Source organism: Dermacentor variabilis, chromosome 10, assembly GCF_050947875.1.
Source record: "Dermacentor variabilis isolate Ectoservices chromosome 10, ASM5094787v1, whole genome shotgun sequence".
NCBI lineage: Eukaryota > Metazoa > Arthropoda > Arachnida > Ixodida > Ixodidae > Dermacentor > Dermacentor variabilis.
In genome coordinates, this window is record NC_134577.1 from 49,131,903 (window position 1) to 49,391,003 (window position 259,101).

The 259,101-nt window shown below is 46.2% G+C and overlaps 9 protein-coding genes and 1 pseudogene across 12 annotated transcripts; 6 read left to right on the top strand and 4 right to left on the bottom strand.

The window, feature by feature from the left end:
- The first annotated feature begins 14,428 nt into the window (after positions 1-14,428).
- On the top strand, positions 14,429-44,718 carry ptc (protein patched). The gene is made up of 14 exons (XM_075672650.1): positions 14,429-14,925; positions 19,062-19,612; positions 20,569-20,692; positions 22,375-22,589; positions 23,385-23,532; positions 26,899-27,327; positions 29,591-29,844; positions 31,517-31,593; positions 32,017-32,126; positions 34,369-34,681; positions 35,161-36,140; positions 37,116-37,412; positions 41,181-41,409; positions 43,413-44,718. The coding sequence occupies exons 1-14, from the start codon at positions 14,821-14,823 to the stop codon at positions 43,478-43,480; spliced, it is 3,900 nt and encodes a 1,299-aa protein (XP_075528765.1). The 5' UTR covers positions 14,429-14,820; the 3' UTR covers positions 43,481-44,718.
- An 8,072-nt stretch (positions 44,719-52,790) lies between these two features.
- On the bottom strand, positions 52,791-95,566 carry LOC142560495 (tyrosine-protein kinase receptor UFO-like). Its single transcript, XM_075672651.1, has 17 exons — positions 94,891-95,566; positions 91,804-91,881; positions 89,178-89,287; positions 87,479-87,668; positions 84,709-84,805; positions 82,236-82,482; positions 80,584-80,641; positions 72,380-72,558; positions 71,834-72,056; positions 70,053-70,172; positions 67,939-68,102; positions 66,089-66,190; positions 65,957-66,027; positions 64,042-64,082; positions 63,330-63,426; positions 62,780-62,870; positions 52,791-58,582 (listed from the first exon to the last, which is right to left on the bottom strand). Exons 2-17 carry the CDS (start codon positions 91,844-91,846, stop codon positions 58,511-58,513), a joined length of 1,905 nt encoding a protein of 634 aa, XP_075528766.1. The 5' UTR covers positions 91,847-91,881; positions 94,891-95,566; the 3' UTR covers positions 52,791-58,510.
- Positions 95,567-108,230: 12,664 nt separating this feature from the next.
- LOC142560498 (iripin-2-like) lies at positions 108,231-109,655 on the top strand. The gene has a single exon (XM_075672652.1). The coding sequence runs from the start codon at positions 108,253-108,255 to the stop codon at positions 109,459-109,461; it is 1,209 nt and encodes a 402-aa protein (XP_075528767.1). The 5' UTR covers positions 108,231-108,252; the 3' UTR covers positions 109,462-109,655.
- Positions 109,656-118,776: 9,121 nt separating this feature from the next.
- Positions 118,777-119,544, top strand: LOC142559227 (ubiquitin-conjugating enzyme E2 Z pseudogene; annotated as a pseudogene).
- A 4,579-nt stretch (positions 119,545-124,123) lies between these two features.
- LOC142560499 (carbonic anhydrase-like) lies at positions 124,124-134,161 on the top strand. Its single transcript, XM_075672653.1, has 10 exons — positions 124,124-124,538; positions 124,817-124,913; positions 124,986-125,063; positions 125,885-125,965; positions 127,809-127,991; positions 129,519-129,685; positions 130,199-130,291; positions 131,850-131,936; positions 133,509-133,643; positions 133,844-134,161. The coding sequence occupies exons 1-10, from the start codon at positions 124,536-124,538 to the stop codon at positions 133,949-133,951; spliced, it is 1,032 nt and encodes a 343-aa protein (XP_075528768.1). The 5' UTR covers positions 124,124-124,535; the 3' UTR covers positions 133,952-134,161.
- Positions 134,162-136,685: 2,524 nt separating this feature from the next.
- LOC142560500 (uncharacterized) lies at positions 136,686-147,569 on the bottom strand. Of its 3 annotated transcripts, none has more exons than XM_075672656.1 (4): positions 147,302-147,569; positions 144,677-144,839; positions 141,259-141,386; positions 136,686-137,457 (listed from the first exon to the last, which is right to left on the bottom strand). In XM_075672656.1, the coding sequence occupies exons 2-4, from the start codon at positions 144,804-144,806 to the stop codon at positions 137,176-137,178; spliced, it is 540 nt and encodes a 179-aa protein (XP_075528771.1). In that variant the 5' UTR covers positions 144,807-144,839; positions 147,302-147,569; the 3' UTR covers positions 136,686-137,175. The 3 variants fall into 3 exon arrangements, with proteins under 3 accessions (XP_075528771.1, XP_075528770.1, XP_075528769.1); XM_075672655.1 differs by having other exon boundaries at positions 144,677-144,830; positions 147,302-147,567; XM_075672654.1 differs by having other exon boundaries at positions 144,677-144,827; positions 147,302-147,563.
- A 2,172-nt stretch (positions 147,570-149,741) lies between these two features.
- LOC142560501 (uncharacterized) lies at positions 149,742-157,841 on the bottom strand. Its single transcript, XM_075672657.1, has 4 exons — positions 157,770-157,841; positions 155,046-155,168; positions 152,607-152,725; positions 149,742-151,506 (listed from the first exon to the last, which is right to left on the bottom strand). Exons 2-4 carry the CDS (start codon positions 155,161-155,163, stop codon positions 151,195-151,197), a joined length of 549 nt encoding a protein of 182 aa, XP_075528772.1. The 5' UTR covers positions 155,164-155,168; positions 157,770-157,841; the 3' UTR covers positions 149,742-151,194.
- LOC142559228 (uncharacterized) lies at positions 150,403-196,569 on the top strand. The gene is made up of 11 exons (XM_075670856.1): positions 150,403-150,773; positions 163,877-164,059; positions 168,088-168,135; positions 173,404-174,207; positions 177,527-177,888; positions 181,153-181,303; positions 182,455-182,681; positions 188,478-188,639; positions 189,600-189,950; positions 194,317-194,518; positions 195,611-196,569. Exons 2-11 carry the CDS (start codon positions 163,898-163,900, stop codon positions 195,725-195,727), a joined length of 2,586 nt encoding a protein of 861 aa, XP_075526971.1. The 5' UTR covers positions 150,403-150,773; positions 163,877-163,897; the 3' UTR covers positions 195,728-196,569.
- Positions 196,570-200,074: 3,505 nt separating this feature from the next.
- Positions 200,075-224,047, top strand: LOC142560502 (uncharacterized). Of its 2 annotated transcripts, none has more exons than XM_075672658.1 (5): positions 200,075-200,259; positions 200,344-200,651; positions 208,484-208,858; positions 215,728-215,859; positions 218,229-224,047. In XM_075672658.1, the coding sequence occupies exons 2-5, from the start codon at positions 200,576-200,578 to the stop codon at positions 218,540-218,542; spliced, it is 897 nt and encodes a 298-aa protein (XP_075528773.1). In that variant the 5' UTR covers positions 200,075-200,259; positions 200,344-200,575; the 3' UTR covers positions 218,543-224,047. The 2 variants fall into 2 exon arrangements, with proteins under 2 accessions (XP_075528773.1, XP_075528774.1); XM_075672659.1 differs by having other exon boundaries at positions 200,079-200,162.
- A 3,307-nt stretch (positions 224,048-227,354) lies between these two features.
- Positions 227,355-233,244, bottom strand: LOC142560504 (uncharacterized). The gene is made up of 2 exons (XM_075672660.1): positions 232,906-233,244; positions 227,355-228,634 (listed from the first exon to the last, which is right to left on the bottom strand). Exons 1-2 carry the CDS (start codon positions 233,110-233,112, stop codon positions 228,143-228,145), a joined length of 699 nt encoding a protein of 232 aa, XP_075528775.1. The 5' UTR covers positions 233,113-233,244; the 3' UTR covers positions 227,355-228,142.
- Between the last annotated feature and the right edge of the window lie 25,857 nt (positions 233,245-259,101).

The following is a 259,101-nucleotide window of genomic DNA, read 5'->3' on the forward strand; positions in this document are numbered from 1 at the left end:
GGTTCGGGTTCAGTTAATCACAATTTTATACTTGCGATTACCACTTTTAGTCGGCCGATTAGTTTATCATTCCATCTAATCCCAACGCCGGCGACTCAGCTGATGATGTACAGCGATATCTGGGAATCTCTGAGAAAGCCCTAGCTGGCGAGAGAACACCCATAAGACCTCGGTCCTCCAAAGGGCTTGAGCATAGGGTCGTGGCGGCGATAATGGTGGTGATTCTGAAACAGGCTTTAATATACACTTGAGTCAAGCGATGACCACCTAGAATTGTGCGCGCCGTTGTCGGTCAGTAGGTTTCGCATTAAGATAATCCCCTGCGATATGCGAGAAGATTAAAGGGGACAGAGCTAAGGTCTCGATTTATTGTCGATTGCAACCACACGAAGTCAACAGACATCGCAGAAAGGAGAATTATAACAAAAATGTATCGTTCTTTTTCATTTAAATGTACACATAAGAAATTCACCGAAGATTACGATAGTCCCTCTTGCAAAATTTGAGCGCAGCTCTACGTGTCCTCATTTCGCGATATATTGACTGGCGCGGAAAATCTCTCTCGTGTGGCAAGCGGAGCTAAGTGTGGCGCGACTGCCTCGGTAATCGGGAGATCGCGAGAGGCAGTGCGTGAGCGACGCGCGGGCACGATTCACAGCAGCCGCCGCAGACAGACCTGCGCTCATACAGCGCTTTGTTTTCATATGTGGTATCGGTGGCGTCATCGGTGAACAGACGGCGCGCGTTACTCTGGCGCCATCTCGTAGCCACGTGGCCGCAAAGCCCGTCTTGCGCGGCACTACGCTTTGCTTCTCACGGTTTCGCCATTCCCCCCCCTCGCTCCGTTTTCCTCCTCGCGCTCTTTTCGCTATCGCGGTCTTTCATTCCCTGCTGCGCTCCGCGATTGTTCTTTGATCCTTCGCCGTGCTCGTTCGCTCGGTTACGCCGAGGGACGCTCGCCGCAGCAACGGCTGCCCAAGAGCTGCACTCGAAAATTGTGCAGATCCCGCACACTGTGAGAATCGGTGTGTACGTGACGCCTACACGAGCCAGCAAGGCAGAATGGCGCATGACGGCAAGAGACACGCGCTGCAGCTTTCAGAGACGAACGCGGCAACCAGCCGCCATGGTGGATCGTGCAGGGCCAGTGGAAGTTTTAGTCAGCGATAACTTGAACGCGTTGAATCGCAAGACATGACGTGCTTGAACTCCGAGAAACGCGCTCGCCAAATGCAGTGCGACAGTAAAACTAGAAACGCGCAACGAAGTTCGGCTGTAAGGTTCCCAACTTATTTGTTGCAAGTCATTTCTAGCGTTGTTGAACAGGTCAGTGTCATCTGCAGATCGCAGGTTGCTGAGATATTCGTCGTTGATCCGCACTACTAATCCTTCCGAGTCCATGATAACTTGAATACTTCTAAGCTTGCAGCGAATAGCATTGGAGAGATTGTGTCCCCTTGCCGGAGCGCTTTCGCGTTCGGTATATTTCCGCTTTTCTTGTGAAGGATTAAGGTAGCTGTGGAATCTTTATAGATTTTTGCAAGTATATTCACGTGTGCTCTCCTGTATTCCTTGACTGTTGGTATCTCTACTGAATCAAACATATTTTGTAAACTATGACAGCCTTATTGATTGGTGTCACTCCGCAGATGTCTCAATGACCTGATTGATGACGTGGATACGATCCATTGTCAAATACCCCTTCTTAAAGACCGCCTATCTTTTGGGTTACCTGAAATTAAGTGTTGCACTGATTCTGTTAGGGATTACCTTGGTGAATGTTTTGTACAATCCTGAAAGCGAGCTAATAAGCCTTTAATTCTTCAGTTCTTTAACGTCTCCCTTCTTAAGGATTAGTATGGTGATGACAGTCTTGCGATTTTATGGTACCCTTGAAGATTTGAGGCATTGCGAATAATGAGTTGCAAGCTATTCTAGTATAATATCCCCTCCATCTTTGATCATGATGGACTGTTATTTCATCGCCTTCTGCTGTTCTTTCTCGGAGCATGTCTTGCCTATTATCTACCTATTCTTACCTATTACCGCTAGTTACGCGTGCAACTTCTGTATCCTGTTCGTCACTACTTCCAATAAAGGTTGCGTGCCTGCTCTGGGTACCGTACAGTTCAGCATAGAAGTCGTCTGTCGCTTTTACTATGTCATAGAAATTGCTGATGACATTACCCTTCTTACCTTTCACATGCATATACATCGTGCTGTTTCCTATGCATGCCAAATTTCCTTCTCACAGACTTCATGCCTGCCCAATTTTTCAATGCTTCCTCAATATTTCCGATGTTATAATTTTGAATATCACTTTCTTCTTGCCTATCAGGTTTGACAATTCAGCCAACTGAGCCTGATCTCTGGAGATCTTGCCGTTTCTTTATTAGGTCCTTCGTTACTTTGGGCGCTATTGATAAGCCCCCCCCCCCCACCTCGCCCCCCCGAATACTTGAATCGGTAACACCTAAGTAGCTCACACAAGAGGCTAGGCGACTTTGTTGCCGATTAAACGGCATGCCATTTGCAATACTCACCATCCGATGGCGCCGATACCCCTTCGACTTGGACCCGAAGCGCGCCAAGTGTTGGTCCTTTGTGCTTACCTCCTGGCGTGCGTTGTTGTTAAAACGTTTATTAAAATAACCATAGAAGTTTCCGCCCCGGGAAGTGGATCCATCAAGGCGTGGGAAGGGACAAAAGAGGAGGTCAGTTCAGATATTATTGACCATTTTTGAGTCTTGTACTGGGTATATCGCGTTTTTGTGAACCAGGGGGGGAGGAGGGAGGGGGGGGCTGTATTTACAAATAGTTCTTACGCTAGAGTTGTTCGTAAGAGCGAATTCCAGCTAATCCTGATGGTTTTCATATTATTAGCGGAGTCCGCCAGCAAGTCCAATGAGCACTTACGAACGAGACGCTTTATGAATACGGCTCTAGGTGTTTTCTTAATCTTGATTAAAAAAAGTTGCCCGTGGGAGATGAAACAATTAATCTGCGTGAGGTATAGATTGCTCAGGGAGGCGACAACTAATTGCGCGGGAAATCGCACTAATCTCTTGGCTGATTAGCAAACTTTTGTTAACTCCTTATAACGGTTCACTTTCGGGTGCACGTTGCAATTGATGAATTGAAGCCGGTCATAAGTTCGGAAGGAGAACTATACTTTTGAAAAGAACTAGCAAAGCTTGACGCTAAACGCACCGTTGTTACACCAACTTTGTGTTTTAGACGAGATGGGTTTTTAAACAGTGCAAAACGAATTTAACTCGAATGCCGATGTATCCCGTCCCACATTCGGAATAAAGAATAAGTTGATACAGGCTGGCAATAAAATTCCTTCTTAGTGAATATGTCTTGAGAACTCATCGGCTTCATTTCGTAAATTGATATATTGGCACAACAATGATTATCTAGAGGTTAATTGGTCAAATCTTGTTAATAATAAATGATCTGTTTTGATGCCACGTCTTGCCTCTGAGTTATCCAGCTTCAAGCAATGGAATTATACTGTATGCCTAGGCCATATTTTAAGTATTATGTCGAGATAAATAAAGGAAAACCTGGTATAACAACCTGGCGCCCGGCTCTTCGATGATAATTAGCGTGGGTGCCCATACAGTGTTGCCGTTACAACGGAATTTCGGCTATATCTAGCCGATTTCAGACTTGCTTAGTGAAATAAATGCGCATGGCATGCAGCGGATAACGAGTCTTTTACTGAAATTCTTAACTTAGCACATTTTTACTCGATCCACGAGAACATCTGGAGGGCTTGACATGTTGCTTTAGCGTGACCTTTGGCAGTAGCTGAAACGCAACAAGAATTTGAAGTGTCTTACTCTCATAACGGGGACGTTGTGTGTTCGTTCAACGCATCCAACGCGATGTGCATTGCAGAGTTTTCTAAAAGCAGCAGCAGTTGCATTCTCAAGCACGTATCTAGGCAAAGCTCCTTGGTTTCACAGGCTAGCTGCATCGGCTACCCTCTAGATAGCTGCGGTGACTACCTGGCTGATCATCCTTGCATCGTACACGTGCCTGCGCGGCACTGACTACCCTGCTGGTCTCGGCGCGCACACCGCTGAAACCACGCCCAAGCTGCGTTGTACGCAGTCCGCATTCCTGCCATAAAAGCCGTCCCAGCGAGAGCATCACTGTTGTAGCAGCAGCAGTTGCATTCTCAAGCACGCATCTAAGCAAAGTTCCTTGGTTTTACCAGTTGGTTGCTTTTATTCCTAATATTTTTTTTTAGAATTTGTCTATTCCTGTAACTGCTGCTGCTACTGTTGTTGCTGCTATCGTTTTCCCCTGCTTCCGTACTCACATTGTGTTCACTATTTATCGATCCTCGTAATGCCGACAAATGCAGAATTTTATAAGCTAATGGACGAGCTGGAAGCTATATTCAAACATCGGCTGAATTAATTAGTCGACCGGCTTGTTATTAGCACACAAACTAAGCTTGAGGACACAGGTTTAGACGTCGGTGCGATGAGAACTGAAGTTGGTCGCATGGATGACAGCCTAAAGCTTCTAAACGAAGTAGACGAGTGAACCCGATCTTAACAGCTTGAGATATCTGCGGCAAACCGCGCTCTGAAAGCAGAAAACGAGGCTCCTCAAAAGAAAGTCGCTGACCTTGAGCAATACTCAAGATTAACTAACTTGGAAATAAAGGGGGTGCCTTGTACCCAGGGGGAGGATTGCACCGCAATCCTGACTGCCACCGGCGACAAAATCAACTATTCAGTCTCAGCCACTGATATCGACACAGTTCATCGCGTACCAGCAAAGTCTGGTCAAAAGAATATAATCGTGCGGTTTCGCTCTCGAGCAAAAAAACAACTAGATTCATGAAAAAGGCGCGAATGGCCCGACTAAATACCCGAAGTATAGGGTTTTCAGGAGAGCACTCGCCGGCGATATTCGTCAATGAGCATCTATCGCCAGACGATAAGCGTTTGTTCTCCAGGACGCTTGCCTTAAAGAAGGAAAAAGGTTGGCAGTTCATCTGGACGGAAAACTGTCAGATCAAAAGGTGGAAATCTCCCGATATATTTCGCATCGCTTCTGATTCTGATCTATCTATAATCACCTAACTTTGCATAACCCTTCCAACTTTCAATCGTTAAGTTGTGTCCAATGGCTTCGTACTTTTTGCCTGAAGAACTTGAGGCTTATTTTTCGTCGCACTGCCGTTCACTGATATATTTCAATGCGCGAAGTCTGCAAAAGAAAAAAAAGAAAAGAAAAAATGGATGGCATAACAAATTTTTTATCATCTACCCGTCATAATTTCTCTGTTATTTGCGTCAGTGAAACCTGGCTCTCCGCATGTCACAATAACTTGTATAGCTTTCCTTCGTACTCATCTGAATACTGCCACCGTGATAACAGTAATCATGGTGGTGCTGCTGTTTTTGTATCCTCAGAGTTGCGTTTTCATAGGCGATCTAACTTGACACTCAACGTGGCGAACTGGGAATCTGTCTGGGTCGAATTTGACGATACATCTTTTTTCACAAGATAAGAAAAACCTAATAGTTGGCTGTATCTATCGTTCACCCTCATCATCTGGAAGCACGTTTTGCTTAGCCCTAGGTAATTTGCTGCATCATTTAACATTCGAACAGAAGAATGTCATTTTTATGGGTGATATTATTATTAACCTTTTAGATACATCCAACCCACTACTTAATGGTTACGTTAGCTGCCTAAATGAGTTCGGAAATGAAAACCTAACTACTCTTCCAACTCGATGACCCACGAATAAACAAGGCACGCTTATCGACCATATATTATAAAATCTTCTTACTAACCCTGACAGTGGTGTTGTCGAAGCTTCAATAACCGATCATTACTCAACATTCGTGCGCTTAACTTCTACTGCTGGCACTACCGATGCAAGCTTCACCAGAAAGAAGTTTAATTCGTCAATTTTAATTGGATTAATTACCGCTTCAGACTGGTCCCCAGTAATGGCACGTGATAACCTTTAAACTGCCTATAACATATTCTGACAAATAATTTCTAATGCTATTTAAGATTCCACGGTAGCAATGAATTGTAAAAAAAAAAAAACTGTTCAGCTTCTCGTAACCCATGGTTATCCCCCAGTTTTCTAAATTGCTTACGGAAGAAAGATAACCCTTACAGAAAAAAAACAGCCACTTAACACTGCGCTTCACGAAAAGTATAATAAATATTCTAACTTACCAGGAAAACTACTCAAACAGGCTAAAACGACCTATTATGAAAATGAAATTAAGTCTGCAGGTAATGATGTTAAAAGCAATGGACAGTATATTAAACTGTTTTTAGGTCGATCCAATCATAATGCCGATGTAACTATGATACAATCGGGGGATATTCTCCTTGATAATCCCTTGGACATAACAAATTCCTTCGTTAATTTCTTCTGTGCAGACAATGAAGGGTACGATGATTCATTGACCAAGTCTTACCCCCTGTTAAGAATGGCGAGCTGCAATGCAAGATTGCCACCCAGTTACGACCGGGGAACAAGACGCGCATCCCCCACTGTCCGTCGCTTCAGCTAGGATGCGTTCGATGAAGCGGGCTTTGTGCTGACACCGCCGCCATCCTCTAGACACAGCGTGACTAAATCGCCGTTGTGACGGAATGAGTTCGGCGGGCGAACTATTGTGCCCAAACTCCCCAGCGCGGACCTGATCTGCTACGCGTGCGCGAGCTGCAGCGGGAAAGCCGTTTTTTGTTGCTTCCCACGCGCCGACAGGGACGCAGGACAACGAGCTACCCAGAATGGCTCCGAGCTACCCGGAACGGCTCCCCTCTGACGTCGGTTCCGGACATTCGCCCGTGTGAGCGTTTGTGTGTGTAAACGGTCCTGCGGGGCGGCGGCGAGTTTACAATGAGAAAACGAACGTTCGCGTCACCTTGTATCGCGGGAGGACCGAGTGTTTAAAAACTGCTGTGGGGCGAATGCTCGACACACTTCTCTCGTGCAGTCGTGTTGGACTGACACTCTTTTTCTCAAGCAGTTATGTTAATGTTAGACTGATTTAAATACTGTAAATAAACCCATATTCCTCGTTCTCGATGAGAAGCAGTTCTTCCCTTCATCAACATCCTCAGCGTGGATAAGTTGGACGACGGCATGGGCCAGCTACCTTCGAATTCATGCCGGACTCCAATCTTGACAACGGATCACGAGCGATGGGATTGAGCCCCCAATCCTGACACCCCGTGTGCGTCATAGCTTTTTTCTTCATCCCGCGACACCTGATGACATAGTCACAGTCATTCCCAGTCTAAAAAATACAAGGCCTGGTCTTGATAACTTCAGCCCATCTCTCATAAAAATGATAATGTATTTAATATCTGAAATATTGTGTCACATAGTGAACCTTATCTTTAAAAGACGAATCTATCCAACTTCTTTGAAAAAGGCGAAAATAATCCCCGTTTTCACGAAGGGAGACAAGCGTCTAACCTCTAACTACCGTCCTATTGCTATACTTTCATTCCTTAGTAAAACTGTCGAAAGACTAATCGCAACACGCTTATCAAGTTATTTATCCAGATTTCGTATTCTATCACCAAACCAATTTGGGTTTAGGGAGGGATACTCAACTGATTTGGAATTAATATTTCTAACAGACAAGATTCGACAGGCAGTTGATACTGGAAATTTTGCTGGCGCATTATTTATTGACCTTTCGAAAACGTTCGATTCACTTGTTCATAACATAATGTTTGCTAAATTGGACTCTATTGGTATAACTGACCCGGCACTGCGATTATTACGTAGCTATTTGAGAGACAGAGAATATACTGTATCAATATCCAGCACTTACTCACACCCTAAAAGAACAAACATTGGTGTACCACAAGGATCTATATTAGGACTTCTCGTGTTTTTAATATACATTAACGACCTCCCACACTGCCTAAAGTCCTCTGACTGTATCCCTTACGCTGACGACACTACCATCTTCTCCTTAGACGAAAGTCTTGATTCATTAATGCGCAAGCTTAACCACGACGCGGCTAGTATTGTAACCTGGTGCGGACCACATTAATACTGCCAAATCTAACTTCGTCATCTTCTCAGCTAAACAAAACCATATCTCAGTGTATCCATCGCTAACCTTTGTTCGAGCACACTTTATCATACTGATAGTGTACTGTTTCTTGGCGTCATATTCGATAAACACCTAAGATTTGACGAGCGTGTTTTATCTTTAACAAAGAAGGCAGCGTTTATGGAATTAGAATATTAAATAAAGTTCGCAATTTCTCTAATGGGAAGACACTAATCTCCCTCTACTACGCCTTTATTCACACGCATATTAATTATTGCATATCATCATGGGGAAACACGTATCCCACACATTTATCCCCGCCACAGCATACCCAAAATCAAGCAATTCGCATCATTACACGTAGCAGCTACACATCGGAAGCATCTAAATTGCTCAGACCTAACGGTATTTTATCGTTACAGAAACTAAATAAATACTCATTTGGAATACTTGTTTATAAATCTGTTAACGGAAAGCTCCCATTCCCTATAATTACTAACAGCCAGTATCCACATTCCACGTCTACCCGTTTCGCTAATACCAACAGCTATTTACAACCGAAACGTAGAACTAATTATGGTAAATTTACTACTAATTTTTCAGCCACACTACTTTAGAAGTAATTACCGTGTCATATTAAGATACACTCTCATTTTCACACATTCAAACCAAACCTTCGTAAATTTTTGCACTCAATATAACAATTTAATCGTTATCAGTATATTAATAAGTGATTTGTGTCATTAAATATTTTACAGCGTTAGCTAGTGACTAACTTAATATGGTGTCTTGTGTGTTTGCATATAGCTGCTTTGTATTTACATGTCCTACTCATTTGTAATGGGAGGTCCCCTGTACAGTCTGTTGACTATGGGACCTCCCTCTGCATGTATGTATAATCCCCATTTGTAACCTTGTTATTATACGCAATAAAGAACTCTCAAAAGAGTATGGTCACATGTGCCTTCGCTGTGCGTCGGTGCACAACTAGCTGGCAAGTGTAGTACGGGAGTCGATATTACACCGCAACGCACACGCATATAATGCCTATGTACGTATTTCTTTCTTTCTTACCTGTTCACTTGTCAGCAACGACTCCAGTGGAAAACTTGTCACTGTCAAATCTGTAATTATAGCAAAAGGTTTATGCGCGGCTCATATCTTCACGAGAACCGAAAAATGAACCATGCTTCGATCGTTTAGGCTCAAGGGCTAGCCAGCAGAACGGGGCTGGGTCGGGTAAGCGTTCGAAAGATTCGAGCCTGGGTTGTGTGCGGGCCAGGTTTTGAAGCTGCGGGGCAGGGCTCGGGCGAGGCAGCGCATTGCACCTTCGGGCTCGGGCCCAGGTCAGAAAACACAACTCTGCCGTGCTCTAACACGGACTGCGTCCTGCCTATCTATTGGAACTAATGTTCATTGGAACAAATGTTCGTTAGAACTAGTGAACTGTATATCCTCCTCCTCCTCCTCCTCCTCATAACAAGCGCGTCTCGTTTTGTTGCGAGGTTCACCTGAGCACTTTTCACACGTGCGGCACGGGTACGCCTTTCTTCTTGTTCTACGACACACGCAATGTCTGTTGCATTACTCGCATGTATATAGAGACTGCACGAGAACCTCGATGGTCGCTTATAAACGAATGTCGCCTCCGGTAAAGTGGAAGGCTTACGACTTATCTGCAAGACCGATCAACCGTGTGTTTGCCTTCGACATAGACGTCGGAAGGCCTATATATAGCCGAGAGGCTTCGTTCGAAATCACACCCACCAAAAAAAAGAAAAAAAAAAAAGACATGAAAAGAAACTTGGTCACTCACTGGCGGCCACTTCACCGTGTAAACTATATATTCCGCGAAGGAGATGCGCATCTCGGACAGTCACGACTGAATAATTCCGGCGAACAAGGCGTACTAATTACGAACTCGCGATAAGACTGCGATTGGTTATCAACAATGTTCTCGCCGAGAGCTACAGTACACTCTCTATCTCTCTCTCTTTTATAACGGCCGACTTCTCGCGGGCGCATCTCCGACGAATGACAATGCCTGGAAGGCAGGAGTGTACACACAAGCTCGCAGGGCGTCTCTTCGCAACGCGAAGCTTTTTTTTTTTTTTTTTTTTTTTTGATCGAGTTTAGTTTACTCGAGGCGGGCAGGTATACAGGTTATCCCGGGGCAGCGTGATACGCCCGATCGCGCTTGGACCAATCTCCTCTTCTTAATAAGCGGACGACGTTTGTGTGTACCGGCGGTTTTGGTGTTTGTCTCATTTGCCAACGATGTATACACTGCTGAAGAAGTAAAAAAAGATAAAGAAAAATACGTACACTCGTTCAAGTCTTTCCGGGAGTTCGGAGCGGTAGGCTTCTCGACAGTGCATCACTCGCCCGGGATCCTGCGTAATAGCTTCCATTTCTACCGGCGCAAATATCAATGTTGAGGCAGTCAACGTTATAAACTGCCTCATTTAATCGAAACGGGCCTTGAGGCACCACTGCTGCAGCAGTTCTTTTTGTTAGTGTTATTTGAGTTCGGAGGACTTCGCCCCCAAGGTATAATGGGAAAACAACAATATACAAAAGTGTGCAGTGTATGTAGCACTGTGTTTTAGTTTATGCATATTTTAGCTATTAGGTGTGCGCGAATAATCGGAACTCACGGACAACGAACCGAATAATGTCGTATTCGATTCAGTATTCGAATCGAATAGTCACGTATCGTAACTGCGAATGTTCTTTTTTCTTTCTTTTTGGACGGGGGTGAGGGGGAGGGAGGGTAGTTTCCGAATATTTCGAAACGTCAACTGTGCACAATTAAACATAAAATTCCACGCGCTTCTGGCACTATTTGATTCGATTTAAAAAATTAATATTCGCGCATCCCCCAGTAGTTATTGTCATTCGGTTGTTGCCTTGCATTTATGTATTATCTTACGCTGATTCATACTTCATGTTTCTTCGCGTTTATTTTCTTCTTGATTATCAATAAACCATAATTATCACGTAATATTTCTTTTTTTCCAGTTTATTGCCTGTACTTACACATTTTATAGTTTAGACCTACTGTAGCCTACGGATCGAGCCAGTGTTTACGCCTATAGTTCATATGTGCTGCGCACCAAGGAACGTGTAATGGAGAAATAACAGCGGCGCTGTCTCTGAGAGGTTTCACCCAACGGTTGTAATTGACAGGTTGCAGTTCACCTGGCTTCATTCCGGCCTTTCTCAGCATAATTACACGCGTTCCAGGGCACAACCAAAGCAAGCGTCGAACATCTGCCATTGACCCCGCAGGAGCTGGGCACTTGGGACACTGTGGTCGACTGTTGCATGCCCGGGTGACGGATTGCTTAATTAAGGGCTGTTCCAGACCAAAGCCTCTCAACAGTTACTTTGTGTGTGCGGCCGTAGGTTACTGTAAACGTAAGGATACATATATATATGTATATATATGGGTGTGTATGTGTGGTATGCATGATAGTTACAATTATTTATCGACTGCTTGAACAAAGTTTTTCATAGCTTGTGTCCCACGGTCAATGCACGCCTTTCTTTGTTTTGAAAAATACGACTGTATTGTTTACATCGGCCTCGTGCTCTACCCCCCCCCCCCCCATAAAAAAAGAAAGAAATCAGAACCGCTCCTTCGCCCTTATTTTGAGATGGTTATCCGCTCGCTGACCACGGGATTCATCTGCTTATTCTCTGCAAACAGAAGCGTAAAAACTAAGCAGGCGCGAAAGCCACTGACGGCGAGGACACGTCGTGTCTCCAGCAGGAGCAAACGTTCTTAGATTTTTTTTTTTTTTTTTTTTTGCGACGTCCCTAGCTAAGAGCCGAGGTTCACTCTTCCGTGAATCGAGCTCGCAAGCGTTCACACCGTGCGAAAACGGTCTCGGCAGGTGAGCTCAGACACAGTGCGTGCCGGCCTCGGCCGAGTTGCTGATCCGTGAGCACCGCGATCGCGCGTCGGCCAGCGCGCACCGCCGGAACTCACTACAGAGTGCGCCGGTGTGATTTTTTCGAAAACAACCGCTGGCCTCTGCATCACGCCAAGCGGGAGTATTCGCGAACTCTTTCTTGTTTCCCTTCTTCGTTGCGGACAAATTGAAACGCCTCTGGCCCGTCAGAAGGGGGCGCGACCGTCAGCCTAGGGGGGCGGGCGGCACCGGCAGCAAGTGAGTGAGGCTGTCCCAAAACAATGCGCCCCGCGGCGGCATCGGTCCCGCGATGAAGACAGGCGAGCGGCGGCGCGACAAGCGGTGAGGGAGAGCTTTGGAGAGGGGAGAGGGAAGCCCGTGACCGGTCCGCCGGAGGATGCCTGGCCCGACGCGGGTGGTCCGAGGTGGCCATGCTTCGTACACCCCCCTCCCCCCCCGCAGGGGCGATTCGGAGGGGGGGGGGGGGGCTGACGCCAGACCACCGCCATTCCGTCCGGCCGCGCGAGCGGCAAGAGTAGTCCTTCACCGAACTCGCTTGGTGCAGCGCGCCAAAAAGGCCCGTCAGGGGGAACGAGGGGATGGGGGGGACACGTGGGGGGGGGGGGCGCTAGGCGAAACGCCTTTGTGCGGTTTGATGTCACGCTCTTGGCACACACACGCGCTCACGCACACACTGCCACCGTCCCCCTTCCCCATTCCTGGACGAAAGCCTTGGCGCAGACCCGCTTTCCGAAACCGAAACCCGACCACGCCAGTACCATGCCGCTACGCCTTTTCGGAGAGTGGTAGCTCATTTCGGTATAAGATGGCGCTACTTGCCTCGGGGCCAAGGCAGGCGATCATTTTAGTTTCGGAACCCCAAGTTCTAAGAGCGGTGTTGAACCAGATTTCTGCACCCTAACAGAACGATGTGCTCTCTACGAGTGATGAGAAAGAAAAAAAAAAAAAAAGCCAGCAGCAAATGTATGATTTAAGCAGCGAAATCTCTGGTATTCATTTTGAGTTGTCTGCCAGCAATAGCGCGACAATGAGATATATTTCAATTCTGACCAAAACCGAGAGTGAGCGCGTTGATGCTGTATTCTGCGATTTTCGGCAAGATGAGAGCCTTTACTTTTCTCCCAAGTGGTCCTGCGCGACCATAGAGTTAGTATAACTAACTATAGTATAGTATCAGTATAGTAACTCTATGTGCACGACCGAAGACGGTGTCGCCACCCTCATGTGCAAGCCTCGTAAAAAATAAACAGAATTTAGAATTTTTTTGAAATTGTGCAAAACCACGTGGCGTTGGGCTAGTTGGTGATATTCGGGAATAAACATGCGCGCAAACCGGTGTTGCCCCTTCTGCACACGGCAAGTTTGGTTTCGCAATTGTGCCAGAGTGGCACGTTGTTTGGAAAATTCGCTTCAGCTACGGTAAAAGCTGGACCCACTCAAATGACTGAAGAATTTTGCCAGCCGAGAACTCGCACACTCAGCTTTTCTCTCTAAGTCAGGCGAGTCGATCGAAAACAGCCCTAGGTCTACTGAATGTTCTTGGTAAAGTCGGTATACTACCTTTGCCCTGCAAAGTTAATATACAGGCGCTTACATTTACCCTGCAAAGGTAAGCTCTGAGTGGCAGTCGTGAAAAAACAAAAACACTAATCGTCCTAATAGAGGGACCTTACAGCCGCTGCGCTGTTAGAGGTGACCTTGAGCACTTAATGTCTTACTGCACGCTTCTGCATCATTCAGGTGCGCACAGCTTAATTTGCTCCGTCTTCTCCGTCCGAAGCGCACTAATTACCGCCGGTGCTTGTTTGCGTGCTCGCCGAACCGCATCCTCGCTTCGCGGCGCTTGGTGAAGACGTCTTTCTTCAGAGGCCCCGGACGGACAGGTGGGAGCGGAGTCACGCGTTTATGGCTAGTACGACTCAATGCGCCCCTGCGGAGAATGGAGTCAAAGAAGTGGAACAGAAAGGGGACCCCGGCCATTGTAGCGCGGCGGAGTCAGCGCGCGGCGATTGCGCGCGGCACGCAAGAAAAAGAGAGGTGCCCACGGGCGATTCGCACGCGTGCACCCTCGCCTGTTGCGTATACTCCCCGTCGCCGTCTTCTGACACGTCCGAGAAACATCTTTCTTTTCCGAAAGAACCGATCCATAAAAGCGGACCCTCTCTCCTAATCCGCATCTTCGAGCGTGCGATTATGAAAACTTCATCGCGCTGTGTGGTCCCGCGCATGCGGGAAAATGAAAGCACAAAAAATACAAGCGCTCGCCCGCGCGAGTGCAACAAGGAAGCAGGCACAAAAAGATCCCCCTCTCCTCCCGAGCGTCGCTAGGAGACGGGAGACCAATCGCGGGGCTCTAATGGCATCACGTGGTGCCTACAGTGGCGCTCCTCTGGACAACAGCGGCGCCGCTCGGCAATCGTGTGAGCGTGTGTGGTTTTGTAATGGAGATGGCTGTCGGTTGAAATTCTCGGGGTCGAGGAGCTGGCGGCTTCTCGGCCGCCCTTGTGTTTTTAACAGTCCTACGCGTAGTACACCTTTCCGGATACGTGGTCGTCACTCGACACGGTCGGAGAACAGTATTCGCCATCCCTGTGTTGTGTGATTGGGAAGTGTCGTGTTTGGCCCGTGTTGTGTGTGTGCGCCCGCCTCGCGGATTGGTCTTTTTCGTTCGGAAGCCGCGAGCTCGTCCCGTGATTGTCACGCAGTCTTGTGTTCGATGCAAAACTTGAGAAAACCTGGCGCCGTCGCCACGGCGCAACAATGTCGAATACCGACGAGACACGTCGGACATTATTGAGCTGGGCGAGATGAGCCCCAGGTCATCGTCGTCGTACTGCAGGAGACACGATCTTGGTCTTCTGACGCGCACGAGTTGGACGGATGCTCGCACGGCGGTTCGGCAGATTGAAAAGGTAAGCTGCCCACTCCACTGAAAACAACCGAAGGATTTGATCTCGACATTCCGTACGAGCCCGTAAATATAACTGAAAGTCGAGCGCGTTTCGTGCTGCGAAGCTGGCTTCCTCGCGAGCGGTCAAACGCACCGTTACGACTTTGACGTCTCAATTGCCTGGTGGTCCGGTCCGCGCTTGTTCCGTGCAGTCCCATCCTTCGAAGTGGAATCATTTTGACGCTGTACAAGCTTGTGGGATCCATGTTTTGGGCTGAATGCAAAAAATCTCGTGTGCCGTGCATTGGATGCACGTTTGGAACCCCAGGAGCTCAAAATTCATCCGGAGCCACACTACGGCGTGCCTCATAATCAGATAATGCTTTTGGCACGTAAAACGCCGGAATTTAATCTAATCATATTTGAATTCCTGTTAGTGTTTCGGTTTGACGGCATTTGTGATACGGTTCCGTTGTTTTGACGGGTGCTCATCACGTCGCATTGATGGAAACATTGCTCTATTTTCAAAGGTCAAGAGTTTGCGTGTGCGAAAGACGGCGAGCAACATACAACTTGCAAATCTCAGCGAGTCGTATGTTTCAAGCCGAATGCATCTCTGAACGTATTGAAACTAACTTGTAGCCGCTTATCAGTACGCGGCCCAGAGTCGCGTAGTAAGCAGTAGTGGAGTAGTATACGCACACGTCCGCTTCCGCACTGAACGGACTGCGGCATATATTTCGTCGCTCGCTTCGTGGGGGGCAGGTTTCTCTGACCTCGTTTTTTTGTTGTTTTAATGCCGTGCTGTCACGTCGCTTGATGTCTTTATTTCTCTCTCTCTGCGAAGTCTCTCCTAGCCTATTCGTCGACCTCCGGGAGCAAATACGTGGATGGACGGAAGCAGACTTATTTTTAATTTATTGCTGTGCTGCCCCCGACAGTTTGCTACAACGTGCACACGCACGTCGCCGTCACTACATTTTATGAGACCGACGTCGAATGCGTGCGCTTTGTAGCGCATAACTTCGTCTAGACAGGAACAGGGCCGCGTTGTTGTTTACCGAGTAGACAATTCGACAGAAACGGTCGGCAGTGGCCCTGGCTTCCACGGTGCGGCCGCAACAAATCGAGCAGCGCACGCAGCTGGCGGATGAACACATCTCGCGAGCTGACAGCGAGCGGCCGCTCCTCCTTTGGGAAGACCCCCCCACCTCCAACACCACCCTGTGGGGGTCAGGCGTCCCCAATTTTATTTATGGGGGAAGGCGCACGAGGGGCCCCAAGATGGATTCCTCGGCGCGGGTGGTCCCCGCACCCCCTCTTCTTCGAAGAAGCCGCCCCCCCCTCCCTACCTCGCGGCGGGAAGCTAGCCGCCTCCGGTACAGCCCCGCGTGAACTGAACCGCGCGGCGTCTTCGGTGACGTCTCTGTTGAGTGAGCTTGGGTCTTGCAAGCTTGGGTAAAAACAAAAAGAAAACGGCCCTTTCGTATTTTGCGAGCCACAGGGCTGGTCAGTTGTAGACCGCGGCGAGTTCGTCTCTCGTTTAGGGGTGTAATGAACACGTTCTCAACTATTGGCGCCGTAGATAGAGTAGATCAGCTGATAAAACTGACGTAACATGAAAGTAAATGAACAACCGGTGATCGAGAGTGCAATGCTTCGTAGGAATTCGAGTCAACTGGAAGGTGCTGTTCGATTGTGCACCGTCCGCAAAGACAGAAAAGCGCCGCTAGCGCTTGCATAGCTTCCATCACCAAATATTAAGTCCAGTAAGGGCATGTGCGCACCTGTGCTGACTTGTGAAGAGCGTTTTTTTTTTTTTTGTGCATGTGAGTCTGTGTGTGTGCGCTCGAGATGAATGTTAGCGCGTAGGTGTCTCGCTGTTGGCAGAAGGTTTCGTAAGACGGCCACTGCGTGTGTGGTCGCTTCCCTCTCCGCGCGGTGGTAGTACACACTATCCGGGGAGCCGGTCGACTGGCGGCCGGTGCTGCTAGCACGCACATTCGCGGAAGCTGTGCGTGGTAGTACGTGGTCGCCTAGGGAACCAAACTGCACTATGCTATGCGAAGGCTGGTCGCTTGTCGTTTTTCTTGCTTACGAATTTACTGCGCTGTCGTCTGGGTCATGGCTGCTCACGCTTCTGTTTATAATACCAGCAGGCTTGTGCTTCATAAACGCATAAATTCCGTTCCACAAGGGTTAGGTACTCGAGCCGAGAAAAAACAGATATCTTTCATTGTAATTCGTTTTGTGTGTCACGTATCAACGTTTTCCTTTCCGCGCGGGCTGGTCCCGATTCTCGAAAGAATGTGGCCGGCCTTCCATCAACGCGACACCGAGAGCCTTGCCAATCATTTTTATGTCAACTTGCCTTGTGGCAGCTTTTATGTTAGCTGTATTTTTTTATCTTTCTGTAAATATGCCAGCCGCCTGTTACTTTAAGTAGTGCGTGCGTTTCATTCTGTTGAGGTTGCTTGCTGAGACCGTAAACACGGCCGCTGGAAGCAATGTCCTCTCTTTCTCTGTGTGTGTACGGATCTTGGAAGCTATGCGTGTTCGCGGCTGTGCCGGAGTTGGGTGCGTGTACTGAGAGCCGAGCTAGCGATTACTTGCACGGGTTCATTTGTCGTAGGACATTCACTAAGCCGAAACAACAAATCGCCTTAGAGCCGTAGCTTACACTTCGCTAAATGATCTTCACTTCGCCAAAAAAAAGAGACGCTACCGGTGGAAATAATAAAGCCTAAACTCTCTTTGTTGAATTTCGCGCCCTAACCGCGCTGCCGATGACCTTGCGTCACTTCAATGGCATAAAAAAAATTGTTGCACTTACTGCTTGTTTGTTTTTGCTTAGATTTTGTAGTACCGTTTTGTGTCCCTATCGTTGAATGTAACGCATGACACCGTTAGGTAAAAAAAAAAAAAAAATTCTGCCTTCGTCTTTAAAGCATGGCGGCGATGACGTCACGTGATTCCTTTCGGTGTTTGCAGTACAGCAACGCGTGGCCTTTGAGATTGGCGTCAATGATTTTCCAGCGCTGCGGGATTTTACAGGGCATCACAATACGAATGACCCAGTCGAAGGCAAATTCGTTTCACCTGATAAACCACACAAGTAACACTGCAAAGTGTCATATTTGAATGAGCAGAGTCACTCATGCGACAAGTGCAAAATCTTTTAAAAATGATTTTTTAAAAATGAAAATACACCGATCACTAATATAGTTACCCTTTGAATTGTTTGCATAGCGCTTCTAGCAGCGCTCTGGAAATGGCCATCACCATGTCATGCCACTTATAAAAGAAGGTATATATGAAATTTTGTAGTAATAATAAGAAAAAAAAAAGAAAACTACGATTTAGGGCACCAACTGCGCCACTGAGGTGTTTACCAAGTCCGAGCACAACCTATGGCAGCAAGATTAAGAGGTTGCCGTTCTGCTATATTGTGGAAATGCATTGGCATTTGAGCTGAAATTGCTTCGGTTGGTTGTTCTGAATTGGTGCTCCGTAAACGCCACACACGAGTGAAATTCAAATAGATCCTTATTAAACCCAAACAGAATTTATTTGTTGTTTGAGCCATCGCCAAAAGTTGGCCTTTGTCTTAATTTGTTCTCTCATGCTATTTTGTAAATGTCGCAGCTAGTTTCTACCATAACATTTGAAATCCTTGTTGTGCCTTAGCAGTTACTGGACATTGTATAGATGTGACATTCTACATTAAAACTTCCATCATGGTGGGAGGCCACAACGCCAAATGTGAAGATGTCAATGAGCTTGTGCCCTGGGGCCCTTCCTCCATTGAACACTTTTGACTATGTATTACATTCCATATAAGCTCATTGGCTAGACTGGCAAGGCGTAGAGGTAATGGTTGTTCAAAATTTCTGTCACTGTTTCTTGGCATCACGTAGTGGTTGAGAGCAGTGGGCAGGAGAAATGTTGTGACACTAACAAATGCCTGTCAGTGCTGTAAAGCAGATGCTGAATTTTGCATCTTGCGAGAGTGGATGATGTCACTAAAGTCGATGAGAGTGCGGCCTCTGGTGTGTGTAGTGTTTCATTGCAGATGATAAATACATACATTATAAATGAAGCTGTGTGTCTGCCACCATTGCAAAGAGTTACTCATGAGGAACCATCTGGTGCTTGCAGGGTCGCGCCAGTGGTGGCCGCTGGTCACTGCTCGTGCGCGGCCAACTTCAGGGACAGCTTGTGCAGCTGGGTCGATTTGTCGACCGCAATGCGGGCAAGGTGCTCTTCGTCGGACTTCTGGTGCTCGCCACCTTCTGTGTGGGCCTCAAGTCTGCGCACCTCGAGACGGACGTTCACAACTTGTGGGTGCAGCGCGGTGGACGCCTTGAGCGTGAGCAGGCATATGTGCGGTCAACCCTGGGCGAGGGCGCGGGCACGAGTAGCCAGCTGGTGATTCAGACGGCACCCTCGGGTAGTGATCTCTTGCGGAGGCCCGAGACGCTGCTGTCACATCTCGATGCCCTCTCCCGGGCCACCCAAGTCACTGTGGACATGTTCGAGCTGACATGGCGGCTCAAGGACCTGTGCTATGCTCCCAGCTTCCCTACGTTTGATGAGAGCTACGTGGACGACATGCTTGAGAAGCTCTTGCCCTGCATCATTGTGACGCCCCTTGACTGCTTCTGGGAAGGGTCCAAGCTGCTCGGGCCAGAGATTCCAGCTCACATCCCGTGAGTGGTTTCTCTCCTTTTAAAAGCACCTTGTGCCTGGCTGTCTGGCGACTTTCCAAATATTGATGTCACTACTAGCATACAATTCAGTCATTACGAAAAATGTGAAGATGACCTGCCAAAAAACTGCTCTTTGAATGTGTACTTCTCACTGTGCTGGTGATTGAGCATATATAAGCAAATTTAGTTAACCATTTGTCATATCTACAAAATTTCATTTTCTTTTCATTTGCCACTGCATTCCCTTTTGCAGCTTCATTATATCTGCTCACATACGTTGTCATCTCTTCAATTCAGAGTTTACACACAGATCCCTGGAGACTTACTGCCAGAAAATGTAAAGGCACTGATGTCGCAGTACATTTTTGCACTGTGATTATCCTCAATAATATAACGCAAATTAGGCTAACCTCCTTCTTTCCCTCTTGGCAATGTGATACTTGTCCCTTCTCATTGCCTTTAACTGAACTCTGGTAGTGCCTGATCTTTCCTGCAGTGTATTCTGCTAGGGGTGCTATTGTGCAATCACTTTTGGAGATACTTTCGCTTTCGTGAGATTTGGCGTGACTATAGTGCCAGGCGTGTTGGTGTCATGTGAGTCACGACATTCCCAGAACAGTGTATGGTATGATTGACATAGTGCCAGGAATGTCGTTGCCACTAGTTTCTGAACACATCTGGCACTAGTCGCATAAAATCTTGCAAAAGTGAAAGTATCTTCGAAAGTGATCATGCAAGAATACCGCCCCACGACTCAGCTTTCAAAATTATTTTCTTTCATTGTCGAACAGCCAAGCTTACATTAGCAGAAAACATAAGGTATCCTGAATGGCTGGCCTTAATTAGGACTTCAGCTGAAGGCATATAAGCTGTGCAGTGTGTTAGCAATGCATGAAAACTATGTTCCTTTTTGCTTGAATGTGTGTTCTTGAATAGGCTTTTTCCTCCTGGTCCAGAATCCTAGGCTTTGGTGTACAGTGGACAGACCTCAACCCACAGCGTTTAGTTGCCGAGATCCAGAAAGTGGCGACCTTTGGTGGCTCCTTCCCATTCGACACCATCCAAGATTTCATGCGAAGGGTAAAATGAATTCAGTATACCTATGATCAGTAGAAATGGATACGCCTGACATAGTTGAAGAGGCTGTACACGCCTCTTCAGCTAAGCCAGATAGTATAAGTATTTATCAGGTGTAGATGTTTACCGGAGAGTTATATGGTACATATTCACATGTCAAATCTGAATTCACTCTTTAAGTGGATTCAGATTACTTGACAAAAATTTTGGTGTGGCCTGTAACATGCTCTGTACATCACCCTGTGTGAATTCAATTGCATCACGTGGCAGCTATGACACTAGCAGTGATGAGTGCATCATCGCAATTGTAGGGGCAAACTTCTTTTTGGGTGACTGTGAAAGGGCTAAAGATTTGGTGTGTGGTACAAGGGTTGTTAAGGAAGTGGAAGTAAATTATGGCTCCGTGTGTGTGGACACAACATATACACATGTCCCACCCTACCCTTGGCACTTAATGGGATCTGGTACACAAAGTAAGCAGAGTGGAGCAACTCATCTTTGGTGGTCCAGTCGGATGCCCTAGGTAAATGTGGCTGGCATTACTCATAACTCGATACTTATTGGGCGCTGTCTCTGGTTCCCTTAAAATGCAATGCACTGCACTTCTTTTTTTACTGATAGACAATTAACTAGACCGGATTTAAGGCTATTAGCGCAGCTTAGGACGAGCAAAAAAGGAAAGAGGTAGGGGTAATCAAAGGGAGCGGAAAACAGGGTGAGCGCCCAAACTGCCACGCTTTTAACTAGACCGGAGTAGACACTGTGAAGATCCTCGGTGTTGTGGCAAGCTGGTACAAGAGTTTCATGGGACTGTCAGCACCCGTCTTTCCTTTTGGCACCTTTTCTGGCTGCTTTACTACTATTGCACTAGTGTAATTTACTAATTCCTCTTAACATACTCGTATTCCCGTTTAAAGGTCTTTAAGCGAAGTTTGACAATGTGTACTATGTGGAACACCAGTGTATTTTGTCACTGACATTGGAGATGAATACCTTAAACCTAGGGCTAGTTCTAGGATTTCTACTAATTGTGTGTATTGAGGTCTGACTGGCTTCAATTCTCCAACTGAAAACCCACAGTAAATATAATTTAAACCAATATTTAGCAAAATTCATTTAATTTATGATAAGCTGATTATAACTATCAGTGTTTTATGTTTACTGCTGTTATGAAATTGGGCAAGCAAAAATTACAATTCTGAATTGAATCTCCTGTTTTCAATGCTTGGAGGCAGGTGTTGCTGAGACACCCTGTATGAGTGTGGGAAGGTTTCCAGAGGGGATCAGATGGTCTGACAATGTAATCAGCTGTTGTTGGCGCCAGTGCTTGTTTACAAGAGGCACCACAACAGCTGATCGCCATCATTTTTCACATTAGCCTGTCACTTATGAATGCAGCAAAGGATAACATAGGAAAGTATAGCCGTCACAAACAAAAGTACTTTCAGTGTGAACAGATGATGATTACATCGGTAAATTTGCTTATAATTGCAATCTTCCTCTTTGTTTCTGGGTGCTTGTATGCTTTCGCCGAAAACGTTGCACCCCACATTTCTCTGGAAACTTGGTAGAATTTTAATCATTTCCTGCATTATGGAAAAGGTTAAGACTGCTGCTTAGGATTTATCACATTCAGTATTTATTGACATTGAGTCTGTCTTTGTTACGCTTGCATGAAAAAACAGGCAGGCATCACATCAGCATACCAAGAGAAACCCTGCTTGGACCCAAGTGACCCCCGATGCCCAGAAACCGCACCCAACAAGCGTTCAGGACGGGCACCTGACATCGGTGCACAGCTGACGGGTGGCTGCTACGGTTTTGCAACGAAGTATATGCACTGGCCTGAGGACCTCATCGTTGGAGGTGTCCAGAAGAACCGGTCGGGGCACATTGTTCGGTGAGACACTGTTTATCACAGGAACGCCAAGAAGCAAGAGATGTATGGCAGATTCCACTCCTCGTTTCAGAGGAGAGACTGGTGTACTTGCATGAGCACTCAAGTTACCCTTGAACTTGGCAAATCAAGTAAATGCTAATCATCTGGAGGAAATTATAATGCCTCGTGCTGGATCAGAGCAAATGTTTCAAGCGTAGCATGCAAAGCTTGACGCACTCCAAAATGTCTTGTTAAATTCATGCCTCGACAGCAGAGCAGGAGCAATGCATTTTGGACTGAGGTAGTCTGAGATAACCAGAGGAACTCGGGAACCTGCTCTGAAAAAAAACCTGTGGAATTCACCTGTAGTGTCTGTCACTTGAAAATTTTTTTTACTGTTTGAACTTTCTTTTTAAATGCTGTTGTATGCAGTCTTTGCAAAGTTATTGCCATGAATCCTTAGGAGACATACGTTAGCATTATTTTGTAAGGAAGTGTTGATTTAATTTGGGTACCTTATTGAATGGGCTGAGTTTAGTTGCTTAAAGAGCCGCTACGTGGCTGACAAAAAGAGTGCATGTCTGCTGTATGGTAATAAAAGTCTGCGCTTCTAGCATGAGACAGAACTCTTCCCCACCGCAGCTGTGGAAGGAATTGTGCTGTGTGAGGAATCTTACGAAGGGTCTGTAGGAAAATAACTCGCTTTGGTGCAGTAAAAAAAATTTTTGTTAATGGCCTGTTGGGTGATAATTGGCTGCCCCTTTGCAGTGCACGCAGATGAGCCATTACAGTACTTTTTGTGTACCTCGGACGCAGGGCGGAAGCATTGCAGTCGGTTGTTCAGCTGATGGCAGAGCGTGACATGTACCATTACTGGAAAGGGCACTACCGGATGGCGCACCTCGACTGGACCATGGACAAAGCACGCTCCATCCTTGAGGCCTGGCAGCGGAAGTTTGCAGAGGTAGGATAAGAACAAGCAGCATCACGCCTGCAGTTAAGGTCCGCCGTTGTTTAAGGAAATGGAAATGATTTAGAATAAATGACAGTGTGGGGATCTATGATGGGCACTGGGAATGACATTCGTAGATCTTGCAGTCGTTGGACTTGACTGAACATAGTTGAGAGCAGCCTTCCATTTACAGCAAAAAGTAAAAACAAAGTCGGGGTGGACAGGATGAAATGGTGTAGTTGTTGTGCAGGGAAGCCAGTTATGCAGAGGACTTCACGAGGTCGTGGGATCGAATCCCGGCCACGGCGGCCGCATTTCGATGTGGGCAAAATGCGAAAACACCCGTGTACTAAGATTTAGGTGCACGTTAAAGAACCCCAGGTGGTCAAAATTTCCGGAGTCCTCCATTACAGCGTGCCTCATAATGAGAAAGTGGTTTTGGCATGTAAAACCCCCTAATTTGTTTTTTTTTATGCAGAGGACCTATTTTACAGATTTGAGAGCTAGTTGTGATGCACAAAACATTGATGTATAAAACACTTCACCCACTTCGCATGGAGGAAGGTTCCTTGTAGCTGCCTGATGGCATGTTCAAGAAAGTAAAATTGCCTGCCTTTCAGTGACCATGTTTCTCCAATAAAAAAAAAATTGTTGGATGTCCTATGTCAACAGAGGCTTCATTGACTTGAACATTTCTATGTCCTGTTAAATTTGCAGTGTTGCACAGAGTGGTAATATAGCAATCACTTTCACATTGTGACACTTTGTGACATGTGGGGCCCTGACTGCCAACTACTAATTTGCCAGTTATGCCAACACGCATAATTGACAAAATGTCAGCTAACACCGAATAATTGCTGTGAGGCATTAGATAGTTCTGGTCAGGCACTGAATTCATTGGCCAATGTGAATGTTCTGGAGTTTCCATCACACTCTTATTTATACTAGTGAAAAAGCTGAACAGTTCCACATTGTGGGCTCACAGCCTGGTGTAATGTATGCAAAAAACATCCTGTTGCATTGTTACCAACTTTCTGCAGGTACAAACTATACTGGAATTTAGATTTTTTTTAGTACTGTTGTCATGTAAACCTTTGATCGCAATTCACTCTAACCTTGTTACAGTGTAGTTAGATCCGACGTGAAAATACATTCTTTGTATGCAACATCCACTATAAACATACTTTCTGTACATCTTGATATCGGTGATAAAAATTTTAGATTTACTTTGTGGTATCCGATAATCTGTATTAGCATATATCTGTGTTTGTTATATTTAGGTTCATAGTAACTTCATGTCTCATGCCTTTTTTCTTTTGTAAACTGTGACTACAACAGCTAAGAAAACATGGAAGCATGCAATGTCGCATATTTTCAGTCATGTTAGTGGCTAAAATTAAATTTTCGTGAGGATGGCAGTTGGTCATAGCAACGGCACGTGTCCATTGAATTTGTTACATCACCAAACAAGTTTTATAACATTCTTCATGCATTTCAGGCTAGCTTTGCCAATTAAATTTTTGTGATGATGGCACTTGGGAATGGATCGTGGTTAAACGCTACTTCAATTCTCTTGAACTTCGATCACACTTGGAGGCATCGTTGCTTGACGCACAGTGAAAGTCATAGTCTTACTGTAAGTCATGCTCGTGTTGGTACTACCTGTGGCTACCAACATGAACATGTTAGCAACTGCATCTCGGTGCCTTTGGTAAAGAGCTCTGTTTAGCTAGGGGGGGGGGGAGGAGGGCAATGTCTTACGTCATATGAAAAGAGGTTATTTGAACTTCAGGGAACCTCTGTCAGGCTCAGCAGACGTAACAAGATCATTAGTCTCATTTTGGCTGCTGCCTTCATGAGACTTCATCATTGAAATTGTTGGTCGGGGATACGAAGTCAAAGCTAAGGGATCAACTACCTGTGCACTTAACTTGATTCAAGCACAGCTCCTCCTGTGACCAGTTGTGCTTTCTTCATGCCTGAAACATAACAAAGTTGAAACGGCTAATCTTAATCTTGTTGTCTTCTTCGGTACGTGCGACTAACCAAGGTTTTTCTTTTCTTTTGGCATGCCTGCAGGATCCGAGGGAACCTTGCATGCATGTCAGGTACTGGACTTGGATGCCTTTTGTCTATTTCACTGCCTAATGCATGCTTGCCTTGCTTGGAGCTTGAATTTGCTGCTACTTTTCAGCCACCTCGCAGAGTGAAAATGCACAGTGGCTATGGTTCTTGCTAACCTCAGCTGCCATTTCTTCATGTGCATAACCTGCATAAGAGATTCAAACAGTCTGTAAAGTGCGCGTTTTGTTCACAAGCTTTGTCTTGCGGTGCAGCTTCACTGCAGTATGCTGCTGTATGCTGTGAAGCCACACCATTTCAACAGTGGTCAAAGTTACAGGCAGCATTTTTGATGACTGTGTACAAAACCAGAAACCAGTTCACTCCTTGAGCTTTGCTTCTTGCCAATAATTTTGTGAACTTGTTAATTATATGAAGTTTGAGTGTTCTGTATGCACTTATATGTGCATGTTAAGTGCATGATATCTTTTATCTCTCACTCTCCCGATCTTTTTCTTTCTTTTCTTTTTTTTTAAGGCTTTATTAAGACTTTGGTTGTATGCACAGGTGGGCTGTAAGTGTGAAAATACAGCATGTGCAGGAGAAATTATTTTCAACTGCTGGTCGGTGGTTCTAATATATATATATATATATATATATATATATATATATATAAGACTGTTGTGCTTGTGCATCTCGTACACTTTTCTATTACATGCATGTGCACGTTACTTTGCCTCTGTGAAACTATATCATTTTAATCTGATGTTCATTCTTATCATCACTTCTGCATATATACTTGACATAGTTGCAATAAAAGGAGTTGCCATCAAAGAAAGATTAGAAAAGAACACTAAGTTACACCAAAAGCGCATCACAAATGACATTGTTTTATGGTACATAAAACGAAGCATCATTGGGTACAAAAAAATGTGATAAAATGAAATGTCAAATGGCATAAGAGGGTCAAACAGGTGCATGTATGTCTCTTTCTCTGCTTTGTTCTTGAAGCTCTGGTTTAGTCATTTAGTTGCTCTTTCTTTTTAAATGAGGAATTTCTTTGTGGACTAAAGGATTAAAGCACACAAAATAATATGCAGGTACTTTTCCAGTACCAAACCTCTTATTGATGTTTTTGTTATAGTAGGCATAACCATGCCACAGATACAATACAACCTTATGTCCTGTGCAGGTGATTTAGTCTCTTTTGTCTGATGACTTTTGTGACAAGCTAGTTTTGACTCCATAACAGCCAAATTGCAACAAACTTCAAGTTCCATGCAACTGCCTTGTGTCTGACTATCACACCTGTCCCAGGAGGTCCTGCGGGAGGACGCGTCGTTCGAGTACCGCAACACGACGCGACGACCCATCGGCGAGCTGCATGTGTTCACAGCCACATCACTTGCGGACGTCATGAAGGACTTCTCGCAAGTGAGCCCAGTTCGTGTGGCGCTTGGCTGCCTGCTGATGGTTGTCTACGGCTGCCTGTCACTGTGGGCTGCGGCCGCTCGCGACAACCCCTGGGGCAGTGCAATCCTAGGAACTCTTGGAGTGCTTCTGGCTGTGGCCGCAGTGGGGGCTGGCTTGGGCCTCTGCGCCCTGCTTGGCCTGCCATTCAATGCAGCCACGACTCAAGTGCTGCCATCGCTGGCTCTCGGGTTGGCCTTGGACACCCTGTTCCTGCTTGACCAGGCATACCGGCAAGGGGCTAGAAGTCGGCCCCCGTATGAGCGCACCGCTCAGGTAAGACTTCACCGACACCTGGCCGAGTAAAGAAGTTCCTGAAGTGATTGTGAATGTATACTACAGGCGAATCTCATTAATTTGAACGGGCTTAATTTGAACTTCCAGTTTATTCGAACTGATGCCGGGGTCCCGTCAAAGTTATGTGCGTTCTAATGGGCGAAAACGGGCAGTAATTCCAATGCGCAAACATTTGCGACTGTTAATTCGAACATTTTGCGCTCCGACAATGTGCTGAGCAGGACGCCAAATCACAGTGGCGCCTCCGACCAACATTGCTCTAATCCCGCCATAGAGAAGGAAAGGCTTAGGAGAAATCCCTCAACGCCAAGGGCACTCAGGAGAAAAAAAAAGAAGAAGAAGAAAAAAAAAAAGAAAAGCCCATGGCAGAAATTTCACCCTCTCTCAAATGGCAAGGTTGTTGTTTCTGCGTTGCGTCGTAATGCCCCAGCCACACTAACGGCAAAACACACGCTGCGGGAGGGGCCGATCCTGGGCCAATTTTTCATGGCTCGCTGTGGCAGCAAGTGAGCCGCGAGCGGAGGAGAGCAATAGGACTGGCCCCTGCAGTGGCATACGTATGAGAAACTAGTATTGTGCGGACCTGCCTGACCACTCTATTTGTACTCGCGTCTGATTCAGCCAGACCGCTTGTTTCCCACTATCGTTTGCTCGCGTCAGCTCTCACTTTCGCTTGTTTTGGTTGGCTTGGTTGCTCTCATTCGCATTTGTCTTTCTACAATGATGCATCTAAATTGAGGTGTCCTGATGGAAAGGCTGTTGGAGACGGTGCACCATATCCAATTCTGTATGACAAGACAGACCCTCAATACAATGATGAGAAGGCGACACCCAGTACTTCATTCTCCTTGTCTTTCAAATGTGGTGATGCCACAACTGAAGGGAGCACACCAAGATGATTATGATCAGCGGCAACAACTTCGCAATCATGGTAAGCCATGATTCGCTTTAAGAACGCAGGATGAAAAGGTAAACACAGCACTGATCTGTTAGCAAACAAAAGAAAAAAAACATGCGAGCATGCAGCCGGAAGCAGCAGCAGAGGCCCAGTCCTGGCTTCCGCAACTTCGGTGGCAAAGGTAATTAGCGCCATACGGCAAGCTGGTGGGAAAGCGAATCCTCTTCCCTCCCGCTCTGCCTCTCAACTGTGCACCCCCTCACCCTTTTTCTCATCTCCCTTGCAACTCTTTCATAACCTATGGTCTCCACGCTGGCCCGGTGCCCGCTTAGCCCGCTCCTTTTTTTTTTTGCTCTCTGCCGTTATCGGGAAGTGAGCATTGGCTGGCATGGGCAGTTTCGTGGTCCTAGCTCGCTGTGTACTTGCGCGCCATGATATTTCATGACTCGCACCATTTGTACATCGTGCTGTGGTACACGAATACTTCAAAAACAAGTCCTTCTTTTAATTCAAACAAATTTTCAGGCGCCTTTGAGTTTCAATTATTAAAATTTGACTGTACTTGAAGTTTAACAAAGACACATGAAAGCAAGTTAAGGCCACTGCAACAATAGAAACAATGGAAAGATGGGAAGTATGGGTTAGAAATCAAATGTGTGTGCATGACATTCTTGCTGTGGTTGAGTGGAAGAAGTGAGCTTGGGCTGGTTATGCAATGCATAGAACAGGCAGGCTGCGTCTATTCAGATAACAGATGCAAAGGGAAGTGAAAACACTGTCGAGGCTGCCAAAGGATTAGAGGGGGTGCTGCAATTGGGAAATTTTCGGGCATGGGATGACTTTGGCTGGCACAGATTGACGGTAATACGAGGTCTTGGTGCAGGGTCTTTGTCATGTTGCAAACCTACGTTGGCTGAAGAAGATGAATGTAGCGACTTGACATGAAGACAGAAACCATTAAGAAAAGAAGCTAAGGTCAGGTTCCAAGCTGGTTACAAGTGAAATTTCTGAAACAGTGCAAGCAACAGAAGACAAATGACATAAGTGATGTGTCGTCTGTGATAGTCCTTTTGTTGTGTGAATTGTTTCATTTAATCTGTCCGGAAGTACCGAAGGGTTGGCAAGTTGGTATACATTCATGTATAAGAAAGTTCAAAGTGCAAAAAGATGCAGACACAAGGGCAAAGAAAACAGATTGGATAAGTCCTGCATTATCACTGGCTTCTGTTCAAGGCCTGTATGCACTAACTGGCCTGCCAGGTTTGCTTACCTGATGCACAGTGAAGATAACTTTCTGGCTGTTCAGGCAAGCAGAAGTGAGCATCCAACATTTCTACTTACCAGGTGCTGAAGTGCGTCGGACCCAGCGTGCTGGTGGCATGGGCTGGTACAGCTGGTGCGTTCTGCGCAGCTGCGCTGATCCCAGTTCCGGCACTGCGGGCCTTTGCACTCCAAGCTGCCGTGCTGCATACGTTTGGCACAGCCACCATGCTCCTCTTGTTTCCGGCCGCAGTCAGCGTGGACCTCAGGCGAAGCCGGCACAGCTGGCAACAGTGCTGCTCAGCCGAACATGCAACAGTCGTAGTGGCTGCTGAAGGGTGTGTGGATCCTGCTTTCTCATATCAGTGTGCCCTGTTCTGCTAGCATGATATATTTTGGTACTTTGCAATCCGCCTATTGAGGTGTGCCTTAACATCAAACTTTTTTTGTGTGCAGCAACCTTATAATGGACAGTGCAAAACAGTCAGGAGAGTTTAGAGTCATGCTTCTGTAATAGCTCAAAGTAACTGTAAATATTAGCAAAGGGAATATTTTTCAGTAAAGCTTCTTGTGAGTGCCAATGACATTGTAGTACAGTTAAACGTCAGGATAACAAACTTCGTATAGCAAAATTTAATTTTTGCCATGAATAAATACCAAGTCAGTAAATCAAAACTGCCACAGATGCAGATGTGCAAGTGGTTTGCTTACACGCAGCTGCTTGCCAACACACCTCTTTAAATCGTGCACTGCACGACAGAGAGCGCCACCGAAGAGGAGCAGCAAGACCCTCTCGCTGTCAGGTTTCGTGTAAAGTCCAAGTGCAATAAGATCCTATCTGCCCCTCACTCCAAATGCTGTGGTACGTCTCCTCTCCCAGCCCGGCCATAGGTGGCTGTGGCTTCACATGTGCTGTCTTCCGGTGTGTTTAATGCTGGAGGTCACATAATCTTGTGTCTTGGAGATGTGTTGAAGAGGGAGGCAGACAAAGCATTCGCTCTCCTCTGCCTGCTCTCTTCATGATAGTGCAGTCCCCCTGTCAGGCAACAATATCAGCCATTGTGTAGCGTTGCCTGAAAGCTTTGCACGTAAGCTTTTAGGCTAAGCCTTGTACCGCTGATGTGAAAATATTGTCAATCTGGTCAACACAACACGAAACTGTGCCTTTGATAGTCGACTCTCAAATGAACAAAAACACGTTTCTTTCTGATTGAAATTTGTTTTTTATGGTTGCCCGGTCATCTGAACATTTTATGGTCCCTACCATGCAAGAAAAATATGTTGACGTCTGTGCCTCTTTGGATAAATGTTCGAATTTCAGTATAACAAAGTTTTAATATACAAAGTAACATGCCAATTTTGTGGACTTCATTATATTGGGGTTTAAGTGTACTCTTTGTGCTTGTAGTTAGAGCAGTGGTAGTGGCCATAATAACAGTATCAAAAGAAAGGCGAGAAATATGGTACAGTCTAAACTTGCTATAGCTAAGTTACATCTGACACGAAAATATCTTGGTAATAGCGTACATTCATCATATGCTGATATCGGCAAGCAAATTTTAGATATACATTGTTATATCTAATAATTCGTTACATCCATGCTCTGTATATCAAGGTTTGACTGAATTTTTCCTTCCTTCTTGTTCGCCTTCTTCTGTCCACATTGTTTTGAAATCTTGATTCTGATTGGCCTTGGAGTACTAGGGTGAGCAGTACTAGAGTGCTATAGAGTCTGTTAACGCTTAGTGTGTGGGTAATTTTGTTTTTATGTAACCAGAGAGGCTGCTACGTCACACGGTGAAGTTGTTGCAGCAGTTCTGGCACTGCAATGTTTTTCTAGGCAACAGTGAAAATTCAAAACTGTTTACCCATGTTGCTCGTGACTGAGCACATCTCAGGTGTAACAGGTGTATGCGGCCAACGAAGTAATAAAACAAGTGATTTGTCTTAGTGGTAATGAAAACAAGGGGCTCCTGCTGAACAAGTGCTCCTTTCCTTTCACTCATGCAGGGACTCACAAGCTCGATCCCTTGCCAGACCAGCGACAGTGGTAGCAGTCGGTCCCTTGGAAACTTGGGTGGGCACAGGTCGGTATCTTTCTTTCAACCTGTCGCACTTTACATGTGGTTCACATGACAATAGCAGTCATATTTACTTTTGCTTAATGAAATTTAGAATCGAGGTTTTGTACCAGCTCAAACAGCCACAAATTACACGCAAAAGAAATGGTTTTCTGTAAAGCTTCTTGTGGCATGCCAGTGGCATTGTGGTAATTGTAGCAGTGGTATTGCTGATAGTAACAGTATCATTAGTAGACATAGCCCCACTGTTGCCTTGGAACCTCATAATTTAAGTAAACCTTTTATTTCATAGTGTATTCTGCTTGTAGCCAGAGCTCACTGAAACCACATGGCAATCGCCATTGCTGCATTTCACTGATTTTGGAGAAGGCATGTCGACCTGTTTGTTGTAAAGTGAGTAGCGGTTGTGACAGGGTATATCTCGCGCAGATGCTGCTCGGGTGGTCGATTTGAAGCAAGACGAGAGGCAGTGCTGGTGGTCATTGGACTACTTTGCCAGTCACTACTACGCACCTTTCTTGCAGCAGACACCGGTGAAAGTGAGTAGACTGTAATATTGACTGCACCCAGTTGCATTTGCACTAATATTGTGTATGAATTGGAATTCATTCCAAGAGTAATAATACACTGGCAGGTTCTGTGCCAATAGAGCTGAACCTTAATTGTTATAGCAGAGTTGCATGTAATGCAAGAGTGCCTTCCTTAACTCGCAATATTGAAAAACACATTTGCGATTGGGTCTCTATGAAAGAAACGCAAGCGTGATGCCTCTTATGGGCCAGCGATGTCCCGTTGACACTCGCCTTGGCTTGCTGGCTGTGGGCCAGTGAAGCCAGCCAAGCCTTTTGCCAAACTATGCACGAGCATCTAGAATTTGCCATTTTCAGTGTTGGTAATATCCTTGCTGAATAGTATTCCCGACTACTTAAGGCACTTTCCGAATACTGGAAGATAGCCACATACTGTATGTTTATTTGTGCTAGATCCACCAGATGTCACTGTTCTGATCACATACCGTGAGTTGAATTTGCATTATAACTACGTCCGAATGTGACCACTAAACATATAAATTGCTGCTCGTCCGTGCAGTCCGCTAGCAAAATGCCCAAGAATGCCATCCACTTTCTTATTTCAGAGCTTGTCACAAATCTTTTCTAGGAACGATAGCTTCTGCAAACGGATTTGCATGGTCCCACAAGCTCCAAACTGAGCACGTGTGCCTCCCTTGTCCCTGCCACTTTGCCTTCACTGCCACAATATCGCCACACATGGCGTCACCACCGCCCTTACAGTTACAGCTGTTAACACTACCCTGTCCGCGGGAAAAGTCTATTAAATACAGTAAAAAGTCAGTACATAATAATAATAGATTAGCAACAAGGTCTAGTAAATTCTTTTTTTTTTCTATCAGGAGAGCATGCTTGATGCTTAAGTGTACCGTATCAAATTGTATAACAAAAAATTTTCTTTCCAACGGTACTAGTCCCAAACAACATGCTGAATAAAAAGAATTGAAAAAAAATGTATATAAAAACAAGAATTTTGTGATAAAAGAAAAGAAAAAGTTATTATAATGACATCATTGTTTTTTCGCGCAAAGGTAACTAAAATATTCAGCATATAAATGTTCAACGTAACGGACCTGCGGAAAATTCCAGCGAATGTCGGCTTTCTACGTAAAGAATTTTTTTAGATATATATATAAGAAAACGTTAGCTCTAGGGACTAGCCCTAGCATGATGCTGAGGTCGACTATCGGCCATCTTATGACGCAACACTCAAATTCCTGTGTGGCCGCTGGCTAAAGGTCCCGGCTGAAGTATGGTAACACCCTGCAAATAAGAGCTGTGACCTTGAGAACACACAAGATATCTTTATATCAGTGCACAGCAGCTATGAAAGGGTTCGGAGAAGAAAGTGAAAGCTGAAATCTGACAAACTGAAGTTGTCGTCCCCGTCACTACTGCTTCCAAAGTTCAAAAACTTGCACGCAGATGCATCAGAATCAATAAAAATGCAACATTTGTGTGAATGAGTGGCGCGCATCTTGGGAACTACGAGTGCTCACTGCATTTTTCACGCCCCTTCTCAAAGGCGTTTTAAGAATTCCTGTGCTTCAGGGGAGAGGGGAGGAGGGGAAAAAAAGAAGAAAATTGAATAAATAGTTTCTGAATAAACCAATAGAAGGCGCTAGCTGTTCGAGAGCACTCAAAAAGCGGCAGAATACAAATTTGTAACCATCAATAGCAGGTTATCAGTGGGAATAAAGCACGAACAGGAAAGTGTTAAGGGCTCTGCCAGGATGTAATGTGATGGTGAATGTCTGTATTGCTGCAGGTGATAGCCACAATAAAAAGCGAGTAAGCTTCAAATATAACTCAATTTGCTCGCATTCCCCACCAAGGGTTTACTCTCGAGCTTGCGACAAATCACTTCAAGCCATAGTCGTGCCATCATTTTCAGTCTTGCTGTTGTTGCATTGTCAATCTGGCTACCATGTGTGAATTTGGCCATTGAGCAGTTCTTAAGAATAGAAAAGGAGGCGTGCCCTTTGCACTACTAGTAACTGTGGGGGTCCTATCTTTATTGTCGCCATTTGATGAACTGACATTTGTGGAGGAACCATGTATATATCATTAGTAGAGTTGCATGTACAAAAGGGGTTCTGCTGGGGAGGGGCAAACACATGAAGGGGTCTTTGTCACTCCGGGAAGTCCAACAACATTTCCCCAAAGTGAGAAGCTTAGGAAACTGTCTATGTGATCACATCTGCCGCTGCAGGTTCTGACTGTGCTGGGCCTGGTGGCGCTTCTGGCAGCATCTGGTTGGGGAGCCCTACGTGCAGACGAAGGCTTGGACCTGGCCGAAGTGGTCCCAGGTGGAAGCCGTGAGCAGGCATTCCTGAAGGCGCAGAGCCACTACTTCGGCTTCTTTCACATCTTTGCCATAACGCGGGGAAACTTCGAGTATCCGACCAAGCAGAGACTCCTGCTGGAGTTCCACGAGGCGTTCACTTCTGTCGAACATATCATCAAAAATGACGATGGAGGCCTTCCCGACTTCTGGCTCACGCTGTTCCGGGACTGGCTACGAGGTCAGTTCTGGTTCGACAAGGTCGCCTAGAATTCGCTGTTGGGCTTGATCACCATCAGCGCAATATAGAAAGAAAAGCACCTATACTGGAGAAATTATCCCTCTAATGCCCAAGCACAGTTTCACATAAAAAAAAATTAAAACAACTTGTTCACTTTTGACCTTAATTTCTGGCCATGGAGAGTATATTGGTACAAAACAACAATACTGAAATGTTGCTTTAGTTAAAACTTAATTAGAATAGTTATTAATTAATTGGTAATTGGTTCGAGATTGTCAAGCAGGCTGAACTATCCCTGATGGAAAACTAACTCCAGCATATCAAAAACGATACCATAGGCTAAGAGTTTATTTCTCTTGCTTAAATCAGACTTTTGAAGTATTAAACTCAGCATAGCATATATGATACGTTGGGCATTACAGAGTTTTATCATAGTGCGCATCAAAGTGCTTAGCTTGTATATCTTTGCCTTTCTGCAGGCCTGCAGAAGGCATTTGACCGTGACTGGGAGCGAGGCTGCATCACCCGCGAGCAGTGGTTTCCAAATGCTTCAGACGAAGGGGTCCTTGCCTACAAGCTCCTTGTCCAAACAGGCCGGCCAGACAACCCCATCGACAAGAAGCTCATCCCCAAGGGTCGCCTCGTTGATGACGAAGGGCTTGTCAACCCCAAGGGTTTCTACAACTACCTCTCGGCGTGGGCATCAAATGACGCACTCGCCTACTCGGCCTCGGAGGCCAACCTCAGGCCCGAACCGCGGCAGTGGATGCACTCAAGGCAGGACGTTGAACTGCGCATCCCCAAGTCAGCGCCACTTGCCTACGCCCAAATGCCTTTCTACCTCCGTGGCCTGCGCAACAGCGGCGAGGTGTCACGTGCCCTCGAGAGCGTCTGGGCACTGTGCGCACGCTTCGAGGCACGGGGACTCCCCAACTTTCCTCGCGGAGCCCCCTTTGCCTTCTGGGAGCAGCACCTGCGGCTCCGAATTCACCTGATGGCATCGCTGGCTGTGGCTTTGGCCGCTGTGTTTCTGGTGCTCGCGCTGGCCCTCCTCAACCTCTGGGCTGCCTGCTTCCTTGTGCTCGTCCTCGCGAGCCTCGTCCTTGAACTCTTTGGTGCAATGGGCTTCCTCGGCGTGCGGCTCAGCGCCATTCCTGCTGTCCTCCTTGTGCTGGCCGTTGGCGTTGGTGTACAGTTCACTGTTCATGTTGCAATTTCATTTCTCACGGCCATTGGCTGCAGAAATCGTCGAGTATCGCTGAGCATAGAATGGATGTTCACGCCCGTTGTGCATGGTGCGGTGTCAACTCTGCTGGGTGTGCTCGTGCTGGCATCGTCCGAATTTGACTTTATTGTCCGGCACTTCTTCTACGTGCTGTCGGCCCTGGTGATTCTGGGTCTTCTCAACGGACTGCTGTTTTTGCCAGTGCTGCTTTCTCTGGTGGGACCGCCTGGCGAGGTGGGCATTTGCAATTTGGTGTTGGCTATTTGCAGTGTGCCAGTATAAATGTGGTCGAAGTTTTTTGCCAGGAGCAGCAGTCAGCTCAGCGAAAGAAGATTGTTACTTTACCTGATATGTTGCGTCCCAAGTGATAAAAGCAGTAATTATTAAATGATAAGCATGTTGCTTAGCACGTGTGGTGCTGGCGCCCTTTTACGCCTCTTTGTAGTGCATTGACATAACTTAAGCCCACAATGGCAGCTAGAGTGCCAGGAAAGTGAGAGCCACACATCACAGTGTTCTCTTTAACAGTGTACTGCACTGTGCATGGAAAGTGCAAAAATATGTTCTTAGGTAGCTGCTTAACTAATAATTTCATTGCACATAAAGTCTAATTCGGGAACATGGATTGGAGAAGCATTTTGATAACAAAAATGAACGAGACTGGCACATTTTTAACAAGATTGAAGCAGCAGGTTTACAACCCCATAACTCTGCAGTAGAAAGAAATTGCAATCCAATAAATGCACTTCACAGAATTGCAATACCTGTGATTGAATAAGGACATTGTAGTTGGGCTTGAGCTATAGCTCTTCTTGTGGGGGAAAAAATTAAGGAAAGTTGCAGGTGTATTTGTAAAACGTAGAGTGGAGCACTCTAGTGGAGCACAAACAAGTTAGCAATATTCAATTTTGGAAGTAAAAGTGGAAATAGGCATGTATGATGGGTGATCGTTAGTCTGTTAACCCAGTGGATACTGAAAAATGTGGAATGGAATCATGTTTGGCCAAGGATCAGATTCAGCAACGAGATGAGAAAAATCACTGGTATGGCGTGAAGCAGGGCCCGAGTAAGTGGAAAACATTGTAGAATGCCGTTTGTCTTGTAATGATAACATCTCGGTTTTTAATACTGCTGCTGAGTAAGAAAGTTGCCATGTGACGCAGAAAGCTGGACCTGTTCAAAGTTTCATGAAAACTCTTTTCTATCCAGTTGGTGCCTCAAAGTCGTGGAGATCGCATAGCAACACCATCACCAGAAGCATCTCCCGAGCCTCCGCCGCGAATGCTAAGGCCACCACGTACATTCGGGCGTCCTGTCACTGGGCCACCACTCGGCGGTGCTGGCGTGCGACGTCACCCATGGGCTGACTCTCTGAGCACGATATCTGAAGAGCCGCCCTCGTACCACTCTTGCTCATCCTCGCATGAGATTGTTCTACACCCAGAGGTGGTCGTCGAGACTACCACGGTGACCACAAGCAATGGAACTACAGAGACTACGACGAGAGTAAGTGGAATTTGCACCATGTGTTTCTGCACCACCATCCAACCGCCTTCAAGGGGCTGCTAGGTTTGACTACTTTTGCATTAATTGCTGATCTTGCTACTAAAAGCTTATACAGTCGCTGACTGTTTATTCGGACCTCACGTGGACTGCGGAAATGTCTGAATACACAGGTGTCCGAAAAAGCAGATTAAGAAAAAAAAATGAAATCCTTTATTTCCACACACTTATTCGGGCTCGGCAGTAGGCTTGAAGAAATCGTGAATGCGCCGTTGCACGTTGTTCCGTTTACGCACAGTCAGGTAAGCCTGAATCTCGGAGAGGGTCATACGGTCACTATAGGCAGCTGAAAACACAGTCACTGCTTGTACAAGCTCCGCATGCGACGGCAGCGTAGCGCATGGTGCGTCATCTTCCGACTCGGAGTTATGGTCCGGCGGTGCAGCAGAAACCTGACGAACGATCTCGCCGTCGTCGAGTTCTGCGCATGTCAGTACAGCAGTGTCAGCAGCTGTGAAACTGTCAAATGAGACGGTGTCCGGAATCGCAATGCAACCACTGTGCAGGCCTCAGCAGAACATTTTCCGCGTCAGTAGGGAGCACATCGGAAGGCAACGCACAAAAATGGCGGTCAGCAAGTCGAACCATGCACCGGTCAGAGTTGGTGCATGGTGCTCTCGATCGAGTTGGCTCAAGGAGTGTCTGAAAAATCAGACGAGAGGTTGCAAGGTGTCCGAACTTTCGGCAGTTGTTATACATTATGGTCTATGGGGAGAATGGCAGTGCCGCTAAGCAGACCGAATAATCGAGCATGTTCGAATTTTTGGAGTCCGGAAAATCAGTCGGCGACTGTAGAAAGATTTTGATTCTTCTACTATTGGATAGCCAATATTGATGTCTAAAGCAATAAGGAGCTAGCTGGAGTACAGTTTGCGTCTGTTTGTATGAGCTTAGTAGAGTATGGAAGTTCATTGGAATCTTATATTTTTGTGTGAGGAAGTGTTTTAACACACAATGAGGCCTCTTGGAATGTTTCAACGTAACTAAATTAGGAGATGGATTGAATTCAGAGGCATCAAAAGAAAGCAAGTTGGCTGTAGTGCCATGACATCGCCAATGATGCAGCATTCTGTGGGAGCGGTCATAAAAGGGAGGGAGATTACTTAAAGGGACACTAAAGGTTACTATTAAGTCAATGTGGACTGTTGAAATACCATCCCAGAAACCTCGAAACGCTTGTTTCGTGCCAAGGAGAGACTTATTTTAAGAGAAAATGCGTTCTGAAACGTCTGCGTACCTCTAGCGCAGTTCAAATCGCCCGCCCTCCGATTGAGGAGTACTGACATCATGGTCTCATAGTGACGTTGCGCCATCGATGAGTAGAACGGCGTCCGCAGACGGCGCTACGGCTTTTCTGCGCAAAACGCAAATGCGCGGCCAGAAACATAGCCAAGACAGAGCCGACAACAGAGTGAAAGCGGGAGTATGGTGGCTAGCCTGGCTAGCGGAAGGAGAAAGGTGTGACCATGAACTGGTACTTCATTCTATGACGCAAACTTCGACGCTCATCGCAATGGACCCTGACAACGACAGATTGGCTCGCGATGGTGGGCTCAACTTCAGCGATTTGAGCACTGACGAGCGCGACCTGCTGCTGAGGGCTCGCGCTGTCGGCGTCGTTGCGTACTACGACGGCAGCCTCGACACCGGCTCTCCGGAGCGGGAAAGCAACGAGGGCTTCCCACGACATCACATGGACGTGGCATTCTCGCTGTTTGTTCCAAATGAAAGTTTCGCGAGCCAGCAGAACCCTCACAGCACGACGCGATAACGAAACTACTGAAACTCCAAAGCGTGCGCGGCGCAGAGTCGAGCGCGCAGAGTCGAGCGAAAACGAAACCTTTCGACCACCCATATTACTGAAGGGTAACGACAAAATGTTATTTTTTCTTAGAATCGAATAGACGTAGACAAGTAGCATTTTTTTCCTTCTTATAACCGAATGAAATTATATTTTTAATACGAGTAGTTGAGTATTAGTAACACAAATTATGAGGAGTGCTTTCATCATCGGGCTAGTACCGGAATGTCGCTGGGGGTCTCAAATCGTGTCATGCATTTACCTCAATTTCTCGGTTACTAAAGCTCTGTTCGCAATTATATTGGCGCCTTAGACATTCTAGAACATTGTTCTACCACTTTAACTTGAGTTTCTGGTAACCTTTAGTGTCCCTTTAACAAAAGCTGAGCTGGCTTTCACTAGCCTGCTACCCATTCCTAGATTTTTGTCTCACGCTTTTGGCAATGTTTGATTCTTCACCGTCATTACAATGTGACAATATACAGTCGAACCCGGCTATATCGAACTCGCAAAAAAACGCCTATCAGTTCGATATAGAGCATAATTCGATATAAGCCTGCTGAATAATTGGATGTCATAAAAGCACATACCATTTATAAAATCACTTTATTGATGAAACTAGCTTAGTTTCGCATGAAATAGTCCTGCATTTCTTTCTGCTCAGGCAATTTCGCTGCATGCAACGCACGCATTTCTCCACATTGTCTAAGGAGTCGGGAGCAGCTGAGGCCGCAACCTTCCGCATTCGCGCAGAAGCACCGGACTAGTGCGAGCGCACCAATCACTTTGGAGGATGTAGGCAAAGGAACATCGTTGCTTTCCTCGTTGTGCCCACTTTCACTTGTGCTTGGTACGACATCGGCAATGGAGTCTTCATTTTCGGGCTCTCCCGTGGTCGCGACACCATCTATTGCACTCACAAACTCGTCCACTGTTGATTCGTCAATAGCTTCCGGAAATTCTGACAGCTCGCTCCAAGTTTCGGCAACACCGGCAACGCCTGCGTCGCATTCATCAGAATTTACAGTCATCACCGAGCACACGGAAGCCGGCACGGCTGAAGCAATTTTGGATGAACCACTCGTACACGGCTGTGCGTACGTGTCAGGCGCCACGGGCGCCGGGGCGAGAGAGTGGCCGCTTTAGCCCTAATTTCCTCCTTATTCTTCAGGATCGTCCTGAGAGTGTTCTTCGGAATCATTCACGCTGTGGGGACACATCCGACTTCCCACCGCGATCGACCAAATTTATGATTTCGAGCTTCACGACAAAAGGCAAATTCTGCCGCTTCATCACGGCAGCACTGTGGGAGATGGCCCACAAGGCACACACACAATGGACTAGAAAAGCACCGAGACAACTCGCACTTTCGCCATTTTGCACGACGAGGGCACAAGAGCACAGAACACCTTTGACAAGAGCCTCTGATTGGCTGTCTGAGCAAGCGCTGCGGGCGGGCCAGGATCATTTTTTGCAGGGGGGTGTCAACGGGTCGTCTGCAGCAGCGCTTTCACGGTAGGGATAGCGATTGGATTGAGCCGCGCCGTCGGGTTTCCCCGCAACCGCAAGGGAAAGCCAACTTCTGGGGGCACTTTTCCGCCGCTCGACATTCGACATATCGGGAGTCGCTGCTATTTTTGTTCGATGTAAACGTAATTTTTGCTATATATACTCATTGTAACTATACCGTCCCCAGAAATTGTTCGATATATAGAATAATTCGATGTAAACGGGTTCGACTGTAACCATGCACTTCAGCTTTTTTAAGAGGACAGTTTCATCCTTTCTTGTAACAAGCTCAGTATAGAGAAAAGGTTAACTTTGTGTGCTCTAGTAGGGCAACGTGTGAGTCCTGTGGAGAATTCACTCTTGCGAGGCAGTGTTATGAACAAAGTAATTTTTGCCTGCAGAATACCGTGGACACTGGTGATCGGTCATCGTCAGCACAGAGCAGCAGCAGCAGTGGCAACAGTGGTTCAAGCAGCCGTTCATCAACGCCGAGCGAGGGTGGCAGCGCTCCAACTGTGGTTCAGTCGAGCAGTGACTGCAGTGTGCAACAACCGGGAGGAGGGGCTACCACCAACGTCACGACCAAGGTCACTGCCAAGGTCAAAGTGGAGCTACATGCACCTGTTCACGGTGAGATCAGCAACCTCGTCAAACATTGCTACCATCAAGGTGCAAAGTATGTTGTCATTAAAATGTGGCATCACTGTTGCCCCTTCATGTGTGGGCAGAAGGGATAACTGCTTTTGCATTTCAGCTTGCCTGAACAGGTATGCAGGCAAGCCATAGTTTAAGGGCAACTGCAACTAAATTTTACTCTGGCTAAATTGGTTAAAAGAAAGTGGTAGTCTTGGCAAAGCTGCAGGGCTGGTAATTGTCTAACATTCTTACGAACAGCCTTTAAATAGCACCTAAGCCGATGATGTGCATCTTATGGTTAGCAGATGTGATGTGATTCAAATCCCAGAACATTGCCTCCAAGATTTTCAGCATGCCGCATGCATAGAGTTTCATACAATGATCACTAGAAGGAACTCTGGTGCTGCGATCGTTCAGCCACCATAGGAATGATGGGCAATGCATGGATTTTTCTGATCTTCATGCTTGTGGATTGAGACATTCTTGTGGCTTTGTTTATTACGATTTGTCTGCCTTCTTCGTCATAAATTTCAAAGCAATCTGTACTTCTATAAATGCAGAAGACCACGAACACGCATAATCACTACTACTTGAAGCAGCTCAGCCTGTCGCGGTGGCCAAATCAAAACACGGCAAAGTGTTCCAACACACTGGTTTGCCCATGAGAAAATCATAAGCATGCTCTATGCCGCTTATCGATGCATGCATCCATGGTGTAATGGTTTCTATATCGGGCCTCTGTGCTAGAGGTCCTATGTTTGAATCCTGCCGTCGGACAGTTTTAATGATCAATATTTAATTATTTATGATGCAGTACTTCGTTGAAAATCATAAGTTTTGAAGCCAGAAGAACAAAGTTCAGGCAAATCCATGCACTAACCATCATTCCCATTCTGTCTGAAACGCCCCGCTTAAAGCTCCTGTAGACTCTGTCACCACAGTTATTATTATTTCACCAGAGTTATTATTTATGTATTTAGATATTTATTGTAGATATTTATTTATTTTGCATTTGCTTAACAGAACAATCACCTTGACATTCACTAGGCTTCCAAGCCATAATGGCCACATTCACTTGTGAAAACCTTTGTGTATTCAAACTTCAACACATTCTGAAGAGACCCAGATGGTCATAATAGGGCCTGAAACCATTCACAGCAGCAGTCTTTCATAGCTTGCATGCACCTAGAGAAGTGAAAAATCATTACACTCACTCTTGCAAGGCTTTTGACAGTCACATAATACATTACTCTTCTCTTTTGAAGACGGGGTCTTCTTAGCTCACTTCACATGGGTTTAACGTGACGTAATGTATCTTGTAACCACTTCCAGAAAAAACTGTCACTTAGGCGACCTGCAGATGTGTTAAAATGAGAATTAATGTGAAATTATACCTCTTCATGCCGAGAACACATAGCGGTAGTCGGAAGTGCCCAATTTCGGTACAGTGCCTTGACATCCTCCTTGCCCCCTACTTGGAAAGAGGGAGATTGAGGCGCCCCAAAGTTCGGGATGGAAGAGAGCTGGGCCACGCTAGTGCATTTTCCTGAGCCTTGGGTGTGCATGCATGTCTGAGTGAGCATGCGTGCTGTTATCCTTGAACCCACGCAGACGCGAGAACGGTGCACAGGCGTTGACGCAGTTCTTGAGCAGTGTGGCATTTCATAGTATGTGAGGGGTCCATAACAGCAACGCGCCATTGTGTCGGCATATTGTAGCAGTCCACACCGAAAAGATGGCACGTAAGCACACCAAGGCTTCATGTCCTTGACAGGCCAGTGAGAGGGCTGACGCATGTGAAGCTGATCTCGCCAAGGCATACCAGCTGCATCAAGAAAACGGCCAAAGCTCATGAGGTCCGTCTCGCCCAAATGTGTGAATCATTTCATGGCCACATAATCAGTATTTAACCATAGATTAATTTCGACTACCATGATTGTCAACCTTGCCTTCTACAGCGTCCACACTTGTCTGACCCTTCCTTTCTTTCTTTTCAGCCTCTGAACGAAGTCACAAGCATCGGCGGCGGCGAGACAGCAGCTGCTCTCGCGACTGCAAATTTTGAAGGGAGACTCGCCCTTCCGCTGCTCAAGGTTGTGGCAGCCAGTATTTATTTTCCTTAGGGATCGCTGTACATAGGCACCTTTGTGTGGGGGTGGCCCGCGTATTGACTAACTACCTCAAGTGAAGCGTCCCCTCTTCCTCACTCTCCACACAGCATCATTACGGGTACAAGAGCCTTCTTCTCAGCAAGGGGGCGCTGCTCTTCACTCAACACTGGATTGATTAGAAATGGCCACAGTAGTGACGCATCTTTGCCTAGGAAGAAAAGTCTCTCGAAGCCCTGCAACGTATACAGTGTGTGTGGAGTGAGTGACTGAGAAGGCTGTCCAAGTGGCCTAATGGTGATGGGAGCCATTCATCTGCTCAAGGAAGTGTGCTTGCTGCCAGATGGTAGGAACTTTTTTTTTTTTTTTTCTGGGAGCAAACAAGTGTGCCTTTCCAGGACAGTCAGACAGCTACTCGAGAGTGAGCGGATGACGCCTATACACTGCCATGTCATCGATTTCTGCTCAGTGAACGTTTGCGCGTGTCAAGGACTGTGAAATGTATCGGCCGCTGGACTCTTGAATTGGTGCCTTGGTTTTGCGGAGTGTGTGAGTGGAAACGCGGATTACAGTGTTTGCAAGTGTGTTAACACATGGGATTTGCCCACATGCTTTTTTTTTTACCTTCGACCAAAGATGGCCTGCCTGCCTTTTTTTTTTCTGTTGATTTCGCGGGCATTTCTCTTTGGCAGCGTTCATTGCTGCTGTAAGTGAAGCAGGGAGCTGTTCAGCTGACAAATCGGGTTTTTCTGGTTCCACAATAGATATACTGCAACGCCAAGCGTTATTCTCTGGACAATTTCCCACCCCTCTTTTCCCCCTCCCCAATTCTTTAAATGCTCATGGTCTATGTACTAACACTGGATATCCTCAGAAGCATCCATTCTGTGCACTGTGGACTGGCTTTGAATTGGATGCAACTCCCAACTTCCTGTTACGAGCCTCTTGAATTTGGCAAAAGCTACGATGAACTTGTCCTGTTTGACGCACAAATAGTGTGACAGAATGACCACACATATGGTGTTGTAGGTTAGAATATGACATTTTAGTAGAATTTATTTATTTTCTGACTCTAGTGAGGGCCCTGTTGTTCCAGCCTCCCTAGCATTGTTACTCATTGAAATTATGTGGGACCACTGACTTGTTTTCTAATTATTTTTAGTATACTGAAATGAGTAAAGACTGAGACATGAAATGCTGTGTTGTGTGCTGTTGTAGTTACGGCCTCTTGGTTCCGAAATCGGGAATTTTTTTTCAGCTCCACGACGTGGGCCTTCTAGACACTGCCTAGCAAGTGGTTCACCTTAGAATGTACAGGATGTGCAGCTCTGCAAGGGACAAGTGTGTTTCAGTGGGGTTTCATAATATGCCTGACAATTTCCCTTGCGACATATAAAGATTTGCAGTTTGATATTTTTCTCCTGCAGACATCTAACCCTTCTTTCCGTATGTCGCAGTATCAGCTGTTAAGGCCTATCCACGCTTTTTCCATACCTGAGCTTGTGTTAACAAAAATCTCTTGTGCTAGAATTGTTTGAAAGGACAAATTTCCGCCAGTCCTAATGCTGTACATAATATTAGTGATGGCGGCCAGTCAGTAGCAAAGAGCATTTACGAAGGAAAACCTTTGTGAATTCGGCCCCTGTTGTCTATCCTTTGTTCTGCTCAAACCTCAGCGTATAGGGTGATTTTTCAAATAGTCATCACACTCAGGAGAGACGAGGTATCAGCATGAAACTTTGCAGGTAGTGTGTAGAATGCGCACAGACACTGGTGAAGCGTCTTAAAGTACACATGGCAGCACCTTTGGACTAGCAATTCACAATTTTGTGAGGAATATTGGACACTTGAGCAGAGTTAGCAGACCTTGTGGAGATAATGATGAGTTTCTTAGAGTGCCCAGTAAACTTTTAAAGCCTCTAGGTAATTAACGAAAGTCTCGGGGATCCTTGGTAGAGCAGTTTGCCATGGCAGCCGGCAGAAAGCCTTTCGAGTGTTTTTGATCGCCTTCTCATAAACTTCTGCAGGTGAGAGTGATCTCTGCAGTGATGCTACTGCTGCACTAAACTGCGCCATGAAGCGAACCTTGCTACGCCTTGCTACAATTGAGAAAAGCATGAAAAAGCTATGCCCCCCTACGCTGAAAAGGTAGCTGTAGCTACTCGGCCTTTCAAAAACGTAACTAAGTAGCCTCAAGCGCAGTCTCTCTGCACCATAGAAAGCCACATGATGTGGACCAGTGGCTGTATTGGCTCTGCAAAAGGTCGAGCCAAGCCTCGCCAAGCCGTGACACTTGAGCTACTGTTTCTTTTATGAGCCGTTGTCTGAAGATTTTCTTAGTACGCCCCACCCCATGCGTGCTCGCTGCCACTTTGTTGTAGCCTTGCACAAGAGTGGTAAGCTGGAAATTGCCACTGAGTTTTGCACCGAGCCTTTTTTTCCCTCTTTAATTTCAAGACAATCATTGTTTTTGAGCAGACGCGACCAGACCACGTGCGACCAGACCAAATGAGGCGACCATGTGATTCCACAGTGTGTCGTTTCTATGATCACAGGTGAACTCCTTGCAATGCTTTCTGCAGAGCTACATTGATTCATAATAATGGCTGCGCTGATGGGTTCTTCTGGTGGTAGCAAAATTGATCTTGTGGTTTAGAGCTGGGGTGGCAAGCTTCAAGTTTTGTTTTCCATAAATTGGGCTCTGTTAGTAATATTAGTAAATGCTATTTTAGCCATGCAAATGAGGCTTGCACAAATTGTTTCCTGGACCTGCTCGATTTTTCTCTCTGGCACCGCCACGTCCTTCGTAGTACCTATGTTTATCGGCTACTGAAATTTCACTCGCTGTAGAATGTGGCGTTACTTTTTTGGACTTAGCATGCACAATGCTTCCGGCTGACTAAGTGGTGAGCAGCAAGCTGGCCATGAGCATGTTCAGATCAGTAGGCCTTTCTGGTGATTGGGCTTGAGATCACAAGCCAGAGTGGTGGCTGTAGAAGCTGAGATTGGATCCAAGGGCGATTACAGCAACTACTGTGAATGCCTGCCTAGTTTGTTTGTGTGCTTACTGGACGGAATGGCGTGAAAGCTCACGTGTAGGCAGAAATCTCCAAATTGAATTAGTGCAACACAACCTAATCTGGCAGCGCCGCACAGTCGAGGTCGCATGCACATGATGTATAAAGTAGAACCTCGTTGATACGTCCCCGTTATGTACGTTTTCCCGGTGCCAATGTTTGCAAGCAAGAACACAAAAAACGCCCCAATAGAGTTACTGCACACTATTATAGTAGGCGATAATCCAAATGCGCCGCCGTTCCCTGTCTGCAGGCGGCACGATGTGGGCACCACGTTTCGCTTCGGCGGCATCTAGCGTCGCCCGCCAGCTCGATTTCGTTTCGGTTTCCTGTCGCCCTCTTAAAACACGAAAACGCGTCTCGTGCCGCCAGAGCACCAACAGATCCACGCGCGTCGGCATCTCCTGCCGCAAGATCCGCGCGACGCTTCGCATTGCATAGATGTCAACAATCGTTGAGTATGTAAATTTTTTTAGTTACTTCAGATCGTTTAAATTAAATTAATTAAATCATGGGGTTTTACGTGCCAAAACCACTTTCTGATTATGAGGCACGCCGTAGTGGAGGACTCCGGAAATTTAGACCACCTGGGGTTCTTTAACGTGTGCCTAAATCTAAGTACACGGGTGTTATCGCATTTCGCCCCCATCGAAATGCGGCCGCCGTGGCCGGGATTCGATCCCGCGACCTTATGCTCAGCAGCCTAACACCATAGCCACTGAGCAACCACGGCGGGTAACTTCGGATCGTACGCTTTCCCGGTTAGTACGTTATTTGTGTTTTTGTTCTCCAAAACGCATGAAAGAGGTTCTACTGTATCTGTATTTTGCGATAGCGCATGACGCATATCAGTCTATATGAAAAACAAAAGCAAAACCCTGCCGAAGCCTCGACTATCGCGGTATTTCAATTGGGTACAGTACACCTATATCAGTGAAACTCGGCCGAGGGCAAATTTTATCTTCCGTACTGCTTTTCTTAAACAGTATCGTAGAGATAAGTTATTTTTGTGGATGCATTTTGCAACAGCAGACATCCGAAATTGCAATAGTTGCTGGTGAACTCTTAGTTATTCGTCTGTTAACTTATCAATGAGTTATTTTGGGAATGTTGCAATTGCAGAATTGAAGATGGTCAGTGCACGCACGTACATTCAAGGTACGATAAAAATAAACACTAAATTAGCTTAGACTGATTAGTACAATGCTTAGTAGATATGAGAAAGATAAGGTGAAATCTCAATTTTTTCATTTTTGCGTCGGAACCCTTTAGCTGGCTCCGGTGTGCCAGTGACGCCAGGAATTTTAAGCTATTTTTTCTCGTATTTTGACAATTATGAAGTTCAATCTGACTATTTTAGTGTACTCCATCGTTAACCAATAAAAAAATTGACTTGGCCTAGCAGACACATTTCGAAATTCGTGACGACACGGCGAGCTGGTGCGGGAACTTAAAGGTGTCGTCGTCACCGGTCTTTCGCTTGTCTTTTTTAAAATTTTTTTTTTGAAAGGCTTTGATGTCACCCTGCGAAAAGTAAGTTATTTATAATCTCCTCGTTAGTGTGTGCCATTTTTGCCTCTGTGTCGGTGACTAGGAACACATTGCAGCGCGATGATAATCTAGATCAGCAAGCAGAGTCATGATGTAAACTATGCAGAGGACTGTCCCATAGAGATTCATATAGTAATTATTGCAAGAAACTCTATGGGCTGTCCCACTGTATGCTGTTCCTTGCTTTTCGCGGAGTAGTTTGCTCTAGAGAAACGAGATAGCGTTATTCAAGGCTAGGTGGCGCGCGCCGCCGTCCGATTCAAACGGTTGAGCCACAGGTTGAGCCTCGTCCATCCGCCTCAAGCGAAAGCATATGGCGAAAGCGCGCGAATGCGAAACCATGTTCCCGCTTCTTGCTGCTGCGCTTGTCGGAAATGCAACTGGGTAGTCGCTAACGTACTGTGCTCCATTCATGCTGCAAAATGTGGAACGCTAGAGGCAAGACGTGTGCAGTACTTGGCTGCAAAAATAGTGACTGGCATATTAAGGAACGGAATGAATCTGTGTGGTCAAGTTCACGGACAGCTGCTACACAAGGACTGCCTTTGTTGTCGGCCCTTCACGGTACACGGCTTGCCTCAATGATAAACGAAAAAAAAAAGCCCTCACACGCCAGCGTTGTATCGCCAACCTCCAAAGAAAGGTCTACAACCCTGTTACGTCGACAAGAGTGAGTATATACCGTTCGATCGTTACAGAGTGACAAAAGGAGTAGCGCCGCTTCCTGGCATATATAAAGTTTGTCGCGCATTATCGACACGCATGCACCCGAACTCGCACTCAAAGTTACACCCACTTTAACGCCGACGTATCAAGAATGGGCCCACTCATGAAGCAATGCAGCTGGACACCGAGAGCATACGAATGTTCGAAGCTCAACATTTCGTGACGGTCCACAGCTGAGTCTAGCGATAGTGCGTTTTAATGCCCTAGCATTCTTTGGGTACTTCACGCGCTTCCCAGGGGTATCAATGTTCGTATGTATGTTTGTATGTATAAGTTTGTGTCTAACCGTTTTCCCGCCTACCTGGGTCACTGCATGGTAGTCCTAGGCCGAATGGTTAGCGCATCAGGCTGCTAGGCTCAGGTAGAGGGTTCGAAACGAAACATCAAACAAACTTCGGTCACTGAGTATGTACCATTAAGTACATACGTGCCACTCTTCAAGGAACCTCTTTCATGCCGACATGGGTCATTGAAGTAGACGCGGGACTCGGTAAGTACCGCTGTTTGAAGGAACATTTCGACGCCGACTTGGAACACCGGGTATGCGCCACTCGATCTGTGCTCAGAATTTAATTTTTTAATGAACATATTTGGTGCCAACTTGGGTCACTGAGTATGTGCCAGTAGGTCTGTGCCGCTGGTCAAGGCCATCCAAATAGGTATGTGCCACCCTTCAATGAACCTCTTTCACGCCGACATAGGTCGCTGTAGATGCGGGACAGGGTAGGTACTGCTGTTTGAAGAAACTCTTTGACGCCAACTTGGAGCACTGACAATGTGTCACTCGGTCTGCGCCAGTCTTCAGTGGACGTCTTTGATGCCAGCTTGAGTCACTGGGAATATTCCAGTAAGTGCGTGCTGCTCTTCAATGAATGTCTTTGACGCTAACTTGGGCAACCAGGTTTTTGCCACTGGAAATGGGCTGCTCTTCAGTGACGAAAAGGGTCCTTTAAATTTGTCAGATGTTGAGCGGAATCTAACCTTCATCTAAATGGTTCTTCAAGGACAGCAACTCGACGCATTAGCATGCTGCACCACATGTACAATGCATATGTGCCTCTTTTTAGTGAACGCCATTCACGCCAACGCTTAGTGAGCTGCGCCATGAATGCACTGGGTATGTGCCGCTCTTTAAAGATCCTCTTTCCAACTTGGGTCACTTGAGTCTGTGCTTTTGAGTGTTTGTCGAACGAAGGAACAATTCTCAGTGTTCGCAAGCACCAGTGCGCCACGCTTCTCATGTCAGAGGCCATGCGCATATTTCTCAGTGGTGCCACTGATGGCGCAGCATGCCCATGAACAAGTACGAGAGGTTGCCAGTTGCCGCATCACGTGTTTCTTGGCATTCATATGCACCGGCGCGCCATTAATTTCGGAGACCACGGGAAATGGCGCCAGATGTCTTTATGGGAGCATGAAAGAGATCTCCCCCGCTGCAGCACATGCCTCATACGTAACTCATTTCAACACAGGGAATACGATGTGTCGCTACATTGACTTAATGCTAACGCAATGCCATTGACGGTCGGGTTCTGCTGCAATTTTTTTTACAAGCTATAGCAAAGTACAGAATACCTACATTCTAAGCATTGTGCACTGCAAGAACAAACCTACCACAGCTGAGCATATCCACGAGCAATTAGGCAGCTAGTGAAAAGCAACCAGATACTGCACTGAGGAATGTTACTGAGTCAGAAACATGAAAAGCTGTTGCTTCAAAGTGATTGGCAAATAAAGAATGAAGAGCAAGAGACAGTGATCCTGATTTAATTCCAAAGCACAAAGTCTGCGAGGACAGCTTGGAACACATTTCTAGCCACGTTTCTATATGCTTCTTGCACCGTTTCGACAAGGCGTAATGAGCTGCGGAAGGGCTTATATGTCCTCTGAAGCGGTGGCCAAAGCTTTGTGTCGCCCACCCAGTCACCATCTACGATATTTGCCGAAACAGAAGTTTGCTGAGCTGCTTATATGTCCTCTGAAGTGGTGGCCAAAGCTTTGTGTCGTCCACCCAGTCACCGTCTACGATATTCGCCGAAACAGAAGTTCGCTGAGCTGCTTTTATATGTCCTCTGAAGCGGTGGCCAAAGCTTTGTGTCGTCCACCCAGTCACCATCTACGATATTCGCCGAAACAGAAGTTCGCTGAGCTGCTTATATGTCCTCTGAAGCGGTGGCCAAAGCTTTGTGTCGTCCACCCAGTCACCATCTACGATATTCGCCGAAACAGAAGTTTGCTGAGCTGCACTACCTCATGCACAACCATTGTAAATACTGAGGCAGCTGAGGCAAGCAGTGGATGAGTTGCAATGTGATGAATACATAGCAGCGTCCACGCGTTCCTGAGTTTGGGATGAGTGGCAGTTTTGAGGTATTGCGATATCCTTTACCAATATTTGCAGCGCAATTCATGTTGTTCCACACAATTTTGTTCGACGCTGCCTCAGTAAGGTTTATTTATTTGTTTCTGAAGTGGTGGGACAAATGCTTTGTGCACCAACAGACTTCAGTACTGCAACATGTGAACTGCACTACTAAGTTCATGATTTCTAGTTGATGAGGGATTAATACGTGATTCTCTCAGAATATTTTATGTCTGCAGGTGCATATAAGAAGCGACCTATGTTCAAAATCTGACACAAACTGTGGGGATTGCTTGTATTTCCAATTAAACAGTCTCCATTTCCAGAGACCAAGGTTCATGTTAGCGCACTGCAAAAATGAAGGCAGGGAATTGATCACAAGTGGCAAAGGTGGCACTTCTCGCAGCCAATAGATCTACGTAAAATTTCCATAGAAGTGCATCTGCTCCTGTGCCCTTAGCTTGCGACTATGAAATGCACTGCAGAATGTGTCATTTGTCCTGTTCCGCCTCGCTGCGTGTACAGTCTTGTTTACCCATTTCATGCTGTGTTTCAGAGCAGTGACAAACTTTCCTGAAAGGAGGCGCTCGGCTGGAGCAGTTGCTGGCATGTGTTGCAAGGCTAGATCTGCCTGCAGCCAATGTCCTCCTCCTACTTTTGCACATTGGTTGATCATATCTTGAGGAATTGACAGCAAAAAACAAGAGCCGCACAAATGCTGTATAGGCCTTCAAGTACATGTGCTTGCGAAAAGTATGCCCTTTTACAGCAAAGCTGTTGAGGGTAGTTCTGCAACAGTTTTTGCGCAGTGGTGAAGGCTGGCATGTGACGGCATTGTTGCTATCAAGTGTAAATACAATGCAACGTATGTCATAGCACTCAATTTGCTTTAAAATGTAATGATCAATGATTGTAAATTAAGTTGCCTTGCGTATAACTCATTTCAATAAATAACTTATACATGCAGTTTTTTTTAAACCGGTAATCATAATTTCTGTTTCTCATGTTGCATTATAACAGCTCCACGATGGAGATCAGCTGGTTGTTTCTACGGCTGTGGTGGTGAAAGAACAGTGTGCAGGGGAATTTTCACTAAGAACAGCCAGCCATGACTGCACTTGAACACAGCAGCAACTGCTGCTGCATTCAAGTGAGGAGGAGGAAGGAGGATTAGATGGAAAGACAGGGAAGTTAGCCATGGGCCAGCAAACCGTCCTTTCTCTTATCTGTCTTCTGCAATATGCTAATTTTGTGCATTCCTGACAGTTGTTATTAAGCGTTTGTCTCCCTTTTCTGCATGTCATTTCCTTTTGCGATAGATTATGCATGACGTGGTATGTCCGACAGTGTGTGAACATAAATTGTGAGGAGTAATGCTTTAATACTCCGTTATATACACAGGCTGTGGTTAAAAAAAAACGCAGGGTTTCTCTGGTACGTTTTTGGATGTGTTGCGGTGGCATGTAGCTTTTGCCACGACAAAATGGCGTGGGAACCCCTCCTGCAAGCCTGCACGCTCTAGTGGCAGAACCAAAAGGACACACAGAGGGCTTCGAAAATTAAAAAAGAAGCATATCTTTATTTCAATAACACAAGTCTATCTGAGCATATTGCAAGGACGAGCTCCAGCGTTAAATGTAAAATAAAAGCACCGGTATAAAAACCTTGCAAGTGTACAAAGGCAGTGAATGACATCGCAGAGGACGGATAATCTTGCTGAAAAATCCTCGAAGTGCCTTCAGAGCACAGCGGTTGACAAGAGCTGCGACGAGTGATGCACATAAAACAAAGAAACTTGAGTAGACATTCTTGACATCACAAGAACCACAGGGCACACAGGTTTGACAGAATATTGCACAAACATGATGTGACATGGTTCCTGAAGTTGCAACCAACTGCACAAATTGAGTGCAGCGTATCTGTAAAAGCAGGGATATTCAAACAGCGAAACTCTCAAAATGAATATTAATATTAGGGGAAAAAAGAGATTTGAATATTGCATTGCATACTAAATATTTTCCTACTCCTAAATGTAGGAAAAGAAAGAGAGTGGCAGGGAATGAACAGAATTGTGGCACAGATGCAAAAAGAAAGAGGAAGTGAATGAACTCATGCACAGTTTCTGTCAAAAGTTTATGGGCTGCTCTGTCCCTCCACCATACATAAGTGGTTCTTGTGGTGCTCATTACACTCCAGATCATTGGATACAAAAGCTCTTTTCATTCCCAAGGCTGTTGGAACTTGTGGCAAACCCCAAGGAAGTCATTTAAGCAGCCTGTAGCCAGCCTGGTGGTCTCGGCCCAAAGACTGTACGTTACGTGCGAACATCATTTCAAGTTCATCCAACTGGGCAATTTAGAAATGAGCCATATACTTCCTGGCTGGCTCACGTTGGGCACTTGAAGTGTCCATTTGCCCTGGCAGACAAGCTTCAGTAAATGCAGTGACTATGCACATATGGCGATAATCGAATATTTGAAGAAATTGAATGCAGTATTTTGATTTGAAGCCAACATATTCAATTTGTATTCTAAATTTCTAATATTCGCACACACCCTTATCAGTAAGTGATCCCGTAGATGTACAGCAGCTTGCAATAATAGCACACTTATACATTCTAGCAATGTGTAACAGGATTGTTATTATCCCATGTTCACAGAGTTTTACAGGCTTTCCCGGCATTATTAGGTTTTTTCGTTTGGTGTCACAGAAACAAGTGGAATGAAAAGCGGGATGATTAATCGTGCCATGTGTTATCAGTTTACCTGACCTTGTAGCAATGGGGTATGAACTAGGAAATCTACACAACCTTGAACAGGTAGAAAAATGTGCAATGTAAGTGGAAAAATAAGAATGAATAGTATTGTATCACTGTGATGGCTCACAGTGAGCCAGACGTGAAATAAAATATTGGCTGGTCAGGTAGAAATGCAAAATCCTGTTCACGGTCACTTTGGCAAAAAAGCAGGACTTTGGTTAAAAAGGCTTGGATGCAAAACAAAGAAAGCCAACAACCTCACCTCGGAATAAAATCAAAATCTGCATGGTACTGTCATGAATATATATATATATAAAAAAAGGTTTACGAAACTGAAGGAGGTTTACATCAAGTGCAATACAAAGAAGGGATAACTGTTCTGAGTATGGGCCAAATTCAGTTCAATGTTGAGTAGGTTGCAAAATCAATTGCATGACTGCATATAATTGGAGTATCTAAGCTGGTTTTACACAGCCTTCCAATATATGACATATACCGCACTGTTATAAACAGTTATAATTACGTATAAGCAGACTACTTCTACATACAACATACATTGAGCACTTTTCACATATGAACTACTAGACCATTGTTTCACAACTATTGTAAATGCTCCCCGTTGTTGTATAAGTGGTGTCCAAAACATGGCAACCATGACTTGGTTCTAGCACATGCAGTAAGTAAAAGCATGGCCTCCGAGATTGGCTCTTGTTACTGCAAGGGAGCCGTCACACATGCAGTACGTAAAAGCATGGCCTGCGAGATTGGCTCTTGTTACTGCAAGGGAGCCGTCACTGGGGTTTGTGATTTGGACACCACCTATTGGCATCGAATGTGTGCCGTTAATGTTGAATACTTTTTCCCAGTGGTGTACATAGTGAAAAGTTGCATGCAACCTCGGCTGATGTCCATTCTCTAAACACTTGAATGAGAAGGCTTGCGTACAGGGTTGTCCACTTCCATGGGGTTATGACTGGACTGGATTCTAACAAGATGTTTGCCCATAAGAGTGGGTGACCTTGTACACACAATTAGAATACAGAAATGTATTTGGGCTTTGTCCATCTGTGCTTTCTTAAAGGGACACTGAACCACTTTCTTCATGATACGTGTTCCAAAGACGTATGAACTGCATGCAGTTCATACGTACTATTGTATGGCCATTCAGTTCACATTCCCAGATAAGTCGAAAGAAATGGCACTTATTTTCCCTGCAAAGCCAAAGACGGACAGTTGACAAGTGCACTTGTTACATGCCTTCCTTATAAAATACGCTTCGACTATCTTGCATTCTTTTTTTTTCTTTCCTCAAGAAAGTAGTGTTGCCAAACATGCGTTTGCATGTGCACTTTTTGCAGTGATCAGCCAAGTGACTACTGTATCCTTGTTTGTCATTATCGTGCTGTCTAGCCCTGTCGTTGAAGTACTGGCTGGTTTGTTCTCTATAGCATGTCCACAATCTAAGGGTATCTGAAACACAACATCTGAAGTGCATTTGGTGTAATTGGTCCGGTGATTAGTATGACATCGCATGTGTTTCTGGTGCTTTTTGTTTTTCAGGTTACACACTGCTGAGAACTTTAAAGGTGCTGAAAGAACTGGTTGACATTCTGTCGGTTTGTGACCTTTTCCAAATTATGTGAACCAACATGGAGGTATGGAGTTACATGCCTTTTGTCACAACCTTCAGTTGGACACTGTTGTCCCTGTTTAAATTTTCGAAGTAATGTCTCAAAGACAAAGTGACAGACACTGGAAATTCTGCATGTTTCAATCTGTCTACTTGGCTAGACACACTGTGCTCAGTTTGGTGAACAAGTGCGCCGGCTGTCCGTCTTTGGCATAGCAGGAAAAAGAAGTGACATTTCTTTTGAGGTATCTAGGTGATTGAGCATACAATGGTATTGTAAGAACTGTATGACTTATACAATCTTTTGTATGATGATGCGTGCATGATGTACCTGATGCGTAGTGCTTAAATAGATGATGGTTTGAAATAAACGCCAGTACAAAGTTCAGCGCCCGTCCTGTCATATGTGTGCCTTTTTGTCTTCATCTTTAGTGCTTTTTCAATGACAACTGCCAAGATTAACTAAAACTCGCCCAAACCAAGGTATTGTTGCATTTTAGGTGATAATTTGCTGAAAATGCTGCACAAGTTCTGATGCATGTTCAGCCAAGTAAAACTGTGACTATTTCATTTGGAATGTATACGTTGGACCACTAACAAGATTGCCCCTACATTGAACATAAAGAAAAAGAATAAAGTAACAAGAACAGTTGAGAAAAAAAGGTGTAGGACGGAAACTTTCAAAGTCACACGGACCGTGTGCTTTGCATGAGTACGTAAGAGTATCAGAGAAGGACAACTTAAAATTACTTATGCTCAGCACATTGCTGGAAGAACCATAAGATTCCACTCTAAACCACATCAAACAACCCACCCTGAAAGCACATGCTGCATAAGACCTGTTCTAGAACAGGGCAAATTTTTGCTTTTGTATCATTGCTTTTCTGTACATTTGGCGAGAGTGAACACATGTACACACACACACACACACATACAAAGAAAAGCAATGCTAATGTGGCATGAAGCAGCAAAGCAGCTTATAAAAGTGATTATCCACTTTTTAGTTCAACAATGGCCACATTGGGCTATACATGCTACCAGTTACACGTGCCAGGTCAGCCACGTGATGGCAAGTGGCTCAAATAACTTGCTTTACACGGGAACCTTAGATATTCATTACATGTGGCACACACATCTTGTATCATATCATGCGGGTATGTTCAAATAGCCATTTTGATGGCTATTTGCACATACCTTTTCAGTCGCTTAGAAAACTGAGTGAGCTATTGGTTGTTTGAGCATGCCTAGTAACATTTGTTATGTCACTGTCATGAGTATAGAAAGGAAATTGAAGTCAAGAGGTCAATGCCAAGTAGGAAAAAAAAAAAAAAACTACTGACAGTGCACCATGAACACAGCACTAAAAAAGAACAGGAGCTGATGTGTCTTGTGGGGAGAGTCTTTTGGCATGGATGTGGTGTGGCACTCTGGAGGGTCTTGATGACTTGCTACTGGTAGAAAGCAGAAGCAGAACAGCAGATTGCCGGTATTGCATCAGTGAATGTCATAAATGTTCTATGGCATTGCACCATGGGCTTTGACTTCATCTAGTATCTGTTTCGGCAGCCATTTCTACTTACTGCTTTTCCACACCTCGCTCCGACATGTCACTGCGGGATACCTGCCAACCTGTGAATTTAAAGTTCTTCAAAATCTTGTGGACATCAAAAACTGGGGGGGTTTGCACGCATTTCTTTTTTTAATTTACATTGAGGACACAGGTTATGTGGGATACAGACGTATCCGTTTTGTCAGCCATTTCTTCATACTGCTTTTTCACACCTCGCTCCGACATGTCACTGTGGGATACCTGCCAACATGTGAACTTTAAAATTCTTAAAAATCTTGCTGACATGACAAACTAAGGGGGCGGGGGGAGGGGGGGTTGCACACATCTATTTTTAAACTTTGCCCTGAGGACACGTGTTTTGTGGGATACAGACGCATTTTATTAAAAATGATTTAGGTTTAGATGCAGCCCGCTAGACAAAACAAACTTGGCACGGCAGAGATTGAAAAGCAGCATATTTTTCTTTGACCCCAGAGACCTCTAAATGACTCTGCTGTTGCCAATTTTGCATGCTTCAAAAGCTTGTCTGAATAAACTCTCTCGAAGCAAGCATCCTCTGGTATATGGCATCTTGTGCTGCCATGAAGGGGTGGCATAGGTACCATCACAATTGCTCTCTTGTATGCATTCTTTCGCAACCTTGCACTGTCCCCATGTTTTCACACATTCAGAACTTTTTTTCACAAATAGAATCTGCTTTTTGCTAAACTTTGCACAACACTCCTAAAATTGTGGAACAGGCCCAAATTCTTAGACATCATGAAAAATTAGGGAGTGATGGCAAATATGCTACAGGGGGGAAGCAGAAATGGGGGGGGGATCAGGACTCCATCCTATGAAACCCTTAGAACTGCTGTTGTACATAGTTGTGCATTAATTACTAATAATAGCATTGGGTGGTCACTTGGAGCTGCTTGGTACTCTGCCATGTTTTTGAGATTGTGGTGCCCTTTCTTCCTGTCACTTTTCTTCATTGTGTTGTGTTCATAAATGTGAGCTCAAAGTAATGACCTTTTCCTTGTTGGTACCTTCCATGCAATGAGAAACGTGAGAGTCACCTTGAATACCAAATGCAAAAGCATCCCTTCCTTTGTGGTGAACAGCGTTTCAGGCACACACACACACACACACACGTCTGTGCAACACTTCGTCAAACCTGTGCGCCCTGAAGTGCCCTTCTTGAGATTCTTTACAATGCTGCTGCAAGTAAAAAAGTACTGTCCACTGTTGTGGGTCACTGGAATGTAGCTGCCGGGTCACCGGGCTTCACTTGCAAGCAGCCATGGCTGGAGTAGATGGCCTCTGCTGGCTTGTCATGCTTCGTCAGCCAGGGGGTTGAACTTGTTGTATGTATATCCGGCGTGGTAGGTGAACTGCAGGGCATCCTGCATAGCAACATTTCCGGCTAAGCAACAGGCCTTTATACTGGGGTGTTGAACTGAAACTGAACTGAAACCAAACCAAACCATTATTTTTCTGCCATCTCGGAACTGAACTCAAAACAGAACTTACAGGAGGAACTGTTTTGCACCGGTTTGACAAATGTTTCATAAGACCTTGTGGACTAGTGCTGCTATTGCTATTTTGTCACTAGACTTTACGACTTCCTTGTCTGGTTAGCAACAAATCTTTGTGTTAAAGGGGCCCTGAATCACTTTTTACTGAAGTGGAGAAAGGCATTTGAAGTGAAAATATGGTATTTCAGAAATACTTTGCCGCAAAAAGTACTTCAATATGTTCAGTAGAAGCGTAGTTATTGGAAATCAAACACGGCCTCCGCTGTGCTCGCGGTCCTTCTTCTATGCCTTTCACTGTGAAGGCTAATGTGCAGTGGGGTGTGCCCACAACACTCCGCCTTCTAAATGTCACCGTGGCACGCAGTTCAAATTTCATTTTGGATGTTAACGTAGAAGCCACGACTTCCGCCTCTGGTGCCTACAACGCGCTAAACATAAGCCTAATGCGGTTGTCCTCAGTGAGCTGCAGTGTGCTTAGCCAGTAAACTCGTGGCAGCACGCCACGGCAGCCGCGGTATCTATGCCATGTAGCCGACCGCACCTTGATGTCAGCTATCGGCCAATGGCAGCTGTCTAAGGGAATGACGAAATAGTGCGTCTTGGAACAGAGTGAGGACAGGGCCTTCTGTTGATAAGAGAGCGTTTGAGAGAAAGGCAATTTCGCAATCCGCTTGCGAGCTCCATGCACCGCGTACGACAGCGAAACTTGGCAGAGATGTTCACAGCAGCATATGCTACCCGCAGACTATGTTATTTCACCAAGCCTGAGGGGTGGTTCAGGGCCTTTTTAAGCATCTGGTGACCATTTTTAGCGACACGACAGAAAAATTGGTGACATTTCAACAACTTCAAGATTGGGAAAGTTTCAAAACTGGATTTCAGTGCTGTGTAAGTTGTCTCTGCTTTTGTCCTGTCCTTCGCGCTGTTTTTACCTCCATCATGAACCTAACAACCCAATTCAGCACACTCCTGCAGATCCAGAATGCACTTGGTAATTGAAAAGGTATATGCAAGCAGTCGAAATTGGCTGTACGATGCGTGGGCTCTATGACCATGATAAAACAATGGTTGCTTCTACATCAGTGATCTTTACACTGCGCTTCACAGCATGATGGCCTTCACAGGATTCACACTGTGCTTACAAAATAAATTTCTTTTTCTTTTTTTTACAAAAGCAATTTAAATGGGTCTTAATGCTGCGGGTTCAGCACATTCCCTAAATATGTTCATTTGGTGAATATTTGCAAGCATAGCAGTATATAACTTTTATATATTAGAATGCATTAGGTGAATAATTACCCAGACTGACTTTAGAAAGGCATAGATATAGGGACGGCAGGGCTCATTCACGCCAGTCTGAACACACTGCTTCCTTTTCTCATGGTTTCTCGACAAATCAATACGGCACAGAGCTTTCAGGAATATCAAGAGGCAGGAGTGTAATATTTGACCTGTATAAGGATCATGTAAGTGTTATCGCCAATGTTAAAATGCGAACAAGGACATGTAGCAGAATTTAGTTCTCCTTTCAGGAGTGCTGTGAACTAGAAACATTGCAGGTATAATGTGGACTAAGTACCTTTTTGGTGAAGATCGCATAACTCATGTTCATTTGAATCCTGCTGCATTTGTAACCTTACAGTCTGAAGGTAAATGCAGAATTTCAGCGCTCATCATCCACTGTTATGTAAGTATACCAGTAAAGAAAAAGTCCTCCAGACCATTTGATAAATTCACCGTCTATTCCTCACCTGCATGGACATTAAACAAATGTGAAACGTGTCGGTAGATGATTTACACCACAATGGCTTGTATTATATTGTTCCAATATGCCTGGGAGTGAGATCACGCAAGCATAGCGCTTTTCGAACATTCACTTGTGCTCTCGTGATTCGCCAGTGTTGCGCTTTCATCAGAGGTTGTCGGTGTGGTGAGGAAGGAGTACCAATTAAACATCGCCTACTCGTTGACCTAGGAGGCAAATGAGCGTTCAGAAAGCTAGATGCCTGTGCGACCTCACCCCTTGCATTAATAAAAATTCGTTCAAGAGCTTTAGTGACAATTTTAATGACATTGCAGCTAAATTTTGCAGCAATTTAGTGACGGTCTCACTTTAGCGACATGACTTGAACCCTTTGCTAGGGCATGTAAGAGGAGAAACATTGGACAACAGCTCAAAACCTCCCGTAGTTGGCAAGTGACTCCCACACTAAAGTAAAGACTGAAGTAACTTCATGTCAACTCAGTTAAAACATTCATTATGCTGTTAAATTTTTTTTGCAACCAAGGCTGGTTGCAGTGCGGCATGACCAAAATAATTTATCTCCATGAACTATACAGGAAACTACAAAGTGCCGTAGAATCCTCTAACGTGGCATGCATGTTAATTCAGAATAAATAAAGAAATAATAATAGTAATAATAAGCATGTGACATAGCGTCTAAGTTTCAGGCCTTTGAATTTACAGAACTTGCATGGGTGCATTCATTGTTAGAATTCAATAGCAGGCTGTGGAGAAAAAAAAATTAAATTATGGGGATTTTCATGCTAAAACCACGATCCTATTATGAGGCATGCCATAACATAACTCCGTAATAATTTCGACCAGCTGCCGTTATTTAATGTGCACTCAACAAATGGTACACGGGTGTTCTTGCATTTCACCCCATCAAAACGCATCCACGGTAATTGGGATTTGATCCTGTGATCTAGTGGTTACCAGCACGACCCCATAGCTGCTAAGCCACCACGGCGGGTGGGTGCAGAACAGCACATCATTGGTAAGAGCAGTACCTGTGTCTTCATCAAATCTTGATCTATTAGTTCCTCACAGTCCCTCGACCTCAATGGGTGAGTTATGGCCTCTAAGGCAGCTTACAGGCTACAGGCACAACATACGAATTAAATGCTTTCAACGCATTGGGCATCGTGGCCATCAAAAACAAGTCACAGTACGCCTGTGTGCCTGCACTCACAGTGTACCATATTTGCATGTAAATAATGTGACCATGAGTATAAGGCTGAGTGGGGGCTAAAAAGGGTCAACCAAGAGTTGACGCTAAAGAAAGCATTGTCGACATACATCATGCTTAAAATGATTCTATAATGAAATGTTGATTATATCTCTCTATTCCGTCTCAGTCTGTCTTTTTTTTTTTCATGTTCATTATTCACTCATTTTGATTCTTATTTGTATTGTATTTCACATGCAATTACGTCTACCTTGTCTTCTTTAACGTTGACACTTGGTTGACCCTTTCTTCTTTTCTGAACAAGAAACCAGACGGGCCGATTTCAGAGACAGTGAAGTCTGTGGGGCAGTGTGGCTATTTTTAGACTATATTCACACCGATTATGTCCGTACAGTTAATTTTACCTATTCTATGACTAATTCTTGCTTCTTGTGGGCACCAGCAAAGCAGACTTCCAAGCACCATTGCCTTGCGTGAGCCCTGCTTAGTGCAGACAGATTTTCTAAAAGGACACCATACAGCGGTTTTGTCTCGGTGTGTAGATTTATGGTGGTGCACCTTTTGCAGGGGTACAGTGTAGTTAAGCCAACACCGTAAGTTCGACCTACACTGCAACAAATTCATGCTTTTTGTCTGATCAAAACCCACATTTTGATACCATTTGCAACTCGCTAATAAAAGATCTTGAAACTTGCCAAGCTAATCCTTTGGCTCCTTTAGAATACAGTGAAGCCCATGATCACCAAATACCAGCACATAAAAAACAAGGGACGAATGTAAGGAGCGCTGTACCGGCCCGAATTTCAGCTCGAATGTGGTCCATCTTTACTGACAAAAAAATTAATTAGTCCGGAGCAAATGCCGTCAAAATCTATGATCTCATGGCTAGCTGGTGCGGCAACATCAAGGTGGCGGCACCACCCACCTTTAATTTCCGCCTCTTTTCTGGCTTATCAGCCCTTCTCTCACTGTGAGTGGCTTTTTTATTAATGTTTAAGGGTAGTTTGCTAACACAGATCAGCTCATTTCCCACTTTAGTGTTCCTTTAAGAAACTTGTGAACAGTCTATGCCAAAGTAAGTGCGTCTTCTTACTGGTTGTAATGCTTGGAGGGAGCTGTGCAGTTCTTGGAAAGTCGGCCGGTCCCTGGCCTGTTGATGCCAACACTGTTGCATGAGACGATAGCTGCAAGAGGATTGGGAGGGAGGTTAGCACTTGCAAAAAAAGCCCAGTTGTATGCATTCTGAAGTGGCATGGATCAATCTTGCAGCGCGTTTCACTACGTCACCATTGCCACAAAGGCTGTAGATTTCTGTAGTCCTTGGTGAACTGATGGAAACTTTGGGTGAAAGCATTTGCTTTTCAAGCAGCAGATCTGACAGCGTCATTTTCATTCACAGATACGTTCACCACAGAAGAAAGAAATTGCTGCTCTGATGCACTCCATAGCACGTGCAACATGTATTTAGGCCTTAGCACAATCAATATTCAAGGATGCCCTGAACCTAAGCATAGTAGCGAAATGGCTAGGGCTACAGGTGTCATGGCAACTGCACCAGTACGCCTGTGCATGCACTGCGGGCACGATGAGATTGGTCTGTCAAGTGACTGCCCAATGTTGACTGTCCTTGCTGTGAAACTTACAGGGGAATCGACACTCCTCGTGGCCTTGTCAGCCTCAGGCCCCGCATCACACGGTCAGCCACGTCGGAAGTTGATAGATCCACATATGGACTTCCACCTGCGTGGCATTGTTCAAAGTTGACAGCTGCTCTGAGAGAAGAGTTCCATTTCAAGGTTCTATACAAATGTAAAGGCGAGGTCATATCTGGACACTGCTGTATTTCAAAACATAACACTTAACACATCAAAAATAAATAAAGAAAGAAAGAGTGTTAAATGACGAGGCAAGGGCACTCTTTATTTCTTCATTTTTAGCACAACAGTTAAAACTGAAACTGCAAGCATGACGTGAACCAACATGTTGCAAATTGCAACATGTAAATAACTTTTTTTTGAAAAATGAACTGCTCAAAGCCTTTATTTTGGTGTTTGACTAAGATAATGTAAAAACAAGGATATTCTAATGTACAGTCTACTTCCTTTATCTGGCCTTGACAGGACATGATTCGAGTTAATACTTTATTTAAGCGAACTAAACATGTACATGCACTTCTTGGATTTTTTAAATGCAGCTTTGAATTGCATGGTAGGTCACATTTGTCAATATTGCATTACTGAAAGTTGACTGTGCTTGTCGTTCAAGATATTGTAACATCAGAATAGTGAGGTCAAAAGTTACTTTCAGATGTACCAAATAAAACTGAAGGCCACATAAGCTTGCTAAAGGACTCACCTAAGGTGAACGTTTCCCACATAAGTACTGCAAAGGACCACCTGCACAAAGTGGATTATGAATGCCATACTATATTTTCTGTATCACATGTTAGCTACTGTATATTCAAATAATGAGTGCCAGTAGTTCTAAATTTCAGTATCTGCTATTAAATGACATGCTGTGCACGAGCACTTTACGCTGACTTCCTTGTCAGCTGGGTAGACTGTAATGCATGCTGTCATGCAACAGACAAAGGAATAGGGTCATGTGTGAAATAGCCTTTAGGATCATACATATGCTTCATAAAAAGAGTGCCAAGCTGCTCTTAGTTCTCTGCTGTGTTTTGTCGAGGACGATGAAGTTTGACTAATCAAGTGGGGGAGACGTTTTTTTCATTGAGTTGCATGCAGATGCATGCATGACAAAATCTGCATGGCAGGTGCTGTAGGCAACGGAGAAGCATATGAAGTGTGTGAAAGTGACATGTGACTTGAAATCACATTTACTTCTTACATTGCAGTGATGATACTAGAACATAATACTGTAGAACGTTGTTGATAAGTTTTGTAAAAGAAAACGCAATGAAGAACATACTTAAAGAGAAAACGTAAGATTGGAAGTCACTAAAAAGATTGATAGACTCAAGTGTAGTTGATATCTATGTAATGGAAAGTGTTGTGCAAATTGTTGCAGCACGGGATGCTGACATGAGCCGAGCTGTTGGGTGGGGCTTGAGAAGCCAGAGATGTACGGCTTCGGCAAGCTTACATTTGTGCTCCTTGAATTTGGCCTGGGCCAGCAGCTTTTCAAATGGGTCATTTTGGCAGGAAGTTTGCATGCCTACTCAGCAAGAATCATTGCTGCACAATACCCGGATGCGCGTCAAGTTGGTAGGGTCCAAGCGACCCGAGATGCAAGGTGTTGTTTCTCCATTGCATAGTGTTTTAAGTCTGCAACAGGAAATATAAACGAAATATAGTCGGTGGGCAACACCGGAATACAATGCCGCCATTTGGATAGGCGATGCTCCCTTTGCGCTGCCTGCAACACGGAACGTTCCGGTTATCACCTATTAAAAGCATGCAGTATGCTCCCAACGACACTACGGCCCACGCGCTGTGAAACTGATAAGTGAAGATGTTTGCCACAATAGGATTGGCGGCAATGGCTGTGAATGCAGTGTGCGATGACCTGGGAGGAGATTTACTCATTCCGGAATAAGAAACTCGGAGTGCACCGGCGTTTTCACGTGAGATGAGCAAGCAAGTATTGTGGGGAAGCTGCTGTGGCAAGCGGCTACTGTTCACGGTTATGCGCGCCTTGCACATTTTCTTTCTTACACGGGATCTGGTGGCCGGAAAATGTATCATATTGCAGTTTGGCAAGCTACTGAATGCAGATGCCGAAACATAGTGTTTTCCAGGAACTTATGAACCGGTAAAAAGTAAGCGTAGCTGTATTGGATCATTTTTTTGTGTTCTCAATGGCAAACGTTGATGCTGGGTAATCATACGTAATGGGATCGCATGAACAAGGTTCTACTGTATGAGACAGAAGGCACCTCAGACATAAACCTATGCACAATTAAACATGCATAGTGATGCACTCGTGCCAGCACACATTTCACATTTTCATGGATTTCAAAGCACAGTTCCTGCCTGCACTTGTGACCAAAATGTAGTGCATCTCATATCGGAAGCGGAAGGCAATAAACATAAAGTGATTCTGTGTGACTATCACTACGTGTGCTATAGCTTTAGCACACATGAAGTTATTCCACATAATACATTGCTAATCGAAAGTCAGTTCACCATAAAACGCATAGAGTTGCAAGTTTGTATGACTTTACTACTAGTGTAGTTTGCCAACTTTGGCTGTTAAGTATGAAACGGAGTGTATAATGTTGAGTTTAGCAGACGAAAATGACACATACACGTCGCTCTTCTCTGTGTGGCTTCCAGTCCTCAGGGCTTCAGGGGCTAACCACCGGGTGAAGTCGAGTTTCTGCGAAATAAAACACTACCGTGAGGACCCAACCGCTAAGCAGCAAGAGGCAAAGTCTTACCTTTCCTAGAGGGCTATACCGGGCCAGACCAAAATAGCTGATCTTGGGCATCAGTGGTTCAACCATGGTTACACACCGAGTGGACAATTGGCCATGCTGGATCTGCAAGTCATAACAAAACTCAACTGTGATTCTCTACAGTCTAGTACAAAAGAGGAACGGAGTCGCTGACTGATAATTTGGGCTCTGCAGAGACTGCCTAGAAGTCTGAGTAATCAGGAGTCCGAAATAATTGGATTCACCAAAAATTAAGTGTCTCTGTTCCACAAACGGCCAAAAAAAAGCTTATCAATGCATTCCTGCGTGCATGTATGCGTGTATGTGACCTGGTCTGTCTGTATTTCAACCACTGTTATGTCGTCAATACAGATCAATGAAAGTGTGGCCACTGTATGTGCGAGATTTCCGTCGTCTGGCTACTTATACAGAGATCGACCATGTTCCGATAGCCAAATAATTGCAGGTTTTTTTGCAATGGTCACTGTGCAGCACTTTATTCACTTGATCACATCCTTTGTCAGTGTTGACATTGAAGGTGGAGTTGGTCACCGTTTGGTTCTGCTTGGTGATTCTGAGTGACAAAAATTTGTAATAGCACTAGAAGTCATGCCGGACAATGTCGCTATTTCACACATAAAGCAACGAATACTGGATGCATGGAATGCACACAACAAACTAATGTATTGTTTACAACTTACCAACTTGGCTTGATTTGTTTTGTAGTTTGGGTGCTGTAGATAACTACTGAATTGACTAGGCTTTGCTACTTCTTGTTTCAAGGCAACATTGACGTTGTGTCAAAGCAACAACATTGCTGTTTCTGCTTAACTCGGCGGCCAAGTTAGCATGCGGTCATGTAGACAGTCCAAATTATCGAAGCCCATGATTTGACCTGGGTTTTGTTCTGGCACCTGATGTGTGTGCGAGCTGTCATGTTTTTTCATTTTTACGCAGTAGTAAGCTTACAATCCACAGTGCCTTATCCTATAGCGATTATGTGGAAAATTCTGTAGAAAATTTCTTTACAGGAATTAAAAATTTGTGGTCAAGTTCATGTTGTTCCAGGCAAAAACAACATGTGGATGCAACAGTGATTGTGTGCCAATCCAAAATCGTCATGGGTTTGGTTCCAGACATTAGCGGCCAGTTCTGATGGGGGCAGAACGCAGAAATCATGCAAAAATGCTAAATTAACAGGATTTGGCTGCACCTTTAACAAACCTAGATGTTGGAATTTAATCCAGAGCTCACCACTATGCCATCTTTCATAGCCCCCCACCACCTCCCTCACTCTGGGTTGCCAAGCTCTCTCAATCAATCGAATCAAAATACCTTTTTAAAGGAACAGGAAAATACAAAAGACGGCCACTCTTACCGTGTGGAGAGATTTGGTAAGCCTGAAAAGACTCAAAAATTAATAATAGGTGGCTGATACCAGCTTGCGGTGACGTGGATTTCGGTGGCATCTGGTCAGACCTAGTTAATTTTTCATCAGTAAAGATGAATTGCGCTGTATTCTGAAGCAGCCAAAGACTGAACTTGGAAAGTTTCAAAAACGTTTACTGATCTACGAAAGGCCAAATATCAAAAAGATACTTTGACATCCGTGGCGTCAGCATGAAATTACAATATCGAAGTTTGACATTCATTTTCTCTTCTAATATGCAACCTATAAGGGAAAATTATTCATAATAAAGTGTTGAAAGAATACTTCAACAGTATTGTGTTTCCCTTCGCCTCCCTTTATGAAGCTAATAAAGTACTCACATCCTCACATTTCCTTTGGTCCAACTAGAAGTGCAGCAAAGTGCTAATGCACACAATTATGATAATGAACTGGGTGTCCATACCCCTCTGGATGACAAATGGTGCATGCCCGCTGCCAATGACACCAGCAGGCCGACGAGGCGTTCCTCAGGGATTGCCGACACTCGACCCTCTGCACCGTGGCGACTGGTCAGCAAGAGGCCACGCAGTGAACTCGAAGGCTGCTCTACAGCCAATTGAAGCAGCTCTGTTGAAGATGAAATGAAGCAATACATTTCAATGCACCTGGCCATAGATGATCACCTTTAGTATAGTGCTTTAGCCCAGAAAGAAACATCAGTATAGGTGGCAACTTCGTGATAACCTCGTTTGTCCATATTGCATTCGAAACATTACTGTGTTGCACAACTCTCTCTAAACAAGACATGAAAAAACCTTTTGTGAATTTGATGCTCTTAACAATGCCTTTTTTTGACAGAAGGTAGGTAGAACAAACGCACACTAGACATTCGAGAAGTTTCAATCCAGACGGCTGAATCCACTTATAATGATACCAGTTTTAACAGTATATTGGATATAGCAAGGATCAGCCGGTATACTGTCAACTTTTGTATGTGTTCTGTGGCAAAATAAGCCGCTTACTGCAATGTTCCGATGCTGCGTCATCGGTTAAAGGAAAAAAAAAAAGAAAGAATCGTGCCACTTTGTTGCACCCTTGTTCGTGCCGTACACCCAGCACGGCATGCCTTTGTTGTACCCCTCTCCCGTCTCCCTTCCACCCTCTCGTCGACGTTGGAGGGGTGGAAGTGAGACTAGAGAGGGGTGACAAAGGCGTGCTGTGCAGGATGTGTGGTACAAAGGTAGGGTTTGTCCCCGATGCGCACCCAACCCCATGAGCTCGATTGCTGGTCGCTATTGGCTCAGCCCTTGCTTGCTCCATGCACCTGCTAGCACGCTGCTACTCGTTTAGCGTCTCTTCTCCTTGCTCCACTTGCATGTACGGGCTTGTGTGCCGCAAATAGACGCAATTCGGTTGCGCTAGCTGTGCTATGTTGCACATAGGCCTCTACTTGCAGATACAACAATGGGCCCTTGAAAGTATCGAGCAGAAGAGGAGCCTAAGAGTGCAAAAGCTCTGCAGAGCCTGCAGAGGTAGTATATGGTGTGCACTGAAGTGTTGAGGCAGGAGGTGAAGCAACGGGCTGACGAGATACGCGCAGCTGTGGAGCGCGAGTAAAAAGAGAAGGGATGCGTGACCAAAGAATAGTGGCATGCCAAGTGAATGGCCGCTGAACAGGGTGTTGGGACCAAGTGGCACCGATTGGAGGACTGCCACTTGCAGTATGCAGATGTGTACTTTCAGAAGCACTTTGTCAAAGATGAATTTAGTGCAGTGTGTAGCGTCTACGACCACCTCGGGTTCCAGTTGCAGTCGTCGGGGTGTCGCGGCCAGTGCAGGTGGGGGCCCTTAAGTGAGCGTTTCCCTGTGAGGATGTGACTTCATTCACGCTTTGCACCAGGTGCAAGGGAAAAATGCTTCGCATTGATTTGGGTAATCGTCGAGGATAGTTTTTACCTTAACCCTTTTCTTTTCTTGGATTTCGTGTTCCTTTTATTTTAAGTGTAGATGCCCAGTAGTCAGATTTAATTGATTTAGGCATTAATGCGGCATGTAAACATTGTAGGAAGTGGTTTATTTTACCATTGAACACCCACAAAAGTTCAGAGTGGGGCAGCTACTCATTGTTACATTTCAGTATTGTTAAAGCTGGTAATGCTATAAGTGGGTTTGATTGCGCTTCTTTCTCTCTAAATAAAATGTCTAGTTTTAACACATTTCTTGTTTCTATAATGTCATCAATAACCAGTGGCAGCAGAACAGATATAAAATTTCAAAATTTTCAGTGCTTTCTACTGCATTCACAAATGAGCACTCTGAACCTTGACCCATGAAAGATAATTCAGGTATGACGTCTATTTCAAGTCTTCATAATGGGAAGATTTCTGCAAGGAATGCTTCTGCGCAAGAAATCTTAGCTGTATGAGAGACAAGGCCAAAGCTGCACAGTTAAAGTATCAAGGCATGTGCAACTTGTTTTAGCTCCATAAAATTATAGGTTACTAATGTACATAAATCTGTTTGACAAATCAATGCAACAGTGTCAGATATACATAGGTAAGCTACAAGCATACATACCAGGCTCGTCTTCACAAGCGCCCATGAATTGGACCACGTTGGGGTGACTGCCGATGCGAAGCATGCCCTCAATGTCTGCCAGAAGACTTCTGCGTTCATGATCTGGCAGTGTCCACTCGGCTGCAGTTAAAAGGGGCAACAATAGTTGACGCATGGTTCTGCACAATTGCAGTACAATTTTGCAGTGGAATTGGAGAGTTCCTTCCAAAGTTTCTTGACTTTATTAACATAGCATCATTATCGTACAGTCAAAATCTTAAATGTGTACATTTGTAATGGTACTCAGAAGTGAAAGGACTCCAGGATGTTTGTCTACGGAGATGCACAGTTACTGTAAATTACCTTCTCTTTGCAAGCTTTATTTTTGGTGATATTATTCCATGCTGAAAATTTGAAATTGTTCCAGGACGGTGCATTTTGTGAGATGGCTATGCCACAAATAGGTTACAAAGCTGGAAAGACTGCTTCCACAAATAATTGTTCGTGGACCAATTTTTCATGAAATATAAACCATTCCTGAAGGTCATTAAAATTCAGTTTCTGATAACATTGACATACATACTATGTAGGTCTGTAAGACGTACATATGTATGTCTGTTTAACTTGTTTCTTTGCCTATGGCTTGTCTGCAACACGTATTGACAAGTTTAGTGTGGATTACCAACTACCCCAATTTCACACCCTGTTCAAATTAAGTTGTCCGCAGCATATGACAAAGGTTGCTGAATAAAGCAACAAGTGTGGAATAATAAGAGAAGGGCTGCCTAAAGGCATTCACCAACATGTGAAAATTGGAAATGTTATAGAAGTCCATGCAAGGCAGTGCGTCACATTTCTTTAAAACTCCATGCAAATGCTGGTCTGTGACATTAAATGGCTAGCTGCATCAGTGCATCTATACTTAGCACTTACAGCCAGAACATTTTTGTATAGGTTCTTTATCACACTTATGTCCTCTCAGGTTTACCTAATCGTGATCTTTACTTCAGTTAACTATGGTTTATCACATTACACTGAGTCAGCTGTCAGCTGCAGTGATATTTGTGAAGTTTTTTTGTATTTATGCTAGACATGACATCTTATCAGTGTTGTAGTGTCTTATCAATAGAGAATACCCATACTTGCTGGTTCTTTTTTGTTGTATGAGAATGTATCAAACTTCAAATCTTCGGTCATTTTCTGACATGGCTATAGTAGCCCTCTAGCAACATAACGGAGGGAATGGTCCTGCAGTTTTAGGTCACAAATTACAATTTGTATTTATTGCTTTTAACTGTTTCCAATCTTTGTGAACAATGTTTTGGGGAAACAAACGGTTGAACTAGAGGCACGGTGGAGAGCCGCACTGACTAACTCAGATCTTCAGGACCAACTTTGGGCCATCCAGCAAGCCCGGGAGGCTACCGGGAGACAGGGTCTCTCTGCTACCCCCAGTGTGGCCTAGACCCAGGCCATCAGTTGCAGGATAATTAATAAAGTTGTCACACACACAAACAGTTTGAAACCACCAGGCACTTTTGATTGGATAGCACCAAGACCACAATATCTGGCACCTGTATGTAATGAGTACCTTATGCTGCGTTTTAAATTGTGTAGAATTGTGCTAAAATGGTCAGATCAGAGCATTACTAAAGCTGGAATCGACAACACAAAATACAGGGTTCTTGTCCCTGTCATTCTGTAGTGCTCAGAGCCAATCACTGCTAATGACTAACAAGCTCAAATCAAGATGCTGCTTTAGCAACACGCTTCCTTTAGCACAACAATAATGAAAACTTCACCTGGACAGCGTTGCACGCTCACGGGCACCTTTCGGCTGTCCTCTGTGACAAGGTGCCCGGCTCGGACTGGCCCGAATCGGCCCTGGCCGAGTGTGGTGTCCGAGAGGAGCAGTCGCGACCGAGGCACCAGGGGCAACATAGAACGCAGCTGGGTGTAGAACGCCCCCAAGTCGGCTCCCTCGCCCAGTTGCAGCGAGCCCGCACTAAATGGAGTGACATCGTCCTGAAAGGGTGAGCTTGTGCGTAAGGCCTCACTCGCACAAGCCACTATCATGAAGAGTGCAACAAGAAAATTGGAAGGTTATAGCCGCTTGGCATGTTATGTGCACTGAGTGCAACAGAAGTCGGCAAAATCGAGTGCTAAAATGTGACATCTTCCCCGAAGAGGCAGTTTATCTGTAAGGCTTCACTCTCGCAAGCCACTGTGACACAGAAACTGGAAGCCTGTGCAATTTATGTGTGTTAAGTGTGACAGCGGCTTAGCCATTTATTGACTGTTCAAACAATAACTTGAACTACACTGCAGCATGCATATTGAGAACTGACCATGTCCAAGCTCGGGTGAGAGCGCAGCATCAACTCCTCGGTGCGCCTCCTGCGGCGGCTGTAGTGGCGCCGAGCAAAGACATAAGCCACGATGAATGCCAACAGCAGGCAGGCGCCTAGGGCCGTAGCAGCCGAGAGCCACGAGGACAACACTTGTGACCTCTCGTCCATTACAATAACTGGAAGAAAAAATATTGGCATAGATTTTGCTGGCACAAACACAATATGGCCCAAACAAATATGGCACAAACTTTGCTACACTGGCTGAAACAGTGCAGCAGGGCAGAAGACAGAATGAGCTATTCCCTACTCCTGATATAGAGTTGTCTAATTCTTCTTTGGTCATACTGGTACTTTATTTAAACGCGTTGTTTCTGTTGTCTCTTTTCTTGCTCATCTTTTTTCATTGTAGTTTTCTGTCTTTTGTGGGACACTACAAGATTGGCTTTCCTACAATGCTCTTCCACCTAATTCATTGGAAACATGACAAATTATCCAGGTGTGCTTCTGTAACACTTTGCATTTGGCCCGACCAACATGTCTACAATAGGAAATTAAACATCAACACCTGCACCAGTGCTGCCATTCCTGGGGCTCTTCCTTCCTCACTCTGTCTGAAGGGGCCCCTATAAAGTCACAATTTTCGCCAGAAGTGTGCATTTTCTAATGTGGTTCGTTTTGGATTTCTGAGCATGTAAAGAAGCTCCTCACTAAGTTTGCTTATTATCTGCACCGTAGAAGAGAAGAAAATGAGATTTCTTCACCCAGCAGTGGCATGTTTTGAGATCGCTGAATTGACTTTTCTCAGTTTGCACTTTTCGGCCAATTCACACATTTAGGAAAGTTATCGCTTCGAAAATGCAAAGTCGAAAACTGTTTGTAAGATTGACACCTTGAACTTCTAAATTACTTTTATCGGCAACAAAGTATAGATATCTAGATCACAGTAACAACAAAGAAACAAGCTTAATTTTTAAATAATGCAGTTTCTACAAAAGAAGGCATAAAATTGCAAGCAGCTGCCTCTATTCTGTAATGGAGGGAATCCAGAAGATATTTACTTTATCATTTTTAAAAGGATAGTTTTGCTAAGGGGACAAACTCGTATTCCCAATGAGACAGGCATAAGTTTTTTCCCATTTGTGGTAGGGTAATCAAATTTACTACATGTTCTAATGACAAAAGACAAATCCTCCGGCCGAATTTCGGTAAAACTGGCATATTGGTTCAAAAACTGACCTTTCAGCCCCACATTTCCCTTAACATTTAGAATTTGCTCCTAAGCTTCAACATCGCTGCAACTGGCAGGTCTGGCATTTTTTTGTCAGGGCAGATAATAAGCATGGAAAAGTCTGCTTACGGGCAAGTCATATATGCCAGAGGGAGTTAGAAAAAAAAAAAAAAGCCTCACACATATTTGGAGCACGGTTCTGTATATCGTGCAGTGTGCTAGCTAAAGGTAGTGATTTTGCAAAAGGATCTTGCATTATAGTTGTGTGAATATGGTAGGCTTTCTTGCAGCCCTTATGCAGTGGCCCCATATTGAAGAGGGAGAGATGCAAAAACGCACATGTACATAGATTTAAATACATGTTAAAGAACCCCAGGTGGTTAAAATAAACCCAAAGTTCCCCACTATGGTGTGTTTCAATCATATTGCTACGGAACAGCCGCCACAGTGTGGCTGCACTGAGGAGAAGGAAGACGACGTGGCCACCGCTTGATATAGCGTCGCCATCATTGCCACCGCTTGTCTACGTGTAAATATATTGTAGACTCATACGTCAGCTACACGTAACATTAATTTGGTGGAGGTGGACGTTCCCCGTACCCGTCATGGAGCTTCGCAGCGGTCGCAACGGCGACAGTGCAACTTCGGCTCCTGCTGGCGGCACTTCCTCTACGCAACCGTCTCCGCCTGCAGCCCCGACTTACGTCGCCATTTCCCCACCTCGGGATCCTGGTGTTTTCAACGGAGTCGGCAGTCCTGATGTTGACGACTGGCTCCGCTTATACGAACGTGTCAGCACCAGTCACAGGTGGGATTCGACTATTATGCTCGCGAACGTTGTTTTCTACCTCGACGGAGCTCCACTTGCATGGTTCCAGACTCACGAAGAGGAGATCTCGAGCTGGGATCTCTTCAAAGAGAAGCTCCGCGACCTTTTTGGCAATCCCTTCGGTCGTCAAGTCAATGCCAAGAAAGCCCTAGCCACACGTGTACAGACGTCGACCGAGTCCTACGTGTCCTACATTCTCGACGTCTTGGCCCTTTGTGCCAAGGCTGACCCGACCATGTCTGAGGACGATAAGGTAAATCACGTCCTCAAAGGGATTGCTGATGACGCCTTCAATTTACTGGTGTTTACCAACGTCACCAGCATCGATACGATCCTCAAGGAGTGCCGCCGTCTTGAGCATGCTCAAAGCCGCCGGTTATCCCAGCACATCACGCGACTTCCCAACACAGCTGCTACGTCATCCTGTGATGACCTCTTCCACCAGCCGTCGCGATGTGACAACTTGACCCGCATTATTCGTCGTGAGGTCGAAGCGGCACAACCGGCGGCCCCTTCATTTCCGTCACCTGATCATTCTCCGGTGACAATCTCCTTGATCCAGGCCATCGTCCGTCAAGAGTTATCCCACGTCGGCCTGCACTCCATTCGTTCCGCATGCTCGGAACCTCTCTCTCCACGCACGGCCCCACCGCGCCCTTCTTACTCTTATGGACAGCGCAACCCCTCCGAATGGCGAACCGTGGACGACAAGCCGATCTGTTTTAACTGCCGACGCATTGGACATGTCGCTCGCCACTGCCGCAGCCGCTGGACTTCCCCCACTCGCTATTCTCCTAATTACCACCCTCGCCCCTCTAGTGCGTCCTTTTCCTTCGCCCCTTCTATGCCCACCCCATCCTCTGACCCTGCGACGCCTTTGACACGACCCCGCTACTCCCGCTCGCCTTCTCCCTCCCGTCGTCAATCTCGCTCGCCCCCGTCTCGCCGTGCTCCTTCTCCGACCTACTCGCCGCTCCCCCGACCGGAAAACTAGACAGCGCAGCTTCTGGAGGTGAAGCTGCCAACACGACATTGGCTCAAAATCCTCGCTTCACCTTACCGACCAACAAGAATCTTTTGGACGTTCTCGTCGACAATGTTCCTGTGTGCGCGTTGATTGACACCGGGGCGCATGTGTCCATTATGAGTGCTGCTCTTCGCCGTCGGCTCAAGAAAGTTCTGACGCCTGCCCCGAACCGATTTGTACAAGTCGCCGACGGAGGGACTGTCGCTATTGTTGGCATGTGCTCTGCCCGACTCACCATTGCTGCGAGACACACCGTCGTTCTCTTCACCGTCATCGAGCATTGCCCTCACGAACTCATTCTCGGTCTGGATTTTCTTGCCCATCATTCTGCCCTCATTGACTGTTCGGCCGGCTCACTTCGCCTTGACTTGCCTCTTCTTGCCGACCCTGTGGACCCGCCTCCCAGCCATCTGAGCTGCATAGATTTTATTCGCCTACCACCTCACTCTATGACACACGTTGACTTGTTGGCCTCACCAGCGGTACCTGACGGCAATTACGTGGCCGCACCAATTCCGGCCGTTATGCTTACACATGGTGTTATCGTGCCGCACACTGTGCTGAAAATTACTGGTAACCGCACCTGCCTTCCACTCGTCAATTTCGCGCTAACCGCGCAAGTTCTGCCTCAGGGGATCTCCTTGGCTATAATTCGCGCTTTGCAGGATGATGACGTCGAGCCATTCACAGTGGAAGATCGTTACAGCTCAGCCCATACCGTGACGTCGTCGCACAGTACTGACGTCGACATGAAGAAGATGGTCTCCTCTGACCTTACACCTGCTCAAGCTGCAGCCCTTTGCCGCGTTCTTGAAGGCTATCGCGACATTTTTGACTTTGACAATCGACCCTTAGGTCAAACGTCCGTCGTGACCCATCGCATAAACACTGGCGATGCGAACCCTATTCACCGTCGTCCATATCGTGTTTCTGCGTCAGAACGAGCTGTTATCCAACAGGAAGTCCAAAAGATGCTTGCAAAGGACATTATCGAGCCTTCCTGTAGTCCCTGGGCTTCTCCCGTCGTACTTGTCAAAAAGAAGGATGGAACGTGGCGTTTTTGTGTAGATTATCGCCACCTGAACAAAATCACAAAAAAGGACGTGTACCCTTTGCCACGTATTGATGACGCTCTAGACTGCCTGTACGGTGCCACTTATTTTTCTTCTATCGACTTACGGTCCGGATACTGGCAGATATCCGTCGACGACATGGACAGAGAGAAGACTGCTTTTGTTACCCCTGACGGCCTTTATCAGTTCAAGGTGATGCCTTTCGGTCTCTGTAACGCGCCCGCCACCTTCGAACGAATGATGGACTCTTTGCTTCAGGGGTTCAAGTGGTCCACCTGTTTGTGCTATCTGGACGACGTCATCGTTTACTCACCCACATTTGACACGCATCTAGACCGCCTTTCAGCGATTCTTGACGTGTTCCGCCGCGCCGGTCTCCAGTTGAACTCGTCAAAATGTCACTTCGCTCGCCGCCAAATCACCGTCCTTGGACACCTCGTGGACGCCAGAGGCGTGCGACCTGACCCGGACAAGATTCGCGCCGTTACGAACTTTCCTGTTCCGAAGTCTACCAAGGACGTTCGTAGTTTCGTAGGGCTGTGCTCTTATTTCCGACGCTTTGTGAAGGATTTTGCGACCATCGCCCGTCCCCTTACCGACCTCTTGAAGAAAGACGCCCTCTTTTCTTGGGGACCTGCCCATGCCGCATCTTTTTCGCAGCTCACTACTCTCCTTACCACGCCTCCAATTCTGGCCCATTTTGACCCGTCTGCTTCAACGGAAGTTCGAACTGATGCCAGTGGTCACGGCATAGGAGCAGTATTAGCACAACACCAGCGTGGACATGATCGCGTTATAGCCTATGCCAGCCGACTTCTCTCACCCGCCGAGCGCAATTATTCAATCACAGAGCGCGAGTGCCTCGCTCTTGTGTGGGCTGTTGCCAAGTTTCGCCCATACTTGTACGGACGCCCCTTCTGTGTCATCACTGATCACCACGCGCTCTGCTGGCTATCCTCGCTCAAGGACCCCACGGGACGACTCGCTCGCTGGGCGTTACGCCTGCAAGAATATACCTTCTCCGTGGTATACAAGACGGGACGCTTGCACCAGGATGCCGATTGTTTGTCCCGCTACCCCGTCGACGACCCGGCTGATGCGGACACCATCACTTGCGTTTTCTCTGTGTCCAATTTGCTCGAAATCGGCAATGAGCAACGCCGCGATCCTTCCTTACGAGCCCTCATCGACCATCTGGAGTCAACGCCTGGCGACGCCTCTCTCCGGATGTTTCTCCTTAAGGAAGGGACACTATACCGCCGCAATCTCGATCCACACGGCCGTGACCTTCTGCTCGTAATTCCATCCCACTTGCGGTCGACTGTCCTCCAACAACTTCACGACGCTCCCGTGGCTGGACACTTGGGCGTCTCGCGCACATACGACCGTGTACGCCGTCGCTTCTTTTGGCCGGGTCTCGCTCGCTCCGTGCGGCGCTACGTTGCCGCTTGTGAGCCCTGTCAGCGCCGGAAGAAGCCCTCCACACCTCCAGCTGGATGTCTTCAGCCGATCGACATCCCACCGGAACCCTTTTTCCGTGTTGGTCTAGACCTTCTTGGACCGTTCCCTCTCTCGGGCTCCGGAAATAAATGGGTCGCCGTCGCTACTGATTATGCTACGCGGTACGCAATCACCAGAGCCCTCCCGACAAGTTGTGCTACTGACGTTGCTGACTTTCTGCTCTATGACATCATTTTAGTGCACGGTGCCCCGCGCCAATTACTCACTGACCGTGGCCGCAGCTTTCTGTCGGCAGTCGTCGAGGACATCCTCCGCTCCTGCTCGACTAAGCACAAGTTCAGCACGTCCTACCACCCACAGACCAACGGCCTCACGGAGCGCCTCAACCGGACCATCACCGACATGCTATCCAAGTACGTCGCGACCGACCACCACGACTGGGATCTTCACTTACCATATGTGACGTTCGCGTATAATTCATCGCGTCACGACACCGCCGGCTATTCACCATTCTATCTCCTATATGGCCGAGAACCCGCGTTGCCCTTGGACACATTGTTGCCCTCGGCCACACGTTCAACCACTGAATACGCCCGCGACGCGATCGCACACGCCGACCACGCGCGCCAGCTCGCCCGCACCCGTCTCGAGGCCTCACAGGAGCACCAGAGACGCCGCTATGATTGCCACCATCGCGACGTACAATTTACTCCGGGTTCTCTGGTGCTTCTCTGGTCCCCCATTCGACGTGTGGGCCTTTCCGAAAAGCTGCTGTCCCGCTACACTGGCCCATACCGTGTGGTGCGACAAGTGACCGATGTCACGTATGAAGTCATCCCCGCCAGCCTCTCAGCGTCATCGTCGGCTGCAAGTGACATCGTTCACGTGGCGAGACTAAAGCCATATCACGCACCTTTCGCCGCGGATGTGTAGATTAAGCACCGGGACGGCGCTTCTACTGCCGGGGGTGATGCTACGGAACAGCCGCCACAGTGTGGCTGCACTGAGGAGAAGGAAGACGACGTGGCCACCGCTTGATATAGCGTCGCCATCATTGCCACCGCTTGTCTACGTGTAAATATATTGTAGACTCGTACGTCAGCTACACGTAACAATATTGTGGTTCTGGCATATAAAACCCCAGAATTCTTTTTTTTTCTTCCGATTGCTTGAGCTTTCGATTTATTTGCAGCTGACAACCACTCTTCTATATGCAAAAATGACACTTTTGAGAACTGTAACTGTACTTTAAATATAATTGTTTTTTTTAATGAGTTTTTTTCACGCTTCTCATAAACAATGGTTCGAAATACCCAGACGTTTGTGTACGGTGCATTGGGTGCACATTAAAGGTCCCCAGGTGGTCAAATTTAACCTGGAGTCCCCTACTGTGGCATGCGTGATAATCACATCTTGGTTTTGGCATGCAAAATTTCAGAAATAAACATCGACTACTGAAAATCCCAATTTTGTGCTAACTTGCAGCAATAACTGCACATATAATCATCACAGTATTTAATTGCTATTAAAGAATTTTTATGTGGCACCCACTCTGAAATGAATGGCACCATACATTCTGAAAGTCTGTTATGACTTGAATTTTTGGTTTGAGACAAGAAAGTCTGAATTGCTACAGGTGCCTTCTAGTGCAGTGAAAACATCCACATAGTATACTTCCGCGCCATTTGCTGCTTCAGCGTTAAATATATAGGTTTATTGTTTTAAAATACTGACAACCAGTGTTGGCAACTTTATTTGACTGCATATTAACATCTAAAGCGCACAGTCTCTCATCTGGCAGACTATACAAAAGTTGGTATAATTGCAGCGTTGAGCTTTACGCTTACTGTACCTGAACAGGCATGAGTGCATGACTTCTTCTGAGTGTTTAGTCTCACAGAAAACTCATGTGCTGAACTGCACCTTGCAAGCAATAAATGCTGTCACACATATATTATTTCAGACAGCCACACATGACATCAGAACGAAGCTTCCTCTGCCTTAAGCAACTTCTCTCGACTTAAAAGTGAAAAGCTTAGAATCAGTACGTGGCAAAACCATGACAACTGTCTAGATAGCTTAAACATGCCCACGTCGCATGGGCTTTAGTATTGAAAGTTGGGCGAGTTGGTGTTGGTTCGTTCTTGAAACAGTGGGACAAGACGGGACGTGGAGAAGGTAATGAAATTCTGGGGTTTTGTGAGCCAGAACCAGGATATGATTGAGGCATGCCATATTTGGGGACTCTGGATTAATCTAGACCACGCGGGATCCTTCAACGTGCACCTAAATCTCAGTGCACGAACATTTTCACATTTTGCCCGCATCATCATGTGGCCACTGTGGCCAAGATCAAACCCACAACCTCGAGTGCAGCAGTGTAATGCCATAGGCACCGAGTGACCATGGTGGGTAGAAAGAGGAAATAAAGAGACAGCAATGTCTTGCCTTTTCTTTCTTCACGTCCCATCTTTATGCACTGTTCTGAGAATGAGCATAACCCTGCTGGAATCGCTTATTTTTACTTGTATTGAGTAGATCGTAAACTTCTGTGGCTGGTTGTGTTAACATCATGGCACTTACCAGGTGGCTGAATACGTTCCGTGCTTGGGCCTTCCACCGAGTATGCATATTTGGTCACCTGCAACAAGAAAGGCTGCTATCATCCAACTTATCTCTGCTGCAGGACAAAAATATTCCATCCATCCTCGGCGTTTAAAGGTAGGGCAAAGAGAAATATTAGGCTCCAATTAACCCTTTCCGTGCCAAGGACAAGCCTCACTTGTTCAGTCGTTTTCTCTATTATATGCCAATAATGCAGAAAATAATGCAGAAACTCGTGAAATAGCGTACAGAACCTTTGTTCGTCCTCAGCTCGAATTCGCTTCCGCCATCTGGTTGCCACATCAGGAATATTTAATAAATTCTCTCGAACCTGTTCCAAATTGTGCCACGCGTTTTATCGCGAAAGATTACAGTAGGCATTCTAGCGTAACTGCTATAATGTGTGGGGAGCACCCGCCTCCATTTCCTCCCGCGTACCCGCGGCGTCCCGTTCGCACGTGGCGACGGGTCGCGCCGGCGTAGACATGGGAGAGAGGCACTACGCGCCCTCCCTTTCTCCGTCGCTCTGATGATGCGCGTACCCCTCTTCCCCTACGCGGCTCACGGGAAAGGGAAACGTATCCGGCGGGCGAGGAGGACTTCCCCTCGCAAAAAGGTAAAAAAGCATAAGAGCGCGCCGCCGGGGGAGACTCGTTTCTCTTGGGACGCTGACACCTTGGACCGCCTGGACGACAGCACCTGCCGCATCCCGTGAGTGACCTCGTTTGTCTGACCCCCCCAGACAACGAGGCAAGGCTATTTACTACTATTACTGAGAGGACGTCCCTCTGCGAGTGTTCATTATTGCTAATTGCAATAAACGTTATTACCGTTGACGCCGCTGGTTGCCTTATTCATTCGAACCCGGCGTAGCCGCGATTCCCGCGCTACGGGTTGGGAGTACCACGAAGCGACTGCGTGGGGCTAGATCCGGAGCTTGCCTTCAGCCCTAGCCGCACGCAGAGTGGAACCCCCACATTTGGCGCCCAACGTGGGGCCAAGCTCTTAGCTCTTACATTGGTGCCATCACGTGCGTGACCCTGTTGGCATCACGACATGTGAAGAAGACCAAGAAAGCATGGGAGGAGCATGCGATTATTTTTCAACTTGTCTGTCTTGTTCGCAAAGGACTGTTCTCATGACATTTTGTGCACTATGTGCATAATTATCTAAAATGCAATTAAAATGTCAAAGGTGGTTTAGGGGCCCTCTAATAGTGCATTCTTTGGGTAGGTTAGTTCGAGAGGCCACCATAATCAAATACTGGCACAAAATCATTGAATGCAATGATCGCGAAACTTGCCGACTACTTTGGAAGGTTTATCCTTGCTTTATTTGTTTTTGGCAAGGGGGGACAAGTTCTGCCATCACTAACTTTTGTTTATAATGAACAGCATTTATTCCATGAAATCGCTTGCTTTATGTGGGCTTAATGAGGCTTCAAATGGGTCTAGCTTGTATGACATCAATTGTTTACTGCCCTGTACTTCTCGTGTATAAAGATGTAAACAAAATAAACAAACATGTGCCCAGTAATTTGTTGGTCCTATTTACATTGTCCTTTGTGTGAAAAGCACAGCGTCATAAACGGAATGATTTTCATCGGCTCCAATGCAGACGCTGGTGCTTACCCCATTGAGCGTGCTGGCAACACCTTGAATTGGAAGGTACTCTTCACTGGGCGACAGGGGGGCGTTGACAAATCCACCATAGGAGCGGCCATCGCCGAATACGAATGTTCGATTTTCCCACTCTGGCCCCACTTCAGCTGCAATGTAGAATGGCGTGCCGGCCTCTGCAGCTTCTCGATGCCCTGCCAGCCGCTCTGGGCTAAATGCCATAAGGCTACTCCGCTCAAATGCAACGAGTCGGTAACCCCTGAAAAGAAGACCACAAGCTTTTTAAAGTGAAGCTTTCTTTTCTATGAGGTATAGCGTTTGTCATCATTTTCATGCCGCGCGCGTGCATGTATATATATATATATATATATATATATATATATATATATATATATATATATATATATATATATGTGTGTGTGTGTGTGTGTGTGTGTGTGTGTGTGTGTGTAAACTGGAAAACGAAGATAAATGAACAAAAGATGGTTGTTTTTAGGGTATCCAACAAGATAAAGAATGCCCTAGATCACAAATACTTTGTGAACTCCCGAATACTTGCTACAGTTGACACTCAAATACCTAGGAATAACTATCACCAAGAACCTAAGCTGGAAAATGCATATTGCAAATATCAAGAGCACTGCTGAAAAAAAACTTTGGTTTCTGCACAGGAAGTTGAAGCTTGCGCCTCAATCTGTCAAACTAACCGTGTTTCTTATCTATGTGAGGCCAGCATTAGAGTATGCAAACATTACATGGGACCCGTTCCAACTGGGTCTAATAAACAAACTTGAAAGGGCACAAAGAAGGGCTGCGTGGTTTATTTTGTCCAAGTATTTTTCTGCCGACTCGGTAACAGAGGTGTTAAACCTGCTTCAACTACCACCTCTATCCCAGCGGCGTCTAGTGGCAAGACTAAAATTCCTATTTTTGCTTTCTAAACACCATTTTAACATCGACATTGCAGATTACTTAGCTCCCCCAAAAAAAGTGAATTCTTAAGAAAAATCATGATTCAATGTTCGCTGTGCCACAGCTACATAACGCATCGCATATTCATTCCTACCTCGAACAATAAGAAACTGGAACGCCCTGCCATTATCGGTTATGCAGTGCACCTCAGCTGAAACCTTTGAAAAATGCATAATGACATCATTACAAACCTGAAAATTTGCTTGCTTTCATTCTTGTACGTGTTTGTTTATTTTTTATCAACTAGTAGATATACCTGGATTGGGAAGAATTGGGGATAAGAGTTAATGGAGACTACCTTAGTAACTTGCGATTCGCTGATGATATTGCCTTGCTAACTCAGTAACTCAGGGGACCAATTGTAATGCGTGCTCACTGACTTGGAGAGGCAAAGCAAAAGGGTGGGCCTAAAAATTAATCTGCAGAAAACTAAAGTAATGTTTAACAGTCTCAGAAGAGAACAGCAGTTTACGATACGTAGCGAGGCACTGGAAGTGGTAAGGGAATACATCTATTTAGGGCAGGTAGTGACCGCGGATCCGGATCATGAGACTGAAATAATCAGAAGAATAAGAATGGGCTGGGGTGCGTTTGGCAGGCATTTTCAGATCATGAACAGCAGCTTGCCATTATCCCTCACGAGAAAAGTGTACTACAGCTGTGTCTTGCCAATACTCACGTACGGGGCAGAAACCTGGAGGCTTACGAAAAGGGTTCTACTTAAATTGAGGACAACGCAACGAGCTATGGAAAGAAGAATGATGGGTGAAGGGATAAGAAAAGAGTTGATTGGGTGAGGGAACAAACGCCAGTTAATTACATCTCAGTTGAAATCAAGAAAAAGAAATGGGGGGCATGGGCAGGACATGTAATGAGGAGGGAAGATAACCAATGGTCATTAAGGATTACGGCTGGATTCCAAGGGAAGGGAAGCGTAGCAGGGGGCGGCAGAGTTAGGTGGGCAGATGATATTAAGAAGTTTGCAGGGACAACATGGCCACAATTAGTACATGACTGGGATAGTTGGAGAAGTATGGAAGAGGCCTTTGCCCTGCAGTTGGCATAACCAGGCTGATGATGATGATGAGTAGATATACCACATATTGTCTGTTTTATGAATTCGAGTGTTTTTCATGAATTAGAAAAGTAATTGCCAAAGTGTTATATTACTGTTAAAATTATTAGCTTATCTGTTTTCTATAAGTGTCACCTTACTAATGTAATTTGGAAATGAATTGCCGGGGTGTTATACTACTGTACAAATTCCGTCTGTTTTCTTTGATTGACACTGATGATGTAATTCACTGTTGTAACACCCTGTTTGTATTTTTTAACTACTGTTCAAATTATGACTTTTACCCACTTTCTATGACTGACAAATCGATGTAATTTACTGTTGCAATACCCAGTTTTGTATTTGTGATGCCTTAATCTGTAACGGCCTTATGGGGGACAGTATCATAAAAAGGAAAGAAAGAAAGAAAAAAGCAAGGCATGCTAGTAGCACACTTACGTAATTGGACCTCTGGAACTTGTCCCTGGTGAGAGCTGCACGATCATCTGGGTGCCATTGCGTGACAGAACTTGTACAGTAGGTGGCAGGTCTGGCTCTGCAGAATGTAACGTGGAAGGGGACATGTGCTCTGAAGTAAAGTTTTCATCAAAAAGACAACTTGCAAGGCGTATACAGAGTATTTTAATGATGGCATTCTCTAAGTGTTTTTAAAAAATGGGAATACAAGACAAAACGACAATTTTTGTAGGCGAATATTCGTAGCAGTTTTACATTAACATTTGGTCACAGTAGTTTACAGTGATTTTTAATTCGCAGTAGGTTAATAATTATGCTTTGGTGCATATTCTATTGCAATCGTAAAACTGAAGCCAGTCAGTGCTCAAGCCATATTTACTAAGTAGAAACACTAAGACTAACACCAGTTCTAATATATAGTTAGATCTCGACATAAAGAAGTTGGTAAAATGGCACTTTGCTATATTGAAATATTGTGAAGTTTGAACTTTCGTGCAAATGTGTAGTCACTGATGAATTTTTCTTATGCAGAAGGAGCCTTAATATTTTTCAATTATTTGGGCAATAGGGAAAAACTAACTTTAATAAGAAAAAAAAGTTATATTTTGTTGAATTTGAAAGTCGGCGACCTACAATACAGTTTCATGCCATGTCAACAATATCTTCACACCAGCGGTTCGAAGCAAAGCTTGGGAAACTTTCGCGCGCACTCTGCCGCCCTAGCTGAAGGTGTCACCTGCAGGGGGACGACACTAGCATGAAAAGCGCAGGCAGAGGACAACGAATGCTTTGTCTGCCTTTGAATTCAATGCGTCTCCAAAACTAGAGATCATGTGACCTCCAGCACTAAACATTCAGGAAGAGAGACAAGATAACGTGTGCAGGCCGCATGTGCACCCAGCCATGCTTATGCGGTGCGCACGCCTTACGTGCACAGTCATGTGCATTTACAGCTGCGCTAAGGGGGAGATGCAAACTCGCCTGCCTCCCACTCCCCCTCTCCCGCTAGCATGTGCTTGGTACCCATCGAGCTACCATACTTCTGGGCATGCTTCCCTTGTATGCTTTCCCTTGCACTCACAGCATACGGTGCGATAGGATCTCATTGCGCTTGGACATGGTGGCGAGAAAGTCTTGCTGCTCCGCTTTGCCGGCCCCTTTCTGTTGTGCGGCTTTTGATTTTCAATGTGTTTGCGAGCAGCCACATGTAATTAAACCGTTTGGCCATCTTTGTTCACGGCAGTTTCATTTATTGTCTCATTTTTTTTTATCGCAGTGGCAGTGGCATTTTGTTATATTGAGGTTCGAAATACATAGTGGTCTGTGGACAAGAACTTTGAAAAAGTTAGATGGTTTGTTATATTGTAAATTTCCATATAGTGAAGTTCCTTATATCAAGGTTTAACTGTATATAGCTCTGTGATGCCTATAATGACTATCGGATATAATAGTTTGTGTCCAATGTGACTACGTTATAAAGAGTGATTGCACATCCCTGAATTCGGGGTGAAATGACATCCTAACATAGATAAAAGAACATGTTTTGGACACAGACTAGCTTTGACTAGCTTTGATTCCACAATTGGAATGTGATATAATGTAATTATATAACTGTTAACTGAAAATTAATTTCTAGTGTCCTTATTGACACAAGTTATGACATCCACTACTACTATTAATATTGACATGCAGAAATTGTGATGTTGCATCAAGTTTCCCATCTTTAATAATTAGAGACAGTTGTTGCTGATGTCACTTGAGCATCATGAGCAATGTAAATTGTAGAGTATACAAAAATATTGACACCGCACAAATCCTTCAATATTAATAACCATATTGTACATTCAGTTCCTCTTAAACATGTGACTTCAACTAAGTTATTTGAATGTTCGTGGCTTGCCTTTCTTTGCCATCAGCCACATCGGTCAGCTGCTGGAGATGAAGCAATTTATGCAAAATGTTTGAGAATCTATTCTTGTGGTAAGTGTACTCATTGGGTTCTTGGTGAAGCACATCTCCACCTACCACCAAACGTGCCAAACACACAAACTTTCTAACTCTTCTACTCCTAAAACTGACCGAGCAATAAAGTCATTGACCCTTTGTGGTATCCTTATCTGCTTTCAAATGTTCTCAAACTGAATTTAGGTGTTCATTTGAGGCAAATGTACAGCGGAAGATGCCACTGATAACAGATGACACTACCTGCATGCTATTCTTATATTCCCTTTGAAGCCTTTAAGGAATCTTGACAACCTTAGTTCATAATGAGCAATTGCCACTATTTGGCTTAAGACTTAACCAGTTTGTCATGGGTAGTTTGCCACTTTTTGAATGATATATTGTGCGTGAAGGAAACAGTGTTTTTTTTTTCTTTTCTTTTTCAACATGGATGGCTATGAAGACATTCTATCATCATCATCACTTTTATTGGATTAGTTTCACTACACTATTTGCAGTCATATTTGTGCGTTTTAACCATGTTATTAAGCATATAACAATAAAATAAGCCATTATGGTACAGCTTTTTAGTGAAAAAAATCTAAGTTCCCTTAAGGGGTTAAAAGGTTAATTTTAGTGAACCTTGTTATGATACCAATGATAATGACGTATTGACGTCGTGGCTTATTCTTTTTTCAAAATACAGTGACACTGTTTGTGTGCCTGTGACTTGTGCTTATCTGCGCAGTGCATTTTAAGACTTCCTTATTGCTTAACGGCTAACCTAGTAAAGCAAAGAAAGTCGACAAACCTCCGACCTCCGTCCAAACCACGATTGAAGTGGTCTCACTGGGGCCGTCGGCTGTGTCGGCCCACACGCTTACATTGTACAGGGTGCCTGGGTGCAGGCCCAAGAGACCAGCCTGGCGAGCACTTGTGTACTTCCACTCCTGGCTTGGACCTAACAGGGGGCCATAGGTTTGAATTGGGCTGGCACGAACCTGCAATCGCATCTCTCCAATAAAACAAGTTGCCAAAAATGGGAAAGTCGCACTGATGTTTAAGTTATTTCACACCACAATACACTGGCCAGCCTTAAAATTGGAGCATCACAGGCACGACAATCCAAAACAGTCAAACCTCTTGAAGTAGTTCTGTTGCACTGCCACTAGACTCTGGAGCTCACTGTTTAAAAAAAGAATTGAAAACAATAAGACCTTTATAATAGCATTAGAATACCTTTTATTTTAATTTAGTAAAAATTGGCTCAATTCACATGGCCTTTTAACACTATGCTTGCATATTATTTGCCATTATTGACACTGTATTGCCAGTGCTACTGTGCCAATATTATGTTTTACATTGTTCTCTGTTTTGCACCATCTGCTCACTGTCATGCAGCACATAATGCTGAAGGCACTACATTAAAACCTCATTATTGCATACCTGCTTAACAAGTAATTCCAGTTAAAGTATAGTCGCGATGAATCTCCTGCCCTGTTGCCATTGAGCGTGATGTATTGGCTGACCGCTTAAGCCGTAGTTGTTTAATGCATGCCAGAGGATTAGTTGTAGTATTTACTTCATTTTTCGGCGCATACAAGCATGGAATCGGCAAAATGTCACGCATGCAGACAGACCATAGATAGCGAAATTGCAGCGCATGGACCTTTCCTGTACTACAGTCATCGCCAATAGTGATGTCAAAACATGGTAGCCATTATGTGTTTTCTGCTCCCATAGCTTCTTCCATGTTGTCATCATGGATGATGGCCCGTCCATATCCGATGCAGACAGTGCATTGATCGTCATGAGGATGTTTGCAGTGAAGTGGGGACTGATGCAGAAACTGGCTCTTGGTCATGCTGAGTTTTAGGATGCCATCGTTGCTGCATGGCCACCGCAGTTGCAAATGAAGATAACAAATTTTTTTCTGCTTGCTTGCAAATGTAACCTGTCTGTGTGTATGTGTAAGTGAGAATTAAGATTTTTTGTCTGTAAGTCTGTAGCCATTCATCTCTGACATTGTCAATTAATTATTAGTACACCACTTAGTGCGTACCTGAACTACGTTAACCACCAACTACATGTTAATAAGGTTTCACTGTACTATGCTTTTAGTTGTTCCTTACACCAATAAAGAAAAAAATAATAATAATGTCACATTGCACCTCAAACAGCAACTATGTTTACAGGGTGTTCAATGGGGCTGGTTGGTTCATTTTTAGAATAAAAAACAGGAACAGTGCAACACAGGACGAGCGAGTAAAGAGCACAGGACAGAGCGCTGACTAGCAACGGTTGCTAGTCAGTGCTCTGCCCTGTGTTGCGCTGTTCCTGTTTCTTATTCTAATGTTTACATGATTGGAAAAATGGGAAGCACTTCCTAAGTAGTGCCAATGTTCTATGGCAAAGGTGCACATGAAATATCACGAATGAGGGAATGCACAACGTTTTCCTTTCTATGACATCTCAGTAGAGCTATTCTGACACATGACTGGTATGCTTACCGTGTACAGGTTGACATTTGTCGAGGCCACTGGGGTCCACTTGATATCCAGTGTGGTCTCTGTTGAGTTCTCCAGAGAGACGATTCGAGGTCCCCTGAGGGAGTTGCAGGCTGCATGGTACGCAGAGGCAAGGCTTAAGAGGAAGCTTTGACTTGGGAATAATGTTTACTCGCCAATAAAAATTTGTGACATGCATAAAAGCTCTCTTTGGGGAACTGCCCAAACAATTGGAAGGGAACTTGTTTTGCATTTGAGAGAAAATGTTATACTCTAGCCACATTTGGGAGCACATTTTCTAACTTAGGTGTTCAAGTTGTCAACTATCTAAACAATTGATAGATAGCATAGAAAAATAATTTAAAGAAAGGTTGAGGCATCGAGTTTACTGAATGCAACAAAAGTGGACCTTGTAGATCTGTAGCAAATATTTGGCTACACATTATGAAGTAGGAGAAATTAATGTGGCAAGTTCATTGACATTTTGACTTTGGCTAAGTGAGTCGCACAGAAAGGCCTGTTCACAAAATTGTAATATTTTCTGTATTCATCCGTTAGATGTAAATTTTCTCAGCCTTAAGTGCGCTAGTGGATGCAGCACACAGATGAGCAATATAGTCCACCTGAGACAGTACAGTCTATAGCTGTGACAGAAAGCTGTAGACACTCCTGATTAGTTGAATTTTGTATCTTCAACATTTGTAAAAAGTTGAGGGCTCAAACTATAAATACTTCCCAACCAGCACTATGCTTTCACCTGAATTGTAAAATGCTATAAATTACATTTAAACTTATCGCTTCAATTTGGCTTAATGTTTGCCTTACTGACCCCATTAAAGGTCAACTTCAACTAAATACTACATTGCCTAAATTGGCTATAGATAAGTGATTTATACTGTTGAAACAATCCTGGCAAAGCTGCAGGGCTGGTAATCACCTAATTTTCTTATTTGCAGTCATTAAATAACACATAAGCAGATGATGCATGCACCTGGTGGTTAGAGGATATGACATAAGTCCCAGCACTCTGAGATTTTTCAACGGGCCATGGGTAACTTCGGGTGTTATATAATCTCAGAAATCAAGCTAGTTCTCAACTTTCTGGGTCATGCCACACTACGATTGAGGGCTACTGACGATGCTTTTTAAGCAATAGCTTTCTTTGGCTCTAGTCCCCACATTGTGGTTTGTAAGTTTCTAGCCGTTTATGGCCAACTTGGAACACTAGATGTCACGAATTGACACTAGAAATAAAATCCATAAATAAAACTTGGCAGAACCCATGTCACGATGACTGTCGACGGTAATGGGTTTCAGCATTAAATTAATAGAGCAACACAATGTATTGCCACCGTTGAAACAAGTTTTGTTAGGTGTGTACTGCAGCAGGACTTCTGTTAAGCACATCCCTAAGAACACTCAGTGCGACCTAGTGCTGCTGCTGCGAAGCCTGCATGTGGCTTCTGAAATACATGGTGCGCCGTTGTGTGCAAACGTTTAGAAACGCATCATGCGACAACCGAGCTCCTCTCTCATGACACGTTGCACCATCTAGTGGCACTGCCGAGAAGTAAGTGCGTGGCTCCCGAGTGATGAGAAGCGTGGCGCGCCAGTACCTGTGAATGCTGAGAATTGTTCACTCACATGCCGCAAACCAAGTGCTGCACACTCTGTAGCCCATGTTGGCGAGAGGTTCATTGAACAGCGGCACATACCAAGTGTATTTATGCCACAGCCTGCTAATGTGCCGTGTTGCTCTCTTCAGGAACCTTTGTGACGTGGGTTTAATTCCGCTCAGCATAGGAGAAATTTAAGGGATCTTTTTCGTTGTTGTAGAGCAGCGCATACCTAGTTACCCAAGTTGGCATCAAAGATGGTCATTGAAGAGCGCCACCCACATACTGCTTGCCCACGGAGACTGAACATGTTTTATCTGGAGACGTATACAGAGCCTTATTGCCAAGATTGTGGTGCTTTAGCCACGCTCGAACACATGCTCTGGTCTTGCGAAAGAATTGAAGACTCGGCAATCAAGGATGTATCCAGGTGGGATGCTGCACTTCGCAGCCTGTACCTGGATGAACAATTCTGGGCTGTCCAGCAGGCTCACGACGTGGTCGTGAGGCTTGGCCTTCCGGTCCCGACGTGGGAGCGGCCCGCTTAGTGGTTAATTATCACTACTGGCAGGACCAAATAAAGTTTTCCATCCATTAGAGAACAGCACAGACTGAATGGCATGTACCCACAACTCCAAGTTGGCATCAAAGAGTTTCTTCGAACAGTGGTACCTACCCAGTCCCGTTTCTACAGTGGCCCATGTCGACGTGAAAGAGGTTCATTGAAGAGCGGCACATATGCTCACGTTGCCACATACTCAGTGACCCAAATTGATCTGATGGTTGGTTTCGAACCCTGTTGCCTCAGCACAACAGCCTGATGCACTACCCATTTGACCACTGGCTACCCAGTGACCCAGGTAGGAGGGAAAATGGTTAGATACGAGCGTAGATACATAGATAGATAAGCAGCCCCTGGAAAGTGCGTGAAGTAATAGGCCTCAATGCAGTACAATTATATTTCCATTAACTTTCCAGAACGCTGTAGGAGAATGCTGGAGATAAGTACTCACCTGGAAGCCATGTGAAAAAAAGCCAAAGCCAACGTCGCTCCATGCCAGCCTACTTGTCCAAGCAACCAGGAACGAGGGCTGCACATGTGAAAATGTCAAGTAAGCATTTCTAAGGGGTATGCTTTGCAGGTTCCCCTGCTTATAGCTTTGGGTGTGATTTTATTAATTTGCTTCCACACCTTATGAGCCCAATGAGATGAGCTCATGACAGGGTTAATTCTAAAATAAAGAATCTGAATCACATTGGAGTAAAAAAAATAATAAACAGAAAGTGGGTTACAGGATTCAAGGAACTTGATGGCATGGACGTATGTGTTAGCAGGTTAGGAGAACCAATGTTACATCACTTGGTCACTAGTCACATAGGAAACACCACAATGACTAGTCGAAACTCCAGTGTCATTGAGGATTAGTGTGTGTAACACCAACGTAATGTCATTTGGGAACTATCAGTGCCACAGGTCTTTTAGATACAGTAGGAAAGCAAGAAGTTTAGAATGCTTGTTGAGCCTTTCACAAATCTCTCTTCCTGCAGGCCAGCTCTGCGGTAAAGTTCCTCAAGGCAAGTATAGTGCACCATGCACTGTCTTTGCCTATTTTCCTGAGTTTGGCATGTCTGCCTGGCTGCTGACTGCTCTTGGGTGGGTTGCTACCTTGGATGTACTTGTGGACACACACACTCAAGTTGTATGCGCAGTGAGTAAGTGTACCAGCGAATGGGCTGATATTACTTTTGTATACTGACCATGCACATGCAGCTATGTTCTGCGTAACAAAAAAATAACTTCCTACATAAACTTCTGCATATAATGTCGACTCGCAGGTGTCTCTAAAGCATAGCAATCTCTTAATGGAATGGTGAAATTATATTTAATGAATTCTTTGATTTACTTTATTTTGTTTGATGTAACCACAGAGCATCTCTGCCACCGAGTTTGTGCCTGTCCAGAATTGTTATGCTTCTCTGTGACACAAGAGTTACAGGATTCCTGAATGTTGCTTGGCATGTGTTGTCCTTTTCTGTGCATACACCTGTCATCACCATTCTTCCCCCCAAAAGCATCACGCATCGCCTTCGTCCTTGTGACATTGTGTACACATATTGACTCAAACTGTGCTTGATATGGAGCTGGTTTCGACATAGCTTATGAGTGATGTAGTGCATAAACATAATAATTGATTGAAAATAAAGTTGTGACCTTTGTGGTGGATAAACATAAACATTGCATGAAAGTAAATTGTACGCATCACTGTTGTTGTAAAGCATACAATTACATAACTGCTTCACTAAAGCTTTGCTTCACATAGATTTCAACATGTGCATTAGATGTGCATACTTTTTTTTTCTTATGAATATAGAAAAATTGGAAGCTCACAGGCTAAACTGGCAGAAACTGTTCAGAATGTGTCTCTGCATTTACAGCTTCATTTCAGCGCCACTGGCCGTTAGTGAACATGCATTAAAGTAAGCAGTACTTGTCTATAGTGCAACAGAAGAGTGAAGATTGGGCTAGCTGAAAATGGTTACTGGCAGCCGTCATGACGTGCTGGGGAATGAGGAAAATCTATCTTTTCTTCAGTATTCTTTGCGAAATGGCATTGTGCATAGTGTATGACCCTAAACAGTATCAGTATTTGTGAAACAACTTTAAGCAGTCAATTCAGTTGAATCGTTTGCTGCAGGATGTTGGTATCATCTCAGCTGAAATTTTTTGTTTGTTCTTGTAATTCTTAGTGGATGTATACATATCCTTTTGAATCTTAGTAAATTATTCCCCCCTTTTGCTTTAATTGTTTGCATGCAGCATTTCTTTCTTTGTGTGCATTTTCATCTTTGTTTTGAGTACAATTTAACACTGCTGTTGGTCTTACCTAGTGGATTGATTTATCCACTGATCTGTACTATGTTCTATGCACTACGTACTAAAGTAGAGATCAGTGGATTTCTGCGTGTCTATTTATGTCACATCCCCTCATCCCATTGCAACACTGTAAAGGTGCATTCTGAGAAATAAATAAATAAATAAATAAATAAATAAATAAATAAACACTACTCCAGCTTACCACACAGTAGGTGTAAATGAAAACACAAGATATTGGGAAACAAGGTGACAAAGTCAAGTCTAGCTGAAACTAGTTGCACGTATATTATGCATCGCGATTAGGGCGTGTCTTTCACACCTGGGCACAACTGTCATTTCTGAATACCTTCATGTTTACCAAGCACGCACGCCTGGTTTCGTTTAGGCCGCGATCGAGCAATGTCACAGGACCAAGTAAAATTAATTGTGCTTGTTCTGGGTTGCAATGCGGGCAGCAACTAGCCAGCGCTGGCGTCACGGCGTACGTGTCGGCGATCGTCGAAGTGCGATGACACGCTATAAGGAGTGAATCAATGGGGGAACCTGTAACACTTCCTTGGGAGTCACGATCGCGGCATGGTTGGGCGGCCGTTGCCGCAAGGTGTTATGCTTATGAGCTACGCTTGCATGGGCAGCATTGAGCGTTCAACATTACGAGGTTCAACATCAGCTATGTCAACTCTGAAGTTAACGCGTACAGCTAGCACTAAAGAGTGAGAGAGAAAAGAATAGTACAACGGGATAAATTTAACGAGTTAGCGTGACTACGCTCGTGCACGCGTCGCTTCACGTGCGCGCCTGGACACGGGCCAGCAATTTCGCGTTTTATTCACTTACTCATACAGATGTCTGAAGACAAAGCGGCTACGGCCGGGCATTTGCATTTCTTGACTATTCGCTAAAAGGCACGATGTTTATATGGTCGCGATCAACCGCGAACACTTCTCAAATCCACCTGCATGCTGTGAAGCGGAACAACATCCGGCATCAACAAACGTTTTGGAAGTTGATCCGGAAAATTACCCGGATATGCAAGGCGATAATCTCTTCGGCCTCATGTCAACAGCTAACGGCCACATCGGCTAGCAGCCGAAATTCTCGCGGAGTGAGACCGAGCGATCGAGCTGCGACAGCCTCGTCGATGACAACAGCCTGCTGGAATCCTTGGAATCTGTGCGATCGTGCAACGCAGGGCAAGATGTACAGGTGTAGCATCGGTACTTACAAAAATCAGTGAGACCAGCAATCCATAGGTCGTTGACGAGACAGTGCCGGCGCAAGCAATCCTTGAGCGGCACACTCACTTGCCGTCACGAGCGAAACAAAAGAACGGAGAGACTTTCCTTACGGCGCGCTGGGTTTTCAAGCGGCAGGTGACGCTCACGAACTGGCGGGCGAAGCCTCGGAGGGATCGGGTAACGGCACTTGCGGGCGCATTTCACATGGTCTCGGTCTTCACCGCACACGGCTCAGATGAAACTCCCAGCGCACTGAAAACGGCTTGGTTTCGCCGCCATGTTGCATGGGTGGCGTCCTACTCCGGCGTGTGCTACGCGCCTGTTCATAAAAGCAGAAGCAAAACCGGTCGGACAGGCGTGAAACGCCTCTCATGCAAACAGGACGGAGAGGAGCGGACAGGTACGGAGTACACGCCACATATTCAAGCGAAGGGCACCGGAAGCGAGCTAGCTGCCAGCGCGTCTGTACACCACGACAGGCCGAAAGGTTGAACCTCGTCCAAAGTGGACGATTTTCTTCGGGCCAACAACACAGGTCCGTCTTCTGCACGAGCCGTAGAAGTGCGTTTGTGAACGCGCCTATATGAAATGCCAACACGTGTGCCCAGCTGTATGTAAACACTGGTAAAGGGCGAATTAGATTTTCACGGAGGTCCCGCGGCGCTGATTGACGTGCACATTCACGCATTGGCATAACAGTGCAAAACTTCAGCAAGTGCAGCTTCTTTTCGTTGAATATTATTTTGACTGCGCTTTCTAATTAGGTAAGGTGTATTTGCGTCGTTGCGACCAGAGAGAAGGACTTGCACCAGTCGCACTTCAGCCGGACTTCATCAGGGTCTGCGCATATAACGCCGTGTTCGCATGCAACACATTTCAGTCACAGAACACCTATATCAGTGCCCGTTGAGTATGTACTTCCATCTATGCTTCCACAACTTCATGACTTTCGCCTCTTTCACTTGGCGTTGCTGCAATGACTTGCACGGCCACTTCGATGATTATGCAAAAAAAAAAAGAAAGAAAGAGAGAGAAATTGATCGTACGGCTATAACACGTGGTCGTCGACTGAAGCCAGTGTCGGACTTCTCAGATAACATTGAGAAAACCGTGAACGTTGCGGAGCTAGAAAACGCAAGGAAGCCGCAAGAAAACGAAACCGAAACTAGCTGATGTTTTTCAAATAAGGCCTCCTAGATCGCGCTCGCACGATCTGAGGCCATGCTGCGAGATTAAGGGCAGTGGGTTGTCTGTCACGAGGTGGCAGCACGGTGCAGGAAATTTGGTCAGCGTTTCGAAGTCTTTTTCCGTGTCTGAACTCCACGGCATTCAGCAACGACATTTGCCATGGTATTCACACTTTTAAGGCGAAAGCCTTGAGTGGCTCATACCCCAGATTACCTTGAAAAAAGTCAACCGTGCAGGAGACGGTGCAGGTGCACCCGCAGGACGCGACCGCCTTACAAGATACAACGACCTTGTATAGTCGTTTTACCTCGCAAGAAGAACCTTCCCCACCCCTCACCGCAAGTTAAACAGGGCACAGGCAACCACCCTTCGCCTGTTACAGACGAATACATACCCCTCCCTCACACGCTATCACACTATATACCCCGACATCTACCCGAGCCAGACTTGCAAGGTCTGTAAAACTGAATCGGCAACACTCCCCCACATGCTATGAGAGTGCAAAGATCAATACCAAGACCTTAATCCCGTGACCCTCTCGTCGAGATGGCACGCCGCCCTGCGCAGCTCCCATCTCGACGACCAACTCTGGGCGACCCAGCAGGCCTACGAAGCGGCGAAGAGGCAAGACCTCGACGTCCCATCGTGGGAGGCCTAGGCCCAGCCGACTGAACTGCTGGTCGTCATTAAAGTTTACTCTCTCTCTCTCTGCCCTTCTACTCTGTGTAGAAGGATGACCAGCGAAGCTGCACCTCCGCCGCGGGTCAGCCCCTGTATTGTACTATCTTCGCGATCGGCCCGCGTATGGGGACTGCTTTACGCTTGCTTCATTTCCGCTGCGGGTCGGTCCGGTATTGCACTATCTTAGGGATCGGCCCACGTATAAGGAGTACTTAAGGCCTGCTTCACCTCCGCCGCTGGTCGGTCCGGCATCGCACTATCTTCGGGACCGGCCCATGTATGAAAAGTTGTTGGTCTATGTCAATGGAGACGAGATCCGCCAGAACCAAGCCGTAAACAGCTTCGCTGTAAAAATGCGTCGTCCGGTCCAATGGTATAAAAACTATCATCATCAGCAATGGACTGTATCCCCTAAGCACGCAAAAGATGTAGTGGCTAATCCCTCTCGTAATGCAGAGGTACACTGTAACCCTTCTAGTACACTGTGGCAGAGGCTACAAGCACTCAGTAAAGTGAAGCGTGCAGTGCATACATTCGTTGGAATCACGCATACAACGTACAGAAACGGGGCGTCTAGTCGAGTTGTACAAAAAAGAACGACGTGACCCTCTCAGTGGCTCTCCTGTCATTGCGTAACGTGAGGCACTCCAAAGCTCTTGGTTGTCCGAAGAAGTGAGTGCTTTTCAAAACGGCGGATATCTCGTGTTTCCGGCAGTTGCGATCTCTTTTGGCGCCTTTGGCACACTAAACATGGTCTTTGGGACCAACTTCCGTTGTCGTACGTGGGGTATGCGATTTGAGCATTACCGATTACGGCTGGCTTGCTGGACCGTGATAAAGTCGAGGATGACGCATACCTTTCTTGAGTCGATTATTTTGTTTGTACATTTCAGTCTTCATTTAATAGGGTGGACTAGCATATCCTTGCGCGGACGACTTCAAGTACAGCGACCTGCGTTTCTTCCTTAAAAGAATTAAAACTGTTCTTGCGCTGCTTATAGCTGCTTTCATTGTACTGAAATTTCGCAGCAAGATCGCATATTGTGATCCAGATCGTTCAACATAACACTTATTTTGGCGCTGCTACTTGCACGATTTGTCAAGAAATAAAAAAATCGGGCAGAACTCATCTACGATAGCTATCCAAGTATGCGGATAGCGGGAATGTGTCAATAATGAGGCGTACCTGTACTACAGCAACGCTCCTCTCTCGCTCTTCCGTCTGGACACGCTGCGCATTCTGGCGGCGCCGCCGTAAAGTCTCGCGCATACCTAAACACATACCCAGTGGTACGTATACTTAGTGATCCATTTTGCCGCCAAAGAGGCTCATTGAAAAGCGGTACATTCACAGTGGCTAATTCCCACTTGCCCCAAGCTAGGGCACACACACCCTGTGACACGCACTCAAATGGCGTCATATAAGTTCACTGAAGAGCGGCACACATACAGTATCCCATACCCCCATGAACAGCCCGCATTTTAGACTGAACTACCTGCGGGATCGGCATATATCTTTAGACTGCACTATCTCCGGTATCGGCCCATATTTTTGGTGAGATAGCTAGATAGCCAAAAAGAAAGTTGGTCTGACACTGCCAACAATGCTGTCCGCATCAAACAAGAAAAAAGAAAAGCGAATTTGCCTTCGTCGGCTGCTCATGTCATAAATGGTGACCGAAAAGACGATGGCGGTGACGTCACCAATCGCTTCCGTCATTTGCAGCACGGCAAGTCATGGTATTCAGCAATATAGTCCCATCATTCGAAGGCCATCGCGGAGAGCACAACGAGCACGCACGGACACAACTTGACGGTGCTTTTTCTGCTTGGTAGACCACGCGGCAAGTAGCACTGCCAGAGGTTAAACATTGACAGATCGGTACCGTAGAATGCTGTTTCTGTAAGACTTGATTGAAAACGAAGCGTTGGTAAGCGCCAGATCTTTTCTCGAAGGAGCACTGACCACGACATTCTTTGCTTTTCGCAGATCCCAGAATATATGCTGGCAAGCTAGGATTGCTTTTCAGGCGTCACCGCCACGTGCGGTATTGCAGATGACGCTCGGCTGGCCATACTATAAGCAGTGAAGAGTTAGCTCAATTCGAGGTGCGAGACGTGCCCTGCAAGCCTGAATTGCTGAGAAAGCTGTCGCTGGGCGGTCGAAAACAAGTTTTTTCTACCATCCCTTGCATCACACCGTGTTTCTTGGGGCCGTCTAACCTAACCATCTTTGAAAACACACGATCGGATTTGCTTTTCATAATTTACCGGTATTTAATCAGTGTTGCTATTTTAGCGACCTTGTCGCTTGATTTAGTGACTTTTTTGTCTGTTTTCAGCAAAGTTTTATATTTATCAATTAGCGCCATTTTTATTGGCTTGAATGGACAATTGAAATAAGTTAGAAAGGTTGCTTGAAAAATGGCTTTTTAGAACGCAGTCCAATATTCAAAAAATATGGCCAGGCTTAGCTTGGTTAAGCCAAGAATGCGTTGCATATTACGCGGTCAGGTAGTGGCTGCGGCCGCGCGCGACCGCGCCAGTTGGGGCCCAGCTTTTCCTCCGTGACGTCACGCGCCGGCGCAGCGCCCCTAGCGAGAGGAGCGGGAGTCAGGTGGTGGCTGCGGCCGCGCGCGACCGCGCGAGTTGGGGCCCAGCTTTTCCTCCGGCTGTCGTGACGTCACGTCACGTGGTTGCGCTAAAGGTCAATGGTGGCTGCCCGGCCGCGCCCAAGGGCTGAACTGAGTGATTGCAATACGCAACGCATAAAAGTACATGTAAGCGACCGAAACTCGCTGTACGATGAATGGGCTCCGTGACCATGATGAACCAACAGTTGCCTTCACATTGGTAGCCTTCACATTTTTGATTGTGCTTCACAGCACAGTGATCATCGTAGCCTTCACATTGTGCTCACAAAATTGCAGTTTCATTATTATTCACAAAACCTATTTGAATGCGTTTAAGCGCTGCTGGTTCAGTGGTGTCACCAAATCCATTCGATTGATATGTAGACGTGCGCAAGCGTGTCAGAGCCAATTTACCAAAACCAAATGGAATAAATTTTGTGTTCAGATTTAGAACACAGAAGCTGTATAAGACATATAGACTGCGTAAAAAAGCGTACGTATAGGAACGGCTGAGCTCGTTCACGCGCGTTAACACAAATCACATCAGTATTCGCACTGCTTTGGGACCAATCAGCAGTTCACAGCGGCTTTCAGGTATACATAAAGAGCGAAAATGTGCTATTTAGACTACAAAGCTCGCGTGATTGTCATCGCCGTGTTAGCAACACGTGACCAAGCGCGTTCCGCAGAACCTATAGTTCTGATACCACGAAATTCGAGAAGAACAATAAATTTCGGGACAGTACACAGACTAAGGGCATTTTCATGCTAGGAAAACTACTTCGCTTGCTTTGTTTTTAATTGTGCTGTATTTGTAACCTTCCAATCTCAAGGTGATGAAAAACTTAAGCTGGTACGCAGAGTTCAAAGTGTGCGCGTAAATTACGGTCTTCGCAATAAATTGCGTATGCTGAGTGCTCCGGAGCGCTGTGAGCGTGTTTTACGAGTGGCGCAATATTTAGCTATGGCTGGCCTGGCACAACTACAAATGTCATCACGATCAAGTTCAGCGAACTTTGCGCTATATATCGCAATTTTATGTGCCAAGGTGTATTAAGTACAGCCTTCGTAAAAACCTTCATTTAGCAAGTGCTCGTAAGTGTCGGTCTGCTGCTTTCATATAAAGGGTGTTTCGGCGAACACTTTGGAAAATTTTTAAAGGCTGCCTGTGGCAGATATCACTATTCTAGTTGATAAGCAGGTCTACTCGAAGCGGCGGACACTACTTGCATAAAGAATTGCAATGCAAAATTGTCTAATTAACAAGCATTCGCTAATTAACATGTTTAGCTAATGATCTTATGACCCATATTGCAATTTACAAATTCTAGCAGTGGACTTCGCAAGGTTTCCGCTTGCGCACTTGGAAGGAATTCTCAGGACGACACCAGTTTCGAGGAATAAATTCCCGAACTTCGCGGAGAAGTGCATTGGCGTTCTAGTTACTTGTGTGCTTCAGTGCATGAAACGTCGTTTTGTTAACAAATTAACTGGAACGCCAATGCATTTCCCCGCAAAGTTTGGGAATTTATATCTCGAAACTGGTGTTATCTTGAAAAGTCGTTTCAAATGAATCCGCCTTGCAAACTCCACAGCTAGAATTTGTAAATTGCAATGTGGGCCATAGTGTAATCAGCTAAACGCTTAATTCGTGTATTTTTATTAATTAGTCGATTTTGCATCTCAATTTTGTGTGCAGGTATTGCCCGTCGCTTCGAGTAGACCAGCTCACCAACTAGAATTGTGATATCTGCCACAGGCAACTTTTAAATATTTTTGAAAGTGTTCGCTGAAACACCCTGTATGTTTTCCAATGTCCGGAGGGGACGTTCCGTATAAACAAAGTTTATATTTTTGTAGAAATACGGGGGGCATGTTAACTGCAATGTGCTCGGAAATTTTCACGTTCGATGCTGGCATAATTATTGGGGGCGCTACAAATGTTTATCGGACCCTCTTTTATGTTTTTTTTTTCCATGCATGACGTGAAGTTCGCCTGCAAGTGTCCTCGGAGAAATTAATGAGGTAGCTAACTTATGTTTGGTGGAAGGATAAGGTCCAGGTAGTGGGCGATGTGTCGGCAAAGCTTAACGGGCGGGAGGTGGGGGGGGGGCGCTAATTGAGGTTTTTGCAGTAAATTACGCATATGCAAGTGCTCTGGAGCGTTATATGAGGTTGTCTTACGAGCGGCGCAAAAGTTATCGCGTTGCTCTCCGCAGAACTGCGTATGCCACCGAGTCACATTTAGCGAAAATTGGGGTAACACTATATGACCATTGTTGTGGCGAATGTTGCGTGGGCGTATTACTGGCCTTCGTGAACATTCCTGAACGAGTGGTTGAGAGCGTTACACATGCGGGCGACTCCCGTCCGGGCGCAAATTACCCGCACGCGAGGCGTTCGCTCGGCATTTTTGCAACCGTGGCGTCCGAGGCTATCGATCACCGTGCGGCGGCGATCGGTGACGCTAAGGGTGTTGTCGATTGCGTAGTTCAGTTCGAAACCGAAGAAAAAGAACAGAAAAATGGTTCTGTAATTTGTCTGCGTAACAAAGTGCGTAATAAAGTAGCGCATACGTAGTGCCGCATAGACGTGGGCCAACTTGCACCGGCGGCAAGTTGTGTTTCCGTCTACTTTTCATTTCCGCTTACCTTATTTCTACATTTAAGATGGACATGATATAATTTACCCTATTCTTTGCCTGACTTCGTTGTCTGCTTGTCTAATGACGTTGCAATTAAAAAAAAATATAATAAACGGTTGTTTCTAAAAAAAAAAAAAAAAACGGTGGTCCCCATCATTATGTTTGCGCACTGCGCCGGATTAATTTGACTTGCATCGGCGATATCGCGTGCAACAAATGTTCGCGGCCACGCTAGGAAACTGCGTAGCGGCTACGTTAACGTAGCAGGCCGACCTGAAAGGCACGGCTATCATGCAGAGGCATGGACGATCGCAGACGGTCATCGCAAAATTTTTTTTCGGACATCGGAACCCTACTGACACACAGAGCTAGAGGTAAGAAAAAAAAAAAAAGCGACAGGAAAACGCTTTACTCAGCACCGGCATATTTGATAAGCGCGCCACAGTCGCCTCTATGTGCGTCAACTGTCCCGCTTCAAAAAAAAAAAAAAAAAAAAAAGACCGTGGCGATGAATGAACATCGCCTGTCTCGCCATCTTGCTGCATCGCGGACGGCTTACTACAGACCGGAGAACACGGCACTTCGTACGTGCATGGGCAAATGCGGTACGCGCGAGACACGCTGAAGTTGCGTCATTCTCCCCGATATTACATCGCAGAGTGCCGCGACCTCTGAGTAGGCGTGAAGCCCCGGCCTGTTGATGACACGAAACCAAAGTGACGTCAGACCGATAACCGAAACGGTGGCTATAGCTGTCTATGATGTGACACCGCCGAGCACCTGGTCGTCTAGGCGGTTTCCGGTCGCGGCGGCCGCACACGGATGAGGTTGGCGTGTGGATACGTTCGTGGCACGTAAAAGCAGCACTGTACAGATAAACCAGCAATTCACTTTGGGCTGACATAGTGTTGTCCCAAAACTCGTTATATTTTCGTTAATTCCGCGATAGGAGGCCGATTACTATAGAAGGGAAAGGTTATAAAGCAAAATTTCCCATTCCTTGAATTTCGCGCCAGATTTTCAGCACCGGTACACCGTCAGTGTGGCGTGACGCATTTCGAAGAATTCTCTCGTATTTTCTCGGAGGCTGTAGAAAGTTCTTGAAACTTGCGACGTTTGCTCTTTGGCTCATTTAGAGTACGATGCAGTCTATATATATATATATATATATATATATATATATATATATATATATATATATATATATGTGTGTGTGTGTGTGTGTGTGTGTGTGTGTGTGTGTGTGAGAGAGAGTGAGTGAGAGAGAGAGAGAGAGAGAGAGAAATACACAGGAAAGACAGGGAAGTTAACCAGAGATTATCTCCGGTTGGCTACCCTGTACCGGGGAAAGGGATGCGATAGATGAGTGAAAAAGAATACGAAAAGAAAAAAAAAGGAACGACGACAATGCGAGCTGGTGCAGGAACTTGAAGGTGGCGTCGCCACACGTCTTTTCTGACTTATCGAGCCTTTTGTCACGGTAAGAACAGTATTTTCTTTTTGATGTTCTAGAAGGCTAATTTACTAATAGATAGTTTGTACGTGATCTCACGGACGCGGCTGCTCACAGTGCTGGTTCACCAACATGGCGCCTAGGATTACGTTGGCGCAATTTATCTATACAGCCGAGCCTGCTTTCTTTTCTCCCTCTCCCTCTCTCTTCAGTGTGTCATTAAAGAGCCCCAGCTGGTAAATAATTTATTCGCAGCCCTTCCTTCCATGGCGTCTCTCGTATAGTCCTACGTACAGGAGCAAAGCTAACAGGAATATAGAGGGAGATATCGGAAGTACGATGCTCCCGCGGCCTCCCCATTTGCTTTACGTGTAGCTTCGGGATGTTGAATGCCATCACCTATTACAGCATATGGTGGTTTAAAGACATTTTAAAATATGGACAAACACAATAGGCTAAGCACATCACAAAGGAGGCTGTCGCCTATGAAGCTCACTTTAAAACCGCGAAACAAACTGTGAAACAAACTCGTAAAAAATTGTGCAATACCGCGGGTATACTTAACAAATGTGGACATGTCATGCCTCATCATCATCATCATCATCATCATCAGCCTAGTTACGCCCACTGCAGGGCAAAGGCCTCTCCCATACTTCTCCAACTACCCCGGTCATGTACTAATTGTGGCCATGTTGTCCCTGCAAACGTCTTAATTTCATCCGCCCACCTAACTTTCTGCCGCCCCCTGCTACGCTTCCCTTCCCTTTGGAATCCAGTCCGTAACCCTTAATGACCATCGGTTATCTTCCCTCCTCATTACATGTCCTGCCCATGCCCATTTCTTTTTCTTGATTTCAACTAAGATGTCGTTTACCTGTGTTTGTTGCCTCACCCAATCTGCTCTTTTCTTATCCCTTAACGTTACACCCATCATTCTTCTTTCCATAGCTCGTTGCGTCGTCCTCAATTTCAGCTGAACCCTTTTCGTAAGCCTCCAGGTTTCTGCCCCATATGTGAGTACTGGTAACACACAGCTGTTATACACTTTCCTTTTGAGGGATAGTGGCAACCTGCTGTTCATGATTTGAGAATGCCTGCCAAACGCACCCCAGCCCATTCTTATCCTTCTGGTTATTTCAGTCTCATGATCCGGATCCGTGGTCACTACCTGCCCTAAGTAGATGTATTCCCTTACCACTTCCAGTGCTTCGCTACCTATCGTAAACTGCTGTTCTCTTCCGAGACTGTGAAACAATACTTTAGTTTTCTGCAGATTAATTTTCAGACCCACCCTTCTGCTTTGCCTCTCCAGGTCAGTGAGCATGCATTGCAATTGGTCTCCTGAGTTACTAAGCAAGGCAATATCATCAGCGAATCGCAAGTTGCTAAGGTATTCTCCATCAACTTTTATCCCCAATTCTTCCCACTCCAGGCCTCTGAATACCTCCTGTAAACATGCTGTGAATAGCATTGGAGATATCGTATCTCCCTGTCTGACGCCTTTCTTTATAGGGATTTTGTTGCTTTCTTTGTGGAGGACTACGGTGGCTGTGGAGCCGCTATAGATATCTTCCAGTATCTTTACATATGGCTCATCTACACCCTGATTCCGTAATGCCTCCATGACTGCTGAGGTTTCGACTGAATCAAACGCTTTCTCGTAATCAATGAAAGCTATATATGAGGGTTGGTTATATTCTGCACATTTCTCTATCACTTGATTGACAGTGTGAATATGGTCTATTGTTGAGTAGCCTTTACGGAATCCTGCCTGGTCCTTTGGTTGACAGAAGTCTAAGGTGTTCCTGATTCTATTTGCGATTACCTTAGTAAATACTTTGTAGGCAACGGACAGTAAGCTGATCGGTCTATAACTTTTCAAGTCTTTGGCGTCCCGTTTCTTATGGATTAGGATTATGTTAGCGTTCTTCCAAGATTCCGGTACGCTCGAGGTTATGAGGCATTGCGTATACAGGGTGGCCAGTTTCTCTAGAACAATCTGACCACCATCCTTCAACAAATCTGCTGTTACCTGATCCTCCCCAGCTGCCTTCCCCCTTTGCATAGCTCCTAAGGCTTTCTTTACTTCTTCTGGCGTTACCTGTGGGATTTCGAATTCCTCTAGGCTATTCTCTCTTGCGCTATCGTCGTGGGTGCCACTGGTACTGTATAAATCTCTATAGAACTCCTCAGCCACTTGAACTATCTCATCCATATTAGTAACGATATTGCCGGCTTTGTCTCTTAACGCACACATCTGATTCTTGCCTATTCCTAGTTTCTTCTTCACTGTTTTTAGGCTTCCTCCGTTCCTGAGAGCCTGTTCAATTCTATCCATATTATAGCTTCTGATGTCCGCTGTCTTACGCTTGTTGATTATCATGCCTCAACGTAATACTACGTTAATACTCTACGTTAATACTACAACGTAATACTCAACGTCAACGTAATACTATATAACTTGTTAGCCCATTCTTAGTTATTTTGCGCATACGAGGTGTGCGCAAAATAACTAAGAATGGGCTAACAAGTTATTTAGTATTACGTTGACGTTACGTACGTCATGCCTCAACGTAATACTAAATAACTTGTTAGCCCATTCTTAGTTATTTTGCGCACACCTCGTATAGGGCACAACAACAAAAACGACTCTAAACCGACTGTTCTAAATACAGGTACTTATAAGGTACAGATAAATACTAGGTATTAGAATAATTGCAAACGTCCCCATGTGATTTTCACATGAAACAACTCTTTTAACAATTTGAGGATGTAAATGTGACTATTATAACTTGTTTACTCTAGTCATACTGCTCAGTCACAAAAAATCATTTTTTTTTTTTACAGCGACACTTCAGAATTGAGAGAAATTATTGCTGTATGCACTACGCGTCGCCCCAATATTTGGCACATACCTATTTTTCATAGCGTCTACGCGAAACAATAATTTATTTTACTCCAGCTTTGCCGAACAATTTCGCCTACAAATCTGTAGATGTGTCACTGTTGTCAAAACAACAACAAAGAAGCTATGCGAGATTACATTCTGCAAATTATATTGTCTTTATTTATTTTCTTTGTATTCTACCAACGTTAAGCTTTGTTCCTTTGTATTTTTGCAAAGCGCTTATGTTCCCTTGTAAGCTAATTCTCTGTACATGTGTGTAAAAGCAGTTATTTGCATGAAAAGTATTTGTAAACTGCTGCTGCTGCTGCGAAAAGGGGTAGCCACCCCACCAAGCTGCTGATCTCAGTAGCTTTTCGTGGCTACTCCCTCCTTGTATATTTTGTTCAACTAGGACGAATTCGAATTCAAAAGCTGCATAAGGTTTTCATTTGATGCAGCAGCGCTTCCTCGATTGATTGACGTTCACTTTTCAGGACAGTTGTAGACCCAACGACTGCTATTCTGTTGACCACTTGCGTGCTTGTACGTTGCTGTAACCTTGCGCTGTCCTGAAGGCCCCCCGGACGTCGCCAGTTGTCCTGCAGCCAGACATTGACGACTACCGGACGAGTCGGAAATTTTGTAGAAGCGAATAACTGTGGCGAGCAAGTTCCGGTCGAACGCAGTTTCGTGTAGCCATTTTGCATGCTTGCAAACATTTCCGGAAATGGAAATTGCGACACACCCGCCCGTCTTGGTGGCCCAGTGGCTGTATCATTCTCCTACTGGGCGCTAGGTGACGGGTTCGACTCCCGGCCGCCGTGAGCGCGTTTTGATGTGGGCGAAAAAAAAAAACGCCCATGTAGCTTAAGTTCAGACGCTTATTTAAGTACTCAGATGTTCAATATAATCCGGAACCTTTTATTCCGGTGTCCTTCGTAGCCCCAGTCTTGCTTTGGGATGTCAATCAATCAATCAATCAATCAATCAATCAATCAATCAACCAATCAATCAATCAATCAATCAATCAATCAATCAATCAATCAATCAATCAATCAATCAATCAATCAATCAATCAATCAATCAATCAATCAATCAAACAAACAAACAAACAAAACTTCGGGGGCACAAATTTGGTACGTCTAATCGTGGCATCCGAACAGTGGAAAGTTTTTACGGGCGCTAGCAGTTGCTTGTCGAACAGTGACAAAACAATTAATGGAGAAGGTAGTGGTCGCACTTTTCACGAAACAAAAAAGAAAACAATGATATTGGTGATTTTTCCCCTGCATGTTCAACAGCGTGAAGCTATTGTGTTCAACTTAGGAGCGGTACGTACAGGTCAATTTCATAGCAAAAAGAAATGTCCGACACTTTATCTCACTAGTTTACATTTGTCTGAATCGCAACTGGAAGTCTCCCTTTTTTACTCTGCGTTACAAACTGTGCGATGTTTGTTTTCTATATAATATACAACTCGCTGCAGTGAAATAACATATTTGGATTGAAATGTACGCCTAAGTATTCATCCTGTCATGACCTCGAAACACGTGCTCTGCAATTGCACCAGGCGACGACATTGCACAGATAATTCGCGCAAAACACTCAAGTTCTATTCAGCAACTGTGCACGCAGTGGTCAGTTGTTTGACGCTGCTATGAACGTACAATTATCCGTAAAAACCCGTGGCACCTGGACAAGGCGATAAAGGAAATCAAGGGACGTTCTGCTTGCTTATTCGGGGAGTGTCCTCAGTGATGTTTGTCGCGGGCAATGATAAGGGAACAATGGAAGTCCGCGCTCGCTTATAAAGGTTCACCTGTGAAGCAGCTCGCATCACTCGAAAGCACAAGCGGCTTCCAGATGGCTTCAGTCGTTGCCGCTGTCATGCTGTGCTCAGCATTCCTAGCGCCAGCCTATGCCCAAGGTGCCGAGCAGCATGCTCGGCCTAACAACGGTTTCAGCGGCGTTGCGCTCTTCAAGGAACTCTGTTCGAAGACGGCCGACCAGAACGTCTTTTTTTCACCAGCGAGCATCAGCATCGCCTTGGGAATGCTCTACGCCGGAGCTGGGGGTAAGACCCTCGAGGAGTTATCTTCTGTTCTGGGACTCTCGGATGCTGAGCTCGCCGACAGGGACGTTGCGCTAACGGCATACAAGTCATTCCTAGAGACGAAACCCGCAAACGCTACATTGGACATAGCCAACACGGTCCTCATCCAGAAGGACTTCAAGATCCTGGACCAGTACAGGAGTGACGTGGTCAAGTACTTCCAAGCCGAGGCGAGATCCGTTGACTTCGTTCGGGATGGCTCGAGAGTGACGGCCGAAATCAACAAATGGGTTAAAGAAAAGACAAAGGGAAAGATCCCGAAGCTTCTGGACGCGGCTCTGCCAATGAACACCGCAGCGTTTCTCATCAACGCCGTCTACTTCAAGGGAACGTGGGTGACCAAGTTCCAAGCACGTAACACCAAGCCGCTGCCTTTCTACAACCACGGTCGAGACAAGGTGAATGTGGCCACCATGTCGGTGCGTCGGTACTTCGGCTACGCCGATGTGGACGAACTGGAGGCAAGGGCCTTGGAAGTCCCTTACGCGGGAGACAGGTTCGGCATGATCATCGTGCTCCCGAACAGCAGGACCGGGCTGTCGACGGTCGAAGCCCGCCTGACAGCCGGCCTGGTGGACAAGATCGCGAGCCATCTAACGCAGAGGGATGTCCACCTGTGGCTGCCCAAGTTCGAGCTGCATACCGACTACGACCTCGTGGCACCGCTCCGTAGGCTGGGACTGGAAAGCGCCTTCGGCGACGGTGCGGACTTTTCAGGCATCAGCGACCGGAACGACTTGGCGGTGTCCGATGTCAAGCACAAGGCCATGGTCGAAGTGAGCGAGGAAGGCACTGTGGCTGCTGCCGTCACGTCGGTCCGCGTGAGGTGGACGAAGGCGAAAAGCGTTAGACCTATGCTTCCCACTCCGTTCCGCGTTGAGCACCCTTTCGCGTTCTTCATTTGGGACAAAGTGAGCAAGCAAGCGCTTTTCATGGGGGCGGTTAGGAGTCTCAAGTGATCCGTCATCACGCTTACGTATAACAAAGTGCCTCTAACGTCCCCTACGAGTGTGCGAGCAATTCGCAAACTTGAGTTTGTGCATCTTAATTGTTCCGCGAGACTCTTCGCTTCGGCGTCGTCGCTCGAATACCATGCGTTGCTTTGGGACTCAAAATGCAATCGACCAATAAATAATCTTGTGCGGATAGAGAATTGGTTTCCCGTCTTTTAACATTAAGGGTACGTAACTTAAACACAACCGGACATAATGGAAGACCAGAGCAGGTTGACAACTGCGGCCTGAAGGGGCGCAACACACTCCTTGTTTTCTCCTCTTGTTCGTTTCATTTATTGAACTTTAAATGCATAACCAATTAGTGCGCTTCCTGCACTACTCGGGTTTCGGCCAATCCCCCTTAATTTTCATGCGCCATGGTTTGAGGTCATCATCATCGCCTGCAACGTTTGAAAAGGGAGGCTAGTTGCTGTTGCTGTCCGGAATAATTCTGGTGCATACCCACAGTGGGGAATTGGCCATAAATGAGGCGGTTAAAAAACAGGCATGAAGACGAGAACAAAAACAAGAAAAAAAGAAAGGAAATAGTTAGTTATATATAAAAAGTGTAGTGTGCAGGAGGAAGTGAAAAAAAAAAAGACTTGTTCATTTCTTAGCTATCCTCAATTAACATTTGTGTGTACAGCTTCACCACCCACGTAAGTAGGCAGGTATATCTCGCATGTGCGAGTCTATTACCTTAATTTCAGAAAAAGATGCAGCTGTTTACAACGTTAGTCAATGCCACTATCAGAAAGAAGTCAGTGAAGATATTAAGAATAATACCGTCAATCTCACGAGAGATCGTCGCAGGAAGAACACGTACGTACATGCTTATACTGTGCTTTATACGAGGTGATCACTGTCAAGTTTTACGGAATTTTTGAATATGGCGTGTTGCAGATAACATAATTGTAGTCCTTGAGCTGGGTTTTCCAGGTAGGCGGACATCAGTTGCACGAGAAATTGAAACACATATTCAAGTAATTAAAAACATTGAATAAATAGCATCCTAAATAGTTACCTTATGGCGCATATTGCAATTTATTACTTGTAGCCGCAGAGTTTGCAAGGCGTATACATTTGGAATGAAGTTCAAGAATGGCAGCAGTTTGGAGATATGCGCCACGAAACGCCATCAAAAATGCAATGTTCCATTTACTAAGCATGCTCTTGTATGCGTTGAAGCACACAGGTAACGGAAACGCCAACGTATTTCGTGCCGCACTTTGCGAAAAACTCCCTAGAAACAGGTGTTATCCTGGAGAGTCATTTCAAATGGATACTTCTTGCAAACTCACCACCTGCAATTCGTAAATGGCAATATGTGCCGTAAAGTAATTAACTAAAAGTGAATTAGTGAATTTTTGTTAGTTAGTTGAAAATGCGTTTTGATTTCGGTTGATAGGAATGACCACCACTTCGAACAACTCGAGGACGCGCAGCGCCCTCTGCAGCTACAACATGCATTTCTAACTAAGTGTCTTCAAAAAAGAACCGCGCTTTACAGTACTTAACGTTATGCATATGGCATGCCTTTTATAACGACAGTCACCGACGCACACCTAAAATTATACGCCATTTCACAACCAGGATCCGTCATTACCCCGGCATGTTTGGTGCCTTCCAAACACGCTGGTTCCGGTCAAGTAGCTGACGGTCTTCTTTTGATCTGTATCTTTTACCTAATTGTTTTTGAGTCTTTTGTTCCAATATCTGTTAACTTGCCAGAGTATTTCCTATTTGTCAGCATTGTCTCTCTCATCGCCAGGCCAGTAGGACTAGCAGCGTACCTGTGGCTTTGGTTCCGAGGGATGGTGGAGTAATTCGCATGAAGAATCGCAAAGCGATTCAAACCGAACTTCCGATGGCCTCGACCAATTTTCAACAAATCACCGAGGCTCGACAGTTTGGCCGTGGGAACATTCTTTGCTTTTCACGAGACCAGACTTGTTTTCAAGATTTACTGAAGTGCGACGTTTTTGCGACACATCCGCTGTTTCATTCCTCATTACCTTGCATGTACCAAAGGCCTTGTCCGCGGTGTCGACATAAGTCTATGTCCCGCAGATATTTTGGAAATGTTTGGAGCAGCAGGCGTGATTTCGGTGTATCGTTGCAGCCGTGTCGTTGATAATAAGCGCATGCCCACAGAAAGTCATTGCTGCATTTGCTGGAATGAACCGCCGATCGGAAATCGAGTCTCGGCCACTTATATTCCGAGTTGAGCCCCTATCACTCCGCGTCCTTCAGTGTCTAAAAGTGCTGGAGTTTTGGGCACTCCATAAAAGGTTGCAGGTCCAACACACCATGCCGGATTTGTAGAGAAGGCCATAATTCAAATGACTGTTCTTCCCGAAATGAGTCCTGCTGCCTTTGCAGGGGTCCTCACCCTGCAGATGAGCCTAACTGCCCTGCAAGGTCAAAAGAAGTGCAAAATCTCGAAGTAATTGACAGACGTAGATGCTCTCGTCGTGAGGGCATTGGAGAAATTCAGAGCAGGACGAAAGCGTATGCTGGTATAACGGCCCGTCAAACACAGTGTATGGAAAACTCAATCTCTGAGGCTGTGGCAGCGTTTGTAGAAAAGGCGTTGGAGAACGCAATGGAGCGCACTGTGACAAATCTCACCGACACCCTTGTCCAGGTGCTGTCTTCACAACTATCTCCGTGGCTTCAACTAACCAATAGAGCCAACATTGCGGATCAGGTGTCGTGTAAACCGCGGAATCCACTTATTGAAATATCGACCGCGCAGCCATTGACTAATAGCGATTCAACAAAGCCACCAACTTCTGAGAAAGTTGGCCACATCTGTGTCTCCGACATAGATGGAATGGAAAATTAACATGTAGATATGGATATCTCTTAAACGAACAAGGTCACCGACAGATAAAAAGTCTAGCTCTTCCATCAACTCCAAGGCAAAAAAGTACGTTAGAAAGATTCCGACTAAGAAAGACTTCTTAAAAGAGAGCGTTTTAGATCAAGCAGTCTCTGCTGCTCGGATTTATTCATCATAGAAACTTCAACAGTTATTCAGTGGAACTATCGGTCCATACTTTCCGCTGCAACGTATTTATTATATCTTAACTTGTACATATTCTCCAGATACTGTTATTTTACGGGAAACTTGGCTTGCTGCTGGTGAGACTTTTCGTCTAAAAAATTTCCGTTGTTTTCGATTGTATCGCTTATCCCGAAGCGGTGGTCTAGTTTTTTTTTTCTCATCAAGCATCTGGCCGTAGAGCTGCTATAGCGTACCAGAGAATGTCCCCTCACTGCGAAATCTTAGCACCGGATATAATACTGCCTGGTTGCACGCCTTTATCTATAATGAACTCGTGCTTCCCCGCTGGAGTGCAAAATACCCGTTACCTCGACACCTCTATTGCTTGCAGTCAGAAGAACATCATACTGCATCAGAACGGCAAGTTGGGCCAATTGGTTGGGATTCATGGTAAGGTTTGTAACAGCGCACCCAAGACAACCATGAACATCATACTAGTGGGCGGTTTTAATTCTCATCACGTATCGTGGGGTTTCCGAACGGACACTTGTGGCAAACGCTTGTGGGATTGGGTCTTATGAAATCATTTCTCTTGCTCAAATTCGAGAGCACATACTTTTGTTCGGGGTCAGTCGCGATCTGCCCTAGTTCTTACTTTTGCTACCTCGAGCATGTTTGTCACCTCCAGGTAGGCTGTTGATTCCAGAACTTACAGTGATCACCTTCCTATAATTGTTAAACTGCTTACCCCGTTAACAAGGTTAGGTAGTCATGGGCGCACTTTTGTTAATTACGCGAAATTAAAAAATGCGTTACGATCAGCTTTAAACGCTCAGGAGGGCATGGAGAGGGACGTTAAAACAATGAGCCCGTGTTCCATTCTAAAACAATCATAAAAAAAGCTAAATTTGTTGTGAAATCTACTAAGGGTGGATCATATTGTCTTTGGTGCAATTCTGACTGCGAGCGAGATTTGAGACGTTGAGACCAATGTCCTGTTAATTGGACTGATTATACATATATAGCTACTACATTTAAACGAACATTCTCAAAGGATAGGGAGGATTATGATTCCAAGCACTACACATATCTTTCAATGTCTAGCAATAATAAAGCCCTGCTTAAATTTCTTGTATCTCGTAATGTTATACCGGCGCCCGTGAATATCGACTCTGTCGTTATTTCAACAAAAGAGTTATTAGAATCACTTCAGTAAATTGCTCAAGGACTTGCGCGACGTTTCAAGCATAAATTGCCGATAGGACTAAAGGAACCTCCCTTGGGAGACGACTTCGTAAATGTGACAGCGATGAAGCTTGAGGGCATTATTAGTTCGTTACGGGCGACAGCCCCAGGTCCAGATGGCAGTACAACAGGAATGCTCAAAATTTTGTTTGATTATGCGCCTCAAGACCTGCTCAATAAACCTGCGTAAACTCATTCGTACCAATAAAGAAAAAGAGAAGAAATAAAAGAAACCCCTGGATAACGCGAGAGATTGTTCGCCTGAAGCGAAAAATAGGAAGACAAAGTAAAAAAAATCGTGGAAGGATATCTAACCTATCAGCACAGCTGCGAATAAAGCTTAGGCAAGCAAAAAAGAAATACTACGAGGAAACCCTTCCTAACTTCTTGGTATCTTCTCCGCAAAAGTTTTGACGTCACTTGTCGCAAACCACTCAAAGCCAATACAGCATTGTTGTTAACAATGAAATCGTGTCTGACTGTTCAAAAATTGCGTCTTACCGTAACCAGTTCTTCCAGTCTGTCTTTTCAAATGTTTCTAATTCTACTGCTCCAACTACAGTAACATCATTTTCACACGTGTCGGATATGCCAGAAGTGCGAATTAGCTATGGAGGATTACTATCGCTGCTGCTAAACATCAGAGAACATAAATCTGCAGGTCCGGATGGAATTCCAAATGACTTTTTGCGAAGATACGCTGAATGGGTTGCTAGATAGCTAGAAGTTATCTTTAATGCATCCTTGCAACAAGAACCAGTCCCAGACGACTGGCTTGTTGCAAAAGTTATCCCGATACAGAAAACCGGTGAAAAGCAGAAAAGTGAAAATTATCGACCAATTTCTTTAAACTGCGTCTGCTGCAAACTCCTCGAACATATAATATCGGAAGCAATATATAAGTACCTAGAAGATAAGAAAGCGCTACATTCGAACCAACATGGCTTCCGGCAAAAACCGTCAACGGTCACACAGCTGGTTGAAACCATCCACGACTCTTCAAAAGCGATAACGGAAAACAGGTTGATGCAATATGCCTTGATTCCTCAAAAGCTTTTGATAGGGTCCCTCATAATGAATTAATTATCAAATTGAAACAGCCTGAAATAAATGTCATAAAAAATATATAGTGGAATGGGTCAGGTCATATCTATCAGGTAGGACGCAGTACGTGAACGTAAACGGCTACCAGTCCGGTCGTTTATTTGTAACTTCAGGCGTTCCTCAAGGGTGTGTTCTTGGACCGATATTATTTCTCGCTTATGTTAACGATATTTGTTCAGATATTAATGAAAACGTAACTGTGCGACTGTTCGCCGACGACTGTTTAATTTATCGAGAAATATGTAACCACAAGGATAAAAAAATGCTCAGCGAGGCACTGGCGTCTGTTGAAGAATGGTCTGAAACATGGAAAATGCAAGTAAATAAAGAAAAAAACTTGTTTTACGTGTTACAAACAAGGTTAAGCACGTCCTAAATTTTGATTATCAACTAAGTTCCACTGTGCTAACTACCGTTAACAAATGTAAATACTTAGGCGTAACAATATCTGAAGACCTCAACTGGACTCAACGTATCACTAATATTTGCTCCACCGCTGAAAAAAAGTTATGGTTCTTACGTCGCAAATTAAAACTCGCTCCAGCCCCCGTAAAGCTAACAGCGTATTTAATAATAGTAAGGCCTACACTGGAATATGCAAGCATCATATGGGACCCCTACCAAAAAGGATTCACTCATAAAATTGAGCGAGTGCAAAGAAGGGCGGCTAGATTTATTCTTTCAAGGTACTCGCGTACTGATTCTGTGACAGAGATGTTGCAAGAACTAAATTTACACCCCCCCCCCCCTCTTGGAACGCCGTCGCATAGCGAGACTTAAATTCTTGTTTTTGCTTTCTCAAAATGTATTTAACTTTGATGCAGCGCAGTACCTAATTCCGCGACTAGTCCGGAGCCTACGAGGTGACCACCACAGCAACTTTCTTGTATGTCAATCTCGTGTGAACACATACGCATACTCTTTTTTCCCTAGAACCATAAGAGACTGGAATGATTTACCGAACGCCATATGTGATTCTCAAACTGTAGAACATTTTGAAACCGAAGTTACAAAATATTTTCTAAATGAATCCTCATGGATCTAACATTTCTCGTGCAAGTTGTAGAATCTAGTATTGTTACATGTATAATGTTGCGACGTATGTGATGTGATATGTATCATGTAAGTTGTAGTATGTAGTACGTGATGCATTTTTCGACTATACATTGCTGCTTTATATTTCACATAACGGTTGTTAAGTCAGATTTTGTATTATGTTTATGTATAATGGCACGCTGTGATTATGTATTAGCTATACAGTGCTGCTTTATGTAAGCCGTGATGCGTTTTGTGCCGTATTGGTACCCCACCCCTGTAACGGCCCAATCGGCCAACAGTACCTGCAAATAAAATAAATAAATAAATAAATAAATAAATATAATAAATTTCTCTCTAAAAATTCATGGGTTCCAAGAGAGTGGAGTTTAGCTAAAATTATTCAACTATATTGAAGAAAAAAGCAGCTGGACTTGACTTAGACAACATAAGACCAATTTCTCTTACTTCCAATGTCGTCAAATTAATATAAAGGGTTGTTCACGGCCGTATAACAAATTTTATGCAGGATGGTATCCTTCTCAGTACTTGTCAGATTGGATTTCGTCCCGGCCACTCCATATGGTGCGCCCATGTAGATTTAGAGAGCCGCATTAAACTTGCTCGCTGCAAACGAGAGTACGCAGCGTTGGTGGCGCTAGATGTAGCAAAAGCATACGACTCTAGAATACTGTATTCTATTCGAAAAGCTTCAGTCTACGAATTTCCCGAAGTATATAACCGCTTGTATCTATGAATTTATGAGGGATAGAGAGTTTCATTGTTACCAACACGGTATTTCGACGTCTAAGCACAACTAGACAACAGGTATACTACAGGCTTCCGTTCTTTCCCCTATGTTATTTAACATTTCGCTAAGTACAATTCTTTTGTCTCCGGAAGTGTATGTTTATGTCTATTCGGACGATATCGCATTCTTTACATCCGCAAATAATGTACATTCACTGCACCAGTCGCTGCAGAATTACTTAGGAATGCTGGAGACGTGGCTAGAGGGGTTATGTATGTAGTCAAATATTAGCGAAAGTGCGGCATTAATATTCCCGTTAACTGCACAAGTGCATATATCTTTACAATGCCGACAGGAAATCATTCCTCCAGTTGACGCAGTCAAGCACCTTGGTGTTGTTTACGATGGCAAACTCACCTGGCGCAGTCACATTGATCATATTAAAACAAAGGCAGAGCGTGCCGCAGCTATGCTACGCCGGCTCAGCCACCGTCACTCTGGACTACGCAACGATACCTTGCTGATTATATATAAGATGTATGTTCGGCCTGTATTAGAACTCGGCTGTGTAATATTTTCCGGTGGTCCCGCCTGCAAAATTAAACCTCTCACACTCTTAAAAAGGGAAGCTCTTCGATTATGCTTCGGGCTACCTAGCTAGATTTGTTGCCAACACAGTTTTATATAAGGAAGCTCATATATCCACCCCAGATTGCAGATTCCGCATGCTTACGGTTCAGATATTTAAAGAAAATTACTTTTTAAAAAGACGTAAGCGATATGTATTTAGCACTGAACCGTCTTGGAGTTTTTTCAAGTACCGTGGTCGAGGTATACAGTCCTCAGATATTTGTGCAAGCGCAGTTGCAAAAATTGGACGTGTCCATACGCCAAGTTTGCCATTCAAATGATGCCTTACCAGACCTCCAAATTGAGTTCGAGGACATATTTCCGAATCATGCTGAAATATTACCAAGTAGACATTTAATGAATATCTTACACGGCCACCTGCACCAGCTAACCATTGATAATGTAATAGCTACTGACGCTTCTGTGTGCAATGAAAAGGCAGGAGTGGGGATCTTCTCTGAATCTATTGGATGGTCTTGCTCCCTTCGCCTTCCCGACTTCACGCCCATATTTCAGGCAGAATTATTAGCGATTATATTAGCATTACGAAAACTCCCCCAAATGACCCATTAACTGATAGTGACCGACTCGCTATCTGTATGCACAGCACTTACTGCATCTTTAAATTCAAGAATTCAACGAACATTTCCTTCGATGGTACCTCCGTACTTACGGAAAGTATGTTTGCTTTGGGTACGGGGACATCGTGGATTGCACTTCAAAGAAATGGCTGATTCGCTCGCACGAGCATCCCTCAATGGCCCTATCATATCTGTTTTGCCGACATCAGCCTATGTCACCGCCGCTAGGCACAAATACTTTTCTATAACGCAAAACTCTGCAATATCCATGCAAACACCGTCTTCTGAATTCCACCTCTTGGCTTCCCATGGAATAATAATTGGTGTCCATCAAGGCAATTGGAAGTTTCTTTTACAAAATTGAGATGCCGTATACTGCCTCTGAATTATTACTTACACAGGTCTGGTCTCGCTATGTCCCCTCTATATTCTTTTTGCAGTGCACCTAAATCTATGAAACATTACTTTCTCTCGTACCGCCGCTTTCTAAGACAACGAAATCTCTTAGAAAGATAATTTAGTAAACTCGGGCTATCAACCTCAACCCACTAACCATTCTTTCTTTTGGGGCGACTTCACTGGAATCCAGCCACAGGGATGCTTTTCTTGCAGTTTACAATTTTATTAGCGAGACAAAAGGATTACCTTGCTGAATTTCTAAAATCATCAATTATTTTGTTACTTCATTTCTTTATGTTAGCTTATCTTATCAAAATTCTTAACAATATTTTCATTGCACTTCCAAAATACAGTTCTTTAGTCCCACGCTCCACTGTTCAAATCTAGTTTGGCTTTAATTCTAACCATACGGAAAACCGCCTGCTTCTTGGGCAAGCCCCTATAGTGGGTATGCGCCATTGTTTGGGGAACGAAACGAAATATCCGAGTACGTGGTTTCGACCGCCCCATCGAAGACCGTGAGCATGGCGAGCCAGCAGGGAGCCCCCGGGCCGTTCAGAGACGAACCCGCGCAGTTCAAGCGCGAAGACCTGCCGTCCACTTGTCTCCTTCGTGTCAAGCAGGACATTGCGGAGCTCAAGGCCGACCCGCCGCCGGGTGTGTTCATCGCCCCTAGCGAGGGCGACATAACCCGAATCGATGCGATCGTCGTGGGTCCCGCGGACACGCCCTACGAAGGCGGCTTCTTCCGCTTCCGCATAAAGTGCCCGTCCGACTATCCGATGAAGCCGCCCGACGTGCGATTCTTAACCACAGACGCCGGTCGCGTTCGGTTGCACGAGCACCTCTACAAGGACGGCCATGTCTGCCTCAGCATCATAGGCACCTGGACTGGACCGCAGTGGAGTCCGGCGCTGTCCCTGAGCAGCCTGCTCGTCTCGCTGCAGTCGATGCTCTCGGAACTGGACAGATTTGGCCGGATTACCCCGCACGAGTACGGTGGCACCTACCGGCACAATACCATCAGAATCGCAGTCTGCCATCCGGTTGAAGATTGCCTCCGAGACGATTGGACCTACCCGCCTGCCTTGCGTAACAGCGTGCTGAAGACATTCGCGGAGTCCTGCGCCAGGTTCGAAGACACGCTCAAGGCCGGGCAGCATCTGTACGGAACCCGGTATAGTCCTCCAGGGGGATGCAAGGAGTGCGGGCTCCTTCTGCTGAGGATCCAGGACCTCAAGCTAAAGGTGAAGGACGCTGCTCAAGCGGTGGCTGCGAACGCTCACGAGTAGCCGCGCTGGAGGACCGTGATGGGACCGAGATCGCGTCGCTCGTAAAGCCTGTCCGAAGAACGACTTGTAAATGCGGTTTGGCTCGCAAGCTTCAGGGTTCGCAAGATTGGCCGGATGGCGTCGCGTTTCGGCCATTGCACGAAATAAATTCTTAAATTAATTGTGAAGGGATTTCGAAGGCGTTGGTGACCAAACGTCGCCCGAAACCATTTTTTTATGATCTGCAACAGAACTCTGTGTCCGTTCGCTGGCGCTCCATAACAGTGAACATTTATGTTGCTTTGTAGGCGACTGTCTTCGCCCTTAATCTACTGCGTAAAATTCGTTGCCAATTATTTCGACTATTAGCTGTTGTAGTCTCATGTTATTGCGAGGGTATCATAATCATCATCATCATCACAACAAAATTAACACTGTTTAACATATCCGCGGTGGTAACGCTAAGTTCCATATTTAAATCTATTTTAGCGTGTCCTTGTACGTACCGGCAAAGTATACCTCCTTCGTTCTTTTCTTGTGTGTTTAGAGTGATCAGTTCATCGGACGTTTGCAAGCAGCACACGGTTATTTCTGTCTAAAAGAACAAACGCCAACTCTTTCGAGGTGCTACGGTATCTCTCTTTCTCCTTATATAAATTTAAGCGTGTGCGAATGCTCGGAATTCCGAATACGAATCGATTACTCCGTGGTATCCGGCTCGTATTCGAGAATTCACTGTTAGAAGTTCTTGAATAATCGTTTATCTCTCTCTGACACACACCTCCTTTACCACAGCTAATTTTTCCTGTTTTCCTTGGCTTCATTGTCTGTTGGCTTTATGTGGCCTTCACTATATATATATATATATATATATATATATATATATATATATATATATATATATAATATGTGTGTGTGTGTGTATAATATACGCGGCCGTGGAAAACCAACACACAATGCACCCAAGGATAGCATCGGGGAAATTAGCTGTAATGAAAATGAATGAAAACATAACTTGCCGCCGGAGGGAGCCGATCCCACAACCTCCGCATTACGGACGGCTATCAATCCGTCCACTAACTTCGGTATTTGGGTATTGAGGCGAAAGCCTTAGGTGTCTATATGTTGCGGTACGCTTTGGCGGTGACCTTGGCCAAACTGCGCCGTAGCGGAAAATGGCCGACGCTGCAAAGAGTAAAATCACGTCAACAGATGCCCGGATTTACGTCACATTTCTCGGGGAGAGGTTCCTGTAAATAAAGTAAATTAGTGGCTTCGAAAAGAACGTTCGGTAGATTTCGGTCTGGGTGGGAATCGAGGCCAGGCCGTCGGGATGCGAGATGAGCACGCTTCCCTGAAGCCACGGCTGCTCAACGGTTCTGGTGCCTAGTGCGTGCCTGGTTGCACACGTCACGTGGTCACAGAGACGCGCTCGTGCCACTGCTGGCGCGTTCGTCGTCGTCGTCGTCTTTCACCGCTGGCTCCGATGCCACTCATCATGCTAGCGTTCCCATACTGCTCCTCCCTCTGCGAAGGCGCTGACGGCACTGTCCCACTACCAGTAGGTGCGGCGATTTCGGTTAGAGTGTCTCGATGTCCTCCTCGCCTGCCGCTCCGTTCAGAGTGGAGACAACCGCGGCGTCTACGGTGCCATTGGTTAGGCGAATGACGGATACAAATGAGAGCCGGCAATGCGTCCTTACGGTATCCGCCATTCGCGTGCCTGACACCGTAGAGAAAGAGAGAGAGAGAGTGGTTGCAAAAAGGAAGAGGCGCTATTAAAACCGCGACGTAGGAGATGCCGCGGTTGTCTCCACTCTGTACGGAGCGGTGGGCGAGGAGGACATTTAGGCACTCTAATTTCGGTAAGTTATCTCGTGCGCACCGATGGACAGTCGCCACAATTCATAAACGTATCTTAATCGTGACAAGAAGGTGCCAAGTGTGCAATCAGGCTTTCGCCTTAACGTTTTACAGACGTATAACACTTGCTTAATTTGGTTTGCTAGATCCAGCCCTGGGAGTGGGAGTGAGAAGAAATGGGGTTAACCGTGGGGCCCGATTTTTATTACCATATCCTAAGAAGCCAATAAACAGTTACTCGAAGGACAACATAGGGGAAATTACTTGTGCTCACTAATTGAATTAAAGGAATGATAACTTAATGGAAATGAAAGTGGATGAAAACAACTTGCCGCAGGTGGGGAACGATCCCACGTCTTCGCCTTACTCGTGCGATGCTCTACCTATTGAGCTACCGCGGCACCGTTTTCCCATCCAGTTTCTTGGCTGTTTAGGCTTTACTAGTCGAGAGCGCCCAAGAAGACCCTGACGGACTACAACAGGAGATCCTGCAGAGACCAATAAATGTTATTGATGATGATGATGATGGTGGCGCTTGTGCTTCACGCGTCTTACGGCGTACGAGCAACAAAGTGTAAGGGACGAACGCCCATCGAAATCCACAGGGAAATGCAGCCCACGTATGGGGCAAGGTGTCTCGCTTTGATAAGTGTGAGGTGCTGGTGTTGTTTTGAGTTCTCAAAAGGCCGTGAAGACTTGCATGTCAATGAGCGTTCGGGAAGGCCGCGTGCGTCGCTGACTGACGACGACATGGCACAGGGGTATCTCAGTGTTAGTACTGCGATGGGACAAATGTCTGAACCGGTGTGGGAACTACGTGGAAAAATTGTGTGAAGTACGTAGAATAGTACGTATATATGTGATTACCTGTATGAACCTTATTTTATCTAATAAAAAAAAAGAAAGATAGGGGGCAAGGACTTTGTGGTTTTGTGGGGCTCGCCCCCGTGTATATAATTTGAGAGGTAGAAACAGGGTGAGTGTGAGAATTGGTCCGAACGATTCCGCTGCATAACGACTGCGGGTGTTGCGCAAGGGCACCGTTTCGCGGGCGAACGCACGGGGCAGGTAACTTCTGCCATTTCCAGTCGTCCAATTAGAATGGCTCGCTCATTAAGCAGCCCATATACGAATTTGTTTCGATTTATTTCTTGACCAATCTTGCCGTCCTTGTCTCCCTTTAACATGACGTGCTGTGCGACAGCGTCACGCAAACCCGACGCCTTGCGCGCATCTGGTAGCACGCAGTTTCCTTCTCTAGGCACATGCTGTCACTGTCACGTTGCTCATTACAGCGAGGTTCGACTCGCGTGTTAGATGAACCTTTTCTTGGTTTTGGTTTTTGGTTGCTTTGAAATATTGCTGCATTATCTTAAATTTCGCCTCCATGCGCGCCTTTTAGGTCGAAGGCGCCTTAGTTCCGTTTTCCAACCCGTTGGTGTCGCCGACGGGCGCGCTACGTCGTCGACGACCTGGGCCGTTGTGACGCTGGCAAAATAGTGAGGGGGCCGAAGGCGCCCCGCGAAGCGGCAAACCTATATATACGTTACGTACGTCCCTGCGACACGGACACAACCACTGACGACAGGAAACTGCCGCTTTCGCCATCACGGAGTCCGTATCGGCCCCTGCGACACCGTTTCGACGGAAGTTTAATAAGCGGTGGAGCAGAGGTGGACCTGGGCATAGACAGATTTTGAATTCCGAGATTTCTTTCTCTCGCAATTCATGCATGGGCAAAGGGTCGGGCAAATGCGAGAAAGAAGTTCTCGGTTCCCCTGCTCGCCCAGTCTCCATACCTACAGTTTCCGTAGACATAAGCGCGAGGTGTTCCTTCTAGGAAATGTGAAAAAACGAAAAAAGAGTTGTGGTCTACACAGAGCCTCCGAGACCGCGCGCGCGCGCGATCTCAGAGGCCATCGTCTACAACGTGTGTGACGAACGTGTGCGATACGACACGAGGTTTTGCGGCTACACCTGTTCAGCCATTTGTGTGTAAGCGCGGTCTCACGCAATGACGCAGAAGTGGCTTGAGCACGTCCTGTCATGAGGTTCACGTGCTACTGTCGCAAACGAAAGACGGCGACGGCGAATACACGAGCGTGCCGGATTCTATTCTTACCACTTATACAGCCATCTATTTCTTCATCATTATCATTATCAGCAGCCTATCTCATGTACGCTGCAGGACGAAGGCCTCTATCTGTCGTCTCCAATTACCCCTTTCCTGTGCCAACCTATTCCGACTAGCGCCCGCGAATTTCGCAATTTCATCGCCACACCTAGTCTTCTGCCGTCCTCGACTGCGCTTACGTTCTCTTGGCACCCCTTCTGTAACCCTAATGGTTCACAGGTTATCCAACCTACGTTTTACATGACCTGCCCAGCTCCATTTCTTTCTCTTGATGTGAATTAGAATATTGACTATCCCCGTTTGCTCTCTGATCCAAACCGCTCTCTTTCTGTCTCTTAACGTTACGCCTAACATTCTTCGTTCCATCGCTCTTAGCGCGGTCCTTAACTTGTTCTCAAGCTTCTTATCCTGTTTTACTTTAATTGTACCCCTCGCTTCTTGGCCAATTGCCCAAGGTGGGTACTACGTGCCAGGTGATGGAAACCATTATCATCAACACGAGCGGGACCCCGCATCGGCACAGGAAAATGTGTGAACAGAAAAGAATAACCGCCTGATTAACAGCAAATTCCTAATACCACCCAAACCATGGCCAATAATCCCCCCGCAGTGGGCATGCGCCATCGTAGAAGCAAATCCAATCCAGTTCAACCCAGTTGCCACGTGGCGCGAGGAGGGAACGTAGAAGCGGCGCCATTGTGAGAACAAGCCAGGAGAAGAGGGCGGCAGCGGCAGAAGAAGCAGCCTGTCGGATGATGGGTCCGGGCCACTGCGTATGCCTAGTGCTCCTTAGCCTACGGCTCAACGTCTCAAGCTGGTGCACATCTGCGGGGTGTCCAGCGGAGCACCGACCAATGCCTCTGTGGTCTTGGCCGACTTTCCTGGCCTGCGCTTATACCCAGTCCTGCCACGTCACCTGGACGCTCGTCTCCAGCTATATGGATACCTCAGCCGCAGCCCACTGCACGCCTACACCACTCCGGCCGTGGAACTCCGACACTCCACATACAGTACCATGGTGATGTGTCAACATTGATTTTTTTTATATAGTTGTGTAATTTGTGGATGTGGTTTTGACTTCATAGCAAGTGGTGTCTCTATTTTGCGTTGCGTTTATGTGTGATAGTCTTTGAGGGCTTACAACACGTGTGTTTGTGTGTGCATGTGCGACAGAGAGCGTATGCTTCGTCTTCATTTCCCAAGTCTGTTCGCACTGAACACGTTTAAGAACCCGCTATGGCGGATTGTCCGCGCCGTGACGTCTAAATATTTTACTTTTACGTACACTAATAACAGGCGGGACGTGCTGCGTCACGGATTCACGCGTCGCCCCCAAACTGCAGGCGTGAAGAAGAGCGTGCGACGAACCAAGGTCTGCGCCGACATTTTCTTGGTGTGTAGCACATTTATAGTTGGGCCTATGACTGTAAGTAGAGCCAATCCCGATCTCCCTTCATTGTTGCAGGGCTGCAGGTCACATCGGTCTCAATCGATCATCTGAGTGGTACCTCGCACTGGAACAACGCGCTACGCAGAAGTTACGGTGCCTTTACCTTTGTCATTGTTTTTTCCTACGTTTCTCTCGGTTCGCTCTGTCGCAACCATGTCAGATTTTTTTCCAATGCAGACGTTCTCGTAAGTACATAAGAGCTCGACTTGCTCCGATACTCGATTTCCAGCACGACTTTTCCTGTTCCATCGTTGAGCTCTGGCTCGGTGCGGTCTACTTCACAATCAACTGAAGAGGATGTGTCCTCGCAAATTAAATAGTATAGTGGCAGAACGGTACTCTATGTGTCATAGTTTTTCTTTCTTTAACTTGCAGATTGTGCTTTCAAGCCGCACCAAAGGACATAGCAGTACTGGCCGCACAGTTTGTGACTTGAAAACGCCATCTCGCAAGTTAAACAATATCGTGGCAGAACGGTATTTCGTCGCGAAAGCTCTTTTAACTTGAGGAGCAGTGGCTCTCGGACTAAGGTTTCTACTGGATATTCCTTCGCACGTTTGTATTATTTAGCGAGAGAGCTGCTGGCGCTCTCAAGTTAAACTAAACGGTCGCAGAACGGTGTACTACATGTATTGTACGCACGTGCACCGCTCTTATATAGCTTATCGTGCACTAGGCTCCGTCTAATTTCATGTCACCGAATCGTCGTTCCGTTTCGACAACGGACGCAGGCCTACACTTTAGACCGGGAGCCGCAGCCTGCCAGGTCCTCCATCGGCAGGAAGCGACCTCTGTCCGCGGTTTCCCGAACTAACGCGTGCGGGCCAGCCTTTCTGTGGTCGCCTTGGGGCCACAAGCCGTCGCTTCCAGGTACAAATGAAGGATTTATAGGATGTCTCCGCGCTCTGTTGCAGGAGGCGAAGCGGACAAGGTTTCCCACGACGAGCCACATAAAAAACACCACGAGTGCCATTGGTCCTACGATGGAGTAGAAGGTACTTTATCCTTGCGTGGTTAGATTTAATGGACACGTACTTACGCACATTTTCGAAGCTGCAGACGGTAGCTACGTGCTCGCGCGCTAATTGATTGCACTTAACAAGTATAAAGTAGGAAAAGACAAAATGAAAAGAAAACAAATACATATATCCTGCCTGAAGTATCCTTGCTGCTCCTTAAAGGGACACTAAAGGTTAATATTAAGTCAACGTGGGCTGTTGAAATACCACCCCAGAAACCTCGAAACGCTTGTTTCATGCGAAGAAGAGACTTATTTTAAGAGAAAATGCGTTCTGAAGTGTCCGCGTCCCTCTAGCGCAGTTCAAATCGCCCGCCCTCCGATCGAGGAGTGGTGACGTCATGGTCTCAAAGTGACGCTGCGCCGTCGGTGAGTAAAACGGTGCCCGCAGACGGCGCTACGGCTTTTCTGCGCAAAACGCAAACGCGATGCCAGGAACAAAGCCAAGACAGAGCCGACAGCATCGCGAAAGCGGAACTATGGCGGCTAGCGGAAGGGAAAGCGCGCGATGATAGCTGGTTCTTTATTTTATGACGCCAACTTTGACGCTCGTTGCAATGGACGAGCCTGACAACGACACATTGGCTCGCGATGCTGGGCTCGACTTCAGCGATTTAAGCACTGATGAACATGACCTGCTGCTGACGGCTCGCGCTGCCGGCGTCGTTGCGTACTATATACTACGACGGCAACTGTATGTCATGGCTGTACATATTCGCACATTTGTAGCTTTCTCTACCAAACCAAATGCCGCACTCACCGCTCCGTCTTCGACCTGCACTTCTTGCGCTTCGGATTATGCAGGCAAGGCCGACGGAACAGCGCTACGGGGAAGCATTACTTTGAAAGGTACTCCACACGACTTCAGTAAGTCGGCGTTGAACTCGTAATCCTCTGGACGAAAGTGCAGCGAGCACACTATGCGATTTTTCGGCTCTTTGCCAACGCGCTGTGGCAGAGGTACGGCACTTAACCACTTCGAACGAAGAGGTTCACTCGTTGGCACACAGTGATAAGTAACGTTGGATTCGCCGCTGCAACTGCCCTTGGCCAAGTTCCGCGGAATGTTCGGGCATCCCACGACATCACATGGGTGGCATTCTCGCTGCCTGTTCCAAATGCAAGTTTCGCGAGCCAGCAGAACCAGCACAGCACGATGCGATAACGAAACAACTGAAACTCCAAAGCGCGCGCGGCGCAGAGTCGTGCGCGCAGACTCGAGCGAAAACGAAACTTTCCACCACCCATACGACTGAAGGGTAACGTCAAAATGTTATTTTTTCTTAGAATCGAACAGAAGTGGACAAGTATCATTTTCTTCCGTCTTGTAACCTAATGAAATGATCTTTTTAATATGAGTAGGTGAGTACTAGTGACATAAATTATGATGATCGTCATCGGGCTAGTACCGGAATGTCGCTGGAGGGGGGGTCTCAAATCGTGTCATGCATTTTCCTCAATTTCTCGGTTGCTAAAGCTTTGTTCGCGATTATATTGACGCCTTAGACGTTCTAGAGCGTTGCTTTATCGCTTTAACTTGACTTCATAGTAACCTTTAGTGTCCCTTTAAGTACCTGCTGAAATACCTGAAATACTTCTCGTGCAGTTGGTATCGTCGATAGTGGAAATCTTTGAGCAGTTCACTTCCACGCGTGTTCATTTCTTCGCACTCCTCTTTCGCCACTGAACGCTTGACGATTAGATTACTATTCCATCCACGTGTAGGAAACGTGCGTGTCGCCACTTGTTGACGAGGATCTCGTTATGCCGATCACGTGTGCGCGTGACGGTGGGCACTTTTGCTGTGCGCGCTTTCGCAGGGCCCAAACCGGACAACTGGGGCGACCTGATCTTCTGCATGCCTGGAAGCGTATGCGCCACGGGCTCCGTCCAGTCGCCCATCGAGATACCTTCAGGTCTCGTTGAGGAAAGCGCGAACCTCAAGCTGGAAAACTACCAGAGAGAGTTCGTGAAGTTCGACGTAGACGTGGACGGCCACGCGAGTGAGTTTTCGTTGAAGCACGACGTACGCCATGTTGCTGTAGTTTTAAGCCTGTAGTCTATTCGTGGTAAGGTCTGTAGATGAGTTTCGGGGTAGCGCTAACCTCGTTATCCCGCTCCCCTTCACCTGTGATCCTCCTCCTACACGGAGCGCCGCTAGTGCACGAAAAAAAAGGGTTCCAAATGTACCAACACGCGTGCTAAACAAATAGCTTCTAGTTTGTGTCGCACTTCATTATAATGATCGATACACGCTTTCCAATTGTTTTCCGTGCAATCAATCCTTACTTATGCGTGTGATGGCGTAAACCATGCTACGTAAGAGAAGCCTTAGAACCTTGCAAAAGAAGATAAATAAAAATCGAAGAATGAAGAAATAAACACCACCGCTAACCGGCCGAAATATCATGTGACCAATCGCGCACGGGCAATGTTGGAGGAGCGCGAGCACATATGATGAGTACGGCGGCTAGATGAAAGAATGGCGCTACCTTGAGTCAAGGTCCCCTAGCTAGGGTCCTTGATTAGTGGCAGTGTTCCTGCATACGGCTCCTAACTGGTGGCAGAGCAACTCGTGGTAGAGCAAGGGGAGCCTTTGTAGTAACTCCAATCGCGTGGCACTGGCGGGTGACATCTTGTATGGTATATTTCTGCTAAAGAAGCCTTTATTTTTTTCTTCGTGCCTGAACGTCTGCTGAACTTAATGCGCGCGGTTCATACAACAGTCTGCAGACGCTGGCCGTGTTAAACCTGCTGAACTTAGTGCGTGCGCTTTTTACAGTAGTCTTCAGACGCTGGTCGCGTTAAACAGCCGTGCTTCTCGTGATGGAGTTGCTTATCTTTAGCTAGTCCGTGGCAGACTGAGGAGACATTTCTTCCTTGTCTCCTCGTGTGTCTCTGTCCCGACGTAGGGGCGGCCCGCTGCGCGCTAACGCACGCCCTAAGGGACCACAGCAAAGTTCATCCTTGCATCCATCCATCCTCGGGTCCACCAAGGCGCGTGCGACCTTAGAAGGCGCCCCCTTCCTGTAGTGGCGCACCTGGACGACTTACCACATGTCTTTGAATTTTGGTTGCTGACTTCAGTCAGGGTATGCGAGAGATTCGTTGGGATATCTTCACAATGGCCAACTAGGCTGGAGTCTTTAGCAATGCCGAAGGGTTGCACGGCTGACCTAATGCAACCCCTTTGCTCTCATCACCATCACTAATAACTTGCTTCCCAATTTTGAGGAACTCGTGATGAACCTTGCCTCGGGCTAAGCTCTTGGCTTGGCTTTTTCTACGAGGATATTCGGCTGGAATGCTCAGAGAAGATATTTTTCAGACTTTTGCTAGCTTTTTGCGATGAAAGGTACCCACATACGTCATCGTCTAAAACAGGCTATGACAGCTACAGTTTTAAGCGGCGCCAAAGTCGAAATGTTGGAGCCTAGCAGGCCTTTCTTTCGTATTTGTGCCACTCCAGACTAATACCCTCTTGGCAGTCTCTGGCCAACCTGTCTTATATTTTGCTTCGGAAACCGCAGCCCAGGTGGTAATGAAGGAAGGCGGGGCGGCTCCCTCTGTGGAAAGCGCAGACGTGCTCGGCCAAGGCAAATTTGTGCTGCAACAGTTTCATTTCCACTTCGGGTCCAACGACAGCCAGGGAGCGGAACACAAGATCGACGACGCTGGGCACGGCTTTCCCATGGAGGTGCGAGACTTCGAAACACCCGTGGCGCTTGCCTTTTAAGGCAAAAAAAGTTTCTTAAAGGAAAGCTAAAGGCAAATATTAAGTCAAGCTTAAGTGCTAGAAGATTGCTCGAGAACGTTTAAGGCGCCAGAACAGAGCTTTAGTAATCAAGAAATTGAGGCCCTTGCAAACACACATGACTTAATTAAGCAAGGTTGATGCGCGGTGTTGTAGGTACTTCAGCTGTTTACCGCTAGGCAAAATTGCCATAGCACGATTAGAGACAATTAACTCACTCGCGAATCAACTCACTGAGATTTACTCAGTGATTTACTGAGCGTCTGAGAGAGCCCCGCGGTCGTCCGAGGAAGCATGCAAGTCTGCAGGCGTGTCGAAGTGATTCCGAGTGGGCGCTAATCTGTCTGAGCGAATTAAGGCGATTCCGCGTTGGTGAATCTCTGTGAGCGAGTCGACGCAACCGCGCACTGAATGCGGTCCGGGTCACTCACGCTCTCCCGTCTCTTCTTCCGGCAGGTCCACTTCGTCCACGCCAAGGAAGGCAAAAGCAGCCTGAATGAGGCCCTCAAGGAGCCCGGCAATGTACTCGTTCTGGCTGTCCTATTACAGGTTTGTCTTAGTATAAGTAGAGCGACACATAGCCTATACAGCTCGCTTATAACCGGTCCTCACTTATAGCGATCTCTTAACGCGAACGGCTGTTCGTGAGCCAGTAAATTTGCAGGAGTTTAGTGCGGGAGACTGCTCGCTTGCGACGACCCGTTAGCCGTACCGGTTCGGTTAGAACACAGTGATTTGTAGTGCTCATTTTGGTATAACTGCTGCGGAGCACAGAAAATCTTGTATTCGCAACTTTCACAGATGGTGGCGGTGTCCCGCGGCCTGTTCTTGAACCAGCGACGCGGGGATTGGCCTCTGTGGAATAAGCGAGTGCTGTGCTTTCAGGCTTAGGAACAAGTACGGGTGAATTGCCCATTAATGCGTTACCCATGTAGAAGTGGGGGGATATTTCGAGAAAGAGATAATGTTTTGCGCACTAAATTGTCGAAAAAGAAGAGAGTCGTTAAAAATTAAGAGGGATAGAAAGGGAGCTGCGTGCGGCCACTTTACGGAGTGCGCCCCGATTTAGTTCATCACTATGGGTCCGCGTTCAGAATGCCCGTCGGATTATTCTGAGACTCTAGTACCCGCAAAGGAAGCCGGCCGTGATATCCTCAGCAGTCATTGTATCCCCGTATTGTTGTCGTCTCTGCACATTATCTTTCTTTGCATTCCTCAAAGACTGAAATACAGTAGAATTGAAAGGGGAGACATTTATTTTAAAATGACTGTTTGGTTATCCACTGATAACAAACAGCGCCGCGGATGACTTTCATGTTTGCGCGGTCTGTAGTTTGTAGAACGGCGTGTTCTACCAACTACGAAGCGGTATTCAGGGCCGTTGCGATTTCCAAGCTCACTTACCTTGTGTGCTGGACTTTCCCACTACAGAATGCTCGTATATAGAGCTTCAGTCCGTCGACGAATGCCCGTTAATGAATTTTCGCACTGCTCTATACATAATATAAAACCGCTCTTGGTTAGCAGACTATACCTTTACATGCGTCTTATATACGTGCTTGATTGCCGATTAGTGGCACCATCGCTTTCAGCGTGTACGCTAAAGGGTTTGATACAAGATTTGATTTAGATTGATGTAGGCCGGAGACCCAGCCGTCCGCGAGAATTTAGTTGCCTATCTCACGTAGCTGCGGCGGCGACGCTCTGTATTTAAACATTTTACTATTAAACACGTTACAGCCCTTCCAATACAAAGAAAGCGCCCAAATGTGTATTTTGGTATATAAAAAAATGGGCGCCGCTCAGACGCGTTGCACGAATAAAGGTTCAGTATAGGAGCTCACGCAGTCGCACGTTCAAGAACACGTTGACTGCCATATTGAGGAAGGGGGCACAATAAAAGGGGGGGCGGAGACTGCCCGGCTCGTTATGAAGATAATCTATGTACGCATATACAGAAAGAGGCGTCTGCTACAGCCTATGCGTGTCCGTCTCCAGGTTAGGACAGGACATTTGCAACTGACTAGGGGAAATTCGAACTGACCAGTGGAAATTTAGCGCAGCCGGTATCGCCAACAGCATCTCCATCTCACTCCATCTTCTGCAGGTGGAAGACAAACCCGCGGACAATAAAACGGACGCTGCGCTCCAAGTCATTATCGACAAGATTGGCGTCGCCACCGACTCCGCCAAGGTACACACGGAACGCTTATCCGGAGCTGGTATTTAAAGAGGCGACAGGTGGATCCTGACTTGGATTGGATGCGTCCATAATCGCCGTCTTGGGTATCTCACGACGCGTTGAGTGCAAGTGGTTCGCATCGGTGTGTAGTACGTCTTCTCACGCATATACGCTGTACTGTGCTTTTAGGCGGTGTCTGTTTTTCACCGGGTTATGGCTGGTATATCACTGCCGTTATCACTGCTCTCACCGTTAGTACGTCGTGGCAATATACAGCGTGTATTTCAGTACGATTTCCAAAATTTTGGTATTGCAGCTTCTGCGTGTAATTCGATAGTGAAAATGATAGCAAATTTATCTTCGCAAAATAGTATATGAAAATTAATTGCTCCGCAGGACAGCGAACAATATTGCACCGGTTGCATTGGTGTAGCGCGGTCGTGATTTTTTTTTCATTTTTTTTTAAAGGCTTGCAACGAAATAAGTTAGACGTCTTGTATAATTCTTGCTGAAGAACGATCACTGTTTGTGGACATGCCTTCTTTTACATTCGGTTCATGTTTCAAAAACTATCATTCAGCCCAGAAAAAAATGTGCCTGCCGTGATTTATCGCTCACGGCCAACGCCGCGGACGCCGACACCGACGCCGACGACACCGGCTTTTCTGCGACACGAGCTCCTTAACGCTATCGCGTTAAAAGAGCAATACCCGTAATGGCTGTGTTGCACTCGTCCTTTAGGCAAATCGCGTGATTTACGACGCGTGCTCGTAGTAGTCGCTGACCGTTTATAAAATCCAAGAGGTCTGCCCGCATGAACTATCAACCCGCAGTCACTATCATCTATCTGTAGTCACTGCGGTGTCGCTTTAGATTGGGTACTCGGTGGTTCAGAGCTACACGTGGTTGCTGAAGCGGTTAGAGAAGGTCGCTAATGAAAGAAATATAATAATAATAACAAATAACTAAAATACAATAACACGGAAGCAGAAAGGCCTCTCTTGCCATGGGAACAGGCTATATTAGCCACGTAAGACTGAAAAATACGAAACACGTGTAACGACGCCGTCACGAATTTTGAAAGTGTCTGCTATGGCCTATTTAATTGCTTAACGCAAAAAAAAAAAAAATGGGAGGAGGGTCGGAGAGCGAGGACGTGTTGTACAGTGAAGGAGCCATAGACTGAACAGTGTAAGTGTCGAAAATATTTACCGAGCCAAAGCATCCCAAATGCGAGAAAATTATCTGAAGCACATGATGTCACACTGACTTACTGAAGCTGAGATTGCGATGCGAAACTGAAAAAAATAGACAAATGTCATTCTGGTGTACATTTTCTCTTCGAAAGTAATCAGCCTCTTATCGTGAGATTAACAAAAACGTACTTATGAAAGGGTATTTTATCAGTCTAGACTGAGTCTTTTTTTTTTCCTTTGTGGCTCTTTCAGTCTGTAGTCTGTTATAAGCACTGATATCGATAAAGCTGACTTCATTTCATGACGAATTGCGTTCCCATTGAACCGTATAGGAGCAGCTACCCTTCCTGTCTATATTCGAGCGTCGTGATCTCTAACACTGGCGCAGAAACTGAAGCTCGGCGACATCGTAGGTCCCATCACGAGTTACTACAACTACAAAGGCTCCCTGACGACACCGCCCTGCACCGAGGGTCTCGAGTGGATCGTTCTCGACTCGCACCCTTCGGTGAAGAGGACAACGGTGGGGCGCCATTTCCGTGTCGTTCTTCGCGCACGTATGCAGCAGCAGTATGCGCCGCAGCAGTATGCGCAGCAGCAGCAGTATGCGATATGCGCGCGCGCGCATACCGGTTTACACTTACGCGCGACGTGTGTTCATTTCGTACGCCATTTTTTTTTTCTTTTCATATCGAATAACTCATGCCCCGTTTCTTCTCTCAGCTCCAAGCGTTGCGCGACAAGACGCCGAAGGTGCCCAAGAACAACTTTCGTCCGTACTACAAGATTTCCCAGGACCGCGAAGTGAAAAAGTACACCACGACAACGTAGTTGGAATAAAGCTCGACTTCTCTCCAGCGCGACTCCGCCGGTGGCGGCCTACATTTGCGCGCTTACCCGTTAAACATTGTTGGCGGCCTACATTTATGCTTACCCGTTAAACGATATTCCCACGACGCCGACCGCTTGCGACATTTTTCAAGAATATGAAATCCTTCATTGCTCTGGAACGGAACTTCTGAAGCATACGCGTTTGCTTGTCTTCTTCATATGTTTTATCAAAAAAAAAAGAGAAAATGTAGCCCCTCGGTACAGTGCCTAGAATTCTAGACACTGTACCCTCGGACCTCCTTGTCTTCTCATTGCAATATAATCAGTCAGTCAGTCATTCCACCTAGCCAAAGTCAAGCCAGTCAATGTCAAGCCAGTCAAGTCAGCCAGAGTATGGTGTTCTAGAAGGGGGGTACTGTATACCTTCTACCTTCTACTCCCTTCTAGTTCACTATAGCCAGAGGGCGCTCGACACGCATGGTGGCTGCATGGCCGCCATTATCCGCCATGTTTACTCTCTGATTGGCTGTCGAGAGGTCACGTGCTTTGAAATTTGTGCCGGGAAGCGGAAGTTTTGCAAAATGCAATTTTGCGTTTTCATCAAGATGACGAAACGTGACGTCGAGCTGCAAATTTTATAGACTAATACATTTTTTTGGACCTTGGCAGCTATATTGTGACGTTAGCGCTTCAAAAAGAATGTGAGCAGTAGCGTACAGAAGCCAGTGCAATGCATCTGCAATTTCGCGGATATGTGGTGGCGATCCAAGATATGCGCCATGCCAGCTTGCTGATTGGCTGAAGGAATATCCCGTGAGGGGCGTCACAGGAAGGGCTATTTCGTAACGTCATTTTGATGATGCGTGACTTTAAGCTGGGCCGCCATTGCTGAGATTTTCCGCCATAATTTTTGGTGCGACGAGCCGCGCGAATTATGCTAATGAGCAGCCATATGCAATGGCAGCCGAGAGGAATGCGTATCGCCACATTTTCCCCGTCAATTTGGCGCCACGAAAATATTTTGTTCATAACGCTTGCTCCTAGTATTTGCATCGCTCTCGGGTGGTGTTGGCATTTGTGTTTGGGGCCATTTTTTTAAAGAACGCGTTTATACGAAATAATATTGGTTGGACTTCGCAAACTTTCGGCAACGTTGTCCACTTTTCACTGCTGCATTTGTATTGTAATCAAGATTAATGCCTTTTCGCACAATCAAAAGATATGACAACGGCGTCATTATAATTTATAAAAAAAAAACGTACTCAAGGCGGCGCCTTGATGTTTCCACCCGCGGTGCGAGTAACCAGCGAAGTGAAGACGTGGCAGCGCCGGCGCTTGCGTCGCGCTGGTGGATATCTCTGGCGCTCGCAACGCTATCGGTGATTCTCCGCCGTTCCTCAGCCAGCCGAGTCGGACTGAGTCACTCGCGTTTCACGAGATAATAACGTGGCCTAGAACGTGCGCGCATCACCTCTGGTAGGTCGCGTATGTTGTCTCAAGGAAGAAAACAAAGCGCGTTCGCGCCAACATACGATCACTCATTCCATTTCCCGGGGACACGCATCCTGACTATTGAAGTAGACGACGAGGCTTGTACGCAGCAGGCGACGGAAGCGAGAAGCGTTTTCGACGGAATAATCATGCGCTTTGAGATAGCTGCTTTATTTTTACTGCAGAGGAAAACTGTTTTGCTTTACCGAGAACCTTACGTTCAGCGCCTTCATTTCAGTTTCTTAGGCAAAACGTCAAGTTGGCGTCACGCTACAAAAGCAAAATGGGGCCATCAGCGCCATTTTATTCGCGTCGCGTCTACGTCGCGCATCGAAGAAAATGGCTTCTAATCGCGGAGGTTCCGGCCTTCGTCCCCAAGGCCTGAGTGCCGGGGATGGGAAGTAGGGGCCTCCTTATCCGGCGGTACAATAAGGTTGCTATGATCATCAGCATCATCATCAAAATGGCGGAATATCCAGAATAGCGCCCAGAGTCAAGTCAGCCAATGTCAACGTCAGCTAAACTCAAGTCAAGTCAGTTTAATTTCCATTCGAAGATTGGAGGGCCAGGAAGTAAAAGCTGGTATTCCGAAAAAAAAAAGGTAAGTGTCGAGAATTTTCTGGCAATCTTCAAATTAAAATTGCGAAGTTTCCGCGCTCCCCTTTACTGCAAGTCGTCGTCACGTTTGATGAGAAACGGCACATTTCTCGCGACAGTGCAACGCGCCGCAGCGGTTACAGTACAACATTTCAATGGTAAAAATTGATCGATGTGGTTGTACATAGCGGTCCCGAGGGCCAACACTTTGATGACTGTGCATATTAGACGTTGTGGCTGAGAGCTACGGCGTAATGTTGATCGCACGGGGTTGTTTAATGTGCATCTCATTAGCACAAGAGCGCTCTTTGTTTCTTTTTTGCACTGTGGACTTGTCGGAATTCATTCGTCGCTGCCGGTAATCGATCCTGCGACCTCGTGACCAGCAGCTGGGCGCTACTACCAACGAGTCGCCGCGACGGATAAAGGCCCGGTTATGTCTCTGACTCCGTGAACAACTTTGTTTGCCTCTGAGGTTGCTCAAGGATCCCCGAAAGCACATAACTTATCCAGGTGTGCTAAGGAAGAGTAACTATGAGATACCGTAGCGGGGATTGAGAAACAGTTATTTCGGCAACGTATCATTTTCGGCAGAGGACGTTGGAATCTGAGTGGCGGTAATCTTTGAGGGATGAAATAACCGAAATTTCACTAAATAACATTTTAATTCACAACATTGGGGGTCATCTGTCTGCAGAATAGAAGCCAGCGGGTATACAAAACATGTGCTATTTGCCAGAAATCTCGTGCCTAGCGCGAGTTTCGAGGAATTCATGTGCAAGAATGCAAGCTAAATGCATTGGTCTATTTTTTTTTACTCCGAAAAAAAAGACGCAGTCCGCAAGGACGATGACCAGGACTACTTTTGCCCTATCAGAAAGGACGTGTACGCCACTGAATGTGCTGGAATTTCTAGACAGGATAGGTTAACGAAAACATTGGTCCTAGCAGTGCCTTTGTCGTTGCGCTTTGCGCACTTGGTGACGCGCGATTGCTATGTGTTCCTGTGCCACGTTCCTGTGCCCTGTGCTCTACAGGATTTTTCATTTTTTTTGTCACAGTCGCGGTCGCCTAATGAAGAGTCATTGCCTCAGAGATCGGGCGGCGCGCGAACTCCAGATCTCTGAGGTCACGCCTCAGTGCGGGTAGTTCGCCCTGTAGTTGTAGGGCGGTGGTGGTTCGGGTGGCGCGGTAGGCGAAGGCATCGGCAGTGTCGACGGCTGTGGCGAGGGGGCCGCCAGGTTGTGACCAGCGTGGAGTCCCATCTGAGCATGCTGCGCCGCCTGGTGCTGGTGGTAGTACTGCGCAGGGTACGGAGCAACGACCGGGACGGGAGGGCACGATCCGGGGCACGCGTAGGGCGCCACGCCTGGCATCGGCGGTACCATGGCCGGATGCACGACGTGCTGCTGCGTGGCCTGCGAGACGTTGGTTGAGCAGCAAGTGTTGCAGCGCGGTTACTTTAGGGCCCGTATGGGGGCACTTGTTTTCCCCGCCTTCTACGTAGGACATTAGGTAGGGCCTGGGTGGGACATTAGGCAGTATAATGGCAAGAGCTTGGTGGCGCAACCCACCGCCCCGTTCCAAAGGGGACGCTCATATCCATCCATCCATCCATCCATCCATCCATCCATCCATCCATCCATCCATCCATCCATTCTCAATTTCAATTTGTTTCTGCATTTTGTAAATCAGAGACACAGGGAACAGGGTCAAGAAAAGCTTTGTCAGTCGACAAGCTTGACGGGAACCCTGTACCCTCTCAGACAGTGAGTGGCAGCGCGACAGTGGTTCCTATCAGTAGGAGAGCATTATACAAATGATAAAAACTGCGATTCGAGCGAGAATGCAAAAATCGTCGCTTGTCGAAGGGAAAAAAAAACATTAACAAGAACATACGTTTAGTGAAATGCAAGATAAATAAAAGCGTACTACATTTAACTAATTCAGAAAAGATCAGTAGGGGTACATGATAATGTAACAAAGGTACCCTGAACCACTTTTTTATCGAAGTGGAGAATTGCATTTGAAATTAAAACAGGCTATTTCACAAATATTTGCCACAAAAAGTACTTCCATGCGTTCAGCAGAATTGGCAATGCACCCCGTTCGCGGTGCTTCAGCTCCTTCTGTAATGCGTTTTACTTCGAAGGACACGGCAGAGCGGGGAGTGCCTGCTCAACGTCACCGTGGCGCGGAGTTCAAGTTTGGTTTTGGATGTTCGCCTAGACTCCACCACTTCCGACTGCGGCACCTACAACGCGCCAAACGCAAGCCAAACGCAGTTGTCTTCAGCGAGCCGCAGTGGGCTCAGGCAGTGGACTCATCGCGGCATCCCGCGGCGGCTGCGGTATCTACGTAGCACATGGCCTCCGAGATCACCTCCGCGTGCGGTGCCATGCGTAGCCGATCGCAGCTGCATGCAACCGTGCAACTGACCACGACGAATTTTTCTTCAACTTTGAGGCTTTTCTTTCGAGGAACCAGTATCGGTTTCCTTAGTAGCAATTGCTACGAACGGGTGGATGTCTGATTTTCCCTTTATTCATTACTTCTCTCCACCTTGCGGGTTTCCGCAGAACTACTACGTCAGGGTAAAAGCTGGTGCGGTGCTCATCGTCACATCGTCCTATTTGCACCGCACAGCGACTCTCATCCTCAGTTAGTGCACTTTGATTGAATATCAGCACCGTTTATCGTCATCTTTTTTTTTCTCAGTAATATTCTTGCTTCGAAACGTAAATCAGTTCTTAACGAAAAAAAAATGAGGTTCTAGGTAAAGCCTCTTGAAGGAGACACCATGCCCGTCCACTTGAAGAAAAAAAAATTATAAGGATTGGGAACAGGAAAGCATAACACTTTACACAGAGAGCGTGGTCACTATGCATGGAGTTAGTAGAAAATAATTTAGTTCTTGGGTAACCACGATTTGATTACGAGGCACGCCGTAGTGGAACCCGGATTAATTCTTGAACACTCGCGGGTTCTTTGACGTGCCCCTAAACCTAAGTGCGCAAGCGTTTTTTTTTTCTTTTGTACTTCGTCCCCATCGAACTGCGACCGCCGCGGCCGGGATCGAACCCGAGACCTCGAGCTGAGCAGCGCAACGCCATAGCGCACTGAAGCTATTTCGGCGGGTAGGCGATGGCTCGAACGTTTCACTCGGAAGTGTCCAACAACTGAAGCACAAATGGCTCGGCGCAAGTCTTCGCCTTGTGCTGGCGATGTTCCAGATGAACCTCTTCTGGCATGTCACGCTTTCGCGAAATACCGAATCCGCTTAAGCTAGAGAAATTGTGATTTTTTTTACATCGTGTGCGGTCAACCGGGGAAAAAAGAAGCACGTCCCCGTGAGTCTCCATCTCTAACTTCGGAAAACAACGCTTTGCGCATGATGCTTCCAACGAGGGTGAACACTTCAAGAAGCTTTGGCGGCTAAAATGAAGTCTCCATCTCTGCAATACTGAGTGTTTTTGCCGACTGCCACAAGGTGCGAGACAGTTCACTTGTAAAATCAGTTTGAACAGTGTGAAAATATGCTAATATAATGCTATTATATTGTGCCAGATGCCCGTATCAGTTTTTCTTTTTTTAACGAGTTTTTTATTTTAACGAGTAGCGTTGCTTGAACAGAGAGGCGTTTCAGGGGGAGTTAAATGCGCACCAAAGATAATTAAGTTAATTGGACTGATGAAGTATTCTGTTAAAATTGTGTTTTAGTTATAATTTCGCGGTAAGAGATTGAATACTTGAAGACAAGTTAAGGCCAACCTGCGTTTCTTGAATTTCGTGCCGCATCTTGATTGCCGGTACGTCACTGTGATGTCACAGATTTCGAAGCGTTTCTCATTTTAGCTATTTCGGCGCATGTGTAAGATTCTGAAACTTGCTATGTTCAATGTTTGGCTCTTTAAGGATACATTGCAGTTCATGTGAACCGATAGGAAGGTAACTATAGCACATTGTAGACGCCGTTAGAATTCGTGACGTCACGGCTCGCGGGTGCCAGAATTTGAAAGTGGCGTCGCCACCTGTATTTCGCTTTTTTGCGTCCTTTTTGAACAGTTTCCTTTTTCTCTTTAGTGCCCCTTTGTAAAGCACCACCATGCACTTGTGTGGGGTACGATCCCTCGGCGAAACGCCCATTCAGGCGTAAGCATTGTAGGTGGCGCCGCGTGCAAGCAGTCGGGCGTTCTGCAATGTTGCGCAAGGTATCGTCAGTGAAGTCAAGGTTGCGTGCTGAAGTCGCAAGAGGGTCAGCTGCCTCAGCTGCCTCGTTTTCCGGGATATTGATGTGCGATGGGTCACCGTGGAGTAAACGGCCGCGCGTACGCTGATAGTTCATCTTAGATGAGACGCGAGGTGTTCGACGTATTTACACCGCTGGAAAAACGGAAGCGCACAACATGAACACAAGACGCGTGCGTTTGTTCGTGTTGCGTGCTACCATCTTTTTTTCTTCAAAAGTTGTTAATACGTCAGACTACGCAAAGCAACACGCCCAGCTTTCTGCCTTAACGAATACCCTCCCCCCTCCCCCCCCTCCCTGCCCCCATTGTGAGCTCTGTTTCTCGCGTGAAGGAAGGCTCTGCCGGGGCGAACCCCTACACCAGCCGCCACCCGTACATGATGTCAACTAATAAGAAAACAATGTCCAGTGTCCGAAGAACTGCGCTGCTGAGTCTGCGGCGGATGCCTGCCATTCACATTGGGCGTTCCCTGGGACAACGACAGTCCGCGAACGTGTACTTAGGGGTGTTAAATTGAGAGGCAACCAACTTGAAGTTTGTGAACGTTGACTCGTGTTCCATGCATTTTGGAAGTAGCTTGCTGTTGCAGTGTCTGCATGAAACGGGCGTCCGTGCTTAAATGTAATTTTATTCCGACATTATGTCGCGTGGCAACCCAGGTGAGAAAAAATAAACGCAAAGGAAGACTCGCGAGAACGCCTGGCATGCTGTTTTGAAGTCTAGTGCGCGTCTCCCGAAGTTGTCTCCGAGTGTCTCCGTTAAATACAGTGTGCCCTCTCCACCCCACGATCCCTGAACCGCAGTTTCAGAAAGGCCTCTCTAAAATTCGTTTCGTGTTATGTACACTTAATAAGCGACGCCGACTACGGCGATCGCTTACCAGAATGCGCCATCTTGAGAAACGCCGCTCTAAAGTTGATTACTGTTACGTGCGCTTAATAAGCAACGTAGACCGTGGCGATCGCTTACCAGAATGCGTCGTCTTCTCCGTCGGTGACAGCAGCACAGGAAGACCGAGACGACCACTGCGACCACCGCGACGGCGATTCCCACGATCGCGCCGGTGGACAAGTGAGTACGCGACCGTAGGCGCTTCCCTGCGTAATCGGCGTGTCCAGCATGAGAGCTAAAAATTGATACCAACTGCAATAATAGTCATTTTACACGGCTTATGATGTCTCGATAACGCGACGATATTTACGTGTCTCCTTTTACAGCGAAGCTGTATATGGCTAGCCGATTCGTCCGTCCGTCTGTTGCCTGTACGCGGAAAACTCCGGCGTAACTGCATGCGCTCGAAGCGAAAAAAAAAAAAAGAAGGTGCGCGATTCGCTGCGCCAGTAGTGGTGGTGTTGCTCAGTCGCAGCCGAGCGCGCGCACGGCAGTTTCTCTCCGGCTCCGGCCACGCGTAATACGTACTCCTTAGGAACAGGCAGCTTTCGATTAGCAACGCCGCTAGCAGAACCGGGAACGAACTCGCCTATACGCCGTGCCGACGCTGCAGCCCGGGTTCAAGAACATGCTCGTGCAGTCGAGTGAAAGCAGCAACTGCGTACCGAGGATCCGGTAGCCTACCAAGCCGTCGTTTAATGAACCATCGGGATTAGATAAACACCGGGGCCGCAAGTTTCAGCTTCGCTGTTAGCCATCTGTACGGACTGCTTGGGCGGCGATATTTTTTTTCGTGCAACTGCCGGAAACAACGAGGTTTTTTTAAAAAGAAAGAAAAAAAAGAACACCGTTTGTATGGTTTTCAGGTTTAGGTAAAATTTGTAATTCTAGATCTAGGCCGCAAGGTGCGAGTTGCAAAACGCGGGGTCACAATAGAGGGTTTTTGCATAGCGTTATCGCTTTGCTCTTACCGTCTCCGCCACGTACCAGCTCTGCACGTGCTGCAAATAACTAAGCCGCTGGAGTTAGATTTTTGAACTTGACTGGCCAGCTCACTATAGCCAGTGGACCTTTCTTGCGTCCCACACATTCTTCTAGAAAAGTGGGAGCGTTAGACGAATGACACGATGAATAGAAGAGGTACGCGGGAAAGGCGTACAAACCGGCCCTCTAATTCACCACTCATTCCTGTTGGGCCATCGTGAGCACATATTGCTGCGGCTAGCTTACGGAGGCGTACGGTTATGCGAATGATATATCTGACACTGTACTAAATGCTTCTCTTTATTACAGGCGCCTTCTTATTTCTCTGGTGTATCGCATTCTGAACGATAACGAAGGCTCGAAGTCACGAAAATATGCGCCACATTCCCTGCCGAACTTTCCTTTAGTCCGGAGGGTTACGCTTCTAGGGAGACCGCGGTGTATTCAAGCTAACTTTTGTACCTCATCAGAAAAAGTGCCCTAGCAAAATTTTGTTCTGATATTACGCAATGTTTCTTCTTCAATTGTCCTTTTCTTTCTGCATTTCTTTTGTGTACACTTTTCAACTCCACTGTGGCGTATCCCTCTCACGGGTATAAGCCATCATTTGGGGCCACAAAAACAGCTATGTACCGCGCACGTGTCGCCTCCATAATTGCGATGTGTTGGCTTGTGCCACGTATCAAAGTCCTGCCTTGACTTTTCAGTTGCTGCTCTCTCTCTCTCTCTCTCTATTTCGTGTTAGGTTTTTTTTATAACACTCTTCTATTAATGCTCTCTGGTGATTAATTTTCGTTTTAGTAGTTCTTTCTTTACATATTAGCATGCAGCTTTTACCTTTCTCATAGTGCTTACGTTACACCAGTACTAGAAGTTCAATTTTTCTTCGTCGTTTTCGAATATACATGCTACCCATGGACTAATTATGGACTGTTTTGAGTATGAGCCATAGTATGCTTGTCCAGCAGCAGCGGCTGCTTCTTCAGCTGAGCATGGAGGAAGGAGAATGACTGGGAGCTAGCATGACGTCAAACAATTTTTGTAGCCTCGACAAGGGAATTTTCTTCGATGCTGCCCTTCCCTCTTCCTGGGGGCCTACCTGAAGGTTGGAAATTGGGAAGTAGGCCCTCCGAGGGTTGTAGCGCGACAATCTTGCATGTATTCGCTGGCTGCTTTTACGCACGGCAAAACACTAATATGTAGCACGTATTGAACAACAGAAAGGTGTATCGGTAGCTTTTCGTGTTGCTCTACAATTTTATCATTGACACTTTTTGTTTAATTACGCGCGCGCGCACACGCGCGCGCACACGCACACGCACGTATGCGCGCACGCACACTTGTTACTGGGCTTCAAAATTGTCACTTGACGCTTCTCATAGTCTCCTTTTTTTTTCTTTTCCCATGCAGTTCGTGCATTTAATTATCTTTACTGATGTAACTATACAGACCGATTCTCGGTCTCTGCCCCGAAATCGCTATGTGTCATCATGTGCGTACAACAGCGACAGATACAGTAAAAGTGCGCTACGCTTCGATTGGGGCATTTCCCATAACGTGAATGACTACTAGGAGCAGACCAGGCATGGCCCTAACTGGAAAATTGGGTGCCCACTACGCTCGGTTTACAAATTATAACATAATCGCAACAACTTCAGTAGGATGTCAAATGCACCCCAGTATCCGTTACGAAAAGTACTCAGGTACGTGGTTGCAAGTTTGTTAAATTGGCACTTCGACTGTATAGGTTAGAATATAGCGTGGTTTATCAACGGCGAAGGAAGTTTAAAGTCTAGTTTTCTAGTTAATGACTACCATCTTGTGACCATAAAAATACTACTAGGCACCATGTTGCACCCACATGATGACACTGCGTTCTCTCGTCCTGTCTGGTGTGTCTGTTTGTTTTACTTGGCACGATAAGTTTGCCTCCGCGCAGTCGGAAGTAAATGCACGTGAACGCTCTTTCCAAGCAGCCTTTAGACGTTGACGCGTGCGATCAGGGGCGTACAAACAAATAAGTGAGGTATAGTGGACAACATGCATACATTTATCGAAACACATAACTAAGTAGCGAGGATAGTGCATCATAGTATTTTCGTCAGTAAGTGTGCAATACTGCGCTTGTAAATCTTGATGGTTTAATGGCATGTTGAGATGGGAGAAAGTTATCTTCATATGTGTCCCTAGATGACGTTCCACAGGTACTTTAGCAACTTTAATAATGAAATCGTCATTGAACGTGTGTTATGAGGCTACGAATGAGATTAAATTATTCAGATGCACTAATTTTTACTAATCAGTGCCCCTTCCTCGAGTAAGGGTGCTTTTATCGTAAGTAATTATCTATCTAAGGTCACTTCGCCGCAGGATTCGTAGATACGAATGGACGAACAAATAGTTCACGTTGTCAACGGATACATATTACACCAAACAAATAGAATCATCTGCAGTGCAGCGCGAGTTGAAAGGCCGACAAGCTACGAGCACTTGAAGAATATGGCCGGCTTACACTTGCTGTCGTAGCTCGGCTGTAACCGCTCCCTCATGGAGTCTTCCCAGTCGGTTCTCTCGGCTCCAGCCGCATCCAAGAAGAAAGCGAGGCAGATGCCTCCAGCTGTTGACCACAGCCGGTGATCCATGACTTTGCCGGCGAGCAAAACCTGCTTTCGAAGCTGCACACATGCGAATGAATCTAGCTTGTAACAGTCAGTGTGGAGACTTTTTTTTTTCTTATAGCGAATAGCGGGTTCAATTCCTTCCGCGGCATCCGCATTTCGATGGGGGCTAAATGGAAAAAAAAATTAGAAAACGCTCTTGTGCTCAAATTTAGGTGCACGTTAGAGAACCTCAGGCGGTCGAAATCGATCCGGAGTCCCCCTGCTACGGCGCGACTCGTAATCAGATAGCGGCTTTTGTCATCTTAAAACTTGATTTAATTTTCTTGCCTTAAATTTTTCTTTCTCGCTCTCCTCCTAAGGCGTTTATGTCCCAGCTCTCTGTCATAAAGCACGGTGGCATGTGTAGGCGTCTACGTACACACCGGTAAAATCTTTTGCATTCCATTAAGGATCATTCTCGCTCTCCGCAGCTGACCTGTCGACCGCACTCTATGTAAACAAGCGTGACTCACAGGTGCACTACGCAAATGCACACGTACTATACGCGACTGAAAAGACCAGTCAAAGGTTGTTTTAAGCCATAGCTTTTAACAATGACCGTGACAAACGTGTGAGCCCCCACCTTCTGCAGAACTTTCTCGCAAAGATCTGCAGTACATGAATCACTACGTAAGCACGGCGCAGAGCCGTGTGTGTGTGTGTGTGTGTGTGTGTGTGTGTGTGTGTGTGTGTGTGTGTGTGTGTTTGTTTTACTATGCTCCTGTTTTCTTGTTTAATGATCTTACTTCTTTTCATTTCATCTATATTTTTGTGTACTTACCAATTTATGGAGTTCTCATGCATTAGTTTAACATGTGATACACGCATAATTTTCAAAACGTACGGAAACAAGTTACAGAGCGAATCACTGTAATGGGATCTCTTGTTATAAAAGCTATTAAGACCATGATTAGAAAGACAGCAACTGAACGAAGTAATTACATGCAGAATTTTGCAAGTATAGTATGATGAGCGCGTCCAAATAAATACAGAATTACAAAAAAAAAAATACGCACCGAGAGTGAACAGTAACAGTGACACGTTGAGAAATACCAGAATGCAACACTTTCTGACATGAACTGTGAAACATGCAGGTTCAGCAGCGTTTAAGACTTCTGAGCATGGTGGTAACCTAGCCTTTTAATGTGATATGGTTAGGTGAAGGTAAATACTCCCCTGGGCTATGTCAATGCCAACGCTCTTCTAGCCAATTTACTTGCTCGTGATTTCTTTGCTCTGTTTACGCTGCCAGTATGCATACGAGCTTTATAAAACAGCATGCGTTGGTGCCTTGGCAGAGAGGACGAAGGTATTAGTCACGCATTCTTCGTTTCTTGGTTTAAATTCACGCAAACTAAATTGCGCGACTAGTTACCCTTTTACCCCTTTTTGCTCCCCCTTTAAGCTTCGCCAACACATTTTCTCGATTATCCCGAATCGCTCGCTGTCTTTCTTTTTTGACCTTGCTTTTTGCATATATCATGACTTCTTTACTTACCGCTGTCCTGACGTGTCCAGTTTGAGACCGAGCGACAATCGAGGCGGGAAACTGTACGCAAGTTGACGCCCTGATGCGCCTCTTAACGACTCGCTTCGAGGGCTGTCATTGTGCAACAATGCTCGCGGAGGGGCTTATTTCTCGGACGGTTATAGGTACGCTTATCTTGGATTTCTTCGCGCCAACAGTTAACCCGAGATAGGAAGCGGCCGGCGTGTGTATATCCGTATTGTCGCGGCTGGAAAACCCATCGTTACGTTCGCGCGTCCATGTTACACGAGGTCACCTTCATCAGTGTAAAAATATCCTAAGCCCTCTCCCCCTTTTCTTTTCTCTCTCTCTTCTTCGTTCCCTGCGACAGTCGTTAACACTGATATCATGCGTTCAAGGAGGTGACGTAAGCACGACAACATATTATTAGCAACACCGATGCCGGTATTTAGAGACAAACAAGCTAGTTGGCCTTGAAAATTTCGTCGACGCGCTCATTTCGCTGAACTTCAGTCTATAAAAGCGAATTTCCAACATCAAGATCAAGAAAATACAGGATCCGAAGCCGGATCTGACGCTCCGTGAACTCTTCAGGTTTCTAAACGCTTACCAAATGCTTTCGCAAAGTATCTATGCTCGTTGGTCTGAAACAGTGACGGAGTTGGCCTACGAAAGGTTAAATGTTTAACGAAATCGCGTGCGTTACGACTGAAGGCGTCCGTTAGAAGTGCTAACCCGCGCTGCCATCTTATTGGTTGTCCACTGACCACTGTATAAGCAACGCGCTAGCTGTCTGTTCCTCTCATCGAGTTTTTCGATAGGGTGGCGTTTCGGTCGTGCACACGTTGTTTCTTCGGGAACGCCTACAATTGTGTGTAACGCGTTATACATTCGGCCTTGCGTGTATGGTTACGAACGAATGGCGTTATCAGAAAGTCACTCTACGTAGAAAAGGGGAAACAGAGATGAGGACGCTGGAAGTACTCACCGAAAGACCTTGAGAATGTCTTCTCCGTCGTACTATGGTATCCGTGTTTTAGGCAGACCTTCTCGCTCTACAAAGAGAGCAGTAACGAATCGCGTTAAAGGCAAGCATTTCGGTCAACTGCCCAGGTCACAGGACTCGTCGAATGGCTCGCGGAGCGGCTCGCGGCTTTGACACAGTGTGAGCTCCGTTACGTGGAGCACCTGGCAGATGTCGAGGGCGTTATCGGAACGTCAATAAAGGGGACGCGTCGCGGCGAGCAACAGCCTTGCCCCTTCGTGAAACGCGTGGAAGCCTCCTGCCGCCTTCGTTATCTGTGTGCCTTTATTTCTGCCCGTTCTCTTCATCCGCATTTAAAACAGGGCAACAGCTTGCGTCCACGTTCCGACCTACGTCATACACCGAGTCTTGCCAAAAGCCGCGCGGATAGCGCAGGGCCTGTACGCTCTGCTTTACGACGTCACGCCACTGGGGCTGACTGTCATAGAATCTGATGTGAGTGCTGCCGAGTAAGCCGCGGTGATTTTTGTCGTCGCCATTTTCGTCACGTCCGTCTTGGCAGTGGGGATTTTGGCCGTGACGTCATAAAGCAAAGTGCACAGGCTTTGTGATACCTAGGTGGCGTTGGTCTTGCACGTGCGTGGAGGAAGGAGATGGGAGGGGGGGGGGAAGCGTTGCATGACAACGTTGTGACTTCTTTGGACTCGAAACGGGGATCGTATGAGCGCTAGGTCGAGGGTTTTAATTCTTGCCTACATGGCGGTCGTATTCCGATGGGGGCGCAATACAAAAAAGCCCGTGCGCTGCACTTTTGAGTCCACGTTAGGGGCCTCTATACATCGTCATCATCAGTAGTAGCCTATTTTATGTCCACTGCAGGACGAAGGCCTCTCCATGCGATCTCCAGTCACCCCTATCCTGCGCCAACAGATTCCAACTAGCGCCTGCGAATTTCTTCTTGCCATCCTCTGCTGCGTTACAGGTCTGACCGCCGCCTTGGTCAGGTGCTCCGCAGCTGCTGGGAGCTGAGGGCCATTGGTTGATCGAATGAGTCATTTGGAAGGGAGTGGCCGAATACTGCACCAGGGAGGCCAACTCCTGTTGTGGTGAGGGAGTGTCTGTTGTTGAACCTTAGCGGGTTTTCCTAATTGGATTAGTATAGCCCCACTGGCTCTCGGCATTTTTGCCGGTGTCAGGCGCCACTTCAAGTCTGGAGACGTAGTGTACTGGAGGAGGTGAATTCGAGAGACCTCTATACAGTCAGACGTTTTTCGGAACATTCCTTTAACTCCCTCCAGTTGTGTCTTTGATAGTGTCTGTGTTGTTTCGGGACGTTGAACCACGTAAGTCAATCATGGCATGCAATTCTAAATGCCTGACCGAAAAGTAAATAAATGAAATGTCGGTTCTTCGCACAGTTTGGGCTCGAATGAAGACGACAGGTGGCATAGCGAATACGTGATCAGCCCCTGTTATCGAATGACCCTTATTTTCTCCTTATATACTGGAATTGGAAGGCAACTATACCCGCCGTGGTTGCTCAGTGGCTATGGTGTTGGGCTGCTGAGCACGAGGTCGCGGGATCGAATCCCGGCCACGGCGGCCGCATTTCGATGGGGGCGAAATGCGAAAACACCCGTGTGCTTAGATTTAGGCGCACGTTAAAGAACCCCAGGTGGTCAAAATTCCCGGAGTCCTCCACTACGGCGTGCCTCATAATCAGAAAGTGGTTTTGGCACGTAAAACCCCAAATATTATTATTATTAAGGCAACTATGTTCAGCGAGGGGTCAACGACATTTACGACACGGCAAACGTGAGCGTGCATCACTGCAGAGGCTGCTCCTTGCTGCAAGCTTGTTGCAATGCGATCTTTCGCCTCTTAATGAAGAGCGTTGCAGTAGGGTGCTGCAAGTGTAGCTTGTGCACGCAAAAAAACGCAGATTTCTATTAGATCTTTCTGAGACCCAAGGACTTGCGCTGAAAGCACAACGTACGCCGTTTGTGCTCGCTAATCGGTATATTTGTAAAGCTTGATAAAGCTCTCTGTTATCTTACAGGCTCTGCAGTGGTGCTATCCACCCGTGGGCAAAGCAACCTGAAACTGATAGCTCGGGGAGAAGACAAGTAAGCCCGCATTCACAAAAAGCTTGTACGCTAGAAATAATCGTAAGAAAAAAAATTCTAGCCAATCCTGATGCTTGACATACTATTAGGGAAGGGGGTTCGACAATAGCGAAGAGCACTTAGGAACGAGAAGCTTTATAAGTTCAGCGCTGCATGGGGCTTTTGTAACATACTATGTCGTGAGGTTCAGAGGCTGGATATATACAGTTTGCCACGTGGCGTGTCGTTCAGCTGCTGAGCGCGAGGTCGTGGGTTCGAATCCCGGCCGTATCTGCCGCATTCCGATGGCGATGGAATGCAGAAACGTTCTTGCGGAGTTCAAAGTTAAAGTATTTTATTTAGGCATCAAGACACTTACCTAGGAGGCAGACATAAAGGCAATTAATGCCTGACAGAGAGTAAGCCCCCTTGCCCCCGCTTCCCAAACACATCACCCAACATCATTATACTAATTGCTACATTGCCCGTCGGCTAAACTTTGAACATAAATCATTGAAAAGCACTGGCAACAATGCATCTAAACAAAACTTTAGGCCAGACTCATCTGCATCGCGATTAGTGCACAGCTATGGACGAATGGTATTTGTGTCATGAAGTACAGAAAAATCGACCAAAACAAATAAACACGAACAATAAAAAAAAACGAACCTTACAACTGAACCAACATTTCGTGCTCACTTAACACCCCGAGAGAGAGAAGAAACTTTAATAATGAATGGACACCCCGAGAAAAAAAGCGAAAAACATTTCAACATTGTGTGCCAAGAAGGTATCAGCTTATGTTCTCTTTAAATGCTTGCGCTGAGATATATTCTGTAATAACGGTCATAGCTGTTTCGTGTTTATTCAGGAAGTTAGGAATCTGATATGATAAATTTTGTGAACCGTAGTTAGTGCGGATCTTTCTTTTTTTGTTATAAGTGGTATGCCGGGGGTTGTACGAGTATTCTTTAGGGACGTATTTATCTAAGAACAATGATAAATTCTGTTTCATATGAGTGTATATAACAAACGCTAATTTTTTACACAGAATGTTTGTGCTAGTCAAGATTCGATGCTTTTGAAATAATGGGGCAGAGCGCGAACGTGAATGTGCCGAGAGGTGAACGTTAAGGAACACCAGATAGTGAAAGCTAATACAGAACCGTCAACTGCGGTAACTGTCGTTTAGTACTAACGTCAATTGCTTTAATATGTTATCTGTTGCATGCATTCTTCGCTTCTTCTTTTGCGTCTGCGGTTGACGTTTGCACCTCTGATGTTCTAGCTATTCTCGACCCAGGTATACCACGACGCCCTGTCGCCTGTTCAACCTCTCAGCGATGCTGAAGAGTTAACCAAGCCTTGAGGTAGGTGTGTCGTGTGTGTATAGGCGTGTTCTTTTGCGGTTGTTTACTTGTTGCATGTTTCTGTCTTTAAATTGTGTGAGCCACTATGCGCCGTCGTGGTAGAAGCTTGGGAGCGCCGAAAAAGACACCCGCATCACGTACAGCGCGCACGAGCGCTCATTCTTACGCTGACGTTATCATTTTGGCACTGCATACGTGCCACGTTACTATACGCATTATATTATGCACATTACGCGACGACCGCCATCATCACAATGGTTACACAGCACTTGTACACTTGGGGTATGGGGGCGTTCTCGAGAGTTCGTATCTGTCCTTCAGGCGTTGCCGTAAATGGCGTGTCGATGCAGTCCGGGATTCGCCGCAGCCCCCGGTTCAGTCAGTGTCCAGCACCCTTATCGTTCGTGGCTGCTGCGACGTTTCATTGAGCATATTGCGGTGGATAGATGTATGTAGGCGGTGGCGGTGGTGGCATTATAGGCGGTGGGATTATCGGCGCCGACGGCCGTTGCGTGGGCACCGTGGGTGGCTCTGCGTAGGGCGCCATGTTGTGGCCAACGTAGAGTGCCTCTTGCGGGTAAGGCGGCGCCTGCTGCTGGTAGTAGTACGGCTGCGGGTACGGTGCGACCGGAGATGTCATTGCGCACGGAACCGGCTGCTGCGTGTAGCTGCGCCCAGCTGGGCCGAGCGTAGCCGGCACCCTTGGAGAAGGTATGAGCGGCTGCTGTGCTTCCTGCAAGATTCGTTGGTTAAGGCTTCAAGTAAAAGAGTACAAAAAAAAAAAGAATGATGTATTGCGTGAATAATCTTTGTGTTGGTTCATTTGGGTGAAAAAAGAATAGGACAGTAAACACTTTGCAGGCATTTGAAAGCAAGGCTAAGCTATACAAAAGTTAAAAAAAAAAAAAGATATGGATGCGTTAATTTCAGACGAAAGGAGAAAAATCTGGTTCCTAATGCGTTCGGTTGCGCTGCGAAAAAAAAAAAAAAGCGTATATTGTACGAAATATTTTCTCTCCTTAAACTCCAAACGCAGAAAACGGCAAAAAGAAAAAAAAAAGAGACAAACAAGGCCAACTATTGCTAATGCTCCACGGTCATTCTGCGCCCGTTGCAGCAAAAAGTTCAAGCCACTTAAACGTAAACCACTAGTTTGACAGAAAATTATTGTACAGGTGCCGCTCGTTGAATTTCAGAATTGGGGTTTTATTGTAACTGGAGTTTTATCGTCTATTGGCGCACTGTTCTAAAGATAAACAAATAAATCACTTAGCAGTTTACTTCCACTGTAGACAAATCTGTAGCACGGTGCACATTTCCAGTTTTTCGAGATCATTGGATGACCGAACCAATACGAAAGTGTCTGACTGCGAATGCACTGTTCGCGGTAGCCTATGGTGAACTCACCGGTTGAGGCTCGCGGGCTCAGCAGTTAAGAACACGCAGAAAGCATTAAAAATTGTCTCCACATAACTCTTCAACCGTATTGTATATTTTCACGCTGTTTAAGAGCAGGAGAAGTTACTCTTACAAAGAACGTAAAATACTGCGCTCCGATTCACAAACACCTGCACGTATGAGTTTGTGCGAGGATTGGGGGGAGGTGGGTCGTTGCGAGAATTCACGCAATAATTATTGCAACATTTTCTTTGCCTTGATGTATTACGAATGGATGGCCAGTCACTTCGCCAAGGCGCTCTGCGATATATCGGCGAGGCCGAAACCCACGTGACACCGCCTAGCAGGTATTTCGTGCCCACTGTCGACGTTCGGAGTTATTTACTTATCGGTTCAAGGCAGCCATCCGGCACTGATCGTTGGGCCGCAACTTACCTCTGCGCGCGACCACCTAGCGCATGCGCACCAGCACACGAACAGTAAGGTGACCACGACCAGGATCGCAAACAGGATGGCCCCCAATTTGGCACCGGCAGTCATGGTGAGGTCATCCCCTGCGTGTGAGCACGTGGAGAGGCGACGTCAATATAAGGCTCCGTTGTCGCCGGGTTTCACCACTGCACGAAGCTTTAAATGCCAACGGCAACAAAATATTGGGCCGAGTAAAAAAAAAAAAAAAAAACGTTTTATATAGTTAATAGACTTCGAGCCGTCTCTTTGTAGCTTTTGTAGTAAATGGAGTTTGTTAATATACGACATGTTTCCCCGCACAGGGTTACAGTAATTTATATGAGGGGCGCAGATATTGAATTACAAAGTAACAATCTCATCTTAGATGGAAGTACCTGCCGGAATTTACACAGTATGCCACAAGCACTTGCCAAGCATCCTGCCACACAATCGACATGTGTATGCCAGTTTAGGTGCCCACTGAAATTCATGGCTAGTGTCTCCGCTTACTTAACATGCATATCTTGTGACCCTAAGTTCGAATAGGACGTTACGATTGACAACTTCTTGCACAGGTGTAAACAGTACGGCTTTAATTTTGCTGACGTCGATCTCTAAGCAGTTTATTCTTTTCTGTTCTAGTAATGTTTGTAATGGGCAGTATTTTTGCCAGATAGGTAAGCTCGTGAACGTTGTTAGACTGGAAACTACTGTTTAATATTTACGTAAATGACATCACCAGGTTAACTGAGCGCTCCAAGTGCGTCATGTACGCAGACGACACTGCGTACACAATGCACTTGACACGCTCAGTTGACCTGGTTATGTCATTTACGTAAATAACAAATAGTAATAGTAGCAAAATGCTTCCCTGTGGAACTGCATGTGTTATATTTAATAAAGAGCAACAGGAACGTTTCTTTTTATTATCGCAACGCGTAATGGAGGGTTCCTAGGGTGCCTGCGCTTTGTTATCTGCAAAGAAGCGCACTGATAAAAAATGGGATCGCAGGAAAAGAGGCTGTTTAATCAAAGGCTGAGACGCCTGTTCTGACATCTGCAGTATATTTACAGCGATAGCGGTTGAGGGCGAATAACCACCTTAAAAGTAACAACTGCAGAATTTTTATAGCGACAGCGGTTGCTGGCGCGAATAACAGTTTTAAAGGTGGCAATAACTGCGGAATATTTTATAGTGATAGCGGTTCAGGTTGGGATAACCGCCTCAAGAGTAACAATAACCGGCATATTTACAGCGATAGCGGTTGCCGGTGAATAATCGCTTTAAAAGTAACAATAAGTGCGGAATTCTTTACAGAAATACCTATTGCGGGATTTAAATTCTCGATGAAGTATAGCAAGGTAATCGGTGCAGAGTTTTAAGTGTCTGGAGTAGTCGTTATTTGTAGGAGCGTGTTCAATATATTTTGTCAAAATTATATCTCAGTGGGAAGCCCATCTGCTTGTGACATGACGCCGCGTCGCACAACATATGTTTGCTACGCCTGTCTGCAGGGGACGCTCAACGTCAAGGGATACGAGACACTCAGCCGCGGATTTGCTACAAAAATCATTAGATGGCGCTGCTATCGCTCTGCTACTAAAACCCCTTAAACTTCGTGAAGTAGCGATACTCCCTCCTCCGCCTTCACTCCTCGTTTCTCCTCTATTTCACGCTCTCTCTTCGACCGTGGCGCCGCCTACACTGTTCGAGCGTAGCAACCGCGCCAACATGCGCTCCTCGCCACTCCGTAGACGCTTCTCGAACAAAAATGGCGCTGATGCACGCCGCGAGGGCCCACGTGATGCTATTAGGCCAATAGCGACGCGGCGTCGGCCTCGGCCAGAGCGCGCGAGGAGGAGGCGGCGTCTTCAAAGCGTGCCGCTACTTTACGAAGTTTAAGGGGCTTTATCTGGTACTATGGGAACGATGGTTAGTGCGTGCGTGGACTTGTATAATCTTCGTGACTTGCGGCTTTAGGCGTTCTTGTGACGCTACTTATTGCACTTTATCTCTCAAAAGTTTTCGAGCATCGATTGTTTTCTGCACAGAGCAAGGTACAGCGCGTACGCGTAATCATTGTGAATCGTTGCGTTTATGCCGCGGTATTTCGTTGAAGATGATCAATTTGAAAAGTGGCAAAGCGTTTGAAGACACAAAGACGAAGTTTAGGCAAATCTATGTGCTAGCCATTGTCCTCCATGCTGCCAGAGCCTCCCTACTTCCAGTTCACATAGACACTATAGCGCCAGAATTACCCTCTAGTAATCTTTTTCTGCGGGGGGGGGGGGGGGTACTATAACCTCAGCATTGCCGCCTAGATCGGGCGGCGCCTGCTAAATACAGCGCGCACCGCCAGATCTCGGAGGCCATGCACTAAGCTGTTGCGATGCCCACGACAGAGAGGCTAGTACGACGCTTACATGTGTAGTCGTGGTCGGTCCCCAAGCGACGTATCGTGTTAACGGAATTAGCTAGCGTCACATCAAACAAGAGGGCGAGCCAGACGCCCCTGCCAGCTGACCACGTCCGTGGATCCATGATGTCTGCGTAAAAGAGAGGAACAGAGAAAAGTTAAAAGCAAAGTTTTGGGCGAGTATGCAGAAAACAATCCGTACGCTATATTTATTTGTTAGAAGTGCCAGCCAAATGTGACAGCGAACTTATTATCGAAGGAGACCAGAAAATGACAAACAATATTTACTAACAATGTTTGGGCTCCATATAGCTTTCAGGGAAACGGGGAATTGGATGTTGTAGTGATTACAGTTAAGTGAAGGAGAGTGAAAATCTTTCCTGCAGGTTCGCCGTGTACGCGGACGGGGCCTGCAGACACAGTGGGTTGAATGTACTTAGATTTGTAGGCACGTCGTGTGGCTCCGGATTGTAAAAACTAATCTTTTAATTTTGTGTATATACACTCATTCTCATATAGTCCAGGCGTAAAGCACTGTTAGTAATAAGTTGCAAAATGCAATAGAGAAAGTACAAAATACAATTGCTCACGGGGGTATATGAGCCATTGATAATGACAGTTTTCGATATGCCGTTCTGTATGTTGTATGCTTGATTAAAAAGAATTTAAGCACTGTTCGCTTCGCTATGCTGAGTGCTTGTAGCATCTGCCTTATGGGGCTATGAGACATTGCATTTTTTGCTTGCTTAGGGAAAAATGAATGCTTACGGGGCTACGATACATTGACGATGATAGTTTTTGTTCACGGAGAACGAAAATGCACGGAGCCCTAGCCATATACAGCTTCGTCGTAGAAGATTAGGAATTCTAAACTCTCATCTGCTGCGCCTACGAATGTTGAGTCCCCCCCCCCCCCCCCCAACTCGTGAATTCACAAATAAAATACTTGAGGGGCGGGCTGTTTTACTTGCGTTGTGCTTTAAAACAGCGAGCAAGTTGTGAAATTCGCCCAGTACAAATCACTGCTGTGGAAGCAACGATACGAGAGAGCACAGTACATGCATACATAACGAACCTGGTACGCATATACCACGCCGAACACGACGTTCTGTACATAACGACACACAAACGTGCCAGACGTCTGTAGCCTACAACTCTTTTCTGTGAAACACTTGATGCGTAACAAATTTTGAAGCGCAGTATTAATCCGAAGAACCTTAAGACGTATTCGAGGCGTTTTAAACATAATTGTTTTAACAAGCGTTTCTGATTCCGGCGTGTAGCACGCAGCGCGCGATAAAGGTTAATGCCCTTTTATCTAAAGCCCCCTAATCTAAAACGATTGATAGAACTTGAGGTCAGAGGATTGTTGTTATCAGCTCTACTTCAAGGTCGCAACAAAACATGGCTTCCGAGGCTTCCCCGAACTTCCGCAGACACGTACACATGCCGCCCTGCTAGATTTATGCAGATTGCTCACCTATACTATGCTATACTATACTATACTATACTATACTATACTATACTATAATATACTATACTATACTATTGTTCACCTATACATGTGAACTGTTTACGTGGAACGTGTTGTATCACATCACTAGAGCCTGCAAAAACAAAAAAGAAAAATAATTCCCCTGCAAGTATTGCGGAGGCGCAGGAAAGTACCGCAGATTCGGAATAGTGAAAACTTCGCGCGAAGGCCTTTTGATAGCGCCAGATCATCTGCGTAAGAGCTGACCTGCTCAATGGCGAGCAGTGTCTAACTTTACTTAACCAACTAGTACAAGTCAACAATTATAGATAGGCAATCCACACAGCAGCGTGCAATACTTGAATTAACGTCCAGCAGTTGTGTACGGATAAATATAACCGACTAAGCATGGAGCGCACTGCTAGAATCGTGGCTTCTTCGCCAGCAGTGGGCGTGCCTCACACGTATCCATCGCTGACGACGTCACGTCTTAGGAAGATGGCGTACGCTACCGTAAGTTAGGTCCTACATAACGCAAGCGCACTGGCTGTTTGAGGAAAGACAAGATCGCACGAGAACTGAAGTGCTTCGCAGTATTTTCCGTAGCTTGCCGTTTGGTTTGGTTTCTACTAATGGCGCATACCCCCTGTGGGAGGTTGGTCAAGAGCCTCGTGGCATTGGAAACGACGCACGTTTATGGTTATCTATAAAAAAAAAAGGAAATTTTGGAGAAGAAATGAATGAAAAATAACACAAATAATTTATCAACAATGTCGCCTTGAAACAAGTAAAGATATACTCACAGCCGAGCAAACAACCCTCTCCCTCTTCTAGAGAGCATGCTCCCAGATAGATGATGTCTATATTCGAGAAAATTATACCTAGTTGTCTAAACTGAGCTTGCTTCGGTAGATTATTTGCCTCGTCTTCGACGGGGTCAACTGCTGTTCTACACTGAACACTGCGCATACCATTGTATCGCTCTGCTGCTTCTGCCTCATAACCGGTACGGTATACTCGCACGTCGCCGGGGCAAATGTCACCCAATCCCGAGAGACTCACGTGGTTCATATTGCTACGTAGCGGTAGTACAGGAAGCGATCTCTGCAACTGAGAGTGTGTAACTATAATGACGTCTCCCCCCCCACACACACACGCCATACGCACACTTTCTCAATATCCGCGCATGCATAGAAGAAACGCGACTATACTATACAATGAGTGATGTGCGCGTGCTTACGCAATTGTTCTACTCACGGGACTTGCAGCAACGCGGTAAGAATCGACGAGCGTTCACTTCCACGGCTGCAAAGCGGTTTGCAGAGTAGCAAGTCACATTTTCTCAATATCCGCGCATGCATAGAAGAAACGCGACTATACTAGACAATGAGTGATGTGCGCGTGCTTACGCAATTGTTCTACTCACGGGACTTGCAGCAACGCGGTAAGAATCGACGAGCGTTCACTTCCACGGCTGCAAAGCGGTTTGCAGAGTAGCAAGTCACATTTTCTCAATATCCGCGCATGCATAGAAGAAACGCGACTATACTAGACAATGAGTGATGTGCGCGTGCTTACGCAATTGTTCTACTCACGGGACTTGCAGCAACGCGGTAAGAATCGACGAGCGTTCACTTCCACGGCTGCAAAGCGGTTTGCAGAGTAGCAAGTCACATTTTCTCAATATCCGCGCATGCATAGAAGAAACGCGACTATACTAGACAATGAGTGATGTGCGCGTGCTTACGCAATTGTTCTACTCACGGGACTTGCAGCAACGCGGTAAGAATCGACGAGCGTTCACTTCCACGGCTGCAAAGCGGTTTGCAGAGTAGCAAGTCAGCTGTGTCGAGGCGGGCCGGTCGCACGTGAGTCCTTATCGGTAGCGTCGATAGCGAGGCTGACACTCCCGGGGCGATGGGGACCGCGTGCTTCTGTGCGGTGCTGGGAGCTCCCGGAATAGCGCTTCGAGATATTCCGGGAGATATCCGAGCTTGACCCTACTGTCCCAGCTTTGTTATATTATTTTTCTTCTTAATTTCCTTTCCCTCGCTCTCTATGCTTGTGGACGATTTGTGAAGCAGCGTCACGGCGTATGCTTTCGTCGTGTGAGTGAGTCATAGATTATCCGAGAAGGATAACACATAGTGACCATTGTGTGGACACTTACTCACTGAACATTGCACTCGCACAGAGGAAGAAGCTTGACGTTCCACTAGCTTGTGGCATACGTTTGGTGCGTGCCAGTTTGACCCAGTACTGCAGCCACAGGCCCATTGTAGCAGCTCTGCAGAAGTCCATCGAAGCGCCCGGAGGGTTGCGCTGCTAGGGAGACCGTGGTGCACTTAAACTAAATTTTGTACCCCAGCACAAGAAAGGCCCCATCAAAATGTTGTTCTTATATTACGCAATGTTTCCTTTCTTATTGTCCTTTTCTTTTTGCATTTCTTTATGTGTACACTTTTCATCAACTCCAGTGTGGCGTATCCCTCTCACGGGTATAAGCCATGATTTGAGGCCACAAGAACAGCAACGTACCGCGCCCGTGTCGCCTCCATAATTTCAGTGTGCTGGCTAGTGACACGTATCAAGATCCTACCAGCGCGACGACTTTCGCGCCACGCTGAGCTTCTTCGGGAAAGGTTGCGTGCTGGGTTATACGCTACATTGTTTCCCTTTGTCTTTCGCATTTATATATATATATATATATATATATATATATCTGATCTTAGTGCTTGTGGCTTCAGATGTTCTCTTGCGGCTTTGTAAACTACACTTTGTACGCCTCTATTTGGCTTAATTTTAAGACAATCCGATTTTCTCAAACGCAAAAAGACGGTAAAACTTCGCGAACGCGCGTAATCATAGCAAATTGTTGCACTCATAACGCAATTTTTTGTTGGAGAGGATCGATTTCCAATGTCGCAAAGCCGTTAGAAGCCATATGGACGAAGTTTAGGCATATCCGTACGCTAACCATCATTCCCAATCTGGCCGAAGCGTCATATGTTCGCAGGTCCCGTAGACACTATAGAGTGCCGCAGTTTTCCTCTAGAAATTATAACTCTATGTAGTATAAACTCTATGGCGGTACCCTTATTGGTCTCCAATCGGCAGGCCTGCGTGGCCGCTCGGATCAGGGCGGGTTGATGACCTTGGTAAACGGGGCACATACCGACTGGTATGCACCCACGGATCGGGAGGCGTACGCCAAAAGAAGTTCGTGAATGTTAAATTTAAATCAAACTTATTAGTGTCGAAAAGAAGGGGAACACCACGTGGCCACACAGTCGCTGTGGTACTCTGCTGCTTGTAATTTAGATGACCGTAGGGACCGCGTGCGCATAGAGGCGAAATGCAAATAAAGAAAATTAAATTATGGGGTTTTAGGTGCCGAAACCACTTTCTGATTATGAGGCACGCCGTAGTGGAGGACTCCGAAAATTTCAACCACCTGGGGTTCTTTAACGTGCACCCCTTCGAAATGCGGCCGCCGTGGCCGGGATTCGATCCCGCGACCTCGTGCTCAGCAGCCTAACACCATAGCCACTGAGCAACCACGGCGGGTGAAATGCAAATACGTTCTTGGTCCATGGACTCTCAGCAGAACCAAGCCGAAGTTCCTTCATATTTCGAGGTCGCACCATCGTTTATAATATGTTCGTTTATTTTTGTTTATGGTGCTCCTTAGCGCTACGCTTTTCTAATAAAAAAAAAGTGTCAACGCAATAGCTGGTCATATAGAAGCTGCAAATGTCCCCTTTGTAGTAACTCGCCAGTGGGAACCAGCTTGATGACCGGTGACCGCAGGGTCTTACGAAAGACGGTTTACCGAGTGCCATCACTAGTCCCTCTTGGTTACTATACATTACCGTGCTGAATCTGTATTAATGTATCTATAGGGTGTCCCAGCTAATATGAGCCAAGGTCTCGCCGAAAAAGAAAGATAAAGAAAATACGGGGCAAGAGGGTTTTAAGACCTACGGTGTTCGATCGTCCGACCTCTAACGACAGAACACCACAACTCTTATAGTCGTACCTTGTACCGTGTTGTCTTAATCATTTTCTATTTCGTGGAACGCGTTGGCTAACGTTAGCTGGGACACTCGGTATATCCAGTCAGCATATATACCCAAGACGCTACGAGCATTACCGCGCCGAATATAGAGAATAGTACATGGTTACACTGAAGGTCATGCATCGCAATTTACTGGGGTCTCAATGTCGGCATCACCTTATATATGATAAACAGCAGAAAATAATTCACTTGCAGGATATGATCATGCTGAGAAGGTTGTCCTGAGCTGGTGGCTGAAAAAGAATAACGCACGCACGCACAAAACATTGCGGTAGAACCCTTCTATCGATGGCTGTCAATGCGAAAGTATTTGAATGAAGACTCGCCTTGAGACTCGTCATCATCACGCGCGTCATCTCGTCATCATGTTCGTGGCCATCATAACTGTCGTTACCATAAGCGGAGCTTCCTCATATGTGTTGTCGTTGCTCCGACGCATACGGCGTGTGCGCATAAGACAATCATGTGTGTTTTTTTACGGTAGGCTATAACTTATATGGTAATTGTAACTCGATACATCAGACTAAGATGCCTCGATGCCAGAGCCGCCATTCAGGGTGGAGACAACCCTTTGAACCGCCACGCGCCGCCGATTTCCCTACCGACGCCATCTTGGGTCAAAGTGGCCGTGCGCTTTGCTCTTCTCGGTGTTGTCGTGCCGTCGGAAACATCCTTCTGACTAGCCGCTGGTGCGTGAATTTTTACTGTCGCTGCTTTAGCTGAACTACGAGACGTCCAGGAACTCGTCTGTGACAGAGTGTTGCGTCCTGTTGTGCACGCAATCGACGGGGGAAAGAAAAGACAGTGGTGTTTCCGCCTTCCACGCGACGCGCGCAGGGAAGGAAATGGGAATGCCAAGTCAAGACGTGACCACTGGAACACTACGGCCTTTTCAAAGGTTTCTCATTTTGTTTCGTTTGTGCATGTTTCGCGCACATGTTTTTATTGTTCTTGACTTTTTTTTTGCGTGCGTCCCCTCCCTCGTTCTTCTATTGCCATATTGCAGTACATTTGATCTGGCTAATCAGATCATGTATTCCTTTCCTTTGCTCTTGCGATGTAGTTATTATGCTGTTACCATGTCCGCACCTAGGGAATGAAGGGCGCTAGTTACGCTACCTTTTTTTTCTACCCGAGCCGTTTATCACACGGTTTATGTAGGAATGGTCCTTATACCGTTTCGACTGTGTATTCTGCTATCGCAGCTGTGGAAAGCCGTGTGAGTGCGCTGTTTCTTTTTTATGCATATTGTAATTTGTAAATGAGTGATTGCCACTGTGTCTATCTTTTTTTCCTTCATGTTTCCTTGACTTTTGTAACCTCAGGTTTATATACACGTGCTTTGCGTTTATTCTCCTGTTGCATTTCTTGCTGTGTTACACGTGCTTTTGTTTCTTTTTACCAAAAGCACATTAATGTTTTATGTACTAAATGCAGTACGTCTTTCATTTATGACATATGTGCGGGCGCAGCACTTGCTGTCGACATATCTTACGTTTCGTTTTCTCTTACTGTGTAGTTCAGTGCCGTCAAATTGTACATAGGTAGACCGGGCTACGTCAAACAGGTAAGCAGCTTTTACCCGACTACCCCTTTCTCGCTTCGAGATAAAATAATGTTTGATATTATTTTATCTATTAGTCAATCTGTTTCCGATTCTCTCACACTTGTACTGAATGGTGTAGCGTGTTGGTATTAAAGCTCGCAGCAATGCGTTTCTGTACATGCTCGAGCTTCATGAAATTGCGATCACACTGTACTAAAATGTTTTACGAAATGTTGAAAAAAAGGCAGCTTTAGTTTATTTTCCAAACTCTGCTGTATATTATTGCAATACCAATTATATGGACACTTCAGACGCATTTGTGCCGTCGCCTTTGCCGTGATGTTCCGTATAAAGTCCAAGGACGATAACACCGTCGGTGCGCGCCCTACGGTGTATGTGCGAGTGAAAGCATGCGAGGGGAGCCGACGATCGCGGCTCAATCACGCTCGCGCGAACCGTAGGAGAGCGGGGAAGAAGCGCGCCGTCTTCCGTCGCGCGCGAGACACCCAACGTGAAGCGAAGGAGAGCGAGGAGGAAGCGCGCCGTCTTCCGTCGCGCGCGAGGCACCCAACGTTTCGACGCACCGGAGGCAGTTGGGGAGGGGGGGGGAGCGGCGTGCTACTCAGTATGCAACTGCGCGTGATCGCGCGTCCTATCTTGAGAGCGATTTGCGTTGGGGGCAGAACCTAGGTGCGTCGCGTCGGCGGCTTGTAGCTTTGCGCGTGCTGTGTGTTCTCAGCGCTCAGTTTGCGTTGAAGCGATGGAAAGCACGAAGGTGACGTCGCTCGCTGCTGCTGCCGCGTTTCCTCACGCCAGCGTTTTGACAGCGAGTGTTCGCGGTCATCGAGTGTGATGTGTTCATGTTCGCTGTGCGCGCTGACACTACGCTTTTTAGTTTAGTTGGCAAGCGAATGTTTACAAGTTGACACAGCCGATAAAAGTGATAACTTTACTTCGTATGGCTGTCTGCTAATTTGCTATAACAATCAATGCTCCACCTTTCTGGCGAAACTGTGACTTTTAACTGACCAGCATGTGTACCTAGCTGTGTATGATGAAAAGTATGCGTGAATGAACTCTAAAAAAATTGAATTTTGGCTTACGTGCCGACCGATAACATTTGTGATAACACTGTTCAGTTGGAGTTGAGCACGTGTGATACAGTGCACATGCTTATGTATTTATAAATGCAACTGATTTTTTTTACCAGCCTTCAGAAAGAATGTAAAAAAAATGAAGTCGCCGGAACAATATAAAATGCATTGTCTTTCGGGTGACCTTTCCTTTACTGTAAGGAACGGGGTATTGAGGCAGCCTACACCAGACAGCATTGTGGCGCCATCTAGAAAACTCCAGCATTGCACAGAAGCCAGATTGCCAGATCGAGCAAAGTGGGTAGGCGTAGACGAAAAAATACTCTCGCATATAGAAAAAAAAACGAAAACTAAGATTTCACATGTAGCCTCTAAAATTAATGGGTTATGTGTATGCTTTAGTATGTCTTTAGTTATTTCTTTTGCTCATAATTTTAAGCAGATGCAATCAGTTAGCCGGCTCCGAAATCTTCATTAATGTAACTATTTGTTTTCGCGTTGCTTGCACCAACAGTTCATTTTAGTTAGCAGGCGAAGTATCTACACGGGCCAAAATTGGAACCAAAATTACGTTTAGCACCAGAAGTACAAAAATTTCTATATATTTACGGTAACTTAACACGCAAAACTATATCAATCAACGCAGCACGTCTTCCAATAAAACGGAATGCAGGCGGCGCGTGTGCAGCGGCCAGACCTTCTCGTGACAGTCGCGCGCCAATTCAAGAGAAGAAGAATCGCGACTGCAAGCAGGGGCTGCCGATGTCCGAACGCTCAAGAAAAACGAGTCATGTCGACCTCTACGTCGCTTCGCGGAAGCAGTACTGGGGTAAGCAGGGAGTCCTATGCATTCCCGACATATTTTCGCGGATACGTGTCTCGAAACTGGTGTCCCAGGTGAAAAGAAAAGAAGAAAGAAAGAAGCAATCCTTTGCAGATGAATTTCAATCTCAGCAACTGACACGTCAAAGGCAAGGAAGCTGAAAGAGCGAGTCCTCACACTCAAGCGTATATGTTCGCAGGCGCTTCTTATTACGATTCATTACCGACGCCCCAGCCTTTGCGGCCGCTGTAGGGCCCCCACGCTGGCGGCGGCGTTGGACAACGCCATCAGCCCATTCCCGCCGCAACCGCACAGTCGGTCTGGCCCCTACCTGGCATCGAACTCCTATAGCTGGCCTCTGAACGGTTAGACGTTCAAATGCGACGCGCGAAGCAACAATTCCGAATTGCTGGCTATAGGAAAACCGTGCGAAAAGAAAAGTTGTATATTCCAGTGAGGTACACGCAAGCTGTTTATTTTATAATAATTAGTAGCGATATTTTAATAGCAAATACTCTGCGGCGGCCCTCACTCAGGCGGCGTGGCAGCATCGCGGCGCCAGCTTCCATCGCTGCAGCCGTACCAACTCCTAGCTGACCTCCAACGTAGAACTGGTATAAGGCTGCGTGAGAAACAAATAACTGCTTCAAAAAAAAAATACGCGCGTATAAGTTGTCTGTTGGAATGAAATATACGCAATGTAACTTTTATGCTATAATAATTTGTAAGTTTCAAAGCGAATTCAGGTTCCCGCGCACGTTGCGTTGCATTTATACATTTGATATCGACCACGCCATTGCATGCACGTTGGCCTTCGATTCCGCACGAGAACCATTGCGGAACTCCTCTTAACAGCTTAGCTGAAAAATTTTATTGCGATAGAAATTATATGGACACTGCAGGCGGATTTCTGCCGTCGCCGTGAGGGTTCCTATGGAATCCAAGGGCAATGACTCATCGGTGCACGCCGCGTGCTGTATGTGCGAGTGAAAGCGTGCGAGGGTTGAGCCGGCGATCGCGGCTCAATCTCGCGCACGCAAGCGAGGGAAGCGGGGAGGAAGCGCGCCGTCTTCCGTCACGCGCAAGGATACGGGGGGGGGCAGGGAGGAGGAGGGGCGTGTTCTACTACGGGCGGTCGCGCGGGCCGCTATATCTTGAAGGCCTTCTGCGACGTGAACAGAGACCGCCGCGCGCTGTTTCGCGGCTTAGTTCGCGTTGGTTGCGAGACGTAGCACGAAGGTCAATTCGCTCTCTGCTGCTGCCGTGGTTCCTCGCTGCAGCGTTTTGACAGTGAGTTTCCGCGGTCATCGAGTGACATGTGTTCATGTTTGCTTGTGCACATGTGATACCACGCTTGTTAATTTAGTTACTATCCCTATGTTTACAAGTTTATGCGGGCGATAAGACTACTATCCTGAATTCGTATTTGTCCACTAATTTGTTATCGCAACCGATGCTTCGCCTTTCTAGCGAAACTGCAACTTCTTTTTCACTCCTAATGGTGCTGGTTCGTACCGCGACCAGCACCATTACCGTGAAGGCTGTAAACTATTTTCTGTACCCGCTTATGCCAGCTCGAAATTTCTACTGCAGTGAGAGAAGTCATATGCGCTAAAACTTCGTTATAACAAAATTGAAGGGGGGAGCCAGAATTATTTCGTTATATTCATTACTTCTTTATATCCATTATTGCCTTTACATGAATCTCTATGAGGATTTCCTGGAGAATTTCACCTCGTTGTATCCATTATATCGTCATATCCTGTTTGGTTATAACGAGGTTTGGGGAATTTCACCTCGTCGTATCCATTATATCGTCATATGCTGTTTCGTTAACGAGGTTTGTTTGGTTGAGAACTGCAAGCTGATTCTTGCCATCTGGCGCGCACAGCAACACAAATACTTTACAGCGACAACTGCTAAAGCTTATTTCATGTAGCTTCTGTGTCGCCGTGTTGTAAAAGTTAGCCAAAAAAGCGAATCTTCCTATGTACCCATCCGCAATTCGATCTTGCCTTTTAAGGTAAGGGTGTTAGTCGTGGGATGAACCAGCTCCGTTATGAGTACGCTTTAACTCAGGGCCTGTTCTCAAATGTTGATTATTCAAATACATTTTAAGCACAGATATGCTTTAATGAGACAACCCCTGAACCGATTAGAATGAAATTTTCGCGTTTGAGCGAGAAACCTCAATCCTAGTGACGCTAGGAAGAATTTTGATTTAGGGCCTGAAATTTTTAGCAGTGATTATCGAAAATTGGTAAGGAAAAAATTAATACATAAAAGAAGTACGAAGTACGATATCTGCACCAAAACAGATATCGCAGTTCTGTAAACTACATCTGTCTACTACAAGGCAGACAAATTTCTGATACGTGAATTTACAGCTTACGTGAATTCGTCGCAGTTTACAAGCGTTTTGCAAAAGTCCTGCTCATATAATAGCGGTACGTATAAGAGTGGTGTATTATATGTCAATTTCGTCGGCATCAAATGTGATATTAGGTGAAGTTTACAGAATTGTGATATCATATGAGAGCGCAGCTCTTAGGCGCCCGTTCCTGTGGCGAGCGTCGGCGGCGTCGGCGGCGTAACCGAGAGAACGAGCACAGTGAAAGGTGCAAGAGCAAACGCGGATAGTGCGATGAAAGACGCGAGCCGCGAACGGCGGAGACCAATGAGAGCGACCCCTTCAGTGACGTGTGCGCGGGAAACTGGTGTCATTGGACCCTCCCGACCGCTCGATGAGTACTAGTATCTGGTCTCAGCCGAACCGCTCGTTTCGTACTATCGTCTGCTCGCGTCAGGAGTCGCTCACGCTTGTTTGGTTTGCTCGGTTTGGTTTCATTCGCGCTTGTTTCGATATTGTTTCGATTGTCATGACTTGTTATTGTTTTGAAATCTGATTGTATGCGCGACGCGAAGTGTGTAGTACTTTCTGAAAGCCATGCGGCACCAGCGATTACACTGGAGCCTTCGAGGAGTCAGGTATAAAAGCCGACGCGCTTGACCTGCACATCAGTTTTTCGGCGATTGGCAACTCTTCTACATGTCTCTGTCAAATGCTTTGCCTCAATATATCGCGAAATGAAAACACGTATGGAGCTGCGCTAAGATTTTGCATTAGTATCGTAGTCGTTAGTGAATTCTGTCATTGCTCAGTCGCATGGTCGCAAACCATTCTTCTTGTTTCTTTCTTTCTTTCTTGTTTTTTTTTTGGCATTCTGAATTTTCATTAATTTTTTGCAGAAAAGATCAATGGCATAAACAAAAAAATCTATGTAACAAATCTGGTCGAATTCTGTGCGTTGGTTGCCGAGAAAGATTATTTATCCTTTCTCATATATTTAGATAGGCGCCTCCGAAAGCTCCGTCTTCATGGGCGTGATTTTTTTATTAACTGATATTATTATTTACTGATAACTACGATTCCTGCAATGTGGCGACTTTATTGCGGGTACTCCCACACAAGTCACTACCTAGAGATCAGGAGCGATTCCTCCGAGCTCTGAAGGTTAATGAATTCCCCCACCCAACCAGAAATCACCTCATAGCCCCTACACAATTTTCTCCGCAATGCCGCTTCTGCGCAGAGCCCGGGTTCCTCAGGTACATAGTAGGGGGTTGCAGAGAGGCACCATCAAATCCTCCGAACGCTTACCACACCAACGAGCTTTGAGAGAGAGCCTTGGCCAGCTCCGACCTCGAGGATCAGCAGAGGCTGATTGCGAGGCCCCAGGACGCGGCCCGAGCTCAAGGCATTCTGGAATGAGGACGCCTCTCCATAGCTGCATTTGCCTGATAAAAATGTTTATTCTCTCTCTCTCTCTCTCTCTCTCCCCCTGGCACTCACGCATACGCACACACCTGCGTGTGTGCGTGTGTGCACGCATCGTCGTCCGACGAGCTTTGATCTTTTGTTACTTTTTTTTTAAATATAAATTTACTTCGTGTAACTGTGTCTCTTCAGAACCGCCGTCTGAATAGAGCACCGATGCATGACTTTATACGTGAACTTATGCGCTTTTTCGCAGATGTCGCCTACTGGTACGCAATCAAGGTACCCAGAAAGCACCGTTCCGGTAAGCTGGGTTCTCTTTTCTGTTTTCGGTTTTGTAACTTGTTCGGGAGCCAGGTGGCCTGCATGGCGATTTATTGGCCGGTACCGGTCTACCGTTTTCATAATATGTATCACGCAGCCTTCCTCCTCGCAGCGTCGAGACACATCTAGCCTTTCAGTTTATGGGATACCGGAAGAACTCTTTGTTGAGCTAGTTGGTGCATGTCACTGAAGTACTAAAGCGCCAAACAGACGACGAGGAGCGCTCGTCCGTGTATCTTGTGTCGTCTGTTTGGCGCTTTAGTAATTCAGTAGAATACCGGAACACTGGACAGAAGGATGCATGCCGCAGGCTGGCGGCGCCATCTTCCGATGCTGACATCGTTTACAGCACACATATCTTGATTACAACGACCACGTTCTACCTACACACATTCTATTGCAAAAGCGGTGGCAACAACAACCATTAGTGTACAGAGGATTACATTTTCTTTTTCACAATCGGGGTCTACGATGACGCAGGACAGCTAAGTTCCTAGGGCGTTGTGGTTGAAGAAAGTGTCACAGGATGGTGCCACTAGTGCTGCTGCCGTCGTCGCAATTGTTAATGCCTTAAATTCTCTAACTACATTTTATTTTGGAGTGGAGTTGCCAGTCGTTCAAATTTAATGCATTTGACTCGTTGATGTCGACGAAGCGTTTTCTGAAGCGATCACTTTTAGGGCACTAATGAAAAGATAAACATGCGCTTACAAGTTTATACTGCTGTAATGAATGGATGCAATAAGTAAGCATAGTGTACGGTTCCGTTAGGTTTAATTTGTTGCTGTCTTTTACAACGTTGCTACCGAGCATAGCAACTTCGGTCATTGCGTAAGAAATCCGAAGCCCAAAAACAACATGGCGCCTTCCGCGCCGAAGCCGTTGCTACGCCGACCTGAGCAGGTTCGCCGTTGAAAAAGTTGGCCCAGTTCAACTCCTTATACAGGAGCATTGTAGTTGAAAGTTATGTACAAGCAATTTCTTACATGATAGAGGCTATTTCAAATACACCGATATTACACTGCGCAAGCTATGGTGTCGAGAGTACGCCTTTGTCACTTGAATGAGTTCTGGCGAACCCATTAACTAACGAATGACATTAGGGCAAATGACATTAGGTTTGCACATGTGGTATTGCACAAATGGCATTGAAAGTTAAGGCATTAGCGAGTCAGTGCCTTTGTGTTTAATGCCATTTGGGTGGTGCCACACCGACATCAAAAACTTAATGCCACTTGAGGCGTATTGCGTTCTCACGACTCATTTGACAATAAAATGTGTACTCTCGCTGCCAATGTTATCATTTACGTCTCCACGCAAAAAATATGTATTTCTGAAGTAAGCTAAGCTAATGCGGCATAATAAACGGTTATAAGTGATTTTACTGGCACTTCGTTAACTTTTGCCCGCTGAATAATACAATTTGATGATATCGCGATGTACGAGTAAATGGAGTGCGTTACCTGCTGCTGTCGTCATCGCGACGTTTAGTGCCATTAAGAGCAGTACCAACTCGAAATAAGAAAACCCGCTAGTCGAGACCCCAAAGGAACCGTAATAAGAACGCCCAAAATACGCTGAAAACAAGCCAATATGCGGACGATAATCACGTTCAAAATATTAACCGTCTTCAAAAGCGGTTTGTGTATTCTACGCTATTCGCTAACGTTTTTTCGTGCCTATGGTAAGATAGTGGCGGTCAGGCTTGGCTTTGGAGACGTCTCCACTCCACCATGTCCTTTTTTTCGTGCATATGGAATAAAATGCAACTTATCGATACTATTGAGCGTTTTTTTTTTCTGAGCGACGTTGAAGTGCGGCAACGTATTGCGACCGGAAACTTGAAAAGAAAAAAAAAAAAGTTGCGTCGGTGAACTACAATCAGTGGCCTGATTATTGGATTATTGTTTAAACTTCCGTATAGTGCTGTATAATGAGTTCACCGGCTGGCGGAGGGGGAGGGGGGGGTGTCTAGGGTGTGTGCCATCGCTGACCACATAGACATCCGTCACGCCGCTTTTGCGCACAATGTCCTCGGGCAGCGTGTAATTGAAGCAGTATTTATCGTATTTTCGTAGACCAGCCTTCACAGTAAAGATGGCCCATTTGTCATATCAGTGGACATTCTGTTAACTTAAATTTAATCATATTTAGCAGACTGAAAACATGCTCAATTCCCTCTTATTTCTAAAGGGTCATGGATAAGCTGCATGTTTGGGATACTTAAAGAACGAATTGAAAAAGAGGTTTTGTATCTCAAAAAAAAAAAAAAGCCGACATTACGTGAAAGCCGCTAAATAACCTGCCGCCCTCAAGAGAACGAACTTTCCCTCGAGGCAGCGCAATAAAAAAGAAAGACGTTAAATTTAGCGCAGTGGTGGAACACTTGCGGCCATCCTGCGCCAAAACGGCATCTTAGCTGAAGATTGCGCTGAGCCTGTGCCAAAGCATGCATGTATAAAAGCGAAACACTCCTTTCGTCAATGCTTCGCAACTAGCAAAACTGAAATCGAAACTAACAGCACGCTATCATCATCATAATAATAATAATCATCATCATAGAAGGAATCACAGGCCCGCCCATAGAAAGGATGGGCCCGTCGGAGTCGTCTGGTTCGTCATTCGTGCATCTTTCTCGGACAGACGTACAATGTAGTGCCGCTGTACCGTCTTGCTGACGCTTTATCTCGGTGTTCGTCGAATCAGCGTGGTACCGCGGAGTTTGCCGAAGGAGGATGTCACGTTCTAGGATTAAAGGCGAACTTTTTCGATGTTTATGGGTGATTGGGGAAGCCTTGCAAAAGAACCGCTGCGATCAGAATCGCACGTGGTGCATTGTTAAGAATAGTATTAGCGAATGTGGTGCACGGTGGAGAGGCGCCACATCGACGGGTGCCGCCACGTTCGGTGGCTGAAAACTCTTGCGTCGAGTTTGCGTCGCTGCGCTATTTCGGTGAAAGATTGTCGCCGACTCAAAACCGTATTTGCGTCTCGCGCATGCGCAGTGACGCTGATTTCCTTTTGTGGCCGCAAACCCTTGCGGCACCTTTTCGATAGTTCCCTGATGTGCATGGCATGCGTAGATTGCATGATGTCATGTTCAGTGCGGCCGCGCGTGCTCAATTGGTCTTGCGATGAGCCTCTGCCCACAATCCTTCACTGTGGCACTGTGTTGTATCCTGGGTGTGGAGAGGCGTCGCATCCTTTCCTGACCGCGCATTCAGTGTAACACCGGTGTCACGCGTACACTTCTGATCGCGATCTGGACCGATCCGGATCGAAATTTCGGACTGCGATTGGCTCTCTCGCGCATTTTGTGCAAGGGAGCCAATCGCGACCGAGAAATTCGATCCGGATCGGGCTTGATCGCGATCAAAAGTGCGCCGCTTGACACCCGTATAAGCCTCGTGCAAACCTGTCTGCACAACATATCGGCCACATCAGTTGATATTTGCATGTTGTATGGCACGTGCACGTGCCCTGCGCGAAAAGGGCTCACTGCTGCGCCGAATCGGCTTTTTGCCTGCGCCAGTACCTGCGCCGACGTTGAAATGGCTGTTCCCCAGTTGTTAGTGGGAGAACTGCTGAATTTGCAAAACTGATTTAGAGTACGTGTGTCTGCCGCACCTTCTGTGTGGCAGCAGGTATAATCTGGTGGCCGATAAATAAAATAAAAGAAAAGACACACGAGTACTCGACAGACGTCGGTTCATCTAACGAGCTCGTGGAATGAAACCGAACCTGCTTTTGCAACTACCGTGTCACGAAAGCGTAATTTGGCTCTGTATGGTGCTGTGGCTGTTTCTGTTGACTTGCATTTCACGTGACTCGGGGTGGGAATCGTATACGTCTGTTTCTCGCCACTGGATCAATGATCGTTTGAAACGTCAAACACATGACTCCAATGAGAATTTATTTGTGGCTCAGATGCATGAAAACTTGCTCTTTCTATCTTTTTTTTTTATTGAAAATGAAGTTGTTGCCAAAGTCTGACGTCACGAAGCGTGTCGCGAAAGTGAAAGCGAGTCGACTTGTTTGGCACCGTGCGCAAAAACGCGTAGATCGCGCAGGACAGAAGGAGCACAGCATGGCGCATGTGTCCTGCTCGTATACGTTCCTGTGCTTTACGATTTGCGTGAGTATCCCGTTTCCGCGTTGTCGCGCTGGCAAGTTGTTAAGCGTGGCAAGTTTTCTTTTTTTTTGCGTCAGAAATCGGTAGTATTGTCGCTGCAATAACAGCAAACTCGAGTGCAAATTAGACAAGCGCAAATGGGCGTGGCCAAACGTCTTATCGTTGAAGAGTTATGCGTGTAGCTCGGAAACGTCGGCAAGTGTCGAAGGTACGAAAACAAAAGCGGGTTTTCAAGGAAACGCCCGAGTCTTCAAATTTTTTTCGGGAGTCCCCGTAGCTGTTCCTATCGGTTTTATTGCATGTACAGTTAGCGCCGAAAGTGAGCGCAACGCCGGCATTGCAACCCTCAACTGACACCCAAAATATGCCTCTCACTACTATTAAAAAAAAAAAAAATCTGCACTGTTTGCTCCGTGTAGATGCATAACCTTGACGAGGATATGTCGCTGACAAGAGCTTCTCTCACAGCATAGTCGTAGCAAGACTTCTAGAGGTATTAATAGCCCGTCTGAAAGCATGTAATTGACCTCCATCGTCTTTAACGAGAAAAGGAAGCTTCTGGCCAACGCAACTGCGTCGTTCACTTCGGCTAAGATCGAAACTGGCTAATCTGTTGCCTTGTTCTCAGTATGCACCATGAACTTTCTCTGATCGTGAATGCGAGTCACAAGCACCTTACTAGTAAGTTGGCAACCTTTATAGGTGAAGCCCTACGCAAAACGCCTTTATCTGCTATTGCAATAAAGGGACCTCTGGCGCTATCTGCGTACCTGCAGGCAACACGTACACGTACTATAGAAGGGTTCCTTGCAAAAACCAGCTCCCGCGCTATATTCAAAATCAGGATTTTCGCTCCTCCCGCTAGGTGTTTCAGAACGAGTGGTAGAGATTAGGACTTAACATTTCGACAGTTGCGCCACTTCAACTTGTGGTTGGAGCAATACGCTCGGAATGACAAAATTACGGAAAATGCACGGTAAAAAAGCAGGGCGGTGCGTCCGCCGACCTGTGTAGAGAACACGGTGTAAGAATTCTTACACAGTGGTAGAGAACTGTCTCGATCCGACAAACCGTGCGTCTCTCTGATTATCTGCGCCGCGCGTCTCACACGTGCAGCCGGAACGGCGGCAGCAACAGCCGGTGGAGGTGATCGTCCCCAGCTACTCTTTGGTGACGGTTGCCGTGGTGTGGGTCACTGGAGCGCTCGTAGGCGGCGTCGCGGGGGCGCTCGGGTACTTGGCCTTCGGGTACGTGACTGGGTCCGAGCCCGCGACAACTGCAGCCACCACCACGACTACCACCACGACAGCGCCTCCACCGCCTACGCCTCCCCCTCCTACGCCTCCGCCTCCTACGCCTCTGCCTCCCACGCCTCTGCCTCCCACGCCTCCGCCTTCCACGCCTCCGCCTTCCACGTCTCCGCCTCGTACGCCTCCACCCCCTACACCACCACCGCCCACACCACCACCGCCCACACCACCGCCTCCTACGCCTCCACCTCCTACGCCACCACCTCCTACGCCTCCGCCTCCTACGCCTCCGCCTCCTACGCCTCCGCCTCGTACACCTCCACCCCCTGCACCACCACCGCCCACACCACCACCGCCCACACCACCGCCTCCTACGCCTCCACCTCCTACGCCTCCGCCTCCTACGCCTCCGCCTCGTACACCTCCACCCCCTACACCACCACCGCCCACACCACCACCTCCACCGCCACCACCTCCGCCGCCGCCTTCGCCGCCATCAACGCGGACCCCACCGCCCTTCGTTGTTCGACCCATTTGTTACTCGGCCAGCTGCAGGAAGCTCGCGGAAGTCTACAGAAGGTCCGTGAATCCCCTGGTCGACCCGTGTCAGAACTTCGGAGGGCACGTCTGCGGGCTGTTCCGAGGGCCCTACAGGAGCTTCTCCGAAAAGGTATATATATGCTGCGAGGCGCACCGCTCAATAATTGTTAATAGGGAGTTTTAGGAATAGTGCCGCCCAAGCGTACCCGAAACCTCGCTTGCGTTCTTTTGTGCTCCTCTGGGCGTTCGTTTTGCAAAGGCGTTTATTAGTCACCGGCGTTTGGGACCGACTGCAGGGCACGGACCCCCAACACCAGCGGCATTCACGAGCGAAAGCGCTGCAGAGGACGACCCACTATATCGTTCCCGTCAAGTGCTCATATGCTGCGTCCTAAAGCTCACGGCACGGTGCGAAAACGCGCTCACAGCGAAAGCAAAACATCGTGCGCGGACATGCATGCAGACGCGCAGTCTGTCGCTGCGAACCCGTGCAATCGCTGCATTGAGGCTTCATTCTGTTATGCTCCATTTGGCCATACAGACAGCTCACTATAAGAACATATCTCACATATTTTACCCTCAGTGTTTGCCTACCTTTCACGCAAGAAGCCGGTTCGGGAGACTCCATCGCGGCGATCGCGCGCAGCGGCGTTCACTGTACGTATTCGGCAAGGAGACAGCGTCTGTAAACGATTCTGTGCATCCAGTTTTCCCAAGGTTATTATTTTGACAGTAAAGAACTTCCCTTGCTTTGAGAGCGTACTTGCAGAAATCTCCAGAAGGGCTACTGCGTTGTGTTTTTATTGAGCGCCGTAAGCCTAACCTATGAGGAGCGCACCGCGTTGTCCCTCATACTACGCAAGAGGGACGCTTCCGACAGATGGCGACTCCGTAAGTCCTCGCCCCCTATAGATACGTTCGCTGGGATGCGTCTTCAGGCATGGTGGAGCGTAGGGTACGGGATCGAAGTGCCAGGCCTGACGTTGCAGGCCGAAGCAACCTCCGCCACTTGCAAAGGCGTTTATTAGTCACCGGCGTTTGGGACCGACCGTTATCGCAGGCCACGGATTCACGAGCAAAAGCGCTGAAAAGGACGACTTCCAATCCTTCTCTACAGTTGTACGCCCGGCGCGGTTAGCGTGCCCGATATTTAGGTGCACAAAGCCCAAATCTCTGCGTTGGAAAGTTTTAGAAATTCCCCCAAGCGGCTTTGCATACGCAAAACGCAAATCGCGTTTGCACGACTTTTGCATTCTTTCGTGTTCTTCTTGCCTTCTTTTCTACGCCTGGTCGACAGCATCACGTAACACTGGGTCCAGTATTTGCAAAGCCCATTGTTCGCCTCCCACGGAGACATCTTGCTCTGAAGGACATGCTGAAAACATATCTGAGTGTTTGGTTCGCTTGAGATCAGCCAGGTCCAAGTGTGGACGACTTCAATAATGTTAAACGAGTGCGTTCGACTGAACTTATTTTCTTTTTTTGCTTGCACTAAGTAGGATTTACACACTCAATAAACACACTGGCATACAAATCATGTTGCCTGTTAGTCTGTCCGTTGCTAGTTTATTCTCCGGCTCTGTATTGGTACCAATGTGGTTTATTGTCCACAAAACAAAGAAAATGCAGTATTTGCGGGCGATAAAGGAAAGGGTGGGGGGGGGGGGAGCAATTGCTTTTCGTGAAAGCTCGACCACGCCCCTGTGCCAATGTGTTGTTACGTTCCTAGCGATGGGTGAAGCATTTAACGCAATTAGCAGAACCGAAAAGCAGTCCATTAGCCGTCCGTTCGTCGCTATTTTTTTGCATTGAGCTGAAACTGGCGAAAACGCATGGCGCATGACACCCGGGGCGCTTCCTGGAACAGCCTTGTTGCGCTGCTCCCACACGCCTTTAGTCAAAATCTCAGCGATGACGCAGTATACTCATCCATAGATCGCAGTGCCACCAAAAGGCGAATTTCATTAGCAACGCGGTGATAGAATGACGTATCTGTGATGGAACAGAGCCCTTATATTATCGCGAAATATTTTGTCACATGTAGCTAGTGGGTCGAGGGCAAGAGTGGTTCGAGCCCAAAAGAACAGAGAAGAACGGAGAACGCGCGCCTCTTCCCTGCTCACCCGCCGTGGTTGCTCAGTGGCTATGGTGTTGGGCTGCTGAGCACGAGGTCGCGGGATCGAATCCCGGCCACGGCGGCCGCATTTCGATGGGGGCGAAATGCGAAAACACCCGTGTGCTTAGATTTAGGTGCTCGTTAAAGAACCCCAGGTGGTCAAAATTTCCGGAGTCCTCCACTAAGGCGTGCCTCATAATCAGAAAGTGGTTTTGGCGCGTAAAACCCCAAATATTATTATCTTCCCTGCTCGGGAGTTTTAGTGAACCGGCCGGTTTACTATAACCCCGAGATTACCTCTGAAGGCTCGTTACAACATCTGTGTACGCCAGCCCGTTTCACTCAGTAATTGCGCCGCAAGTGGGCTAAATGTGCTTACCGCTTTGAGAGAATGGAGGAAATCTCTCGACAGAAATCGATGTTTTTTTTTTTATCTGGTTAGGCTTCTTATTTTCGTGTAGTTACGTTTGACATACATCTGTAGACGCGCGCACATTTTTTTTACTTGTTTATCTTTATTTTTTCCTTTGTTTCTTTTTGTTATGCAGTCCCACCCAACTTGTTATCTTCTTTTTTTCTACATTTATACGACCATGTATGTTAATCTCGCGATATTGCTCTGTTTTGCTGCCATATAGTAATTCCTCCCACCACCTTACCTTGACGGAAGTCCCAATGCAGTCTTTGACTACGAGGCCTCCGTTTGTATTTCATATCTCTCAAAACTTGTAACTACTTCGTGAAGTAATACACTTGTATAAACTTGTGCAAATATAGTGCGCACAAGTGGAAAAGCCTAATTCAACTCGTCTGCAAACTTTTGCTTCGTAAAGGGGCACTAAAGGGCAATATCTAAAAAGTGTATTTCTGGTAAGATATTCTTTAAATAGGCGAAATCTTCTTTGAAACCCCATTTTCATTCGTTTTGTCAGAAAAAGAAAAAAGAAAGATGCTATATTAGTGGAGAAAGTGAAGGTCACGCTGGTTTTCAACGTTTCAGCTTCTCCCCTATATAGCGTACAGGGGTGAACGGATTTGTCATCTTTATATCTGGCTATGAGGAGTACATTCCTACAGACATATTGTAATGTTAATTTAGTAAACAATTAACATAGGAAGTAATTAGTCATTGATTCCCTCAACTACCCAGAACGGGAGATTCGCTCTAGGCTATAAAAAAAGAACGCTAGCTACGAACATTACATTCGGTGCCCCACGCTCAAATATGAATTCGGAGATATCAAATCGAGCGTGTATCACACGTGACGTACGGTGGTCGTTGTCGGTTTAATTCCGGTATCGCACTGCTTTTTTTTTTCCCCGCCTTGGACAGGAATTGGCCAAAGTCGCCGGCGGAATAGCCCGTCTTGTAAGGCACATCTACCGAAACTCCAAGGGCGCCAAGGGCAAGGCGATGTTTCTGCTCGAGTCCTGCAGGGCCGTGTACACCCAGACGTGGTCCAGCAAGCAGGACCTGCGAAACTTCATGACGCGCCTCAAGCTTTCTGTGGCGAACCGCCCGCCCCAGGGGGCGCCCACGTCCGCCGACGCCGTGCTGGCGCTTCACGTCGAGCTGTCCTACGCGTACGGGCTGAGCGCGCTCCTCAAGATGAGGCCCCGCGACTCGACCTCGCTGGCCGTGCAGTTTCACGGCGCGCTCATGCAGGCGGCCCTCACCTCGGACGACGACCCGGAGTAAGCGCAGCGGCAGTCGCTCGCCGATTGTACGCGGTTGAGAACAGTGACCCATCAATACGCGTGACATTAGAGAGCTTTAGTTTAGGGGACGCAAGCGGCTTGCGCGCGCGAGAACTAAGGGCCACGGCACTGCGCATGCGCAGAACCTTACGTCTCGGTCTGCGCATGCGTTGTACCGTGGCCCCTAGTTCTTGCGTACGCAAGCTGCATGCTTGCGTCCCCTAAACTAAATGTATCTATTAACGCGATAGCGTCAAGGGCCCTGTGTCGCAGAAAATCCGGTGTCAGTGTCGGCGTCGTTGTCGTCCGTGAGCGAGAATTTCCGCGTACATTTAGGTGTACGTATATGCCCCGCCTTGCCATATGACATGCGGTGTATACAGTGTATGCGGGATATGGTGCCACACCATTCTATCTATGAAGTTGCTCGCACCTTGTCTTACGTTTCTGACAGTGTTATTCCTGGGAATTTTGAAAATGACGACTGGCAAACAAATGTCATGAAAGCAAACACCGACAGTGCATGCCTTTTACGTTAACTCTTCTCAGATTTAAATATTGAAAGTGCGGAACAATAACAGAAACCTGAAAATGATGCAATTTTCTAGGCGCGGCTGTGCACTACCTCCGGGATCAGCCCACGCAAGAGGCCGCGTTTCTACCAGAAAACTCGCCTTCGTTGCTTAGCGTTCGTCACCAACCTTCCCGATAAACATTACGGTTACATAAGCTGCAGTTGCGGGGAAGCGGGAGAAGCAGTCGGGGATATTTGAATGCTGTCGCGTTCCGCTCTTAAAGGCGAAGCTTAATTAAGCGTCCTCCATTTTCTTTCCGGCTAAAGGAGAACCTTTGTATTGCTCTTAAAATGCTTTTACGTAATGTTAGAGCGCTCTAAATTAGTTTCACAACGTTCGCTACTATTGCAGGTGAAATTCGTGGCGCTCGCTACGAAAAAAAAAAATTAAATGAGCGTCTGGAGCTAAGCAACGCGTTTATATTCGCACTGTAAGTTTATTTTCGCACTGTACAAAATGAATTTACAGGTTGTTTCGCATTCGTGTTGTATTTCGCTCACTATTGTTGAGATGGGATGCAATTATCGCACCTGAATGGACGTACCTGCTCGAGTTTCTAATGCCACAGTCACACGCGGCACTTTCGATCGCGATCGAGCCCGATCGGAATGGATTTTTTTTTTCATCGATATTTGCTCATTTGCGCAGGCTGGGGAACGTATATAGTTAATCACGATTGAGAAGTTCGGCATACAGATGGGGCTCGATCGCGATCGAAAGTGCACCGTGTGACCCCAGTATTAGAGTGTTCAAACGCGTTGCAAACCAAGTCCGTGGATTGTTTTCAGTGTCCGAGATGGCGAGCCGCCGACAGGTTTCGTTTGGATGACCACACATGACATCATAGTCACGCTTTCTCACGCTCAGGCGTCCCCCTTCAGATTTAGAAGGGCAGGTTCGGTATTCCGTGAAATCGCTACAACATTAGAACGAACTAAATTATGTGGGTTACGACGATCACAGTTAAGAGACGCCGTGTTCCACCCTAAATTTTATTGCGATAGCAGTTATACGGACACTCCGAGCGCAATTCTGCCGTCGGCGTCGCCGTGAGGTCCCGTATATAGTCCAAGGGCAATAACCGTCGCCGCGCGCCCTATGCTGTTCGTGAGTGTGAGAGCGTGTGAGGGTGAGCCGGCGACCTCGGCTCAATGTCGCGCACGAAAGGAAGGAAAGCGGGGAGGAATTGAGCACGCCGTCTTCCTTCATGGGCAAGGCCTCGGGGGGAAACTAGGGAGAAGGGTGGGGGCGTTCTTTCCCGGTTGACCCGTGCGCCCGCCCGGGTCGCTGTATCTTGAAAGCCATCTGCGACGTGCACAGAGTCCGCCGCGCATTGTGTTTTCGCTGCTTAGTTCGCATTGATGCGAGCGGCAGCACGAAGGTCAGTTCGCTCGCCGCTGCTGCCGCGTTTACTCACTGCAGCGCTTTGACTGCGAGTTCCCGCGGATATCGAGTGAGATGTGTTTATGGTTGCTTGTGCGCGCGTGACACCACGCTTGTTAATTCAGTATGCCTATGTTTACAACTTTACACGGCCGCTGAAACTACTATCGTTACTTAATATAGCTGTCCATTAATTTGCTATCGCAATCGATGCTTCGCCATTCGGGCGAAACTGCGACGTGTCTATAGGCACGGATCTCGTCTGATAATTTCCCCTCTGTGCGCGTGCGACGAACCAGAAGCAATATTTTTTTGTTAGGCTGTCGTAGGTCTTAAAGTTTTCAGGCAAATTAATTTAGGAATTCCACTGAGTCGACATGGTAATTGCAACATGAAGTTTCGTTGTTGTCATTTGTTGCATAATATGTAACGTAGAAATGACGAAGTTTGCCTAATACATTTATTTCCCTACTTGTTCTATCTTCCCCGCTATAATCATATCAGTCTGTCTGCTTCCGATTTCTTCTGCTTTCATTTGTAAAAAAAAGTAAACACATCTAATTTAAACAAGCTTTAAGTATGCTTCCCCTACTCCACCCAATTTTTGACCCATACCCCACTGTGGTTACATACAGCCGTTTCTGAGATCATCATCATCATCGTCATCGCCGTTCGCAATCTGGGACGCGTCAACTTAATATGGCCGGCACTCCCGTCTCTCCATTTCACACTCGAAGTACACTGATTTGTAGTCCGCGGTGGCTAGCACTCAAGTTCTCTCATAAGTGCGACGGTGACCGCACGGCCGTTCAACTTTCACTCGCCCCTCGCCGGTGGTTTGCCGTCCTTGCACCTAAGTCCATCGAATCGGTGCCGCTTACGCAATTGTGCTGGTGTATCGAGCAATGGTTGCACGCTAAAGAACCTCAGGTAGTCGAAATTACTGCGGAGACCTCCCCCCCCCCCTCCGCTCCCTCTATTACTGCGTTTCTCATAGCCAGATTGCGGCTTTGGGAAATGAAACTAAAAATTGCGGTTCGAATCACCTTTGCTTCTCGGAGGTGCCCGCGCGAGGATATATATAGACGCTTCCTTGATTTAGCTTTTGCAGTGTATGACACGATCGCCGAGAGCATGTTGCTTCCGAACAGTGCTGGCTGTTCTCACATTGCTGCAGCATCGTTTTGTTAATCTGAATATATGAACGAATTGGGCTACGTCTCTCTCTCTCTCTCTCTCTTTCTTTCTTTCTTACTTACTTTCTTTCTTGTTTATTATTATTATTTTTTTTGCTCGCCCGAAGCTTCATCATTAGTCTGGCAAGAGTCCTCGGTATCACGGGAGACCCGTCGGTGGTGATGACCAGGACTGAGCTGTACACCAAGATGAGGATTGCTGTTGTGAACGCCCACCAGGGACAGGCGCGTCTGGCGACATCTCGCGGCGTAAAAAAGGTAAGCGGCTGTCTCCTACAGGGCAGAAGTGGACAGGAGTAATTACAACTGTCGTCAACAACAGAATTACGTTCGCTGAAATAAAGAGCCAGAAAAAAAAAGTCCTGGAGCTTTATTATCCCTGGTCAGTGTTATTCTCGCCATAGACGTTACTGATGAAGCATCCTGAGTGCTGTAATGTAATAAAATGTTTTATTTTTGTTGTTGTTGAGATCAAATTTTTATTGGAGACCACAAGGATGTCGAAGGCCACAGACAAAAAGCATCTATATATATGATGGCTTGAAGAGAGGCTTTAGCCCCGTACTAGATACTTTGGTTGTAGACTGTGAAGAAAGGGTGCAAAGCTTGCTTGAAAATGTGAGAACGACAGCTGTCAGGTAATTGCGACACTCTATTTTTAAAACAAGCAATATTTTTTGCGCATAGAGAGACACTCTGCACATAGTAAAGGTATTACTTATGAGAAGGGGATAAATACGCACAGTCGTCATCGAGCATTTTTATGAAAATCACGTACAATAAGCACAATAGACAAATTATGTTATAAAAAGCTTTACTGGCAATTGTTTGTGTACGAGGTTTTGGTATCAGCAATTCACCGACAGTCCTAGTATTGCGCTTATAATGTTTACATATCAAGTTCCCCAACGGTGAAATAAACAGGGTGTCATGCCTCGGCACCGATTTGTGCCTTCTTAGCATTATGTAAGTATAGATCCGACGGGCTCTATTTTTTTTTGTTACAACCATATACAGCCAACAGATAATAAGCCAAGGAAAGCCTATAGAGAAAATTATGTGCTGTTGTAATTGAAATGTAGAAATAATGGACAACTACCCGGCTATCTAGCACTGTGCTTGGCACAGCACTGACTCTCGCAGCGCGTGAAATCTGCGTAACTTTTTTTTTTCTTGCTCTGCGTGATTCCAGTTTTTTTTTTGTGTTTGCAGTATAGGATCAGTTCAACATAGAAACGATAAAATTTATTGTTCCCTCTACACTGCTGTCAACGCCTCTGCGCAAGCCGGCTGTGGGGTGTGAAATGAGGCGAACGTGTCGAAACCTCGAAAGACATTCTCGCAAGCAGTGCTTCAGGGGCACGAGGCGTTCACACTCTTGCGCGCTGCTCTTTCGCATGTCTGCGCAGGCAGAGGAACTGGCTTTCAGCGGCGTAAGCCGCGGCGCGTTCGGCGACGCTGTCGAGGCCAAGACTCCGTACAAGCGCACCGCCAGCATGTTCGTGACGCCCATGCTCCAGGCCGTGCTGGAGTCGGTGTGGAGGGACATGGCAAGCGGCGGCCAGCTGTTCACGTGGACCAGCTGGCACGTGGCGGACGGGCTCCTCCACTTCGTCGAGCCGGTCTACATTGCCGCGTAAGTCGTCGATTCCTGTTAGGTTACAGACTCGGTAAAATTTCGGAACACGAGGTGGCCTATGTAGACGCGGCGGGAGGTAGCGGCAGTTTTACGGTGGAAACGGCCGTCAGCGGCCGGTGTACTCCCGTGACCGCTGTCACTCCGCGCGGGCGCAACATAGAAGTTGCCGAGGAAATTGCGATCGCATTAGCTTGCGCTGGAACGGACGCGAAATTTGTGATCAGTGACAGCAAAATTTGTGATCAGTGACAGCAAAACTGCCATACAAAATTTTAGCAAGGGAAGGATCTCGCCCTTTGCGGCCAGAATCCTAGGCCAGAGAAAGTTAGAAAAATTCAAATAATTTGGACTCCGGCGCACGAAGCTGTACCCGGCAATGAGGCGGCCCACGAGCTGGCTCGAGATCTCTACCGCCGAGCCGCTGCGTGGCCCCTCGATGACCGAGGGAGCGGAGAGCGCATCCTAAAATATGGGGAGATCACGCAGCATTAGAGATTGGCTCGTAGACTGGTATCACCGCCAGATCCAAAATTAAACAACAGACAAGCAGTCGCATGGAGACGACTACAAACTTATACCTATCCGCACCCGGTTATGGCGAACCACATGTTCCCCGAAGCCAGGAGCGATAGATGTAATCTTTGTGGGGCGAGAGGGACCCTCGACCACATAATATGGGAATGTCCGTACTCTCCCGGGGGAACGCACAAAATAGGTAGTAGAGACACCTGGGAGACGCTACTGCGCAGCTCGGACTCTGAGCTCCAGCTCCGGCTCGTCCAACTGGCTGAAGAGGCTGCTGGGACCCAAGACCTCCCAGCCTGCATCTGAAGCGGCGGCACTCGCCCCCTGACCTGCTTGTCGGGGGGTGGGTAGATCACCTTATCCGTTGAACAATAAAGTTTATTCTGTCTATCTAGGTTACAGACGCAAAGCAAGATGGAAATAAGTGTGCTAGCTCCTGCGGATTTCGCGGAAAACGCAACGGTTGGCGGAGCGCAGCCCGCTTTCGTCGTTGGTATTTATTTGCATGCACGCGTTATCTCGTAAGTGCGCCATTTTTCACCTGAAGCGGGCCTCGTCTCGCATAACGAGGCCCGCTTCCATCTGCTGTATCTGTGTGCGCGTATTGTCTCGTCACAACCTCGCAACCTCGTATGCCTCTTCCAATTCTTCGGGGCTCTGATTGCAATGCCTAGTGCAACTCCTCTTTTTTTTTTTAGCTCGGGGATTCACCGCAAGGTATATGTATGCAAAAAGAGTCACACTTTCGCCCTAAAGGCGAAGCATTGATTGCTATAGGAAATTATTGGACATGTACGTGTACGAAGAAATGTTAGTCGCTTTATCAGCTGCATAAACTGCTGTATTTACATTCGCTTAATAAGTTGATTAGCAAGCACGTTGTCACGCGCGCATGAGGAAAGGTCAGCGCATCGCACTCGATGACCGCGGATGGTCGCTGTCGGAACGCTGGCGTGAGGAAGAGCGGCAGCAGCAGCGAGCGACGTCACCTTCGTGCCGCGACTCGCTTCAAGGCGAACTAAGCACCGAGAACGCAGCGCACACGAAGTTATCAGCCCTCGGCGCACTTAGACTCTGTACCCACCGTAGATTGTTTTCAAAATAAGGCTCGCGACGCCGCGCGAGCCCTATTTTGGCAGGCCTGTGTTTTGGTATAGGCTTGCCTGCTCGTTGTATCTAGGAGAGCAGGCGCTTCAACGTTACCGGACCTTTCAAGTTGTTGTTCTGTTCGTGGTAGCTCTTAGCCTCGCATTCCCAAACCATCCTCGACTCGAAGTGCTTCCTCTACTCGACCGAGTTGAGCACATCACATCCCTCGACTGAAGTGAATGCTGCGCTTTCCAAGAATTGACGCGCAGTGTCAAAGAATCGCAGTGACAGCTTCTGTTGATGGGTGGCGCTCTCATCAACTTTCTTGAGTCAGAGGGCAGTAGTGAGTGGAGGAACGTCCTAGAATACCAGGGTTAGTTACGCCCTCAACACCCGTTTTCCCGTTCTACTCTCCTCCACTCTATCCGCGCGCTGTCCAACCAGAACATTACCGCTTACCTATTACGTGGTGTTGATCTATTTCCCATGAGCCTTATATAATTTATGTTTTTAAGATTGCGGTTTGAAACTGCCACGTGACGCACCCTCCTAGTCTCCCCCTCCCCCTTTCTCTATGTTCATTACAGTGACGTCGTTTTCGTTTCACCCCGCTACCGGTAGTATGCGGCAGATCTGGCCACAAACCGATTCTACAGTAAAATAAGCTTTGTAGCGCATTCAGCATTGCCAAGCATTTCGTGGGCACGTGTACTTCGATCTGGTCGTTCGTCTGAGTGCAGCAGAAATATGCAAAAGTAGTCGATCCAATGTTCGACGAAAACTCGTCAGGCAAGGCTAGTACGTGGTCAGAATAAAGAAACGAGCACTCGCCCAAGATTGAAAGATAAAATAAACAATGAAACAATGACGTCATCAAGGCAGCAGAAGCATGTGATCCATTTGAATCTGCGCAGAAGAGAGTCAGTCATGCGCTAGAAGGTAGCAGGGGCGTTGCACAGTCCGAAAGGCATCACTTTAAATTGGTAGAGACCATTGGGAGTGACGAAGGCGGTCTTTTCGCGATCTCGTCCATCCACTGCTATTTGCCAGTAGCCAGAACGCAAATCGATCGACGAAAAATAACTGGCACCGTGTAAGCAGTCCAGCGCGTCATCAGTGCGCGGAAGCGGATACACGTCCTTTTTGGTAATCTTATTGAGGTGACGACATAAGTGACGCTTCGAGGCCTCTGCAGGTTCCTTGTTCTCAATGAAGAGGAGCCTGAGAGGGTCCGATTATTTGTATGTTAGGCGGCGCAGATCCCGCATGTATTTCTCGGGGAGATTACCCCGCTTCCGCTTTGTCGAGCGTGTTGTCGATTGAATATATAAAAGCTCTAAGAGCAGGCGTAAAGATTGACGCTTCTGTGCCGTTAACAGTATAGAATCCCCGCCAATGGCGTGGTCAGTAGTCGTGTGATGGTCCGCCAAGGGTTTCAATTGCAAGTGCTGCTTTTACTGACGTCGTTCTGGTGTTGCTTAATTCTTGCCTTAAAGTTTTCAGTTTCGCCTATGTAGGACTCGTTACAATTCTTGCTCGGTGTCTTGCATATTACGTCTGGATACCTTGAAATTTCTGAAGTCTTTCACCCGCACGAGCTGTGTTTTAGTGTTCTTGCTGGCACGTGCGCGATTTTTACACCTTATGTGCCAGAGATTCTCGCAAGTGCCTCGCTGACTGCTTCCGTGTTGGAGACGGTCGCCTTACGGGTCATTCGATAACACAAGCACAGAAAAACTTGCCTTAGCCGGCGAAACCAACATGTGGCCACTTTCTGAGAGTGAATTTTGCTCTCCGGAAGATCCCGTACGAGTTTCCTTGACAATATACTACTGCAGTCAGTCTGAATCGACTTATTTTCTTAGTGATTGGTTTTCTTTGCCGCTTTATCCATTTTCGTGTTGGGCGGACGGAATTTCTCCGCTTGTAAAACGAGGAGAGGGTAGCGCCGTAAGGAGGAGGGGAGAAGGCTACCACAAAGGCCGAGCCACCGGGCAGAAAGTGTGTCGTCGTGGAATAGGGAAAGGCTTAGATATCTCCCAACTAAGCAGAGCAGGAGTTGCTGCTGTGCTTGCCGACTGGCTAGCGGGTGACCATCTAACTACGAGAACGCCAATGTTGTGTTACTGCGTCGAGTAGTGCCGTCGTTTCGCTGGTAATTTACAGCATATAGTTTCTACAATATGGTTTACAGGACCAGGAAAGCCAGACACGCGCACCGGAAAGCCGAAACTAGGAAGAGCAAGTAACGGAAATCCTTTTCCTAGGCCAGCTTTTTATTTGTCATGGAATAAGACCTGATAGTAGCTTCCAGTTGTTTGCATTCGCGCACTACATAAATATGCGCGGTAAAAGAAAATTGTGTGCTTCGGCTCGTTAGCATTAGCTGCGCTGCCACAGAAGGTCGCCGGATATAGTTAACGAATGAATGTAATAGAGGTGGCAGACAATCGAATGTGGTCAAACATGGTTACCCTTCTCTTTATACGATATCAAGCGGGCTGGTTATTGTTGTGGTGGCCTAAACACACGGCTCATACCCACGAGGGGGCACTTAGGCGAGCTGGTTAAGCTAATTTCCTTTTCTGCATGGCTAAAGAGCCGCTGGTCCTATATGGTGTGTGTGTGTGTGTGTGTGTGTGTGTGTGTGTGTGTGTGTGTGTGTGTGTGTGTGTGTGTGTGTGTGTGTGTGTGTGTGTGTGTGTGTGTGTGTGTGTGTGTGTGTGTTTTAAATTGGTTCAATGTGTAAAAGTACAATTGCATAATCGAATATAAATCGAAATGTCGCTAATTAACTTTTTGACTGCTGCTTTCCGCTACATGTTGCAATTTACGAATGGTAGCCGCTGAGTTCGCAAGGCGGTGTATCCACTTGGAACAAGTGTTGCAGAGAACTAGAACGCCGGTTTTGAGATATACATGATGTTTGAGAGCGCGAACGTAGACAAAGGTATTTTGTCTATGTCCGCGCTGTCAAACTTCGTGGATTAACATCAACTAGCAAGACCGCGTACTTACTGCAATTCATTAATCCCTCAGCATTCTTTGGCGAGTGTCCCAGCAAAACCTGTCACGCGAAAAGTGTAATGTCTTTGTATCCACACAAAGATACGTAATTTGTGAAGTTAAGACATTTAATCGTTATAATAGTGTAACTGTAGATGAGTGGTAGCTTTATAATTGATAAGGAACAATTGAAGCAAAAAAAAAAGATAAATATTGATCAGATGGAAAATTGTTCTCGTCAGGCCGCCGTGAAAGCTTACTTTCCTGCATTATGGGTGTGTGTGCAGAAAAGCCTGCTGCGGGGCTGCTGAGGTTGAAAATAAGAATAACCGATATGTACACGTGATAATAGAATAATAATAATAAATGATTGGTGGCGTTCAAAGAAACTTGTGATCTCGCCGTCGCCGCGTCAAGGGTGTAACAAACGAGGAAAACAGAGAAAAAAGAAATAAAAAAAGGGAAGAAAAACTTGTGAAAGCTGTTGTTACGGCTTTCCGGCTCAATTGATCGGATCTCTTTGAAGGGGCCATGCAGCTTCCTGGCAACTCATATACACGCCGTTGAGTACGGGGATTTAATTTCTTTGGCACCGGAAAAGCGATAGGTAGACATGCATAAGCTAGGAAAAGCAAGTAAGCAAAAGGGAAGTAACAGCCGAGCCAAAGAACGCTTACGCATTGGAAGACAATTCTCTGAATTTCTGTGGCATTTTTTGAGATATACGTTCCCAAGACGTGCGGTGAAATACATTGGCTTCTGCAGTCAGATTCCTGCTTCAAGGTATAAAATGGCGTTTTGCTAAAGACAGTAAAGAGAACAAAAATGCATTTTTGCTTTACGTTTGACGGCGCCTATCTCAAAGCAGGTAGAGTCATTTCGCCCCTAGCGGATGTGTCTTTCAAACTCACTGGTTTCAATTTTTCGAGCTGAAATATCTGTCCTGAAGTAATTAGCTAGAAAATTTGCTAAGTGAATTCTGGTGATGAGTCTAATCATTTTTCTTTGCAAGTAATTCCCGTCTCTTCGAGTCATTCAGCTTTAGATGCGTGATATATGCTATAGACGGCTTTTTTTTTTTTAAATAAGCTTTGCTAACTTCACGGAATACCTGGCATACACGCGGTGACTTCGTTTTCTGAAACTTTCTTCCGGGTGGTACACTCATCCCAGGCTGACGGAGGAGGAGGAGTTCGTGGCCGAGTGCGTGCGCATGGTCTCGCAGGTGATGGCGGCAGCTCTGGTATCTGTTGCTTCCATTTCTCAGCCAGCGGAGACAACCAAGACAGCGATAACCGCCATTGCACACGCCGTAGCCGGATGCCTGAGCGCAAAGTGAGCGCCTGCAATTTTTTTTCCCTTCGAGGAGAAAGCAAAAACTAAACAAAAAAAAACGTAACGAGAAGTATGGGGGGGGGGGGGATCAGCGGGAGACGGAGCGTCATGCTCGCCGGAACTCAAGACGGGACTTGCGGCATGGCTGAATAATTTCGCTTCTTCAACCTGCGCAAACGCACGTGCAGGCACGACGCCATTCCTTACAAGAAGTCGTTGCCGAAATTAGTGTTGTGTTTCTGTTGACTTCAACATACTTTCTATACGGATTCAACTGAACCTCACGCATAAGTTTTTCAAGGGCACAGCGCCGTGGTGCCGGCTCTGCCACTGCTGGCTCCAACCTGAGTCTTGACGCTGTTGTTGATCAATGCACAATATCGCACGAGATAGACTCGGAATAGGTCAGCATTAACGTCGATCCACATGAGGCCACTCAAGTACTCACTTACGGGGCAGAAACCTGGAGGCTTACGAAACGGGTTCTATTTAAATTGAGGACGACGCAACGAGCTATGGAAAGAAGAATGATGGGTGTAACGTTAAGGGATAAGAAAAGAGCAGATTGGGTGATGGAAAAAACGCGAGTGTGAATGACATCTTAGTTGAAATCAAGGAAAAGAAATGGGGGGGGGGGGGCATGGGGGGGGGCATGTAATGAGAAGGGAAGATAACCGATGGTCATTAAGGATTACGGACTGGACTCCAAGGGAAGGGAAGCGTAGCAGGGGGCGGCAGAAAGTTAGGTGGGCGGATGACATTTAAGAAGTTTGCAGGGACAACATCGTCACAACACATGACCGGGGTAGTTCGAAAGGTATGGGAGAGGCCTTTGCCCTGTAGTGGGCGTAACCAGGCTGATGATGATGATGGCATGAGGTAACAATAAGGATCCGAGTCCGTCGCTTCACCAGTACTTGATTTCACCCCCCTCCCCCTATCTTTGGGTTCGTGTTCCAGAAAGCAGTGGCTCTCCACGTTCGCCGCCGCCCCGTCGGTGTTCGTGGGTTCGCCGGAGTTCGTCAAGTACTACAACTTGCTGGACATGTTCTTCTCTGCGTTCCCGAGCGTGAACACCTCGGGTCGGCACTTCTTCGTGCAGTGGGTGGCGGCGGCTGAGGCGTGGCGCAACCACGCGCTTCCGAGCAAGCTCTACTTCGACCCGCTGGAAACGGCCGTCGACGTGACCGTTGACGGCACAGTCATCGTGCCGGTGGCTTTGACCCTGACGCCTTTCTTCGAAGAGGACGGGCTGGTCGCTGCCAATGTCGGTACGCTGGGTCATCTCATCGCCAGGGCCCTCGTTGAGAGGTATACGTTTTAAAGCAGCAGCTTGCATGTTTCTGACAAATTAGATCGCTGGGTGTCAGCATATGTGCTACTCAGGCGGGTATATTGTGTGTGTGTGTGTGTGTGTGTTTGTGTGTTTGTGTGTTTGTGTGTGTGTGCGTGTGCGTGTGCGTGTGCGTGCGTGCGTGCGTGCGTGCGTGCGTGCGTGCGTGCGTGCGTGCGTGCAAAAGTTAAGGGGCGCTGAATACAAGTGCCAGCGAACAGGCTTTTATAACCCTTGTAGGGTGACCAAGTATGCGCGGATGTTGGTAAAGAAATAACTTGCTACATAAAACCTGAACATATATTGTCGGTTCACCGGTGTCTCCAAAGCACAGATAAATGGTGCAATATCTACAACAGATTCTTTAATTTATGTTTGCTTGATTTAGCCATTCAGTATGTGCGACTAGCTAGGTGTGCGTGCTCGACTTAGGTCATGCCTTCAGAATGGGCGTGTCTCACTAATTCCTACATAAAACTTGAGCATATAGTGTCGCCTCACGGGTACCTGTAAAACACACCGATCTGTTTGTGGAATAGTCATTTATATTTAATAGATTCATTTACCTGCTTTATTTTATTTGATTTAGCCATTCGGGCATGCGCCACTGGGTGGCTGTGCCCGTTTGTGACCAATCCTCCAGAATGGACATGTCCCACTGTGACACAAGACGTACGCTATACGTTCTTCTTTAACTTGCGGGAAAACAAAAAACAAAACACACCGCGCAGAGAACATGACACACACAAGCTGCCCTACCAAATATTTAAATAATGTAAAGCGTCACACCAGGGCATTCGAATTTGACTCCTGCGGATCGAGAAGGCAACGTCTTAACCATTCCAGATGTACCGCGGTTCGAAAAGGAGCCTCCTCGCACATTCACAAGAAGACCCGAAGAATTACGCATCCCTCGGGAATTCTCCCGAGAATTACCTTGCAAGGTGTGAGCCCAGGAGCAAACATGATGAATGTGTGATTTAGTGGCGCAAGGGCCAGGTATGGCCAGAGAGCGCCAAGACGGTCAGGAGCAAACATAAAACCTTAATAGGCAATGCGGCACATCTCGCAATCTCGCAATCTCGCACCTGAAAATGGAACCGGGACTGGCTTCGGAACGTCGGGTTGTTAAAGAGAACGACAATCATATTTTTTATGGTACCTGTACTTTTTTTTTGTGGAACGTAAAGGTACGTTAGCTATTAAATTATGAGGTTTTACGTGCCAAAACCACTTTCTGATTGTGAGGCACGCCGTAGTGGAGGACTCCGGAAGTTTCGACCACCTGGGGTTCTTTAACGTGCACCTAAATCGTAAGTACACAGGTGTTTTCGCATTTCGCCCCCATCGAAATGCGGCCGCCGTGGCAGGGATTCGATCCCGCGACCTCGTGCTCAGCAGCGCAACGCCATAGCCACTGAGCAACCACGGCGGGTGTAAAGGTTACCTATCGTAATGTCTAATCCTATAGTGGTAACGCGGGAAATGTGAATTTTTCATCAGAATTTTTCAATCTGGAATCGCGATCGCGTTTATGAAGTATGCGGGAAACATCCGGGCAAAGAAGCGCGATATAGCGGTCGTACGCTGGCACTGCTGGGAAATGGTAAAATACTCCAGTAGAGCTAACCAAAAAGTTAGGAGGACGCTTAAGGATCGCCTTTAACATTGGAATGCGATAGCATTCAAAGATCCCTGACTGCTTCTCACGCTTCCCTGCAACTGCAACTTATGTAGCCGTAATGTTTACCGGAAAACACTGGCGGCGAACGCTATGCACGAAGGCGAGCCTTCTGGCAGAATCGCGGCCTCTTGCGCGGGGCGCCATGCGGAGGAGGCGAGCGCCATCTCGAGCGAAAGGGGTTTATGTTTTGAGTTTCCGCATAAGAGAATTATGTTTTCTCGTAGATTCAAATTACAACCAGACGCTACCATGCCTGTAGGTTGTGTGTGAGTCGTACTTTACGATTTTGCTGACACATCTCACCTTGAGAAATTCAATTAGTTCAGTAACTTCATTGCGCTGCATGGAGGGCCTGCGTGGTCGGGTATGCGCAGTTAAAGATCATTTTTCCCGAAACGATGGTCGACACTGGACGCCGGAATTTCTGCGACACGGGACCCTTAACGCTTTCGCGTTAAAAGTGCTGCCACCAATTTACGCCGCAATTAGTCGGTGACATTTTGTATCTCTCAAAGAGGCCACAGAACTCGGGTACTCACTCACAAAATCGCACGCGCACGAAGACACTAATGTGCGCCGCCATGCAATGAGGGACGTCACAGCTCACCACGGTTCTGCCGTTCCATTTCAGACGGCGAAGGCAGCGGCTCTTCTTAGCATGAAGCTTTTCTAGGTCTTAATACGCATAGAATAAAGTGCAAACGCCTATATACTCTGCTCGATTTTTGTGTCTCTTCTTGTGTGGAGCCCTGTTTCTCAATTTTGCGCATTTAGACGTCAATTGTTAGAATGAACCAACTAACCCCTCCAGACATCTTGATTAGCTATAAAATTTATCAGACCATGATTTAAAACAATACATACAGGAATGATGCACTTGAAAGGGCGACAGTAAAAAATGTTGGAACGCGTAAGAAGCCTAGCTTAAGATAGTATAGATATAGAGGAGCCTTCGTGCAAAATTTGACGTGCGGTATACGAGCGGGAGCGCGGAAACACGATATTAAAAATGACCTTTTTGATACTGAAACTGAAAAAAAAAGTGACGCACGGTCTAGAACGTGCGGCTTCTTCGAATTACCTGCTGGAACCTACGTCATTGCGACAACCACCGCCATCGGCCTAGGTGCTGTTTAAAGGCTGCTAACAAAAGAAAACTACAGTTACCAGCCCTGCGACTTTTGTCAAGGTTGCTTCAGTGGTATACACTACTCATTTATAACCAAACCATGATTTTGTTGCAGTTGGCTTTAAACAGCAGTCTACTTGCGGTCAGTATTCGTCTCTAGTGCAACAAATTCACGCGGAAATTCCTCTGGCAGTTGTCGAAGTATGCGTAAGCATTGTTCTACTTGCTCATCTCCACACAGCCTGCTGTCATGAATGTTATGAAACTTGATCCGGCCAGTATAAACAACATCGCCGTGGTGACGCGAACTGCTGCGGACGGCGGCGCAAAGTGAATTGATGATGCAAGCAAACTATGGCAGGTGGCGGTGCCAGGTGCTCTGATGATGTTCTGATTATAAGCCGTTATTGCTCTTTAGCGCCTTATCCATCTGCATCGAACCATTATCAACTGTGATCAACCGTATTCAGGCGGCGTATGCGTATGGCGCGGCGCCGCGGGCCCTGTCTTGAAAGCCATCTGCGATGGGGACAGAGTGCGCCGTCTGCTGATAGCTTCGTGTGCGCTACGTTCTCGCCGCTTAGTTCGCGGTCAAGCGAGAGGCAGCACGAAGGTCAATTCGCTCGCTGCTGCGGGCCCTATCTTGAAAGCGATCTGCGATAAGGACAGAGTGCGCCGTCTGCTGATAGCTTCGTATGCGCTACGTTCTCGCCGCTTAGTTCGTGGTCAAGCGAGAGGCAGCACGAAGGTCAATTCGCTCGCTGCTGCGGGCCCTATCTTGAAAGCGATCTGCGATGGGGACAGAGTGCGCCGTCTGCTGATAGCTTCGTGTGCGCTACGTTCTCGCCGCTTAGTTCGCGGTCAAGCGAGAGGCAGCACGAAGGTCAATTCGCTCGCTGCTGCGGGCCCTATCTTGAAAGCGATCTGCGATGGGGACAGAGTGCGCCGTCTGCTGATAGCTTCGTGTGCGCTACGTTCTCGTCGCTTAGTTCGCGGTCAAGCGAGAGGCAGCACGAAGGTCAATTCGCTCGCTGCTGCGGGCCCTATCTTGAAAGTGATCTGCGATGGGGACAGAGCGCGCCGTCTGCTGATAGCTTCGTGTGCGCTACGTTCTCGCCGCTTCGCGTTCAAGCGAGAGGCAGCACGAAGGTCAATTCGCTCGCTGCTGCGGGCCCTATCTTGAAAGCGATCGTCTTACGTGACGGACGGACGGGCGGGTTTCCTCGTTGGGTAGGCATAGATATGCTTACGCATTTAGAAGGTTTGACCGTAAAGTGGCGCGACACACAGTTTTTCGCGACTTTCTGTGCCGATTTAAACTTCTAATTCCTACTTAAACAGCGACCCGCATGCGTGCCCGCGATTCTATCACTGTAAATCATGGTCTTTTCATTTACATCAAAATTTCGTGACAAGCTTTAGGTGCTCATCAGTCCCTTCAATTTAAAGAAGAAATCTCGGTTGCAGTTTTGTTACTTTTAATTCGTTCTTGCTCCACCCCCGACAACCGCGAAACGGCCATGAAACGCAGGTACCTGCTGCCTAATGCCACCGTCCCCACTGAGTGTGAGGCCCCATCGGGCACCCGTTCGGACGACTCGATCGAGAACCTCCTGGCTTACGAGTGCTCCATGAAAGCGCTGGCCGCAATGAGCGGAAGCCAGGACCAGCAGCTGCCCCAACTGGCCGAGCTCTCGCCGGAGAGGATGTTCTTCATCTCCGGCTGTCTCAAGGTGTGCCGAGCGTCGTCACCATAACAGTAATAAGCCTGTATTCCGATTCTGTGCAAGACGAAGGCCTCTTCCATGTGATTTCCAGCTGCCGCTACGAGGTGGAGATTCACATAAAGATAGCGGCCACTGGGTGTTGCAGCTAACTTGTTTCAAGCCTCTAGTTTGTATTGAAAACAATACTCTAAAGGTTCGTTAAAAATTAATAATTAGTGAGCAAGTTTGCAGTACAAAATATCTCGAGTTTTTCGAGGCGGTAGTGAACAACCCCAAGTTGGTTGCATTCTCGTAGCGCACACGCGGATATTTTAAATGTCTTGGCACAAGTTAGCTGAAACACCCTGCATAAACAGCAGTGGTCGAACACAAAAGTATGCGGAAATCGTCGAATATTGTCGAAGTATGCGAACGGCTCCCTGAACTCGCTGAATCGTTTGTAAAAGCCGTGACGCAGTTAACGCTCCCTTTCGTTCCTCGGCGATAATCGTGGCTTCCTGTTGACGTCTAGCCTGGCGTCGCTTTTGGAATTTCTGCACCTTTCTTGGCCTCACCGTGATTACATCTGTACGGTGGGCTGTACGTATCGCAACGCGTAAGGTTCACCGACCTCTGGCGTGACGTCAGCGCCTCTCCAACCAACCATTGAGATTTGGAGAGACAGGCACTTTTTCCTCTCCCCCTCAGTAGTACAAAAGTTGGCATGGTATACCTTTCCCTGAGGACGTGCTGAAAGTTTCGATGCCTAGTTGCTCAGAATGTATCGCTAAAATTTGAAGGTCACCGTAATTGTTTCCTAAAAGTGCTGTGTTAATTCTTCCTCTCTGCGTCGACTTTGTTGTTACTAAGCAATAGAAGCTATAGGAAATCGTTTTTTAAAATTCCGAATATGGGACTATATAGCCATACATAAGTTAACATAGACAAGGTCTACCTATACAAACGCAATGACCACTCTCTTCATCAGGGAAGTTGTCGTCATGGATAAAACTATATCCAACCTGGCATATCGTGAGTCGTGACACTTTTTCTTAAGGAGCGAAACAGCTTCACTGGATGCGGAACGGTGACATTGCTTGCTCGCATTTCTCTGCTCAGGACTGCATCTACCATCGCGCAGCGTCGAGTACCTGCCCCGGCGCGCCAGTTCGTCTGAAGTCCTTCCGCGAAGCCTTCTGGTGCAGCCACTTGCAGACTCCCTGCTTGTTGACGTAGTTCGCGAGGCGCGGCTGCGCGTTGGCAAGAGGCGCGTTGGCGTTGGTGACGGTGCGACAGAAGTCGATGGCGGAGCTTCCAAGAAGACCCATCGCGACCACCGGGAGTTAGTTGTAACGCTTGAAGACATTGCCTTCTGGTAAACCTAGCCGCGACAGGCTGATCTCGCATACGCCGTTTGCCACACATCGTAGCGGCGTTTTATCCAAGCCTCTGACGGTGCAATATAAGGACGCGTTAGTTGGATGCTGGACTTTTGGTGAAAACTGCATGTATCGTTTCAATGTTGGACGCTCTTGTTTTCGTGTTGCAGCGTTATTTACGCCTGAATAATCTCTGGCCTGTCCATTGATATCGCGTAAAATCGTACTAGAACCCACGCTTAGCGGCGAGTTTATTGTGGGTCTTTTTGTTTCGTGATGTGTTGGCGTGCTGTGCACTTCAAGCTCCTTGTGATTCGCGGCTACTTTCATGTGGCACGCCGCACACAACCGCCGTACCAGTTAGAATAGAACTTGTCCATTACCCGTTTTTTGGCATTATAAGTGTATTTATTCGTGTTGGCTATTCGTAATTTGTGCAAAGCACGCCGTATTCTGCTTGCTTTTCATCACAGACGTTTCTTCGTGGTCTTTACGTCTCTGCTTGCACTGTGGAAGTGTTATGCATTCCACTTATTTTTATTCATCATGCCTTCCTCAAAGAACATTTACGGACGTGTTGTGAAGTTTTATTTGTAGAGAAGCGGCTCTGTGTTGGGAACTTCGGCTGGCTAACTGCCCAGACGACATAAAACATCTTCAGTACGTACTCAAATGGTCAAAAGGTCCCCGTCCCGAAGCGGACGTGCACAGTTGGACATAATAATCATTATTGCGGTGGCGAGCTATTGAAGCACTTTTTTGAACATAATAAAAAAAACGTTGCCGATCTTTTAACGAGACTGCTGTGAACACGTGAGCAAAATGTTATAGCATTGCATGCAGCAGCGAACTTACAATCTCGTACCGAAAGCAGGGAACACTCGCTTGCTCTCAGTCCGCATGTCGTCATCGGAAAAAAAGTAGCTGGTCCGCTGTTGCTTCATTTCTTGATCGCGTGAGAACATTCTCAGCAATACGTAAAAACTAATTTTGAGTTAAGTGAATATATATATGTATATATAAAATCTGCAATCTTCAGAAGACAGAAAAAATTGTAATGTTTGAACTGGGCGTGGCCTCCGAGATGGTAGTGGCGTGCTGCGTGACGTAGTCGCGGCCGCCGCGGGGTGCCGCGACAGGCCCTTAAAGAGTCGAAGATGAAAAGGATAGTCGGTGAATGCGGCCCATAATGTTCTGAGCACCGTTCGAAACACACACACGTACGGGCCGTGAGACGACCCTGTCCTTTAAAAAACATGCGAAGCATTCTTTGCCTCATTCTTGGCACTTTGCGGTAGGTAGGTAAGTTCCTGTTTCCCGTCGCCGCGACGCTTGTGGCTTCGCCCTCTTGAATTCTCCACTGTGTAGCTCCCAGTGCGCTAGCGGAGACGAAAGGATACAGGGAAAACCGGGCATCTGTGCATAATTCCACTTGTAGTTTAGGAATTTAAAAAAAAAAAAATGCGGCATGAGATTCGTGAGGCGACGTACTTGTAATAGTGAGGTAATTCTATGGTTCGTTAGGAAAGTGTTTGAAGCGCCTTTAAAGATTAACAAGAACCAGAGCGGTTTTCGCTCCAGCCTTTGCAACGGAGCTAGAGTTGCCGTTGCAATTAACCGGCGAGAACGTTAGTATCAAGGGTCGAGTACTAAATGCGCGGAACGCGGTGAGGTGAAAGCGAGCGCCACGGGCTCTCCTGGAGAAAGCGGCAGTAACTGTGGTGGCGAGCGGCACTCGTATACCTACCACGAGTATAGTCGCGACGTACGACGGGCTATTTTCCAGAATTCAACGCGCAATGCGCGCACTTCGCACGATTTTTCAAGTGAAATCATGGGAGAAAAAAAAAACGTCGTCGTGGGAAGAGGTCTTGGTTCAGAACACCATTCATTTGGCCAGATGGTGCGTACTTAAACTAGGAAAGAACAGTGCCAACTAAGACAATCACGAACGGGAGAACGACACAGGACAAGCGCCAACTTCATCTATATTTATTCACTGATAAATCGGCAAATATAAGAAAAATCACAGACATGCGCTCAAGGACCACAATGCATCGTCAGCCAAACCGCTCAAGATATGCAAAAGCGAAAGGACACGCGACAAGTTCATCTATATTTATTCACTGATAAATCGGCAAATATAAGGAAAATCACAGACATGCGCACAAGGACCACAATGCATCGTCAGCCAAACCGCTCAAGATATGCAAAAGCGAAAGGACACGCGACAAGTTCATCTATATTTATTTACTGATAAATCGGCAAATATAAGGAAAATCACAGACGTGCGCACAAAGACCACAATGCATCATCATCCAAACCGCTCAAGATATGCAAAATTGATCTAAATGTCATATCTTGAGTGGTTTGGCTGATGATGCATTGTGGTCCTTGTGCGCATGTCTGTGATTTTCCTTATATTTGCTGATTTTTCAGTGAGTAAAGATAGATGAAGCTGGCGCTTGTCCTGTGTCGTTCTCCCGCTCATGATTGTTTTAGTTGGCGCTGCTCTTTCCTAGTTCAGGAGGTCTTGCGAAGCCTTATTGACTGACGTCATCCTCTCTCCTAACGTGGAGGAAAGAAATATTTCCTACACGTGTAACTGAACTTTGTAAGGATCGGTTCATTTCATTTTCCCGTTCATTTATTGTCATTCGTCAGACTGATATCCCGATTTCATATCGATTAGTGTTACACGGAGACGGATGAGCAAGAAGGTTTTGTTTGAAAATGAGGACTTCGTATTATTTTCTCCATGTGACACACGATTCATAACTACGATACGCAACGATAAGGACAGCCTGGCGACTTGGAAATGTCAAGACTTCCGCTGAAAAAATTAAGGCGAAAAAAAAAATGAGCGTGCAGTGCTTGAAATCTACAAATACGTCTTTTATATTTATGTTAAATTTTTCTCTTGAATTACAACAGTCGTAAATGGCTATGCTGTTCAAGGGTAGAATGTTCCAGAAGCTCAATTTTTTTATCAAACACGCCAATAGTTGACGAATAGTTTACCACATGATGTGCAATATAAAACTACACGTGGAGGCCGCCAGTCAGTTTTTATAAGGCAATAAATTATAATTCAAAAGGTGGTGTCCAAACCCACGCCCCATAGGGCAACGCCATCTGACATAAGGTACTAATCTTGAGGGCTATGCGTTTACTTGTTGAATACGGTGGAAGCGATTTTGGGAGTCGGAAACATTTCATGCACGCCGGGTTTTGGACACCAACTACGTATACTCTTGCTTGTTATGTAGTACACGCGACCTGCACGCAATTGAGAGAATAATGGCCTAAAGCGCATCGAGAGATGTTCATTTGGGTTTCCGACATCGGTGAAGCGTGTTCTCACCAGTCTTACTAGCTTTTCACTAAGGTAAAACGGCCACTGCACAAGAAGACAAGGCCCGCGTTGTGTGAATCCGCGTGAATAGCCTGGTTCAATGTAGCCTGGTGATATTCGAACTTCGCGCTTGTGTGGGTGACGTCGGACCCCCACAACGGCTATCCCAAAGCAAACAGAATCCGATCACAGATACCGTGCTGTTGTGTACTGCAAGTGCCAAAACCGATTGCATGAGCCAAATATACGCCATAGGTGGTGCCCAAAGCCGACGTGTATGACGTATTTCAGGCTCCAGAAATCGCGTTTCTTTCAACCTGCAAAACCATAGCCTTTGAGACTCGCGTTTTAAATTCAGAGGTCGCCACCCTATAAGCCGTAGATTTGAACGGCACCTATGGTTGCCATGTTTTATTTAGCGATGTTTGTGCTGTTGTTTGACTGATTCATAATTTGTGATGTACTTTTGAAGAAACATTAGAGCAATAAAACTCAATTTCGAAGGCCTATGTTTTGATTAAAAGCATGAAAAAAAAAAAACGGAGCTATAACGTCATTGTTGACATGTTAAGGGTTACTGCTATCAATCCATAGAGATTGTACAATTTTGGTAGTTTTTATACGGTGCCTAGTAATTGTGGGTTTTATCTTTATCGGTCAAATTAGGTGGTGTCCGAATCCACGCCTCACAGAGCGGCGCCCTCGGGATTTTACATGTGGATCTTGAAGGCTATGTTTTCGCCTAGCTGAATGTGGCGGAAGCAATTTCGGGAGGCGGAAACACGTCATGGACGCCGGGAGGTTTATTTATTTATTTTTTTTTTCGCGGCTCGGTTTGGCTTAACGTGAAAGCATACGAAACCAAAGTCCAGCGAGTCTCCAGAGCCGCCACTCACGTGCACGTGATCAACTTTTGCGCTCTTCGGTTTCTTCCTCGGTAAAGTCAGTTCACAACTATATTGTTCACAACTCTTGGGTGAAGCTTCCAGTGCGATTGATCAACTTTCGCGCTCTTCGGTTTCTTCCTCGTAAAAGTCAGTGCACAAGTCTTGCGTAACGCTTCCTGCGCGAGTATTTATCTCTGTCGCTTTTTTTTTTCTTTCTTTCTTTTTTTTCAGTTCTCGCGGCCGTTCCGGGTCGCCTTCAACGCTTGTTGAATGAAGCAAATTAAGAGAGCCGTCGTAGAGCTCGGGCAGCTGTGCTCTCTGCGGCCTTGACGTCTGTCGGGGAGTCACTGTGCGCTCGCAGACTTTGGTGGCGTATTTGCATGCTAGCCGAGCCCGTGTCTCTCGAAGAGGTGCGTCGGCGACTTTGGCCACGGAGCGGCGATCTGAAGAGGAGGCGGTGACCATGGCTTGGCGAACGTGCGTGATCGCGCTGCTTTGCACCGCGCTGTCGTGCGCGCTCGCCGACGAAATGCCTGAATGTGAGTCACTGTTGGAGTCTTTGTTGGCTTGTGTCTTGTGTCCATCGCGAATCTGTACAGTCGGCGGTGCTTGTGAGGAACGCCGACGATTTTCGCGCACCGAATATGGGAAGTGCGCGTATGGGAAAGTTAAACAGTGGAAGTGGGTCATGCGATCGAAACTTCCTGTTCGTTTCGCAGAGCGCGATGCGTTCGCGAAGCAGCGGTGAAGTGCGAAGTAGTAGTAGTAGTAGAAACATTTATTTCGAAGGGAAAGAAGTAGTTGTCGAAGACTTGGGCGGTGGATGGAGAACTCATTGCAGAGCCCCTGTGGCCTGTGCTGCTGCCCTTGCAGCGCGCCGCGAGTGTGAGTGGCTAATGAAAGCTGTCATGGGCTGCGAACTGCTGCCTTTAATCTGCCGACAGCTTTCGTGAATATTTTAGAACACCGATTCGACAACTTGCTCTCAAAAAGAAAAAAGGAAAAAAAAACGCTGGACAAAAAGATTTTCCACCGACGACTAGCAGTCGCAAAACGATTGAGGTGTCGCTTTCTGACCTGAATTGAGGTGTCGCTTTCTGACCTGAAATGATGTCACGCTGGGCGATCGGGCCGCAGATGGCCGGATGGCTTGTCAGCGTCGTGCGACGTAGCGATAGGTGGTTTTCCGACGGACGTCGTTCAGATTAGCGCTCGCTCACGCATCTGTGATTTACGCTACGACGCTGGAACGCGTCATCTCGTGACTATATCTGAAGTGCTGCACGCGGCCTAGGACGTGCGTGGAGGGAAGCAGATGTGACAACTGTGATCAAAAGTACGCGGACCAGAATTTCTGCAAAAGGAGAAAAAAAGAATTTCCCTGATTCTTTGGCATGTGACCTGAAATTGCCTGAAACTGACCACCGGTGTCACGCGACCGCTTTCGATCGCGATTGAGCCCTATCCTCGGGTCAAAATTCTCGACCGCGATTGGCTCCCTCTCACAGCATGCGATAAGGAGCCAGTGGCGACAGAGAAAGCCGATCACGATCAAAAATGCGCCGCGTGACACCCGCAGATTGCATGGTGCATTCGGCATTTTCAGGTTCCGAGTCTGAGTCGCCAAGAAATTTGGCCTTTTTTGCAGAACCCCTTGTCTACACACTATTGATCATAAGTGTGCAGTATTTTGGGGGACTTCCGCTATCGCATTTGCTTTTCATTTTAGTAATGATGTAATAAGAAGTCGCATACATGAGATCTGACCCTCTAAAACACGCAGAGGTTGCTGTAATTAAAAAATAATAAAATGAACCGAGGAGCTTGATTTTTTGTTAGTTACAGCCGTAATGTTGTGCTTATTGTAGTCAGTCATAGAAACAAATTGACCCAGATGTGCTGTTGGCAAAGGTGCAGCTAGCCAGCCATTGACACTATTGGCCAGCAGGCCTTCACCTTTTTTGCAATAGGCTGTACATGAGTGCCTTCTTTTAAACATTGACTTGCTATGTGGAGGCTACAAGTTTCAAATGAAATAACCTTCATTCTTGCAGAATGCTGGCGAAACTCATACGAAGCAACAGGCAAATGTACTGAAATAACGTACAGACCCTGACTAGACTCGAGTGGAGTTGCTTGAGGTCTCAAGTACGCATGTCTCCTGTACCCCAAAAAGGCGGGCTAAAGTTTTCCTAGACTGACCACTCATTATCACAGAAAGTATCACTGAAAGTGATCAGCCAAGCATGTGGCTTCAGAATGATCGCTTGCTTTCAGTTAATTGCTCCTTCAGTTGGATAGTTACATTGGTTTCCATGCACAACACTTAGAAGAAGAAACAAAGTCATGCATTATTAGGCAGCTGTTTGAAATAAGCTGTTCTAAGCGTGTACTGCCTGAATATCCATATATCTATAGGTATTACTGCTCATGCAGATAAGCATAAAAAAACGAAAGGAAAGGTCGGCCCGCGATTTTCTGTGCAGCATCTGTGCACCCTTCATGTTTTGATGTCATGAGATTGGTGTGCCCCCTCTTTGAACATAATGGCCTACCACCTGATACATTTCTATCTATTTTACAAGTAGGTTTACAAGTAGGCCTATGGCAGAGGCTCTACTACAAGATAATCTGTAGTTGGAAAAGTAGCTCCCATGTACCATTGCTGCAAAATATCCATAGGGCCTCCTTTCAAGTTGCAAGCTGCCACAAGCAGCTTGGTAAGAGAACTGAGGGACATCTGTACCCGCTTAAAGAAGAGAGAGAGAGAGGCAGAGCTTGGCAATTCCTCCAGCTCTGAAGCCATTTACTGCAACAGCAACAGGCTTTCACAACAGATACCTCCATCTGTTTATGAGCGACTTCTTCGGGTGCACATTCTGAAATCCATGCCTAGTCGCCACCACACTCGAAGCCTACATGGGACACAATACCCACTCAAATTACCAAGTTCCAAGGCTGCGTGATGTGCAAAGAAAACGAAAAATGTTGGACATTTATTTATTTGTTTATTTATATTTAACTGCAACACTGAATTGATCATTCCATTAAGGTAGCACTTGACTTCCAGCACCTAAAACATACCAATGGACTGATTGCTGAATGCGCAAAACTGGCAAACAGGGCCAGTGTAACGTAAAACAATTCCAATCTGTTTTTGTTTCAAATTGGCCATTAGCCCTCCATGATAAGTCACAATGTTTCGGGCTCTGCGTATGTGGACTGGACTCGAATCAGTCTGGCCTGTCATGGAGGGCTAACGGCCTATTTGAAATAAAAATAGATTGGGATAGTTTTACATTATACCGGCCCAGGACACCACACAAGAAGACACACACTGAATAGCCCTGCGCTCAATCTTAATGTGTGTCTTTTATTGTATGGTGTCCTGTTTCCAAATTTTGTGCATTTAGCAATCACCCAGTAGAATGAACCATCTAGCTCCTCAAGACATTACAAATACCAATGGAGCTAGGTGACTTTCAACTGGACTCGTACTTCATGCTGGTGAGGTGCTTGTCCTTACCACCCTCCTAGAGCATGCGATGTGCATATTAATCAGATCACTTCCATTGTAAGTATGACCACTGTGCGTGATGGTGCCCCTTTAGTGTGTATGACTGTCGTGCCTGCAATTTGGAACTATAGACATCTGGTGATTGTTTTATTGTGTTACTGTGCCTCTCATAGGTATAGCTAGTTTGCTAATCATTCTGCTGTTATTTGTGCATGTTAATGTAATAAATGCCATGAAAGAAAAAAAAGAAAGTATGATAGCACAATAGTTAGTGGGTCCAGCTGCTAGCTCCTCGTTTAGCTCCTCATTTTCCCTTTATGAGCTCCTAGCCGCACATTAACTCAGTAGTGCTAGTTTGAATCCCAAGTTCGGACCTCAAAGTTTTATTTTTCTTTGGTTTATGGCGAAAGGGAAATTTAGGATGAGCAGCTGGCCTGATGATGACAGCCCATCGTGCACAACACTTAGCTTCTCACGCTTTCACCATACCCTCCTCCTTTGCTTTCCGCCGCATGGTTCCGCAGCAGCCTTCTACTCACCCTGCATCCTCGCGCTCTCTTTGCCATCACCATTTTTCACCTGCGCACCGTATTCTCTCTTTCATCCTTTTGCTGTGCTCGTTTGCTCGGTTACGAGGATGCCGAACGCTGACGCCGATGCTCGCCGCAGGAACGGGGCCCTAAAAGCTGCACTTTAATAAAAAGAAATATGCTGGGATACACAACCAGGAGCTCCTGCATACGAAGCAAATACTCCGCCGCCTGGCTGTCACTATGGCCGTTGCTGGGAGCTACTTCGACATAGGAACAATCCACCAACTGCAAGCATACTAGCAATGCACACTGCTGGGCTAGTTGATTCACACTTCGCAATTTCGCACTTGTCCTACCTTTTTTGGTGTAGTGTTGTCCTCACTATTGGGATACAAATGGTAAACTGCATGTATTTGGGGCATATCGGGCTCAAGTAGATTGTAGATTGGTTAACGTGCTGAAAAAATTTATCGAAGTAATGCCAGTATTGAACAAATCAGAACATTGACTGCCGAAACATGGTTTTTGTGACATTGCTTCAACACAGCTGTTCATAAGCAACACTATGGTGTCATTGCACCAACCACATAATAGTAACCACCATGCCACAGATGCAGGATTAATGGCGATAGTGCCCAACACCTAGCTCCCAAAATCATCTCTACTGCACCTATAAAATATTAAAACCTAATGCGCTGAGCTGTCGGCTGAGTTTCAAAAGCTTGCTGTGTCATTCCCACTGCTCATGTTGAGCAGTGTGCCTGGATTGCTCTAAACAGCAACCATCACTGTTTCTGGTATGAAAAGATGCCCGATTTTAATCTCCTATTGGACATCCTTAGAGCTACAGGTGCTATGTTTGTTCACCCACTTCGGCTTCTTCCAACTAGCAGTCAAAGCTAAAATGTATTTGCGTAAAGCTATCTAGATATGTGTAATAGCATTTGATGACATAATGATTTGTTGAAACACAGCACGCTTATTTTCTTATTTGCTATATTTGGTATAGGTTGAAGATAGCTCTGTGGAATTGGCCCAAGAAATTATGGCATAAAGGAGCCTAAATCACTAGGCAACAAATGGCATATACATTGCTCATATGGCACAAGCGTGTAAACCAGAATGTTACGCCACCTCACTGAGTACATTCAACCATGTTTCATCTTTACTGTGTGGTAGTCAATGAACTTGTGGCTGCACTTCATGCCATGAAAACTGCTGTCACTGCACATTTGCTGGCAATGTTAATGCCAACTTACTATAATGACTTGCATAATGGTGTCCTTCTTGTGTCATGGTGGCATGTTTAATCTTTACAACCATCACGTAGTTGTCTGTCTATGGTGATAAATTGGTCATGCCATTGGGAAGGGGGAGGGGGATACTTGCACATTGTTGGTGGTGTTATGCAAATTGGAATTGCTTAACAGATTTCTTTATTCATGTAAAGTCTGACCCGAGGCATATGAAGAGGTGGGAAAATGTGCCACGCTTATCATCTCACAGCAGAGATTCTGAATTTCTCCCGAATGTCGGAGAGAAGCATGCTCATTTGAATATAGCAGCACATATTCAATTTGATGTACCGCGTACTAGCAGCTCAAAGTATATGGGTGCAGGTGGCAGCAAAAGTGGATCATAGATATATTTACCTTTTTTTTTTTTTTTAGAGCAGCTGATTCTTCATGTCCAACGGTTAGTTATCCACCATGTCCACCTGAAGAGTTATGCTGCCCTTATGCGTTCATATATATGTTTCTTTCATGTCCCAAACGCATTTACTGTCGGAGCATTAGATCTTGGGGGTAAAAAGCTGCTGCCAAATGCCGCGTGCAAACTGTGGTTTCATTTTCTCTGCACTTATTTGTGTATGCCATTGCAAACAAACTGTACTTCAGTTCCCACATTGGGAAATCATTGAAAAGCTCTGGTTGCTACGGGGCTATCCATCTGCTTACAGGGCTACAGTCCCAGCTGTGGTGGCTCAGTGGCTATGGCGTTGCATTGCTAAGCTCGAGTTCGTGAATCTGATCTCAGCTGCGGTGGCCACATTTAGATGGAGAGTAAATGTAAAAACGCTCGTGCACTTATACAGATGCGTTTAAGTGCATGTTGACAAACCAGACGTGGTCAAAATTTATCTGGTATCCCCCCTACTGCTTGCCGCATAATGAGATCATAGCTTTGGTGTGTAACACCACAGAATTCATTTTAAATGTAGAGTTACAGTAGTAATACGCACCCCCAAAGCCCCAACATGGCTTCCTGCTTTGAAGTGTGGGCCCATGCTAACTGCTTTCTGATAGTGCACATGCAAGAACAAGAAGTCTGAAACTTGCAGGCTGGCAACCCAGCAGAGAAGCAGTTTCTTCTCCCATAGAGCTCTATGCAAGCACCCTGATTGGTGACGTCAGCAGTCCTTGTGGAATGCCACAGAGAACCTAGAAGCCACAGGACACATCACATTGATGTCCATGTCGCAAGGTGCTGCAGTTTCAAATCACTTGTCTATACATTCTTCAAGAGGTCCCTTACCACCTCTGGTATTTCAAACACATTTTGAATAAACGCGTATCATGTACAGAACACCATAACAATGATCATTGAGGAACATGGCAGTGCTATGGGCTGCGGAAAAGCTAGAAATTCAGAAAACAATTCCACACTTCTCTTAGGCTTTTGTGGTCCCTTCTTTGCAGGTTGTGACGCCAGCACCGCCAGGCATGTGATGTCTGTTGGTTAAAGAATGAGCGTGCCAAAGTAACGAGAGCCAATTTCTAGTTCTGAGAATGAAGGGGGCTTGCCCGTTGTGTGCCACTGATTCCGTCGTGTGTCTGATTCCGTTGTGAAGTTTTGACTCAGTTGATGCTGCATTAAGTATAGTCAGGGACTGAGAACGGAGCAGATCTTCTTCTTGTATATTCTGGTTGACCGACGTGACCCACAGTTTTCACTGGACTGCACAGAGGCAGTGAGACAGAGTATAGACAGAGTGTAGAGAAGTATGAAACGAGGAGGAGATTGTGCCTGTGGGAAATGTAGGGAAGGTGAATGAGAAATTGTGGCGGCCACATAGTCGTTCATCAAACACCATAACTTTGCTAATGTGGCATAATTTTGAAAAATTCTTACACATGTGTGTTCATTGTAGACTGGTAGTACACAGCTGCCATTATATAACAAATTTCTGAGCGCTGAGCAGTTTAGGGACCCTTTAAATCAATATTTAAAATATATTCGTGGCAACTTTCACCATTAATAATCAGTGATACCTATGTATAACTTGGATAATTTGGAGATTTACAAAGAAGCTTGAGAATAATTTAAGGACCATGCAACAAGTGATGAAACTACAAATGCTAGGCGTAATTTTAGGAGACAGGAAGATAGTGGCGTGAATAAGAGGGTAAATGTGGGTAGCCAATATTCTATAGCCAGGTACAACTTTAGAAAAAAAGGGGTGTTTACTCCTCCAAGGTGGATGCACACAAGCCTCCACCAATGGGCATGCACTCTAGCTGACGTCACAAGCCGGACGGGTGGTGACTCAGGCTGATAGAGAAGATGGTCGTTGTGCTTCAAACTTGGCTGAATTGCGTCAGTCGTGTGCATCTGCCCCTCATCAGAGTGAATTCCCAAACTGTTATGTAATTTTCGAGTATACATCGCCACCACCAGGGATGTATATTTGGAAATTGCACAACGCAAACATATGTAGTTCTAAATTTTGTGTCACTACTCCTTTGATACTATCTGAGGCCACCCAGGCTGCAGCAAATTTATTTATACAGTTATATTACAAAGAAAGCTCATAGAGAAGAAGATTGTCAATATTGTGCTTGGACATCTCTAATTGGATGTGCATAGAAGAATATTCCTCAAAGAACATGTATAATATTTTCTCACTAAGTGTCAAGGCATAATCCTGTGCTAGATCCTGGTCATTGCTGTCACTGTTTCTGCAAATTTTGTAGACTTATGTTGTATTTAGTTTGGGACCATTTAGGACCAAAAGGGGAGCATTGGACAACGTTTATGCATGTTATGTATTCACTTTAACTTGGAATAGGCTCCAAGCATGGCTTCCACTCATTTGTGTGGTTTGAAGTGACATGGCCATTAGGCAAGTATGCTTTATTTTTAGGTCAAACATGAGCTCCCATACTGGTTGTGTTGCTTATCCCAAAGCCATGCTAACAGCTTTCAATCTTGTGAGGCTGCCCATGGGCAACCTTCTTTTTTTCCCCATTCCCTTGGAGGCACTCTGCGTAAATGGAAAGTTGTTTGATTTGGTTTCACTTGCGTTCTTCTTTTGCTGCAGATGCATTCAGCGAGCTCTGCCAGAACCAGTCATCATCCCTCACAGTCCGCAAGGCGGCTCTTGTGTGGCTCAACAACTCGCAAGAAGAGTGCAGTGTGCGCATCCATTTTGCTTCTGGGCTCCTCATCACGGTGGCCTCGCTGAACTTGACGGCATCGGCAAACTGCACCGACAGTTATCTGAAGGTGACTGTTGGCAATGAAGTGGCCTCAGGAGGAGGACCGTTCTGTGGCTACCAGGCAGACCGTCGTGAGGCCACACCAGGTCTGCAAGTGACATTCATGAAGCCGCCACAGAATGGCTCTGTTGTGCTGAATGTCAATGCCACGTCACCAACTAGCAACTTCACCTTGGTGCTTACGGCATTTACAAATGGTGAGCATGGTGCAGTGTTAGAGGTATCTCATCCGTAAAGGCGATTCCGAAGCATGGTTCTGTAGGTTTGCCTTATGTGTTAGCTGAAGTTCTCACTCTTTGCACACGAGGAAGACAAAGAGTGAAAATGATTAGCACTGATATCTAAATATAGGCCTTACTGTGGACGTGCTACTAAGGTGCTGGATGCTATCAAGTAATCTACCAAATATTGCCAATAGTCATAATAGGAGATTGACTAGAAATTTATTTAAAATCATTGTTTCTGGCTGGCTAGTAATCTGAGTCTCATATTAGTCTTGAGTTCTCATAGGAATAAACAAAATTTTGTGGATCTCGTCACACTCGCACTGATTAACACCAATTTAAGCCCACTGGGAGCTGCTCAGACTTGCAGGCGAGCATGATTGTAAGTGACTGAGGTCTGTACTGTGCATAATTGCAGCATTTTTGCTTTGGTGTCACGTAGAAAAAGATGCAATAACATGATGACGATGTATTATAGAAAAAACACAAAGAAAAATTTAATGAATAATTATTTTTGTATAGAATGAAAGACAGGTGTTCTAACAACGATCAGGAATCGGTTTCTTCCTTGTTTGTAGTTTGACGTTCTCTTGTTAAAGGCAGAACAGTTTAGGGGGCATCATTTTCCAGTGTGAAAGCACGAAACTCTACGACGTGATTGCCCCAAGCATGTGTAGAAATGTGGAAAGTTCCAACAAAACACAAATATCGTGTTCAGTCAACAACGGTATTAAATCCTGTTCATCTCGAATTCGAATTTGTTACTGTTCTTGCTTAAGTGATTACTGGCGGTCCACAACTAAATAATTACGGGGGGTACTAGACCATGGCTTCAGAGCTTTTTAGCATGGCTTCACAGTCGTGCGCAGAACAAAGCACAAAAAGGCTCTTTTTGAGTGATTCAAACAGTCACACTGGCAAATTATGTCTCCAAATTATGCTTCTCATTAGCATTTAGATCATGCTTACGCTTTCTTTTTCACTGGAAAGTCTTTGGCAATGCTGAAGTGACAGAGCGTACATTTCACTAACTGTCCATCAGGCACATTCTCAAATTATTAAATTGCTTGGATTGCCCCAAATGCATGCCATGGACGAAAAAAATTGCAACTGCTCTGTTCTTAGAGTTGAACACACAAAGCAAGGGACTGAGTCTTGCAGAGTGCAGCAATGTGCGTAATATCGTATGCATGCTAACCGCGCAAGTTACTTATAATCTTGGTTATTCTAATCTCAAGTAACTAGTAAGCTACTGTATTTCAATCTTCCATTTACACCAGGTAGTGTCCTCCTTGTGTATCGCTGTGTACTGTGTAAAAAGGAAAACACTGGTACGACTGTACAGACATTTTTCAACTTGCAGGATATTACTGTCTGCATTATGCAGGTGACAGCTGGAACTGTATTGGAACAATTGTTTGTAACCAGAAGAATGCGTAAAAAAAGCGAGCATGCAGTAAAACCTCGTTAATTGGAAGGCATTTGGACTGAGAGACATGTCCCAATTAAGCAGGATCCCCAATTATCCGAAACGATGTGAAAGCTAAGAAATCAGCCAGAAAATGTGAAACATGGGTGGCACACCTTTATTGTCGTATGTCCACCTACTTGGAAAAGAATTCCTCGATGCGAGACTGGTGCTTTTGGTAATTTGCTGCTCTAAAAGCCATGTTTTCAAGCCGGTCAACCTGGCACAACATCTCAGCCTCACCACCATTGTATTCCGCGAAGCTGCGCGCAGCACTCAGTGCATCGATCACTGCCGCTAAAGGGGCCGCTCGGGCAGGCTTGTCATCGCTGCCTTCAACTTTGGTGGCTGAATCGGTTGTGTTCTTGCAGCGATCTTGCTGTTGAGGTCAACGTAGCATGTAGGAACTGTGCTCTCAATATTCGAGTAATCGAAGAAGCCGTTTGGACTGCACTCTCCATCTTCGGTGTGTAAGGCTTCATATCGAATGCAAAGGGTCCCCTTCCTCATCAAACGGGCAGGTGACAGCACAGTCAACGGAGGTGGTGGTGGCAACTTCCTTCACAAATCTGGTGTGCTCAAAATACCGTCGAATAACCGTAGCCTCCACTTGCCTCCATGCATTAACAAAGAGGCATGTTGCACTGAGGAAGTCAGTGGCATACTCCTTGGTGCTATCGTAGCAAAGGAGCACTCTCTTTAACATATTGTAGCCATATATCTTTCTCGTATAAAGTATAAAGCCCTGATTCATCGGCTGCGATGGTGACATTGTGTTAGCAGGCAGAAATACCAGTTTAATTGCCTGCTGGTTCTGAGTGTCGCCATGTGCTAGACAATTATCAAAGGCAAACAAAACATTACACCCCATGGCCATAAACTTGCGGTCAAGGTGCTGCACATATTATTTAAAAATTGCTGCTATCATCTAAGCTTTCTTACTGTTCTTGTAAATTAGGTTGTCCTTGGGTGGCAGTCATGCATGTTTAAAACAACTAGGCTTCTCAGTCTTGCCAACAGCAAGCAGTGTCAGTTTGTGCTTACCACATGTTTGCACTGAACAAAACAGTGATTCTGTATTCCTTCTGTTTCTGCTCCTTAATTTCTGCCTCCTTCACAGCGAAGTTCTTCGTAGGCAGCATTTTGTATAATAGAGTAGCCTCATCAAGATTGTACACATCTGCTGCGTCGCACTTGGTGAGTAGTGGAGTCAAGGAGTCTTCCAGCGGTCGACAACACTCTGGTCCACGCTGCCACTCTTACCACAAACACGTCAAATTATTGCGATCCTTGAAGTGACAGAACTACTCATTGCTGCACTTAAACTCTTTACGGCCAAGTTGCAGCACCAGCTGGTTAGCTTTCCCCCACAAAATGGTCCCGTTGATGGGAATGTGCGCTGCGTTCATTTTGTGCAGGCAAGCAATCAAGGCAGGGTCGACGTCATTGTATGTAGGAGCGTGCACTCGTGTATGCTTTGCCGAGTGTGTCTTGCTGTACCTGCTGGGTATTTTCTGCTTGTTCTCATCACATCATTGTTTCTGTTCACATCATTGACAAGGGCATATGGTGCTTTCCAGCGAGAGCAGTTTTTGATGCCATTCACTTGCCCGCTTCTTCAATCAAAGAAACCTTATCTTGCAGCGACAAACGCTTGTACTTCGGCATCTTCTGAGCACACCACAGTAAGCAGGCACAGACACAGACAACAACAGGCGCAGACAAACGTAGGATTTCCACAACATTTGCCAACTGAAATCCATCCAACCGAAAAGATTGAACAAGGCCCACAAAGCTGGAAAAACGTGGCCTTCGAGACCATTCTTTAAAAAAAAAAAAAAAAAAAAGAACTGTATAGATTCTAATTTAGTTGAAGTTTCTGAGATTGGCAACTCCTAATGCATAGCTCGGAAGCCGTGGCTCACTATGCAAGTTAACCGAGAAACGGCTGACTGGCCACACCAATTATCCGGTTAAATATACATGTAAAAATTCAGGACCACAAATATAATACAAATTATTCGCGATTCCTAGTTAACCGAGTGCGAATTACCGAGGTTCTATTGTACTTGGTGGAGTTGAACTCCCAATGTAGGCAATCCAGAAGTTCTCATACATGCAAGCATAAATGTGCTCACAGTCTCGACTGCACAGCACATCTCCATAATTTTCTGCATGCTGATGCACAGTTGGGGCAGCAACACAGAAATTTTCGCCCTGACACACAAAACAAGCACATCTAGACATGCACGGCAGAAAAGTTGCCGAAGAACACCAATTAGCACGTTGTATGATGTTGGATAACTGCACTGCAAATTAAGATTTAAGGAGGAGTTTGGTAGGTGGCTTCTAGTAGCATATTCTATTTTTCTGGGCAAATGGCACAGGAAATAGTAATACAGAAACTCAGATGTTCTCCATCGAAATCTGAGCTACTTCTCTACAAGAAAAGACCCAGAGGCGGCGGCCATCGTGATTGGAAACCGGCGTCCGAAAGCGAAATACGGCTTTTCACTGGTGACGGGTCTCCGGTGCCCAGAGTCGACTTTGGTTTCCCGCTCACTTGGGGTCGATTGAGGGTTCTCCCTCTAACCCTAACGAGGGCGCACACGAGGCCGCGCGAGGACTCGCTGACCGCACCGCCTCAGCAGTCGCCCAGCCCCGCGGGGAACCCTTGCTTACGTTTAATGAGATCACCACGCACTACTATCTGTCACGACGGGTCTTCCCCCTCCCGCACCCCGCCTTATGTAGGGCGCGGGCGGTTAGCCTTCGACTTCTACAAGCCCGTGCATACCCTAAACTCGCGGTTCTTCATGCCATGTACCCTGAAAGATATCCCAGTGCGGACTGCCCTGCCTGTGGACTAAGGGCAACATTGGACCATGTGTTGTGGGAGTGTGAAGCCATCGGCTCCTCCTTCAGCGAGGATAGGTGGGCTGCGCTCTTGGGCAGCCCTGAACTCAACGACCAAACCCTGGCCGTCCAGAGTGCCCGCGATCGGGCCGTCAAGCTGGGCTTGGCGGTCCCTACGTGGGACTAGCCGGGTGGCACGGGGTCTTCCCTGCGTCTTCTCTGGACCAAAATAAAGTTACTTCACTCACTCACTCACTCACTCACAGAAATGATAAGAGCTAGTAGCAGCAGAGAAGAAGCAACATTGCGCATTAGACGAGCATTTGCAGAGAAATAAGTGGGCATAGGGCCACTAGCAGACGAAAGAAAATGATGACCTCTGCACTGTAGTGCTCTTTCCAGCAAAGGAAGGAAGTGTGAACATAGTCGTAGTCAGCCTGCTCTGCAGACAGATGGTGCCATTGAGACACCTGTCTATTCTTCCACCATAGTCTTGAGTCGCGACACCCACAGATACCAATTGTAGCATGCCGTCGTTCTTGGCAAACTCGGCAGCCATGGCATCTACGCCACACTTCAGACGCAGCCATACAGCTACATGCAACTGTAGTGGCTAACTGTGCACATGACAGGGCTGGAGTGCGTGCTCATGCACTCCAGTCTCACCTTGCTATGTGGTGTGGACCAGCTTTGTCCTGCAGCAGCTTGACCAACTGATAGTAGCCACGTCCAAACTGCGCATTTTGCGCAGTAGCTCAGTACGAAGCGAAGTCTGCCAGGGTGTCTAGCCAGGAGGGGCCAGGAGGGGCCAGGAGAGAGCGCGTGCTAGCAAGCGTGCGTCTGGTCTGCCCTCAAGTTTTGTGTGGTTCGAGCCTAGGTGAATGTTCACAATGAATAAAAATTAGCGAAACCTGATGGCTGCGATACTGATAAGCAGTGTGGCCAAAGTTATATTCCTACACAGCTCACCGTTAGCAGGTGATAGTGGGCTATAGTACAATAGATGTACTTCTGGTAGTACGTAATTCCTATCGAAATTCTAAACAGAGATTTTCGATTACTTCAGCTTGTTTATTAAACTGCATCAATAAATATGCACGTTAACAGAAGTGCGCTGGTTCAAAAACACTTCTTGATTGACATCAGCTATTGGCGAGTAGCAGCCGCGTATCGGAATCTGCTATATGACGAAGTATAGCAGCCCGAAAAGAGTTAGGTGAAGCCTTCTGTTGAAAAGCGATTTTTTCAGAAAAGGTGACTTCATGCTCCACTTGCAAAGGTCCATGCACCGCACACTGCTGCGAAATTTGGCTGAGATGTTTGCAGCAGTGTATGCTATTCATGGACAGTGTTTTTCCATCAAGCCCAAGGGGTGCGTGTGTGCCTGTCTGTGTTTGTTTTACTGGTTTGGAATCGGATAAATGCAACATCTGCCATGTTTATATCTTAGCTCAGTGAACTCGCCACTGAAATTTGTTCCTGCTTTAAATATACGTGATGTAATAGAAATATTTCTCAAGGATAGCCTGGTTCTGTTTTGAATATATGCGCTTGTTTGTTTGTGCAGTCTTGTGTAAATGTTTACTCTGGAAATTTGTTTTTGTGTAAATTGAAATTAGTACTTTCTCTTGTAGTACTGTATTAAAGGAGGAATGCTTGATTTTCTAGAACTTAGGTGTGCCTAGAAATGAAAAAATAAGGTAATCCACTATATTGGCCTCTACATTCACTTGCTCTTTTCATTAGTTGCACTTGCATTGTTGTTCATTATAGCTCCCACTTCCCGCAAAATTTGCAACATATTGTTTCTGCTCCAGTACAGGGTATGCTTGTGGTATCAATTGCTCTTTTTTACACAATTCCTGCAGCATTTTCAGGTACTATAGTTATAACTGCCAAGTAGAATGTCATGTGTAATAGACTGATATCACCACTACATGACAGTATTTCGAGCTTTCCAAATTTCAAAACAGCATTGTCCTTGTATTTATGTAATCTTTTTCAGAATCTATGCTGTTTAAGCAGCCCTGACTTATTTCCAGATATTTAGAAGTACCTCAAGAACATTCTGTATGCAACATAATTGTTACACGCTATTTATTGTATTGATATCAAAATTAATATGTTGCCCTTGTTGGTGTGTAAATGTGTATGGCTTTCACTAAGCAAAGAATCAACCTGTAGCCCATTGCACATAGGACTTGTCTGAAGCTTACTTTCTTTTTTTACCTCGAGCCATTTTGAGTGTCAAAGTCTTGTGTAGAGCTTTGCTAAGAGTGCCTGTTTACTGACACGGGTAGTGCCAAAAGAAAGAAAAAGCAATGCAACATTCATTATTCGGCAGATGTCCAGAAGGGGAACGAAGTCTTGCTGTAGAAAAATGTCTACGTGACGAGTGGAATGATCAGAGACAGCCTTTAAAAAGCACCCTCAAAAATCGAACTGTGCAGTCGAAACAAAATTAATCGAAGTCTTATAACGTGTTGCTCAAATTCCTTTCTTCCTTTTCCTTTTGCAGTGAGCAGAGATGATAGCTGCCCCAGTACGAGGCATGAGTGCTACAACAAGCGCTGCATTGCTTCAGATATCTTCTGCGACGGCCACAACCACTGTGGCGGGACGCAGGTGCCCCTGCCCGAGCAGTGCCCCAGTGAGTGCCCGTCTGGCTACGGCGCTTTCGCAGTCTTGTGCTTAAAAAATGTTATGTCTGAGTACTGCAGTTAATTTTGCAATGGTTATGTGCCAGTACCTGCCTGTTGGGCTAAAGCTCTCTGGTTTACACAGAACCTTCAAAGGAAACTGATGATCACACCTCAAGAGCTGCAACAGATAATGGTGGGTGTATTATCAAGAGAGATAAAGCATAGATTAGAATGAAGGTTTTCAAATGCCTTAAAAGAGTTTTAAGCAACCTCGATGTCCTTGCTCCCAAAATGTGAATATTGTCACAAGATGATAATACACAGGCAGCTAGGTAAGTGAGATATAATGAGCTATCAGAAACAAAAGAGCTCTTTAGGTTAGCCTGAACTGAAACTAAGAAATGGTTTGGTGGTGTCAATAACAAGCTTGGTCAGTATCACTACTATGCAAGCCATAGCAAAAAGTAATGACAGTGAGTGTGACAGCCAACAATCACATTACGTTGCCTCCCAAGAGCAGCTTGCCGACTGACGTTTGATGTGATGCAGGAGGTGATGCTGCACATATTTCAGCAGCAAACATTCCCCTGCTCCTTGAACACAACATTTGCATAGCCAGAGAGCTTGCTCAGCTACAGTACAAATGTTCTGTCTTTGTGCTCACAAAACTTGGCAGTGAGCATTGGCGTGTGCCCTGAGGCACAACAATTGGCCTTCCTTTGGGAAAGCATTGATGCCACCAATATTGGTGCATTGGAAATTGCATCATCTCAGCTGTCTGTGGTACCCAGCATCTCTGCCAGAAATGTTAGTAGGTAAAAGACAGAGGCTAGCAAAACATATTCTGCCTGCTTTGACGGTTGACCAGGAGATAGCATGTAGCATGTGCACTTTGCCCTTTATAGCAGGAGGCAGCACTGACATTTGTGCCTACCTTTCTGCAATGTGGGAGCCTTGGGTCAATATTGAGGTTTGACTATTGAAGTGGCTGGGATGTAGAGAGGTAGGGGAAAGAGTGCATAGGTGGAATGCATGTGGCCAACTGCAACGAAAACAATTTGGCTTATGTGGTTTGGAATGGCTAGTGCATACTATTAAAGCAATCTTGGCAAAGCTGTTGTTAATACTAATCAACTTTTTTATTAGCAGTCCATAAATAGCACCTAAGCAGACAACACATGTAGCTGGCGATTAGCTAACAGGATGCAATTCCCTGTACGTCACCTCGCACATTCTGCAGTGCTCCGTCGGCAGCTGCGAGCAGCGACTTGTTCCGGAGAGGTCACGCTGAGAAGTTGTGCACTCCGAGGCCTATGTGACTTCCATTGACTGATAAAGGCATCTTTTTCTATTTTCAGTTCTGGTATTAACGACTACTTTTGCTAGCCTTTCCCGACAGATTCAATGGTATTTCAGGTTTCAAGCTTTTCATGGAGACTGCTCTCTAGCTGCACCATCTGAAACTAGACATTTTTACATGGCTCAAGACTTTGTTGCAGTTAGCCTTTAATGTGTGTCCTTAGATTTGGTGCATATTAACCATTTGACTGGGGAGCCAAACAAGACAGAGTTTGAAAAGAAGGTGAAGGCTTGGAAGTGAGAAACGGGGGGTTGAATGATGGATATTAATGAAGCCAAGGTTTCAACGAGGGGTCCCGTCTTTGTCAGGGCAACTGACAAAGGTGACGGAAATTATTGCCCTGGTGAAGCAAGTCCACTTATAGAAACTGGCTCCAGCAAAATCCCTCATTCGACTACTGTTGGTCGTTTAGCTGGGAGCTTGTCAAAAGGAGGACTACGATCCAGTGCAGGCCATGTCTTTCAGAGCACTTGTGGAAGCTGCTGGTGATGAGTTGTGTACGCTAGTACTGGCACATATTTCAAGCAGTGATAGCTATGTTTATTGAATGTCGACGACTGTGTCTTTACGTAATACCAACAGAAATGTCTGCAAGACATGCTCGGTGCACCTACAATATGGTTGTCAGCGAAAAAAAAACTAATTTCCCTGTTAAGGTTTTAAGGAAAGGACCCTTGATTTTTATCACAGTATGGGAGAGGCGACAATGTGCCAAGCAAGTGCACAAGTGCTTGTACCTCTCGTTTTGTGTTTTGTCTTCTCTCCTACTCTGGACTAGAAATTTTGAGGAAAGGACCTCAAAATTTTTAGAGCTTTACACTATGGCATCTCTCGTAAGCTGAATGGCTCCAGGACGGCCCTGAAATCAATGAGCCTATGAGAGACTGCATTGGACCTTTAGAGGGCACTAGTTGAAGTTATTAGCCTATTGGATAAACAATTGTCATTAGCATGTTGGCACAGATACAGCCCTATGCACTGATCCGTGCCTTACTTGACTTGCTTTTTCTCGTGTAGACCCCGTTACTGCAGAGGCCACCTGGTGGGCCATTGGAACAATCATCTTTGGTGTCATTGCACTCATCCTGCTGCTTCCATGCTTTGTGTGGACCGCACTGCGTGGGGGCCAGAACAATGTGACTACACTGGTACTTCCTGGTGCCATGCGCATTCCTAGTAAGAACGGCTCTTCAGCCCCAGCTTCTGCACCTGGAACTTCTCCGACCCAGGAAGCACCTTCTGTGAATGAGGAGCCATCGTCCGCAGATCACCAGCTCTCGGTAGAGTGCACGCCTACAACGAGCGACAAAGCACGGCTTGTGACATCTTGAAGGTTCGCGCGCCCCTTGGACATTGGTGCATTCTCTTCCTGTGGCCTTTGATGGTTGATGTGTTTGGCTATGGTTCAGTCGTGTTCTGTGATGCCTTCTGTGTTGCAAGAGCGGCCTACACTTGGGTGCTATGTTCAGCTTAGGTACATGACTGCAGTTTTCTTTCCATGCCACCCTGCAGTGCCGCCGTCCGCATGCTTTTTCCCTTCAGTAGCGTGCTGGCAGCGGTATTGAAGATGCCTGCTGGCATGAATACTGAAAGAAAGAAATGCCATTGTTGTGCCTCAGCAAGATGTACCACTTGTGACAGATTTGTGCATAAATCTAGCAGCTTTAGAGTGAGCTAGCATTTTATGTGTGGCTAGCACACACTTTAGCTGTTTACGTTATGCACCATTGCTGGACAGTGAATTGTTGGTGAGCTGTGCTCTGAACACGTCTGCGACAAGGCTTAGTTAGTTTGTGACATCATGAAAGCTTGGGCTGCTTAATTAACTAATTTTCTTGTTCGACTGCTATGGATGTTTGGTAGTCTTGGCCACATTCTCTTAGTTTTTCTGTGTTAAGTGAAGTGGTCTTACTCTGGTTGTGAAAAGGGAGCCAGGGCTAGAGGTTTTACAACAATCAAGATTGCTTTAACTGATGTTCAACTGATGCTCATATTGACTGTATATTTGATTGTTATTGAAATATGGGATCCATTGACAGCAGTTAAAAGGGTCAGCATTAGTTTGTACCAGGGCAAGCTGAAAAAAGGTCAACTGCTCACCATTGGCCAACATGCAAAGTGCTGCCTCATATGAAAACCCTCATAAGGGCTTATGTGGCTCTTGTGGAGGAAGAGGAGCTCACTTAGGGCCCTTGTGAGACCAATAGAGTCCAGGAGGAGTCTAGCTGTACTCATAGATGGTGTGTTTTTTAAATTTTGACCATAATTTTATGAATGTGTGCCACGCGTACCGATGTGTTGAATGGGCTTGTATGGGGAGAACATGTGCACAAAGCTTTGTGTGGGAACAAGAGACAAAAGTTGTATGGAGCTTGAGATTTGTACTCTTTAACCAGTTGTCTCTCCGTTAGCTTCACATTGTGACTCTTAAAAGACTATACTTTTATTTTTTTATGCTTCAAGTAGACAAATTTACAAATGTGTGCCTTTGCAGCCAGTGTTGTTTTTTTGTGTCTGCGGCTTCCTTCGTGACAGGACAACGACGACATCACCACAAGCAGGCAACTCCATTGAAATTGGAAAGCTTCCACATTTGCTTTAAGTACTAACCTGTAGCATTGTTTAGTAATCAAAGACGAAGGCTAACTGTGAAAAGGAGTGTTAAGAGCCGGAACGGTAATCAGCTCATCACAGTTTAGCACAATTGTCATTTTCATTTCTTGTGCTTTGATAGGTGTACATTCCCATGGCCAAAGATGTGTGGCCTGTGGAAAGCTGCATGCAAGGACAGTACAACATTTTATGAATGGGGGCACACAAGATTTGTAGCACACAAATCTTGTGTGCCACAACAGAAGAATGCAATCTCATACTTTGGTTGAAGGCATACATTGCATGGAATGTCTGTGCAGATGTAGGGAGCAATTTTTAGGCCTACACTCCACCTTAGTCTGTTCCACATCTTGGATGTTGGGACCATTCACGCACACGTCCTCAATTACATTGATCTTGTTGGCTCATGTTTTCCATAGCTCCTGCAGTGAGATCTACAGCAGCTTCCAGGCAAGATATTTGCACTGCAGATGCAACCCTGTGTTCCTGTTGTCCCATGGTGGTTGCTGCAACTGGGGGCTTATTAAGTGTACCCTTCTAAAGTAAGGGGTGACAGTTGCGACACGTATGCAGTTGCCCAGTCTTCGGGCCCACGTGCTTGTCCTATAAATTTGATGTGTTGATCATAGGTGGCGGCGCCATGCTGTGTCGGTAAAATAAGGAAAGTTCAGCTAGAAGTTGTTGCGTCATGTTAGGGACTGCCAGTGTAGAATTTTGTTTACACGCTAATCAATGTAAGATGCAAATTTGTGCCATTGCAATTTTATGAAGAAAGATATGCAGCAATATTGTAGCAGGCAACATGGTGAAAGACCTTCCCATTGGTGATGCATTGCTTGTTATGTGTGTATATAAAATGGGCTCATGCAAGACGCCATAGGCGTAACATTTCTTCACTATGTCATGTTTCAGTATAAGATGGCATTCTTTGATGGGAAGGTGTATTGCTGGGCCTTTCTGCAGCATTCTAGGTTTGTGGCCAAACATACATATGGATTTGTTGTAGCATAGAAAAGCGCTTAGTGAGGTTTATATTGTTCTGAGAACTGAACTCCGATAACCAGACCAACAGATAACACTGCTGAACTTTGTAAATATAGGAGCCATGGGAACGTGCACATATATTTCTAGCTGACTGTTCACGTTGTGTTGTATGGCACTTATTTCTCATTTAGACATCATTCTTCCATTAGCCACTTATGCTCATCATTGAATATTGAACTGGCCGGGACAGTTCAAAGCAGTGCTCTTGCAGTTTTCACACTTGATATCAAATTAGTGAGCAACAAATCTGATTTGAAGTGTAAGGTGTTACTCACTGCTTTAAGCTCTTTTTGGTCATACCTTAACAGTCATCCGTCCAACCTTGGCGCTGCCATGTCGATTAGGGATTGAGCGATCGCACAGCAGTTTGGCAAGTTTCCACTGGTGATGTCCTGAACATAAATCATGGTTTTTCAAACAAACTTACTTATCAAGAGGAGCTCGGCTCTTGCGTAAGCTTTAAAAAATGTTGTGAGATACGTTGTGAATGCTTTTACTAATGCTGCAAGGGTGTGAAGTGCATTGCAACTCCTTGTCACGACGTACTCCCCTTTGTGCAGTGGCATTTTGTTATGCTGCTCAGCACAAGGTCGCAGGTTCGATCCCTAGCCACTGTAACCACATCCACATGGCGGCAAAATGTGTAAACACCCTTTTATGGTTTCGAGGCATACTGACATGAATATTTTTAAGTTGCCATATTCTTGCTTTGAGTTGTGGTCCAAACTCTCTGTACCCTAAAATGATTTACTATAATGTACTTGTTTCTCTGAACTACTTCCGGTGTCCGTGTACAAAAGGTGGATGTGTCATGACACGATTCGTTGGCTTGCTTCATTCCGACAATCACTATGACTGGTGAATGCAGCCTGAAGAGAACTTTTGCTTGTTTTTCTTATGAGCAATGTCGTCATACCTAGCCTTATTGTTACATGACGTCAGCAAATGTTGCTCCATGTCATAGAGCCACAATAATTTTGATGGCACCAGGTTCAGTGTTTCAAGACCAGCTTTAGTATCAAATTCAAATATCTTCATCTTTCCCAGTCTTCGTACTTGCTAAGTATCATCCTTTCTATGTGCAAGAAGCATGTGGTACACTTTCTACAGCTTTGAAAACATGTGCCAGTACCAACGAGTGTTTTGGGAGCCCCAGATTTTCAAAGTTAATGTGGAGCCCTCTGCTACATTCTACTTTGTAGCCTAAGTTAAAACTCATTGCTCTTGAAAAAGTCAGTGCTCTTGACAGCGCATAATATTTTCAACTGTAGCATTTCTATATTCTGCCAGTACTTGTGTATGGGACTGATATTGGATATTTACTTTGCTAACAAAACTTCGTCTTATGCATTGAAGCATACAAGTAACTGGAACGCCAATGCATTTCTCCGCAATGTTTGGGAATTAATATCTCGAAACTGGTGTCGTTCTGGGAATTTGTTCGAAGTGTATCTGCCTTGCGAACTCTGGCTAGAATTTGTAAATTGCAATATGGGTCATAAGGCGATTAGTTAAAAGGTTAGTTTATTTTTCATAGATTTTTTTTTTCAAGGAGTGTCTGCCACTTCGGCTAGACCACCTCATGGATTAAAATTGCATTATCTGCCACAGGCAACCTTTAAGAATTATTAAAAGTGTTCACTGAAACACCCTGTATGTTGCATATTGAAGCGGCAAAATAAGGTTTTTCTTATGTAAAACATGAACTAAATTGGTTGAAAAAGTTGAAGGGTTTTTATAGAGCAAAGATTAAAATAAAAAAAATAAGCCATAATAAGAAACAAAGTAAGGTTACTTTTGGTCAAAATAATAAAGTACTTACGGTGTTAACTTTTCTTTTCCCACTTTTGCATTGACCATTGTATATATTTTTGTTTCATGAAGTCTTTCTTCTGCTTTTTAGCACTAAGACATTGTGTTACTTGGGTTTGATTGGGCTTTGTTTCATTCGACTTCATGGACTCTATTAAATGGTTCGGCATGTTCGGTTGCTTCTGCATTGCTTCTGCTGGCAAAGAGATTTCACAGTCTACCTTTGAGAGCAGTTTAGTAAAGTGTGGAAGAAGTACAGAGATATTATACAAGTGTGTTATGAACGAGTTGATGTGGCACTGGAATATATCTTGACACGAGAAAGAACTGGAACAAAGAAACACCAGGATAAAGTGCTGCCTTCCACATTATCTTTATGGGGAAACATGCACGTATGTAATTTTTACGTGTATAAACTTACGTGCAAAATCTTGTGTTCCTATGTAGCATACACATGCGTTTATGTGATGTATGCACATAGGCACAGCTGTGCAGCGTATGTGCTCCTATTATAGCACACACGTGTTAAATATGTGATATACATACATATGCACAGATATACTCCGATGTAACATACATGTGTGTTAAAGATGTGATATATGTACAGATTACCGCGTACATGTAAGTTTGCACGTTAGGACTAATTGGAAGATAGCACTGTGTCTTGGTGTTTCCTTGTTCTTATCATTTCCATATTTGCACCACATTGTAACGCGAACTTGCCCAAATCACTACCATGTTAAACCACTGGCATCAAAGGAAGCGTGTGCATGATATGTGATACTGTTTTCTTATGTCTAGCATAAAGCTCTTAATGCTTCTTATATGCACTTTTTGTATGCCTGATAAAATTGTTGGAGAAATTCTTAGTGTGCTTCATTTATAACGACTCCATGCATAATTCTCTTTGATTCTAAAGCAGTGAACTTTTAGTGAGTGACCAGGATGCTTCAGCAGGAGAACTTTTGTAGTAAATAATAGCAGACTCAAAGAATTGTTCAAAAGGCACTGGGTCTCAGTGCAGGCATGTTTCTTTCATTGTGTTTATGCATGGAATACTGTAGGAAGACTGATGTATCAACATTTTGTGTTTCCGTTCATTGGTTGGACAGGGTGAAGAAAGATAGGCAAATGTCACCACCTTACTAGCCAACTAATGTCTTTCTTGAGATTGTGCTTGTGTTTTCTGTTTCTTAATTTCTAAGAATATATGCTTGGAATGAGACTATGAAGCTGTTTTTATTAGATGGCATACTAGCCTAAAATAAGTCAAAACATATACTCTGCACTGTGTTGGTAATATGCATAGAAGATGCGATCAATACTGTGCAATAAAACAGTGTATAAAGGCTGCTGACTGCGACAACCATCATTTGTGAAACTGGGTCACTCTGCGAATAGGATGCCACTCTTATTGGCACTCTAGAGGTTAGGCAGACAATGCAGGCGGACGCCTTCAGTTTGTCGCGTTTTGTTTGTGGCCTAGTACAGTTATGAATATAATTCATAATTGCTCTCCTTGCCCAAAAAAGATGACAATTGCCCAAAAAAGATGACAAAAGCTTTTCCCATATAACTGTAACTGTCCACCGAATGTGATCCCCCCCAAAAGTGCCCAGCAATCATCACTCTCGCATGAAGATAGTTGTGTGAATTCATTACAAGATTTTTCTATATGTGGATTTACCACTATGCCTGTAATTTGCCATGAAGATAACTATATTTTAATTCTCAAGCTATGGAATTTCACCGATACAAAAGAAGAAAAAAGAAAACTAATTCAGACTCTTTGCAGCCTTTAGTAATATAGTATACCAAGCATTTAACATGATGTGGCCGGTTTTGCTTGCTCTGTTTCTCTTGCTACTTGTGCATATGCTTTGTTTTTGCCAGTGTTTTAATTACTCCATCTTTTCACTTCATTGTGTCAATTAGTACTGTCTCAAAAATTTGTAGATCAAATCTCCAGATGTTGGACTTCTGCCATTTCACATCTTGCATCATATCTCTCTCATTTGGCCTATGATGATCACTCAAATACCACACAGACAAATCTATGTATGTTACATACAAGGGAATCTATTTCTTATGACTGAACTGCTTATTGAAGCATAATTAGATTACAGTGAAACATCAACTTAATGAAACTGAGTTTTATCAGATTTGTAACTTAAGAACCACTTGCAATATTCATAGAGCCTAATTAACTGAAAACCTCTAAGCAATAAAGTGAAATGGACATATCGAAGGGTTTAAAGAAGTTTAGACAAAAGAACGTGTAAATAGACAGTGCACAGGAAACGTGTTATGTTGAAAATGGCTTGAAATTTATCTGTTTTGCTACAGTAAACTTATTACCATGCTTCTTTGGGGTGGGCTGGTTCCCTTTCATGAAATTGCCTGTTTGCTCCTTCAGGTCCTGTGTGTACAAATGTACACACCAAGGTAGTGCATCAAAAACAACAGCACCTATGAAAATATGTTTAAGACGTATATCAGACATATTAAAATACTTCTGATAGGACCTGTGTTGCAAGTTAGAATAGTATCAGTAAAGTATTTTAGTAAAACGATTTGGAATGTGGACAGCCCTCTGTGACAGTATGCATTGTGTAGTGGGTTCACTTCTTTCACTGTTTTTTTACTATCTTCTATGTGAAGCATATTTTTCGAGTGACTGGATAGGTGCTTTCCAAATATGCTAGACATGAAATAGTTGGTCTCACATGCGACATTCCAGCTTACCATTCTCGTGTGGAGTTCACATTCTGTGACCTTGATAAAACTCGCTGAAATGTTTAGAATTCTTGATCCGTTCGGCACCTGCATGGCTTTCATAATTCCGAAGAAGCAAGAACTGTGGTTATACAGAATTGGCACCTGAAAAGGTTGACGAAATTTTTCTGGCACCCTGAAGGAACAGAAGTACTCAATGGGACTGCCATTTACTATGAGTGCATAAGCCTACTGCTGGCAGAGCTCATGCAAGCAAAAATAAATTTTTTTTTTCATTCTTGAATAAATACTTCTATTCTCATGGGTGTCTTATGTTTTCAGTTTAACAAAGTTCTTGATTTAACAATATAGTAGTTCTTTGGTCCCACTGACTTTGTTAACCTGTTGTTTAACTGTACTACAGTGGGCCCCTACACCTTGATTACGAAGTCGCTCATCTCCATCCGAAAGGGGCACCTTCACGGAGCACTTGTTACAGACAGATGACCCACTCTGAACTGGCTTCAACAGGCTTTTAATAGATGAAACCTTACGCATTCCTTGGACCACGCATTCCTTTTTCCTGCTCGACTAAGACTGCCATAAGACTGTCTTTAGGCATAATAAATGCATAGTTAAAGATATACAAACCAATCTGTTTCATGCCGGTAGTTCAATAGGGAATGGTAGCAAGGGCCATGTATCCAGCATTCTGTCAGAAGGGTCTCCTGAGCAAAACCTGTCACTTGAAGGTGAAGAAAATCTAGGAAACGTAGTTCTAGAGCATCTAGCCTGGATGTCGGAAGCAGTTGCAAGCTGCCACCAGTTACCCACCGAGAAAATAGGTACGAGTGTTTGTACCTGGTTCTCACACATTATGGAAAACCCTATGTTTGAAAATGGGGCACTTGTTGATGGCGTCCCCACCTGACAGGTGCACAAGTTCCATAGGGCAAGTGCTGTAGTGGAAGCCAAAATGCCTTTTCTTGGGTCAAAGACCTGCTGCGGTAGCTCTGTGGCTATGGCTGTGGTGTTATACTGATCATGAAGTTACAGGTTCGATCCATGGCACATTTCGATTCCAGTGAAATGCAGAAACACTTGTGTAGTTCTATTTAGTTGCATGCTGAGGAAGCCCAGGTGTTTACACATAATCCAGAGCTCTCGACTACGACATCCATCATAACATACTATGCCGTTTCAGAGACTTAAACCGTACAGTTAAATGTTTTTTAATTGTGCTTAGTTTCGGTGAACAGCAGCTGTTCCTCTTTACAAGTGACTCACCCCTGAAGATAGTCAAATTTCGAGCTGGGGATACTTGCACCTGTTTTTACCTGCGGGTAACCAGTGGTAACGTGCTTCAAACCCACGAATGTTTTGCAGCCAAGTTGAGCACTCGGTCAGGAGCCCATGGTCTCTTTGGGCTTGTGTACAGTATAGCTTGTAACATATTGTGAATTTCCCCACTTAAAGAAGTAATTGCCAAGCAACCCGGCACTTGCCAAAACCAAAACTTGGGGAGAGCAGCAACAGTGTTCTAATACAAGGAGAGTGTCTCCAGTTCAGTGGTGTTCCGCATAGCTTAAAAGCACTAACAACCATGGTCTCAACATTGTTACTTCGCTTCATGTATGGGATTGGTGTGTACTATGTAAAAACATAGGTATGCTGCGTTTATGATAAGCCTCATTGCCTTTCAGAGTTACATTTAAATGTGGTTTCGCACCAGCTGCTTGGTCAATGGCACATGCCTTCTCAGGCACCCTGCAGTGTTGCAGTGTTGAAATGAACAGGGCTGCCCTGTGTGTGCACTGTTTGTGTTGATGCTGTAAGCCATATGCAGCATAGCAGCAATGTTTTAGATAACAATTTGCACAGGCATCCGTGCACCTTTGACAATCATGCTAGTTGTTTCGACTCGCGCTGACGTGTGAGTTGAAACGTGTTTCTGCCTCACATGTTTCTGCCTCACGCTGACATTTCAAAAGCAAAATGGAAGCAGCGGATGTGGCTAGGGATTGCCTGCTTTGGACAACAAGTACATGGCTGCTGGCTGTGGCAGATGCTTTTTTCGATGTGCTCACTAACAGTAACCGCCTGCTTGGTGTAATGTGCTCCACGTGTGTGACTGAATGGACTTCCTTTGAACTTCTCAGAAGCTCTTGGAACACTATGCGACGTTGCTGCATGAAGTCTGCCAGAAAGATTTTCTGAAGGTCCGTACATTGATATGTGCCTGTTAGCTGTATAACACCTTTATTTCCTTACATATATAGCTTGAACATAAGTACTTAAGCATAATAAAACAATATTGAATATTTTACCTAATGAAACACTCTTGTAAATGCTTTCATAGAAAATATACCACCTGGAGTGAACTGTGTAAAAGAACTCAGCTTTGTTTAGGTATGGTCCTGACAAAGTCAGCATTTGTCGTCATTTATAATGACAAACATTGCAGACTGTGATGTATGTGGAAAGCTTTATGCACTAGGATATTCATACTAAAAAGACACATTATAATCACAGCCATCTATGGAAGGAAGTGCAGATTCTTGCATATATCTTAGACTTCAAAAAGGAGTATGAGATGGCTCATTATTTATTTGACAAAACTCCGCTGGCAAGAGTTTTTGAATGTTCAATTTATAAATCGTTATATCTGAGATATGAATTGAATAAATATCTTGTAGCACATATTAAGTGCATTGTGTCATCTTACATGCACTCGAACAAGCTGATCTTCACTTGTTTCCCTTGTGTTTAGATCCAGTCCCTTTGGATTCACTGCCACTTGGCTTAGCTCCAGTATCTTTGTGTTTGTCAACACTACGGTTAAATATGCTCCATCTGCGACCACTGGCAGCTGATCTGGGTTCATTCTCTTTGGGGGGGACGGTGTCACTCCTGGTTTTTGGGCTACCCTGTTTCGAGCTGCTTGCTTCTGACCTGCTGGCCTTCGGAGCACTTGGTTTTGGGCTACCGGCATTTCTGAGACCAGGTTTTGGGCTATTGGATTTTCGGGCATTGGCTCTGGGGCTACCTGCTTTAGGGCTACTTGCTTTGGGACTGCTCGCACTTGATCTTATCTTTACCCCCTCCGAGTGCTCGCTTGGTGTTTCTCGCGTCCTCATGTTCGAGCTTCTGTCAGATCTGCTTAGTGACGTTGCTGCTGTCGACGTGCTGGCCGTGATGCCGAGGCTCTCGTAGACGTTCAGCGTGATCTGTTGTATTGCCTGCACGAGGTGCGCAATAAATCATAAGTTGCAGTGTGTGCACATGTGACACAAGGGGAAAACACAGACAGAAACACTCTTAGTAATTTACCATGCCATAAGAAGTGGCCCAACACCTTGTGGCTACATTTTGCACATAGAATTATGAGTAGTGTCGTTGCCAGGCTCTTTTGCAGGGGTATGGTGGGAGAAGCATAGAGAGGTGCAGTGTACAGATTTGGCATGATGCATGCAGAAACAGATATACATTTTGTGATAGTGCAGTTGGAGATTCTGAAGCGAATATGTTTGCATAACACTGTGTTTAATTTCTGATCTATGCAATATTCCATGAGCAAGTGCTTTAAGTTGGTGCAATGTAGAAAGCAGCCTTTTAAATGAATGCTTGCTGATAATGAAAAATAAACAGAAGATGGCATACCATACGTTTCAGAGACTGCAGTGGTGAAATTAGACCGACAACGTATTATCAGCGCCGGCGGAGATACGAAATTAGTTTGCAGCATCGGTGATGGCATTTTACAGTAAAACCTCATTACAATAAATTTAAAGGAGAATCCAGAATGACTTCGTTATATCCATTACTTCATTATATACATTATGTTGCATTACTATTGCATCTACTGCAGTCTGAATCTCCTTGGGGATTTCAAGGGGAATTTCACTTCGGTGTATCCATTATTTCGTTTATCCCATTTTGTTATTACGAGGTCTCATTGTATTTGATGGAAGCGAAATGCAAGAGCATTTGTGTACTTAATTCAGGTGCACGTTAAAGAATGACAGGTGGTTGAAGTTAATCCAGAGTCCCCCAGTGCCGTTTTTCTCATAATCAAGTCATGTTTGTTGTGTTTATGGCACGTAATTTGCCACAATTTAAAATGAGGAATTGTGCTGCAATCACTTCTGTACTTAAATTTCACTGTAGGAGCAGGCTGCAAATAACTGCTTTATTGAAGCGAGCCAGTGGAAGCATATGCATGTAGTAGGCATCACAAGATGATCAGCATGCATCGGGATAGCCGTTCACAATCTTGCAGCAAAGTACTGTGTTTGTATTTCAGTTATCTTTACAGAAAGCCTTCACACATTGCGGCGCAGTTATGTGGAATACTAATGCACTTAGTGGCAGATTTGGCGACGAGTTTCTCAAAACGGGCAGTAGTTTCATATTTCTGCAGAGTAAATACTATGCCTTGTTGACTAACTGCCTTTACGATGTGCTTAGTATGTGCATGGGTCTTAATAACTTGTATTCATTGTATAATATTGGTTAATTAGGATCTTATACAATAAAACGGGGTGGGAAGTTGAGCTAGACTGCTATATTACAGTTGCAAAAATACCAGGGAGGTCTGCCTGATTAGTGAAAGTTGAATTGTCTCAGCAGGAAAGGCTCGGGAATCAAATATTCATTCATGGGGCTTAAATAGGGACACCAAAGAAGAACTGTTTGAGCTGTCTTAGTAAGTTCACCCCACTATAATACCATGAAAGCTACTTCTAACACGAGGAGACGCATGGTAAACCAGAAAAGGCGCAAAAATAATGTTAAGGCGGTTGGCGATGCCACCTTAAAGTTACTACACCGGCTAGGCATGACGTCATGGATTTTGACATCGTTTTCTCGAGCCTGTAGACAATGGGTCATCGGTAAAGATACGGACTACAATCTGTCCTAAACGAGCCAGAGACTGAACTTAGCTAGTTTCAAGAACTTCTACCCGGCCAAAACAGCCCAAATACGAAAAAAGAAAAAAAGATTGCGTGCATCACGCTGGTTTTGCAGCCTTGGGGTTTCGGTGAGAAATTTAAGAAATGTAACTGTGACCTTCGCTTTCTATGCCAATAACAAACTATTACCACAAAATTGGCAAACGTAGTTTTGAAAGAACACTTTTATCAGTCGTACTCGTTTAGTGTATATACTTCTGTTTAATGGCCCTTTTAAGTTCCCAAAGTAAGACTGGTGTATCACTGGGGCGTTGAGTGGCACCGTAATGGACGGTTCCGGAATAACTTTAGCCACGTGGATTTCTTTGATGTGCTATAACCAAAAATAGGCCTAAGTACATAAGCATTTTTACACTTTCATCGAAACGCTGACGCTGCACGCGGCTGAGAATCGAACCTGGTGTCGACGCCACCTTGAAGTTCCCGCACTAATCCCTGGGGTGCCGTAAAACCTTGACACTACATGGTCTAGCTAGATCAGTTATTTTGTTTATCAGTAGAGGAGACTGAGATTGCGTATTAAAGGAATAAAAAAAAAACTTTACCTGTCAATTTCTTTTTTTCGCACAGAACGGTAGCACGCTAAAATATTTTGAAATTTATGACATCACAATTACCTACCCGCGTAGGCATGAAATTCAGAAAGATAAATGTTGCCCTCATTCATGCCCTTGTTTTCACCTCGAGTAATAAATAGAAATAGCCCTTAAAGCATACTTTACCACTCTAAAAAAAATTGGCAGTGCTCTTTATGTAGTGACTCTAACTCGTGCTTATCAGCTCAATTTCGAGTGTCTGCTCATGCTCATGCTCATGCTGCCTGAAAAAAAAGTATTTCGAACTTGATAGCTAGAGCCCGCTGAGCCACCCGAAATAAATAGAACATAGTACAGTATTTACAGTACTGTAGAGTACAGCAGTGTAGCACGGTACGGTAGAGTCTGTATAATTTTTGGCATTGAGAAAGAGCATCATGCAAGTTGTAACATGCTGCGAATAGAAAGGTTTTTCCCCCTTCACAAGCAAGCTAGTTTAATTCAGGTGTGGTTTTGCGGGAAAGCGAGAGTGCGACCTGTGGCATATTCACAATACATATCCCCTCCAAAGCATGGTGCCACAGTATTATAGTCTACTAGAATCCTGTAACGGCATCGTTGCTGTTGGTTACCCAAAGTCGCACGATTCAGCATCGCCAATAACAGCTCAGTTCTGTTCTCAGGCACAGGAGGCTATACATGTTCTGCGAATACGCTGAACGTCTTCATCGAAAATGAATTTTAAGAATCCGTTAGAAGCAATTTCAGGATGACTGTCAACATTGATGCGATTACCATTGAAGCAACATAACGACATACTGTATTGCCATTGCTGAAACGTGCCATCTAGTGGCGCCACTGCGAAGTATGCGCATGGTGTGTGTCTGCATATGTATATGTATTCAGGCAAGAATATTGCTACGGTACAGTATTTACAGTGATGAAGGGGCGAGCAGTGAGAAGCCGACGATGATTGGAGGCTAGCACGGGCTGTTGCCTCTTGGCCAAGAGCGGCATATTCCCTTGTAAATATACTTTTATATGGCTTTTCGTCCATATATATGATGAGGATTAGATTCTGCCCAGCCACAGATAAGCTTTTTGTGGATTTTTTTGTGATTGAAGAGCAAACATATGTACCCAAAGTACAGCATACTTGAATATAAGGGTAGTGTGCTTACTGGCGCACCATCGGCACCGGGTAGAGGTGAAGCTGCCGATGTCAACTTGGAAACAGAGCTATACATTGATATCAATGGGGCAGCGCCTGGTGTGCTACAGGGAATGCGCATATTGCTACATGTGTAAAGAAGAGACGCCGCAAGCATGCATGCAGGCCGAAAGGATGCAGTCGCGGATGCCACATTGAGCTTGACAGTACAACGCCGTTCTTCTTTGCACTGTCGCACTGTACCCAAGGTCACGTACCCAGTGATCTAAGTTGGCGTGAAAAAGGTTTGATCTAGGCAAACATAAATACATGCCGCGAACTAGGTGAAGTTTCAAAATAACAAAACATGTCGACAGTCGGGTTCGAACCCGGCTTCCTCAGCACAGCAACCCGATGACCCATTAGACCATGGTCTATAACTAGTGACCCAAGTTAGCTTAAAAGAAGTTAGATATGAACAGAATGAGACAGACAGACCACAAGCTGCAGGTGAATGTCCTGAATAATGCCAATTGCATTAACGTAGGGTCTGAGAAAAGGAATTAACAACGCGGTTAGGGCGCAGGGTGCAATGACAGCTCTGGCTTGAATGGGTGCCCCTTGTCGGGTGGTTGTGTCGGTGTACAGTTACGTAGCGTAGTTGCGTCAGGTATGAGCCAAGATGTCGGAACTGTTTATCCCCTTTCCGGTAGTTTTGGTGGACCCCTCCGCCTGGGAGCATATATCCAGCGGTCCAGCGAGGTTGGTGTTGTTGCGCGTCGTCTATCGCTTGCGATGGAATATTCCGAAACCACGTGGCTCGGATTAGTACACCGGTACGGTCCGCATACCTCGAGCAGCTTCTCCCACGACGCGGCGGCGGCGGTCGTCGCGGGCGCGCCGAGGCCTACGCGCATCTCGACCAGCTGCCACAGGGACTCGAAGTGCAGCGGCAGCACGCCGCGGGTGGCGTGCTCGAGCGCGTTGGTCCTCACCACGTCCACGAGCAACGCGGGCTTGTCCAGCGTCTCGACCACGTCGCTCAGCAGCTTGGACATCGCCGAGCAGTGCGTCCTGCGCGCGGTAGAGGGCGGACCTGAGCTTTTTAAGTTCAAATCTTATATTAAGTGCCCAGCGGTCGATTTAGGCACCATTGGCCTCCTTGAAGCCCTTGGGTTCAGCGAGAGCAGGGGAAAAGTAATGTCCGCAGTAGCGATTAGTGAGAGGCGATTGGAGGATTGGTGGAAGAAAAGTAGGGAAACGACAAAAAAGGGAGACATACAATAGTAAAGTTTGCGACAGGGGGTCAGAAAATTTGGTTGTGGGAGTTCATAGTTTTTTTTTTCTTTCTGAACTTGGGTAGGACATTAGGACATAGCAAGAGCTTGGTGGAGCAACCCACCGCCCCGTTCCAAAGGGGACGCTCATAACATCCACCTATCCATCCAGTACGAAGTAGTGTGAGGCATGTGGAAAGGAGTCGTGGTTCTTTTAGGCTTACGTACGGAAACTTTGGTTTGTATCAAACTGAAATACGAAGCGCAAACTTAACTAGAGATCAAAGAGCTGTTGCAGGGCTAGCTCTAGTGGCATGGAGAAAAGCTACAAACGGGGAAGTACAGGTAATAACGGGCTGGAGGTCCATTAATATACAGGAGGCCTAGAGCAATATATCTGCTTTGAAAAACAACTGTGGAATGTGAAGGAAAGTTTATGGGTGGCTGTGGTTCTCATGTGCCCATAGAACAATAAAAAGGAACCAGGAAGCTGATCAGTAAATATCATGGTTACGGCCAGGACAGTGACGAGGAAAAGAGATTAAAGGTAAATTTAGAAGTCCGGGAATAGTATACAATGGTTTAGAAGAACTTTTTACTGGGCGAGTTGGTTGTTTTAGGGAGAGAATTGCGCTTAAGGAAGTACGAACACGGGAAAAAAAAAAAAACGAGGTATGCGAAAAGAGCGCAGTGCTGAAATGCGGCAGGTTTGATTAGCCCTCTCCTCCCCCCTCCCTTTTTTTTTCTGTCACGTGCGAACGCTGCCTATCTGTGCACATTCGACACAAATAAACCCAGTTAAGACTGCGCTCTCTTCGTCCACCTCGTTTTTTACCTGTGTTCGTTCTTTCTTAGGCGCAACTCTCCCTAAAACATAATATACAATGGATGGGCTCGATGAAGAATTAAAAAGCCAGCGGTGGAACTGTATCGAGCAGCAAAGAATGAAATCAAAGCACCCCCACCCCTTAATTTTTTTACACTAATTAAAAAAGCAGTGCACTATAGTGCGCGAGGACAGAACAGGGTTTCTGAGAACACGGAATTTTAACGTAAAATTTGCCGATGACGACTGTACACCAGGGAGGTCATACCGTGTGCCCTAGCTAACGCTAGCCAAGTTCAGGGAAAAAGAATATCGAAAAACGATGGTGCAAGATACGATTAAAATACCTTTGCCGCTCGGTCGTCAGAGGTGTGGCGACCGAACGCCATAGTCATTAAAAGCGTATCTTGCGCCGCGTTTTTAACTTTTTTTTTCTCTCTTGTGACCACTTGGATGACCGTTAGGTGGGACACGCTCAATACACAGGCCTACCTTGTGGAAATAGCGCAGTAACCGTAGGGCATATCTATTACTATATCGCAGTATACATCCATCCAGAGGTAAATGAGGAAGTATATGTGGTTACCCAGCTCGGGATTTTTGGCTTTAGTGATAACAGAGGAAAGGTTAATGAATGAACAATAAAAGGAGGTTGGGGCACTGGTGGCGCAAAGATGGAACACTCGAAACGATAATACTTTTTTTTTATAGGGCAATCATTTCTATCGCCTTCAACAGCTCGGGAGAAAGGTAAACACAACGAGCTTAATCAGCTACTGCCCTGCCCGTCTCAGAGCAGATTAAGTAAAACTCTTGCTTGGGCTAGTTGGTTCATCCTTAGTTGGTTCAGTTCATGCAGAGCAGATGTTTGTAACACCCATCCGCCAATCCAGGGCGAAGCAATATAGGCGATACTAAAGTTACAGTACACTGTAACTAAAGCACGACCTACTGTATAGTAGGTCGTGAACTAAAGTCATATCAAACGGTGGCGCCCCCTGTCATTGCTTGAGCAAAACCATAGGCTATATTTCGCCGTTGCAGTGACCGGCGACGCCAGGGTTATATATTCCCGAAAATTTGAGAAGGTTCTGTTTGTCATCACCGTATGCACGTGTGCTTCGAATGTGAACGTGATGGGAAAACCATTGCTTATTGCACCGCGACTTTGCTATTACCGCGGCCCTCCCTCATTATTTCGTCCCCGCCCGCCTTGACTGATTTATTTATTTATTAAGGCGAAAGACTTAAGTGGCTCATACCCCTGATGGCCTTGGAAAAAAGAAACGCGTAGTCCGTTTCAATGGCAAACACACTATCATCATAGTGTGTGTGATGATAGTGTCCCTCTAAGCAAGCAAAAAAGTCAATGGGTCACCCCTCTCATAATGCAGATGCTACAAGCATTCAGCTAAGGGAAGCGTAGAGTGCATACATTCATTGGAATCACGCATACAACGTACAGAAATGTGGCGTCTAGCTGAGTGGTACAAAAAAGAAAGAAAGCACGTGACCTTCTCAATGGCTCATACCTCCGTAAGCAAGCAACAAATGCAATGGCTCATACTCCCCCCCCCCCCCCCACACCAAAAAAAAAATTTAATTTCGGCAGCATGTTACACTTCTGTAACGAGTGAAGGCGAAAGCCTCTACACTTGATACACTTGGTAATGCGCCGTCTTGCATCGTCGCGTTGCTGCTTTCTCAGGTCGGCTTCTTCGGCTTGTTTTCGACGCTTAGCCGCGACTTCGCGCGCTCGTGTAGCGGGGTCAGACTCGCGCTAACGACGTTTCTCTTCAACTTTACGTTGCATCCTCTCAGCAGGGGGTTGAAACGTATGTTGTTCTTTGTGATGTATGGGTGAATTCAGTGAAGCTATGCACTGTTCGCTTGACTTTGTTGAGCGTATTCATCATATCATCATCAGCCTGTTTTATGTCCACTGCGCAGGACGAAGGCCTCTCCCTGCGATCTCCAATTCCCCTGTCCTGCGCCAACCGATTCCAACTAGCGCCCGCGAATTTCCTAATTTTATCACTCCACCTAGTCTTTTGTCGTCCTCGATTGCGTTTTCCTTCTCTTGGTACCCATTCTGTAACCCTAATGGTCCAGCGGCTATGTAACCGGCGCATTACATGACCTGCCCAGCTCCATTTTTTCCTCTTGATGTCAATTAGAATATCGTCTATACCAGTTTGCTTTCTGATCCGAACCGCTCTCTTTCTGTCTCTTAATGTTATGTCTAGCAAACTTCGTTCCATCGCTCTGTGCGCGGTCCTTAACTTGTTCTCAAGCTTCTTTAATTTATCAGTCTCCAAGTTTCTGCCCCATATGTCAGCACGGGTAAAATGCACTGATTGTGCACCTTCCTTTTCAATGATAATGGTAAGCTTCCAGTCAGGAGCTGGCAATGTCTGCCGTATGCGATCCAACCGATTTTTATTCTTCTGTGAATTTCCTTCTCATGATCAGGGTTCCGTGTGATTAATTGACCTAGGTAAACCTACGTACTCCTTCACAGACTCAGAAAGTTGAGCTTCTTGGTCATTCGTGACTGTGGGTGCAGCGCGATGTAGACGGGACAGACAGAAGTAGACACAGACAGCGCTGTGTGTGTGTCAGCTTCCGTCCGTCCCGTCTATACCATCGCGCTGTGCCCACGGTATTAGCGTACTCAGCATAAAACTGCATCATTATGGGCACCGTTATGTTTGTTGGTCGGCGTGTATACGCTCCGTTGCATTTGCTCCTGTCCCTAACCCTCTCGCGACGCTCAATGAATGATTCGCACGGAGTGCCATTCGCCGCGCACAGACTAACTTGAAGAAGGGAACTTTGACGAGGCCGCTCCCGGGCACGTCCCTAAGCTCCCCGAAGAGCGCCTGGTACTCCGGATGCCTATCCAGGAGCTCCGAGAAGAGGAAGGCGCCGGGCTCCGGGTGGGAGTCGCAGAACACCTGCCAGGACGTGCGAATCGCCGTCTTCTCGCTGTCCGATAGAAGGAGCGGCTCGTCTGGCGTCTCGCCAGTGCTGCTTCCCTGACCCATCTTCTACGCTGCCTGCCTGTGCTAGTGACGTGCTGCTGTTGTGGAGATGCTTTTTAATAGAACGGCGTGGCTGGCACCTTCTCTTCTTCTTCTTCTTAATTTTCTACTTCTCCTTAACACACATTCATATATGTAAAAACAGACGCTTTATATCCCATTTGCAAGATACTTATTTCATTTCACCTTAATTTATTTTTTAAAAATTGGTAAGTTTTTTTCACCGCCCGATTCATGGCCGATCCCCCAGAGTGGGTGGGTTGCGCCATTTCATTGGGGAACAAGAACATGTCGTGCCCACGTTGGGATACTGGCCGAAGAAGAGAGGAAGAGAGAGCTAGCTATTCATTTTAAAGCTAATTTCAAGCTTATTTTATAGCTGCCGCACTGAATGGTATTGCAACAAGGGAGTGAATGATACCGCACGGGTGGCAGGAGCTCGATTGGATTTGCATATGCCGTGGCCTATTGAGATATGCGCTTCAATGTGCAATGTGTACCACGTTGTGTGCTCGTTCACGAAAATATTTCCGCCTACCGGTTATTGTGCATTTGCAAAGGCATGCCGACGCAGTCGGAGACCTTGGAAATGTAACGCTTATAAAGCTTCCATGCTGGCACTTGTGGACGAGTTCACCGATACCTGCAGGGGCGCCTGCCATACGCGGGTGTTTGGTGCGTTGCGACACCACGGACCCGAGCAAATGTGGGTTGCCCACGTCCTATAGACTGTGCGCAGACACATTCTTGTCTAGCGAAATGGGAATGCTGGCGGCTGGACTGTTGGGAGGATCGTTCTCGTAATTCTCGTTTCACGTGTCAGCCTATCTAGCTACACATCTGCGTAACACAGCGGCGACAATAAATGCCTGAACGGCCGTAATTAGCATTGCCATGTAGTTATGTATCTTCACCACGACCCAAAACAACTATAGCCCATTGACGAGTCACGACGAAGATGTTGCTACACAACGTGTGAAAATTTTGCTCTACGTCATGGAGTCACGGTATATACTGTCGATGACGCCGGGTCCGGCATTTCGTGACCAACTTTAGCACGAAATTAAAATATTCTACAAGTGCTTGTCAACTTGCTAATCGCCGTCCGTTTAAGTGCAAGAAGCGTGTTGAAGTTTATATTAAAATTCCGACATTTTACATGGCGTAGCAACGTTATGAATATGAGGCGCGCGCTCAGGTATAGTGGAGGGATCCGCATTTATTGTGACTACCTGGGGTTCTTTAGCGTTCACGCAGTGTACGGCACACTAGCCTTGTTTTCATTGCGCTTCCCGTCGAAATGCGCTTGGAAGTCGAGCCCGCGACCTCGCGCGTAGCAGTACGACGCCATAGGTACTAAGCCAGCGCGGCGGGTGCTTTGTTACTACCTGCAGGTTTGCTTCGTGTCTGCTTCCTTCATCAGCAATAGTGCTCAGTGACAGGTGACGGCCAGTATAAACAACCGAATGTAGAAAACGTCTAGCCAAGGAAGCGAGATAAAGCATAGCATGAATTACTTGTTGCCTATTTGAAATGAGGGAATAATAAGTTGAAGTTGAAATGAAAATACATGAAACTCGTCTGCAGGTGGAAGCGAAACCCACATTTCCCGCGTAGCGCGTGCCGTGTTTTACCGATTAAGCTATCGCGGCGGCCATCCTGCCGTCCGCGTTCTTTGGTATTTGTGCATGTACAATATACTAGTCCCGGAAGTGTTAGCCAACGTCCCCTCACTGTCATGTCAAATGTGGAGGAACATCCTTCAAACCGCCTGCGTAACGTAGCACGCCAATTCAGTAATAGGCTACTGTCCACGAAACCCTCCTATGCCACCTCATGGCGTCGAGGCCTGCATTGTAGAGACCCTTGCCAAGCGATGAGCGAGAAAGACAGGAGACGATCCACGGGACTTGATTTTTTGTTAGTTAACATGCGTGAAATGAATTGAGAGGCATATTCATAGAAAATGTACTGACTTAGAATGCTCTACCTTCTTCAGAGAGGACAACATTAAAGCTGCACCCCCCCCCCGCCACCCCGCCTCCGTCATCCCTTTCGGAAACGTGTATTGACAGATGTCTCAGTTGTCTAGCAAAATTATATGTTTTACTTGGAATTAGATATGCAGAAACTTATTTGGCGAGAGCAGGATGAGTTCTTTGTTCAAAGGCTGATATTTCATTTCCGGCGTACTTCTGCCACCCTCTGACGTGCTATTAATACAGGAAGGAGGCTAAAAGGGATTATAATTCTAATTCTAAAATAATTCTAGAATAAATTTAAAATAAGGAAGGAACTGACTTACAGCTGAGACAGTTAAGAAAAATCCAGGTGTTTTTTTTTTTTTTTTAACTTGAAGCTAAGTTGAAGCTACAGCACTACTGGAGGATCCGAAAACTGAGTTCTGATATTTTAGATATTCTGTGTAACATTTAAACAAAATCTACTTAGAAGGTTTTATCGCAGCTCTTGAAATGCGGCATGTATTCTGGCGATTTGAAAGTTCGCGGAAGACCCAGTAGAACCGACCATCTATAGCGACGAAAGGATCTTGACAAGCTGTACTGATAAAGCTTTTGAAAGAACGACTAATGATTTGTTCTTTAAAAGAAAGAAAGGAATATATGACATATTTATCATATGTTGGCCACAGTTGTCGTCATCTTGTAGTTTTTCATAAGAATTCATTAGGCTATAACATTAAACTATAATCTGTTCCAGATTATTAACCAACCTACCTGCGAATCTGACATATTATACCTTATACTAACGAACGCCTCGGAGACTATAGAACAAGTAGCATGCTCAGATGGTTTCAGGGACCAAAGCTTACTCCATGTGTCCATCAGTATCGCATTGCCATTTACAGTTGTCTCAAGAAAATTCGTGACTACAACGAAGGCAATCATAAAGTAATGAACAAAGAACTATAATATTTCTTTAAGCATCAGTTTCTACCCTCGTTCCACACCAGGTGTATTCATGATAAGTGAGCCATGTTCTGAGGTGCGCATTGGTTGACTAGTACATTCCTCTAATCACAATAATTGAAGATAAAACAAACTGTGGTTCACTAAGTCCCTTCACCTACTCAGAAACAACAACAACAACAACAAAAAAACGTTCATACAAAACCGCAAAACGAACTCGCCCCCAATCAGCTTGGGAAATGTATCTTAACTGTTTAAATGCCTGCTGCTTTGCTCTCAGTTTAGTCCTGGATAAATACTTATCCCAAGACCTTCTTCACTGCTCAAATCTAATCCTAAAGAGTTCAGGCAAATTTTATCCTCTCAACGAGTACTCGTGCCAAACCCATGATCAGATTATGAGGCACGCCGTAGTGGAGGACTACGTAAATTTGGATCACCTGGGGTTCTTTAACGTGCACCTAAATCTTAGTACACGGGTGTTTTCGTATTTCGCGCTTATCGAAATGCGGCCGCCGTGGCCGGGATTCGATCCCGTAACTGCACGCTTAGTATGCCCAACACCATAGCCACTAAGCAGCCACGGCGGGTTTCCGTCACGCAATGAAAACGATGCCCCCATTCCTAACAGCGAGTGCAACACAAGTTCTCAATAAATTATTTTCATATGTATTCACGAGAGAAAGTATCACCAGTTTGCCCGTTGTTGCAGACCTAGATTACCGATACATGGATGGGTGGATGGATGGATGGAAAACTTTATTTGGTCCTGCAAGTAGTGATAATCGGGCCGTGAGGCTTGGCCTTCCGGTGCCGATACATGGAACCTATTGGCATTAGTATTGATGGTACTGCTCGACTTAGTAATATCTTGAATGTTTCCTGTTGAGCGGCTATTGACAATATTAATTCCAAAATACTAAAAAAAGAATATAGTTTCAGTATCTGGCAGGTTTTTATTCCATATTTCGCGTAAGTCTTTACTGACAGCTCGGATTACCCAAGATTGGAAACCGCCCAAGTCATACCCGTCTTCAAAGACGATAACAAAACTTGGCTGAAAGCTACCGGCCGATATCGCTAACGTGCATATGATGCAAAATCATGCAACATATTATTACATCTGATGCTTACCATCACCCAGAATCTAACAACTTCTTTTTTCATAATCAGCATGGTTTAACGAGACCTTTGTCGGGCGAAACGCAAGTGCTAGAATTCACGACAGATTTACATTTTGACATGGACACAAACCTTCGAACTGAATGCGTCTTCCTGGACTTTTCAAAACTTTTTGACGGCTTACCCCTCTGTCGCGTGCTTTTGAAACTATCATCATTAAATCTTGATTTACTAACTTTATCTTGACTTCTAAATTTTATTTCATACAGGCAGCAGTTTACTTTCGCTAACAGCTTCTCTTCGCCCCTTTCCCATGTCTCTTCCGGTGTACCACAAGAAAGCGTTCTTGATCCCTTGCTCTTTGTAATCTACATTAATGATCTACCCAACAACTTACCATCATGCTGGCGACTGCATAGTCTATCGTCCCATTAACACCTCTGGTGACCACCAGATCCTCCAAAACCACCTTGATACTTATTGAAACGTGCTGATAGCGCTTCAAAAAGGCGCAAGTTCAATGTGGCTACTATCCGTCGGTCAAGCTGGTGAAGGACGAAGCCAGTCCGCACTACGTAGCATGGTCAGACTGTAGCATAAGAGCGCGAGCACGCACTCAAGCACGTGCACAATGTACGTAGCGCAGATACGTAGCGTAGATACTGCGGTGGCCGCGGGGTGTCGTGACGAGTCCACTGGACTAGGGTGGTTGCTTGGGCTAGTTGGTAATTCATGGTAAAAAATAACGTACAGCGCGAAGGACAAGGACAGCGACAGACGACATACACATGCTGACTTCCAACAATATTGTATTGCGTTGCCACATCGTGTGTATATATACAAGAAGAGGCATGCGCAGAAAATGTACGACAGTCACATGGGGTGTTCTAACAGCAAGTAATGTACGACAGTCACATGGGCTGTTCTAACAGCAAGTAATGACTTGCTGTTAGAACACCCCATGTGACTGTCATACATTTTCTGCGCATGCCTCTTCTTGTATATATACACACGATGTGGCAACGCAATACAATATTGTTGGAAGTCAGCGCTGTGTATGTCGTCTGTCGCTGTCCTTGTCCTTCGCGCTGTACGTTATTTTTGAGTCCACTGGCTAAGCGCACTGCGGCTCGGTGAGGGCAGTCGCGTTTGGCTTACGTTGGGCGCGACGTAAGCGCCAAAATCGGAAGTAGTGGCGTCTACGTTAACACCCAAAATAAAATTTGAACTGCGCGCCACGGTGAAATTTAGAAGGCGGAGCGTTGTGGGGCACGCCCCGGTCCGCCGCAGCCTACGCAGTGCGAGGCATTGAGGAAGGAACGGAAGCACCGCGAAGACCGTGTTTGAATAATTGCCAATAACTCCGCTTCTGTTGAACGCATTGAAGTACCTTTTCGCGCAATGCATTTAGGAAATAGCCTATTTTAACTTCAAATCCGTTTCTCCCCTCCGATAAAAAATGGTTCAGGGCCCCTTTAAAGATGGTGTGAACACAACAGTACACAATATATTTTGGATTTATGGTGTTTAGGAACTCATGTTACATCATGCTACCTTCAGACGGAGATTTACTAACCCAACGAAGAGATAATTATGGCAGTCATAGTTGAGGCGATACTCACGCGAAATTTATACTCATATGTGTCATATATGAAACGTCGTGGTAACACGGCATTTATTTCATGATATAATTTAAATAGCATTTCAACTGCACAGTTATTGCGGCCTAAAATGTGCTCGCCTGTGGAGTGTGAGTAAGCACCACGCGCCGTTTTTTCTCATTTCGGGTCGGACGCAGCAGCAACGAACAGGCTGCAGACACGCCTTCGTTTGCCGAATAACGACAGTGCGCTAGCTCAGGCGAAATTTCGGGTGTCGTGGGCACGAAGCGCACGCCATGGCTTGGGAAAACACACAAAAGAAAGTAACGCGACTATACACGGACCAAAACTGCCGCGCTCATGTGAGCAACGCCCATTCTGCACGAAATAACGCTGTAGCTGTACGTAGAATTTCACGGGCGCACTATTTCTTGTGGCAGAAGCACCGGTGTGCAGGGGTATAGCCAAGAACAAAGTAATACCTTGTGAAAAATCGAAGAAGCGTAGCTTTGCGTCTTTAAAATGCTAAAATTTGCTGAAAGTGAATTGTTCTTACTTTATTTGTCGTTATTTCGAATAATCATTTTCGATTTTCTTTTCAGATAAGTTTCTTTTTTTTGATAAGAAATATTTTGCCCCCCCCCCCCCTCCCCCGGCTTCCTCCTCAACTCGGTAGCGCGAGAACCCGTGCTTTTGCATTGACGCCTTTGTATAGGCGGTGAGAGTCGAACCACCACTAGAACGTGCGAGTGAGCCAAAAAACAAAAAAAAAGCGATACGCTTTAAGAAAAACTATACTGTAGCTCTGTTCACAATGGCGGGAGTTTCACGGGAAACATATACGCGTTTTATTATGCGTCCAAGTGATTTAGCATAGATGCTCTTAAGATTACAACTATTGTCCCGTTGTTCACCCTGTAACTCGGAACATTCGCACCACTCTGAGAGGCGGAGGTCAGCGACAGCGGCATATTCGTCTTCCAGGTGATTTCAGTAGGCTGATGATAATCACAATATTAACAGATAAACAAATTGAGGGCCGTTTGTAGCGAGAACTTGCACATTCCTAGGGGAGTAACATGAATCAACGCGCAAAACTTGCACTGCAAATCACAGTGCTCAGTTAGTTCATCATTATGAATTCTAGCTATAGCACTGTTCGTTTTTTTTTTTTATTTCCAAGTGCACTTTCATAGCAGAATTCAAGCCTTCTACTCTACGAAGCAGTTCTCCGTAATCTTTTCCGGCTGTACGCAAAGATACTATTGTCGCCAGATATTGTGGATTCCTAAGATTCATAAAAAAAAAAAATGCGCGTGGCGCGCTCTGTCTTGACGTCAGCGGCTGATATGGTGATCGCCGACGCTATGCATCGTATCTGCTAGCGCCAGAACAGGAAGCGGCTTATCAGCCAGCCGGTGATAGCAAAAATAATTGTGGCTATAGCCTTGGAGTTCATCAATTGGAGTGCCGCGCGATAATTCTTATCGCTAATTTAGCTACGTGGGTATCTCGATTCTGAATAGAGCTGGAGGGTTTTTACAGTATGCGTATATGGAACGGCCTTGAAATTAGGTTTTCCATGCCAAAACCGCTGTCTGATTACGAGTCACGCTGTAATGAGCGACTCCGGATTAATTTTGGCAATCCGGGGTCCTTTAACGGGCACCTAAATCTAAGTGCACGAGCAGTTTTGCATTTCGCGTCCATCAGAATGCCGCTGCAGTGCCCAGGATTGAGCGCACGCCCTCGAGTTTAGCAGCCCAACGCACGCAAGCTTCATAGCCACTAAGCTACTCCGGCGGGTAGAATGGCATTGGACAATACAAGGCACATTCTACTATGCAAATTAATGCTTCGAACGCAGTAATTAAAATGGAGATTAGGGATTTGTTGTTGTCAGCAAATTATCCAACGTGACTTGCACACGCACACACAACGCGCGCGCGCGCGCGCGCGCACACACACACACACACACACAGACACACACACACACACACACACACACACACACACACACACACACACACACACACACACACACACACACACACACACACACACACACACACACACACACACACACACACACACGCGCGCGCGCGCGCGCTTACAAGCATACATATATACAGACATACGCACACAACACACACGCAAACAGACGTGCACACAAACAAACTTGTAATCTTATTACGAACTCGGATCATTTACAACCAGAGCAGTATATCTGTACTTTAATCTCCCGATACTTGGAATTAACATTATCTTTCTTTTGTGCCGTTGTGCGTTCACATGACGGACACGCTTTTGAGGCGTGCGGGTCCCATTGTGTTGTTATCTTTCATAACTCTTTCGCAAATCCTACGCGAACAGGTTAGTTGGAAAAACCCGCTTGACGTTTTTTGTCGCCAGCATTTCGCCAGCACCGACACGAGCGCATTAGCATGCTCCACGCCGTAGCCAGGCGTGCTCGTTCCTTCCAAATATTGCGAACTGTAAGGGGGAGATAGAAAGAGAGACGAGCACCAACAAACTGCGCCCACTATGGAGCGGTAGGGGGCGGCGTTCTTTAATGTGTTAGCATTAAGTCGCACCTCTTCGAGGTCCCGGATCCCTCATTTAAACCGCGTTCACCACTTTGCAAAGTGCTGTTCCGGAGCTCACTCGACACACGTCCTGCCTTTTCGAGGAGCGAAGTGCAACTGACGGTGGTCTATCAGCTGCACTACATACATACATACATACATACATACATACATACATACATACATACATACATACATACATACATACATACATACATACATACATACATACATACATACATACATACATACATACATACATACATACATACATACATACATACACAGCATTTGACAGAGTTGGATACGGCCGGCTGTTTACTAAATTATCTACCGTTTGTCTTGATTCTCTCACATCATCTTGGCTTCGTAACTTTCTCCCGTTCCGTCAACAATTCACAGTTGTCAACGGCTTTTCCTCACCACTAGGAGACGTAACCGCCGGTGTACCACAGGGAAGCGTGCTTGGACCCTTACGTTTTCTAATTTATATTAGCGACTTTCCCAGTAACATTTCATCCCGTTTACGCATTTTCGCAGATCACTGTATTATTTACCATAAGATCACTTCAGAGACTTATTCATCACTTATTCATCCACAGTTGGAATTCGTCTCATGTATTGGGTCTCCCCGTGAATAATACTTCACTGAAATGTTTGAGTCCATGCATTCAGAACAGAGCTGCTCAATTCATCACTAACAATTATAGTCCCCTCGCCAGCGTCTCCCAGCTTAAGAACCTTACTGATATGCAGATGCTTGAAAATAGTCGTTCTATTTAACTTTTGTGCATATTTCATAAATATGCTGACACCCGTGCTTCAGTTTTGCCTCTGGAATCGCCTCCTCGATATTCATGGCGCTTACATAATCATCTCTGCTTTAACCATATATTTGACAAAACTCAATCATTTAATTAATCCGCATTACCGAGAGCAATTAAGCTCTGGAATGATCCTCCTGACAACTTAATCTCTTTTTCTGACCCTGGAGAGTTCAAAACCCACCTCTGCTTGCATTTGTCGCTTTAGTATTGTTCTAAATGTTTTTTGTTGTACTACTCTTTCAGTTGCTCTAAATGTTGTTTTATTTTGTACTCCTGTTTCACTTGTACCCGGTTATCGCTTTTGCCATATTCGCGTTTGTTTTGTTTGTTAACCTTCGTGTTAATATGTTATTTTTACGCCCTTTTTTTTAATCAACTTTGTATTCCTTTTGTGTAGAGAGAGAGAGAGAGAGAGAATGAAGAGGAAAGGCAGGGAGGTTAACCAGATATGAGTCTCCGGTTTGCTACCCTACACTGGGGATGGGGGATAGGGGTTAGAAAGATGACAGAGAGGAAAACGCAAAAAAAAAAAAACGCACGCGCACACATGGAGACACACGCACAAAAGGCGTTCCAGTTAAAGTCGTTCACACAGGCCGGTAGATCGCAAGAAGCGCAAAAGCGCTTGCACGGCCTTCTTCTGTGACGGTAGGTCCTTTCGATGTTGCAGAATTCTTTTTTCGGATAGCGGTTGGTCGTCCAGTTGGTCAAGTTCGTGGCTAAGGCATGCCCTCTGTGGACTGTACTGCGGGCAGGCGCACAAAATATGGCCAATTGATTCTTCATGGCCGCAGTGGTCACAGGTTGGGGTGTCGGTCATCCCTATGCGGAAGGCATAGGCTTTAGTAAAGGCAACGCCCAACCAAAGTCGATATAAAAGTGTGGCGTCTCTACGGCGAAGCTGTGATGGCGCTCGAAGACTTAATGTTGGATCAAGTGAGTACAGTCGCGGATTTCTTAAATGTGGCTCATTCCATTGCGACGCGGTGCACTGCCGAGCAAGTAGGCGGAGCTTCCGTGCCGCGTCAGTTCTAGAAAGAGGAATTGGGACGTGGCGCTCCTCAGTATGGGCTGAGCGGGCAGCGTGATCCGCCCGTTCATTGCCGATAATGCCGCAGTGACTTGGAAGCCACTGAAAGGTTATTTCGTGGCCTGCATCACTTATATGGTGTAATGTCTCTGTAATATGGAATATTACTTGTTCGTGCGGTCCGCGCCGTAAAGGTGACAGTAGAGACTGCAGTGCCGCCTTCGAATCGCAGAATATTGTCCATTTGTGTGGCGGTTCATCACCAATGTGATGAAGAGCAGTAAAGAGCGCTGCGAGCTCTGCTGCCGTCGATGTTGTCGCGTGGGTCGTCTTAAACTTGATTGTTGTAGCTTTCGCTGGTATGACGATTGCCGCCGCGGAGCTGCTTGGAAGGACAGATCCATCAGTGTAAATATGCGTAGAGTCACGGTAGTTCTCGTACAAATATAGTAGCGTGAGCTGTCTAAGGGCTGGTGATGACAGATCAGCTTTTTTCGAGATGCCAGGTATTGCGAGGTTGATTTTTGGCTGAGCGAGGCACCATGGAGGGATCGAAGGTCTCGCAGCCGGAGTGAAACAAGCTGGCAATGATTCATCATATGCAGTTATCGTTTGGCTGAAAGATGTGTGTGGCCTGTCCGCTGGTAGAGAGGCTAAATGGTGACGAGGAGTCCTGGCTAGATGCCTTATATGGGTCCTGAGTACTTCAATTTCAATGTGGGTCTTGACAAGGTGGTCTCTAGCGATTGCTATCGTAGCCACTGTTGAAGCACTCTGAGGCAGGCCTAGACAGATCCGGAGCACTTGACCCTGAAGACTTTGTATTGTGCGTAGATTCGTTTTGCCTGTGTTGTTTATTGCTGGCAAGCTGTATCGCAGAAATCCCAGAAAAAGCACCCTGTACAGTTGTAACATGGCACTAGGCGACATTCCCCAGGTCTTGCCAGCGAAACAGGTGGCAGATGCCTGTCAACCGTTTTTTCACGTAAGATATGTGTGGGCTCCATGACAAGTCCCTGTCGATTATGACACCTAGAAACTTGTACGATCGGACCCGTCGTATTATTTGGCCATTTATCGTTACACTGTAGTTTGCCATGGGTTTGCGCGTAAATGGCACTAGTGCGCATTTCTCGGAGGAAATTTCCAGGCCTCGATTACGGAGGTAGATAGCAGTTTGTGTCGCGGCTTTCTGAATTCTCGCTCGCAGCTGTAGGCGTGTTACTGCAGATGTCCATATGCAGATGTCATCTGCGTACATTGATAGCCTGACTGTGGTTGGCACGTGCTCAAGTAGAGCAATTAGTGTTAGATTAAATAACACGGGGCTAAGAACACCACCCTGGGGGACGCCGCGGTAGCTATAATGTAGGGAAGTATGGCCTTCCTCGGTGCTTACAAAGAAGGATCGCATGGATAGATAGCTCCGTATCCATTGAAACATCCGACCACCCACTCCTACCTCTGCGAGAGCAGAGAGGATGGCTTCATGCGTAACGTTGTCATACGCCCCTTTAACGTCGAGGAATAAGGATGCGCAGAGACGCTTACGGTGTTTCTCATGTTGAATGTAGGTTACCAGGTCGACGACGTTATCGATCGATGATCGACCGCGTCGGAAGCCCGCCATGGCATCTGGGTAGGTGTTGTGGTACTCCAAGTACCACTCCAGGCGTCCTAGGACCATCCTCTCCATTACTTTGCCCACACAGCTCGCCAAAGCGATCGGGCGATATGATGACAGCTCCAACGGCGACTTGCCAGGCTTCAGCAGTGGAACAAGGCGACTTGTCTTCCAGGTTGTTGGTAGCGTGCCATTTCTCCAAGATTCATTGTACACCTCAAGAAGAACCCCTCTCGCTCGCTCCCCCAGGTGACACAGAGCTCGGTAGGAAATTCCGTCAGGTCCTGGCGCTGATGTGCGGCTACACAAAGCTAATGCTGCCTTAAGTTCGTGGATCGAGAATGGTAGATCCAACCGATGATCACGTGGTGGCGGACAGCTGCTCGAAGGCGATGGAATGTTGGTAGCTGTGAGTTGGCCGGATAATCTGGCGCAGAAATCCTCTGCCACGTCAATCTCCGATCTCTTTTGAGAGAGGGCAAGTGCCTTGAATGGGAATCGCTGTACGGGAAGTGTCCGCAGTCCGCGCACCGTTCTCCATAGTTGCGATAAAGGCTTGCGTGGATCTAGCGACTCACAGAAGGCAGCCCAACGTTGCGATTCGAGCTTGTCTAACCGGCGCTGTATCTTCTTTTGCGTGCGCCTGGCGGTCCGTAGATCGTCGATTGTTTTCGTACGTCGGTATCTTCGTTCAGCACGTCGTCGGATTGCTCGAAGTCGTTCTAGTTCCACATCAAAATCATTAAGTTTCGAGGAGCATGTTAGAGTACGCATAGTGTCTTGCACCACGCTCGTGATTGCCTCTTCCAAGTCGAAAGATGGAGTGGCGTCGCAGTGTTCTTCCATAATAGACTGAAATTTAGGCCAGTCCACTCTTTGGATCGTATCCCGTATTTTCGAAGCGGTCAATCCTCTGATCTTGATGTACGTGGGGATATGGTCGCTTCCGTGCGTCTCTATGTCCGCAAACCACCCTGCACGTCTGACTAGGCTTCGTGAGACGAAAGCCAAGTCAAGACAGCTGCTGTACGTGGAGCCACGTAAGAACGTAGGACTTCCATCATTCAGCAGCCAAAGTTCATTACTGGAGGCGAAAGATACCAGAGCTCTGCCTCTTGCGTTGATGATCGGACTTCCCCAAAGTGTATGATGGGCGTTGAAATCTCCAGTGATGACCCAGGGATCGGAAGTTGAGGAAAGAATGTCTCGTAGTCTTTTGCAATCAAATCGACTTGACGGAGATAGGTAGGCGCCTACAAAAGTGAAGGCCAGATTCTTTTTCCTTACGTTTAGGCATATATATTGATTACTGTCATTAGGTGGTACAGGCTGATGAGTGTAGGTGAGGTCACGGCGAATAAACACCAAAACCTTACTGTTTTCATAAACAGCTGACGACATAAATGATTCATATCCAGAAAGCCTGATTTTGTTCGATAAGTTCGGCTCGCAAATGACGATAATGGGAAACATATTGGCGAACACGAAGCGACGGAAATCCGAAAGGCGCGCTCTGAGTCCGCGGGCATTCCACTGAAAAATAGCTGCTTGTCGGACCTCTTCCCTAAAAGACCGCGGCTGTGGGGCCATGATCTACTCAAGGGTTGCAAGCACCGGACTCAGAGCGTCCAGTACTTGAAGCGCACTTCTGGCAGACGGTGTGTGCATGTTGCTTAGCAGCACGCGAATGGCATTCATTAAAGGCCTAATAAGTGCTATCACTTGCTCATCTGTTTTCCGCGACTCCTCGGATACAGCACCTTGCTGTACTGGGGGCGGCTTCTTCTGCGGCTCTTCTGGCGGTCGTGTACGCGGAAGTGGCGGCCATTCCTTTGTGGAGAGAGATCTGGCAGTTTGCTCCCTTCCAACATTGGTGTTCGGAGTGCTGGAAACGTCCGCTGATGATGATGCTTGACGAGGGGACTTTTCCTGAAAGCTTGACGTTTTCCGCCGTGAAGACCTTCGTCGGTGACGTCGTCTTCGCCGTACTTTCACAGCGGCCTCTTTGTGGGTAGAGTTGTCTCTCACCATTTGTTTAAGAATGGTGATCTCGTTCTTGATCTGGGGACACTCTTTGGAAGAGGCGCAGTGATCACCTTGACAGTTAGGACACTTGAACGTGGTTGCGCTGCAGTTGTCTTCTGAGTGGGGTTCGGCACATCGAGGGCACACGATCGAATTTCTGCAAACACCCTTCACATGTCCAATCTTCTGACAATTGAAGCATTGCATTGGTCTTGGAATAAATGGTCGAACCTGGTGGCGAAAGTGGCCGACCTTCACGTAGGGTGGAAGGCAGTCGCCTTTGAAGGTTATCCTCACACAACGTGTGTTGCCGAGGCGGCCAATATGCACAATCACGTTGTGTTCGCTTGCTGGTTTTATGAGAATTGGGAGGTCTGCATTAGATATTTCATTGTCAATGTCATAGATGACTCCTGTTATTGTGGCACCATTCGTTGGCACGATGGATCGGACCTTGATGTTTCCCAGCTGCGTTACATGTTGTAGTATGGTCAGTGCACTCGGGTTCATCACATCGATTGCCAGGATGTTTCGCCTAGTATTTATCCTAACATCATTGATCTCATTTGGCACGGTGTTTTCTAGATACACGGAGAGTGCTTGCCTGTTGAGGACGCGCAGGTTGTCGGTAGCGTTCTGTGGCACAAACAGGATGGAGTGAGGCCATCGCTGAGGAGCTGTTTTCACAGTGTTCGAGCTGGACGCCGAAGATGAGTTGATAATTCTTCGTTTGGCCTTGCGGTACTGGACAAGTCGAAAGCTGTCTTCCGAGGACTCGTCACCTGATGCGCAGTACAGCTCTGTGTCCTCGCTACCACTCGACGTATTTCCTCGCTTCCTCGAACCGATGTCCGCGGGTGAACGGGAACCGGGAGGATCCTCGGGATGTTGTATATCCATCACCGCGATGGAGGGGGCGGTAGACCCCACAGGGGCAGTAAGAAGTCCAGAAAAACACAGAGACGGGCGAGATGTGTTCCGCAAGAGAAGCACTTCGTCTTCTTCCCTTCCTTTTTGTGTATTTGCCTTGTACGGCGTCTGTTGTACCGTTACTCTGGTTTATTATTTCTGTGCCGTATATATATTGATATGCCCCCTCACCCAGTGCTCTTCGGGGCCTGTGAGGCATAAATAAATAAATAAATAAATAAATAAATAAATAAATAAATAAATACAATTAATGCGTGCATCCCTACTGAAAATACCCGAGTAGGAGGAAAAGACAAATGAACTTGACGTAATCTTCAGTGCGTGGAGTACGCGCAACACCGGTGTTCGCGCGACGGCCAGACATCTACTGCGCGCGACCGTCGATTTCGTTACAGTAAGATAGAAGCACAAAGGGACGTGGTATTACCTCAGCGGTGGCATATGACCCAGTCCACCACCTCAGGCCAATGCCCTCTGGTATATAACGCCATATGGGAGTCCGCGCGCGAGGCCGGGTTGACCGGGAAGTTGTGACTGTGCTCTTTCTTTCAGGTTTCTTAATTTATTTGTTTTGTGACCCCCACCAATGACCATCTCTCCTCCGCAGGCTACTGAGCCATCCTTGTAATTAAGGCTCATTCGCGCTTGCGTTCTTTATACTTTTTCGTGACGTCACCTTACGCCAGTGCAGTCACGCGCGCTGCCGCGCCACGAGCCAACTCGCACGTGGTCAGCGCGTCTTCCGTGCCGCGGCTCGGAACGTTACCATGACGACGGTGCTATGCTGCGAACCTCACCGCGCCGTCTCGGTCCGACGCTCAACTCCCGCATATCTGCTGTCGCAGTGAAACTCATTTACGACGACCACTGGGGGGGGGGGGGGACACAGTTCCTAGGCAGGTAACAAGTCCGTGACAGCTGTTGCTGTAAAAGGCGCTAAATGCGGGTATTCTCTCTTATATATACCGAATGACTCCTTCTAAAAAGTATACTAGAGAGCTGTCTGCAAAACATGCACTGTTTGGATCTGACTGCTGGTACGATCTGTTGGGAACTCGGCGCTGACGCCCGTGGTTGTACCTGGGTCGCAAGCCCCAAGGGTAGCGTTGGCCTGGCGGCCTGGGGTACAACTGGAAGCATCCGAAGGTCCCGGCAAAGCAAGAGTCGACTGGTAACAACGAAACAACTTGTTTATTTTAACATCGCAAAGAGTTGGCGGTCAGGTTGACCGAAGTAGAGAGACGGGAGAGCACTTTACTCGGCAGAAGAAATCGGAGCCCTCCTTTTGGCGTCCGGGGGCAGCTGTTTTTATACTCTCGCAGTTGAGGGCAAGAAGGAACCCCTCAAAAGACGAGCACGTGAATGTACAATGGGCTAATGGTGACGCACACTGTCGTAGCGATGCCGTAGTACCATGACGAGCACGATCTCGTAGCACCCTGTCGGGGCGCTGCCGGTCGGACACAATGACTGTAATGAGAGGATGGTCCCTGCTTTGGCATCGCCTGTTTCGGGCACAATGACTGGAACGAGATCCCTGCTTTGGCATCGCCTGTTTCGGGCCCAATAACTGGAATGAGATCCCTGCTTTGGCATCGCCTGTTTCGGGCACAATGACTGGAACGAGATCCCTGCTTTGGCATCGCCTGTTTCGGGCCCAATAACTGGAATGAGATCCCTGCTTTGGCATCGCCTGTTTCGGGCACAATGACTGGAATGCGAGGATGATCCCTAGGCGGTCGCATCGCCGCAGTCGCGCCTGGAAACACCTGGCGATGAGTGTTGCGGCGACGACGATCGGGCCAAAATGTCTGCCGCCCCGCCGCAGTCGCGCCGGCAAAACCACGTGTCGCAGGCGAAACGCAACAGACCGCCCCGCCGGGGGAAGGAGATCCCGATGGACAGGGGACTGCATCCGCTGTCCGGAGGGATGTCGCTCGATGATGCTCATAACCGAAGTCGGGCGTCCCTCGACGTTTCTTGAGCGCAGCGCACAGAGAAGGCCTCGTTCTCTTGTTCAGGTTCGCACGGGACACTGCAAAGTGACTTCGGGAGAGTTCACATTTTTGTTCTCGTTCCCGGCAAGCGTTAGAACTACGCTGAAACTCAACCGCTCAGTCAGCAAGCACGGCACAACCCTCACTAAGCCCTGCCAGGCTCTTTCCCCTTTTTATACCACTGCCTAGTTCCTTACAGTAGTCTAGCATCACTCAGAACGCGTCCACAAATTGAAAAATTGCACTAGAAAGCATATCATCACTTTGAAACACTAAACAAAAGCAATATGTTAAAAAAAAATCCTGCCTCAGGAAGAAAAACATCAGTAACAAACAATTTTGAGGCTGATTCCTACGTTAGGGGCTTCGACTTAAGCCATCGGCGTTACCGTTGAGACTCCCCTTTTTGTAACGCACCTCAAAGGAATATTGTTGTAAAGCGAGGCTCCAGCGCAGGAGGCGGCCATTTTTGGGAGAGATGGTCTGCAGCCATTGGAGAGGGCAGTGATCCGTCTCAATGATAAACCTCGAGCCGGCTAGATAGCATGACAATTTCTGAACGGCCCACACGAGACACGCACACTCTTTCTCGGTGGCGCTATACGCCTGCTCACGACTGGTCAGCTTACGACTAGCATACAGGACGGGGTGTTCTACTTCTCCATTTTCCCGTTGGCACAGTACAACGCCCATGCCTCGCTCACTAGCATCGCACTGAACAATGAACCCTTTTGTATAGTCTGGCGATCGTAGCACAGGCTGGCTTGTTAGGGCACTCTTTAGGGCGCTAAAAGCTCTTTCCTTTGTCTCGTCCCAGACGACTGTTTGAGGCTCTGTTTTTCTTAGAGCATCCGTCAGGGGAGCCGCGATATCAGAGTACCTAGGGATGTACCTCTGATAGTAGCCGGCGACACCCAAGAACGACCGAATATCGGTCTTGGTGCGCGGTTGCGGAAAGTCTCGCACAGCGGCCACTTTTATTTCAGAGGGGCGGCGACGACCCTGACCAATCACGTGACCGAGGTAGACAACCTCGGCCTGTGCTAACTGGCACTTAGGAGCCTTGACTGTCAAGCCCGCTTCGCGCAGGCGGGTTAGCACTGCCCGCAAGTGTGCCATATGCTCAGACCAGGATGCGGAGAATATCGCTACGTCGTCTAGATACGGTAAAGCGAATTCTTGCTGTCCCCGTAACACTTTATCCATGAGGCTTGAAAAACAGTATGGCGCGTTCTTCAAACCAAAACTCAACACTTTAGGACGGAATGTCCCCATTGGTGAAATGAACGCCGCATACCTACTAGCCTCTTCTGTAAGTGGAACCTGCCAATAACCCCTGACAAGATCTAGGGTGGAAATAAACTGAGCGCTACTAACTTTCTCAAGGCGCTCCTCGATGTTAGGGATCGGATAAATTTGATCCTTAGTGATGGAATTAAGCCTGCGGTAGTCGACGCAAGGACGAGGTTCCTTGCCCGGTACCTCAACTAAAATCAAAGGGGAGGTATAATCACTCTCACCTGCCTCAATAACACCGAGCTGTAGCATTTTCTTTACCTCAGCCTCCATAATATCGCTCTGGCGGGGTGACACCCGATACGCCTTGGATCGTACTGGCTCTGTGGAGGTAAGTTCTATATCATGAGTAAGTACAGAAGTCCTACCAGGCCTCTCAGAGAACAGACCTTGAAACTCTTGTAATAGCTGGTGTAGTTCGGTTTTCTGCTCGGGCGACAGCGGTGCTTTACTGATAAGGTCACTAATGACTTGACCGGTGTCTTCCCTGTTCGTCACTGAGCCTAGTCCCGGAAGCTCGACCGGAAGCTCTTCAGGAACGTTTACCATCAGGCACACCACTGCTTCCCTTTGTCTATAAGGTTTGAGCAGATTACAGTGGTAAACTTGCTGTGCTTTCCGCTTTCCTGGCAGACTTACCACGTAGTTAACGTCCGACAGTTTCTGAACAATTCGCGCTGGGCCCTCCCACTGCACGTCTAGTTTGTTGTTTAGCGATGTGCGCAATATCATGACCTCATCGCCAACCTCAAAACGACGGGCCCTGGCTGTCCGATCATAATAAACCTTGGCCCTCTGCTGGGCCTTTGTCATTGCTTCACCTGACAACTCCTGTGCCCTTCTTAAGCGTTCGAGGAGCTTAAGCACGTACTCCACCACGACTGGGTCGTCGCCCCTACCTTCCCATGATTCTCGAAGCATGCGAAGCGGAGATCGAAGCGAGCGACCGTACACCAGTTCAGCTGGCGAAAACCCCGTAGCCGCATGCGGCGCGGTCCTTAAAGCAAACATCACCCCAGGCAGACACAGCTCCCAGTCAGTTCGATGTTCAAAACACAACGCTCTCAACACGCGCTTCATGACGGAGTGGAGCTTCTCAACGGAATTCGACTGTGGGTGGTACACTGAGCTGTGTAGCAGCTTTACCCCACACCTTTCGAGAAAAGTTGTCGTCAAAGCGCTAGTAAACACTGTGCCCTGATCTGATTGGATTTCCGCAGGAAAACCAACTCGCGCAAATATGGACAGTAGTGCATTGACCATCTCAACTGAGCTGAGTTCTTTAAGCGGCACTGCTTCAGGGAACTTTGTCGCTGGGCAGATCACAGTCAAAATGTGTCTGTACCCCGTGGCTGTTACCGGCAGAGGTCCCACTGTATCAATAACGAGCCGTCTAAAAGGCTCCGTTATGATAGGTACCAATTTCAACGGCGCCCTTGATTTGTCCCCTGGTTTGCCCACCCGCTGACAAGTGTCACATGTCCTCACGAAATGGTCTGCGTCCCGAAAACACCCTGGCCAATAGTACTCTTGCAAGAGACGGTCCTTAGTTTTCTTAACTCCTAGGTGTCCGGAGCACGAACCCCCGTGTGACAAGCGCAACAGATCCTGACGATAGCATTGAGGCACGACCAGCTGATCGAACTCCACTCCTCTTCGGTCTAGATACTTCCGGTACAGGACTCCACCTCTTTCCACAAAACGCGCAGTTTTCCTGGCGATACCTTCTTTGACATTGCAGCGCACGCTTTCCAGGCTGCCATCCTTTTTTTGCTCGGCTATCAAAGCCGACCGGCTGACTTTTAGCAACCTATCAAGTCCGTCTGACGTAGGCGCGATGAGCAAATCAGTAGATAGCTCTTCTAACTTTCCCGTGTCGGGCATTTCCTCTCCAGTATCTGGCGCCTTTAACGTTACAGACTCAAGTTTATTCAGTTCGGGCGTGCTCGGAATAGCAGCTTGCTGCGCCTCTGACCCTTTTTCGTTGTTTGATAACGTTGGCCCCGCAACTACCGCCTTTGCAGCGAGCTCCCGAACCTTCGATCTGGTTAAGGCCTGAACACTAGCTTCACCAAACAAAAGCCCCTTCTCGCGCAGGAGGTGATCGGACCTGTTTGAAAATAGGTACGGGTACTGGGGTGGCAGCATAGATGACACTGCCGCCTCCGTCTCAAGCGCTCCGAAAGGTCCTTCAATAAGCACCTTTGCTACTGGCAGACACACGCTATGAGCTTCCACGGCTTGCTTGATCCATGCGCACTCGTCCGTGAACATATGGGGTTCTACGTAAGACGGGTGAACTACATCCATCGTAGCTGCAGAATCGCGAAGCACTCGGCACTCTTTCCCGTTCACGAGGAGGTCTCGCATGTAAGGCTCGAGAAGCTTCATGTTCTCGTCAGTGCTGCCTATTGAAAAAAACACAACTTTTGGTGTTGTTTCCGGACACTGCGCCGAAAAGTGACCCGGCTTCTGGCACGTATAACACAAGCGCGCTCGCCTCATCTCGAACCGCTTTCTGCGTTTGGCTGCCGCCGTCTCTTTACGTTTGGTCGGACTGCTTTCGCTCGCATCCGCACTACGCGTGTCCCCCTTTAATCTCATGGGCGTGAACTTCGGCCTCTCAAACTTCGAGCCAAATTCACCCTTTTGACCGTCCTTAGCTCCGCGAGCCCGACGCGTCACAAACTCCTCGGCTAGCTCAGCGGCTTTAGCCACCGTACAAACGTCTGGCCTATCCAAGACCCAGTATCGCACGTTCTCCGGTAACCGACTATAAAACTGTTCTAGCCCGAAACACTGCAGAACTTTATCGTGGTCACCGAACGCTTTGTCTTCTTTGAGCCACTCCTGCATGTTTGACATAAGCCTATACGCAAACTCTGTATATGACTCACTTTTGCCTTTCTCATTTTCCCGAAACTTCCGACGGAACGCCTCCGCAGACAGCCGGTACTTTTTTAGAAGACTCGATTTCACTGTGTCGAAATCCTCTGCCTCCTCTCTATCCAAGCGAGCGACTACGTCGGCCGCCTCGCCGGGTAACAAAGTGAGCAAGCGCTGTGGCCACGTTTCCCGAGAGAACCCCTGCTTCTCGCACGTTCGCTCAAAGTTAACCAGGAACAAACCAATGTCCTCTCCAAGCTTAAACGGCCGCATCAGGTCAGTCATTTTGAACAATACTCGTTCTCCTGCACCGTGTGCCTGACTTCCATTACGAGCGCGTTCCATCTCTACCTCGAGACGCTTCATTTCCAAAGCGTGTTCGCGCTCTTCTTTTTTCTCTTGTTGCTCTCGCTCTTTCTGTTCTTTACGTTCACGCTCTTCTTTTTCTTTCTGTTCTTTAAGTTCGCGCTCCTGTTTCTCTTTTTGCTCTTTAAGTTCGCGCTCCTGTCTTTTTGACCTCTCCTCAATAGTCTCAAGGCATTCCGACAGCTCGTCATCCTCAGCCTCTAACTCAAGAATAGCCTTTAGCAGTTCAGGTTTTCTGAGTTTGTCCGAGACATCCAGACCCAACTCTCTTGCAAGCTCCAACAATTTCGGTTTGCGCAACGACTTCAAATCCATGGCTGCTCTGAATGCTGCTTTCTCTACTGCCTATTATTGTCTTGCCGCAAACTAACCCGGCAGCAACGACAACCACAATTACCAGCTCTGTTTCAGACACTAACAAAAGCCTGGCAAAGCTCAGAAGAAGAAAGTCCCGCACTCACCAAACCTCGCAGGCAGGAATTCCGCGCAGTCGTTCCGCTGCAGGCAACCAGTCGTCACACAGGGCTCGTTGCACTGCTCCCGGATCGTCGTTGAGCTGCTCAGCATACAGTCAACTGCATCTCTTCGCTGCTGGCCTCCGTTGTCGCGATCTCGCCGCTGGCAGACAGTTGTTTGAAGTCGGAGGCGATCTCACCGCTGCCAACCAGATGTTTGGATCTG

What these genes read in the sequence shown, in the direction of transcription:
- LOC142560502 (XM_075672658.1), top strand. Translation starts at nt 200,576, where the DNA reads ATGGCTTGGCGAACGTGCGTGATCGCGCTGCTTTGCACCGCGCTGTCG. An exon ending in GCTTACGGCATTTACAAATG is followed by an intron (nt 208,859 to 215,727) that starts GTGAGCATGGTG and finishes TTCCTTTTGCAG; the next exon opens with TGAGCAGAGATGATAGCTGC. An exon ending in CCTGCCCGAGCAGTGCCCCA is followed by an intron (nt 215,860 to 218,228) that starts GTGAGTGCCCGT and finishes TTTCTCGTGTAG; the next exon opens with ACCCCGTTACTGCAGAGGCC.
- LOC142560498 (XM_075672652.1), top strand. Translation starts at nt 108,253, where the DNA reads ATGGCTTCAGTCGTTGCCGCTGTCATGCTGTGCTCAGCATTCCTAGCG.
- LOC142560504 (XM_075672660.1), bottom strand. Translation starts at nt 233,112, where the DNA reads ATGTCCAAGCTGCTGAGCGACGTGGTCGAGACGCTGGACAAGCCCGCG. An exon ending in CGTGGGAGAAGCTGCTCGAG is followed by an intron (nt 228,635 to 232,905) that starts GTATGCGGACCG and finishes CACCTCGTGCAG; the next exon opens with GCAATACAACAGATCACGCT.
- LOC142560500 (XM_075672656.1), bottom strand. Translation starts at nt 144,806, where the DNA reads ATGGATCACCGGCTGTGGTCAACAGCTGGAGGCATCTGCCTCGCTTTC. An exon ending in GCCGAGCTACGACAGCAAGT is followed by an intron (nt 141,387 to 144,676) that starts GTAAGCCGGCCA and finishes CCGATTACGCAG; the next exon opens with GGAAGCGCCTACGGTCGCGT. An exon ending in GGAGAAGACGACGCATTCTG is followed by an intron (nt 137,458 to 141,258) that starts GTAAGCGATCGC and finishes AACGTCTCGCAG; the next exon opens with GCCACGCAGCAGCACGTCGT.
- ptc (XM_075672650.1), top strand. Translation starts at nt 14,821, where the DNA reads ATGAGCCCCAGGTCATCGTCGTCGTACTGCAGGAGACACGATCTTGGT. An exon ending in GGCAGCGGAAGTTTGCAGAG is followed by an intron (nt 23,533 to 26,898) that starts GTAGGATAAGAA and finishes CACCTGTCCCAG; the next exon opens with GAGGTCCTGCGGGAGGACGC. An exon ending in GGAAACTTGGGTGGGCACAG is followed by an intron (nt 31,594 to 32,016) that starts GTCGGTATCTTT and finishes TATCTCGCGCAG; the next exon opens with ATGCTGCTCGGGTGGTCGAT.
- LOC142559228 (XM_075670856.1), top strand. Translation starts at nt 163,898, where the DNA reads ATGCAGGCGGCGCGTGTGCAGCGGCCAGACCTTCTCGTGACAGTCGCG. An exon ending in GCCGGATGCCTGAGCGCAAA is followed by an intron (nt 188,640 to 189,599) that starts GTGAGCGCCTGC and finishes TTCGTGTTCCAG; the next exon opens with AAAGCAGTGGCTCTCCACGT. An exon ending in GCCAGGGCCCTCGTTGAGAG is followed by an intron (nt 189,951 to 194,316) that starts GTATACGTTTTA and finishes CATGAAACGCAG; the next exon opens with GTACCTGCTGCCTAATGCCA.
- LOC142560501 (XM_075672657.1), bottom strand. Translation starts at nt 155,163, where the DNA reads ATGGATCCACGGACGTGGTCAGCTGGCAGGGGCGTCTGGCTCGCCCTC. An exon ending in GACCGACCACGACTACACAT is followed by an intron (nt 152,726 to 155,045) that starts GTAAGCGTCGTA and finishes GCTCACACGCAG; the next exon opens with GGGATGACCTCACCATGACT. An exon ending in CTAGGTGGTCGCGCGCAGAG is followed by an intron (nt 151,507 to 152,606) that starts GTAAGTTGCGGC and finishes CGAATCTTGCAG; the next exon opens with GAAGCACAGCAGCCGCTCAT.
- LOC142560499 (XM_075672653.1), top strand. An exon ending in GTCCTACGATGGAGTAGAAG is followed by an intron (nt 125,966 to 127,808) that starts GTACTTTATCCT and finishes GCGCTTTCGCAG; the next exon opens with GGCCCAAACCGGACAACTGG. An exon ending in TTCTGGCTGTCCTATTACAG is followed by an intron (nt 130,292 to 131,849) that starts GTTTGTCTTAGT and finishes CATCTTCTGCAG; the next exon opens with GTGGAAGACAAACCCGCGGA.
- LOC142560495 (XM_075672651.1), bottom strand. Translation starts at nt 91,846, where the DNA reads ATGGAGCGACGTTGGCTTTGGCTTTTTTTCACATGGCTTCCAG. An exon ending in GGTATAGCCCTCTAGGAAAG is followed by an intron (nt 66,028 to 66,088) that starts GTAAGACTTTGC and finishes TTTATTTCGCAG; the next exon opens with AAACTCGACTTCACCCGGTG. An exon ending in CACACAGAGAAGAGCGACGT is followed by an intron (nt 64,083 to 65,956) that starts GTATGTGTCATT and finishes CACTTTGTGCAG; the next exon opens with GTGGTCCTTTGCAGTACTTA.